This window comes from Tenrec ecaudatus, chromosome 4, assembly GCF_050624435.1.
Source record: "Tenrec ecaudatus isolate mTenEca1 chromosome 4, mTenEca1.hap1, whole genome shotgun sequence".
NCBI lineage: Eukaryota > Metazoa > Chordata > Mammalia > Afrosoricida > Tenrecidae > Tenrec > Tenrec ecaudatus.
In genome coordinates, this window is record NC_134533.1 from 122,633,999 (window position 1) to 122,899,663 (window position 265,665).

General features: G+C 45.4%; 2 protein-coding genes and 1 pseudogene across 3 annotated transcripts; all 3 read left to right on the forward strand.

The window, feature by feature from the left end:
• The first annotated feature begins 7,758 nt into the window (after positions 1 to 7,758).
• Positions 7,759 to 178,596, forward strand: UBASH3B (ubiquitin associated and SH3 domain containing B). 2 transcript variants are annotated; one of them, XM_075546732.1, is made up of 14 exons: positions 7,759 to 8,232; positions 145,268 to 145,325; positions 146,015 to 146,201; positions 149,084 to 149,282; positions 153,376 to 153,545; positions 157,792 to 158,000; positions 162,115 to 162,247; positions 163,663 to 163,783; positions 164,394 to 164,516; positions 167,585 to 167,677; positions 169,150 to 169,294; positions 173,492 to 173,598; positions 175,517 to 175,626; positions 177,396 to 178,596. In XM_075546732.1, the coding sequence occupies exons 1-14, from the start codon at positions 8,181 to 8,183 to the stop codon at positions 177,531 to 177,533; spliced, it is 1,845 nt and encodes a 614-aa protein (XP_075402847.1). In that variant the 5' UTR covers positions 7,759 to 8,180; the 3' UTR covers positions 177,534 to 178,596. The 2 variants fall into 2 exon arrangements, with proteins under 2 accessions (XP_075402847.1, XP_075402846.1); XM_075546731.1 differs by having other exon boundaries at positions 145,268 to 145,321.
• LOC142447366 (U1 spliceosomal RNA) lies at positions 57,824 to 57,949 on the forward strand (annotated as a pseudogene).
• Positions 178,597 to 209,968: 31,372 nt separating the features above from the next.
• Positions 209,969 to 241,990, forward strand: CRTAM (cytotoxic and regulatory T cell molecule). The gene is made up of 10 exons (XM_075547842.1): positions 209,969 to 210,071; positions 217,572 to 217,784; positions 220,506 to 220,661; positions 222,259 to 222,402; positions 223,497 to 223,658; positions 231,587 to 231,667; positions 234,895 to 234,978; positions 236,863 to 237,009; positions 238,821 to 238,907; positions 241,884 to 241,990. The coding sequence occupies exons 1-10, from the start codon at positions 209,969 to 209,971 to the stop codon at positions 241,988 to 241,990; spliced, it is 1,284 nt and encodes a 427-aa protein (XP_075403957.1).
• Positions 241,991 to 265,665: the final 23,675 nt, after the last annotated feature.

Sequence of the window (265,665 nt, forward strand, 5' to 3'; positions counted from 1 at the left end):
TGTTAATGTACTGCTGCAACCATCACTGAATGATCTGCAGTAAAAGACCATGTGATATTAGTGATATTATTCTATAATTTTATTTGCATGTGATATCAATGATATTGCTCGATAATTTGAGCATTCTATTGAGTCACCTTTCTTTGGAATGGGGACATGGTTCTGTCCCAGTCAGTTGGCCAATAGCTGTCTTCCAAATTTCCTGGCATAGCAGAGTGGATGCTTCTATTGCTTCATCAGCTTGTGGAAACATTTTCATTGGTAATCCATCAATTCCTGAAGCCTTGTTTTGGGCTAATTCTCTCTATGCAGCTTGAACTTCTTCCTTCAACACCATAGGTTGTTGATCATATGCTACCTCCTGAAATAGTGGAATGGCATCCATTTCAAATCACTGATACTTGGGATATTGATCATTATAGGTTTCATTTCATTTTTCCTAGATATCCCAATTTTCCTAGATTTATACTTCACACAGTCTAAGCTCTGATCATTAGCAGGTTTATGCAGTTATTTCTCCTTACATTGAGTCCCATGCCATCAGCAAATGAAGATCCCAGCTGATCTCCTCCCACAGGCTTTATGCCGCTCAGTCAGCATGGTCACCTCCACTCCAAGAAAGCAGCTCTTCCTTAGTCATATTTTGAATGCCTTCTGCCCGAAGGGCTCATCCCGTGACACCATTTCTGACAATATTGTGCTTCCATCCATTAGACTTTCAGTATCTGACGATGTTGCGAAGCTATGCGTGGGGTTTTCTGCAGCCACTACCCCTGTAGTGGTCAGCAGATTCTGTTTTCCCCGCCTCTTCGCAGTCTGGAAGCTCTGGTGAACACCGTTCACTTTGGGTGGTGCTACTGGCCTTTGAAAGACCAGTGACATAGACCCCAGCATCACAGCAACACACAAACCACCACCACAGTATGACTAACTGATGGACAAGTGGTGGTTATCAACTTGTTGAAACATTTTCAGGGGTATTCCATCAACTCCTGGAGCACCTATTTTGGCTAACACTTTCACTTCTTCCTTCATTACCATTGGTTCCTGCTCACAGCCTACTACCGGAAATGGTGGAATGTGGACTACTTCTTCTGGGTACAGTAATCCTGTGTATTCTTGCCATCTGAACTGTTGTGCACTATCTATTACCTCCTTTATTTGTGCATCTTCAAAACCTCTTTGAGAGAGGAGCCCTCACCTCAACTGGGGTCATTTTCTCATGATCAGCCATCTTAACGGTCAACTTCCTTGTTGTTACCAAAACAAAAGCAGGAAGTGGTTGGTCACATTTTAAGAGTCCAATTGCTACTTATTCGTGGCATGTCCTTGGACAAGAAACTAGATTTTTCTCTTCAACATCTCGACTTGCAAAAAACCTTTAGTGATATGTTAGCAATTGCTTGATGGTCTTGTTGATGGATTCAATGAGTTCGTGTATAAGGAGTTGTGCTCAGGCCAAAAAATAAATAAAAACAAAACACACATAGATTCAAGCATATCCTATAGAGACTCATTAAGTAAGGTTTATATGGGAAAACAACACCCAAACATAACCACGCAGATGAAGGATACCAATAGCATTCACTCAGTACAGAAGCAGACAGAATCTGGCACCAACTCACAGCCCTGACTGTCATATAGGCAACAGAGGACAAGGAAAATCATCACAAGAGCCTGAATCATCATAAATTAATCCATCACTGTGAAACTTGGAACAGCAGAATCAGGGGAAAGACCAGTACTGGGACACTTACGGTATATATTCATGTGTAAGCCGAGTTTTTCGACACGTTGTTTATGCCGTTTTTGTGGTTAAATTAGATGCCTCCGCCGATATTCGGGTAGACTTATACTTGAGGATAGAGGTACATAATTTCACATTAAAGTAGGTTGCAGGATCGGCCTGGGCCTTTGACCACCTGGTTACATGGTGGTTACATGATTTATGACTCATGATTATGCAAACCTGAGTCACAAGCACAAGGTGACTACAAGATAATACCAGGGTCCTTAACTTTCAGCATAAATGAGGTAATATGCAGCTAATTGGCTACTCTCAGCAAAGACTCAGGCAATTTTCTTTGTTCTTTGTGTGAGCATCTTTCTGCACACTAGTTAACCTACTTTGAACTACACTCTTCCTGAAGGGAAACTGTCCTTCCCAAGGCTTGTCACAAACTTGTCTAAGCTTTGGCATATTGCTGGTTTAATGATCAGCAAGCATCAGAAAATAACAATGAACTCAAATGGCATGTGAGCTTATATCAAGACTCAAAATGGAAGTGGAGCTTTTGGTGTAGACCACAGCCAAAAGCTTTCAGAACTTAAGCTCTCATGCACGACTAAGTACATAACCAAAATATATAGCATGCGCTCCGTAAGTGTGAGTTATTATTTGCGCAGTGCTTCATGGCTTACAGAACGTTTCCACAGCCATGATCATCTCTTGACTGGGAGCCAGTCCATTTGGCACAGGCATTTGAAAGAAATTCAGGACACTGGGCAAGCGCCAAGGTCCTTTACCGAATGCGTCACCACGAGGCTAATCTTTCAGGTATGGGTTTCCAGGCCCAGACCTGTCTGTTCTTCATGCCCTAGAAAAGCATCCTGCAAGGTCTCCAGGATCTGCTCTCTGCTTCAGCAGCAGCTTCTGCCCAGGAAGTAGGACGCCTACCTCATCCCCCACCCAGCAGAATGCAGAATTATGTCGATCATTGCTTAAGCCAGGCAGTTCTTATCTCCCTGTTTCTAAACAGCAGCAGATAGTCTTTAGAATGCTAATTTTGGGCTAAGGAAATTAAGCTGTGCCATGTCCTCCAGTTTAAAAAAAATAGCTGTCTTATGAAAACAAAACAACAAACTCGCCACCATGGCGTCCATTCTGACTCATAGTGACTTTCTCGAGCTGGGTGGGACTGCCCTTGTGAGTTTCTGAGACTGTCTATGGGAGTAGAAAGCCTTGTCTTTCTCCCGTAGGGTAGCTGGTGTTTTTGAACCATTGACATTGTGGTTAGCAGTCCAGCACAAAAACAGTGTCCAAAAGCCACGCAATCTTTTTTTCATGGCGTATTAGTCGTCACCCCTCCTCCCCACTCTAGGAAGGGCTCCCACAACATCCACACTTAGTGTTCATGGAAACAGCAGGCCAGCAATCAAATGCTGCTTTGCATGGAGTGAATGTATTGCATAATGCCTCTTTAGCATGTTGAGGAGCACGGATGTCCCTTTGAGGACTAAGTTGTACTTGACCCAAGCCATGATTTCGGGATGTTTTCAATCACATTCATATGTATGTGAACGTTGGACATTAACCATAGAACTTATGGTTCTGACAAAGAGCATTGAAAGTAGCATGCACGGCCAGAAGAACAACAAATCTGTGCAGAATGCACCTTGGAAGAGGGCAAGAACTTGGGAGAATTGATCCAGCAAGGTCCCCCCACCTTCGAGTAAACAGCACAAATGGGAGTGGTAACTGAATAGCGCAACAACTCATGGGTTTCGGCTCAAGGTAGAAATGAACATGCATAGACTCCTCATACCGACAGTGACCCTAGGGCTGAGTCACTGGGAAAATATACAATGTTACCAGTGAATTGCCTTAGACCCCAGGAGGATGATCTACAAGGTAGTACTTTCTTATTTCTATGGGTTTTTTTTTTTGTTTTCCTGCCTTTAGCGATTTTGTTTTTGCTTTCTTTCCTGTTTGCTTGTTTGCTGATTGGTTTGTTACTGTTATTTGGTATGTTTGGTCTTATGGGGTTTTGGTTTGGTCATATTACGTGGTCACCAAAGTAAACCTGAGTCACACATATTCCATGGACATGAAGGTGTATTCTAGGCTCCTACTTAACTCTAGCCCCAATCCAAGAATAGTTAGTTCTGACAACATGTCCCAACTTGATATATGAAATGATCACTGAAGGTAAGGGTGCTACAGCAAAGTGTGGTGAAGAAAGCAGATGGTGCTCAGCTATCAATCTGAATAGTGGCTGGGGTCTTACAGGCTTGTATTCAAACAAGCAGCCATCTAAGTGAGGAGTCAACTACAGTATATACTCGTGTATAAGCCAAGGGTTAGGCTTATACACGGGTCAGTGGTAATATTAGTAATGCTATGGATGGCAGTGAAGACTGAGCTTAGTATGAAAATGACAGCAGTGATGGTGATGACGGCGATCTCAGTGAGGACAGCGTCTATGATGACCTCACACCAGCTGAAGCTCTGCATTGGGATGCAGATGATGATGATGAATCCAGTTTTGAAGGATTTTAACTCTTTACATTTTAGCTTGGTTGCTGATTGAGCTCAGGGAATAGTACCCATAAGGTATCATTGTTGATACTTTATTGTTTTTGTTGAACCTATTTTCCACTTACTGTGCTGGTTTACTAATGTTAAATGACTTGTCCTTTTATTTACATTTTTTATTTAAAATAAATATTTAAATACATTACCCCACTGATGTCTCAATTTTTAGTAATTTTATTTTCATTTCTTTTGATTATTGAAACTCACCAATAGCTTCTGCATTTTCCACCCTAGACTTATACTCGAGTCAATCAGTTTTTCTGGTTTCCCAGGTAATAATTAGGTACCTCGGCTTATACTCCAGTCGGCTTATATTCGAGTATATATGGTAAGTCCACATGCGAGAAGCACACCAGCTTTTCTGATCCAACGATGACAATAACAACATTCAAATATGACAAAGGGAAAAGTATCAGAGTTAAAATTATGAAAACTCAATTGCTTTAAGGCTATGGAGGACAGTGGGCCCAAAACTCACCTTCAGAGTGATTACATAGTTAGATTAAGCCACTGGAAGACTCTACTTAGCCACAGGCAAGGGTCTTGAATAGCCTTACTATTAGACAGAGACCATTGTAGTCATGATTGTGCTGAATTGAACTTCATAGTTGGTCAGTTGGCCTCCCTATTGACCTAACCTGAATTTGCGTTTGTTCCAGGTTGAAGTATCTTTTCCATGTTCCATGACAAAAATTTCTTCCCTGGTCTTTTCTTTCTTAGTCATTATTTGTATTTTTATCTTTATATTATTCTTTTAGCCTTACCACTTGATTTTGATTTTGGTTTTTTTTTTCTATTGGGTTTCGCCATTTGTGAGGTACAGAAGGAGTGGATGCATAGAGATAATAACTGATGCAAGGGTTTATAGGGGATGTAGGGGTTGGTAGATAGGGCGTAAGAGGATTTCTGAGGAAACAATGAAGGTGGGTGGGAGGGGGAAACAGTAGAACTGATTGTAATTACACAACTCATTTTAAAGGCAATTTAACCATGGGTTGTAGTGGTGGTGGGGTGTTCTAAAATAGATTGTGATAATTATTGTACAATTCTTCTTGATATGATTGACCTATTGAATTGTATGATAAATGGATTAGGTGCCAATAAAATGTAAAAACACAACAACAAAAAACAAAAGAAAAGGACAAGACTTAGCCTCATGTACTTTGGACATGTTATCAGAAGAGATAAAATCTTAGAAAAGGACATCACGCTTGATAAACTAAAACCCAAAACCTCACTACCATCATAGTAACTCATCATGATCCTATAGGTCAAGGCAAAAATGGCCTGGTGGATTTCTGAAATTTTAACTCTTTACAGGTGTAGAAGGTCTCACTTTTCTCCCATAATGCAACTGGTGGTTTCGAACTGCTGACCTTGTGTCCCAGTGCATTTCCCACCAAGGCTTCTTGGTAAAGTAGCCGGGGATTGAAAAGGAGGAAGGCCTGCAATGAGATGGGTTGGCAATGGGCTCCAACACAACAACATTTGTGAGGATGGACCGGGACCAGGCCAGGTTTTGTTCTGGTATACATAGATAGGGTGGCTAGTATTCTGAACCGATTCTGTGTCTCCTAAAAACAACTTTGTCTGCAAAATATTATACTAAGTTATCCCATCCATCCAGATCAGGAAATAGGTCTTCAGGGGGCAAAGCAACTTGTCCAAGGCACCCTGTGAGTAAAGTCACTGATTGAGCACTAGCTCACTGTCTGATCTTACACAATATTCTGAGCTGGATTTCCACGTCTACAAAATTCGAATGGCACACATCTCATAGGGTTGGTGTAAAAGTTCAATGAGTTAATTACGTGTTAGGCTTTGATCTGCCTGGTCGGCAGTTTGAAACCACTGGCAGCAACTTGGGAGAAAGTCTGGGCCTTTTACTCCTGTGAACAGTAACTGTCCCCCAAAACCCACTGGTGCGGGGGAGTCACTATGAGTCAGCATTGACTCAATGGCAGTGAGTGCGTATGGTAAGAGAATCAAGGTACTCTTGTGTGGTATGAGACCCCTTGAACATAGAGGGGCGGTCTTTCCAAGAAAGACTAACTTGGTTTCCTCTCTGCTGTGATTGGTAGTTCCTGGCCCTGGTGGCCTAGTAGTTACTTGTTGGACTGCTAACTTGCCAGGTCAGCAGTTTGAAGCCACTCGACACTCTAAGGGAGAAGGACTGGGCCTTCTACTCCCACAAACAATCATGATCTCAGAAACCCACAGGAGGGTCGCAGTGAGTCAGCAGTGACTGATGACAGTGAGTACAATGGTTGGCATAAGAAGTATTCAACAAACAACCTCACAACCATCTAGTCAGTGCTGACTTACAGCAGCCCCTCTGTGGGTTTCTGAGACTGTAACTGCTTATGGAAGTAGAAAGCCCAGTCTTTCCTCTGTGGAGCTGCTGGAAGTTTCAAACTGCCAACTAGGAGGATCATCGCAGCCCACCACGTAACCACTACACCAGCAGGGCTCCTCCAATAAGAATTAGGATTTATTACTACTACTACTATCCCCAAAGGAGGAGCACATGGAGCTCCTCTGTCATACCCATTACACTAGACGGAGCTTCTGCCCTGAACTGAGAACAAAGGCTTTGCCTCCTAAGGCGAAAGCTTTAAAGTCCCCAGCCAAGTCAGTGGCAGAAGCAGAAGAGAATGTGGTGATCACTTCTACCTTTTTGGAGGGAGGGGGGCTGTTTTGTCTAGCCTGTGTTATAATTCACTTGTTCTTCACTGAGAAGTGGCGATCCAGTCTTCCTTTGAAGCCCCGTACTGAACGGGCACTCACTGCCTCATGAAAACCGGCCCATTCGATTTTGAACTCTCAAAGAAGCATTGCAGGTGGCCTGTCTCTGTTTCTCCTTGCCCTTCTTTGCCTTCCTGGGCCCCTCCTCTCTCCTTCCTCAATTCCCTCACCGCTCCTACATGCCACCAGCTCCAGGAACCTCAAGTCCCGATCTTTTCACTGAAGTCACCCACCATGCGATGCACTTAGCCGTAGGTCTTCAGTCTAGACACTGGGCTTACTGATGGCAGCTCACCCTCAACACCCGTGATAGACTTCTGGGTTTGGCAGTTTTTAACAAGCAAAGCTTTTTATAACAGGCCTTTATGGCTTGCCTTTCTGATCCACAATGTCACCCATCAATCCTCGTAGTTTCCTTTATTAACCCCATCTAGAACCACATGAAAGCGACATGATTTGATCTGGTGTTTGTGAGGTTCGGGTGCGCTGATAACGCAAGCCAAGAACAGGACGGGGCGCAGGGGCTGGCTCTGGGGCGCCGATCCCCGTGGAGTCTTCTGGAGTTCGGATCCTGCCTTAGCCTCCAGCCAACCCTCAGGTCCGCGCCAGCTCAGCCGCCGACCGCGCGGTCACTTTAAGAGAGGGGCGGGGCGATGGCTCTGGCAGGGCAAGGCCAGCCCACCGGGCTGCTTTTCTTTTTGATCCATTCAAAAATTACTCAGTGCAAATTCCCGAACTGCTCGGGGCTGCGGGGAAGAGCCTAGAGGAGCGAAGGTTACGGTCAGCAACGCGCAGGGCACGGGGCCGGAGCAGCTGCCGGCTGGTCCCGCAGAAGCCGCTCGGCGGCGGCTCTGGCTCTGCCGGCCTCACCAGGAAGCGGCAGCGTCTGCACCTTGGGGCAGCCCGGAGCCCCCACCGCCACCGCACCGCCTCCCGTCCTGATCCCGGTCCCCAAGTCCCCTCCCCGACGACCCCGCCCGGCGCCTCCGGGAGATGGCTGGCCGCTGAGCTATGGCTCAGTACGGCCCCCCCAGCGCCCTCGGCATGGCAGCGCGAGAGGAACTGTACAGCAAAGTCACCCCGCGGAGGCACCGCCAGCAGCGCCCCAGCACCATCAAGCATGGATCGGCGCTGGACGTGCTCCTCTCCATGGGCTTCCCCAGAGCCCGCGCGTAAGTGACCGGGCGCCAGCCCTCGCCGCCCGCCTCTCCGGCCCCCCGCTTCGCTCCGGCTTGCCTCCCCGCGCCCGCTGCCAGGCGGCGCGCCCCCGTGCCCACTACCTGTTGGGGGCAGGATGGGCACCCTGGCTGCCTTTGGATGTTTAAGGCTAAGGGGTCCGGGCCCCAGGTTCGAGCCTAGGGTGGTACCGTGCTCGGCGCCTGGCTCCGGCGGGACAGGACTGAAACTGGTCTTCAGCGCGCCCCCTGTGGTCCCCTCCCCACCGCCGAGTCCTGGGGGAGGCGGGACCCCACAGAGGCATCCTTTCCGTTGTGAACCCTGGACTGGCTGGGCATCCTTGGGTGCTGGGAAAGGCCGGCGCCCCTACTGCAGTGGCTTCCAGCTCCGGATGTCGCTGGATGGTTCGGTTTCCCTCTGGAGTAGGAGGAGCGAAAGCGTGGGTGTCGCTGCGTGCTCATTGATGGGGAGGATGGAATGAGAAGGAGAAGCGAGTCCTCCAGGGGACCAAGGTTCTCGTCAGTGGTGACGGCAGCGCAGAAATCTGTGGGTGTCCCGGAGTAAGGAGGGGGAACTTCCCTCTTTCCTCTTTCTTTCTGGGGAGGATGGGTTAAGGAAGGGAAGAGATGGGGACTGGTAGCTTGCCCTGGAGCCTGTTGGGCAGAGGCCTGGATGCCCCCTCAGTGGGGAGCGGCAGCAGGAGTCTGAAGCAGCCCACTCCTGTCCGTGGGCTGGAAGCTGTCTAGGAGTGAGAAGGCCGGGCGGAGGGTAGCTAGGGCACCAGGCAGCCATCCGCTTCCTATCTCCTCGGTTTCTGCCTCTAAACAGTATGCAGATTTCTTGGGATTCTTGAGGAGTGATCTAGAGGGATTCTGTGAGTGCTGTCTCTTTATCTCTCTGAGTTATCACCGCAATGACAATCGGACTCACCTTTTGTCAAGAAAGACCCAAGTTAATGAAACTTCTCTTACTCTGCCTGATCCTCTTTTTTCAGGCAATAATCCCAGGTCCCCTTTCCCTTGCCTCTGAGCAAACCCCGTTTGCTAACTGGAATGTAACCTCTTACAGCAAATTCCTGAATCTGTCATTCCACTCAGTCTGTTGAGACAGGTTGGAGTGGCCTTGAGAAGGCATGAAACATACCGATTAGCTTCTGCCTTTCACTGTCTCCTGAACTCAAGTTCCAGATGCCGGAGTTCCAGGACAAAGATGGGGTAGGCTCCACAGAGGGTGTGTCTGTCGTGCATCTGCAAAAGGTCCTCTGTGTGGGTGAGCTGTTCGCAGAGCTTTCCTTTAGAGCTGGCGCTCATGGTTGGGAAGTCTGCGGGAAATGCTGAGGGATTAGCCTAGTCCCAGGCATCTGCCTTTTCTGAAACAAGGCCAGAGGCGAGGACCTCAGTTGCCTAAGGAAAGGACTACTTAACTCAGCTTCTCAGATAGCCACATTGCTGAGCTACTTCAACCAGCCTGAAGGGGATACCTACCCTCCTCCCCTGGAGGCCTCGAGGGCCTGACAGATTAGGGCGTTGGCCTATTTTTTACTCCTAACCTTCCATAGCCCTCATAATAGGAAGGATTTACTGAGCGTTTGCTGCATACTGTTCTGAGCACTTTGCCTGTATTGTCCATTTAACTCACAGCAACCCAATAAGGAGAGTTCTATATGTCCATTGTATGGGTAGAGAAACTGAGGCTTAGAAAGGTTACTTCACTTGCTCAAGTTCACCACACTAGCAGTGAGACTGGGATTCCAGCCCAGGCAGTGTGTCTACACTGAGGCCTTAGAGCGAGGCTGTAAATAAATGAATTAGTGCTTATGAAATGCATTGAGCAGTGGCTGGCACATAGCGGTCAGTATTTACGTGTGGCTGCTGTAACAAGACACAACCAACCGGGTGGTTTAAAACAATTAAGACAGAAATTTAAAATTTTATTCTCTGATAGTTTTGGAGTCCAAAGTGCAAAATCGGTATTGTTGGGCCAAAAGGTGTTGTCCAAGTTGTTTGATTGCAGAGACTAGAGGAGTGTCTCTCATTTGCCTCCCATCGCTTCTGGTGGCTGCCGCCATTCCTTGACTTGGGCCGCATCACTCCAACCTCTGTCTCTAGGGTCATAATCAGCTTGCCTTTTCTCCTGGCCTGGTCAAATCATCCTCTTCTTCTCTCTTACAAGGATACATGATTGCATTTGGGACTTACCTGGACAGTGCAGGATAGTCTAACCCCTCTCAAGATCCTTAATCACGTCGCAAAAGTCTTCTTTTGACATCAAAAGTGATGCCCACAAGTTCTAGGGAACAGATCATGAAAATTCTTAAAGACTCCATTTTTTTCAGCCCACCGTTACTCCTTAATAGTGTTATTAATATTCATGTATGTTATTTCTGGCCATTCCTCTCTTTCTTAAGGGGGAGCAGAAGTGTGTCATGATGCAATAGCTTGGGTGGAAGAGAGGGGTTAGATTCGAGGCTCCTTCTTCATTTTTCAGAATGGGCCTTGGAGGTCACTTGACTTAGCTTACCCTCTAACCAGGCTTGCATTTCTCCTCCCTAATTCCAGACAGGCTGAGGAGGTCAGCCTTACCCACAATACCTTAGGTCGTAAGACGCATGGCCTCTCTATGGGAATGTCTGGGATCCTCGCATCCGTGCACATAAGTTCACTTTGGAGAGTTGAGAAGAAAGCATACAAGACCATTGGGCTCAGCGTATGAGACTTAGCCTTTGTCTTGAGCCTTAAGCCTAGAGCAAGGAGCGTGATGAAAAGTCAGGGTCAGGTACGTGTCCTTTTTGAGAGAACGGGGCCAGCCTTGGGTGATAGCTCTGGCTTCTGTCAGTGCCTGCTGCTGAGCAGCAACCAGAAGGACAATGGTATGGCTCCAGGTGAACTGGCAGACAGATCAGAGGCCAGAAAGGCTGGGTTTGGTCCCAACTTGTGCTGGATTATGGTATTTCAAAAGTCACCTAGCCCCCTCAGGGCCTCACTGACTCTCTCTAAGGAGAAACAAAACTCCCCAAACCAAGAGACTGCCATCACATCCATTCTGACTCATAGTAACCCATTAGGACAGAGCAGAACTGTCTCTGTGGGTTTCTGATCTCCACGGGAGTAAAAACCTCATCTTTCTCCCAAGGAGCCTTTGGTGGTTTCAAACTGCCACTCACCAAGGCTCCTTCTAAGGAGAACACAAGGATAGTTGCCCGGTGCCGGCTTGTTACAGAGCTGAACGAGAGGAGTGTACAGTGCTAAGCCAAAGGCAGGGTGACCGGAGCTGTGTTCTCTCTTGTTGTTACCCTCCTGGGGCTGTGCTAGGTTTTTCCCACCTCCAAATATGAACTTTGCTCCAACTTCGACAATGATAGGGGAGAATTTGTCATAGACCCGAGGTTTGAGAACTGGCCGCTTTTAGAGTGTGTGTACAAGGGAGTCGCCTGAACGACAACGTTCAAGGAGCCAAATGACCCCCCTCCCTTGTTCTTTCTATTGTTTGCCTACAAGGCCTTCGGTGCTGCAGAAGTTCCACAACGGAGGGCTCTCCACTTTGTTGAGGCTGGAGTGAGATTGGTTCGAAGGGAAGAGTTAAGTGGGAGTCTGGAAAGAGGCTGCCCTGCGAGCCGGGAGAGGGTCTGTCTGGGGGTGTGAGACACAGGAGGAAGCCAGCTCAGGTACTGTGGTAGATCAGTTGCTTTGGCCGCCAGCCCTAATGGATTTCAGGGCACTAATATCCCCCTCTGTCCTCTGTGGCTTCCAGACTGTGGCACTCTGAGCGAGGCCTTACACAACCGAATTTGAGGGGTCCTTGACGAAACAATCCTGGCGTCTGCTTCCTCCCCACCCCCATCCCTGCTTTTTCGGGATGATCTGTGGCAAGAACTTTCATTACAGAAAATGACTTTTGAATGATCACTAATGGTTTCAAGAAGATAATCTTGTGCAAGAACACAACGGCAGAAGTTAGGGGACTTGAGTTCCACTTCAGCTTCTGGCCGACAGTTGAAGTTCTTTTCTACAGTCATGGACTGTCTGCTCAAGCCATGTCTGACCACATGTATGTCTGTGGTCATCCAAGGCTCTGAGAGAGCTCAGAAAGTCCTGTCAGAGAACAGGACATGGAGAATACAGTAGCTTCCTGCGTACATGTGTCTCTCGTGTCTCTTATCTACAAAGTAAGTTGCTGCCAGGAGAAGTACGGCACAGTAATGCATATGTGTGTCTTGGCAGTCACAATGAACCCATATGTTGTTGGCTTTTTCATGGCCTGTACGGTACTTTTCATCTCCAAAGTGTAAGCGTTTACCATGGAACAATGCATGTAGACAGTGGGCCACTGGGGAGGGTTGTAACTGTTTCATTTTCCTTAGAAAATGAAGTGCATCATCGCTCCCAAATGCAGCCAAGTCGGAATGCCCAGCAATCCTCGAAATCAAAGAAAACTGTCTCCACACTGATACAGGATTGGCTCTGCTGAGAGCTGCAAGGCTAATACACATGGGAGAAGGGCCAATAGCAAGGAAGGAGAAATTTCTCATTTGAATTGAGGACCAAACCCCAACGCAAAGCATGTTGGAAATGCTTACGGAGAAAGCGGGAACAGACCACGATACGGTGTTCACACAATGTCCAAGTCACATGATGTCCTAGTTTATAAACTCTATAATGGATTCTAAATGATGCATGACTCTATTCCATTTTCTTCAGTGTTTCCATTAGCTTCTAACTATAGGAATAACTATCCTGTGGGTCTGACAGGGATTTGCAAGAACAAAATGAGAAACTGGACAGGAAAAACTCTCCAAGCCAAACTCACTGCCATTGAGTCGATTCTTAGCGACCCTGCTGGCACCCTGGGCAGGAAAGGACTTGGTCAAGGTAAAATTATATTCTGGACATAAGACATTGTGATGGTATGACCTGGACACAAGAGATGTGTGTTTGATTGGGAAAAAAACAGACGCAGATGAGATGGTTGAAGTAGCTAGAGAGGATTTACACGCACCACTGGATTGTCTTGTTTTCCTCCTGGGAACGTCAGGAAAGTGGAAGAGGGAAGAACCGCAGTCAACCTCTTCTTCTGACTTTACTTTGGACAGGAAACTGGCCGTGAGGCCTCACTGCCCGGGATGGGGGTGGGGGTGGGGTCAGGGGGAGGTCCGTTTCTCAAGGCTGATGGCATGGGGAGTCGAGAAGACATTACAGAGCCCAGGAATCAAAGCGTTGGGTTTCTCTGCTTTCTCTACTTACACTTTTAGTTGACATTGGATCCCCTGGCAGCTCTGGGACCGAAATGTAGCTGACTCTGGGGCGAGGGCTGAGGCTGGTTTCCCAGGTGCCTTGCACAGAAAGACCAGACACCCTGGGACTTGCTCCAAAATGGAAGGGACCTTATAGACAGATGGGCAGAGCAAAGAAGTCTCCAATCTACCTACCATGACCACATGCCCACACAATGCTCCCCCACACTTGCTTGCTACTCACAACTTACTTCCTATGCACCAAATATTCCTCTTGCTCAAGACAGCAGTCCTTCGATGATGCTGAAGTTGTTAGCTGTCCCCGAGTCAGCCCCCAACTTGTGGTGGTTCCTAAATTAGACCTTTGTAATCCATAAAAATGTATACTGTTCACCTTTCAGGAGTAGCCTGCCGGGCCTTCTTGGTAGTCTGCCTTAGACTGGACCCGCCACTAACCGGCAGGAGAGCAGCATACAAGCCTTCCCTGATGGACGGGTGGTGGCTATGCATGAGATTCATCAACTGGGAGCTGAACCTGGCTCTCCTGAGTGCGTCGTGACAAGTATTGCTATCACGGCCTCTGGGGTTGTGGGGGAACGGCGCGGTACTGGGGGAGAAGTGATACAGACGGTGAAAGCCTCATTTTCATTATGAGGACTCCAGAGACTCACAGGAGTCTGGAGACTTGCCAATAGTCACCACTGGCCACCCCATACATTCAGAACATAGGAGCGGTGTCAGCTTAGGAGCCCACACCTCAATCAGCAAAAGTTCAATGGACTTTTCCGTCCACATGGAGGCACTGCTTTGGAAGGAAAGACCGTGTCGTGCTTCCCCTTGAGCTGTATTGAGGTATGATTTATGTACAATAAATTAAACCTATTTAAATATTGATACTAATATATTCATGAGTGTGGGGGAGCCCTATAGGGGGCAAAGTGACGAAAAATGTCTGAGACATAACCAGACACCTTGAAGGAATGAGTCCCTGGGCCTGGGGGCTCTGGATCATCCTCTTGGGCTGCCATCAAGGTCAATTGGCATAACGTAGTTCCCAAAACAACGTTCTGCCTTCTCCTTCGATGAGTCTGGGGTCTGAAAAACTCATGAGCAGCCATCTAAGGAGCAATGATTGGTTTCTCCTTCTCTGGAGGAAATAGGAATTACAAAATTAAACCACACCTGGAAGCAATTAGTCCTATGGACTAATGGACCATGAAAACATCAGTCCCTATGACCCTGAGACCTGGGAAACTGGATGGCGTCCCACTACCACTACCAACTGTTCCTAAAAAGGGTCCCATTCCAAGGTCTTGCATAGGATGGGGACAACTGTGGAACAGGCCTCAAAATAATAAAAGAACAGGCTTACTGGTTGGATTGAGATTAGGGAGACCCTCCCCCAAGACCATATGGCCTTAGTAACCCTTTGGGTTTGGAGCTCCACTCACCCCATTAAGAACAAAAGAGCAGCATTTACCCAAGGACAGAAGCTTAAGAAGGAAGGAGAAACAGAAAACACAGTGGCAAGTGGGGTAAATGGTCCATAGAGGGCCTTGACACAGATGGGATGAAACAATAGGTATATATTTAAAATGTATGTAAGTTAAACAACAGACTTCTATTCTGCTCTGTAAACCTTACCTAAAACGCAATAAAAAGCTAAAAAGAAATAGTGTACTTTTACACAAATCACGTGAGCCATGCATATTTGCTTGCCAGCCACTCCTTCGCTGCCCAGGGGATTTGTCTCCGTGTGCCGTGCAAATGTTCCGACAGCAGCATCTTTTGCAAACTGAGAAGGCAAATGTATGTTATTTATGTAGAAATATGGCACATACGTGTCATCACCTGCTCAGTCAGCAACTGGTCCCTTACAAGTTCCCTTGTGCCCATTTTCATCAATAACCCCTCCATCCCTGGAACAACCAATCTCCTTCCTGTCACTCTAGACGAATTTGCTTTTTTTAAAGACTTGCTCAGAAGGGAACCGTATCTTGCGACTGGCTTCTTTCAACCATATGTTTTTAAAAATCCATTCATGATATTGCATTTCTCAGTAGTTTACCCTTTTGCATAACTGGGTACTCTTTATATCATTATAACCCCTCAGCCTTTATGAAAATCCCCTGCTACACCTTTAAATTCTGCCCATATCTCAGATTTTTAGAGTACCTTAGAGATTACAATGTAGACTTGTCTACATAATCACTACCAACCTGCAGGCATTGGCAATTTCATGAAGAAACTGAGGCTCTGATGAGTAAGCACTTTATCTAAGCTGTCTAGATAGTGAAGAGCTGAAGCGAGTCTGGCAGGGTGGCCCGATCCTGTGACTTTTGTCACCACCCCACCTCCTACACTTCAGCTGCCTTTCACCGAGTTTGTAGTAATTGCCCAAGCTAAAAACTTGGCTTGGCAGAAAGGCAACAAACTCAGGGAACCACATGTCTCCTGTAGGGTTTGCTTCCACCGAACATAGGCAGGCACAATGGCCACTGTCAAGCACCACCACCATCACATGCATCTGCTATTTGTAGCACCAAGGATCTAATTCTCTCCCGCTACTTCCCTTGCCCCTGGGCCAGAGAAGTCTGAGTCTGTGGCATTCGGTTTGGACAGCCTGTGTTTAAATCCCAGCTCTCCCTCTTACTACTTCGGTGACATGGGCGACTAGTCTGTTCTTCTGTCTGTCACCAGTACCAGTCCTGGTTGCTCTCAAGTGGACTCCAAGTTAAGGGGCCCACATGTATCAGAATAGACCTGTAGAGTTTCCAATGGCTGGCTTTTTGGAAGTAGATTACCAGGCCTTCAGGACACTTCTAGACATACTAAACTCCAAACTTGTAGCCAGCTCTAGAGCACGCTAACCTGTGCACTATCCAAGGACTCTTGATAAAGGGTGAAAATGACCATACTTGACTCAAAAAAATGGTTGTAAGTTGTAAGAGTTCCTATTGTTGGTTGCTGCAGAGCTGGCCCTGACTCATAGTGACCTCAAGGGCCACAAATGAAATATACCGTATATACTCGTGTGTAAGCCGAGTTTTTCAGCACAAAAAATGTGCTGAAAAAACTGGGGTTCGGCTTATACACGGGTCAGTGGTACCCTAGCGAGGTGTAACAACTCGCTGGGCGCCCCCCCCCCCCCAGGTAACAGGATGAGCGCCAGTTATCTCACAGGTGATTGCCTTTTTCCTCTGTTCATTCAGAGTCCCGCTGACACTGCAGGACTTTGAATGCTTGTTTACTCACTTCTAACCAATCAGAGACGTCCTATGACGTATCTCTTTGAATAAGCCTTTTAAAGGCCATGTGCGAAGTATGTGACATCCATGAATGGATGTCATCTGGTCAAGCCCGAGTAACAAAAGGAGGAAATCTCATGAAGCCTGACATAGAGTTCATAGCAAAGTGGGTTCGAGATGCATGGGAAGACATTCCAGAAGACACGGTGCCACGTGCCTTCCAGAAATGTAGTATTAGTAATGCTGTGGATGGCAGCGAAGTCTGCGCTTTGTATGAAAATGAGTAAGCACTTTATCTAAGCTGTCTAGATAGTGAAGAGCTGAAGCCACTTGCTGTGCTGGTTTACTAATGTTTAAATGAGTTGTTGTCCTTTTATTTATGTTTTTATTGAAAATAGATATTTAAATACATTGCCACTGATGTCTCAATTTTTAGTAATTTTATTTTCATTTCTTTTGATTATTGAAACTCACCAATAGCTTCTGCATTTCCCACCCTAGGCTTGTACTCGAGTCAATCAGTTTTTCTGGTTTCCCAGGCAATAATTAGGTACCTCGGCTTATACTCGGGTGGGCTTATATTCGAGTATATACGGTAGTAGACGAAATGCTGCCCACTCCTCTGCCACCCATAACCAGTTGCTGGCTTATTTTTTGGAAGTCAATCTCCTGACCTTTTTATCCTAGTCCAACTCAGACTGGAAGTTCTGCAGAACCCTTATCCGCCTCAGAGTAGGTCCTGAGGTCTTCCAGCCGCTCAAGTTAGGTTATTGTTCCAAAAGGTTCCCTTTGTTCTCCTCTTCGCTGTGCAGGCCAGGCCTGGTCAGAGATTTCCCTCCACAGTCTGATTTCCCCAGCCCTCGCTGAACCGAGTAGTGCATGTGGGGCAGAGTCTGACAGATGGCTTCTTCTCCCTGGGCGCTTCCCTCACTCACATGTGTCTCTGTGTGGAGGGGGCTCTGAACGGTGCTGGGCGGAGCAGAGGCAGGGTCAGGGCAGAGACAGCGCTGCCCACGCTTTCGACTACGAAATGGTCAGAGTCGGAATTCAAAGGGGAACCATATGGCTGTCTTCTGATTAGTCTGAAATGGAATCAGCCTCAAGCCCTAGAGATACAGGCCCAAGCGCGCCCAGAATGGGTGGACCCTCTCTGTACCGTGGTGGGCACAGGCCCCAACAGGTCAGTCACTGTGAGAAGAATGCCGGGCCTGGGGCCTCATCAGGACTGAAGCACTGTCCCAGACACTGGGGGTTCCCAGAGAGGCCAGTGCATTTGCCTAGAAGCTTATGGGAGAATCTGAGGTTTCTCTTTTCTGATAGATGCCACCGTGGCCTGAGTCCTCTGGACCCTCTGCCAGTGGATTCATTGTGGGTGATTATTGACCCCATAATGTTGGGTGTTGGCTACTGCTCCATTTGGCTAATGTCCCCATTCTCTCCTGACTTTGCAGCCATGCTCTTTGCTACCTGGTATTTGTAGCTCTGCGGTGCATCGGTCACAGAAGAACATCTAGAAGGTGCAGGAGCTTTCACTGGGTTGCGCATAGCATAGTATAGAGTGCATGTGGTTCTTGCGAGGAACGATGCATGTTTGGCAGTCTGAAGTCAGCCCCTCCCTCTGCTGGCTGCGGGTGCTCCACAGAGATCCTCAAAGCAGGCGCGGCCTGTGTGAACAGAGCAGCACAAAGGCTCCAGACTCTGCCCGCACTCTGCAGGGAGTCCACTGGCAGCACCACAATGAAAGCACACTGCTGCACCTTTGCATCCCGACTCTGGCTTGGAGCTCTCTGTCGGCTCCTGTACGGGTTTGTGGACTGACACAAATCCCTTTGCTTCCGGGGCTCCAGTGTTTGCACCTGTAAAAGGAGTAGTGGCCAATCACCTTGGTGTTTGGAGGCTCAGGGGTGACACGATCAAGTTGGCTGTTGTTGTTTGTACAACCCACGGATGTTTTCACTGCTCCAGGCACTTTCTTCTGCTCGGAGTTCCTGGATTTTTATTTCTTTTCGTTCTTTTTTTGCCTCCAGTGGTCTCTTCTCAAATTCTTCTCTCTTTAAAGAAAACTCTCCAGGACTGTTGATATTCTAGAGAGTAAATAAACAGAAAGAACGAACGATAGGAAGTGATGACAATGACGGGGAGTCATTTAACTGGTATACATTAGTATAATTTTCAAATTGGTACGTGAAGTACTTTTCTCTGTAATACAGCCAGAGTGCTGGTGAGATGAATGAGGAGGTTAGTGTCTTGAGTCCAACATCTGGAGGAAATAAGTTGCTCCTAGGCACCTTTTTAATTAAAGGGGCATCTTCCCTTCTGTGGAGTCACGTGCTGTCTGTGAGCACTTCCCACTGTGTTCTATTGCCCCCGTGGAAGCATCAATATTCTTGTACAGGGAACCCCACTAGGACCAGGGCTGCTGCCCCAAAGTGAGGAGCTGGAAGAAATACCTCCGTAGCAGCTCACAGCAGCCCAGAAAATGCCAAGGGGAAGCTGCCAACACAGATGGCCAGAGGCAGCCGAACGGTTCCCATGCCTTTCAGGTTTTGTTGGGTAAAGCTTCTCCGTGAGTCAGGTAGCGGATTGTTTAAAATTCGTCTTCCGTGTGGGGGTTCAGCCCCAGTCAAAAATCTTTACTGAAAGCATTTGTTCGCTGACTCTTTATTCTTTTATCTTGGGTAGAAAGTCCTGCGAGAGCAAGAATGAAATCTGCCATCAATGGCTGCTTGTGTGGGGGCTGTTTAAACACACAGAGACACATGCTAGGTGGAGTCCCGGGCCGTGGCATCTGCTGTCCTGCTTCTTAATCAAGCTACCCTTGCATCGCCTCCTGCCCACCCGTTCTCCTCTTTGCTGAATCAGATGTGAGCCATCTTGGAGGATTAGTTCAAACCGGATGCATTCCGTTGCCCATCTCTCCTTTCTCCACAGTTTTCCTTTCTTCTTCCTTCCTCTCCCCACGTGTCCTCTTTGCTCACGTCGTCTCTTTTGAGCCTTGTTAAATCTCACCTCGCGAGCAAGCAGGTCATGTACAAACGCATTGCCCGTGCTTCTGAGCCACTTCCTCCCAGAATGGCCTTGCCTCATTAGGACCATCTCAATTTGACAACTACAAATTCTCAGTAGCAAGATCAGATAAAGCAGTGTGGTGCTTGCCTTTTTGCCTTGACTACTTCCTCAATTCCTTATAACTGAGTGTTCTAAGGCTAGAAGGAGCCCTGGTGGCAGTGTGGGTTAGATGTTGGGCTGCTGACTGCAAAGTCTCTGGTTCCAACCCACCAGCTGCTCCATGGGTGAATGAGGCTGTCTGCTCCTATAAAGATTTACAGCCTCGGAAACCCTCTCTAGGGTCAATGGGAGTTGGAATTGACTGAGAGGCTTTGGTTTGATTGTAGACTGGGAAGTCCTTGAATGACAAACCTTGTGTATCACTCACTCGGCTGCTGATCACAAGGTGGGCTGCTCAAGTCAACCCAGAGGTAACTCTGAAGAAAGGCCTGGCAATCCATTTCCTAAAGGTCATTCGCTGGAAAACTTTATAGAGCACAGTTATACTCTGACACGCATGAGTCTTCATGAGTCGGAATCTACTCCATAGCAACTGATTATTATTGACTAACAGAGCTGGAGTACAACGATGATTCTCTCTGCTCTCAGGGACATGACCATATTGTGGAAACAGAGACAGAAAATGGAGATAAAATGCAAAGTGAAAATAAGATGGGAGCAGTAATCTTCACTTTAAGGGACTGGGCATAGGAGTGGGGGTGAGTGAGAAGACAGGAGGGAAATAGTGGGAGACGAGAACAGAGAGGGTAAGTGGGGCCAGGCTATCTCCCAGAAGTTATGGGGAATAAAGCTTCTTAGAACAGAAATGACACATCCAAATTATCAAAATAAAGAGTGGACAGGAGCAGAGAAAAAGTGAGTGTGGAAGCTAGTTTCGCAGTCGTTGTAATAGTCCCAGGAACAGAGAAATTCGAGAAAAACAGCAGATACATGGATTCTAACATTCACTGCAACAATATTCACTCTACCCAAAAGACGGAAACAATCTAAAAGCCCATCGGTGGATGAACAGGTAAGCAAATGTGATGCATATATTATATAGTGGGATATTCACTGTGCCATAAAGAGAAACAAATTCCGAATAAAGTCTACAACATGCTAACTGAAACAAGTCAGGCACACAAGGGTAAATATGGTATTAACCCACTTAGATGCAATATCGAGGATAGGTAAATGTACAGAGCCAAAGTGTGGTCACCTAATGTGGGAGGGAGAAGGAGAGAAGGAGTCATTCTTCAGGGGGTGCTGAGCTTCTGGTAAGGGTGATAGAAGAATTAGGAAATGGATTGTGTTGGTGGTTGTATAATATGATGCACATAATCAATGTCACTGAATTTTGCATGTATAAAATGTTGAAATGGAAAAACAAAAAAAGATCAAGAGAGCCAGAGTCTATTGACATTCTTGAGATTGAATTGACATGATTTTTGTAGAGAATGTGAAGGGTAAGGGAACAAAAAGGTCATTCTAGGTTTCTGACTTGGGAAACTAGAAAGGTAGAGACGTTTTTGACCACTGTGGGAGATGCAGAGATGGGAGATTTTAAGGATGCAGCCATGGTTAGGACTTGAGGTGTGTTTTAGGTGCCGTGTCACATGTGTTAAAGATACGGTCAGAAATAGTTACATGGAGCTCATAGGAGACGCTAGGGCTGGAACCATAGATGGAAGGACTGATAGTAGTAGAAATAAAGGTGGTCTGGTGGTGCAAATAGTTAACACTTTGGGTTAAAAGGTTGATGGTTGAAACCCACCCAGATCCTCCACAAGAGAAAGACCTGATCCTCTATTTCCATAAAGAACTGCAGACAAGAAAATTGGCTCCATCTCATGCAGTTGCTATGAGTTGAAATTGACCCAACGGCATGAAACCAAATCAACAGCCAATAGTAGAAGCCATTTAAGGAAATACCATTAACCAGGCCGAGTGTCAAGGAGGAGGAGAGAAGCCATCACCACAGACAGGGTCCCAGGAAACAAACTTGTGGGTAGAGCGGAAAGAATGACTGAAAGAAACTGAGGGGAGTGGCGAGGCAGAAGAAGCACCAACTGAGATGTAGTACAGAAGAAAACAGGGAGAAGCTCTCTTTTGCATTTGTCCAATGTGCACTATCCTTTGTTGTGAAGGCAGTCCCGGCTGTTCCCGGAGGAGGAGGATTCTAAAGGCCCTGTGCAGTTTCCGGTAATTCGCTTTAGTGCCCCCCGTTGGCCGAAGCCCAAGACCTTTTGATCCCGCCTCCTTGCTGTTTGACACCTCTCTTTCCAATGAGCTGGAATTTGTTGCCTGAAACTCAGACTAGTTAGTGACACAGATCTAGCCAGGAATGGGCAAATTACCTAGAACCTCTGATATAATAATCACCTGCCCTTTAGAAATCTCCAACTGCTAAAGTCTACTTGCAGATTTTACCTTCCCTCCAGCTCTACCTAACTCATTTATAACAAATGAGCCTCTCTCTCCTCACCAGGAGAGAGCATACCAAGGTCACCTCGTTGTCCTTCCTAGTTGGATTTTCGTTAATTTTATTATTGCAGCAAATCTGTCCTCATCATTCACCATGTGCTAATCTCGGCACAAGTGAGTAAAATGGCGAAAAAGCTTAGTTCTTCCCTCCTTTGGTCTCCGGTTGTTTATAAGTGAGGTAGTTAGTTTATTGGGCCAACCTGGCCAATAAACACATGTGGGGTTAATTGAAGGGCAGAGGGATAAATGGCTCGGTCAGCCTTGCCTTTCTAGATCTCGAGTATCTTGCTTTGTAATGGTCAGACCAGGGTGCAGCTGCCTTAGCCAGTCCCCTGCTTCAGCTGGCAAGGCTCACTTCCTGCAAGACATCCCTGAGGAGAAGCTGCATGGACCTACCCTGATGCAGCCCCGGGATGCTGGAGCAGCTGTGTGGAGAACCCCGCCGGCACTGAGATGCTTACACGTTCACTGATTCGGCTTTCCTCCTGCAGTCGGCATCATTGTCTGTGTTTTGTGAGATGGAGGAGGACTTTGTGGATTGATGTCAGACATATGGGTTAATGTTGGACTTGTGGGCTTGGGCAGCACTGGGTTGGGATGGTTCCTTGATGTGCACTTACCCTTTATATAAAACTCTCTCTTATACATAAGAGTTTCTGTGGATTTGTTTCTCTGAAGTACCCAGACTGACACAACAAGGAAGCCTTCCAAGCACTAGACTCATTTTCTGTAATTTCCCTTCATCCTGAAGCCCTGATCCCCACCTCTCCTATCAGAAACAGCACCACGGTTCATGGGGTGGCCGGGGCTGGACTGGCATCTGCTCCTCTGATAGAAGATATACTTCAGTCACCCATGTCTTTGTAGGGAAATCCAAGGTGTCCTTCACACTTGAGTGTGTCTGCATTCACCTACAGCCTGGAGACAAGTGTGGAATATGGACGGATGTTGGGTTTACTGGGTGGAAAAATAACCAGCTGTAGAAGGAAACAACCAGAAGACCTGAATCATGAGTACCTGTTTCAAGGTTAGAGAAAGAACAATTCAAACCCAGAAAAGGAAAATTGTACTTTACATAATGTGTTAAATATTTTGTGGGACTTGAATGTTTAAGAGTTGGTTTAAAAACAAAGAAGCAAGCTCATTCCCATAGAGTCCATTCTGACGCAGGGCAACCCTCTAGGACAGGGTAGAACGGCCCCACGGGGTTCTGAGACTGTGACTGCGTAAAGGATCAGAGGGCCCCACGGCTCCCCTCACAGAGTGTCTGGTGGTTTTCAACTGTTACTTGCGGTTAGCAGCCCCATGCGCAACCCACAACACCAAAATGTAAGCATGGCTATGAAGTTTTAAATTTAAGCCAGTCGATACATGATAATTCTTCCTGAGTTGTCAGGAGATTGAGGCAGAACAATGCCTCTGTGAAAGCCATAGCTCAGAGAACTGAGTAAGGAAAATCAATGCTCCAGAAATGCTCATTACCATTTATCTCCTAGATTCTTCACAATATTTAATTTTATGATTTAATTACCCCGGGGCTCAAAATCATGTATGAAAGAAGATAGGTGTTTCTTTAGGGTGAAGAAGTTCCTAAGCGTTTCCTGCCTAGAATCCCACCACATCACCAATTGCCATTAAGTCAATCCCAACTCGTGGCGATCCACTGTGAGCCAGATTCACTTCTGTCCCCTGGGGTTCCAATGGCTGATTGTTTCAGAAGTAGAACCTCAAGAGTTTCTTCCAAGCACCCAAGTCTCCCAATGGAAGTAGAGTATTCTTGCTTGGGAAAACATCTCTAGAGATAGAATCTCAGCAATATACAGTTAGAATTCATAGTAGAGCTTATTGGTCCTACTTCTTCGTTCTACACAGAAGAAAAATGAGCCAAGCAAATGAAGTGACTTTCCCCAGAAGCAGCAGGTAGTCCTCGGACAGAACGGTTCGAAATGCAGCCCGTGGTGTCTTTTTCTCCTATCAGGTGACTACCCAGAGTCCTAGCTCTACCTCCAAGAAATAGATCCCTCACAAGGTTTTAGCTGTTTTCTGGAGGAATGACTTGATCTATTGTCTGTCTCTTCTTTTCCCTCGCTCCCCTGCTAAGTCCAGCAGCTTTTAATTTTATTTTACTTTTTTTTATCTCAGCCGATCGAATTGCAGGTCCAGACCCCAATTGAAATGATTACCTCAGGGAAGGAGGGTGGGATGGATGAGTGAGGAAGAGTCACAACATGATAAAGTAGCCGTTGGAACCCCTGAAAGTAAGAACGAGTTATGTTCTGCTACAGGGGAAAGAAGATTGGCTTAGAGCCCAAACTCTGGATTCAAGGCCTAGACTTGTCACTTGCTGAGGATGTGGTTTTGAGCAAATTATTTTAATAATTTGGATGAATCAAAAAGAAGCAGTGTATGTAAAAGTAATTAAAACCACGTGGAAAGTGATACTATCATTTGTTATTAGAGCTTGGCACTGTGAGACTCTTAAACAGAAAGTCGGTGACCTGCTGTTCCCAAGAGGCATCTGGTGGGCTAGTCAGCCCCCATTGTTCCAGGGAGGCTAATTCTGTCGAGATCAGGGGATAAGAAGCCAGTTCCAGCAAGGAGAGCACTTCCTCTGGAAGCTTCACTTTTCACTTTGCCCCTTTGGGGGAGAGGTAACATGAGTCATAATGACTTAGCAAGTAGCTTTTGTGAAGTAGAAGAGCTTTTCTAAAATACAGCAAATGTGACCAGAGGCTGTGTGTTACATTTTCTATTTCTGTCGTAACAAATTTTTACTCATTTAGTAGTTTGAAACAACTCAAATTTATTCTCTTAAATTGATCATGAGCTCTTAATTTGATCTCTTAAATTGATCAATCAATTTTCTTAAATTGATCAAGATGCTGCCACGGATGGATCCTTGGGAGCTCTAGAGCCCACCTTCCGCGGCCAGCAGCCCCCTCCTCTAACTTCACAGCTCATCCCTGCAACTTCTTCCATCACCATATCTCCTCTCAGTTTCTGACTCTCTTCCTCACTCCATGCTTTTTATGAGAAATCGTGTGTTTATGTCTGCTAGCGCAAGATCCTTAGTTTAAATACATCTACAAAGTTCCTTTTGCTCTCTAAGATACCATAAAGTTCTAGAGATTGGAACATGGACACATTTGAAGATTTATTATTGTATCTACCACATTGTGTGTGTTCAATTAGTCTGCATTTCTCTTTAGTCCACAGAGTAGAGATTTATTTTGTCTTCTGTACAAGGATCAACCTATAACCCCCTCTCAGGGGGACGAACAATGGAAAATGGGTGAGGGGTGATGGAGGACAGTATAAGATATGAAAATAATAATCTATAACTTAACAAGGGTTCATGAGGGAGGGAGGGCGAGGGAGAGAGGGGAAGAAATGGGGAGCTGGTATCAGGGGCTCAAGTGGGAAGAGAATGCTTTGAAAATTATGAATGCTTTGAAAAATATGTGCAAATGTGCTTGATACATTGGATGAATATATGGGTTGTGATAAGAGATGTAAGAGCCCCCCCCCCCAAATATTTAATAATAATAAAAAATTTTAAATTAAACAAAAACCTGATGCACAAAACAGAGACTTTACCTAAGATCACAGGACAGATACATGGTAGAACCCAATGCAAAACCCAGGTAGTCTAACTTCAGAGTTAGAATTCTTGACCAGCACCCAGAGTGAGGATATGTAGCTGGTATCCAGTAAAGCTAACCAGCACCCAAAGTATGAATTGCAGAAGGAAGGACCTTGGGGCCCAAATAAATGTCCTAATGTCCTGAGATTACACAGAACCGGGGTCAAAAGGGCAGCCTGGGCTGCCTCTTGGCTTAGGATGTTACTAGTTCTCAGCTGATGGTGGTTGGCTGGCTAGTGATGCGCCCTGGTGTTCTCCCCACACGTCCCCACTCCTCTGTGTATGTGTAGCTACCTCAGCTCCAAGCTATGAGAAGATCAGCACAGCAGCTGTATTCAAGAGTTACAGAATACGAAGTCTCTCTCAACCATCTATCCAACTACCACTTGCTGCTACAGATTGAACCTCCACAACAGAAATAGAAAGCCCGCCTCAATTTGGGGGCCTCCATGAAGTGTTCTCTAGAACAAGTGTATGATCACACTGATGGGCATTTGAATTCTAACTCTGCTTTCGACATGTTGCTAAATCCCTGGTAGCCTCAGTGTTCCCAATGGTGGTAATGATATCAACCACAGGGAATTATTAAAAGGAGTAAATGCGATAATACGTACAAAATGCCTCATGGAGATGTGTTGGGGGAGATCACTGGCTGGCTTTGGAATCACAGAATTGGGAGAGATGCATAAGTTAATAAACCATGCCAAGTCTTTGAAGAGTGTGTTTCTAAATTCCCTCCACAACATTTTTCAATCCTGTGGCCTAGGAATAATTTAAGGAGCATTCAGTGACAGACGGGGTCCAAGAGATGAGGACACCTGGTTTAGGGATGTGCAATGGCTCTTGGTTGCCTAGTGCTGCCATTATAGAAACACCTAACGTGGGTGGCTTTCAAAGAATAGAACTTTATTTTAGGCTAAGATTCCATCCAAATCGGGCTCTTGATCATATTGACATTTTTCTTATCAGGAGCTCTAAATGGTCTTGACAAGGCATCTGTCTTCCCCCAAGGTGTTTAATCTGCTCCTTTAGAACTCTGAAGTGATTAGTTTTCGAATCCTACCTGAATATAAAGAGTGCTGATGGTGCTGTGAGTTAGATGTTGGGCTGCTAGCCACAAGGTCGATGGTTCAAATCTATCAGCCATCCCATAGGCTTGCTCCAAAAAAGATCTGCAGTCTGAAAGTGGGTGCATAAGCAAATGTGGTGAAGAAAGCTGATGGTGCCCAGCTATCAAAAGACATAGTATCTGGGGCTTTAAAGGCTTGAAGATAAACAAGCGGCCATCTAGCTGAGAAGCAACAAAGCCCACATGGAAGAAGCACACCAACCTCTGCGATCACGAGGTGTCAATAGAATCAGACACCAGGCATCAAAAAATCGTATCATTGTGAATAGGGGAGTGCAGAGTGGGGACCCAAAGCCCATCTGTGGACAAACTGGTCACAGGGAGGAGATGAGCCAGTCAGGGTGCAGTATAGCACTGATGAAACACACTACTTTCCTCTAGTTCTTAAATCCTTCCTCACCTCCCACTATCATGATCCCAATTCTACCTCACAAATCCAGCTAGATCAGAGGATGTACACTGGTACAGATAGGAACTGGGAACACAGGGAATCCAGGACAGATGAATCCCTTAGGACCAGTGGTGAGAGTAGTGATACCAGGAGGGTGGAGGGAAGGTGGGGTAGAAAGGGGGAACCAATTACAAGGATCTACATATAACCCCCTCTCTGGGGGATGGAAAACAGAAACGCGGGTGAATGGAGCCGCCAGACAGTGTAAGACTTGACAAAATAATAGTAATTTATAAGTTATCCAGAGTTCATGGTGTGGGGGCAGGGAGGGAGGGGGGAAATGAGGAACTGATACCAAGGGCTCATGTAGAAAGCAAATGTTTTGAGAATGATGATGGCAACAAATGCACAAATGTGCTTGACACAATGGATGGATGGATGGATTGTGATAAGAGTTGTATGAGCCCCCAATAAAATGATTTTTTTAAAACAGATCTGTGTCTGGGAAATCCCACACAGGCTCACTATATGTTGGAATTGACTGGATAACCATGAGTTTGATATTTTGGTTTTCTACCTGAGTATGAGCTAATTAACATGACTAAGAAAATCCTTATTTCCAAAGAGGATCCCTTCACCGAGGATTAGGATTCCAGCCCACGTTTTGGGCACGGTTTAATCTGTAACAGCTCTCTTCCCAATGCAGAATTTTATTTTATTTATCTATTGATCATTTTATGGGGATGGGGCTCTTACAAATCTTATAACAATCCATCATTCAGTTATATTAAGCACACTTGTACATATGTTACCATCATTTCCTTAACATTTTCTTTCTACTTGAGCCTTTGGTATCAGGTCCTCTTTTCCCCCCTCCCTCCCCCATCCTCCTGCCCTCATAAATCCTTGATCAATTATGTTTTATTATTATTGCTAATTCATATCTTACACTGTCCATTGTCTCCTTTCAACCACATTTCTGTTATTTGTCCCCCTTGGGGTGGTGGAGTGAAGTATTATATATATTCAACCTTGTGATTGGTTCTCCCTTCCTCCCCCTCCCTTTTCCCCTTATGATATCGCTACTCCCACTACTGTTTCTGAGGGGTTTATCTGTCCTGGATTCCATGGGTCAAGAGCTCTTATCTGTATCAATGTGTGTACTTTGGTCTAGTCAGATTTATAAGGTAGAACTGAGTCATGATAGTGTTGGATAGGAAGTATTCAGGAACTAGAGGAATGTTGTGTTTCTCATGAGTGCTATACTGCACCCTAATTGAATCTTCCCTTCCTTGTGACCCTTCTGTGAGGTGATGTCCTCACAATTATCTACAGATGGGCTTTGGGTCTCCACTCAGACCCACCCACACACACCTCATTTGCATCAATATTGTTTGTTTGAGATTGTTTGATATAGATGTCATTATTTGTTTGGGATCTTTTGATACCTGATGTGTGATCCCGTTGACACCTCATGATCACACAGGCTGGTGTGCTTCTTCCATGTGGGTTTTGTTGCTTCCCTGCTAAATGAACACTTGTTTGACTTCAAATCTGTAAAAGCCCAGATGCTATATCTTTTGATTGCCAGGCACCATCCTCTTTCTTCACAACATTTGCTTATGCACCCATTGTGTCCCCAGCGATCATATTGGGAAGGTGAGTATCAAAGAGTGCCAGGTTATTAGAACAAAGTGTTCTTGTTTAGGGAGGCCTTTAAAAGAGACCTGAAGTCTGTCAGTACAGAATTTTAACAACAGTGTTGCTACCCTCTGCCTGGCCTCACAAGAGGAACCATGACTGAGGTGTGTTCGGCCACGTGCCTGATAATGGCAAGGGGCCATGTAGAAGTCAACTTACCAGACATCATGAAATTCAACTGATCAATCAAAATGAGCCTCATGGGAGCATCAGACCTCAGGCCTGCAGCAACTTTTGCGTCACAGGAAGCCGGGGATGCTGAAGCACTTATCTTCCACCAAATGTAAGACTGAGCAGACAGCCATGTGCTTTGTTATCTGTCTGCTTCAGGCTTTGCAGGTATCTGGGTCTTACATCATCCACTGAACCCTTGGCAGAGGCTGGTGAGTGTGGCTGTCTTTATATGGCCCCTGGCTGCCAGCCCCACAGACAGGGGACCGAGAGACGGGCTTGTGGAGGGAGAGGGATTGGACACAGGTATGACAGCATCAGCAAGATGGGCTTTATTGTGACTGTGAACGGGAGGCTGCTGTTCGCTAGGTATCTGACTCGGGAGGACACAGAGAATGAGAGGAGAAATCTCCACGTTATCTTTGTTTGTTTTTAATTTCCCCTTCCCTTGTTAGGCAGTTAGTCTGGGCAACTAGTTACTGCTTTTTTGAAGTGACCCAGGAAACAGGTAGTAGAGCTAATTGGATTTGATCTGGAGAAGACTTGAAGGGGGAGGGAAAATGTTGAGGCAGGCAGAAAGATAGTACTTTTAGTTCCACAGACATTTAGGAAGTGACGGTACTAAACTATCTTCTTAGAACACGAGGTACAAATGTGACCACAGGGAGCCCCCAGCCTTCTGGAGAAGAAGCCAGGTGACCTTGGTAAAATGTGATGAGATGCAGGAGGAAGACTCTTTTCCTTCTAATTTGCAGGGGGGGTGGTGCGTGCTGTCACATGAAAAGTGATTGTTTGCAGACTTCGATGAATGACTGTCACTGCTTTGGGTGAAATTTCAGTTCACTAAGAGAAGCAATTTTGGAAACCAGTGGCCCCGTTATAGTATTCTCTGTCTCTTGCTGTAGAGGTTCTCCTTCTGGTTCAGAATGGACCCAGGATGTTTTGAAAATGATGAGGGCAACAAATGTACAAATGTACTTGACACAATGGATGGATGGATGGATTGTGATAAGAGTTGTACGAGCCCCCAGTAAAATGATTAAATAAAAAAGAATGGACACAGGTAAGCCTTCTTTTTTTTTGGAGCACTTAAAAATCATTTTAATGGGGCTCTTACATCTCTTATAACAACCCATACATCAATTATATCAAGCACATTTGTATATATGTTACCATAATCATTTTCAAAACATTTTCTTTCTACGTAAGCCCTTGGTATCGGCTCCCTTTTCCCTCCCTTCCCCCAGGTAAGCTTTCTTCTAGGTCTTCTCAGAAGGCTCCACAGGTTCACAACTGACGCCTGGGGTCTCGGGCCTGCAGGGAAGGAGATGGCGCTGGGGACCGCCCTCATGCATGGAGGCTAGTGCTTCTTTGCCCAGGATTCCCATTAAAGTTCTGACAGAAAAGCAATTTCCCATTTAGGAGATCACGCAGAGGTGAAAGGACCCACAGAGCACTACACAGTACACCCAGGCCGTCACCGAGTGCTAGGGCCACAAATTGAACCGGTAACAGTATCTCACTCGCTCTGCTCAGGTATTGAATGGCCTAGATGTAGGAACGGCTCCCGAAGAAATACAAGAGTAAGGGCTGTGTCCTTTCTTTCCTCCGGAGCTATTCCTCTAGTGTCTTAGTGCCCCATCTCTAGGATTTCCTGAACCCCGAATTCCCAGGCATCACCTTCTGGGATGGTCCCACCATTAAGAATGGATAATCCAGACCTGAGGGCTGAAAGAATGGGAAGTGTGGTAGATATATAATCATTGGTCAATTTGAGGATTAAGAGTGTAGGGGTGGAGTCCAGCTAGATCCCCAGGTCTTTCTTCCAAGGTCTTTTCGGGTGGAAAAGAAGAGTTAAAACTAGTGAGAAATGGAATGCTGGCACTGGAGGCTTGTGAGGAAAGGTTGGGGATTATAATGGATTTTGGCTTTAGCAGGCTGAAATTTTCCACAATGAGAAGAATAGACTTAGGTCAGCTTTTAACTCCTTACAATAGGAAATTCCAGAAGGACCAGTGTTCTTTCTGCTGTCACCGCAATTTCTATGATGGAGAAAATGTATATTGCAACACTTTTTGCTTTAGAGTCCAAGGCCATTTCCTTTTTGGGCCCTGTTTGCACCGGAATTGCTTTTTGTAAGGAGGGAGTGTTCTCCTTTCAGAGAAAAAGAAGAAGAGCGCGTTGAAGAAGGAAGTACTCGATTACGTTTCTTCAGCCTTTCCCAGTCTACTGCTGGACCCCTGCCAACAGACTGGAGTATCATTGCAGAGCTGCAGATGAAGGATTCTGAAAGCCTTCTAACCCTTTCCTGACCAAAGTGTGTGTGTGTGTGTGTGTGTGTGTGTGTTTCCCCAACACACATTTATTGGATTGGTATCATTCAAGAATCAAGAGAAATAAATATGCACCGGGCTTGGCCTCTGGTGCTACAAGTTTGGTATGAAGACAGGCACATATCACTGCATTGCCCCTTGCACGCACTCCACCCAGGAAGGGGTGCTATGGAGATTGATTACTCCAAAGCTAGCCCAGCACTCTGCTTGGGGATCCTCCGTCCCCGCATTGACGTGGATGTTGTTCTGTGAATTCAGACTAGGTCCGCAAAGGTGCTGATGGAAATAACCATTTTTAACTATCTTTTATGTGCCGGCCACTAGCCTCCGTCTCATACAAACACGAAATCAGTTCATCTTCTCCATGACCCTTAGACAGTTAGCTGTAATAAACCCAAATGAGAAATGCCAAAAGAGGCACCCGTGCTGTCTGCCATCGAGCCGATGCTGACTCATAGTGACCTCCTGTGGGTTTCCAAGACCGTGACTGTGTATGGGAGTAGAAAGCCCCATCTTTGTCCTGAGGAGCTGCTGGTGGTTTTGAACTGCCAGCCCTGGGGATCACAGCCCAGTGTGTACCCACTATACCAGCAAACCTCTTAAATGAGAAGCAGAAGCTCCATCAGTTTTGGAAGTACTGCCAGAATAATGCTGCTTTGACGTGAGGATACTGAGTCTCACGGACTTTGGACAAGTTAACAGGAAGTGCCAGTCCCTAGTGCAGGGCATCATGGCTGGTGAAGGAGCGGGCTCAGTGAAAAAGAGGAAGCGCCTCCACAAGGCCGATTGGCATAGTGCCGGCGAGGCGACAATGGCTCAAAGAGGAGCCGTGTGGAAGATGGAGCAGGAGTGGGCAGCGCTTTCTTCTGTTGGACTCAACACCCCGAACAAGGGCAGGGCAGGGCCACTAGCACGAATTCTTCTGGCTTGAAAGGTCTTTTCAGCTGACTTCTAGTCGAGGTGCCTCAGTTGCTGCGCTCTGCTGGTTTATTTTGGTTCCTGGATCACAGCTTTACAGGCACACACAGAGCTCTCACACCCTGACTGGCAAATAAATGTTACTGACAAAGCAGTCAGCTGCGATTTCCTGTGTTTATAGGCCACATGGCAGGAAAGAGTTTTCAGAGTTGTTTCCAGAGTTGTACTTGCTTCTTGATGTAAGCGTATAGAAGCTGCATCTGAGAAGGGGCAGAAAGGGAACAGGGGATGCTCGGTGTTCAGTGGGAGCTCCCGTTTGGCAGGAATTTGGGGAGGAATCTGGATCACTGGGTAAGATCAGAGCCTTTGTTCTGCTTGGCATCAAACTGTGTTCTCAAGAAATCAATGGACTGTGAGGTCAAAGTTCTAGAACTAGCTCAGCTGCTCCTCTGTCCTGGGCCTTTGGGTAAGATGGTTTACGTCCGCTTTGCCCATCTGTGCAAATTAGTTCTTCAAGGAATGCCTTTGATGAGCAAGACACTGCACCATGTAGATGCCTGGGCCATAGCGATCAACAGATGTCTTTCTGGAGCCTGTGATGCTTTGAACTTACAAAGGGAATGGTTGTGGCAGCGGAGGATCATCACTAAATTAAAATATATGCTGGAGCAGCTGTAATTTTCCCTCCACTTTTCCAGGGAATGGCAGGGTGTTTCAGCAGCCCCAGTAGTGAAGTGGTTAAACATTTGGATGCTAACCAAAAGGGCAGCAGATGGAGAAAAGGCCTGGCAATCTGTTGCTGTGAAGATTTACAGGCTATGAACCTTTTTTAAAAAAATCATTTTATGGGGCTTATACATCTCTTATCACAATCCATACTTCCATCTATTGTGTCAAGCACATTTGTAAATTTGTTGCCATCATCATTTTCAAAATGTTTTCTTTCTACTTGAGCCCTTGGTATCAGCTTCTCATTTTTTTCCTCCCTCCCCCATGAACCTTTGATAATTTATAAATTATTATTTTTTCATATCTTACCCTGACCGATGTCTCCCTTCACCCACTTTTCTGTTGTCCATCTCCCGGGGAGGGGGTTATATGTAGATCATTGTGATCAGTGCACCTTTCTCTCCCCAACTTTCCCTTCCCCTCCTGGTATCACTACTCTCAACACTGGATTCCCTGTGTTTCCAGCTCTTATCTGTACCCGTGTACATGCTCTGGTCTAGCCGGATTTATAAAATAGAATTGGGGTCATAAAGGGAGGAAGCATTAAAGAACTAGAGAAAAGTTGAAAGTTTCAATGGTGCTATACTGCATCCTGATTGGCTCATCTCTTCCTGTGACCCTTCTGTAAGGGGATGTCCTTACAGAAGGGCTTAGGTCTCCACTCTGAACTCCCGCTCATTCACATTGATATGATTTTTTGTTCTGAGTCTTTGATGCCTGATACCTGATCCCATTGACAGCTCATGACCACACAGGCTGGTGTGCTTCTCCCATGTAGATTTTGTTGCTTCTCAGCTAAATGGCTACTTATTTATCTTCAAGCCTTTAGGATCCCAGATGCTATATCTTTTGTTAGCCTGGCACCATCAGCTTTCTTCACTACATTTTCTTATGATTTTGGCTTCAGCTATAGTGTCAGGAAGGTGAGCATCATGGAATGCCAGGTTACTAGAATGAAATGTTCTTGCATTGAGGGAGGACTTGGGTAGAGGTCCAATGTCTAACTGCTGCCTTATGACTTATGAGGCACTTGTACTCTGTAGAGTCACGGAAAGTTGTAATCGACTGGACGAAAATAGCAGCAGGGCCTTTGGAACCTCAGTGATTTAGAAACAGTTCTTTTTGTTGTGAGCTGACTATGGCCTATTTTAATGAGCATAATTAGGTAGCTATTGATGGGTCTATGGTAGCGCTATTGACATACAAGAGGGAGACTAATTTCCAGCCAGGTTACCTCATGAGCAGTCAGCAGCCATCTGCCAATGCATCTTGCTTTGATTCTGTACAGATTTCAGCAGAGGTTCTAGACTAAGAAGGATTAGGAAGAATGGACTGGAGATCAACTTTCAAAAACCAACCACTGGTCTGCTCCACAACCAATCATGCGATAGATAGGTGAGGGCTGCAGATAGGTGAGGGCTGCTGATAGGTGAGGGCTGCAGATAGGTGAGGGCTGCAGATAGCTGAGGGCTGCAGATAGGTGAGGGCTGCAGATAGGTGAGGGCTGCGCAGTGTTTCCTTTCCTCTTGCATGAGGTTGCCATGAATCCGAGGCCAACTTCAACAGTAGGTAACAATGCCATTCCCATTTAATAAATGAGACAAACCCAACAGAGATAAATGAAAGGTTTTGTCCAAGGTCCTAAGTGAAGGTGTGCCAATAGGCCCATATTAGTTTGGCCTCAGAGCCTTCTGCTTTTCCACCTCACTCTAACAGGCCGATAGAGATTTCATTTGAAAACTTCAGACACTTCAATTCCTCCCCCACTGCCATGTCTTCTGTCTCTTTCCGTTAGGCTCCTTTCTTTGAGTTTGCAGAGTTCACTGTCAATCAGGAGTTCATCGCAGTCTGGTGTCTTCTTACTGTCTCTCTGCCCCTCTTCTCTACCGTTCCATGTGCCCCTCAGCTGTCTTCTACTGCCTAAGGCCCTGAATTCTCAGCTCCTCTAGGTCTTGCTCAAATGTGTTAATGCATCACTGTATGCCACCTTTCTGGGTGCGTTCTTCTCTAAGTGAAATTGTGTACATCCTTTTCAGATACGATCTCTGAGAAAATGCCTCAGATTCCCATCTGGATGCCCAATCTATGTGTGTACAAACACACATGTGTGTGCATGTGTGTATGCATACAAGCACTCCTTCAGCACGTTCTCTGGCGTATGCGTCATGTCTCTGCAGAGCACTTTGTATATTTCATTATCACAGTCAGTTTGCATCGTCTCCCAGACTAAACCAGGACTCCTAGAGTGATCTGTCTTCATCTTTTCTATTTCCCTAGCATATTGTGTGGTGGCAACACCTAGTTCAGCAAACATTTATTATTAGTAATCTGCCCTGTGCTAAGGAGGAAGGAGACAATGATAAACAAAGCAAGATTGCTTCTGTCCTTATGTACCTAATGTAGTGGCTGTTAGCTGTCCCCAGATCAACTCCCATTATGACAACCTCATGAAACTTGGCAGTGCAAACAGTTAAGCACTTGGCTGGGAACCCAGTGGTTGGTGGTTTGAACCGATCCAGGAGCTCCAGGGGAGAAAATCTGGTGCTCTGTCACCATAAAGAAGACCCTGCGGGTAGTTCGGCTCTGTCACATGGAGGCTCTGTGAGCCGGATTCCACTCGGTGACCTCCAACAATAACATGTCCAACGGAATGCAGGGTCGTTCTGCTCTGTGAGGCTATGGTGGCCTTGCAACCTCAGAGGCTTGTAGTTCAGTGCTACATCTGGTAATAGTCTTTAATGATCCATAGGCTTCTTCATTGGCTCATTTTTAGAGGTAGATTGCCAGGCCTTTCTGCGTAGCCAGTCTTTAGCTTTACACTGAAAACTGCCTGCCATGGGTGATCTGCTGGTTTTTGAAATCCCAGTGACATAGCTTCCGGTCACAGCAACAGTCAAACTGCCACAGAACAACAAACTGACAGCTGGTCATAATAAATATTAGTTGGAATAAATTAAAACTGATAGACTAACCTGTAAAAATTGCCTGATGAATTTGAGGGTGGATGTTTGGGACGAGGGTGTATAGTGGGGGGAGGAGAAGTGGTCTATCATGGACCTGGGGTTTAGATCTAAGAAGGCGATGCCACCCTCTGTCCTCTGCACCCTTCCACCCGGCTGACTTGGTCTTGCCCAACCCTCTCAACGAGCGGGCCCAGAGTTCAGCCTGTGGTTTGTGACCTCCTTCTTTCCATGGTGGCTGCTCTTGACCAAGATCTGTCTTGCTGATCCACATTCTTCTGCATCTAAGTGATCAAGGAGGAAATAGAAGCCACAAGAAATGAGAAGGACAGTGCCTGCAGCCCCACAGAGAGAAGGTGGTGACGGCTAAAGCTTTTCCCCAGGGCTTCTCACTAACCACTTAGCAACACTTCGCCAAGTCACTCCCCGATGACTGGACACTCTGGGTGCTGACCCTGCCAGCATTGCTGCCACCCATCCCCTGAATTCGCTGAACGAGACTGAAAGAGACTCCCTCATCATTGAGGAGCTGATTCCTGGGCCAGGAAGTCCTCCTTGCTCCATAGAGGAGTCAGCAGAGGGGAGGAACAGTTATCCCAAACTGTCACTCAAGGAGTTTCAAAGTCCTGCCTGCCCTGAATTCCCCTGTTTGAATGCTATTGAATGAATTTTTCCATCAGCCAAGACCAGCCAAACTAAGTGATGTTGTGTTGACGCTGATCCATGACTACCTGTATGTGTCGGTACCATAGGTGATCTGTTGTTTTCACTGGCTGATTTTTCCCGAAATAGATTTCCCCAAACCTTTCTTTTAAGTTGCCTCTGGGTAGATTCAAACCACCAACCTCCAGTTAGTAGTCAAGCACATTAGCTACTTGTTCGCACTCCTTAAACAGAAAGGACAGAAAGTACCCATTTCTGCGGCGTAGCTTAGTGAATGCAAACCACACAGTAAGGTGTGAAAGTATGATACTGGTTTCCCCTTTTCATCAATTTGCTCAGTGACCCTAGATGATTCATTTGTTCCATTCCAAATTGCATGGGTCATACCCTTAAACTGTGCAAAGAATTGTGTTTGGCAGGTAGGTATAGAGGATTAACAATAAACCTCAGTATCATAGCCATTAAAGTCAGGCTACAAAGAGGGACATGAGGTAATAAGGGACTTCACTAAAGGGAAATTTCATCCTGCCTTGGGGAATCCGGCAAAGTGTCTTTCTTTCTTTTTTTTAATAAATCTTTTTATTGGGGGCTCTTACAGCTCTTATAACAATCCATACAGCAATTGTATCAAGCACATTTGTACATATGTTGCCATCATCATTTTCAAAACATGTTCTTTCTATCTGAGTCCTTGGTATCAGCTCCTCTTTTTTTCTCTCTCCATCACCCTACCACCCTTGTGAGCCTGTGATAAGTTATAAATTACTATTTTCATATCTTACACCGTCTGCTATCTCCCTTCACCCACATTTCTGTTGTTCGTCCCCCATCCCCCACGGGGGTGGCTAATACGTCGCTCATTTCAATTGGTTTGCCCTTTTTCCCCTTCTCCCTCCTACCTTCATGGTATCACTGCTATTCCCGTTACAATTCCTGGGGGAGGGGGGGGGCCGTATCTGTCTTGGATTCCCTGTGTTGAGAGCTCTTATATGTACCAGTGTGTATGCTCTGGTCTAGTTGGATTTTTAAAGTAGAACTAGGTTCATGATAGTGGGGGCAAGGAAGCGTTACAGAACTAGAGGAATGTTGTGTGTTTTGTCAGTTCTACACTGCACCCTGGCTGGCTCATACCTTCCTGTGACCCTTCTGTGAGGGGATGATGTCCAATTGTCTACATATGGGCTTTGGATCTCCACGCCACACTCCCCTGGTTCGCCTCGATATGATTGTTTGTTTTGGGTCTTCTAGGCAAGGCATCTTTCAAAGAAGGTACCATTTGGACAATTGGACATTTTGAGGGTGGAAGTGTGGGCAAGGTGGGGTCGGAATATTCTCGTAACGAGGTCAGTGTGTGCATAGGGATGCAGATGAGGTGGCAGGGCACATCAGAGTAACGTCACAGGTGAATGTGTTTGGGTGAACAGGAAAGAAACAGATGCATGGAGGGAAGCTGCAGGTTACACAGTGGTGAGCTTAGAGGAATCTGAGTTTATTTTGGAGGTTACGGACATGCATTGAGCAAGTTCATGATAGAACTAGGTTGCTGAAGCCTAGTCCTGACTCTCAGAATGTGGTTCCCAGATCAGCAGCTGGCTGGAAATGCATAGTGTCAGACATACTGATTTAGAATTGGTATTTTAATAAGATGGTCCCGTGATTTGTATGTCTATTAAGCTTCCAGACTCACTGAAGTGTAGTAAGGGTCAACAAAGAATGTGTGTAAAGAATTGGAGAGTGCTTAAGCTTTCTAGGCTTTATGGTTTCCATGATGACTACTCAACTCGTCCCACAAACTCATACATCTACAGAATACATGTAAACATTTCAATAGATGCTGACAAGCTGAATTTCATATAATTTGTATGTGCCTCAAAGTGTTACTTTGATTTCATCTGCCCAATCATTTTTAAAGTGTAAAGAACTATTTATAAAGCAAGCGTTGGGCTAGAGTTGGCTCATTTTGCTGACCTACAGGATCATAGATTGTGTGTTTCAGATATCACTTTCGGCCCACTATGCTTCAGAGAGTTAGTGGGAAAATCAAATGAGCTAAAATGACATCCAAACCAAGCCTTTGTTTTGCAAGTGAGAAAATGAAGGGCCAGGTAGGAAAAGGAGTTGCCCAAAGTATTGCCTCTGGTGAGGGAATAATTAGACATTAAGCACCGGGCTCCCTATTAAACACTACTTGGAAGCAAGTGCTGGGATTCCGCTTCACGTGTAGCAGTTTGAAAGGAGGACTAAGGCGCTAACTTTTTCTTCTGTTACTGAAGCAGAATAAGGAATGCCTAGAATGCAAATGATTGTTTTCCTTCTGATAAGCTACAAATAATTACCTAAGGCCGTCTTCACGGCTAAGCTGCTTTGACAAAGTCTAAGGCAAAATGCGGTAAGCAGCCTGTCTTGGGGAAATGTATTATGCAGATCAAGACCAACGGCTTTTCAACACACACAATTGTAAGATATTTTGTAAGAAAGTTTAAGAAAAATTTTAATTAATCGAAATAAGAAGACAAAAGTTAAAGTAGGTCCTGCTCCCTAACAGTGATATTTGGTAAGAAGTCAGTTAATTTATAAGTATTTGCCTTCATTTAAACCTTACTTGTTCAAGGTCATTAATGAGGAGTGCATTTGCGCTAGGTACTTCGATGTGTCACAGAATGCGGTACATCAAGTGTGTACCCTTTCTTGTCGCCTCCAAAATGGGGTGAACGCGTGTGCAGAGTCTTAAGTGATTCTGTTTAAAGTCAAAGCCCAAGATTTAGTAGTGGTCAAAACAAAGCAAAACACCGAAAATTCCACATCCTTCAAGACCATATCTTTATCTAGAAGATAGGTTCTGGATAGACCAAACTCTGAATTATCTAGTGTGTTGGTTGCCTAATGCTCTCTCTGTAGGAGGAATACACACGGGGTGACTCTAGAGAACAGAAATCCATTTGCTCACAGTCCCAGAAGCTAAAAACCCCAATTAGGGTCTTGGCCATGTGATTCCTTCCTTGTCGGTAGTCCTGGGATTCTTTGGTGACTTGCCTGGTAGATGATCCCATTTGTGTGCTGTCTCTTCCCAGCTCCTTGTCTAAACTCCCACGTGATTAGGCTTCAGTTCACGCTACACTGGGTACAACCTCAACGGATTCATTGCATTGGGACTAAAACTCCAGCACATAACTTGAGGGGGACGCAAGTCAGTACAGAGTAGATAGCTATCCCTCTCAATAAAGCAAGGTTGTAGGAAGTAGAAACTTGATCCTCCATTGGTTGGGTGTCCTGTCCCTTGTGCTCCTAGATGTAGGTTCATAAACCAGAAAACCCCAACTCACTGCCACTGAGCTGATGTCAACTCATTGAGACCCTACAGGGCCCGGGAGAACCGCCCCTGTGAGTTTCTGACACTGTAACTCTTATCCCAGTCCTTCTCCCACAGCATAGCTGAGCCATGTAAGTTCATATGCACACACAAACAAGTACATACGTTCCTTTTACTCTCATGAGCCCTACAGCGTTGAGGGGAGGCGTTTTGGGTCTTTGGAGGCTAGAGGAAGCCCGTGTGGTCACTGAGGGCCATAGGGCAATGAGAGCAAAGAGTCATCTATTGTCATCACACCAGAAATGCTTGGAACCCACAACGATCTATCTTGCATTGGCAAGCCTTGGGAGCTGACTTATCACGGCCATGGCGGGGGGTGGGGGTGGGGGGAAAGAGCTGTCAGAATAAGATTGTTCATGCCCTCCTTTGCCTCTTCCCTGCCCTGTGAAGGAACTGTCTGTTTGTGACTCATTGGCCCACATAGGGCCTCTTGTGTGGCTCAGAGGATTAGTGAGGAGGGCAGCATTGTGGGGAGTCTCCTCTTAAGTTGACTCACTCTGAGGATTTGGACAAATGGCTTTTTCTAATAATTTTTATTTATTTAGTACTTGATGTGTGGATGGTACTTCAGAGCCCCGATTCTTTGATCTACGCCACCACAAGACCTCTTGCTTCCATGTAAGATCTCATCTCGGTAGTTCTTGGCTATGTTGTTGTTAGTAGTAATCAAGTGAGCGCCACCTTATGATGATCTTATGTGTAGTAGATTGAAATGTTGTCTAGTCTTACCGCATTTCAGGATTAGAAATTATAGTTTATTGTGTAGCAATTGTGTCAGTTATTATATTTTTAAATATCCAATACTTAATTTTTTATTATGTCCATGTAAATTTTCCAAATTAAACACTAGAGATCTTGTTACTTCATCTACAAATATTTCAGAATGTTTCTGAAAAAAATTAGAGCTCCTTGTTAATATAACCACAGGATCATTAACACACCAGAAATATAAATAAATACTTAATATCATCAAGTAGCTAGTCAGTGACTATATAGCCCCAATTGCCTTATAAATACTTAAAAAATACTCTTTTGTATGAACTGAGATCCAAATGGTGTAATGGAATGGTAGATTGCTTATGTACTAAGCAGAAAGTATGCTGAGCAAGACCTACCCAGGAGAAGCCGAGTTTGTCTCTGATGAGCTGAGTCATGTCCTGTAAGAGAGGAATGCCCATGAAGGAAAACCATTCAAGGAAAGCATCGCTGGGTCTGGCTTGGCTCTGAGTTGGTAGCCACCATTTCCCTTGCTGGAACATAAGGATCAGACTGGCTGTGGAGGGACCGCTTCATAAAGAAGGTCACATTGATGTTGAATTGCTCTTCAATGCTCAGGCTTCCTTGGGGGCTGAGATCTGTATGGGCTGCCTAAGACTTTGGGCCATGATGTGCAAGAGAAGACAGGCCACCCAGGTGTGTGAATACAGTTGAGTCCAGCCTTTCTCCTTCCTCTTAACTTCCCCCACCTCCACTCTCACAAACCATCCATCTCAGACTAATCAGTCTCCCTGAGTTCTCTTTTTCCCTAATAAGAATGAGGTGATTCCCATTCTTTTACTTTACCTGCAGTGAGGTGAGATGCAAAAACTTAAAAAAAAATTATTAAGAAAAAATCCTGAAAGTTTATCATGAGCCACACAAGTGGTAGATGGTTTTTATGACTATTACATTAGACATTTTAACTCATTTCCACGGAGTAAATTCCAACTCATAACAACCCTAGATAGGACAGAATATATCTCTCTTAGGGTTTCCAAGACTGTACGTTTTTATAGGAGCAGACAGCCTCATCTTTTTCCCTCGGAGTAGCTAGTGGATTTGACCCACCAAGCTTGTGGTTAGCAGCCCACAGTGCAACTGATGATCCTTTAGTCAGTTTTGAAGTGTCTAATAAATCTAGAAAGGCCACAGCACCTTCTAGTATGGAACGACAGCAATTTTCCACCTTTGTGTGATTCCGCTTGATTTTCCCCTGGCAGTGATAACCGATTATATGGCTTGGCACTGTAATTCAAACGCACCACTTAGTTGGACTCTCACAACACTCAGCTTTAAGCGGATGATTCTATGCTCCTCCCTTGCAAGGGGGGAGATTTTAGACCTGAAGGATGACCGAGAACAGATTGTGCTGGCTTGGGGGAAGAAAGGATGAGGCCGGACTGGGAGAAAGATATTAAGCATCTATTGCATGTTCCTATATGAATGTAGCCCATATATATAGTATCGTTATACTTGTCTAGTCCCTTGAAGAAGAGCTATTGATAAATATAAGAGAGTTAAGAATTTCCCCAAGTTGGTCATTTAGTAAAGGGGATTTGGATCCTAACTCAGGTCTACCTGAGAGCACAGTAAAGTTCTTGGTCCCACACCTCATGATCTCACCACCGCCCCATGACCATATCCTTCCTGTGTTCCCTGTGTCTAAACTAAAAGGAATACCCAAGTCATGAAGCCAATTCTGACGGTCTCTTCTCCCAATTCTGCCACAAATGCATCATTTAAATAAATAATAATAATAATTGAACAAAGATGGAAATTTTATGAGTTTTGTTTTGCTTTATTAGGTAGTTATATTTTGGGTTCTCTGCTCAACTTCTTTAGCGAATAGAGGTTTTGGCCAGTGGGCATGGCAGTGGGGGTGAACTTAGAGAAGACTTGTCTTAAAGTCACACTTGCCCCTTCCCTGCTCCCCATGCGCCTTAGAAATAAAAGGCGGATGTGCTCTAATTGGGGAGATGGCTGCTGTGTACACTTGAGTCTTTTAGCTTTCTTCCTTTGGGGTCCAGAATCCGAAAGGAGTGGGGCTGGGCTGCTGATTATTGTTTTTCAATAGATTTACTTCACATATCATCTGATTCAATACTTCAGTCACATCAGAAGGGTTTGTACAGTCATCAACACAATCAGTCTAGAACATTTTCCTCATTCCTATACTCATCATGATTAGCTCCCCATTTCCCCCCAACCCCCTGCCATACCCCCAAGGAACCATTAATCCAGTTACTCTCTCTACATATTGACCTCTCCTGGATTTCATATACAGAAGAACATTAAACATAAAACTGTTGGTTATTTTATGTGCTTTTAAATTGCCTCACAATTTAAAACATTGTGTATGCTGATTGTGCAAATTTTGGAAAATATAGAAAGACGCAAAGAAAAACAAATACTACCTTATATATGCTATATAGACATACATGAATTAAACAAAGTTGGTATTATAATTGATTGTGAGCAATTTATTGTGAGCATTTACCTATTATCACCTATTCTCCTAACATGGTTTCTCATTTATTCTTAGTATGTCTTTGTGTGAACATACCATTTAATAAATCCTCAGTTTTAGAAAATTAGCTCACTTTGGGGGGAAGCACATGCTTGCACATAAATTTAGTGTCCTGAAAAGCACAGTGAGATTAAAAACCGTAGTTTTATCTTTTGGAAAATAGAAATGCTGATATCCATTTCAACGCTTTGCTGCGAGGACTATATACATATAATGTACACAAAATAATTGAGCATAGTGCCTTATATATAGATAGCTCTCTATTTCTGCTTGTTACTGTTCTGAGCTATTGAGTTGGCTCTGACTTATAGCCCCCCTGTGTATAATGGAGTGAAGCATTGTCCAGTCTTGCACCAAGTTTCTGGCATTTCCTCACAGTCAGTCCTATGGTTTGGTTCATTGTTGCCACCAGTGTGTCAATCCATCAGATTGAGGGGCTTCCTCTTTTCTGGTGGCCACGTACTTTGCCAAGCCTGATGTCCTTCTCTAAGGACTGGTGCCTCCTGATGACATGTCCAAAGTGAGTAAGATGAAGGCCCACCATCCTCACTTATAAAAAGTTTATTGGCTGTCCTTCTTCCAAACAGCTTTGCTCATCCTTCTTGCCATTGATGGCTTCATCAGGATTGCTTGCCAGCACCACATCTTCTTTGGTCTTCCTTATTCATTGTCCAGTTTTTATATGTATGTGAAACTGTTGAAATTATGTATCCTCTTCCAGAAGGGTCATGGGGAGGATACGGCCCAGTCAGGGAGCAGTATAGCACCGATGAAACATACAACTTTCCTCTAGCCCTTTAATGCTTCCTCCACCCCCACCCTCCACTACCATTGATCCCAATTCTACCTTACAAATCTGGCTAGACCAGAGGATGGGCACTGGTCCGGATAAGAGCTGGAAACACAGGGAGTCCAGGACAGATAAACTCCCCAGGACCAATATTGAGAGTAATGATAAAAGGTAAGGGAAAGGTTGGAGAAGAAAGGGGGACCCAATAACAATGATCTACCTATAACCCCCTTCTTGGGGGATAGACAACAGAAAAGTGGGTGAAGGGAGACAACGGTCAGTGTAAGATATGAAAAAACAATAATTTATAAATTAACAAGGGTTCGTGGGGGAGGGCGAGGAGGGGGAAATGAGGAGCTAATACCTAAGACTCAAGTAGAAATAAAATGTTTTGAGAATGATGATGGCAACAAATTTACAAATGTGCTTGACACAATGAATGGATGAATGGATTGTGATAAGAGTTGTATGAGCCCCCAATAAAATGATTTTAAAAAAGAAAAAGAAATTCTGCTGGCTTCATTCAGGTGCACCTTGGTCCTCAAATTGACTCCTTGGCTTTTTAACATGTTCACGAGGTCTTGTGCAAGTTGATCCTTGACTCCTGCTTCTATGAGTGTTGATTGTGGATTAAAATGAAATCGTCAGCAATGTCAGTATTCTCTCTGTTGATCATGATGTTGTTTATTGGTTCAATTGCAAGGATTTCTGTTTTCTTTAGATTCATCTATACTTCTTTTTATGTGTGATCTGTACTAGAAGACTGCAGTCTTTGATCCTCCTCATCAGCAGGTGCTTCAAGTCCTCCTCACCTTAGTCAGCAAGGTGCATATCACTTTGATCTACTGATCTCTGGGTGTTAACAAGTCTTTCTCCAAGCATACAATCCATCTTCTCAGGTTATTCGCTCAGCATGCAGACTGAATAAGTACAGTGAAAGGATTTACAGCCATGACACCTACCTCTCCTGATTCTAAACCACACAGTCTCCTGTTGTCCCATTCCAATTAAGTGCTTATTATTTGTATTCTTCATAATATTACCTATCATTTGCTATGATTCACACTGTCACGTGCCTTTGCAAAGTCAATAAAACAAGTCTATAGTATTTTCTACTTTCAGCAACGATCTATCTGACATCAGCAATGAATGAATGCCCCCCCCCCCATTCCATGTCCTCTTCTAAATCTAACTTGAGTTTTTGGCAGTTCCCTGTGTATGTGCTGCTGCGAAACTATTTTTAAATTAGCACCAACAAAATCTTGCTTGCACGTGATATTAATGATATTTTGTTGGGGCTCTCTTTGGAATGGGCACAGATATGGCTCTCTTCCAGTTGGTTGGCATACACAATTGAGCACTTCCAGGACGGAATCTTTTTTGTTGAAATAGCTCATTTGGTATTCTATCAGTTTCTGGAGCCTTGCTTTCCACCAGTGGCTTCAGTGTAACGTGGACTTCTTTCTTCTAGTCCATTTGGTCTTTATCAGATGCTACTTCCAGCTATGGCTGAATACTGACCCATTCTTTTGGGCACAGCGACTCTCTATCTTTTGTGGTAGAATACTGACCCATTCTTTTGGGCACAGCGACTCTCTATCTTTTGTGGGAGTGCCACACCTGCTAGATGATTCTTATTAGCCTACTTTCCTCCTCGCCGATCTTGTACATTAAGTGCCATGAAGTACAATTGTCAAAGTTTGAGAGTAGCATGTGGGTTTGATGGCTTCAGTCTATCTGAAGGTCAGAGAAGCGTTTGTCAGGTAAAACAGGAAGCCGCTGTGACATGTGAGCTCAACCATTGCTTGAGCCCAGCCAGATAAAGGCAGCCTGTGACACACAGATACGGTCACAGCAGTCTGACTGTCACTATCACAATTATCTCCACCCGTACCTTCCTGAACACTAAACTCAATGATGTATCATACACCCAGCAGCTAGCAAAGCTTAAACACATTCCCGTAAGACCAAGTGAGGACCACATAAATCGTCCCATACCTTTGCAACTCTTTCTTGTCTCCCTCACAGATTTGTGCTTTGGTTGCTTAGGAATGACTATTGTAGTGGGTTGTATTTTGATCAGTGTGATCTTAGGTATTCCTAGAGGAAGATCAGCCTCGCGATATGATGTCTGAGAGGGTGGCTCTGACGTGCCATCCGGATCTCTATAGTAGACTTTCTACTGCCATAGAGAAGTAATGGTAGTCCAAGAGCAGATTCTTGCCTTGTCTATGTGAGACTTGGGTTCATTTCCCAGTGTGTCCGTCTGGGGACTTTAGAGAAACAAATCCACAGAAACTCAAATATGTAAGAGAGAGTTTTATATAGAGGGGAAGTGCACATCAAGAAAACATCCCAACCCAGTGCTGCCCAAGCCCACAAGTCCAACATTAACCCATATGTCCAACACCAATCCACAAAGTCCCCCATCTCACAAAGCACACACAGACACCAACTGCAGGAGGAAAGCCAAATCGGTGAGCGTGTGAGCATCTCAGCGCTGGCAGGGTTCTCCACAGGGCCGCTCCAGCACCCAGGGCTGCATCGGGGTAGGTACATGTGGCTTCTCCTTGGGGATGTCTTGCAGGAAGTGAGCCTTGCCAGCTGAAGCAGGGAACTGCTAAGGCAGCTGCACCCTGGTCCGACCATCACAAAGCAAGAGACCCGAGAACTCGAAAGGCAAGGCTCACTGAACCATTTATCCCTCCGCCCTTCAATTAACCTCACCTGTGTTTATCGGCCAGGCTGGGATGATAAACCAACTCCCTCACCCAGTCAATCCTCCTACTGCACAGCCACGGGTCAGGAGGGACTTGTTGTTGGGCTCTTGTTGCTGTGCCACTGAACAGGTTTTACCAGAGCTTCCACACGGAAAGGAAACTTGGTGATAATTTGACCTGATCTCACTTTTTCCACAAAAGGCTGACGCTAGATATTTAAATAATTTGCCCGAGGTTATGAAACAAAGTGGCAAAGCCAGAATTAAACCCAGATCCTTGGGATTCTTCCCCCACTTGGGATGCTGTTTCCCTCCTGGCCCTGCTCCGGTCCGGTAGACTAAAAAGAACCCCACACTAGCCGTTGTGACTACGCTGCGAGCCGGCTGTGCTTGCCTCCCTCTCCAACCCTGAATTTCTTCCTGGAAATTCTTCCCTGGTCCACCGAAAGCACATGCCGTGTGTTCTGTGGCCCACAGTGCAGGGGATTTCCCACTGAACATTCTGTTACCCTCGCCATGAAATATGCAGGAGCGTTTATATAAGGTGGTTTTGAATCTTTTCTCCCCTTACAAACTTCCTGACAACATTGGAAGGTGCTGTTTGTGAGGTAATGGCACTCTCCCTGACAGATTTCTGCAGCCAGCAGCACGTGTCTCGCGTTCTCAGGTGTGACGAGAGAGAACTTGGGCCTTTGCCAGCATGCAGAAGATGCAGTTATAAAAACCGTGCTGATATATTTTTTTTCTTCTGGGATCTTTCTTAGCTCCTCAGTTAATTGAAGTTTTAAAGTCTTTATTTAAAAGGTGTTTCTATTTAGCGGGGTTTTTTTTCCCTGCTATTGTCATACTTATCTAACGATTGCAAGAAAATCCCAAAAGATCAAATTGTGGGTGTTAAACATATGAAAAAGAGGCATTGCATGGAATCAATGAAACCGCTGCCAGGATTTCCTTCCTGCTGGGTCAAGATGAAGCTGGTGAGGCTGTCTAGTCCAGCGGTTCTCAACCTGTGGGTCGCGACCTCTTTGGGGGCTCGAAGGACCCTTTCACAGGGGTCGCCCGATTCATAACAATAGCAAAATATAGTTATGAAGTAGAAATGAAAATAATTGTAAGGTTGGGGAGGCACCACAACATGAACTGTATTAGAGGGTCGCGGCATGCGGAAGGTTGAGAACCACTGGTCTAGTCAATCCGATGGCTCAAGCCAGAACCCTCATGGTCCTCAATTGGAGTGTCTTGGACTGTAGGGAAGGAGTCCTGGTAGTCCTGTTGGGTAGGTGTGACACCACCAACCTCAAGGTTGTCCGTTCAGCCCACCAGACACTTCACAGAAGAAACCGGAGGCTATCAACTTCCATGAAAACTTACAGCCTCTCAGAAACAGTAATGGGAGTATCACTGCCAGGAGGGTAGGAAGAAAGTGGGGGGAGAAGTGGGAGGAAGGAGGAACAATCGCAATAATCAACATATTAACACCCACTCCCCAGGGGCAGGGGGTGTGGAGAAACAACAGAAATGTGGGTGAGGAGAGACAGTGGACAGTGTAAGATATGAAAATAATAATAATTTATAATCTATCAAGGGTTTATGAGGATGGGAGAGTGAGGGAGGGAAAAAAGAGCTGATACCAAGGGCTAGCAAGAAAATATTTTGAAAACGATGATGGCAACAGATGTACAAATGTGCTTGATATAATTGATGTATGGATTGTTATAAGAATTATAAGAGCCCCCAATAAAATGATTTATTTTAAAAAGGAAAAGAAAACAAAACGCTTACAGCCTCAGTTACCCGAGTCTTGTGAGTCAGTATCAGTGGGTTTGGTTTTCGATTTGGGTACTTTGGGTAGGGCCTGCTCTACGACTTAATTGCTCTTTTTGTTGTCCTGCTGGTAGTAGCTGTGGAGTGGATTCCACTCAGGGTGGCACCAGGAGTGCAGCGTAGAACTGTTCTGTAGGCTTGTCCTGCCTTCCAAGGCACCTCTGGATGGGTCCCGACTGTCAGCCTTTCAGCTAGGGGTCAAGTGCATGGCCATTCATGCCGCTGAAGCACTCCTTAGAAGAGCACAATCAGTGCACCCATATCTACCCCAGATTCTGCTTCTCATTGCAGCGAAGAGAGACAGTAGGTCAGACAGAACCACGTCACAATCCAGGCCAAAGTGGTGACTAAGAAGGTAAGCACTGGAGTTCTTCAGACCTGGACCCATATCCTGGTTCTGCCACGTACATTCTCTATCACCTTTGATAGGAACTTGGCCCCGCTAAACTCAATTCCCTCACCTGCAATTCGACACAACTAGAACTAGTTCCCTCACAAGTCGATGAACATAATTTAATGAAATTATGTTCACACAATGTCTGACAGGTAGTAAGCACTAGTTGAATGTCAGTAGTAAATGCTTTTACTTTATGCTTTTACTGACCTCAACACCAGATATTTTTTAAATTGATAAAAGAAGAAAGTCACATAAATAATATTATTCTAGAAATTCATTTCTTCAACAAATATTTATTGATTACTCATTACATGCTAGACAAAAACAAAAAAAAACCTCAAAGTGATCTGAATTATATTGCCTTTGCTTTTGTTCCTTGCCACCAAGTCATCTCCAGCTCCCGATGGCCCTCTGTGTAATAGACTAAAACACTGTCCTGTGCCATGCCACTTTGTGATCACCGATATGTTTTTGAGTTCATTGTTGTGACTGTTATGTCCAGCCTAGGAGATCATCTTCCAATACTACATCCCACAGTATTCTGTTGCAATTCATAGCATTTTCACTAGCTGATTTTCAGAAGATGACTAGACTTTTCTCCTTTGTTTGCTCAGTCTGAAAGTTTCAAAGGAACCTTCAATGGTCACTGGGTGACCCTGCTGTATTTGAAGTACTGTTGTCATAGCTGCCAGCATCCGAGCAACACACAAGTCACCAGAATATGACACACTGACTGAAAGATGAAACAGAATCATCATAGAAGCATAGAAATCGACCATTGCCCTACTCTGTTGTAGATCCTACAGTAGAAGGACACTGCGGGGAAAGAGATGGCAGGATGCCATGCTCTGCATGGTGAATGGGTCCTGAAGGGTTGCCCAGGGCAGAAAAAAAAAAAGAGTTTGCATACTGTCAAGGACATTTCAGGCAATGACCCAGAATGCACAAAGACGCACAGACGGGAACGGTGGGGTTTGTTTAATATGGCAAGGACATATGGGGAACTGGAGAACTTTTCTTTCAGCATGTATTGAAAGAGTATTGACTAAGGCTAAATACCAAAAACAGAGATGGAAGGCATAGTTCTTTCCTTCGGGGAAAGACAAGAGACCAAGGAACTTAGTGATTACAGTGTGGGAAGCCCTGTAATCAAAGTAGTTGTGGAGCAGGCCTGGGAGAGGATCACCATTCTCAGCCTGCAGTGAGAAGGGAAACCGTTCAGGGAAAAGTGACACAACCCAAGACGTGCAGATGGTAACCAGTGGAAGGAAAGTGGCAGTGGAGGAAGGACAAACAGGGTATGTAAGGTAGATGGTGAACAAGGCTTGGAGGTATGAGTAGGCTGGTGACATTTGGAGAAAAATAAGCCTGTAGATTAGACTGGAATAAAGAATGTTGGTGCCTAAGGAATGTGCTCACTCATTCATTTATTCAACAAAACCATGCTGAGTCCCTACAACATTCTTCCACACTGTGCTAGGGTTTGAGGTGCAATGGTGGGTAAATAATCATAATGTGGACTTGAGACACAGTTGGTTTTCGATGGACCACAGATTGTGATTTGAGTGACTTTCAGATATGATAATTAGAACACACTATTCTTCATGGTGAATATTGATTCCTTTTTGAATTCTGTTTCCATGTTTCTAATTAGGAGAGGTTCTCAATTCAGAGCTAATTCTTCCTTAAGAACTCACTGTAGCAAGCAGCCATCTAAGTAAGATGTCCACTACGTCCATATGGAAGACGCACACCAACATCAGTAACCAAAGGACTGGAAGTCATAGACTGTGAAGCTGAAGGCAGGAGTAGTAGCAGAGCTTAAACGACGAGGATCTGGTTTGCAGGAGGCTCTAGCCTATGGGTGACAGTGAGAGCCCAAGATGCATCTGTGAGGTCAGCATAGGAAACAAGCTCTCTCCATAACAGAGGGAAGGGAAGAGACTGCTTACCAAACAGAGTGCATTGGAGACATGACTATAGAGGATCAAAAGGGTAAACCTGACTGGAACGGTTAACACCGTGTCAGTTGATTCTCCCTCGGATTCTTGTTGGGCCTAATCTGGTTTTCAACATTTTCTGTAATTTTAAAATTTTTTGTTTGTTCATATTGTGGTTTATCTCAGATGTATTTTTTCATTGGGGGTGATCCCCTTCAATTTTCATGATATGTTTTTCTATTTTGCAGGATATGAAACCCAGAATTGATGAACCTATAGGGACAGCAAGCAGAATAAGGATATCTGGGGGGCCCAGTGGGGAGGAGGGTTGAGAAAAGGGAACTGATGCCAAGGAGGTCAAGAAGGAAAAGGATGTTTTAGAACTGACTGTGGTAGCAATTGTATAATACTGCTTAATGTGATTGAATTATATCTGTATTAGCCTCCAACAAAACGGTTAAGAAAACACTCGCTGCCATCGAGTCAGTGGTGACTTCTAGCACCACCCAATACGTTTCCAAGACTAACTGTGTTCAGGAGTAGAAAGCCCAGAAGCCCGGTCTTTTTCCCGTGGAGCTGCTGGTAGTTTCTAAGTGCTGACCATACAGATCCCAGCCCATGTTGCTTCACCCTGGTTCTTAAGAGCCTCTCTCCCTTATTCTCAGAGAAATGGCAACTGGACAGCAGATGTGATTCTGAAACTAACCTTGCCTCCGTGGCCTCCTTCCAGGAGTTCCGTACGAGACTTCGTGATTTGGTTCTCACTTCTTTATATAAAGAAATCTCTTCCCCCACGAGTCGTATGAATTTGTGCAGGACGATGATCTTAGCATCGCGAATATGTCCTTTGAGCACTCAGTGACTCTGTGCCTCTTTGCCTGGAGGTCTGTTGGCGCCTAGGAGAACCCGGAGCAGAATCGCCTGATAGCACTTTTGCATCAGTCTGTCAGTTCCTCTATCCCAGACACACTAGCCGGGTTTAAAATGAAGATTCCAGGTAACTCCCTTAGAACTTCACGTAGGATGGAGATGTTGAGGGATTACTGAACAGACAGGTGGAGTCTGAGTTTCAAACTAGAGCCCATTGGCCAATAAGGTTTAACTGCCTCAGCTGAGAAGGTGGCACTTTCACGTTACTGCTGAGTTCTACCAAGAATGAAGTCACTAAAGAGCTGTAGAAAATGCCGGCAAAACCGGGAAGAAGTAAGCTGCACAAGCTAGGCTGAACATCCAGCCACCCTGGAGGAGGGTGCCAGGTGCCTGCAGCGCACAGAAAGCAGCCCAGCTCTGGGGAAGGCCCCAGTCTGTTGACAGCAATGGCTCCTTATCTTGTTTTCACATCTGCGGCTGCACACTTTCTGTTCAGAGCAAGCGTGGGTGGGGGTTCCTCCTGCCCTGCCCTGTGCTTGCAGTTAAAATAAGAGCTGTACCCTATAATCCATGAAGAGCGAGAGGGAGGGGCGTCATGTTGCAGATAAGAGAACTAGGGCTAAGAAATGTTCAACATTCTAAGAGGGCCGTGTATTGTATAACTTGGGGTTGAGAGAGTTAGACTTGACACTCAGGTCCACAGCCTCCAAGTTCTGGATCCTTTGCCCTTTACCATCCTGACTCACACGTGTTTGGGCCTTCTTGTCCAACTTGAATTGTTCATATTACTTCAATGCATAGCATCTTGGTGCCTTGATCGTGAAGGCCTAAGGAGGGCAGGGTAGCCATCCAAGATAGTTGGGAATTGGGTGCATTGCATTGCATTGTAAAGCCCACGGCAACTAGAGTGTGTTATTAAGCTATGTGCGATGCTGGGAGCTTCAGGTACGTAGTGTTGCACAAGGGTATGGGTATATTCGATGCACATTCATCCCGCCAACAGCCTGTGGAGATATTTTCCCATCACCCTCTGACAGATGTGCACACTGAAGCTTGCAGATGTGAAGAAACTTGCCCCAAGTTGCATAATAAGTGGTGGAACTTGAATCTAAACCTCGGTTTATGAGGTTCCAAAGCCAGCCCAATCCATCCCCCACAGTTTCTGATGAGGTAACTACAGTGGTCAAATGACTGTCCAGCAGAAAGCCAGTGGCACTCCCTCTCCCATTCCCCCGTATACTGGGCTACCCTCGCCACTTGGAGCTGGGATTCTGTAAGTCTTTCCAGATCAAAAGTGTCCACGATTACAGATGATTCTTTCGCCTATCTGTGCCCCAGAGTTATATTTTATACCAGCCACCGATTCTGTCTCCTGCTTCTCTCCACATTCCAGAAACCTCGATATCGCTCATCTGGGTTCTGACAACTGCTAAAAACCCCAAGGGACCATTTGATTTTTACACTGTCGCCTATGATGGAACAAAGGACAGAGCTTCCCAGGAGTGAGACGGCAGGAACACTGGGAAGCACAGGCTACAATAGAGACAAAGGTGGATGGCACAAACATGAAGCCAGCAGCCGCAGTTTGAGAGAGTGGGGCTCGGGGTGCGTAGTAAAGATTGGGAAGTCACCAGTGCAAGGGTACCAGAAGGTAGACCTGAGAGCACCCTGGGTACCAGGTTGGAAGGTCACTGTGTGGTCACAAAGGTCAGAACCTAAAGTCACAGCCCCCAACGTTCCCCACCGACCACCGCTCTCTTAATACTTATCTCACACCTTTAGGACATGCTCCACTTCTCTGCCAGACCTCCACGGATGCTCCTTTTCATCCGAAATAATGTGTTGTGCATGCACACCACATACTGGATCCCCGGTGGGGTTCAAGAACTTGGGAGGTAGAGGGGCTACCCGGGAAGTTATGCGTTTAAGCTAAATCTCGATCTACTGGGTTTCTGTGTCTGGAGCTATTACACATAGATTATTTCACTCAGTCCTCAACAGTGCTACGAGCTGGGGGTCGGCCCATTCTCCAGAGGGAAAGACAGAGACACTCACCTTGGTTGGGAAGCTGGTTGGTAAAGCACGCCTGGCTGACAGGTGACGGAGCCCAGGGCAGAACCAAGCTTTGGCTCAGGGCCCAGAAAGCCCACACTTTACTATGTGCCTAACAGATACGTCCCTTCGACAGGAGGCTTTAGGGGGTCAAAATGGCTCAGCTCAGCTCCTACCCAAAGGTACTCAGCCAAAAAGGCCCGTTGTTATTATGGATTACAGCTCGACTCTGACCCACATGCAGTCACCATGAGTCACAATTAACTTGACACCAACGGTCACCATTCGACATGGGGTGGGAGGTGGTGTGGCGGTGGAGGGAGGGATGAGCGTTGATCTCAAAGAACACACAGTCTGAAAAAATGTGACATTTGGAGCCACAGATTTGGGTTTGAAACCTGCCCAGCAGGCTCCCAGCTGTATGTTCTTGGCATTTCCTTCCACCTTTCTGACCCATCACCTCCTCTACTATAGAAAATAGTAACTACCTTCAGAATTATTGTGAGAAACATCTGATAGATTCTTTTAAAACAGATTTGGTGATGAAATGCTGCATAATGTTAGGATGTAAATTTGGGAACCAATCAGGGAGGGAGCAGTGAGGGCTGCAGGCCTGTGTTGGAACCAGAGGCAGAGTTGGTTATCAGTGGTCCCTTCTCAGTGGCGGCCCTGGCCCTGGCCCTGCTTGCTGCACCTGGTGGGCAGGCAGTGTGGTGTGGTGTGGTGTGTTGTGTTGTGGTGTGGTGTGGTGTGAGGAATCCAGTGTGACACTAACGGAGACCGTGGGTGCTGGGCCCAAGGGAACAGCCCTGCCCTTTATTTGAGAAGAGATTAGTTCCTGGTGATTTAGAAGAGATCCAGATGTTATTCTTTGAGATCTGGTTTGGGATCTAATTCCTCAGTCTTAACCTAGGGCCAAGTCCTCAATGCTGAGTGGAGTGTGGTTTAACTTGGAGAGCTTTGTCTCTTGTGGCTTTGGGCCCAGCTAGAGTTATCCGAAGGTGAGCACTAGGTTGCTTTTTGTTGGTTTGTTTTTGTTTCTCGGGGGTGGGGGTGGGTTGTGTATGTTCTAATCTTTCTTGAGGTTCAGGACTTTTTGTTCTGCCTTAAAGTTTAGTAGGCACACCTAACTTTTTTTCCCCTCTAACTATGACAACTTGAATTCTCAGCATGGTTTCTTCAGCTAACCTTTCTATGTGTTCATCTTATCCATTCTCCTAATTTACTTCTGACCTTGCTGCTCAGAGTTTGGGATGTGTTTTGGGGAGAAAGCATGTGACTCTGGCAAACAAGGGCAGCTTCGCCTGGAGAAGCCTATTGACCACTCCAGATTGTCAGGCCTCAGAATGGGTGTGTGCTCAGGCTGGCAGAGGAAGACTCTGTGCCCCTCACTTAACCGGACTCATGTCCTGTTGCAATAAGAAGAGCACTACCACCATTCTACCTTCCATTTCTACATTCTGCTCCTGCCAAGCCAGTTTGAAGACAACCAAACAAACCCATCGCGGCCCAGTCTGTTCTGAAAGTGCTCTCTTGGCTGTAATCTTTAGGGAAGCTGATTGCCAGGCCTTTCTTCCATAGCACTGCTGGGTTCGTCCCAACCACCAACCTTTTGTGAAGTGAGTGCTAACCTCTCTCGCACACCCAGGGACCCCTTGTCAAGCCCACGGGACTTAAATAATTTGCATAGTTTTATGATTTTATGATACGTGTTTTGAATTTATCTAAGAGTATTAAATGGATCTAGTTGTTTCTTGGGAAAGTCTGACAAAAATATTGATATTTAAATCACCAAGAAGCAAAAAAGACAGTGGGAGATGTTCTAATTGATCTTATTCTTGTGCACAGGAGCTTGAAGTCCCCCAGAGTAATTAGCACAGAGTGCAAAAACTCCAGTGCCTCCCATCTAAAAGTCAGTGGGAGAAATCATGTAGCATGGAAATAATACAATCAGCTCTCAGGACAGAGCAAAGGCTAGCTGCCTCAGACAGCTCTGTTGGTCATTCAATGGGCCGGGAGCTTTCAAGCTTCTCCTTGGTTAACACGGTTTCTGAAATCTGAGGGCTCTTCCAAATGAGGCCGTTACTCCCTCTGAAACCCATTGCATGGCCCCGAGCCTACGTGGTGACGCGGAGGTGTGCTTCAAGCCGACATCCACTACTGCAGCACCCCTATGTTGGCCCACCGAGTCTCACGAGGAGCTCAGAGTGTGGAGACGGGATGGAGGGCTGAAGCCAGGACAGATTATTTCCTTTTGTCTTTCCTGTTATCTCTGCCACTGTCTCAGATCCTCTCCGCACAGCTTATACCCACTGAACTGTCTCCCGCTCTGAACTCCTGGGGAGTAAGTGCACACACAGCGGCCGCCTCCCTCAACTTAACTGTTTGCGGTTTCACCTTGCCTTCAAAGGAGACCCCCCATGCCCTTGAGAGCAGAAGCGGTCTTTTTCTTCCTTGTGTCTTCTGCAGGTCGGGCGTGTGGTTTTCAAATACTGTCGTGTACACTCGATGAGAGTCATCATCAGCCGATACCCAAGGAGTCACTGGGCCACTTGTTCCTGAAAAACAGAATTATTTCCTTTAGCCCTGAACCCCGGTGCAGCACGGTTATGTGCAGAGAAAGCCCCCCCTCCCCCACCGAGACTAATGACAGCAGCAAGGAGACAGGTTGCAGTGTCGAAAATAAGCATCTGCTGGAAGCCCTCGAAGGAAAACAGAGGACGTTATTCCATATAGGACCTCAACCCTCGAAGATGAGAAGGCCCATTGCCTTCACCACTCACAGTGAGAGTGGGGTTAGATGGGAGACTTCAGCGAATTCTAGACTGCAAGGGATCCAAGGAACCAAAAATGAGCTGAGAGTTTGGGGACAATACACATAAAGCATTAAGCAGGTAGATGAACCGTCAGGCTTTAACTCAGAAAACTCATGTCTGTTTGGGGCCACATTGATGTAATTAATGGGAGACTGAGGTGACTTAGTAGTGGGTTAGTCATTGGAGAAACACGTATTTTCTAGAGTAGAAGAGAGATAGCTAGTGGCTTGGGGCTCTGGTCACACATCTCACATCCTTGGAATGTGCCTGGCCAGCTTTGGAATGGTTGTGCTCCCTGTCTCCATGGACAAAAGTATCTCTTGACTGGGAGGAGAATTGCCCCCTACATGCCAAAGTCAGGGCATCACTTTGGCTCAGAAACCAGCCTGCCTTGCTCATGGGGCCTGTGGCTCACAGGTCCCATCCAAACCATAGCATCGTTGTGCCAAGAGCAGCAAGGCTTTGTTAACACTCAGGGGCGATGAAGATGGTCCACCTTGATGGAGGGCCTCAGTCTTTGGCTTGGGGGACACGATGAACAGTCTCAATGGACAAAATGTGGAGCATCTGAGCCATCGCTGCCTGGTGTCTTTTTCCCCTGAGAGGCACCAGAAGATAGTCAGAGTTTTCAACTTTGAAAATACCCTCTACTCTTCACCTTTGGCTGATGATCGCCTTGGGGAAAGGTCAGGAGGACAATAATTGTTTCTAGCTGGCCTGAGGACAGGGGGCTAAAAGAACTTCCTTGACAGCAGATAAGAGTAATTGCTTGATTCTAAGACTGACAGAGCATTAAAGGGGCCCTTTTCCCCAGAGGCACCGTGGCTAGCTCTCTCCAGGAAACAATCAGAAGAACATATTTGAAATAGCGAGCTATACTTCCCTGGCAGGGGCGATGCCATGACCACGGAGGTGGCTTTCCCAGGACGTGGCGCATCCATTGCAATCCGGATGTGCTGACCCCTGCGATTCCCCGAATGTGGAAAACTGGACTGCATTACAAAAGAAACAGAGAGAAAACTCATTTCCGCGTTCCTTCTTAGCTTTCTTTCTAGTGGGCCAGTGATGGAACAAGACAACCCTCTGATGTTTTCGTTATCATGAGGATTAGAAGGAAAAGATAGGTGACAGGTGAGATACCTCTGGTTAGTTGATCAAAGAGCTCTGACTGCCCGTAGATGAATTCTTCTTCAATGGTGCAGCGGTGCCAGTTGATGTCATCAATTGGGAAGTTGATCTCAAGTCGAACCAGTCATCAGAGGCTGAGATCCTTCTCGTTCGAAATTCCTCCAGCCCAGAATCTGATTATTCCAAGTGTGGCATCAGTATCCACAAATCACACCAGGGGCTTGGTACATATGCTTCGTGGCAGGCTGGGAGTAGGACTCAGGCCATCGAATGCCCTAGTGGCTAGCCCTTTAAACATGAGGAGCTGATACCAAGGGTTCACGTAGAATGCAAATGTTTTGAGAATGATGAGGACAACAAATGTACAAATGTGCTTGACACAATGAATGGATGTGTGGATTGTGATGAGTTGAACGAGCCCCCAATAAAATTAATTTTTATAAATAAATGTTCATTTTGAAGAAAGAACATTTTAAAAACACTCCTTCCTTATTTTCCCAAGTTATTGAATTTAATGTCAATCCTAGGTTCAAGTCATGAAGCTGGGATTGTGGGAAGTGTGGGTGGTTTGGGAGAATCCCATTTCTTTCCCCAAAGACTGAAAAAAATAGATGTGAGAATCCTTGCCTCAGACATATTCTCTTGGTAGCGTCTCTGATGTTAGCATTTCAAGGTCTTGTTTGCACATCTGGCAGCTGTGGGAAGGTTTCTCCAGGAAAGGCCTGGAGAAGTGGTGTTGTTGCCAACCATTCATGTTGTCTCGTTAGAGAGTGTACATTTTACATTTTGCTCTGGGTACCTTGGATACAGAAGTCCCTTAGGGTCTAACTCCTCATAACCGAAGGAAGGAAAAAGAAAGGCTTCAGGATCAGGGATAACCTTGGAAACAATGAGTTTGCAGCCTGTTGCTCTCCTGATGTTAACACATAAACAAGAGTAGAAGGTTTACAGAAGGGCTGTGGCGATGGATGACTATAGAAACGCACGTATAAAAGGAATGCCAAGAAGTCACTGAAGTATGCACAAAAATAACTTACTGGTTCACATCACTGAAAAAAGGACGATAAGATCTAGAATTGTAACTGCACGAACCTGTAAACTGCTCCAGGCATATAAAGAAGAAAACCGAAACGTCTGGTCACTGTGTCGCTCAATAGGCCATCCGCAGAGGCTCCTGGGCTACGTTCTTTCACGATGACTCTGGAAGTAAATTCCGTCACATTTTCATTAGGCCACAGGGAAACGAGGAAAGTTAAACGAATGTTGGTAAACTGTTACCAGATAATCTTCCTTGAGAGGAATTGTCCCTGGTTCTGAGAATGCTGATTTCTTGTTAAATATTCAATTGTTTAATGAACTAGAGGTAACAGTTGATAGTAGAAAGTTTAGATTAAGGAACTTCTCTGAGAAAATGAAAAGTTAACAAAACTGTACAATCCAAAGCCACCCGGTAGCCCCCATTTTGAAACAGATGGACCCAGAAAACCTAAATATCTGGGATCAACAGATCTATGCACCTTCCTCCTGTAAAGCATCAGCCCCTGTAAACCATCAGCCCCTGTAAACCATCAGACCCTACCAGTAGATTCTAACTCACTATGTAGCTTTCTCTCATATTTTCCTCCTGGACCAGACGAGTCATGACTGTCCATCTAACCTGTCCCATCTCTGATTGCTGCCCTCCTTAGGTGACCCTCTCAAGAGAACTGACTTGTCCCTTCTTCCTCTGGGCTACCCAGCACATTGGCCAGGCTTTGTGATAGCATTTGACATGATAAAAGATCATTATTTTAATGAGTTTCTTGTGCACTGAGACTTGAGGACCCTGGCAGCTTATCGTTTTATCTTTTTGGTCATTAATAAGCACAGTGCCCAGTACATATATTTGTGGGGGGAAAAAAATCAAGATTTAGTTAAAACCTTTTGTCTCCTTTGTTTTTCTCAGTGGAAGTAACCAGTGGTTCTCAGGTATAATGACCCTTGCTATGTATGAATATTACAAGGGAGGCTTTTTTTTTTTACCATTTCTTCTTTGGACATCCTAATAATTCCAATAGAAAAGCATTGATCCAGGGATCTGAAAACCTGAAATCTAATTCTGACTTTGTTTCAAGTCATTTTCTTTTTTTAGGGTCTGTTTCCTGTCTAGAGGAAACCTTGGGGGCCCATGGACAACCATTTTTCATGAAGTTTCACTTAATCAGTTTGAACATGACTTTTACTTTGAGTGTTTGTCACTCATTCTTATAACAAATTGTATTACCAACTAGCGCCATTCACTTGTACCGCTCAAAAGGCCAACACAGGCTTTACAGGGAGACATCTTTAAGTTTGTCTGGTGTGAGTACTGCTCTGTCTTCTAGAAGCAACATGACACAGGACAAGACCCCTTTGGGGTGGCAAGGTTTGTCATTGGCGGAATATGTAATTGCAGAATTGGCGTGGGGGCCGCATCTGATCTCCTCTGCCTCCCAAAACTGATTGTCACAAGGCAGGGGTTAGACAGGCATCTCCCTTCCATCCTTCTTAACTGTACTTTTATGACACTCTCAGTCTTCTCATGACACTCTACTGCACTGCACTTTTCTGTTGGGGTCTATAATTCAGTGCAGTGACGACACAGAACTCACAGGTGATGATCATCATTATGGAAGTTTAGAGGTTATAATTCAGGTGGGAAAGGCTCAGGACACAATTGTTCAGTTAGGACAGTTTCTCCTCTGCCGTGCCCACAGGTATGGACCTCAGCCTCTTGAACCAGCCCCTGCCCTGCTCATGCAGTGTTGCAAAGACTTCCTGGGGCTGCCAATAAATAGCTGCAGGAGCACAGCGCTCTGCCGTAAGCCTCAGCCCAGAGGCACTCAGCGGAAGCGCTCTGGGTCAGCAAACTCAGTGCCCCCAGTTAAGTGCCCTGAATTACCCATTCTGCAAGGCAGCCTCCTGTTCCAAAGCACTCCGCTTTGCTTGCTCTGTAGACTGGGAGGTCCACCACCGTCTCATACGCTGGCTACTGGCTCTGCCGTTGCTGCCCTGAGCTGTTCCTCTGGTGTCAATGCTGCCTCCTGAATCCAGGAGGCTCAATGCACAAGGATTTGGATCCAAAAGGTCCACTCCACGCCTGGTCCACCTGCCGGTTGTGAGATGCTCCAGCGATGGTTCATTTTATCCTCAGCAGGATGCCACTCAATTGACCCTGTTAACAAGGGAAACCTACCTGCATTCTCCCCACCCGTTTCTTATTCAGACCCATCAGGAAAGGGTTGTTCATGGAGACGATGGCTAGAAGAGTCACATTAACTAATTCGCTGCACTACAATAATAATCATTCATCACTGTGGTGAAGATGCACATAGTGGTGCATGGAACATGTGTTGAATATGTCACTTCCCCTTAATGTAGGGTGCACTGCATGACTCTCCAAGACCCAGCCAACTTAAATATGATAAACTCATATCCTAATAGGGCATGAGAGACTTGAAACGCTTCCCCTCTACTTTCTTGTCCACGCCTTGTGGGAGAGCCTGCAGAGGAAGCACACACTCCCTCTCTCGCACAAAAAGCTTACAATGGCAGGGTTTCCAGAAGGCAGGCTTGGGGGAAGAACCTATGTTTTGTCGCTTACACAGGCCAGCCCTGAAAGAAGCTGGTCCAGTGGTAATAAGTTTGAACTTTTTGTAAATCAGAAGGGGGACATGTGCAGGTGTTCGGAAGGAAGGGGACTAGAGCGTCAGTGTATGTGTGTTCTGCTCCTTTGAGTCACATAATAGAGAGAGTGAGCACAAACCCAGCAGCTGCTTGTTAACTCTTTCCGGATGTGTGTCTACAATCTGCAGAAATGTTCCAAATCACCGAGCACTCCTGACATCCTCAGGGAAATGATCTAGCCCAATGTTTTGCAAACAGGGAGTGTGAGCCCCGCGCCCCCAGTCCTTTCTCCTAGACACCTGGAAGAGATTATCCGGAGGTCTCGGAAACTAGAGCTCTATCCTCTAAGCCACTCCTGGTTTATGTGTTCATTCTTTCCTTCCTTCATTTATTCACTCATCCATCCATTCCGTGTCTGGGATTAAAAGAGCATTTTATTTCATGGATTTAAGAAACCAGATATAACCGAGCCTTCTAGGTGTCTACCCTGGAAAAGGATGAGACTCGCAGAAGGACAGTTAGAAGGAGGTAAATGGAGTCAGGGAAAGGCATTCACGAGTCAGAAGAAGAGCCAGTGTTGGTTCTGTTGGTAGTTTGGAAGAGGATGGTGCCATGATAATGCAGACTTACTGCTTGTCCGGCGCTGTGCATCCGGTTTATATGGTCTCACACACTCTCGTGACCGTGCTGCGTGTTGTACCAGTCGACGGCTCAGAGACAGTAAGCTCTGTACTGATACCCTCATTGGGGAAGAGGCGGGGCCGGTCCACAAACCTCAGTCTATCTGGTTTTATTTCCCTGACCTCTGCCTCCAGAAGCATGTGATCTGGAAGCTACAGGGAAATGGTAGCCTCTAAGGCCAAAATGAGAAATGGCAAAACAAAGGTGTCCCAGCAGAATCGGTAGTAGGGGTGGAGGCTAACCCTTGGAGGCTTACTGGAAAGAGAGAGAGGCGGGAGAGAGAGAGATCCATCTGCTGTGGACTCCCTGGCAGAGACACTCCTTAGTCCTGTATTCCAGGCACAAAGAAAGCTTTGCAGCAGATATTTCTTGGAGGACAGCATCCTCCGTCCAGGCCCACGCACTTTATCATACATAGTGCTTGGGGCGGGGGGTGGAGTTCCTGATGGTGCACAAAGTTGACATGCTCCACTGCTAGCGCACAGGTTGGCTGTTCAAGTCTACTCAGAATCACCTTGGAAGGCTATCCCCGTGACCTCCAGCTGAAACCCAGCCCTTGAAAACTCTGTGTGCGGCACGCACGTCTGCTCTGGCCCGCATGGGGTCGCCACGAGTTAGAGTCAACAGCAGCTGGTTAATTAGATGCCATTTGGAAATTGAGCTCCATCTTCCCTTTTCTGTCCCTCACTCTCCTGCCATCCTGGCCTTATTCCAAGTCATGGGTGACAGAATGGATGCTCATGTAGCTAGAGCTGCAAGACTCGGGCAGGATGTGGAATTGGCAAGCAACTCTGCATGTGAGGCAAGGAAGGCCCCACAGCGACAATCCTTTAAGCGCTTTGTGGAGACAGTGATCAAGAATACACATGCCTGTAAGTCTCTGGAGCATACTCTGTCAACATTCCATCCTGTCCCGGGTTTATCGTTAAGACATTCTGCATGACCCCGCAGGGTTCTGATGTGGGAGGAGCACTGAGGCCCCCAGGCAGAATTGATTTCCTCTTCTCAAGGTGAGCAAGTCGCCTACTCTCTTTAGGCCTTCATTCTTCCATCTCTGAAATGCCGATCTTAATCCTGTCCCCAGGCACCCCTCATTACAAGGACAACCCTTCCACAAGGACATCCTAAGGACAAGTGCTTAAGAGAAAATCATGTTTCAGCTAAGAAGAAGCCATAGCTCACTTTGTTCATTGTCCCTTCAGCCAAGTTCACTATACAACAAACCTACACCAGACTAAAAAGTGGGGCAGGTTATAAAGGTCACCTACGAAAAAGCCATTAGTTCTCTTTGGTGTGAATAAAAATATAATGTTGTGCTAGCCCCTTCTCATCCCCCCAGCCCCCACACTCCCTGTGTTGCTGTTCATCATCAAATAATTCAGGGTATTGAGAGGGGGGGAGATCTCTGAAATGAGGGAGTGATTTGCAGCATCTGTTACTTCCATTTTAATTGAATCTGCTTTTCTCAGCTACCAGGAGCAAGTGCCAAAGTCAGCAGTAGAATTCAGCTGTGTGCATTCTGAAGGCACTGAAAGATAAATTTATGTGCACTATACGGATGCAGATTGTGCACAAAACAGATGGCTGAATTGTCCTCAAAGTCCTCTGGAGAGTACTGGCTGATAGGATGCTCTAGGGCGAGAAGTTGGGAGGCCAGTTCACTATCCCAAGGTGCTACCTTGGAAGATGCAAGCCAGGGTGCACTTCCTCCAGAAAGGGCACCATATGAGGGACACTTTCTCTACAGACTGCATGGACCCCAGCGGTTTTCGTGCTTCGGCCCTTCCTGTCCCTGAAGTGATGCTTTGGCACAGCCAGGGTTCCGTTGGTTGTAGGCTCTTTATCCCTTACATCTCAAGCTGGGTGGAGTACCAGGAGGACTCCCAAGGGAGGTCGTGGAATGTCCTACCCCAGAAAGTGCCCGATTAAGGCTGTCTCAGTGATGGGAGACAAGGGGAGTAGTCAATGGACTCTGTGCAAACTGCTAATGTGCTTAGCTGTTAATCACAAAGTTGTAGGTTCTAATCCACTCAGAGCCATCTCAGAAAGAAATCCTGGTGATCTATTCTATTTCCAAAAAAAATTAGTCATTGGAAATGATTCTGGAGCATAGTGGAACCTTGGTACCCGTAGGGAAGCTAGTTCAGGTTCCTATTTATGGAGTTTAAAAAAACACCCTAAAATTCTGAAGTGAACAAAGTTCCTATAGCCTCACGGTAACTTTTCAAAAACAGTCCCTTCCAGTAGAAACAAAGAATTCTGCTCCAGGATGAATGATCAACGGTGGTACAGAGATGCCCACTTCTAAGTTGAACTCCAGAAAGTTGTCTGAATTTTCACCTTCCTTCTCTAAAATTGGGACTTCCTGGGTCTTTGTAAAGAGTAGAGATTGCGATGTGCTCACAGCTCTGCTTGGATCTCTCTGATTTCTGGAGACTACATGAAGTAGCTTGGACTGAGTGTTCTTCATCTTCTGACTCAGAAAGCTGAGTTAGAGAACGAGCCTGCGGCTTCTTTTGAACACACCGAAGGAGCCTGTGTAGTTGGGAACCTGCATGTTTACTGAGCACCACCAGTCATTTGGCTGGGTGGTCAGGTTGGTGACCTCTGATCTGTTCCATATTCCCATGTGATGCTCCGTTCCCAGGTCCAAGGATCCCTGATGACACAGGGGTGAAAACACTAGAGTGGTAGCCAAATGGAATGGCAGTCTCCCGCTGTAAGGATCCGCAGCTTTGGAAACCCTTTGGGGGCAATTCTGCTCTGTCCTTTGGGGATGCTGAATCAGGATGGACTGAAGGGCAGTGGGTTGGATCCCATGTCAAAAACTAACTTGGATGAACTTAGAGCAGTCAAAAGATTTTAGGTGGCTCACGACTGTCCTGGACCAAGGTAATCAGGCTCTGAAAGCAGGCAGGAACTAAGGATGCTCTGATAGACCAGCCCCTCAATACAATGCACGTGATTCAGGTCATTCCCTTATGATCTCCAAGTTCTACAGCAGAGCAGTTGACTGGCTAAGGCTAAGTCATTTACCACGTTACATACCAGGAACCTGAAGGGGAAAATAGCTGCTCCAGCATCTTCCTTGGTGGGAAGTGAGGCTCCCCTTCCACCCACATTGGGATGGCCTCTAAGTTTAGGTATTTAAATACTGTACAGCCAAAATAACCGTGGCCACCTACAAATTAAGTTCCCTCGATAGTTCATCACCACCGATTGTCCAAGCCTGTACTTGAACTCCCCCGTCCTTGGGGAGCTCACAGCTTAATAAGGTGTTCTATTCTATCCTTGAACTATCAGATTGCTAGAGAGTTCTTCATAGGAAACCTAAATATGCCTCCCTGAAATTGCTACCCATTAGTCCTTCCTGGTTGATCTCTTCCTCCAGAAGAAGAGGGGGCGGGGGCGGGGGCGGGGAAATCACTGCCATTAATTCTGACCCATATCGACCCTGTAGGACAGAGGAGAACTGTCCCTGTGGGTTTCCGAGATGGTAACTATTGACAGCCTCTTCTCTCTTCCGAGGAATGGCTGGTGCTTTGGGACTGGTGACCTCGTGGTTAGCAGCCCAACACACACCCGCCAGGGCTCTTGGAAGAAGAGAAGCCATGATCAAATGGAGAAAGCCGGAGACTGAAGTCAGCCGTGGCTCCGTCCTGGCTGTGCTGCTTACCTGACGTCAAATTACATAACTAACAACTGGTGACAGCCAGCCCGCCCCCAGTTTCCTCGTCTGTAAAATTAGAGCTGATGGTGGTGTGGGGATTCGGCTCTTAGTACTTTGCGAATGCCCTTCCTCCTTGCATGACAGAGAAGCACCACCAGCTGCTGGAGCCCTGCAGGGCAGCAGGGTCGGCTGATGACCAACCAGCAAGGCACGGTTGGACGGTGACTCCGAGCAGGGGTGTCTGCATAGCCTTGTACAAGTTCACCTTTCCTTTGCTCATCCTTGGTGTGGTTAACTGATATCGAGGTGGCCCTGGCCAGTGAACAAAGTGCTGGCCGGGCCTGGACTGTCATGATGGATCACAGTGTTAGGATCCAGAGGGGTTTAGAAGTAGATCGCCAGGCCTTTCTGCCCCTTTGCTCACTTGTAAACTGGCCCTAACCACACTGCAGAGCTCACCGCGTTGTGCTGAGGGTGAGATGATGTAAATATACTTCATGCCTGATAGCGCTTGGCACACAGCACTACAGAAAGAACACCTCTCGGTAGTGTGGATTTGCACTTGTGCGTGTGGCTGCTCGATCTGGAGGGACTTTGCAGGGCTGCCGTCGGTGGCGGTGTTGCCTCTTCCAGAACCAGCGGGCGCAGCTGGCAGCGTGTACAAGGAGTGATGTGTGTGCTTCCACAGTGATCGTCCCCGAAGCTCTGCATCATAGGCCCTCACGCCTGGACTCGCTTTAACCGAGCTCGTGTCATTTAAGGCCATACAACTCCTTTATCTCCAGAAGCCCTAGCACAACTTGCTGGAGAAATAATGCTCCTAGAGTCTATGGAATGACTCTATTCTCTTTCTGTGTGCCCTACTCCCACCCCCTCTCTCCATCTCTCCATCTCTCCCCCACCCCAAACCAGGAATCATTAAACAACCCAAATCCAAACATCCAGCAGAAGTTTATGTTTGAGTCTCAGAACACAACATATGGCTTCACAGCCTTTGCCAGGTTCGGCAAACGACACAGAGAAAAGTCTTTACCCTCCACCACGAAGCTGCCTCTGCCTTTGGGACTATTTGCTGACAGACAGCCCACTTCCCTCAAAGGGGAAAGGTATCCAAGAGTTCAATCTCTTGGGTGTTAGTAAATGATTCTGTGTCCCTCTCCTTTGACAGCAGGCCAGGAATGGAGCTTCAAGTTCTTTCTCCCCTCGTTTGTCATCTCGGCCCTCGTCCTTCCTTGTGGATGTCCCACATAGTGGTGTCTGTAGAGAGTGGACCTGGGGTTAGCAAATGTGCAACTTTCTGAACAGATTACTTTGACCCTGTGTCGAGATGGGAAAGGCTGTCAGCCAGGATGGGTGAGAACCAGAGAAACAGGAGTGCCTTGGAGACATGAGTTGTTATGAACTGCCATCAAGTCAGCCCCAATGCGTAGTGACCCAAGCACAATGAAGCGAAATACTGCCCAGTCCTGTGCTGTCCCCACGCTTGGCCGAGGATTGGACGACTGTGATACCAAGCGCTTTCATGGGCTGTTGGTGGGAGTAGAATGCCAAGTCTTTCTTTTTAAGCCCATCTTAGTCGGGAAGTACTGCTGAGATCTGTTGATTTGAGCATGACAGCAACACGCTGCCCTCGACTAACAGACAGGGTGATGGCTATCCATTAAATGCCTTGGCTAGGAATTGAACCCAGGTTTCCCCTACATGGCAGGCAAGAATGCTACCACTGAGTCACCACAGGGACTATGAAGCCCTGCAGCAGGACTCTATCAAGATGCACCTTCACCTTCTGCGGCCTGTTTGCCTACAAAGCCTTGCTCAAAATTTTCACTCTGGGATGCTGTATGAGGAGGTTGGCTTTACACACCCTCTGTCTGCAAGCAGGTTATGCACTGTCCAGCACTCTGAGTCTTGAACCTCAGAGCAGGCTAGAGAGGGAAGTCCCAGGCACAGCTGGCCAGAAGGACAGTTGAAGGAAACATCCACCCACTTTTCTCCCAGGGTAAGACTTCCGGCCGCCACCTCTTAATTTGGAGGTTACAGAGTAAGTCATGTTGACTATAGCTTCGTCTCCCCCTTTCACCCTGCCACCCAAGTAGTAACAAAGATTCAGACTGCAATTTTACACAGCGCAGCAGAGGCCAGAGTACAACAAATTGGATGGGGCTGGGCTTAACACTTAGACTCATGGCTATGCTTAAACCATTCTATTCTCATGGAGTCCCCTTAAGGCTTCTTCCTGGCCTGGTTGTCTTGTGTGACCAATACATTCTACCCACCAGGCCTATAAAGATATCAGTTACAGCCAGAATCCCTGGATTCTTAGCATAAATGAACAAGGCTCAGAGATAGGGAGAGATTCTCCTCCTCTCCCATCTAGGGCCTACCTTGCAAATCCTCCTGGCCTATTCCAAGGACTGCTCCAGCCTAGAATGATAGTTACTGAGAGCGCCAGCTCCGTGCGTGGCCCATGGCCCCTAGGGAAGTTATCCTGTTTTATGGTCCCACCAGATAATCCCATAGTAGAACTGTAGTTGTATAAGAAATTGCCTGCCAGTAGCCAGCCTTTGTTCTTAGCAGTTGATTCTTTTTGTTTCATCTTTTCATAGCTTTATTTTTAGCTAAACCAATTGAGAAAAGATATTTACACAGAAAAGAACAATCTTTTTTAAAGGGGTGAAAATATCAGAATTTGTAGGGCAGCAGCTAGAGATGGCTAATCTATTTGAAGATACTACACATGGATCTCATCTTCCTCCTTTTTTGTTTTAACTTCTGCATCTGCCTCTCCCACCACTTCGCCCTCATCAGTTCCGATGCCATAAGGGGGGCGGGGGCAGGGATGCCTCACAGTCTCATGCGCCCACAGTTGCAGGTTACCACAGGAGGGACCCATGTCAAGAAAGAGCAGAGGATTCTTACAAATAAATGAATAAAACCAAAATGGAGGCAAGGATGGAGAAACTATTTCACTTTGGCAATGTCATCAGGAAAGATCAACTTTTAGGCGAGGTTATCCTGCTGGTGACGCTGAGGGCCAGTGAAAGCGAGAGAACTCTTCAATTAAATGAGAAGGATTAACCCGGTCGCCTCAACAATGGATCCGGAGATTCTAATGATCTTGAGGATGCTGCATTATACATGAGGTCACGCAATGGCAGCTAAGGTAGAAGGCGTGCTCTTGCCTTAGAGAAGGGTGGCTGCAGATCAGTGGAGGGCGGAGAGGCACTACAAACAACCAGGGTGTTTGAAATGTCAGTTGTCCTCCGTGGGGCTTGGGTAGATAGTGGCTATAATTAGCTTCTCTAGCGCCTCGTGTTCTGCAAAAAGAGAAATAGCCCATAGAGATCTTATATTTTCCACTATTGCACCCTCTGATGTCACCACAGGTGCCTTCTGGCTGGCCTCAGCTTTCTTGTTGTTCTCCAAGAACTGCTGTGGCTCTTGGTGACAATCCGATGACTATGAGAAGCTACAGGGGGCCAGGTCAACCGCCAGCCAATGACTTCCTGTTCCTGTGTACATTAGATCTTAGGTACCAAAGCCCTGCACTTATGGAAGGCTGTGATGTGCAGTGGGAGCTAGCTCCACTTTGAATTTGACATCCATTCAGACACTATTTAAATTCTTTGCATTACTTCCCCACTGCTTGCCAACCAGCAAACCAGCACTATGGCTCTGTTTTGGCAACTGCAGAGAGGGACAGACCGAAAAAAGGAAATGTGCCTAGGTGTGTCCAATATGACTTAATGAAAATAGTGGTATAGTGTCCAATTTAAGTTGAGGGCCTGGTGACTGTGACTCAGGGTCATATGATCTTGAGTCATAGACCCCAACCCCCATTTAGAAACCTCAGATTCAATCGTTACCTGTTTTGTTTTTTTTAAACCGGAGCTTGTGTTCCCGGCATGGTCCTCTCCCGGAGTCAGTCGTCCTGCCGCCTAGAGTGCATGGTTTCCCCTGTTCCCCGTGGCAGCTATGAAAGCCGTGACCAGGGGTCAGCAGACTCTGATGGGTTCCCTCATCCGGATGATTATGCTTTTATGTTCGATGTCTTTGTCCTGGTTAAGGCTTACTAAAAGGATATTTGGAGGACACATTTGAATCTGGGGTTTCTTTCGCCTCTAGTATAGTCCCCCTGCTCTCTTCCCACAGCCCCGCCCCCTCGTACTAAAACGACCCTTGAGAGGTGACAACGAATACAAGTGTATGTCCCACCACGTGTTAAACACCTCTGAGGAAGTAGGTGCATAAATACCTCACTAATGGTCAAAAGAGTGCTCAGCTTCTTTTCTTATTCCCAAACTACTTAACATACAATCCTAGAAACTTGAGCTTCTAGCAGATCAATAAGCCTCAAGTGCTGGATGGGATTGTGCTAAAATCAAGAGCCAGGAGACTGACAGACGTGGGTATTTACCCACTCTGCCACCTCCAGTCAGTGACCTTGGATAACTTATTTGACCTTGAGCCCCTGCTTCCTGATCTGTAGCAGTGAGATCATGATCTTCCTTCATCGTAATACAAGTACATGAGAACTAAGTATAATGATCCAGGAACCCTGGTGGGGTAATAGGTTATACACTGGGCTGCTAACTTCAAGGTCATCAGTTCAAGACCACCAGCCTTTCAGTGGAAGAAAGAGGAGGCTTTCTATTCCTGAAAGAATCTCAGAAACCCACAGGAGCAGTTCTACCTTGCCCAATAGGCTCACAATGAGTCTAAATCAACTCAATGGCAGAGAGTTTGGTTTGTGGTTTAGAAGTATGATGATATACAAAGAACTTTCAAAATGTTCATGGAAAAATTGAATTTTACAAGTTAATGGAATTTTTATGGGGTTTGCAATCAATGACAAAATATGTAAGTCCAATGGAAAATTAATCCCCTCTGTTAAAAGTTCATCCAAATCACAATGAGAAATTAAATTAAAAAATTGAATTTTCATGAACTTTTGAAGTTCCCTCACATATCCACAGAAAACAAATAATACAGAGACCTTTAATAATAGTACTGTGTTATATTAATGATATGGAATAAACAGGAATTAATGGTTTCTTAATAAATATTAATAGAATGCATTAAAGAGAATACTTTGGCACAATTAGGGGACAAGAGAAAGGCAGGGATTAAAACTTAAATTGAACCTCTTATGTAAATGGGGAGGTGCATCGGGTGGAACCATCTCCTCTCTTCCTCAGCCTGACATGCATTCTCTACGTGATGGGGCAGTAGAAATCACAGAACACCATATTGGAGCATTTACCATCTGTCAGACCTTGTCCTGGATGTTGCATATAACGATTATTTTATTTCCTACGGCAACCCGAGGTGTTTTTATAACCTCTGTTTTACTAATTGATCGACTAAAATTTTGAGAGCTTAAAAGTTAAAGACCAGATAGCTAAGAATCGGGACAACCCAGAAGTCAAGCTCCTAACTGAGCAGCGGTCTCTTCACTGGGGGTCGGCCTAGTTCACGGAGGATGCCCATTCCAAGGCGCACATTCACCCGCCATCTGCTTAGAGTTCCCTGAGAACCTTTCTGAAGTGAGAGGGAACTTGGATGTTACTTTCTTGGTGTTAGTAATGGAAGGCAGCAGATTCGGAAACTTTAAATGACCTGAAATGCTTCAGACATTGCTTCATTCTCTCGTGCCCCTTCTTTCTCTGCCCTCTCCTTTTCTTTCTTTTCTCTTCGAAAGAAATATCGGAGAGGGAAAATGCTAAAGTTGGCATTATTCGCTCACTGGGACCATGTCCCTATCCCAGCAAGGAGTGGGTGTCGTCGCCTGAGTAGCTGTTTCTCAAAGAGTTGCTGCCACTTCCCATCCTCTTTTTTCTTGAACTTATTTCCGTCAGACTTTCGTCTCCACATCTGCCAAAGGTGCTCTTGTCAATGTCACCAGTGGCCTGCATCGCCATGCCCAGTGGTCCAGCTCCACCTTCGGGGACCCGGCAGTGGCACGGGAGGCAGATGACCCCTCCTCCGTAGAACTCCCTGGCAACTTCACCTGGTTTCCAGAAGCCACTTTTCTCGCGATTTCCCTCCAATCTCGTTGACTACCTCTGCTCACCTTCCTTTCCTGTCTCTTCATCTCGAAGTCCTTCTAAATGTTGGAGTGTCGAAAGCCTGAAGCCATGTGCTTCTTGTCTCTGTCTAAAATCCCTCTCACTGTAGTCTACCAGACTCTGGCTATCCATCTGTTGATGCCTCCTCATTTACGAGGCAGCATCCCCACCCCCCACCAAATGGATTTTTTCCCTCCAGAGCTATGTGTTTGTCTTTTTTTTTTTTTTAACAAAACAACCGTATCACCTTCAAAGTACTCTCCATTACACTTAATACATTCGTCAAATCTGCAATTCCATTCTTGAAAACATTTTTCAGACTCATCTACTTAGATGACTGACAGCACCTCTCTTGTTTTTCCCTTCACCTCTTCTACGTCATCACTGTTCGTTCATGTCTTTCCTCGTTTGAGGAAACAAAAAGAAGGTGCACAGAGCAAGGTCAGGTGAGTCAGAAATCCATGTGTTTTTTAGCCAAAAATTGGTGCACGGAGATGGCCATGAGCCGGTGCATTGTCATGGTGGCAAAACCAGCCCACAAAGCAGGCCTTTTGTGTCACACACTGTTACACTATCTTTTCAGAACCAGTCAATAAAAAGCTTGATGAACACCTGACCTGGTTGAATGACCTTCAAATGTACTATGAGTCCACACTTCCGTCCCTTCAGGAAGTTGACCTATGTCTAGAACGAGGTTTGTCTTCAGTTGACATTTCACCTTTCTTAAAATGAGAAAACCACGCACATACTTGAGTTTTTTCCATAGCGCTGTCCTTGTAAGCTGTGTTCAACATCACAAGAGTTTCTGCAGCATTTTTCCCATGCAGGAAACAAAATGTCACAGCCGCACACTGTTCTCTCACGTTGGCTATTACAAAAAACAAGGTTCAAGCGAAACTGCTTTTATGAAAAAATTCACTGTGACCAGGGAGGACCTTCCCAGGCAATGCTATGGGGTGTACTAACTCAGAGCGAGTTGTATTTTTGGGGGGATAGCCACCTCTCTATCTGCTGTTTTAGGGTGCAAAAGAGACCCCCAAGTTGAAATTGTTTAAGGAGAACATTTATTATTAATGCTCTGACCAAAAGCCGTCAGAGCCAGACTGATTAAGGCATGACTCGTTGCTATGCAACCCCCAGCATGGCGACCTCCATCAATGACACGCCCAGACAAAGCTCTAAGAGAGAGGCTGTCCCTCCCTGGGCTGGCTGGGCTGGGGTAGAGATAATCAGCCTCCCAAAGCACTCTGCCCGAGGGCAAGATTGTCTACATCCAAGGTTGATGATCAGAAAGAAGTCAATGGAGGCTTCGTGTATCGGGGATCCTGCAAATTGATTTTGGGCTGTCACCGCTAGCCATAGCCTTTTGCAAACTGGAGTCTCGGAATTTGAGCTCTAATACCCTCCCCAGTCCTCTCTTCTATATTCCAGAATCTATTCTCTGCATCTCACCGGGGATGTCAAGCAGTCATCTCTCATCCAATTCCTCCTACAGCTTTCCCGTCTCCAGACACGGTGACTATTCTTCCAGATGGTCAAGCCCATGACCTTGTCGTCGCCCTCAGGTCTTCACTTTTTCCTCAGATGGAATTCATCAGCAAACGCATCAACGCCACTGCTTCCACACTAGTCCAAAGCACGCTTCTCTTGCCTAGATGACTGTGATTGTCTCCATAGTCCTTGTTTGTAGTTTGCCTTCCTGTCCATGCTCAGCAAAGCCGTCTGAGATGCTTTTCAAAGGTAAGGCACGTGGTACGCATTTCCCCACTGCCTAAGATGCTCCAAAGTTAAAGCGAAGGTTCTACGTGCCCCAAAGACCCTCCCACCTCTTACCTTTTACCCCTAACCGCTCCCTTCCTTTCTCATTCAACCCAAACCACAGTCTACTAATTATTCCTTGAATACACTACATGTGCTACTTCCTCTGGGTATTTTGTACTTGGCCTTCGGTATTTCTTTGAACACACTAGACACGCGACGACTTCAGGTCTTTTTTACTTATGTGCCTCTCGGCTGGGAATGTCAATATCCACATGATCTGCTCCCTCCTTAATTCACGTATGATCATGTCTGACAGCTCTGTTCAAAACCACCAGCCGCTCCATGGGACCAAGATGGGGTTTGCTACTCCCTTAAAGAGCGGCTTACAGGGCAGTTCTACCCTGTGCTACGTCAAAATAGACTCGATGGCAGTGAGTTTGGTTGGGGTTTTTAACGGACTTCGCTATCGGTACAAACTAGGAGCTTCCTCTTCACCCATGCCTGCCGTACTCTCCAGAGGTCCTAGTTGTTGTCTGCCACATGCCAGCCATCCTTTATTGTCCGTCCCTCCCACGATGATGCAAACACAGGAAAGTGAAGAGTGTTTACGTGTCTTGTTCCCAGGGACAGAACAATATCTGGGACATGGCAGGTACTCAATTGATGTTTGTTAAGAATATGAATGTCAGCAGGTCAATTACTCCAACAGATTCCGGATGACCAGCCAACAAGCACGTTGTGGAATTCAGTTCCGTTTAGAGTAGCAAATCTCCCACAACACCATTAACCATGACAGTAGATGCTTGGTGGCCTGGGAGGCCACCAGATTTCCTTTTGCATAAATTGTTATGTGATGCTCCTTGCCTTGTCAGGATTTGAACTTTAGCTCAAAGTCTACCGAATGCTATTTGAACTTGCCCGAGAGTTCAGTTGTGTTCAAGATGGTTTCCTGGACAGGATTCTAGTTATAATAGCGCCCCTGTAAAAGTCCGGAATCCAGACTGCCTGTATGCAGCCGTTGCTCCCCTTCTCCCAAGTTATTTCCGGTAGTGTGTGGGTGGGAGGTGGGAGCTGCACTTCTTTCTTCATAGTTTCAAAAACTCTTCCAAGATCTCGTCCCTCTTTACCCTGGTGAGTTTGCTTACTTTTAACCCTTCTCTTTTATGTCCCCTGATATAACCTTAGTTGACTTCATCCTCGGCATGGTTCATTGTTAGTAGATGAAATTTATCATTGTGCCACGCCTCTCGTTGAAGGAGAGGTAAGCTTGCTTCCCTTGGACGGTCAACGAATGACCATCACGGGCGAAACTCTACTGACTTAACTAGTTGCACAGACTCTTCATTCTTTGGAGAATGTTCATGCTTTTGAATTTTTTATATCTAGGACTGGCTGCTTTAAGAGGAAAAAAACAGGTTGTTTTTTATTTGCAATCTCTCCCAGAGGCCTACACACATCTGCTGTTCCGTTTGACTCGCATGAAGTTTCCTGAAGTAGACAAGTGATGTCCGCATTTGATACATGACAACAGAAATGCAGGGAGACCGTTGTTTTAGACTGCACCGTGTCGCTCAAAAATCTGTGTCAAGTTGGTTGGGCCATGATTCTCAGTATTATGTATACAATCTTAGATTTGTTTCTCCCACCCATGAGATGGCTGTTTTTGCAGATGCAGCTGAAATGCAGGGAATATATTACTTGATATCTCTGAGTTGCTGAGTGGCAGAGCCAGGTCACCACCCTAGAACCTTGATCACTAACTCTGAGTGTCTTTGCCCTGCAGGCTCTCTAGGACACTCCCTACCATTCTTCAGTTACCCTGGCATATTGCTTTCTCTTATTACTTGCCAGCAAAAGCCCTGACCCCTTGAGAGAAGCTGATTCTATTAGGAGCACATGGTGGAACTAGAGGCTCAGGGAGAAGTGTTTTGCATTACCCATCCATTTCCATTACCTGTGCTAGCAGGCCAGCATCTCTAGCATCATGGAGAAAACACAGCCATCGCCAATTGAGCGGGTGCAGAGATGCCGGTGAGCCTCAGCCCCCTTCAAGGAAGAGTTAGAAGAGGGGAGAGCAGGCACCGCGGGTCACTTTCTCCTTGCCACGTGTATTGTGTTCCGGAGCTAGAAACTTCAAAATTCAAATTCTTTTGGCCAAAGAAGGATTCGTGGGGGCCCGGTGGGTAGGTGTGGGAAACCTGGCTTCCATCCACATGGTCGGCAGTTCGAGACCACCAGCATGTCCTCAGGAGAAAAACTGGGCTTTCTACTCCCTGTCAACAGTTACAGTCTGGGAAACCCACAGGGGTCGCTTGGAGTCAGCATTGACTCTGGCAGCGAGTTTGGTTTGGTTGACTCGGTGAGACGTCAGTGGCACAAGGAACAAGAGGGGTGCTTTTTGGTTCCAGCCTGACCTTTCCCACTGGGAATTCCTGGGCCTGATAAGCTGTCTATTGACTATAGAGGGCTCTTCTTCAACCCAAATTTCCTGCTCTTCTTGAGGATTTGGAAATTTGGGCTTAAGGAATGGGGGCTGCCTTCTAATCATTTTACCCTCATGTGTCTTGTAACACAATAGTTATAAGCACAGGTTTATCAGTTTGATGTAATACAATAGTTATAATCACAAGCTCTGAAGGAGGCAGAGTCAACAACAAAAACAAAACTCACAGATGCCAGGGGGTCGACTTTGACTCATAGTAAATTTGGGGGTACCATGGTAGAATGGTGCTCCATGGGGCAGTTTTTGTGAGGCAAGGGCTTTCTTCTGAGGTGCCTCTGGCTGGACTCGAACCAATAACTTTTAATTGGCAGCCCAGAACTTAACCTTCTGTACCACCCTGGAGGCAGGCATCTTGGGTTAATAATCTGGTTTTGCCCTTTACTAGCTTTGTCATTTCATATCACCATGCCTCAGTTTCCCCATCTGTAAAATATTGATTATACCAACGCCTGCTTGGAGGATTACCATGTGGGTGGCTAACTGTGGTCTGAAGCAGAGGCCTGCCCAGGGAAGATGCCACCTAAGTGCTACCCTTTACCATTGCTCAGCAAATAGCAATTCCTTTATCTGCCCTTGGAGCCCAAAGGAAAACAACTACAGGCCCCACCTAGTAGAAGTTCACAGTTGACTGGGAGAGGGACACTGAGACAAAGCACTGCGACTCAGGGAAAGTTGATAGCAGGAAGTAGCATGGGAGAAGGACATTCTGATCACTGTAGGAGCAAAGGCAATAAACTGGCTCTGTGGACACGGAGGGCACAGAGCCGGGCTGAGCTAGAGGACCCTTCAGAAAGATGATGGCGTTTGGTTTTAAAGGTCCATAGAAATTCATCAGATGGGGAAAGGGCCTCTTAGGTAGAGATGTGAAGGTATGAAAAATCTGACATGTGTAGGACATAGTGTAAAGTGGAACTGTGGTACACTAAAAATAAGAGGTGAGAGGCCATTGTAAAGGCAGGAGATGCCAATGCATTTGGACTTCGCCCAAAGGCAGGATATTGAGGAACCCCCAGGAGATTCTGAGTGACAACTCAGGTTTCTAGCTGACGATCACACTGGTTGGCATGAGGAGTGTTGTTATCCTTAGCTGCTGCCAACTTGACCCTGACACATGCATCACAGGGTTTTTGGAACTGTGATGTTCCACACGTGTCTTCCCAGGCACACCTGGGTAGATTCAAACCACCTACATTTTAGTTAGCAGTTGAGCACTTGACTGTTTACACCACTCACCCAGGGTGTCCATGAGTACAGACATTAAAAGGCCAGGGGCAGTGGGGTTGTGGAGTGTGAGCCAATGACTGGATTCTCTTGCTCTCATTAATCCTGGTCCAAGTCATGGTTGACACAAGAGCCAAGTGCCATTGACAAATAACCAATGAACTTCAACCTACCAACAATTGTGAAGATGCTGAAGAACTGGGAACTGTTGCATCCGGTGATAAGGTGACCAGGGGTTGGAGCTCACGCGACAGCAACTACCAACACCAGCAACAATATGAAATCCTCTACTTCTTCAGAGAGGGCCTGCGAAACAGCGCACAGGCCGCATCTAACTTCCTTCCTCTGGCTTGCCTGCTGCCAAGAGACAGAGGTCAGACATGTCTCCCCCTCCATCCTTCTCTACCTCTCTGACACCGACCATTCCCACCTGACACTCGGCCTTTCTGTTGGGTTTAATAATCTGTTGTAATGGCAAACAGAATTAACAACAATACTCATGGTTAAGGGGTTTCCTAGGGGAGTTAACAGGGTACCACAAGTCAGGATCAGAAAATAGGAAGAGAAAAATCACTGGTCCACAGCAACACCCCTCCTCAGCCAGCAGCTAAGTCTCTCAAATCAGCAGCCTCTCAGCCATGTAGTCCTTTGGCCTCTGCCTCCATAGGCCTCCATGCTCCTCTGTTCTGTATCATCGCATCCTTGCCTTGGCCTCTGGTCTCAGCCTGACATGGCCTGTGGTTCCTCCAGTCTCAGTCTCTGCCATTTCAAACAGGGAGGTGTGTTGGGAGTACTGGTGTTTCTCCCTTGCAGTTCTCTCGGTTCCTGCTTCTGAGATGGCTAACCCTTATTGTCCATGGAGTGGCAACTAAAACTGACCAATCTATTAATGACCATGCATTGGGCTGTATTGGCAAGGTCAGCAGGTCGAAACCACCAGCTGCTGTAAGTGACAAAGGCAAGGCTTTCTACTCCCATAAAGAGTTACCGACTCAGAAACTCCCAGAGGCCGTTCTACCTTGTGCTAGAGCAGTGGTTCTCAACCTTCCTAATGCCTCAACCCTTTTAATCCAGTTCCTCATGTTGTGGTGACTCCCAACCATAAGATGATTTTAGTTGTTACTTCATAACTGTAATTTTGCTACTGTTGTGAATTGGGCAACCCCTGTGAAAGGGTCATTCGACCCCAAAGGGGTCGTGACCCACAGGTTGAGAACCACTGTGCTAGAGGGTCTATGAGTTGACATTGACTTGATGGCAGCAAGTATTTTGAGTGGCACAATCATTTGATGGGAGTCACGGGGCCCTGGGTAGAAGAGTCCTATTAAGAAATTTTATTTAATCACAGGACCAAACACCAACCATGCCCAGATGCATGAAGGTGGCAAATTTGGTGTTGGTTCCAGCCATGACTTTCAAGGTGACTTTCAGAAGGACCCTTCATGTGTCCAGGGTTCTCAGTGGTTCTGTAGTCTCCATGGGGATTGCATCCTCCCTCTCCTGCTCTCCTGAGTCCTGACAGCAGGAGCAGCAGAATCGTCTTCATCTAGTGTAGGAGAGGGACCCTGAATGCTATGCCCCTAAAATGTAGGAGCGAAGTAGGGCGACTCAGAAGGAAAAGTTGGGAAACACTTTATTTTTTACAGTTTGTTTCCATTTCATTTTGTTTTGTAAGAGGCAGCATCCCGCGGCCCGCAAAGCAAATTAGTAGTAAAGATTATCCTTTGAGCAGGCTTGCTGCTCCCTGTGTGCCTGCCCCTGTGTGGGCGCCATCCCTGCCCCAGGAAACTACTCTGAGTAGTTTCTTATTGTGCCCTCTGCCTTATGCACGGATGGTCATGGGGGATGTGCAGTGCCCCGACCCTTCCTCGGGCTCTTCAAAACAAGCTCCTTAGATAACCGGCTCCGGGATACTGGGAAGGGGGCTCTGCGCTGTCTAGTGAACTGCGTCTAGAAAGAAATGGAGAGCCGATGGTTCGCTGTGACTGCCTTCCATCCGTTCAATCCGGATAATATTCGGCTTGTCCGGATTCCCCTGTGGGGAAGTTGTAAGTGATTTCACATTCATAAACCCACTTTGAGCTTTGGGGGGGAAAGACCTGCTCACAATCATGCTAGTGGGGTGATTTCTCAGTGACATGTTTTCCTTTTGTTCGCTGCTCCCAGGACATAGTTTCCTTTTTAGAAAGAAGAATAGAGACTGCTAATTGTTAACAATCTGTTGCTTTTTCCGCCCCTCCAGCTTTTCCTCTCAAACCATCGGGCCCTTAATTGGCAGCCCCGTCCCTCGCGGGGCCATGTGTCTCTCATTTTACGCAGCATCCTGCCGGAGACTCCTGCCTGCACACATGTGGCTTCGAGTGCCCCTTGCAGGATCTGTTGCAGAGGTCTGTGTTTGTTCCACCACATGTGCGGATCCACCCAGCAGCCTTCAAGACCCCACAGCGCAGCAGTGAGCCCGGGTGGGCTGTAACTAGCTCGATTGGTAACTCCTCCCGGTCCTAACGCCAGCGTGTCTTCCCATCTTCCCCCACTGGGAACGGTTCTGATGCTCTCCGGCTGCTGAAGGGGTTCAGAAGAAGGAAGCGTCTGTGAGGTGGGGGAGGGGACTGGCATAGATGATTTCCGAGATCCTTCCAGTTCTAAAATTACTCTTTAACGGCATCTTCATTGAGGCCGCCTGTCGCAACATAAGGAGCTAGTCATTGCAGGCAGTAAGCCGAGTGGTCAGTTGGCGTGGGGACCCCAAGACTCGGGAGAAGAAAGGACAATGTTGCTGTTGTCCAAAAAACAGAGGACCTGGCTAATGCTCTGAAAGGAACCGGGGGTTTGTTTTTTACTGACAAGCTTCTTAGAAATCTTTTCTCACGGCAGTCCAGTGATCTTTGGTCTTAGGTAGAGCACTAACCATTTTCTCTCAGACGCAGGCTTCGCGATTGTTGTTCATGCCCATCGAGTCGGCTTCGCGCGCACCGACCTCCTGTCTAACGGAACAAAGCATGGTCCAGGCCTGGGCCGGCTTCGTGACCACTGGTATGCTTGAGTCCATTGCTTCAACTCTAACTCAATGCATCTCAGTAAGCATTGTATTCATTGTCATTGGCCCTCTGAGAGCTTAATTAGGAATCATGATCGTCAACTTTATGAGTGTAAGAAACCTTTGTCCATCCAAGCACTTCACAGAGTCACTTCCCTAGCCTACACAGCCAGGTAAGACAGCAACCAAGGCGCAGTCCCTCTGCGAGAGACTCACAGCCCTCCCCAAGAGGAATCCCCCACGACAGTGATCTTCTGCCTGCCTGTAGTTTGGCTGCTGGGGAGCAGCATACGCACTTGGCCTGGGGGGAGCTGCTCTGGCTTTCTGGAGGCCACAGGATGCCCTAGAGGCATTCATCAATCTGCACCATTCATCTGAGCCAAAGTCAGGGGTGACCCATCCATCCTGGTGTAAATTAGAACAGGATGCCCGTTGGGTTTTCCTTGTCCCGCGGTGATTCTCTTTGGTGTTGCTATTGAAGCAAGTGGACAGTTGGGAATTAAGTCTAGCTGATGGCCTCAGTTCAACTTGAGAAGCAAGTAATGCATCGATTTTGATCACCAGCTTTGTACCCAAGTTCCTCCTAACACAGCCATACATTATTTCTTTTAATTAGGGGCTCATACATCTCTTATCACAATCCATACATATACATACATCAATTGTATAAAGCACATCTGTACATTCTTTGCCCTAATCATTTTCAAATCATTTGCTCTCCACTTAAGCCCTTTGCATCAGGTTCTCAGCCATACATTTTAAAGTAGGTTTGTGTAATGTGCAAAACTAGGGATACTTTTTTTTATTTTTCTTCTGGCACACGTAACTATCAAATGTTTGTTGGATGGATGCTTCATTCTTTAGCATATACTGCGTGCCTGTTCCAAGTCTGGTTCAATGATAGAACCATGATAAGATGCTGAACCCCCCATGATGCTAATCTAAGAGGCATCTGTGTGTTCCCAGAAGCAAGCACAGTGCCAGGAGCCTAGTGCTCACTTGGTGCCTTTCAAGCCTAGAATCCTGAATCCTGAAGGGTTGTAGGCATTCTAAGGGCCTCTTTCTGAAGGCAGAGGTGAAGAAATGGATGTTCCGAATGTGGCACGAGGCACCACAAAGAACTAGACAGCAAACTCTGTCCAGCCATTTCTACACTAGGTGGGGCCTCCAGTGCCACATGCTGTTTGTTTGGGGCCTTTGATTAGAACGAAGAAATCCTGAGTAGCTGAGGCAGTACCAGAAAAGAGCTTTCATTGCATGTCTGTGGCAGCTCAGTTGACCTGCATCCCAGGCAGCAGAAGCAGGACATGGATGGTAGAGCAAGCTTACGGGGAGACAGCAGGGGTCCAGCTGCCTGCAGTTCCTGCCAGGACTTCATACTCAAGAGGCCCTGAGCTCCTGGACGCTGAAGCCTCATTGTTTTTGAAAGTGGGGTGTGCGCAGCTTGGGTTCAGGGTAAGATGTGGGAGAGCGCCTGGTCTTAGGGCCTCATAGAAGGGCTTTCCATGGTGCTAAATAAGACCCCCATCCCAAGGGAACGTGGGTTTGGTATTAGATCATAATAGAGGATGATGTCACATGTTAGCGCTGATCATTGCACTGTGACTATGTCAACGATAAAAACAACCCTTATCGGGAAGGGAGGAGAAATGATGCCTAGGTTGTTTTAAAACACCCTAAGAAAAGAAGACCTCTTCACACATGTTTTGGTGTGAGATTTTATGCTGCCTGGCTTTTGCTTTAAACTACTCTGGAAAAAAAAAAGCTATAAAATAGATTAAACACTTTGCCGAAACATTGATTGTTGTAATTCTTGAAGCTGGGGGGTTCGAGGCCAGGTGCTTGGGTGCTATTTATTCTGCTTCTGTTTCTGTCTGGGAAATTCCAGAATAAAGAGTGTCCTTAGGGCCTAGGATTCTTGCCATGGCCCTGGCCTCTCCCCTGGCAGTGCAGTCCTCCCAAACAGATTAGAGGCTTGCACTGCAATTACCAACCAGGTGAGGATGCAATTGTGGAGGCTCCCAGGACTTCACTCAAGCCTCTGGCTATTTTAGAAAAGGGGTGGACAAACTAGGATGGGTGTGAGGCCATTTGTTCAAGTGCCTGGGTAACAAACATCCCATCTCATCCTTGACATGCCCATGGAAAGGACCTCCTATGCAGCTAGAAGAATCCCATGCCAGCCTTGACATCTCCCTTCATAGCTTACCCACTCCCCTTTCATGCCAGCCTCCTCGACTCACCCGGACGAGAACCCATCCTAAATCAGTCAACAAATGAACCAGAGTCTCTCTCTTTGAACTTGTTATTGTTATTCGGGTGACAGTTCACAAAGTAAATTGGTTTGCTACTCAACCCCCGCATTTTGCTTCATGACATTAATTGCAAGTCCCCACAATGTACTAGCACTCTCACTTCCTCCGTGCATTTACTGACCATTTCCATCTGTCTTTCTTATCCCTTGCTGCCTCCTGTGCTTCATCCCTGAGAGCATGCTGCCCTTGGGACCTGGGAGTTGGTGGTTCTAAGGAGCGCGCTCCTCCTCAGTGTTGCTGCTCACCTCGTGGGCCTGCCAACTGGTGGGTTGAAAGTCGAGCCCCAGATCCAGGCTATTAGAATGTCTACAGGCTATAGTCGATGTTCTGCCAGTCTCTAGCAGGCCAGTACACCTAGTCTTTTTTTTTTTTTCCCATTTTATTAGGGGCTCATACAACTCTTATCACAATCCATACATATACATACATCAATTGTATAAAGCACATCCATACAGTCTCTTCCCTAATCATTTTCAAAGCATTTGCTCTCCACTTAAGCCCTTTGCATCAGGTCCTTTTTTTCTCCCCTCCCTCCCCGCTCCCCCCTCCCTCATGAGCCCTTGATAATTTATAGATTGTTATTTTGTCATATCTTGCCCTCTCCGGAGTCTCCCTTCTCCCCCTTCTCTGCCGTCCATCTCCCAGGGCCTAGTCTTTTTTATGATTTTGAGTTTTGTTCTACATTTTTTCCTACTCAGTCTCGGGCCTCCTATTGTGATCTCTCTCAGAGTGGCTGGTCTTAGGACTGTGGAGCCTGGGGTTCACGTGGTCCATTCTTTCTTTGGGCTAGTTGTGCCCATCCATCTTTTCTCAGCCTTCTTTGCTCCAGTCACGGAGAGACCAATAACTACACCCTGCCCTTAAACTAGACGAAAGGCCACTCACAAGTTTTGAAAGCCCCCGTCACTATTCACTGAAGTGGGACAAAGAGCATTTTCTGGGTGGACTATATTATGCCAATTGACTGATGTCTCGAGATCCCTGACCAAAGACTCACGCCCCCGTGTTGTTTGGTTATGGCTAAGAAGTTGTAGCTTTGCCCCTGGATGTCCTATACTCCTGACTATATTTATAGCACGTACATAGAACTATCCTCTGACAAACGTGTGGGTGTGGGTGCGTGCGTGCGCACGCTTCTAGGGGTTGTGGAAAAAATGGAACAAAAGAGTGGAATTTTCCCATAAACTTTGGAAAGCACCCATCCGGTGTGTTCATGGATGTGGAACCATTTGCCTGACCGCTCCTGCCCAGCTTACTTGTCTATCTATGCATCCACTTGTTGATTACTTTTATGACTGTTATTGCATGATTGTGTATTACTGCTATTGATTTGATTATCTTTACCTTGGTGGCCTTTAACCCTTGTGCTCCCTCTAGTGTCTTCCTTTGCCTTGATGATTTTTTGCTGCTCCATTACATAACTGATCCTCCACCACTGCTCATCCCCTCACAACAGAGTGTCTCTCCAAAAGTGAGCTTACGTCTGCCTGTATGCACCCCCTCCTCCTCCCCTACCCAATGAGGAAGCCATCCCTGCCTCTACCCCCGGTCATCCTACAGAAAAGTCTGTGGTCACTGTCGCCTCTGTCTATTAATAGCTCCTTTCACATTTTACTTTCTTGTCTTCCCCATTCATGAGGCTTTTGCACTCCACCCTGCCCTTGGACGAGACCAACGGACTCATATTTTAAAGAGCCCCATTCCACTTCTCCTATAGCCGCCGTTCCCTTCAGCACACAAAGCACTTGAACACTTACCCTCATCCCCACCAGAGATGGTGAAGAGTCCTTAGACCCAAGGAAACACACTTGGAAACATTCCTTGAGTTCTTTCAGTTTAAAATAGGCTCAGCATGTCCTTCCTCTTTGGTTTTCTAATTCTAGGTCTTAGCACATTTCATTAGAACGTTTTACTTTGTCTTCTCGGGCAGCCCTTGAAATTTTCCACTCAGCTCTTTGACCTCATCACTTCCATTTGCCTTCGCCACTCTATGATTAAGAGCAAGTTTTAGAGTTTCTTCTGACACCATTTTGACCTTTTCTTTCTTTCCTATCTTTTTAATGACCTTTTTCTTTCTTCATACATGATGTTTTTGATGTCCTTCCACAGCTCATCAGGTTTCCTCTCAGTCATCTTTAATGCATCAATTCTGTTCTTGAGATGTTTTCATTCAAGTTGGTTCAAGGTGGTACTTTGGCTGTTGCAAACTTGTTTTCATATTCTTTAAGTTCAACCTGAACTTGTGTATGAGCAATTGATGGCCTGTTATACAGTCTGATTTTAGCTGCTGATACTGAGCTTCTCCGTTGTGTCTTTCCACAGATGTAGTCAACTTGCTTGCTGTGTATTCCATCTGGGGAAGTCCATGGGTATAGGCCCCTTTTGTGTTGTTGGAAAAAGGTATTTGCTATGAACAAGTTGTTCATTTGCAGTCATCAAGTGTATTCCAATTTTTAGTGACCCTATAAGGACAGGGTAGAATTGCCCCTGTAGGTTTCCAAGATTGTAACTCTGTATGGGAGTAGAACACCCGGTCTTTCTCTCTCAGAGCTGCCCAACACCTTACCACTCTGCTCTCAGGTTGGACCTTCTGCATAAGACCAAGTTGGTCTTGCAAAATGCTATCATACAATCTAAAGCTTCATTTCTATCACCAAGATCATTATTTCTTCTTCTTTGTTACAAACATTTGCATTCCAATGGCCAATAATTACCAGTGCATCTTGATTGCATGTGTGATCAATTTTAGACTGAAGACATTGGTAGAATTCTTCAATGTCTTCATCACTAGCTCTAGTGGTTGGTGCATAAATGTGAATAATAGTTGTATTGACTAGCTTTCCCTGGATGTGCATAGACAGGATTCTATCACAAACAGCATTGTGCTTCAAGAGAAATCTTGAAATATCTTTTTTTGCTGATGAATCAAACACCATTCCTCTTGATTGTGTCATTCTTGGACTTAGTAAATCATATTAGTTTCTGATTCAAAATGGCCAATTCTAGTCCATTTCACTACACTAGCACCTAGAATATTAATTGTTTTCTTTTAAAAAATCATTTATTGGGAGCTCTTATCACCATCCATATATCCATTCATTGTGTCAAACACATTTGTATCTATGTTTCAATCATCATTTCTAGAATATTAATATTTATGTGCTCCATTTCATTTGTAATAACTCCCAATACTTCTATATGTCTATATTGATGCTTCGTATGTTCCAAGTTCCAATTCCAAAGAATAAAAGATTTTTGTAGTTATTTCTTCTCATTTTGAGTCATCCCCAGCAGCAAATGAAGGGCCCAATGACCTTCCTCCCCCAGCTTTCCTCCACTGGCGTCACTGCGGACGGCTCTACTTGCAGAAGGCAGCTGCTGCTCCATCCTACTGTGAGAGCTTCCCAACCCGAGGGGCTCACCTTCTGGCGCTCTCATGTTCTGCTTCTGTTCAGTGGGTTTTCAGTACCTGAAAATGTTTCTAGGCTGTCCGTAGGGTTTTCAGTGGCTAATTCCTCTGACACGGACAGCTCATTCCATTTTTGCAGGTTATTTGAAACCTGGAAGCTCTGCCGAAACCTGTTTATTCTGAGTGACCCTGCTATTTGAAATACCAGTGATGTAGCTTTCAGGATCACAGCAACACATACATCACCACAGTATAGGAAACTGACAGACAACTGGCAGAATGGCCTTCTTAGCATGTTCAAAATCCGTGTGATTCTGTGCCAGAGATGGCATTGGGCAAAGCCAGCAGCCGGTAGACTTTGGAGAAGGACGTCATGCTTGGTGAAGTGGAGGAGCAGCGAAAGAGATGAATGAAGGCCCTCGGGGAGATGGTCGGCCCAGTAGCTGCAGCAATTGACTCACGCACGAGAACAATTGTAAGGAAGGCACGGGACTGAGCAGTGTTTCACTCTGTTGTACGTGGGGTTGCTATGAATCAGAACCAAACTGATGGCACCTACCAACAAGGTCATTACAAAATAGATTTGTCTCAAGGTAAGAGGATACAGCACATTTTATTCAGCGATAGGGTAGCTTGATTTGCCATTTGTAAATATGTAGATATTTGGTATATGGCCTCCATTATCCACCCACTGCCATTGAGGCAATTCCAAATCATAGCAACCTTGTAGGACTGAGTAGAATTGTCCCATAGGATTTCCAAGATTACAACTCTTTATGGAAGCCGACAGGCTCATCTTTCTTCCATGAAGTGGCTGGTGGATTCCAACTGCCAATCTTTTGGTTTGCAGGCAGGTACATAGGCACTGTAGCACCAGGCCATACACCTTGACCTAAGTCCTACAAATTTTAGGTATCTATTCCCTCAGTGTGACTCAGAAATTTCAGTGTGGTTAAAAATGCTTCAATTCTTCTTAATGTCAAATTGCGTTTTCCTATGATAGGTCCTAAACTTGTAAAACACAACTTGAAGTGTTTTATCATAGCGCCACTCATTTCCTTTGTGTATAAAGTAGATGCAATTACGTATTTGCCATTCTATACAAGCCTCACTTACTTAAAGGAACAAGCTCATTTAAATTCACCTTTAAGGTAGACTTTTCCTGAAGTGACTCATGTTAACTCACAGGGGCCAGCAGTGGTCAAGCCTCTACTCAATATTTCTTAGCCATAATACCTAAAATAATGAGGGTTTTTTAAAAATTCATTTTCCCAAAATGACTCTTTTTGTCAAATAGTATCACAAACTAGACCTTCCTCTCCTCTTTCCAATAAAATGTTTTCATCTCCATGAATAATTTTAAAATTTGACTTATTGTAGACTACCCATCACTGGATCCACCTATGATCAAAGGGAAAAGTTTTAAAGTCCTGTTGGGAAAGTAGAACAAAAGACAGCAAGTCTTATTAGTTATATCATTGATTTTTCTATCTTTTAAAACCAGAAGTTTTTGTGAGAAGATGTGAGAAGGACGGATGGGGGACCACTAGGTGAACAACAAGAACATGTTCTTTTGGATGAAAAGACAAACTTTCACGGCTCCCACTCTCTCTGTCTGAAAGGCCAGATAAACTTAAATTCAAATGATTACAAATGCAAAGTGCTTTCTAGAACTCCCTGGTGCCCAGTTTAGTAAACACTTCCAGGGGAAATGTCTTTCAGTGTCTGGTTCAGGGTATTGACTTTGGAAAAGGGAGTTTTAACATCAACAAATATGTCAATGATAAATCCCTAGAAACTGATCCCAGACAGCCAGTTCACTCGTTCATGTGGCTCAGGTACCTTACACCAAAGCTCGACCTCAACCCAAGTTTTGCACAGACAGTTCCTGAAGGCCAACGTGTTTGATTCCTCTCTCTTAATGAATGCTGACAGACAAACCCTACTTCTGATAATCCTCCTTTCTTTAGAAGTGCATTCATTCATACATGCATTCCACAAACATGTACTGAGCCCTGTGTTGGCCTGTGTGAAGGGACACTGATTACAAAGCAGTTATGGCCAGAATAGCACTCACGTGCCTGTAAGCAGATTATTATTATTAAAGAGATCCTGAGTATTCTATTTTAATGATAATAGAGGTATGTACAGAATTGTATACGTTCAGAAATAGTATCTTACTGCCTAGGAGAGCTGGTTGAGATGTAGAGGAGGTAGTATTTAACTTGATTCTTAAATGATATACAGGAGAAGAGACAGCTGAATTTGACCATTAAAATATAATGTCTTCTCAACATTTACACTGCACAACTCATGGTGCCTTGATTGTTCAGTTCTGCTTGATGTGATTAAACTATGGAATGATATATTATTGACTCCCAATTAATAATAGATTGGGGCAGGGAGAGCTAGAGACCCAGTGTTCCAGCAAGGGGCTGCTGACCATGACCCTGAAGAGGCGGAACCCTGAAAAGAGGTCGCGGTATGTACTAACTCACCTTTCCTGGATTTGATCTTTTTCATTAATCACCTTGGCAGATAGAGGGTTAAAAACCAGTAGCCACTGAGTTGATTCGGATTCTTGACAACCTTGTGCACATCAGAGAAAAAGTGTACGCTATCGAGTTTTCAACGGATGATTTCTCAGACCCGTCTTTAAAACCGTCTCTGGATGGACTCAAATCTCCGGCCTTTGGGTGAGAAGTTGAGAGTGTTAACTGTTTGCACCATTCAGGGACTCCAAGACTCACCCCAAACCAAACTCACTACCATTGAGTCCATGCTGATTCATTGTGACAGGCGTCCCCTCCCCCCCACTCCCGTGTGTTTCTGGGACTGAGCCTGTGTGTTTCTGAGAAAGACCAGTCTTTCTGCTGAGGAGTGGCTGATGGCTTTGAACTGCTGAGCATGCAGATTGCACCAACACGTAACCGCTACCCCACCAAGGACTCCAAAGAGAAGAGCCATCGTGGGATAAAAGGGGCCCGAAGCCTTTTCCCCTGGGCTCAGACTCCACCTTTCCACTCGGGTTGTGCTCACAGACTTTTCAAGGCATCAGTGGCTACTGGTGTGCCCTTGGGATGGGGACAGGCTGACCAGAGGGACAGTCCAGGCACTGTTTAGCATGCTGCCTCCCGAAGACATGGTGTGCTTCAGGTGCAAACCACACTGCAATCACCGCTTGATTCACATCTTGGAATAGCTCCTCATCTCTGTGTGAGTATTTTAAGATGCAGTTTTCATCAAGAGCAGTCCATTAAAGCAGTTCCTGTAGAGAGTGAATAATCATTTTCCTTCTCTCCTCAGCCACGGTTGTCCTGCAGAACGATGATGAGTTCAATCCTTACTTGGCAGGTCCTTCGGTTGTTGTGTCTTCCTTTTAATCTCGCGGAGAAATGGCCTGCATCTGTGCAAAGACATTTCCCTCTGTGTTTGCAGATCCTTCTTTTCTGGGTCAGCATTTCTCTTTAGGGCTGTCCTTATCGCCGGCTTTTTAAACTTCCTGTTTCCTATCAAACTTTCTGTAAACTTTTTAAACGTCCTGTTTCCTATCAAGCTGTATGTAAACTCATTTGGTATCTTTCTCAAAGTGATTCAGAAATGAACTTCTCTCTTTTTTTGGAGACCAGACCTTTTTCCTGCCCCTTCTTCACTGTACACATGGAGGTCACAGCTCTTTGAACTGCTTTGACGACATCCTTCAATTATTTGTACTTGGTGGGGGTGAGTAGAGAAGTGAAACTGCCTAGCTGATCAGCAAAAGACATCAGGGCAATGGCACGGACAATCTCCAACAGGATATATCCTTCATTTGTTTGTTTATCTTCGGAACCTACATAAGCTCTTGTTTTTAGCACATTAAATGTCTTCATTACCAATTCCTCTCTCTGTCGTAGCTGGACAATACAACTTACAGTGAGTCAGAGCAATAGATGAGCAACAGAGCTAAATGTGCTAGAATTCTGCCCTAACACAACAGTCTATCACAGGAAAAGCTAAATACACAGTTCTCTGGTTAAAAGGCCCTGGTGGCACTATGGTTAGGGATTGGGCAGCTAATGGCAAGTGCAGGAGTTCAAATCCACCAGCCACCGCATGGACGAAAGCTAAGTCTATCTGTTCCTAGAAATATTGCTGGTCTCAAGAACCTCGGAGAGGGTTGCTGTGACTTGGTATCTCCCCGATGACAGTGCGTTTGGTTTGGGATTGTTTGTAGTTAAGACCAAAATGAAAGACTAGGCTGACAGCCTGTTCCACTAATTCCACTAATCTGTCCCTGAGACTTAGCATTTTCCTTATTTGTTCAACATTTCTTGAGCATCTCTAATTTGGGATAGATGCCAGAGATTCCAATAAGTGTAAGATTTGCCCTGTCTTCTTTGGGTTTTAAGAAAGAAAAATGCAGTTTGACAAAAGCCCAAACAGATTTGCATGTCCCTAATTGGAACAACTGAGTCTGTTATATTTCACAGAAAACTATTTTATCTTGTATAGAAATGGAGAAGAGCCCTGATGGCATAGTGGTTATGAGGTGGACTGCGATCTGCATGGTTGACAGTTCAAAGCCACCAGCTGCTCCTCCAGAGAAAGACAATTATAGCCTCAGAAGCCCACAGGGTGCTCGCTATGAGTCAGCATCACCTGATAGCAGTGAGTTTGGGTTTGTTTTATTTGTTTCTTTTTCATGTTGAACCGTATATAGAGGGTATGCATGCATGGAAGTGGGAAAACTGCTCCAGCCAGGGGGCCCAACATATGCAAAGACAAGTAATTAAGCAGCGTTTTCAGGTAGGATAAATGCAGGGTTGTTGAGTCACAAGAAAAACATGAGTGGGGTTGAGTCTAGAAAGATGAATTTGAGCTTCTTCGTGGAGCACTAAGGATACCATGTGCAAAGGACTTTATCCTATCGGGCACGGAGTTTTGAAGGCTTAAACAGAAATATAACTTTCTAAAATAATAGCTTTCACAGATGAAACACACAATATTCCTCCGGTTCTTTGAGGCTTCTTCACCCCCCACTATTATGACCCCAGTCCTGCCTTTCAGTTCTGGTTAGACTGGAGCATGTACACTGGTACAGACAAGAGCTCACGACACATGGAATCCAGGTCAGATAAACCCCTCAAGAACAGAATTGGGTGTAGCAATACCAGGAGGGTAGGGAGAAGGTGGAGGAGGAGGGGAGGAAGGGGAAATGGATTGCAATGATCAACGCACAATACCCTTACTCCCCCCCACCCCAACACCCAGGGGGGCGGTGAACAACAGACACATGTGTAGGGAAACAGCGGTCAATGTAAGATATGAAAACAAAAAGTAATTTATAAGTTATCAAAGGCTCATGAGGGTGGGAGGGGGAGGGAGGAGTAAAGGAGGTGCTCAAATAGAAAGTAAATGTTTAGAAGTTGATGACAACATATGTACAAATATGCTTACCACAATTGATGTATGGAATAATAAAAGAGCACCATTAAAATGATCTTTTATTAAATTAATAAGTAAGATCATAGCTCTGATGGCAATGTGACAAAGGGACAAAGATAAGTGGAAGCAAGGCCAGATTTAGTAGGTGAGAGATGAAGCTTTCTGGCCCAAGACCATGGGAGGTGCTGATGAAACAGAGGGAGTACGGTCTGGCCACACTTCAGATGCGTTGCGATGTGAGAGAAGATCGGGATGAGGAAGGTCGAGAAGTCAAGACTGGTTCCAGATGGGTAGTTCTTTCAATGGAGCGGGTAGTTCTTGAAGTACACAACTGTAACTGCATTTCTGGCAGAACACTGCCCTTGCTTCTTCCCAGGCATGTTCCATCTCTTTTCCAAAATGAATAACTCATCTCTAGAGTCCTTGTGAGACATAAACTCATTCCAAATTCTAGACATTAAAAAGTGAACAGAGAAATTGGGGTAGGGAGAAGAGTTATTCTGTGAGAGAACTGCATGTTCAATTGCTCAGTTGTGAGAAAACACAAAGTACTCAAGTAGTGGAAAGAAACTGAATGTGGTTTTAACATGTGGAGAAGGGGCGTGGCCTAAAGTAAGACAGGGGTGGACCAGAACATTTATCATAGATAGATGTTAGCCAGGTTGTTGTCTGAGGCTTTATTCAGAGGGAAATGTGGCTTAAAGTAGAACAGTGGTGCGGTTATTGCATTTTTAGAAGTAAGTTTTTAAGGGAACCCAGGGCAGATAAACCGCTCAGGACTAATAATGAGAGTGTCAATACCAGGAGGGGAAGAGGAAGGTTGAGGAGAAAGGGGGAATCCATCATAAGGATCTACATATAACCCCTCCCTGGGGGATGGACAACAGAAAAGTGGGTGAAGTGAGATGTCAGACAGTGTAAGACATGAAAAAACAATAATTTGTAAATTATCAAGGGTTCATATAGTAGGGTGGGGTAAAAATGAGGACTCAAGTAGAAAGCAAATGTTTTGAGAATGATGATGGCAACAAATGTACAAATGTCCTTGACACGATGGATGTATGTATAGATTGTGATAAAAGTTGTATGAGCCCCCAATAAAATGATTTTAACAAGAAAAATAAATAAAAATAAAATTGAGAAAGGTGTGCATCAAAAAGAAGAAGTAAGTTTTTAGGAGATAAGCTTGGACAGGACATGGTGATTAATTGAATGTGAGAGGTGAGGAAAAGGGGGAAGGATGGGTCTTAGCTTTCTCACTTGGGAACCGTACAGAGGGCGTGTTATCAACCCGAAGAATCTGGAGAACTAGTTAGGGGAGGACAAAGGTGAAATTTTGAACATATGCTAGCAAGCTGTTCCATCTCTAGTCGCACTGTAGATTAGGGGTTGGGCTGCTAACCAAACCCACCGGGCATAAATATGAGGTGATCTGATCCTATCAAGAATTGCAGTCTCCAAAACCCTATCTCTGCTCATTAGGAATCATATGTAGTCTGTGGTAGTGGGTTTGGGGTTTTATTTTTGTTTTTCATGCATTCAAGTGGAGATGTGTAGTAAGGAATGAAAGCCCCAGAGCTAAGAGTGATAAATGGACAGAAGACAGATAGTTTATATAAGTGGAAAATAAAGTCAGGGGGTGGCTAAGGGTTTCTAGGGAGAGTGAACAGAATGTGAAGAGAAGGACCCAGAGTCTTGAAAAATATCAGATCAAAATGCCTATGAGGAGTAGTAGTGGTTCTCTGGCAGAATGGAGGCCTTTCCTGTGGGAAACCCTGTCAGATTCCTGGCCAAAGGACTTCATGTACACACCCACCACCCATCAAGATGGACAGGTTTCAAAGGCGCTTCCGGACCAAGAGACTAGAAAAAAGGCCCAGTGAGCTACTTCTAAAAAAAGTCCTATGGATCACAAGGGTTCAGTCTGCAACTGCTCACAGAGATGGAGCTGGAGCTGGACCAGGAAATGTCTTCCTGTTGCACAAGGTCACCAGGAATTACGTCAACCTGACAGCCAACAATAACAGCAATGGGCCTGTAGAGCATAGGAATTTACAAAGGAAGGGGCAAATAACTAATAAAAAACAAAACCCGACAGGGTCTAGTGCCAGGGAACTAAAGAGTAGCGAGCAGAGGAAGTGTTAGGGCAAGCAGTCCCCAGGTTGCAAACAAGATCGGTCCCTAATTGTGTCTTCAAGTGGGATTTGTAGGTAAATCAGAATGGTGGGTGCACACTTTAGCGCAAGAAAAGCTGGAAACCTTTTCAGTGATTTAAGTGCAGCACATGCAGGGAATGAAGGTGATTGTGATGAAGAACTTGTTGCAAGTAGTGGGTTGCTGGTTCTTGCGGGTTATGCTTCAGACTGCTAACCTCAGTCAGCAGTTTGAAGCCAACAGGTACTCCAAGGGAAAAAAGATGAGGCTTTCTACTCTGTTAAGAGTTACTATCTCAGAAACTCACAGAAGCTGGTCTACCCAGTCGTTTAGGGTCGCTGTGAGTCAGAATCAACTCCAACACCAGTGAGTTTGGTTTGTTTCTGCTTTTTTGAAAACATGGGTTCTAGAAACCCTGGCGGCATAGTGAGTTACATATTGCACCGATAGCCCCAAGGTTAGCAGTACAAACCCAGAAGTGGCCCCAAGGCAGAAAGATGAGGTTGTCTGCTCTTCTACAGATTTAAAGTCTCTGATATCCGAAAGGGCAGTTCCACTGTGTCCATTAGCATGACTCTAAACTGGAATCAACCCTGTGGCAGTGAGTTTGGTTTTTTGGAGAAGAGGTTGGTTCTGTTGTTCCTTTCTAAGTCGAGGCAAATTTACATAACATTAAAGGGCAAGGAGGAGTTGTTTGTAGATTGGACCTTAGTAACCTACATAAGGGTCATTGAAATACTCTTGCTAGGTCAAGAGAGAAAGAAATTGAATAGAGCGTCTTAATTCACGTCTGATTGTTGTGTACTGAGTGATCTAGACCAATTTCTTAACTTTACTCCAGTCTCCTTTATAAATTGGGGAGATTCTTAACATCTATGTGTCCAGTAAATATCAAAATATCAGCTACTATTTGGCAGTGACATGATTAACAGGGTCCTTGAGGGCAGTGGTCACAGTGGCACTTATTTAGAATGACTTTTCACTGAAGGGAGGGTGAGGTTGATGGATATGGCGAGGTTCACAGAGAGAAAAAACAGAAGGTCAAGGTGAACCAGCTTTCTAAAAGAAGAGTTAGACATGAGCTGAAGAACCTGCCCAGTGTCACAAAGGAACCTACGCAGGAAGAGATACAGTGGGAGTTGAGCCTGTCGAGGGAAGCCACTGCAATGGAGTTGATTCCAATTCCTGACAGCTCTAGAACTGCTCCTTAGGGTCTCCAGGACTAGGTCTTCAGGGAACAGCGAGCCTCATGTTTCTTCTGCCGAGCAGCTGGAGAGTTTGAACTGCCAGTCTCCTTAGCTTACCCCATGAGGTAGTTAGTTTATTGTACCCACCTGGCTGATAAACACATGTGGGGTTAATTTGAAGGACAGAGGGATAAATGGTTCATCGAGCCTTGTCTTTTTTGTCTCTTGCTCTCTGGTGATTGGACCAGCGGTGAGGCTGCCTCGGCTGGTTCTCTACCTCAACTTGTGAGCTACACTACTGAGGTAGTTAGTTTATTATGCCAACTGGCCAATAAACACATGTGAGGTTAATTGAAGGGCAGAGGGATAAATGGCTCCGTGAGCCTCGCCTTTCTAGTTCTCTTGCTTTGTGATGGTCGGACCAGGGTGCAGCTGCCTTAGCCAGTTCCCTGCTTCAGCTGGCAAGGCTCACTTCCTGCAAGACATCCCTGAGGAGAAGCCACATGGACCTACCCGGATGCAGCCCTGAGTTGCTGGAGCACCCATGTGGGGACTGCTGCCAGCAATGAGATGCTTACATGTTCACTGACTCAGCTTTCCTCCTGCAGTTGGCATCGTTGCGTCTGTTTTGTGAGATGGAGGAGGACTTTGTGGATTGGTGTTGGACATATGGGTTGATGGGTTAATGTTGAACTTGTGGGTTTGGGAAGCACTGTGTTGGGATGTTTTCTTGATGCACACTTAACCTTTTTATAAAACTCCCTCTTATACATGAGTTTCTGGGGGATTTGTTTCTCTAAAATTCCCAGACTGACATATCCCACTATACCATATTAATGAGTTTGGGTATTTGAATTTTTATTCTGTGAAGGTTAGGGAGTCACTGACAGTTTTAAAGAAGTGGCAAATTTAACTTGTGTTAGGAAACCTAATAATAGAAAGCAGGACAGAGTACAGAGGATAAAGATTAAGATTACAGCTGTGCTCACTGTGACTGCTGGTGGGATCATTCTGCTGGAGAGCACAGTTCCACACGGGTAAGCATTTGACGTTGGCTAGGTCACCGAACTTCTTCAAGACTCAGTTTTTTCACCAATACATTGAGGAGTTAAATGTTTGTTTGTTTGTTTTCTGAGAGTTGGCGGAGTGTTGCATTTTATTCAGAAGAGCTCTGGGGACATAGGTTAAACATGTGGGTGCTAAACCAAAGGTTGATAGTTAAACCCATTAAGCACATCTTGAGGAGAAGACCTGGTATCTTCTTCTGTAAGGATCACAGCCTCAGTAATTCCACAAGGCAGGTCTACTGTCCCATGAGTCAGAAATGACCTGACACCACCTAACACCGCAGCCCTTTTTATTAGGGGCTCATACAACTCCTATCACAATCCGTACATACATCAATTGTTTAAAGCACATTTGTACATTCATTGCCCTCATCCTTCTCAAAACATTTGCTCTCCACTTAAGCCCCTGGCATCAGATCCTCTTTTTTTCCCCTCCCTCCCCGCTCCCCCCTCCCTTATGAGTCCTTGATAATTTAAAAATTATTTTTTTGTCATATCTTGCCCTGCCCGACGTCTCCCTTCACCCACTTTTCTGTTGTCCGTCCCCCAGAGAGGAGGTCACATGTAGATCCTTGTCATCGGTTCTCTCTTTCAAACCCACTCTCCCTCTACCCTCCCAGTATCGCTACTCACACCACTGGTCCTGAAGGGATCATCCGCCCTGGATTCCCTGTGTTTCCAATTCCTATTTCTACCAGTGTACATCCTCTGGTCTAGCCAGACTTGCAGTGTAGAATTTGGATCTTGATAGTGGAGGGGGGGGGACATTTAGGAACTAGAGGAGAGTTGTATGTTTCATCGTTGCTGCCCCACTGCCATTCTTACAGTCATCGCTACATTTGAACTCACAGTTGCAGCCACAATGTTGATCCAGCTTAATGATGGTCTTCTCCTTGCTTGCTCTTCTGTAGGAACTATTCCTTCTGGATATTGTATCCAAAGTAAATGAGACAAAATCTTACCAGTCTCGCCTCTAAGGATCATTCTAACTATACTTCTTCCAAGACAAATTTTCATTCTTCTGGAAGTTCGTGGTATATTTAATCTTCTCCACCATAATTCAATTGCAGCCTTCTTTTGATCTTCCTTCTTCGCTATCTAGCTTCTACGAGCGTATCAGGCCACTGAAAATACTAAAGCTTCAATCAGGTCAAAATAACATCTTTCCTCTTTAGCAGTTTTAAGAGTCCTTTTGCAGCAGATTTGTCCAATACAATACAACACAATGTTTCTTGACTGCAGCTACCATGAGAGTTGACTGTGGATCCAATAAAATTACATCCTTGGCAATATCAATATTTTCTCCATGTAGCATGATGTCTATTAATTCAATTATGCAGATTTTTGTTTTCTTTACATTGAGCTGTAATACACAGCAATAAGTGTTCCAAGTCTTCGACCCTTTCAGCACAAGGAGTGCTACTTAACAGACAGGACAATACTTCGCTCAATCCATTTCCTTCTCCTTTCTCCCCCTCTGCCATCCCTCTTGTTACCACCTACATGTCTGGCTCACCTCTGATTTTTTTTTTAGAACACATAGCTTTACCTCCAAAATTTTCTCTACTTAAAAAAAAAATCTTGTCTGCTGAAAAGTTGAAAGAGTGGGACTAAATTGTCATCCCTGCTTGCTGTCCAGTTTGGCAAAGTTACATCATTCCTTGGTTGTCCACTAAGCTGTCTTGATGCAAATGTTTTTGTGTTGGAGACTGGTCAGATGTTTGAGCATCTCATTTTCCCATTAGCTTTTAAGCACATACCTACAAGATTCATAACACATCCTTCCTTGACAGATGGCAAGATCCCATAGCCATTGCCCTCATTTCTCTTCCAACCTTCTTTATTCTGTCTTTCATGACATCTGACTTGGTTAAATTTATTTCCACCCAGAAAAACAAAACAAGCCCCCCTAATTTCTAGAGCGCATATAGCACGAGTTGTACTTCCTTAAAGCCATGTGCTCCATATATCCCCGTATCTGTGCAGATACCATTAGGTTCCACTTTGTTTTATTCATCCAAGAAATACTTACTGAGTGTCGGCTTGGTGCTTGGCATCTGTGCTACCAAGATGAATCGTATTAGGTTTGCATTTGAAGTGCTCCCAATATTTGGTGGAAAGGCAAGACCTCAATGCATAGTTTCAGTAGATTGTGGCTAGTTGAAATAGGGGATGTCGTGAGAACTAGGGGGTGTGAGCAGAACGTTCAACACAGCTGCCGTTAGAAGTGACTCTGGCAGTGTGGGCTGGACTTCACCAGGCAAAGGAAAGGAGATGCACTCTCCTGAAAGGATACAATGCCATGTGCATGAGAGAGGATGGGTGATGTAAGCATGGGGAATCCCTCAGTGTCCCACAATCAGTATATGCCCTGCACAGGCTTTATGGTCTCTTCATTAGCCTCTCAGAACAAGTGGCTGAGGGTGTCACTGTTATTACGCCCATTTCACATGGAAGGTCACTGATGCTTAAAGAGTCCTGAGGGTGCAATAGATATGCACTTGGATGTTCATCCAAGAATTGGCAGTTCAAACTCAGCCATCAGCCCTTCCAGAGAAAGACCTGCTTCTGTAATAATTAAATCTGAGAAAGCCTGATGGGATAGTTGTCCTCTGTCACATGGAGTCACACTGAGTCAAAACTGACTTGACATCACACAACGATGGTAACAGCTGATGCTTGGAGTGGCTCTATCACTTGTCCAAAGTGACAAAGCCATTATTGAAACACAAGCAGTCCTTTTCCAGAGCCTGTGCTCCCAAAGCACCGCAATCTAGGAGAGTCTGTTCAGGTAAGGGCACAAGTTGAAGGGATAAAAGTAGATAGATATCCGTTTGTGATACTGAGCACTGTAAGCTTGTTAGAGAGCTCTGAATACTCATTGCTAATAGAAATTTCAACAGTTATATTCTTTCCTGATACCAAATCTAAACTTGTATCCCAAAGCGTTTGTCATTTCAACCATTTTACATGAACAGTTAGTGACAGTTGTGTTGTGTAACCAACATGATTGTATTCTCTTTGTTTTTCCGTCAAGTAGAGCCTATTATTTTTTTCAAAAAATCATTTTATTCGGGGCTCTTACAGCTCTGATAATGTTCCATACTAGAGCTCACTATTTAGCCACATTGTTTAGCAGCAAGCTTGCAATAGAGGCCTGCATTGGTGAGAGATAATAATTATGTGCAGGAGACGAGGGAATCGGCTGTATAATCTTATTGAAAAATAAATAGTTCTTACAGATTTTTATTCCAGCTGTTAATTGTTTTTGTTGTTCGATGTCATCAAGTTGGTTGCAACTCTGTGCATAACAGAACGAAACACTGCCCCATCCTGCACCAGCCTCACAATTATTCCTGCGCTTGGGCCCACTCTTACGGCCACCGTATCAATCCATCTCCATGAGGCTCTCCTCTTTTTCGCTGCCCCTTCACTTTACCAAGCATGTGGTCCTTCCCTAGGGCTGGTCTCACCTGAAAACATGTTCAAAGTACATGAGACGAACTCTCTCCATTCTTGCCTCTAAGGAGCATTCGGGCATTCTTTCCCCAAGACAGATTTGTTCGTCCTTAGTACTTTACTATTCTTCACCAGCACCGTAATTCAAGCACATCGATTCATCTCCAGTCCTCCTTATTCAATGTTCACCTTTCATACGCATATGATGCAATAGAAAAATACCATGACTTGGATCAGGCGCATTTTAGCCCTCAAAGTAACCTCTCTGCTTTTCGACACTCTGTAGAGGCCTCATGCATCAGATTTACCCAACACAGTGTGTCTTTTGATCTCTTGACTGCTATTTTCATGACCACTGATTGTGGATCTCAGCAGGATGAAATCCTTGACAACTTCAATCTTTTCTCCATTGTCATGATGTTACCTTTTGGTCCAGTAGTGAGAGTTTGGGTTTTCTTTACATTGAGTTGTAAACCATACTGAAGGCTCCAATCCATGATCTTTCATCAGCAAGTGCTCCAAATCCTTCTCCCTCTCAGCAAGCAAGGTTGTGTCGACTGCAGAGCAAACATTGTTAATCAGCCTCGCTCCTATCCTGATGCCCTATCCAGCTTTTCTGATTCAGCTGTATTACAGCTGAAATTCTGAGGACCCCGTTTGCAGAAGGTGATGGATGTCAGTGAAAGCCCCAAATCCACATGCACAGTCCCCTCACAGATTAAGCCTCCTTTGAGCTCCTTCTGATCACTGTCCAAGGATATAGAAGGTCTATGCAACAGGGAATGCACCTTGGAAAATGGATTACGTCCTACCCCTCTCCAGGAAGAGGCAATCTCTCTTAGGGCCTTTCCTGGATGGATCCTTAGTGGAGATCACTGTACTGGGGACAGTTCTGGGCGTCCAATATTCATGAGTCATACCTTATCAGTTGTGCCGTGACTGCCTTCATCGGAAGGCCCCAGACCAATCTTCTATTTAACATAATATGCGTGTCCCAATCAAGGTCATGTCCCTGTTTCTGTAGTCCCACCTATAACTGTGATGTATTGATCTGCCAGCAATCATGAATTTGTGATCCTTTATTTTGCTCCATACCCTATTTTGCTAATGTGAATCCCTGGACGCCATTATGATCTCATGTTAATGATCTCTGTCATCAAAGATGTGGCAACAAAGGTGATGTGTTTGTCCCACTTGAGATTTAATAAGCATTCTCCTTTATCTATATTTGAGACTAGGATTTCTTTCATACGCTAAAAACTGCTTACCTGAAAATACATATTGAAATACCAATAATGTAAAAAGCATATCTAAGTTTATCTCTTTGCACCTTAAAAATAAGGATTATTTCCTATTTAAAAATTAAGTCGTTAAAAAAAATTCAGTCATTCGGATTGACTTTAATTTCCCCATTAGTTCAATGACTAACATTTTGACATGATTCTATTTTCTTTTCTTTTTTTTTTTTTAGGATTTTTTTTAACAATTTATTGGGGCTCATACAATTCTTATCACAGTTCATACATATACATACATCAATTGTATAAAGCATATCTGTACAGTCTTTGCCCTAATCATTTTTTTCTCCTCGTTTCTTTTTTTTACATTTTATTAGGGACTCATACAACTCTTATCACAATCCATACATATACATACATCAATTGTATAAAGCACATCCATACATTCCCTGCCCCAATCATTCTCAAAGCATTTGCTCTCCACTTAAGCCCCTTGCATCAGGTCCTCTTTTTTTTTCCCCCTCCCTCCCCTGACATGATTCTGTTTTCTATAGGACCTTACAAAGGATAAAATTAAATCTACGATTAAAGCATAGAACTTTTACAAACTTTCACAAATTTAAGAGTAAAATTTTTAAATTGTCCAATCACTCCTAGAACAAAGATATTCATGAAGTGCCACAAATGCAAAAACAAACCCAGACAAACAAATATAAAGCCACAGCAAACCCGGTGCACTTGTGTTGGTTATTTAAGCATAAATGAATATTTAGGTTCACATCACATTCAACTAATGAACACAACCAGAGATCATAGTTGCTTTATTTCAAGTCTCTGGTCTAAGTCAGTTCCAGGGGCAGTTGTGGTCAAGTCCAGTTGAGCTCGTGGCAACCCCCCGTGTGCCAGAGTGGAACTATGCACCACGGATTTCTCAGGACTGCTCTTTTAGACGTACATCTCCAGACCTGGGTAGGCTTGAACCTCCAACTCTTCCATGAGCAGCCAATCACATTAGCTAAGTCAGTTAACACAGTGGCTGTTCATCTCCGCAGTCCTCAGGGGCTTCATAGAGCCTTGGACTCTTCAAATTAAAACCCCCCCTTGGTGGTTTCATGGCAGGAATGCTAGCCTGTGTATGATGAGGCCTGCTGATGGTTTCTTTAGAAGAGCCCTCCTCACCCCGAATGAAGAATCAAACTGCTCGGTTTCTCGCCCTCTAAAGCGCACGCTACCGCCAGCTCCCACTTCCTGAATGTGGGTGGCCAAGTTGCTTTGGACCCATTTCTGGAGTCCAAGGCTTCTCTCCCTCCCTCCCTGTCCCTCCCATGGGCTTGGCTTACTGGACCTTTGTGCTGACCCACAAAACGAGCCTTGAGCAATTACTTGGAATTTCGCACTACCCAAAAGTCCGCCTCCCCTAGGACTTCGTTCCTCTCCTTTTGCCACATCTTTTCTGGAGCCTGGGGCACTTTTTCCACTCTTACAAGCTGGAGCTTGGCCATGCCAGTCCCACGGTGGCATGGAATTTGAGAGCTCCCTCCCCACCCCCAGCCAGGACAGTGCAGTGGTAAGAGACACCCTGGAATTGATTGGGGTCCAGGGTCATCTCAGGCATCTACTTCCTCCCAGCAATTCTTTCTCACTTGTCAGTCAGCAAGCCTCTACAGGTCAGGGTCTATGACCTCAGTGAATTAGAGCGATCAAGGGAGGCTTTTAAAGAAAAGGGTGGAAATTGGAGAGAAAGAGAACATTTTGAATCGTACTGTAGACAGAAGAGTGGTGAAACTCTCGAAGCATGGGAGTCTCATTTGAGTTGTCAAGATCTCCAGGAAAGGAAGTTCCATGACTTCCCTTGGGTCTAACCCTCCCCTTTGTCCTTTGACCTCTGACCTTGGATGTCCAATTTTTACAGTCAGGCTGTGCAAAGGAGGTCACAGTTTGTCAAGGAGAATTGCTTGTCTGATGGAAAATTCTTATCAGGTCTCATTTGGTCCTCTCTCTTGTCTCCTTTCCAGGAACTTGTTTGCATTGTGGGTTAGGTGTTGGGTTGCTGACCACAAGGTCAGAGGTTCAAACCTGATGTCACTCTGCAGGAAAAAGATGAGGCTGCCTGCACCTGTACAAGTTAACAGTCTCGGAAACTCTCCGTAGGGTTGCTATGAGTCAGAACCAACCCGTTGGCAGTAGGTTTGACTTTTTTTTGTCTCCTTGCCACCATATTGGCATCTCACTAGACCTTATTCTAATGGCTGACACCCCCATGCTGCTCTCCCGAATGCAGCAAAAAGGGCCATGTGGGACCTTCCCTCCAGGCTTCTGAGCTTCGAGCTTTTCTTTGCAAGAACTAATGTGTGAGTCTGGGTAGACAGAGAAACAAATCCCTGGACACACATGTGTATAAGAGAGAAATTTATATACAAGAGCAATTGAACATTGAGAAAACATCCCAGCCCAGTCCAGATCAAGTCCATAAGTTCGAGATTAGCCCATATTTCCAATATCAATCTATAAAATCCTCTTGAGAATCACTAAACACATGAAATGACACCGATTGTAGATCACAGGCCAGTGGGTAGAAAGTCTTTGGGTCCAGTGGCATTGTAAGCATCTTGGCGCTGGCAGCGGTCTCTCCGTGGCTTCTCTGGCTTCAGAGGTCTGGTTGCGTCCATGTGGCTTGTCCGGCTCAGGGTACTATGGTAGTTCCATGTGTCTCGTCAGCTGCAATGTCTCCCAGGGAGTGGCAGAGAGAGAAGTGTCTCCCGCCTCCAAGGAGGAAGTACTGGATTTCCCAGAATTCTCAGGAGAAGGCCATGCTACACAGAGGCCTCATTGGCTATGATCTGATTGACAAGTTAGACTCCACCCCTACACTCTTAATCCTCAAATTGGCAATTATATAATTACCACAGCCACTGAGGAGGAAAGATGTTCAGAACCACTTCTCTCAGAGAAAAGGAAAGAGAAAATGAAGTTTCAGAAATGTCATTCATATTTCCAGAAACATCACATGATGACTTCCCCTCAATAGGCAGTGCAAATGAGGGCCAGCTCTTTCGGGTCACTGGGGGATGTGTGAATCTAGCCCACCACCTGACGTCTAGCCAGGAGAGCTAGAGGGAATTTGTGTGTGTTGTGGGGAGGGGTGTTGCATGCATGACATGATATGATATGTGTGCATGAGTAATGTGTGTGTGCATAAGTCTATGTATGTGAGGGAATGAACACTTATGTGTTTTCACATGTGTGGCTTAATGTGGTGTTTGGGCGAAAGTGTGGTATATGTAGTGTGATGTGTGTGTATGTGTATGAGAGAATTATCATTCATGTGTGTGTGTGTCTGGGAAGGTGCGGTATAGTCCGCTGTTTGTGCATGTGTGTGTACGTGTGTATGTGAGTTCATCTGTGGCCATGCTGGGCCCAGATGTCCCCAACGTGTGGCCGTGCTCTACTCTTAAGCCACCTCTCTCCTTTCTGCTCCCATCTCATCGGCTCTGGCGATCCTGACACACTTGGCCACCTTACACACATCTTGTATGCAAGCACGATGGAGGTGGCAGTTGTGGCGGTCTTAAATATGTGGCAGTCTTAAACAGACGATCTGTTTCCAGAAACAGACTCTAGAACCTGTAGCTTAACCTCTTTGTTCTCAGCTTCTTCATCTGTAAGAAAGGTATATTATTAACCACTTCATGGAACTATCTTCAGGATCGAAGGGGGTACTGGATATGCTAAAACTCTGTAAAATATCCAGGCAACAAACCAGCCGTATCAATTCCCGTGGAGCTAACTCCAACTCATAGCAGTCTTATGTGTGTGTCAGACTTGTGTGTGTGTCAGACTTGTGTGTGGCAGACATGTGTGTGTGAGTGTGTGTGTGTGTCAGACTTGTGTGTGCTCCAGGGGGTACTAATCACTGATTTCTCAGGAGTAGGTCACCAGGCCTTTCTTGGTAAGCACCTATGAATGGACTCAAACCTCCAACCTTCCAGTTTGCTGCTGAGCACTTTAACCATTTGCACCACCCAGGACTCCTCTGTGCTGCAAAGACCGGAACATAAGAAAGCTGATCTCATAAAATAGGTGGGATAAACAATTTGGAGACCAAAACAATGGGACCGACAGTTCTGGGGGACACAGGAGAAGGTGAGGTAGGATAAAGGGGGGAGATGTTAACCAACCCAAGGACAAGGGAACAACAAGTGAATTAAAATCAACGGAGAGAAGGGCATAGGATGCCTAGTGGCGCTTAATCAAGGGCAATGTAACAGCAAGGAATAACTAAACCTGAATGAAGGCTGAGCATGTTGGTGGGACAAGAGGAAAGTAAAAGGAATGTAGAGGAAAGAACCAGGAGGCAAATGACATTTATAGAGGTCTAAATATAGGCATGTACATATGTAAATATATTTATATATAATTATAGGGAAATAGATCTATGTACTTTTATCTACATGTTAAGAATTGAGGTAACAGATGGACATTGGGTCTTGAGTCAAGTACTCCCTCAACACAAGAACACTTTATTCTAATAATCTAGCATTCTGTGATGCTCACCTTCCCAACATGATCGCTGAAGACAAAGCATAAGCAAATGTGGTGAAGAAAGCTGATGGTGCCCTGGTATCAAAAGATATAATGTCTGGGGTCTTAAAGGTTTAAAGATAAACAACCAGCTATCTAGCTGAGAAACAAGAAAGCCCACATGGAAGAAACACACCAGCCGGTGTGATCAAGAGGTGTTGATGGGATCAGGTATCATGTATCTAAGACACAGAACAAAATCATTCCAATGTGAATGGGGGTTACATGGAGTAGAGACTCAAGTCCATCTGTAGACAATTGGATATCCCCTTACAGAAGGGTCACAGGGAAGAGATGAACCAGTCAGGGTGCAGTCTAGCACCGATAAAACATACAACTTTCCTCTGGTTCTTTAATGCTTCCTTCCTGCCCCCCACCCCACCACTATCATGACCTCAATTCTACTTTACAAAACGGACTAGACAAGAACATGCACACTGCTACAGATAAGAGCCCATAACACAGGGAATCCAGGAAAGATAAACTCCTCATGGCCGACAATGAGAATAGAGCTACCAGGAGAATAAGAGGAAGGTGGGGAGAGAAAGGGGAAAGCAATCATTAGGATCAACACATAACCCCCTCTCAGGGGACAAACAACAGAAAAAGTGGGTGAAGGGTGACAGAGGATGATGTAAGATGAAAATAATAATCTATAACTTATCAAGGGTTCATGAGGGAGAAAAGGGAGGTGGGGGAGGGGGAAAATGAAGAGCTGATACCAAGGGCTCCAGTAGAAAGAAAATGCTTTGAAATGATGATGGCAACATATGTACAAATGTGCTTGATACAATGGATGAATGTATGGATTGTGATAAGAGATGTAAGAGCCCCCAATAAAAGTATTTAATAAAAAAAAGAAAAGAGATCTCCGCTCCATCCCACCTAGGGCTGGGAGAGGAGGCTGGGCACACAGCTGCAGGAGCAGGTGTGAACCTGAGCGGTGAAGTCCTGAAGCCTGCCAGCCTTGGCAGTGAAGATTTGTGGAAGGCCTGGTTTCCAAAAGAGCAGGGCAGACAGGAAGGCATCCGGGGTTCCTTTTGTAAAGGCCCTGCTCTGGGAGAGATGCAGTCTGATCTGGGGGAGGGGGCCTGCATCTTGTCCTCTGCCCAGTCGGCTGAAAGGTCAGCAGACAGGCTGTCAAGAATCCATCGCAGCACCTACCTGGGGTTGGGACTTGGGCCAAGTTGGACCGCATGCAGCCCAGGCCTGCTGCCAGCAAAGGAGACTTCGGCACCAGCAAGAAGTCCTGCTTGACTTCAGTGCACGCACCTGGGCCCCATTACCACAGCCTTTGATTCACCAACACCTTCCCTCCCCGTCTGGCTTCCTGTTTTGAAACCGCCAATCAATGGAAACTGTGAGTGCTCCTGCTTGAACCTCTGAGGCTGCGCGTATGAGAGCGTGCCCTGTGTGAAGGGACTGTGCGGATGTGTGAGTGTGTGTCTGAGCGGGAACGTGTGCGTGCTGGGTCGACGTGTGTGAGCATGAATGTGTGTGTGCACGCGCGCTGTGTGAGCGTGCGTTGTGTGAGTGGGTGTGTATGTGAAAGCGTGCATTGTGTGAGTGGGTGTGTATGTGAAAACGTGAGTGGGCATACGTGTTGTCTGTGTGCTTGGAGTGTGAGGGCATGTCTGTGGTCGGCGTGAATGTATCCGTGTAGTTGTGGGTGAGCGTGTTTTGTGTCTGAGCGTGTTTGGGTGTGTGTGAGTGCCTGAGTGTGTCGTGTGAGTGTCTTCGAGCACACCGATGCACGCGGGTGCCGGGCTGGAGGAGGGAGGGCGGGGGACAGAGAAGCGGTGAGTCAGAGGGTCTGCTCCTGTGTGGGGACCACAAACGGGCCTGGGGCGCGGCGCCCTCGAGTGAGCCTGCCTCCCAGGGAGATCGGGTCAGCAGCAGCACGCAGGGGAGGTGGCCCCCGGCCCCGATCGGTCATCTCCAAAATATCTAACGTCGTAACTTGTAGAGGTGGGGGGGGGTCTTGTTTGTTTTTCTCCAAGCTCCAAAACAAAAATAAATGCACACTACTCCCAAGTGACTGCTTGAGAACTGAATCACATAAAAGACCAGACTCCTCCCCCACCCCACCCCACTTCCGCTAGCTTTAAAGCAGGCGGGGCTGTCTCTGGTCCACGTCTTTATCCCGTTTCTGGCAGGTGGAAGGAGTCAAGTGAGTTCGTGAAGCAAGGTTTTATTTGTTCTTTGTTAAGGGCCCTGGTGGGACCGTGGTTATACGGCGGGCTGGTAATGACAAGAAAGGTCAGCAGTTTGAAGCCACCTAGTGCAGGGCTTCGCAGCCTGTGGGTCGATTATGGTCGACCATGTTTCCGATGGTCTTAGGGACCCAGACACCGCTCCTCTATCCGTTTCCAAGCGGGTCCGCCCCCATGCATATTCACCCACATACGAGTACCCAGGCATGAAGACTGTTACCCATGGTACACCATGCTTCAAGACAACATTTCATTTATTTGTCATTAGACATCAATCTCTCACACTATGTGATTACATATTGTTTGTGCTTGATCACTATGCTATTATTATGTTCGCTTTGTAACAAGGAACATACATCCTGCAGATCAGATATTGACCTGACGATTCATCACAGTAGCAAAATTACTTTTGAAGCAGCAACGAGAATAATGTTATGGTTGGGGGAGTCACCACAACATGAGGAACTGTGTGAAAGGGTCGCAGCATGAGGAAGTCTGAGAACCACTGACATAGTGGTTTGAAACCTAGCCACGCCACAGGCAAAAGACCGGGCTTTCTCCTCCCATACAGAGTTACAGCCTCAGAAACTCACAGCCCTGTCCTATAGGGTTGCTGTGAAGTGGCACCAACTCAACGGCATACCTTTGTTTGTTTACTAACCACTGAGGACTTTTGAAGCTCTTGGGACTCAACACCGGTCATAACAAAGTCTCCATCAGGTGAAGTCACTGGGGGAAATCACTGCGAATGAATGCATCTATCAGTATGTCTGAGCCGCTAAGGTTGGAGGAAAGAATGAATTTCTCTTAAGGCTCATTTCTTGTTTGTTTGTTTTTTTAATGAAACGCCTGGCTTTGGTGGAGGAAAGAGTGCTATGGATGTGTCCTTTGTGTGCGAAGATGATACTAGAGGCCCATGCTTTTGTGGAAATAAAAATGTCCTCCTCCTGAGAGGATACAGGTCCTTGAAAAACGATGCAGATGAAGTCAGCCAGTCCCCAAATGACAACTGTGTGATCCCAGGTACATGAAGTATCTCGAAGAGGTAAATGTAGAGACCCAAGTTTGCTAGTGGGCACCGTAGTGGGAGAGAAAGGCAAAGGGGTGAGTCACTGGGTAGGAATCATGAGCATCTGTGAGGAGAAATTTGGCAATGGATATTGGTTGGTGGTTGCCAATGATGAATATAAGAAAGCATAAATAGGTAAGACGCCTCTCACCTTCCATGACCCCCCCCCCCCACTGCAATGCTGGCCTCTTGCTCACTTCTTTTCCTCATTGCTCCTACCGCTCTTAACTTTTCATGTCTAGAAGGCAAACTTCCACTCATCCGTCAACCCTGCTCTCTCCGTCCTTCATTGGTCATCTACCTCCACACTTGACGTTTCCAGGGGAACTTGCGCAGGACAGGCATTATAATTGTTCACCTTGTGTTTGATTTCTGTTTTTTTTCTTTTTTTGCAAAGTGAAAGTTTGTCTCTTCTTCAAAATTTAAAACAACTGGATTGAACATAATTCTAAAGCACAAAATAGCTGCAGACCTGAATTAAATCTCTACACTTGACCCTCAATCATGTAAGATGTGAATGAAACCAGTTCTTGAAAGGGGAGAGTGTGTTTCTATTCATCTAGAAAGATGTTAATACCAATTGTTACAAAAAAAGTAAAAACAAAGTCATCGCTGTGAGAAAGAGGGAAGAGAAAGTTTGGAATTTGACATCAACAGTTGTAACTCCAAAAGCGAAGGTTAGCAATCTCTGGTGGAAATGAAGTCTATTTTTTAGCTCCTTCTGCGGCCAATCGATTAGCTTCTTCGTTGCCTTTGATGCCTTGATGGCCAGGAACATACTCCCACTGAATGTCCATGCCTTGGGAGGCTTGATCAATCTTCTCAAAATCACTTCTGTCTACAAAGGCTCTTCCTGTTTTGCATCCATTTTGCTTCCATTTATCAACCCACTCTGTTGCACCTTTGATGACAAACTTGCTATCAGTTTTTTTTTAGCAATTTATTGGGGCTCATACAGTTCTTATCACAATTCATACATATATATACATCAATTGTATAAAGCACATCTGTACAGTCTTTGCCCTAATCATTTTTTTCTCTTTTCTTTTTTTACATTTTATTAGGGACTCATACAACTCTTATCACCATCCATACATATACATACATCAATTGTATAAAGCACATCCATACATTCCCTGCCCCAATCATTCTCAAGGCATTTGCTCTCCACTTAAGCCCCTTGCATCAGGTCCTCGTTTTTTTCCCCCTCCCTCCCCTGCTATCAGTTTTAATGATGAGTTTATCTATATTTTGACTTCTTGCTTGTTCAATTGCTTTGTGAGCTGCTCTCAGTTCTGCTGTCTGATTTGTCAGTCGTCCAGCAACCCTCTCACTTACATTCAGTGGGTGGTCAGGATCCAGCTCGTGCACCGGATCTCCCATTATTGCTGCAGCCATCATCACCTTAAACAGCTGGAATGTGTTCTCTGCCCCGCCAAAGTGTTGTCCTCATCGGTCCCTGGACCTCATGTTGGATTCTCCGCCCAGGCCAACGTTTCCTTCGTCTCTGTGGTCTTCAGTTCAAATCTGATTTCTGTTTTAACCATGAGTTAGCTCCCTGAGGCCAGATACTGTGTCTTTGTCACTTGGTGTCCCAGAGCCTGGAATGAAACTTGGTGCTTCTTAGTTGTTTAGTGCATGTAAATGGATGAGTGGGCAGATGGATGATAGGCGGTTAGATAGGCACTCCTTCATCCATCATTCTGTAATAAAGGGTACACAGCTCTGGATGAGAGGTAAAGACCAAGGCATAGCAATCAAGCAAAGGGAGAGGTTGTAACAATAGATAAGATTGGGCCTAGGCTTCTTAGTTATTGAGTGTGGCTGTAACAGAAATAGCACACAACAGTGGCATCCAGACCAGTTGAAGGTAACATGGGCTCTGCCAGAGCCCTAGGGACATGCTGAAGAATTTTCAGTAGGGCAGTGGCGTGACCATGGTTAATATTTTAGGTAGGTTCTTCTGACTTCGGTAGAGGATGGACTGGGAATTGGAGAACGGAAAAGAGGGCAAAACCAACAGCAGAGAGAACTCCTAAAAGCAGGCAAGCCAGAACTGATGTGTGGAGAAGAGAATGAAGGAGATGGGTCTAGAATGATTGTTGATGCTGCCATTGTTGGCTGCTGATAAATTGGACCCCATTTCAGGATGGTGACCTCATGGCACAGAACCAAATATCACCCTGCATGTGCCATTGCCACGAACAGGTATCGATCATATCCTAGTGCATCATGGGGTTTTGCTAACTGATTTTTTTGGAAGTAAAATGCCAAGCCTTTCTTCCTAGTTCATCTTAGCCAGGAAGATTCTCTGAAGCCTGCTTGGCATTATAGCAATGCACAGGCCTCCACTACCGGGCGTACATTGGCCAGGAACGAAACCAGGATTCTTGCATGGGAGGCAATGGCCCTGCCACTGGACCACCAGTGCACATCGATCACTTAGGATGTGAGATTGCTCATAGAGTTCTTTTTCTCTGCATGCAGCTACTCTCTGGAAAAAAATGCTGCAGTCGGTACAGAGAAGCAGCATTCGGTAGGAAGGGGGGGAGGGGGAGTAGCAAGAGTCACGAGTCCTGGGTTGAACGACGGCTGTCACTTGTTTCTGTGACCTTGGACAACTGCCCAAGTCCCAGCTGGGATGACTGTGAGAATAAAATGTCATAATATTGTTTTAAGCTCTCTGCAATAATAGGGTCAGCAGATGATGTTGGATGGCTTGGGTTCCTGCACACTGAGAGATAAAAACCAAAGCTGGAGCCTATCCATTGAAGGGCACCATGGTGTAGAAAGGACCGGGAGGTTTTCCTGCTAGAGGCACAATAGAAATATTAGAGGCAACCCATCAGGAGGGAGCAAAAGCTGAAGAGAAGGACAGACGCCCAGCTTAGGTTTTCGAACATCGATGTTGAGAGTTGCTCAAATCCTGGCTCTGTGGCTTCAGCCCCGTCGGCTGCCTTGGAGAAGTGACTTAGCACCTCTTAGTCTCATTTCATTTTTATATCAGGATGACAAAAATGAGGATTAAGTGATATAATGTGTACTCAGCTCCCTGCCATTGAGTTGGTTCTGACTCATAGCGACCATGTAGGGCAGGGGAGGATGGACCCCGTGGGTTCCAGGACTGTCCCTCTTTACCAGAGTAGGAAATGTCCTCATTCGAACTGCAGACCTGGTAGGCCCCAGCCCACCGTGCAACCACGACCCTTCCCGGGCCCCTGACATCATGCTTGGTGAGCATTTCGATACATGCTAGCCGTTAGTTATGAAATCATTAACCAGCAAGAGGATGTCTGAACATGTCTCCTCATCCTGCAAAGTAAGAGCAAGAATCCCCCCATGTACTTACAGAGGCTGGTGGCGAATAAGAAGAGGTAGAAGAAGGCACGCAGCAGTTCAAAACTAATGAAAATTGTCATTCAGAAAAATGGTGCTGGCAGCATGGGCCTCTCAGCCAGCCATGGGCTGGCTTGGGGTTGCAGCTGCCCCTTTTATTTGAGCTCCCGATTATGGAAATTATCAAACATTCACAGAAATAAAGAGAATGGTATAACGAACCCCCATGTGTCCTCATCCAGAGTCAATCATTTCAACATATGGCCAATCGGCATTCATTCTTGCTGCTTCCTTGGGTCTGAGCACTCACCCAGCGCCAGCAAACGGCAGCCCAATTCTTTGTGCTTGCTCTTCAGTGGAAATGGAGACTTACTTTTACCAGTTGCCCAGGACCTATTCCAAGTGGGCAGTGAGTGTATTCAAGCTAACTGGTCAGCAAGAAATCGAAGATCATGCAGACATGCTGAGCAGTTTAGTGGGCAATGCATCCAAGCTACTGAATTGTGAAACAAAGGCTAAATGTATTACCATGATGGTACCACAGTGGTTAAAACAGTCAGCTGCCAACCCAAAGGTTAGCATTTTGAACTCACTAGCCACTTGATGGAGGAAAGATAATGAGTCTGCTTCCGTAAAGACTTACAGCCTTAGAAATTCTTTGGGAAGACATGGGTGCTAAAGCAAAATGTGGTGATGAGTTTAAAGGGTGCCTGGCTCTCAGATAAAATAGCATCTGGAGTCTGAAAGGCTTGTCTTCAAACGAGCAGCTTTCTAAGTGAGATGTCAACTAAGTCCACATGGAAGAAGCGCACCATCATCAGTCACCCAAGGATTGGAGTCCACAGAATCCGAAGTCGGGCTCAGTATCAGAGCCTAACTTGTGAGAATCTGGTATGCAGAAAGCGGTGCATGACAGTGGGGTCTCAAGATTCATTTGTAGAACGGCATAGGAAATAAGCCCCAGAGAACGCCCCCATCTAAAATTGAGGGATGGGAGGAAAGTGGTCACTAAACAGAGTACTTGGGAGAGAGGCGTTGAGAAGATCAAAGGCATCAATCTGACCTGAACAGTTAAAACTTTGTCAGTAAATCCCCCCTATGATGCTGGCTGAACCTGATTTCCATTTTTTCCTGTATTTTTGGTTTGTATTGTCTTGTTTGGTTTTTGTTGTTGTTGTTTATATTAGAATATATCTCAGAGCTTTCATGTCAGTGAGGCCACCCTCTTGAAGCTGTGTGTTATGCTTTTTCCATATTTTGGTAGATGAAAGCCAGGAGTGATTAACCTATAGGAACAGCACATAGAATAAGGGCAGAGGTCGGTAGAATGTGGGGGTTGGGGGTAAAAGGGAGATGATGTCAAGGAGATCATGTAGAAAAAAGAATGTTCGGAAATTGATTGTGGTAGCAATTGTACAATTCTACCTGATGTGACTGAAATATATAATGATATATATATTAAATCCCAACTAGTAATAATTTTTAAAAAGAAAGAAAGAAATGCTTTGGAGGTGGTTCTGCTCAGAGACATAGAATTGTGATGTGTCAAAATCAACTCATCGACCATGAGTTTGGGGTTTGGGTGTATATTTCTTAAGCAATTACTTTTAAAATCCAGAAAGGTGTGTGTTGGGGTTCTATTTGTTTGCCCTACTTACTCAGTCTATGTGACTAGCAAATAGTCCCAGAAGGTGGCCTATGTGGAGGAGACTGCAACATGAGAGTTGGAGGAAAGCTCGTTAACCCCGTGGGCTAGGTAGCTAACAGCACACTGCTCGCTGAAACAAAGAGGACCAGAAGCACTTCAGTGATGAAGTTCAAAGACCGCAGTCTTCAGTATGGATTGCATCCCGACGCAAAGAAACAAAGTCCTCCAACTAGCTCAGAGAGCAGCAGCCTGATAAACGCAGAGCATGTTGGGTTGTCAAGGATTTTGTTTTACTTGAGTTCACAATGAATGCTCATAGAAGCAATGGTCAAGGCAATAAAATTATGCACTGCATTGGGTAAATCTGCTGCGAAAGATCTGCTTAAAATGTTAGAATGCAGCGATGGCGCTGGAGGTGGGTGCACATGAGTCTGTAAGGGCCTCGGGTGCGTGTGAAAGCTGGGCAGTGAATAGCGAGGCTGAAGAGGACGTGAGGCCTTAGAATGTCAGTGCTGGTGACGAGTACTGAATATATTATGGGCTGCTAGGAAAATGAGCATGTCGGTCTCGGAAGAAGTGCGGCCAGAATATTCGCTCCTTGCATGTGAGAATGATCAGATTTTTTTCTGACCTACTTTGGGCATGTTAGTAGGAGAGACAGGTCCCTGGTAGAAAGTACCGTTGGTGAAGCAGAATGTCGTTGAAAAAGAAGAAGACCCTCCGTGAGATGAATTGCCACCAGGGCTGCTACAATGGACTCAAACGTCACAAGGAGGACTGTGAGGCTGGCACAGGATGGGCGCGTTCCACTCTGGAGTCTCGGGGTTTCTAGGAGTTGCAGAAAGTACACAGCACCGAAGAGCAGCAACCGCAGCATCGAGCCTCGTCTCACGCAGCCCCGTGCATGTCCGAGGAGAGCAGTGCTCCCTGCCGTGTCCAGGGGTTAGTTGTTCACAAATTGATTGCAGGCCCGGCTTGTAAGACACCCAATTGCACTCAACCCTTCAGCCTTTGGGTTAATAGTCCAGCGCGTTAACTTTTTGCCCTAACCACGGGCACTGCAAAAGACGAAGGCCCTCAAGGAGCTGGATTGATGCCGTGGCTGCAACGATGGGTTCAGGCACAGGAACAAATATGAGGAAGGCAGAGGGCAGGGCAGTGTTTCATTCTGTTGTGCACAGGGTTACTATGGGTTGGAACTGACTCAATGGCATCTGACAAGAACAATGACAACGGCGACTCCTAGTGGCCTCTGACGTGTCATTTACTCTCTATTCAAGTGTTATTCATTAGACTAAATAATTTAAGTTTATTCAACTTTTATCAGGAAGCTTTCCCTACTATTTTTATTGATTCTCATTGATTTTTCTCTGAATACTTCCATTTCGTCCCAAGTCCAGTAGTATTGGAACCCAGAGAGAGAGATGGAATTGCATCTTAAGGGTCAAACCAGGTACTACTGGTGTGAGGCTCAATGCACAGCCTACTGCCCAGCCCAATTCTAAGTTCCTGGGAGCCCTGAGCTGTATCATATCCTCTAATGTATTTGCACACGAGTGGCAATAACCAGCTGCCACTGATGGCCCGTGTGTGTCAGAATAGAGCTGGGCTCCAAAGGTTTTCAAGGACTATCATTGATCAGGATGGGGGGGAAGGCTTATTAACAGCTTTCAATATAAAAATAACACAACCCTGCTTGCTGAAAATGAGGACTTAAAGCACTTGCTATTGAAAATACCACCGACTGCTGAAAGGACAAACAAACAGCCAGAATGCTCCTTGAGAAAAGGATAGAAGGCTTTGTCTCGCATACTTTGGACATATTATTGTCAGGACATGCTTTGGACATATTGTCCTGGAGAAGGACGTCATGCGTGCTAAGGTAGAGGAGCAGCATCTAGAAGACGGTCCTCAAGGAGCTGGACTGACACAGTGGCCGCCACCATCAGCTCTGCACAGGGACAATGGTGAGGATGGCACAGGGCAGGATCGCTATGGGTCAGAACGGACTCAGTGGCACCTAATCACAGCACCAGCACCATTTTCAGAAGCACATCACCCGACCTTTCTTCCAAGGAGCCTCTGGGTGTACTCAGAGTTCCAGCCTTTCAGGACTGAGCACATTAACCATTTACACCCCCAGTCTCCCACTTGCACAGAGTCCACTGCCATCGCCTCAATTCTGACTCCAGGAGATCCTATGTAGAATGTTGGCGACCACATCTCTTTTTTAAAATACATTTATTGGGGGCTCTTACATCTCTTATCACAATCCATATATTCCTCCAATGTGTCAGTCTCATTTGCACAATCCATGCATTCCTCCAATGTGCCAGGCTCAATTGCATCATTGCACGATATCAGCTTCCCATTTCTTCCTCTCCCTCCCCTCCCCCACCCACCCTCCCTCATGAACTCTTGATAAGTTACAGATTATTTTTTCCATATCTTACATCATCCTCTGTGGCCCCTGACCCACTTTTCTGTTATTTGTCCCCCTGGGAGGGGGTTATAGGTTCATCCTTGTGATCTATTCCCCATTTCTCCCCGCACCCTCCTCCTGGTATCTCTACTCTCATTGTTGGTTCTGACAGGTTTATCTAACCCGGATTCCCTGTGTTTTGGGCTCTCATCTGTCACAATGTGCATGCTCTGGTCTAATCCAACTTGTAAGGTAGAACTGAGGTGATGATAGTGGGGTGAAGGAAGCACCAAAGAACTGGCGGAGAGTTGTGTGTTTCATCAGTGCTATACTAAACCCTGACTGGCTCACCTCTTCCATGTGACCCCTTTGTAAGGGCATGTCCAATTGTCTACAGATGAGCATTGGGTCTCCACTCCGTGCCCCACCCCCCTCAGTCACATTGGGTATGGTTTTATTCTGGGTCTTAGATGCCTGATACCTGATCCCATTGACACCTCATGATCACACAGGCTGGTGTGCTTCTTCCATGTGGGTTTTGTTGCTTCTCAGCTAGATGGTCGCTTGTTTATCTTCAAGCCTTTAAGACTCCAGACACTATATCTTTTGATAGCCGGACACCATCAGCTTTCTTCACAACATTTGCTTTTGCACCCATTTTGTCTTCAGCCATCATGTTGGGAAGATGAGCATCATGGAATGCAGATTGTTAGAACAAAGTGTTCTTGAATTGAGGGAGTACTTGAGTCAAGGCCCAATGACCATCTGCTACCTTACTTCTTAACATATAGATATCAGTACATAGTTCTAATCCCCTCTCATTATATATATTTACATTTATACATGCCTATATTTAGGCCTCTATAAATGTCATTTGCCTCCTAGTTCTTTCCTCTATTTCCTTTTTACTTCCCTCTTGTCCACCATCATGTTTGGTCTTCATTCGGGTTTAGTAATTCCTCGCTGGTACATTCCCCTTGATTGAGCCCTACTAGGCATCTACGACATTCCTTCCATTGAGTTTAATTCCCTTGTTGTTCCCTTGTCCCTGGGTTGGTACCCCTCTCCATTTCCTTTCTCCTACCTCCCCTTCTCCCATATCCCCGCAGAACCATTGGTCCCATTCTTTTCATCTGAATTATGTATCCCACCTATCTTATCTAGATAGACATGCAGATGCATTAATAAGTGTAAAAACCAGGCAAAGGCAAATAAAACAACAAAGGAAGTCAAAATCAACAAAATAATTACAACAGCTAAAAGCAAACACAAAATAACACTAACAGAAAGAAAGCCACTGACAAAGATGGAAAAGCTAATAAATAGTTCAAGGTCTGTTTGATGGCCTTTAGGAGTGTTTTCCAGTCGAATCTGATTGGGTGCCACAGTCTGTCTCCAAAGTCTAATTTTTGTATTCCCCAGGGGTTTGGTATTCCTCAGTCTGCTCCCCTTGCTGTTCTGCTGCATGCCCTCTGCCTCGCCCCAGTGTGATGGGCCAGACCGTGCACTATTCCTGCAGTGCTGTCCCCCGCAGTGCCATGGTTCAGTGAGGGATGGCATGCCCTGTGATGGAGCTGGTCCTATGGTCCTCCCCGTGTGTTGTCTTCTCTGAGCAAGAACATCGTCCTTGGGACTTGGTGGGCCAGGATGTCCTCTCCTCCCTCTCCATCCCTTTGCATTTCTCCATGTGCTTATCTAATCCGAGAGGCCCTCTACCAAGCTGGGACCCTAGTGTTGTCCTCTGAAGTGCATTCTTCTGAAGTGAGTGGGGGTGGGGGGGTGGGGGTTGTCAACATAGTCGGGATTGGGGCCGGCCCCACAGACCTCTCTATCAGTTCCCTGGTACATGCCAATGTTATATTCAGGTCTTGGTGAATTAGGTTGGAGCTTGGTCTCTCTCCTTCTCCGGTGGAAATATAATTAATACCCTCCCCATGAGTAGATTAGTGCCCTGCTTCCCCCACCACCACCCTTGTCTTTTTTCTGGGTTTTTTTTTTCTCTTTCTTTCCCCCTCTTATTTAGTTGGCTGCCATATGTATCACTGGATTGGGTTTAGCCCCTGCCATAGTTGCTGGACATGACCCCAGGGATGTATGTATATAGTAGTTTTTCCCCTATGCCCTGTTTTCTGTTTTGTTTTTAAACTTACCTCAGTGGACTCACGTTGCACTTGTCCTTTTATGCTTGACTTACTTCACTTAGCATGATTTCCTCCAGTTCTTCCCATGTGGCCGTGTGCTTCATGCCTTCATCGCTGCTTTTTAGGTGTGCGTAGTACTCCGTTGTATGTATGTACCACAGCTTTTTGATCCATTTGTCTTTTGTTGGAAATTTGGGTTGTTTCCAACTCCTTGAAATTGTGAGCTGTGCCGTGATGAACACTGGAGAACAGATGCTTTGCCTCTTCTGGGTATATGCCACTAGGGGGATTGCTGGTCGTATGGTAGCTCAATTTCCATCTGTTTTAGAAATTGCCAAATCAATTTCCATAGTGGCTGTACATACCTACAGGTCCACCAGCAGTGGACGACAGTTCCTGTTTCCCCACAGCCCCTCCAACACTTGTTCCATTCTGACTTTGAATTGGGCTGTCTGTGAGGGTATTGGGTGGTATCTCATAGTTGTTTTAATTTGCATTTCTCTATGACTAACGATTGAGAGCATTTCCTCATGTTTGTTGGCCATGTGGATTTCTGCCCCTGTGACACTTCTGTTCAGATCTTTTGCACACCTCCTCAGAGGGCAGTTAGTTGTTGTTTTTTCTTATTGTAAGCTTGCAAAGTATTGTAGATTTTAGTAATAAGGCCTTTGGGTGACCAAATCTTTATGGAAGCAGACAACCTCACCTTTCTCCTGAGGACCGACTGGTGGGTTTGAACCCCGACCTTCCAGTTAGCTGGCCAACGCCTAACCCACAGCCTCACTAGGGCTCCCACTTGTAGTGCTTTCTGGTGCTGAATAATGATTAACCACTTAACAAGTCTCTCGACTTCCGACTTCGAGTGAGGAAAGCCATGGCTGGAGAGGGAAAGGAGTGTGCTCAGCTTTGTCTCCACTTACATGAAGAAGCCATTGTTGCGGGATGCGGCCCAGGAAGCTGTGCATTCCAGTCCAGAGCAGACCCTGCATGCCACACACTCAGAATCACACATGGCTGGCGCGGTGTCTGCCCTCACCGCATGAGAAAGAAGAGCCTCCTGAGAGCACATCGAAAGTACACAGGTGGAATCCCTTGTGGCTTTCACTGTCACCAGCAACCCTCCCCTGAGACACAGCTCAAACATGTACTGCATGTCTTTCGTCAGAATCAGACTTGTGGAGTTGGAAGCATGGAATGTAGTTACTGCAAATGATACTAATCTCTGAGCTCCATTCCAGAGTAGGGCTGCTTCTACCAATGCCATAATTATGTGCAGTGGATGCTTATTATGCATTAGCTATACGCAAGGCTCTGCGTGGATCAGCAAAACGTGCCCAAACCCTGGAAATAAGCACAATTGTTGGCATTTGCATTGTGTCTTGCTCCCTGCACCCGAACTCGTAAAAGAGAAGCTTTATGGAACGCCCACTGTGCGCTGTGAAGAGCTCCCCACCAATGTTGCTCCCCATCCTGGTGCTGTAGCCATTCTCTGTATTTCCGATGAGAGGGCTGGGTTAACGATATTTCATAAATTGTGCAAGAGTTGCACAACTACCGAGGGCAGAACAAGATTCAAATCCAGGCCTATCTGATTCGCAAGTCCAGGGTGTAACCATTATACCACCCTGTCGCTCAACTCTGTCATCACTTGGTGAGTCGCCATAGCTCCTCCGCTTCGATTGGTGTGGTTCCTGTGCCCAAAAAGGCGTCTCCTCCGTTGCAGTTAGTAAGAAGCAGAGCCAGGGCTCTCAGGCCGGGCTCCTGACTTAGCTGCAGTGTGTTTATGAGTGTTCTCCCTAGTCAAGATGCTCAGGTTCCTGAAGCAGGAGGCCTGCCAGAGCTGGGTGCCCATTGTTGAGATGGGCTTGAATTCCAAGAGCCTAGCCAGACTTCACCCTTGGCATATTATTCAGCCTGGCTGGCAGGGGCAAGGTATTTCCCAGCACAATGGACATTAGTTGTGGCTAGCCGCTGTCCATTGGTCCTTGACTTATGGTGACCTCATGCCCTCATGCCCGGTGGAATGAAACACTTTCTTGTCCCCATTATCAGTTGCAGAACAGAATGTTGTGATCTATAGAGTTTTTTACTGGGTGGTTTTCAGAGGATCACCAGACCTTTCTTCCTAGTCCTCCTCAGTCTGAGAGTTCTCCTGGAACCTGTTCAGCATCATAGCATCATGCAGTCTACCACTGACACATGGGTGGTGGATGTGTATAAGGTATATTTGGCAAGAAATTGAACCAGGGTATCATGAATGGAAGGTGAGCACTCCACAGAATTACCTTTAACCCCCTTCCTCACACACTCATTCAACCCCACACAACTTTGTTGTCGTGTTTTTCACCCAAGTCTCTAAAGCTACAAAGACTTCTGGTTAGCCATTGCTACATAAAGGCACTTGGCTAATTTTGTTACCTGCCGTAAATGAGGGACCAACTTCTACCTTTCTTTTTAAAGAAACAGAAGAATGAGCATTCTCCCCAGTGGAGAAACTTAGAACCCAGGCTCCATCCAAATTCCCCTGGAGGTTGGTAACCTTAGTTTTCTCCACCTCCAGAATCTACACGGTCAGCAATGCACTGGGGACTCACCTAGTGGACTTCAGGAAGATAGGCCCACTGCTTAGGGTTCAAGGTCCTCCTCCAAGATGTACCCCTCTCTCCTTGGGTGATCTATAGATGAGACAGTGGAATATCCTGTTCTCCACCAGTAAGATTTCAAATGCTTACTTACTCCTGTTGCCAATTTATTTGGCAAGTCACACACACACACACACACACACACACACACACAGGATAACTTTGTGAAATATGCTATCTTAGTTACCTAGGGCAGATGTAATGGGAATACTGCATGTGTGTCAATGACTTGAAGGAACAGAAATGTATTTTCTCACTGTTTGGGAAGCTATACGTCCAAGTCAGGGTCTTGGTTGTGTTGCTTCCTTCCTGCTAGGTAGTCCCGGCATTCCGTGGTTCCTTAGCTTGTGGACAATCTTCACGCCTTGTCTGTTCCCCCATCCTCACAGATGCCTGTGCACAATCAGCTCTTTTACTAAGGCAGACATGGTTAACACCTGCCCTACTCCAGGGTACTCCAACCAAGCACACCTCAGTTTCGAACAGAATTACCGCCACAGGTATAGAGTCAGCTTCTAGCACCTATATTGATGGGGCACAATGTAGTTCATAATACATACTGTCAGATTCTAGGGGGACATCATAGAATTTTCTTGCATTATCATTATCTCTGAGAGAAGGATGGAAAACACTCATAGAAATACACTTAAATATCAGGGTGAGGGACAGTCAAAAAGTGTTACAACTTGGGTTCCAGTTTGTCTTTGTGGGCGTTTATTCCAAACAAAATCCATTGACATGTGTCTCTGCGGTCAGCAGGCAGCTACAGATACGTGTTCTCTGTCATCGCTTGTCTTCATCTTGTGAGGGTCCCTTAAGAAAATGGGTCTAGTCAAACAGTGGCCACCAAGCGGATCTGCTGGGCCCGTAAGAGTTTGGACAGAGAAGTCACTTCAGACGGGACTCACCTTGAGAGCGTTTCTTTGAAGGTCAGTGGACAATATCTCACTGCCTTCGAGTCAATGCTGACTCACAGCGAGCCCCTGTGGGAGTTGGGGACTGGGATTGTTTACAGGAATAGAAAGCCCCATCTTCCTCCCAAGGAGCTCCTGGTGGTTTCAAACTGGTGACCATGTGAATCACAGCCCAGCGCGTCACCCACAATGCCCCCCAGGCTGACAGGGGCTTATTCTTTTTTTATTTTTTTGACAGGGGCTTATTCTAAAGAGCTTTTAAGAAACTTGAAAACTGCATTGGTGAGAAAAAGGCCAGGAAGGTTGTAGCTAGGATTTCCCCAGCATAGCAGTGTACCTGCTCACTTTGGAAGGGAGCAAGCTCTATCCTATGGGAATGGGGTTGGGAAGCCTTACCCCTCTCTACCCAGCAGCCCTGATCTTGCCCCTTCAGACTTCTTTTTGGTCCCCAAACTCAAAGGACACTTAAAAGGAGCATGATTTGAGTCTTTCAAAGTTACCCAAACAATCGTTTTGAAGTGGCATTAATGAAAGGATACTGAATTTTTCAAGGAAGTGTTAGCAAGACTGAAACACTGCTTCCAAAGGTGCATAGGACTAGATGGAGGATATGGACACATGGAGGATAGATGGAGGGTATGGACAGAGACACTGTGTTCACAATTTAATGTTTAATAAAGGTTTCTATGATTTTGCAATACATTTTGACTGACCCTCATATTCCAGGACGTGTCCGGCAAGGACAATGTGTACCTGCAGGTTGATGGAAGACCCTCGTGTGTGCCCCATTTAAACGTGCTGTTCACAACACTTCTCTGTCATTCGCTTTCTGAAAAAGATAAGAATCAATTGCCAAAGGCAAAATGCTTTTAAGTTACATTTGGCATGATTTATCTCTTCATAATACTGTGCATTAGATATTATTCCATTCTACAAATGAAGCAGTTGGGTTTCGCCAAAATTCAATCCCTTCCTGGCAAGGAGAAGCTGCTTCCCCCATCACCTAGGCAGTTGTCGAGCTTGGCATGGCCCCAGGGGATAAGAACAGAGGTGTGGTCTCCCTGCCTGTAGAGCATCTTCTCTACGCTCCAACCTGCTAGTCCGTAGGCTCCCCAACAATTTGGCCTATTGCCCCCCTTTTCAGAAAAATAATTGCTCAGCGCCCTCCTGGGAATTAAAAACTTTTGTACTATAGTCTGTAGTCAAATATGAAGTATTTGCAGCCCCCTGGATAATCCAAGCATCCCTCCGCCCCACCCCCACCCTGGGAGCAGTACCACCGACTTTGGAAAACACTGTTCTAGTTCATCTACCTGCATAAGGATCCTTCCAATCTGAAGCCAGTTAGGACTGGTCTGGGAGATTCTACCAGCCTGGCCTTCAGCTGGCTTCAGGACCCCCAACAAACCCCTCCTCCTGGCTCCAGCCTGCTCTATAATCAGGCACTTTAATTGGATTCTCTATACCCAGCCAACAGTGTTGTGCTGGCTTAGGACAAACACACACACACACACACACACACACACACACACACACACACACACGGTCTGCCTGGAGGCAGCCCTGCACTCCCCTGAGAAGATAGTGTTTCTTTCGAAGGAAGCGTCAGTCCTGTGCAGAGGGTTGGGAGCCTGGGCCCATCTTCTCGGATGAGCAGAACTAATACTAGTGTCCTACTGTGCTGCACAACACAGCCACATTGCTATCAGGAGCAAGCAGCCCTGGAGAAGGACATCGTGCTTGGTAGAGCAGGAGGGGCAGCGCAAAAGAGGAAGGGCCTCCACACGCCGATTGACACGGTGGCTGTGCACATGTAGAGCAGCGGTCATACATGGCTCCTCAAACAGAGCAGCAATGAGGCGGATGGTGCGGGACAGGCAATGTTTCCTTCTGCTGGGAGACGTCTGAGAGCAGTGCATCGTTGGAGTCAGAGGTGTGATCCATGGGGAGACCAGTCGCTGCAAGCAACACGATTCAGGGTCATTGTTGTTATTGTGAGGCACTATTGAATGGCGCTTCATTGAAAAACAAACCCAAACTCACTGCCATTGAGTTGATGCCGACTCCTAGTGAACCCATAGGACAGAGCAGAACTGCCCCTGTGGGTTTCCGGGACGATAACTCTTTACAGGAGTAGAAAGCCCCGTCTTTCCCCTGCACGGAGACTGGTGGTTTTGAACCGCAGACTTTGTGGATTGCCTCATCATTATCTAAAATGTTATGTTTCAGTGATTGGGATGGAATTTGTCCTCCCTCTTGTTAGCTGCCATCCAGGCAGCCTCCAGCTCATGGCAAAGCCCATGTGCTGCACAGTAGAGTTTCTCCACAGTATTTTCTTGGATGTCATGTTTATAAAAACAGATTTTCAAGCCTTTCTTGCTCTGAGCCACTGGCTGGATTTGAACTGTCAACCTTTTGGTTACCAGCTTCTGGCAAATCACTTGCCCCACCCACCCTCCTTTATATCAACCTACTGTAAAACAAAACAGGATAATGAATTCTTATTGCTCAATAGACATAAGATATAGGAAATTTCTCAAGCCTGGGGTCCATTGACAGATAAGCATGGACCAACTGAACAAAACTAATGACACTTTCTTTGGAAAATTAATTTGTTTCTGGCTCACCTTGTCTCCCTCCCCATCTGACCTCGTCTAAGTCTACAGACCCTTCATCAGCCGCCTTGCTCCACCCCTTTCCACCAGCCTTACCTGAATCCTGAAGGTATCCAGCACTGCCTAGGCACCCTTGCTCTCTTTGAGTGTTCTCCAGTGTTGCTGAGGAGATAGACACACGAAGCAAGCAGATAACAAGCCCCTGTGGGAGAGTAGGTTGCAATGTGCAAGACTAGAAGGGCACCCAGCATCACAGGAACCAAATGGAGTGACCTCAAGGGGTCTGGTACAATCTGGAGATGTGAAAGAAGGAAGGACCTGGCTGAGGCAGGGGCATATTTGTCAAAAGAATAAGACTTCTCACCCCCAAGTGGCAAGATAGGGGTGGAAACAGTGAAGTCCAGCCTGATGGGCCTGGGCGGTCCTAGCTGCTAATCGTGAAGGAGGAGTTTCCTAAGCATGTCATAGCATCAGATACTAGAAGACAGAGCAAGGTTATGATCTTTAAGTCAGCATAGTCATTTCAGTCTTTGGAGAGGAAGGTCTTGATTATAGTGTTATTTTTTAATCATTTTATTGGGGGCTTGTACAATTCTTATCACAATCCATATATACATCCATTGTGTCAAGCACATATGTACATTTGTCGCCATCATCATTCTCAAAACATTTGCCCTCTACTTGAGCTCTTAATATTGACTGCTCATTTTCCCCCTCTCTCCCCCCTCCCCCTCCCTCATGAACCCTTCATAATTCATAAATTATTATTATTTTGTCATATGTTACACTGTCTGATGTCTCACCCCACCCTCTTCTCTGCTGTCCATCCCCCAGGGAGGAGGCTATACATAGATTCTTGTAATTGTTTCCCCCTTTCTACTCCACACTCCCTCCACCCTCCAGGCATCACCACTCTCACCACTGGTCCTGAAGGAGTCATCTGTCCTGGATTCCCTGTTTCCAGTTGCCATCTGTACCAATGTTCATCCTCTGGTCTAGCCAGACTTGCAGGGTAGAATTCAGATCATGATAGTGTGTCGGGGGGGGGGGGGGGCGCGGGCGGAGAGGAAGCATTTAAGAACCAGAGGAAAGTTTTATGTTTCAATCATTGCTACCCTGCACTGTGACTGACTCATTTCCTCCCCACAAACCTTCAGTAAGGGGGTGTCCAGTTGCCTACCAATGGGCTTTGAGTCTTCATTCTGCACTCACCCACATTTACAATGATAAGATTTTTTGTTCTTTGATGCTTGATTCCTTCGACAGCTCGTGGTCACACAGGCTGGTGTGCTTCTTCCATTCTGGCTTTGTTGTTTCTGTGCTAGATGGCTGCTTGTTTATCTAAGCCTTTAAGACCCCAGACACTGTGTTTTTTGATACCCAGGCACCATCAGCTTTCTTCACCACATTTGCTTATGCACACGCTTGTCTTCAGTGATCGTATCAGGGAGGTGGGCACCCACTGATATGATTTTTAGTTCTTTTATGTCTGATAACTGGTCCCTTCTACACCTCGTGCTCAGACAGGCTGGTGTGCTTCTTCCATGTGGGCTTTGATGCTTCTCAGCTAGATGGCCGCTTGTTTATTGTGTTATTTTAACAGATGTATTTCCTTGTAGTTGTGAGTAATGGCTTGATTAACTATGCCAAGCAAAGTAAACTCAAAAACACACTGCCACCAACTCAATGCCAACTCAGAGTGATGCAATAACACAGGGTAGAACTGCCCCTGTCAGTTTCTGAGACTGTAACTGTTTATGGGAGTAGAAAGCCCATCTTTCTCCTGAGAAACAGCTGATGGTTTCAAACTTCTGACCCTGAGGATCGCATCCGAACACATAACCACTGCACCACCCGGGCTCCAAGCCAAGTAGCGTAAGGAAAGTAGCATAGTATTCCAAAGGGTTATTGAAAGCAAGGTCATTAACAAACTAACGCTTTGTAACTTCTAGGTATTTCACATGCATAGGATCATGTGATATTTCTCCTTATGTGTCTGATTTATCTTCCTCAACTCGGCATCATGTTTTCAAGGTCTATTCGTGGCGTGGCATGAATCAGAGCTTTCTATTTCTCTGTGACTGAGTAGTAGTCCGCCTCATGGATCTAATACATTTAGTTTATCCTTTCATCTCTTCATGGTCACTTGGGTCGTTGACTTTTGAACACTGGCATACACATACTAGTGTTCCTGCTAAGCACCATGTGTAATGGAACTCATACTCGCTGCCATCTCTAACTGAAGAGTCCCATGGATTCCATTTCCTAGATAAGCGCCAGGATTATGCATCTCCCCCCTCTCTCTCCCTGTGGCACCGTTAGTAAGCATTGGACTGCTAGCCACAAGGACGGCAGTTCAAACCCACCAACTGTTCCTTGGGGAAAAGCTGTCTTCCTCTGCAAAGATCTACAGCCGTGCATCTTACAAAGGCGTACTTACGTAGCGTCGCGGTGAGTCTAAATCAACGCAACAGCAATGGGTTTTCTTTTCTTTTTTGTTGGAGGGGTGTCTTTCTCTCTTGGGCTCTCAATATCCCAGCTCAGCCTTAAACAGGTCTCAGATCACCCAGCTAACAGTTTGATTTGTAGCCTTCTATAGAAAAGTCCTGAACCTCCTAGACTTTCCTCTTCTTTTCTTTATGGAAAATGAAAATCAAGTTATGAAGAGGGACAACTGACGCTAGAAGGGTTGGCCATTCAGAAGGACAGTCTGTCTTTGCCCAGCCAGCTCCGAAGAGCCTCTCGCAACCCTTTCACAGGGACAAGCCTGCCTCATGCTCATGAATGATGACAGGTGGTTCTCCGCCTGGAGCTCCTTAGCTGTCGCCTCCTCCCACCCGAGGAAGGGTAGCGAGGCAGTGGGGTGGTGACACCCTCACGATCCCCTTCTGAATGAGGGGCAGCGGTAAACTTAGGCTGTGTCACTGCAGTGCAAGGTGGCATCATTCAGGCCTGGATTTCTGCTTCAAAAGACAAAAACCAGAGAGCACTTTGCTAAATGCCATGGCTGAAGGCAAACCTTGCATTAGCATAAGTAATTCATGTTCATCTGTATGGTGGTTTTCTTTCTTCTTTTTAACTCACAGGTGATTTGACTGCCTGTGTCCTGGGGTTTGGAGCTAATGACAGGAACCTTTTTGTGCCCAGACATGACAGGGAGCCTCACCCTGTTACTAAGGGGACACTGAACACAGGCATTTCTGGGCAGTTTGTGAGCTGGCTGAAGCAGAGGATCCATGAATGGGGCCTGAAGCCTGACATCCAGGCACGGCCACGCCTCTGCCTGGGCCTACCAGGGGAGCTCAGCATGGAATGTGCACGTGGCAGTAAGAATGAGCTCTGTGAAAACTGGGTAAGAGCTCTTGGCCTTGAAACCCAGGCGGGGGTATCTAGTGCTGCGCCAGACCCTCTTTGTGCTCAACAAATGCAGGGCTTTCTCTGAAGAATTAGAGCCACTGGTCAAAGCTGCTTCTCAGTGCCTGCGTACATCCTCATTCTGCCTCACTCGCAAAGCCTCAGTTTCCTGTCTTTAAATTACCTCAGAAACTTGCGCTAAGGATTAAGTAAGATTTAATTGCATAAACAAAGGTGTTGAGCAGAGTCCTTGCAAACATTTCCTTCTTTTATGGTCTCATCCCCACAGTGAGCCTTTATTTCCACTATCTACTTCCTAAATCTCAAGGAAGGGGACTTATTTGTCTCCCTCCCACCTCCCCTCCCACATCACAGTGCTTCTAGCAGCTGGCAAAGGCTGTAATGTCCCCACCCCCCACCCCGTTCCCCAGTGGAGGCTGAGTGAAGCCTGCAGGAAGTCAAAGAAGGAAGTTGGATCCTGGGGTGACAGGGCTAAACTCTCAACAGCTCATCCTCCCTGCCTTGACCAGACTGCAGAGGCCAAAGAAAACCAAGGGTCTCTTCTTGTTGCTGCCTCAGGAAGGGTCCCAAATCCTCGCAGGAAATGATTGTTTACAAGAAGCCCAAGGGGTCAGACTAGATCCAAAGGGAAATAAGCACCATGTACTTATCAAACCTGGGAGAGCAGCCGCACAGTGACACACATGGGGCAGGGAAGGTCTTTGCCAAGTTACTTTGCCTCTGCAAGTCTTAGTTCCTCTTCAGGAGCATGAACAAATTGTGATCGTGATCTCTAAGCCTGAGATCTTTCTGAGCTTCATAACCTAAACACCATCCCTTAAAGCAGCAGTTCTCAGCCATGGGTTGCAGCCCCTTTGGGGGTCAAAAGACCCTTTCACAAGGGTTGCCCGATTCATGACAGGAGCAAAATTACAGTGATGAAGTAGCAACAAAAATGATTTTATGGCTGGGGGTCACCACAACATGAGGAACTGTATTAAAAGGTTGCGGCATTAGGAAGATTGAGAACCACTGCCTTAAAGCATAATACTATTATCAGATCCTAGTCTCTCTCTGTCACACACACACACACACACACACACACACACACACACTCACTCACTCACTTACTCAGGAGAGCGTGACAGCATACTAGGCACCAGTCACCTTAGTAGACATCAGATATTAGACAATCAAGCAAACAAAATATAGCTAACTGCTTTGCTGTTGATGCCGATTCAAGGCCACCCCATGTGTGGGAACAGAGCTTTCCGTGAGGCTGGTTTGTCTGAAATTGATTGTCAAACCTTTCTTCTAAATGACCTCTGGGTGGACTCAAACCTCAGTAGCATTACACAAAGGGGCTAGAAGTCTCTATGCCTAATACAAAGGAAGCATTGCTGTGCCATCTTCCCTCCTATGGTATTGAAGGAGGGGGGCTGGCCAAATATAAGAGCTTTAAGCTCTTAGAACCCAATAGGAAGAAAAGACTTTGCTACAAAAGTGTTGGAGTGGTTTTCTTAGCTGCTGCCCTCCCCACCACCTCCCCCACCCCCAGGGGTGGTATCTGGCAAGGGCCTTATTGTTTACTGATGCTAGAGATGCTGAGACTAGACGGGACACACAGGGGGAGGGGGAGGGCATGACCAGGGTGGTAAGTACACCCTAAGGAGTGTGTAATACGACTGCCAAACAAATCGCCACCTAGAGGGTCTAAGGCCTCTCTCACTTCCTGGGGTGTTTGGTAAAGGGGAAGCAGTAAATCGCTTCAGGGAATTGAGTCTGACCTCTTAGCAGCTCCCTGGCGTTGGAACAGGCTGAGTAGAATTTCCTGGGATTTCAGCTGCAAAGTAAACCTGCTAGAATCAGATAAGGACTTCTTTACCCAAGATTCCATCCAGGAAAACCCCAGAGCAGGCTTCTGCGTAGAGTCAGGGAAAGTCCGGGAGGATTTAACAGTGGCTGGAGATCCCAGAACTTGTGCCAAGCACTAAGCTGACCACTTCTTTGCCTCGTTTTACATAACCGTACCAAACTGGTCTGATCAAGCTTAATTTCCAGATGTGGAGACTGAGCCTTAGAGAGATTGGTTCATTTCTATGAGATCACAAAGTAGGGGGGAGCCGTGGTGCTCACAGGTGCTCAGATTACAGCCATTCTATCCCACTCCCTTCCCTATGACGCCTGACTGGAGATAGGCATGTGACACATGATAAAGAAGGTGGATTGGGTCAGTCTCTCAAATTGGACCCTGGCAACACTGTGGGTTAGGCCCTAGGCTGCTACCCACAAGGCTGGCTGTTGAAACCCACTAGCTACACTGAGGGAAAAAATGATGCTATAGAGCTCCCGTAAGCATCTACAATCGACTCTGTGGCAGTGGGTTTCTTAAAATCTTTTTATTAGGGGCTCATACAACTCTTATCACAATTCATACAGACATCAATTGTGTAAAGACATCTATATATCCATTGCCCTCATCATTCTCAAAACATTTGCTCTCCACTCTCCACCTACCTAAGCCCCTGGCATCCGCTCCTCATTTTATCCCCTCCCTCCCCGCTCCCCACTCCCACATGAACCCTTGATAATTTATAAATTATTATTTTGTTATATCTTGCCCTGTCTGATATCTCCCTTCACCTACTTTTCTGTAGTCCGTCCCCCAGGGAGGAGGTCACATGTAGATTCTTATAATCGGTTCCCCCTTTCCAACCCACCCTCCATCCACCCTCCCTGTATCGCCACTCACATCTTGGTGGGGTTTTTTTGTGTGTTTGTTTTTAACTCTCTTGAATTAAATACCTAGATTACGCCTTAGTGCTGAAGCGCAAACCCAACCAATGTTCACTGAATGCTACTTTCCTGCCTAGTTCCCTCTTTCCTGAAAAGCTGATTTATTCATTTCTATTAGTCAGCAAGATAAACTTAGTTGTCTAAAACTGAACACAGTCATTATCTCACCGCGACTGTGAGTCAAGAACCCGACGGGCACCGCCAGCTGGCTTTCTGCTCACGACCTCCCAAGGTTGCAATGAAGGTCTGGCTTGTCTTGCTGTCTTCTCTCTTGTCTGACCAGGGAAGGATTGCCTTTCAGGCTCATTTAGGGTTTCAGGAGAATTGACAACCTTTTTGAGAATGAATGACTGAAGGCCTCAGCCTTTTTGCTAGATGTTGGCCGAAATTTTGAATCTCCGTGTGTTAAGCCAGGTTTTCTAGTGAAACAAATCCAGTGACACTGGATTTCTTTAAGAAAAAACTTGATATCAAAAAGCAATTGTATATTAAGAAGGTATCCCAGCCCAGTCCAACTCAAGTCCCTAAGTCTGAAGTTAGTCCCGAAGCCCTCTTTAGGCTCACATAGCCACACGCCGGTGACGCAGCACGGAGAACTGAAATGCAGAAAGGATCACAGCTGGGGGACTGAAGGTCGGCAGGAACTTGTCAGGGTGCTGACAGCTCTCAGGGTCAGGCAGCCCACCTGGGCCCTCCCTGAAAGCAGACACAGAGTTCCAGCAGGCGGAAGGTGGCAGAGGGGTAGAGAGACAGAGGCTGTTCCCAGAGACCCTCACTCTCATACAACAGACCACACCCCCAAGGAAGTGTCATCAACCTCGATTGACAAATTTGACCTCGCCTCTAACTAGGAATGTCTAGCAGACACACAATCCTCCAACTACCATATTTCTCCAGTGTGTACGTGGTAGGTCGAAAGTGCTCAGTGGGTGATTTCTCGTCAGTGGTCGCTCTTCTCCTTGCACTTTGCTTCCAAGGCTCCCCCAGAAAACACATCCTTCTAAATCCAAGTAATTCCCCAAATTTAGGGTGTTTGTTTGTTTGCTTGTTTTAATTCACATACTAGCTGAAACTGACTCAGTCATTCTGTGGGACTAGAGAGAGGGGATTGTCAATTCTCCTGAAACTGAGACCTGGATTTGAACCCAGATCTGCTGCTGATCAGCTGTGCTGTCTTGAGTGATGTCCTTAAGCTCTCTGCATGTGTGTAATGGAGGCAGGCCCAGTCACCACACTGGGTTGGTGGAAGGAGTAAATAAGACCCTTGTAAATTTTATTGCATATGCTAGATAATCAATGTTCACATCCTTCCCTTCCCAATATCTGTTTGTGGAATTGAATTGGTAATATGATGGCGTTCCTTACAGACAGTGGTCATGTTTGCTTGTTGTTATATTCACGGCCCTTTAACATATGTGGAAACAGAGCTTGGCTTGATACATGTTTGTTGAAGGATCGTTAATGGAATGGACAAGTAAATTAATGCATCTGAGTCTATGGGGTGGAAGAGACACTGCAGGCATCTTTTGTGGAAACTTCCTACAGAAAATCATCACTCGATTCATCCATTTGGCCTTAGAATGACCCAGCAACAGAGAGGGCCCTGTTGATACTAACATCCCACCGCTGTGCTCATAGCTCGTGAAAGGCTATGTGACCCAGTGGCCGGGCACGACCTTGAGTTCCAGACCCTCCTCTTTCGTGGCTTAGGACAAGTTGCACAACGTCTCTACCCCTCCCGTTCTGCATCTGTTCACTTAGCTAAATGATAGGAACTACTTCCAAGGGCTGGGGGAGCAGTGAATGAAATCGTTCATATTTAAAATGGGTAATATAGTGCCTGGCTCAGTGTGATCAAATAAATAACTTGGATTAGCTCCACCATGGTCATCTAGGAAAGCAGCAGTCAAGAAATCAAATGATGCACTGCCTTGGGCAAATCTGCTGCAAACAACCTCAAAGATTTCCTGTCGAAGGTTCGGGTGCACCAGAGCCGGGCCCTGGTCTTTCCAGTCTCCGCACATGCACGCAAGCCTGGCCATGAGTAAGGAAGACCAGAGAAGAGTTGATAGCTCTGAATTCCATAGGTGTAGACTATTGAACACACCATGGACTGCCAGAAGAATGAACAGCTCTGACTTGGAAGAAGTACTAGGGAAGTGATCCTTAGTGGTGCCCAGCTATCAAAAGATATAGTGTCTGGGGTCTTAAAGGCTTGAAGTAACAAAGCCCACATGGAAGAAGCACACCAGCCTGCGTGATCACGAGGTGTCGAAGGGATCAGGTATCAGGCATCAAAGAACAAAAAAATCATATCATTATGTGCTCACCTCCCTGATATGACCGCTGAAGACAAATGGGTACATAAGCAAATGTGGCGAAGAAAGTTGATGGTGCCCGGCTATCAAAAGATACAGCATCTGTGGTCTTAAAAGCTTGAAGATAAACAAGCGGCCATCTAGCTCAGAAGCAACAAAGCCCACATGGAAGAAGCACACCAGCCTGTGCGATCACGAGGTGTCAAAGGGATTAGGTATCAAGCATCAAAGAACAAAAAAATAACATCATTGTAAATGAAGGGGGGAGTATGGAGTGGAGACCCAAAGCCCATCTGTAGGCCATGGACATCACCTTACAGAAGGGTCTCTGGGAGGAAATGAGCCAGACAGGGTGCAATGTAGCCACGATTAAACATATAGCTTTCCTCTAGTTCCTAAATGCTTCCCCCACCCCACCCCACCACTACCATGATTCCAATTCTACCTTACAAATCTGGCTAGACCAGAGAATACACACTGGTACAGATAGGAATTGGAAACATAGGGAATCCAGGACGGATGATCCCTTCAGGACCAGTGGGGAGAGTGATGATACTGGGAGGGTGGAGGGAGGGTGGGATTGAAAGGGGGAACCTATTATAAGGATCTACATGTAACCTCCTCCCTGGGAAATGGACAACAGAAAAGTGGGTGAAGGGAGACATCGGACAGTGCAAGATATGACAACATAATAATTTATAAATTATCAAGGGTTCATGAGGGAGGGGGCAGCGGGGAAATGAGGAACTGATTTCAGGGGCTTAGGTGGAGAGCAAATGTTTTGAGAATGATGATGACAATGAATGTACAAATGTGCTTTGCATAATTGATGTATGTATGGGTTGTGATAAGAATTATATGAGCCCCTAATTTTTTTTTAAAAAAGAAACAGTTAAATTATAAAGCAGTAAAAAAAAAAAAAAAAGAAGAAGAAGAAGAAAGAAATGATCCTTAGAAGCAAGTATGGCAAATTTCATCTCATGTACTTTAAATATATATTTTAGGTGGGACCAGTCCCTGGAGGATATTGTACTTGGAGCAGTAAGGGTCAGCCAGAGAAGAAGACCCTCAATGAAATGGATTGGCCTGATGGGCTCAAACAGAGGACAGTTGTGAGGGCGGCACGGTGCCCGACAGTGTTTGGTTCTGTTGTCTACAGCATTGCTGTGAGTGGGAACCCAGCTGGCAGGCACCTAACCATAACAGCAATACATTCCCCATCGGGAAGAGTTACACACTGGTGGCAGTAGGTCTGCTTGGTCTTTATCCTTAGCTTTGACCCATCAAGCCTATGAGTTATAGCCTCTCATGTAGTTTGTGCTGAAACCATTTCACAAAGACTAAAAATCATCCATGTTTAGGTATTTTTAGCTGTTTCTAGTGGCTTAGAAAGGGAAGAGGTGGGGGGAGAAAGGGAGGAGGTGGCAACGGGAGGAGGGAAAAAAATGAGTCTCTGTTGTCATCTACAACCTGAAATGACTTTTCATTTTCATCTGTTCCTCCCAGATCTTTTTTTTTCCCCCGTTGGGTGGGAGTAAAGGCTGTTCCCTCTCTGGCTTTGGGTTCTGCTTGCCAATGTTTGCCTCGGAAATGAACCTCAGAAGGCCCTACTGCTCCAGAAAGTGCAGAGCAGGCTGCTGAGCTCCCCTGAGCCCACACTAGTGCACGGCTCTGAGCAAATCTTTCCACCAATCTGGTGCCTCTCTTTGTTGTCTGGGAAATTAAAAAAAAATACAACATTGTTCTACCTACGTCACTGCCTGGTGAGGATCCAGGAAAGTGCTTTCATAAACGTCTCAAGGAAAGAGCCGGCTTGCCATGGTGTTGGCCGTACTCAGCATGTTCGCGCGGGAGCACTCGCCCTCTACGTAGGGCCATGTTCTGCCTTCCTGGGCACCACTGCCTTCTCTGGGCTTACAGATGCTGCTGCCTTTGACACACTGTGGACACTTCCCCGTTGGGTGGCCAGCGTGGAAGGAGTCTCGGGCTCACTGTGGTTCTCTGTTCACCTGCTGCTTTCCAGGCGCCCATAGCTTCACAGCACTTTTTTTGTTCAGTGAACCCTTTCCCACCCAAACCAGCTGCCCTTGTTCTTCAGGGTGAGCACAGACTTCTCCTAGGGTTTCCTGGTTTCTAGGGTTTTCTGTGGAACCTGTAATCTCAAGAGTTAGAGACTGACACTTCAAACCTGAAATAGAACTGAGCCGTGAGCTCGAGAACTAACTCACATGCCATTCCCAGTTCCCTCTCAGAGGTTCATGAGGGCACCCAGGAGCGGTGAGACCATGCAGAGGAGATAAAGACCCATATTTATAGGGCAGCTCTTACTGAATATGCATTGGGATGCTAAGGGTTAGGGCACCCAGGAGCGGTGAGGCCATGCAGAGGAGATAAGACCCATATTTATAGAGCAGCTCTTACTGAATAAGCATTGGGATGCTAAGGGTTAGGTCAGTTCAAACCACACCGCTCACTCTACAGGCAAATGATGGGCTTGTCTGCTTCACAAAGATTCATAATCCCTGCATCTCTATATAGGGTATGGGTTAGACAGTGGCAGTGAGTTTGGGTTTTGATGCATTGGAAGATCCCCAGGTAGCATACTAGTTTGCTTTCAGCCTAACGGCTGGAGATTTGAGTGCATTCAGTTATCCCATGGAAGAAATACCCCATAATCTGTTCCAGAAAGATTCTCTCCCTGCCCTTGAGTTGATTCCAAACTGCCCCTGGGGGTGTCTGAGACTGTAACTTAAAAAAACAATCTAGCTCTTACCACAATCCATACATCCATCCATTGTGTCAAGCACATTTGTGCATATGTTGCCATCCTCCTTGTGACCCTTCTGTAAGGGGATGTCCGGTTGTCTACAGATGGGCTTTGGGTCTCCACTCCACCCTCCCCTCATTCACATCGATATGATGTTTTTGTTCCCAGCTCATGATCACACAGGCTGGTGTGCCTTTTTCCATGTGGGCTTTGCTCCTCTGAGCTAGATGGCTGCTTGTTTATCTTCAAGCCTTTAAGGCTCCTTGAAGACCTTTATCTTTTAACAGCTGAACACCAGACTGTAACTCTTTCCAGGAGTGGAAAGCCTCATCTTTCTCCGGTGGAGCAGCTGGTGGCTTCCAATGGCTCACTGTGTAGCTCGCCACACCAAACACTCCGGAGCGCAGTGGTACCTCGTAACACATGGTGTCGCCATGGTTTGGAATCTACTCAAGGCAACAGTTTCGTTTGCGTGAGGTTTTTATTTTCTTCTTATGAGAAGGGTGCTGCGCAAAGTATTCCTACCAAAATGTTCTTGGCTTTGACACCCCGTGGGCACATCCCCCATTGGGATGAGAGCCGTGACCTCATTGAACCTGACAACTCCAGGGATAATTATGCCCCTGGCTTGCTGGTTGACCTTGTGCAAAACAGAGGCAGCTTTGAATCTTCTGTTTCTCAGGGAATAATAATAGTTCAACACGTGTACTGCATTTTACTCTTAAAACTGTTATCCTATTCCCCTAGCCAGTCATTCAGGCAGAGAAGGAAGATGCTCCTCTGCAGATCAAGAAAATAATCCACGGAGGCCAGTGACTTGGAATCGGAGGGCTCAGAAATACAAAAGACCTGCTCATCCTCTCCCTGGTGCCCAGTCACTGGAGACAACCAGCCCAGGGCTGCCAGACTTCGCACAGCAATGGAAAACGCTGTTTGCCTGGGGTCTCTCCCCTGCTCTGAGTCTCTGAACTGCTCCTTACTCCCTTCCTGATCGAATCTTAACTCCCCTACCTGGCTCTGGACCAACAGGGTGACCCGTCTGTCCTCCTATCTAGTGAAAGCTCTTCAATAGACTTCTGCTATACCTGTCAGCCAAAGGAAACTGACTGGTTTCCTTTCCTTGTATTGTTGCCTTTGTCTGGAAAGCCACTGTTCTCTCCCCAGATCCCACACAGGCCTCCAAACCAGCCCAGGTAGTTGCAGATGGCTATAGCAGAGACAGGCGCTGGGTATCCTGGTGCCATGTTTGAAATATTTCTATTGGCATGGAACTCACAGGTATTTATTCTAGGCCAATGGCAGAGAGTAATTAGATACTATGTGTAGGAGTGTCCCTCACCTAGGAGATGCCAGAAGCTGTGCTGAAACTCTTCAAGTTCATCGTCAGATATGTATGACCATTGCACTCCGCAGGGTGGAAATCACCACCCCCATTGCGGAGATTGGGCAGCTGGGTCGCAGAGAGGATAATGAACTTGCCCACGGTCCCACAGCTCATCGGAGATGCTCTCACAGAGCGTGCTCTTTTTTACCCAGAAAACATACTCTTTCTGCCCTGCACAAAAGCTTGTTGACCTTGGCAGGGAGGGGTGGGGGGCTGGGGGAGTATAGTTTAGATCCTAGAAAGACTATTAAGAGAGACAAATAGAAATGGATTTTTATTATGGTACAACTCATGGTCTAAAGGCTGGCTTCCCAATTACAAACTACTGCTTCTCGGCAGCAGAGGCCAGAGCTCCAGCCCCTTTTCAGCAAGAACAAGACAAGGCCTCCCCAGATGAGCTGCTGGGCCCTGCCACATAATAACATCGGGGGACCTCAGCAGCATTCCCTCCCCTGCTAACTGCCCCCTGAGGCGAGCCCCTTAATGGGTTTTCTGTGGGTGGGAAAGTAGAGCCTTCTTGCTTGAAGAAGAGAATGGGACATGACTGCAAGTTGGAGTCCTTTCGATGCAAGGCCTTCTCAAGCCCACAAATAGCTCCGTAATTGCTTCTTGCTTCTCTGATTAGCTTTTTGAAAAAGCTCAGAGCGTTTTCTCTCTGAGGGCCTTGAGGGTAGAGTCCCCAGCAGGCTTGCTATCCCATTGATTGTTAGATGGGCAGCTGCTGAACCACTAGGCCATTAACCCCAGCTAACTGAAAGGGTTCACCACCAGGGGACCGAGTCTGAAACTGGGTCTGCAGGATCAATAGATCGTCCTCCATTAGGTTCATTTCCTCCGGAGGAAATGGGCAGGGTCATTATGGTTTATGGTTATTGACAGACCTCTCCGCCACCCTGCCTTTACCTCCTAGAAAGGAAGCCAGGGGCGCAGACTTCGAGGATGGGTTTGTCAGAACGGAGCGGCCCAGCCACCTTGCAAGCTTGTTCTACTGGCCTTGGTGATGGGAGCTGGAAGTTCGTATGTGAGACTGACTCAATGAAAGATTTGATTAGAGGACGCGTGAACAATTCTGCCAGGTTTAAAGTTTGCACACCGTTTGGACGTGTGGAAGAACTTAGCAAGTGCAAAGACCATTAAAGACCAGGCGTTGTTGGTTCCCTTTGCCTTCAGGTCCGACCAGAGGGAACAAATCGCCTTCAGAGTTGAAACCAAAGAAGCAAACTTGTTGCTGTCACGACGATTCTGATCCGTGGCAACTGATAAGAACCACATCAAGTATCATTTCCCTTCTCGCTGTCACCAAGTCGATGCCAACTTATAGTGGCCCATCGGACAGGGTGGAACTGACCCGTGACTTTCTGAGACTATTAACTCTATACAGGAATAGAAAGCCCCATCTTTCTCCTTCATCATTGCCTCCAGGACAGAAATTCTCGGGCTTTCTCAGTTCACAGAGCCTTAGTGTTTGGCAGCTTCTTACTCATAAGGCCAAAAGAAATATCTAATCATTCTGTCTAGTAGTTACATTCCAACTTAATAATTCATGCCCTAACGATGTCAGTGCCATTTGAGTAAATAAAATACATTAATTGAAAAAAAAGATTTTAGTTCGTTCTCAAAGATTCATAATACCTTGCTGATGGGATGCGTGCACCTGTTGAGCAGTGTGCAATTCCTCAAACAGATCCAAACTGTCCCTCTCAAGGCCCGTTGCCCTTGATCTTCATGGGGCAATTCCTCCTGAGGGTAGCAGTCCCCAAGCCCGCTTTACAGACGTGGTGTCAAAGAGCGGGCAGCACAAGCTAATGTGGATACTGGGAACTCTCTTGAGCTCGTGGTTTATAATTGTGGAATCTAAAAAATTCTGAATATTATTATCTGTGTTTCCTTTAATTTTTCAAAATATCCCAAAATACACAGTCAAGTTCTCTGTGGCTTCCCATCCCAAGGCACCTTGGTGCAGAGTTTGAGAACCAAAGCTCCAAGCTCTGCCCTGCCTACTGAGTTAGATATAGCTATTTTGCCACTTGATAGCACACTATGCTCATCTCTATCATGCCCCTAACTTTAGATGTTAGAATTTGCTTTATGCACCTGTGGCTTTCTCCAAAACTGTGAACTCCTTAGGCTGTGAACCTCTCAGTCAATTACTGAGTGGGACTCAGCAGCCCAAGCCTGGAGAGTAGAAGTGATCTGCTAGATAGAACTTCCTGGAACGAATGGGCTTAAATTTAAAAATTGGGGGTGGGGAGGTGATTTTTATTAAGTTTCTAAAAAGTGGTTGTAGAAAGTGGTTCTCGAAAGAGGGCATCTTTGTGGTCCTGGTGTTGAGTGGAGTTGTCCCAGAGCGAGGCCAGCTCCTGAGCCCAATAATGGCTACTGCTGAAGCCAGACAGTGGGAACGGGGCCCCACTGAGACGGCTGCCAGACCACCAGTGGGTGCCGGCCCCTCCCACTGGCTAATTTCCTCACAGCTGCTTGCAGGATTGATTTGCCGTTGTTGTTATCATCTTAGGGGTGTTCGTCCCCCTTTATTAGCAGGAGTGAGAATTTGCATCCTTTGTTTTCTATTTTCTGCCAAGAGTGAACCCTAGACAAGATTGGGAAGGTTAGGACCTGGGTGAGAGGTCAAGTTCATATTTGTACATGACAAATGTGCACAGTTCACAGGTCCAACTGATTCTAAACATGACGTCCAATTTAAATAATTAATTTCCCTTATCATAAGAGGTGTATGAGCCCCCAATAAAATGATTTAAAAATAAATAAATAAAATAAAGACAGGTGAAAAAATAAATTAAAAATAATTAATTGCCATTAGTTGCTCTGATCCCATGGCCTTTGAGTATCAAGGAATCTGCTTCCTATATCTGCTCAAAGTCCCCAGCAATCTCTAAAGAAAACCGATTGCTGATGTCTGAGTCACTGAGGGTAGCAGATGTTCAAGTTCGGTCCAGTGCTGGAGGTCTTCCCCCCACACGCCCACTGCCCTTGGCAATGGCCCACTGGATGGGCCAGGAGGTGGGTGCTCCTGGCAACAGCAACCGTCTCCGCTCAGCAGGGGGCGAGAGCAGAGTGGTGGGAACAAACTCAAGTGAGGTCCTCATGAGCCTGGCAGGGAGTGAAGGGGCCGCAGACCACTGCTGCTGGAGAGGGGATTTTCCACTTTCTGGGGACTCCTGCCGAGAGAGTCACACACCTATTCCAGATGGGTAAGACCATCTCATTTTAAACCAAAGAGAACTGCAACCACTTTCTAGAAACGTTTAAAAACAAACAGTGGCGGGGGGAGAGATAAACCTTTTGAGCTCACTTCGTCCAGGGTGGCTGTTGTGGAGTACCACCCAGCCAGGTTCAAGCAGAGCCCCTCCATGGCCAGCAGAGCTGTCAACTTCACGGAGCAGTTCATCAGGCTTTCCCCTGCAGCACTCCTGGATGGGTTCAAGGAAGGCATGCTTCTGTCAGAAGCTGCACAGTCAACTGTCATGTCATGTAGGCTCCTTTGGATAGTGGCCAAGGCTGATTTTTGTTTTTGACCTTCACCAGAGAAGATATATATATATAATTTTATTGGGGCTCATATAACTCTTATCACAATCCATTGTGTCAAGCCACATTTGTACATTTGTTGCCATCATTATTTTCAAAACATTTTCTTTCTACTTGAGCCCTTGTTATCAGGTCCTCATTTTTCTTCTCCCTCACAAACCATTGATAATTTATAAATTATTATTATTTTTTCATGTCTTACACTAACCAATGTCTCCATTCACCCACTTTTCTGTTGTCTGTCCCCCGGGAAGGGGGTTATATGTAGGTCATGTCATCGGTGTCCATTTCTCCCCCCACCTTTCCCTTACCCTCCTGGTATCGCTACTCTCATTATTAGTCCTGAGGGCTTTATCTGTCCTGGATTCCCTGTGTTTGCAGCTCTTATCTGCACCAGTGTACTCCCTCTGGTCTAGCCAGTTTGTAAGGTAGAATTGGGATCATGATAGTGGGGGGGAGGAACTACAGGAAAGCTGTATGTCTCACCGGTACAATACTGCACCCTGACTGACTCGTCTCCTCCCTGAGACCCTTCTGTAAGGGGATGTCCAATTGCCTGCAGATGACCTTTGGGTCTCCACTCCACACTCCCCCTCATTCACAATGATAAGATTTTTCTTTGATGCCTGGTACCTGATCTCTTTGACACCTCTTGATTACACAGGCTGGTGTGCTTCTTCCATGTGGGCTTTGTTGCTTCTCAGCTAGATAGCCTCTTGTTTATCTTCAAGCCTTTAAGACCCTAGACACTATATCTTTTGATAGCCAGGCACCATCAGCTTTCTTCACCACATTTGCTTATGCACCCACTTTGTCTTCAGTGATTCTGTCGGGAAGGTGAGCATCACAAAGTGTTCTTGCATTGAGGAGTACTTGAGTGGATATCCAGTGTTCATCTGCTACCTTAATACTAGCCCTATAAATATATGCACATACATCTATTTCCCCATCATATATATATTTACATATGTACACACCTGTATTTAGACCTCTGCCTCCTAGTTCTTTGCCTCCTAGTTCTTTCCTCTATTTCCTTGTACTTTCCTTTTATCCCACTATCATGTTCAGCCTTCATTTGGGTTTCAGTAATTCCCCTCAGTTACATTACTTTGATCAAGCCCTACCAGGCCTCCTACACCCTCCTCACCACTGATTTTGGATCACTTGTTGTTCCCTTGTCCCTGGGTTTGTTAACACCACTTCCTTTTGCCCACCTCCCCCTCTCCCATGTCCCCTGGAACCATCAGTCCTGTTGTTTTCTCCTCCAGATTGTTTATCCCACCCATCTTATCTAGATAGACCTGCAGAGATAATAATGTGCACAAAAAAACAAAACAGAGCAAAACAAAGCAATAAAAGAAAACAAAATAACAACAACAAAACCAACGTCAAAAAAGAGAAAAGCCTATAAATAGTTCAAGGTCTGTTTGTTGACCTTTAGGAGTGTTTTCTGGTTGAGTATGATGGGGTGCCATGCCCTGGCCTCAAAGTCTATTTTTAGTATTCCCTGGGAACTTCGTTGCTCTGCTCCCCTTGCTGTTCTGTTGCACACCTTTAGTGTTTCACCTTAGTGTGGTGCAGTCAGATCGGGCACAATTCCCACACTGTGTCTCCAGTGTTGTCCCTTGTAGGGCTATGGGTCAGTGAGGAACCTCGTGTCTCACAGTGGGACCGGCCCTATGGTCCTCTCTGTACATTGGCTGCGTCCCTGAATCTTTCATCATAGCCCTCACAACCCAAACTTTGAACTATCCCTCAGTTTTCCCCCCTTGAGCCCTCTACAAAACTCATCTTTGGCATTACAAAGAACATAACTGAACCTTTCCTTTCTGGAGGATACTCTTAGTGCATTAAGAAGAATAAATTAAATTTCAGTAGGATGTGTTTTTCATTGGGTGAAGGAGGGAGAAGAAAGAAATTGGGTCCTTTATATAAATAACCCATCCTCTGTACCACAAATGAGTTTTTCCATTTCTCCATTGTTTTTGAAACAATGAGTCCTTCCTTGGTAAATTTAATCTCTCAGCGTCTACGGTGCAAAAAGGCCATGATTGGTGCTCTTTTATGAGGGCGTGGCTTCTGGATCTGGGAAAGGGCAAGTGTGGTCTCTGATTGCCCTGTGAGCTGTAAGTCTGGAAACGGGCAGCAATTAAGCAGCTTGTCAAGATGTGGGGGAGTGTCCCCATGTGCCAGGTCTTTTGTCAGACTTTGCCACCAGCTTTTATTCCAAGGGGATAAGAGGAGTCTGTCTTGCTTCTCGATTACTTCGTCTTAATACAACCAGGCTTATCTTCTTTAATGTCATTCTTCCTAAGGGTACAGATAGCTGTCGGGCTCATTTGGTGTCTGCGCTCCAACTTCATGGAAATCGCTGAATGGTGACAACAGTTGAGTGCTCTCAGCTACTAACCAAAAAGGTTGGTGGTTGGAATCCACAGAGGAGCCTTGGCAGACACAGCTGGTGGTCTGTTTCAGAAAGATTGCAATCATTGACGATGCTATGGAGCGGAGTTCTACTTTGGCACACCCAGGCCCACCAAGAACTGGTAACAGCTTGGCAGCAACTGACTTACTTTATACCCCACCCTGCCTCATCCCATCCCATGGGCTGAAAGGAATATATTCCCCTATTTTCAGCTGTGGAAAAAGCCGAACGAGCCTAGCCTGCGAGTCAAGCCTGGAGTCAAACCTGACCTTTACTCAGCTCACCTGAACCAGTGAAGAAGTGGCTCCACTTCTTCCCACCAACTTTTCACTTGTGTAGAATTAAGATGACATATCCCTTCAAACCTGGCATTGTGTCATCCCTCCACACGGTTGGGTCTAATTGTTCCATTAAAGGGCTGGGAATCAGAAGAATTGGCTTCAACAGCCAATCCAAAAGAAGGTTCTTGGAAAGAGTGTCAATTAAAGTCAATGTCATGAGGATGTCTTCCCATGTCTTCTTCCTCTCAAGGACCCTGAATCTGGGAAGGATAACAGAAATGCTTGTGTACTGATCACCTGCAATGTGCAGGGCACTGTCTAAAACTACTGGTAGAATGACTTAGTTCATCTTTACATCTTACTCTAAAGCAGAGGACCACAGAAAATGGATGCACTTGAACTGTAGTGCTGACAAAGAATATGTCATGTCATGGGCTGCTAGAAGAACAAACAAGTCTGCCAGAATGCTCCTTAGAAGCAAAGATGGTGAGACTTCATCTCACATGCATTAGACAAGCAATCAGGAGAGACCAGGCCCTGGAAAAGGATAACATGCTTGATAAAGTCGAGGGTCACTGAAAAAGACGAAGATTCTCGAGAAGATGGATTGACCGAATGGCTACAACCATGGGCTAAAGCCTAACAAAGGATTGTGAGACTAGCACAAGACAGGACAAGGCTGCATTCTGAAGGTCACTGTGAGTCAGTACCAACTCAATGGCACCCAACAATAATAGCATTAGCAGAGGTACTGTGTATCTTCTACCCACCACCAAAGCCCAGCACGCACTACACCCACCCTGACCCAGAGGACACCACATTCCTCGGGTCTTACTTCAAATATCACTGCCTAGGTGAGGACATCTCAGACTATGTTAGGTCTCCGTCACATAAGTGCTTGTGACACCCTGTGTTTTCCCTTCCTTAGACTTACCAGGAATGACCATGAGAGGATACCCATTTGTTTTCCAGAGCCGCTAGGTGGAAATTTCCGTGAAAATAGGGACCACATATGAATTGTTCATTCCTGTATTCCAAGAGCCTAGCACAATGCTGACAAAACAGTAGGGATTCAGCAAATATTTATTGAATAAACATATGGAGGGCGGGGGGGGGGCAAGCAAAGCTGGATGTGAAAGTGCACCCTTCAGGCCAGGAAAACTGTCTGTCACTGGATGACTCTGCTCAGACATTTGTGCACAGGGACAACACTGTTGTACCAACCAGCCTGTCGTCCTTGGGTCTCCGTGAGGTGTAGGGCTTTGAGTTGCTTCTCCAGTCGGAGTGAGAGCCACCCTGCTGTAGTGTCTCTGCTGCTGGTCATCACGGGCTTCTGTAAAATGGGTGAGGAGGGCGGCTCTAGCCAACGCTGTTGGTGGTGGGGTTTAGGGAAGAAGGGGTGGAGGGGTCCGGCTCACTGAGTTGAGTTGAACAAAACCAAGTAGTTCTTATAACACTTCATCCCAGGCCTTAATACCAGCAACATCCCTTTCTAGCGTAGTCTGCTGAGGGGCTGCCAACAAGAATGTGCTTTGCAGGGGAGCTGGGTCAGTAGGAGTGAGTGAGTGGAAACAAAAGAGGAAAAACCAAAACCCAGCCAGAGCAGCATGTAGGGAATCAAAAACAAGGCAAACGTGGACACTGCTAAAAACAGATGGCGTAAACTGTCAGGCTGCATGCAAAGCCAGTGCTAATTGCATGTAAATTAATGACACATCTGAACTTCGCTGTGCCTCAAACTGACCCTTGGGAGGTGAATCCTGCAGGATGTGGCTCCCCCACACCCCTGAAGACTGAATGAGACACAGGCTCACATTCAACGCTTGCTATTGCCATGAGAAGAGCTGATGCAGGGCTAAAAATACTAACAATAGAAATTTGATTTCTCTTTCAGACAAAAAGCCTTGGCTTCCACGGGAGGAAGAAGTGTTCAGGCAGCATGTGACTGGTTGGTATGAAATAAATAAATTGAGAAAATAGCATGTAATTAACTCTGAGTGCATGTGGATGAGATGGGGTATGCAGTGTTCCTCTAATGGATGCTTCCTGGGGCGGGGGGGGTGGGGGTGGAGATGAGCCGAGAGATTATGTGACAAGCCCATTTATCAAGTCAAGTGCACTCCTCCCCACTCACACTGGCCCTTGGATGTCCTTCTCCTGGAAGCTGTTTAAAGGAATTCACTGTGTTTCAAAGACAGCCTCCCTGTAATAATACCTGCCCCTTCTAGTCACTCCAAGTGTGTGGACACGGAGCAGATCCATTTAGAACAGTTTCCTTCTCCTAGAAGAGCACTAGCGTAGCCCCCATAAGGTGACCCTGCAGAAGTTTCCTGTCTTTGGAAGCATATAGGTTTCATCACTGAACTGAAGACACAGGAATAGCTCAGAAGTCTACTAGTGGGTTGGGCAAGGATTTGGAGTTTATCCTCAGGGTGAATGTTAGGGTTTGGGGATAGAGGGGGTGTCAGCCAGGAGAAGAGAGGGGCTGATGTGCTTGGAAGCTGGTTATGAAGTGTGAGCTTTTGAGGGTAGATTTTTTTAGAGCCTGAATGAAAACCCTTCACTCTGTAGTCCCCGGCCAGGGTATGAAGCATCCCAGTGGTCTCAAGAGCCGCCTCCTCGGCTCCCCTTTGTCTTGCAGGTTATTCTCCCATGTCGGTGACCCCTTTCTGGATGACCCCCTGCCCCGGGAGTACGTCCTCTACCTCCGCCCCACTGGCCCCTTAGCACAAAAGCTTTCCGACTTTTGGCGGCAGTCGAAGCAGATCTGCGGGAAGAACAAGGCGCACAACATCTTCCCCCACATCACCCTCTGCCAGTTCTTTATGGTGAGCTACTGTCCCCGGCCCCGTGGAGGGCCTGGCTCCCAGGGCCCCGCCAGCCACTTGAGACCCAGAGCTGAAGTCGAGAGGCTGTCTGCAAGTTCCCAAGAACAGACAGAAGCTCCTAGAGCCGGGAAGGTCCTGGGTGGGACAAATGGTTAAAGGGCTTGGCTGCTAACTGAAAAGTTAGAGGTTGGAGACTGGAGTTCAGCCAGCACCCACTGGTGCCTTAAGAGAAAGAGCTGTGATTGACGTCTGAAAAGTCAACCACTGGAAGCTTCTGGAGTGCAGTTCTGATTGACACAAACGGGGCCACTGTGAGCCGGTCGACTCCTGGACACCTGGTGCGTGAGTTAGACAGGCCTGCAAAGGATCATGGAGGTCCACAGCTAGATTCCTGCCCCAGATCCTCTTTCCTACTGCCTGCTGAGGCCTCGGGAGCATGTCCATCTAGGTTTGTTGCAGTATTCATGATGTTAGCCTGTTCCCAGGGACCCTGGGGCATGACCCCTGTGCCCCAGCTCCATCCCTGCCCATTATCGACCCTTTCCATGCCTTTTTTTTAAAATCATTTTATCGGGGCTCATACAACTCTTATCACAATCCATACATACATCAATTGTGTTAAACACACTTACACATTCGTTGTCCTCATCCTTCTCAAAACACTCACTTTCCTCTTGGGCTCCTGGAATCAGCTCCTTATATTTCTTTTTTTTCTCCCTCCTCCCTGCTACCCCCTCCCTCATGGACCCTTGGTATTTTGTAAATTATTATTTTATCATATCTTACACTGTCCAACGTCTCCCTTCACCCGCTTTGCTATTGTCCATTCCCCAGGGAGGAGGTTATATGTAGATCCTTGTAATCAGTTCCCCCTTTCCACCCCGCCTTCCCTCCTCCCTCCCGGTACCAATACTCTCACCACTGGTCCTGAGGGGTTCATCTGTCCTGGATTCCCTGTGTTTCCAGTTTCTATCTGCACTGCTGTTCCTCTTCTGGTCTAACAAGGTTTGTAAGGTAGAATTGGGATCATGATAGTGGGGAGTGGTGGGGGAGGAAGTGTTTAAGAACTAGAGGAAAGTTGTGTGTTTCATCGATACTACACTGCACCCTGAGTGACTCATCTCCTCCTCTGCAAGGGATGTCCAGTTGTCTACAGATGGGCATTGGGTCCCCACGGCGCACTCCCCCTCATTCATGGCAAAATTATTTTATTTTCCTTTGGTGCTTGATACCTGGTCCCTTCCTTCGACCCCTCATGATCACACAGGCTGGTGCGCTTCTTCCATGTGGACTTTGTTGCTTCTGAGCTAGATGGCCGCTTGTTTACCTTCAAGCCTTTAAGACCCCAGACACTATATCTCTCGATAGCCAGGTACCATCAGCCTTCTTCACCACACTTACTTATGCACACATTTGTGTTCAGTGTTTATATGGGGAAGGTGAACACACAAGGAAGTCCTGAGGGAGTATCAAGGATAGACTTTGGGGCCAGGGCGTCGCACCCCATCAGACTCATCTGGAAAACACTCCTAAAAGTCAACAAACAAACCTCAAACTATTAACAGGCTTTTCCTTCTTTCTCTCTTTTTTTTCTCTTCTTTTAGATTTTATATGTCAGTGGCTTTTTTGTTTGTTAGTTTGTTGGTGTTGCTGCTGTCATCCCTTTCCATTCTTATGACAAGGAAAGAATAAAACAGGGAGAGGTGGGAGCGTGGCACACACGGGGAAGCTACTGCACTTTTTGGAACACAATCCACAGGTTACTGCCCATCTACATCTTTCTACACCACGTGTCACTGAGTTGACTCCAACTCTTAATGAATCTCTACAGAGCCCATACATGGGGCAGAATTGTGCTTTACAGGATGTTCCGGGGCTGGCTTTTCTAAGCTAGGTCTGCGGGCCTGTCTCCTGAAGCACCTCTTGGACTCCCACCCTTTGGTTAACAACCAAGCATGTTAACCATTTGCACCACTCAGGACTTCTAGATCTTTCTAGAGAGTAGACCAAGACATGTTAGAGTTACCATCGTCCCCTAGCCCTCAGTCCTAGCTGTCAGAAAGTCTATTTAGTGGATAAATGAAATTCACTTAATGTCTAAGATAAAAGTACATTGCATCTACATTAAAGTTTTTAGAGATGGACAAGTGTTGATTTAACCAAGGATATTCAAAGTGAGACAGAATGGTAGCACTTGAACATACTTGAATATATTGGTTTATTTCCCCCAGACTCTCTCTCTCTCTCTCTTTTCTTTTCTGCAGTTAGAGAGGGTTGGGAGGTGGAGATAAGGTGGGTAGGCAAAAATATGTTCCAAGCCTTCTCATTTACCGTTCACACTAAAAATTAAAGAGACTGTCACTTCCTCTTAGTCATCCCAGGATCTTTCAGCAACACATTCAGCGTCTAGAGACACTCGTTCTTCCTTCCAGTACACTGCAGAGGGTGGAGGAGGCTGCCACAGGCTCCTTCTTCTCAACTGTAAGGAGGGCGGGACTAGAATCGCCAAAGAATCGAAGAGGCAGAGAGAGGGGGCGGGTGTGCAAAACAGCCCAGGGCTTACAAAGATTGCTCTTGGAGCTGTGTCACTCCCTCCTGTCACATGCCTCCATCCGTACCTGTTTGCGAGCCCCGTCTGCCTGTCTTCGTCCGGGCTGCGCTCAAAGGGGCCACATCAGGGCAGGAAGGCAGGCATAGGTGGTCCATGCTCTCAATTCATCTCCCAACTTGGATAGTCCATGTGTGAGCATTGGGAGTCTGCAGCTCCGTAAGAAATGGCATCATCAGCCTCAAGCCCCTGTGAAGAGGGTGTCACATGTTAATTGGCAGCAGGTTCCTATCCCCGCCTTTCTGAATGTGGCCGGTTTGTTTGCTTCTGCCAGTGTGAGGACAGCAAGGTGGAGGCGCTGGGGGAGGCCCTGCAGAACACCGTCAGCCGCTGGAAGTGTAAGTTCGCAGCCCCTCTTCCCCTGGAGCTCTATACCTCCTCCAACTTCATCGGCCTCTTTGTGAAGGAAGACTGCGCCGAGGTCCTCAAGAAGTTTGCTGCGGACTTTGCTGCGGAGGCTGCATCCCAAACTGGTGAGCAAACGTCCCCCAGGCCAGCCTTGGGCCCTGCTGATCTGTCAAAGAGCTTAGAGGGAAAGGGATGGGAAATCACTGTGGAGAGATGGAGGGTCCTGTAGGATTGACAGAACATGACAAGCCCGTCCACTTGCTTGCAACACCCAAGCCCTCTGCTACCTTGTCAGAGCATTCAGCTGCCATTCTGCTCACCTTCTGAGAGAACATCCATGCCTCCTTCTTAGCCTCCATATTGAGAATGACAAGTGACAGCCCTACATCTGGGCTCGAAGTGTCTTCCTTCCAGCTCCCCCATTTCCTCCCAGCTCAGAATTAAGGACCCGTCCTTCCTTTCGCTCAGAAGTGTCAGTGGTAGAGAGATGTACATGGTGGGCTGCTAGGCCCGAGGTCAGCAGTTTGAAACAGTAGCTGGCCTGCAGGAGAAAGACGAAGCTTTCTTTCTACTCCTGTAACGCTCCAGCCTCAGAAGCCCCCAGGCTTGGCCCTACTCGGTCCTACTCGGTCCTAGAGCGTTGCTCTGAGTGCCTCACCCCATGGCAGTGACTTTCTTCCTTCCGCTCAATCTCCCTCTCAGGCAGGTGGTGATCTGGGAACTGTCGTTCGCGCCGTGAGCACAGAGGACGTTGCTCTGCGTGTAGCACAGTGCAGCGAGGAGAATAGAACCACTTTGTATTTTAATAATGAAACCCACTGTCCCAATACTCTTCAGCCTGCTGAAACCCACTGGTGCCCCAAGACTCAAAAGTCCATCTGAAAACAGCCTGTTAAGATGCCTTCTGCTTCTGCTTGTCCCTGGTGCCAGCCAACCAACGTACGGCCCTGGAATTGGCCTCCAGGCGGGCGGTATGGGGAGAGACCAGAGGAAAATTAACACAGCTCTCCTGTCAGACATAGGCGTGCTTAGCTTAGTGAGGGCCTTCCCTGCTGTTCTCTACATGCCGGTCTTTATCGGCACCTCGAGAGCGAAAGCCCCATCCGCGTTGTGGATGCCCATTCTGCGCTATGAGGGACACCACAGCAAAGGAGAAGCGGCTTCCCTTGGTAGGGCAGGTGCAGTCTGAGCAAGCGGATTCAGGCTCTGGATAGTACATGTCATGACTGAGCTCTGAGGAGAGGGGCCCATCAAGGTGGTTGGGCTTCATCTTGATGGAAGGTGTCGACAAGTCCAGTGGAGGAAGGTCTTGCTGGGTGGGAAGGCAGACTGAGCAGAGGCACAAATGCACAGGGTGTGTGTGCAGGACAGAGCAAGGGTGGGCATGAGTCAAGGAAACGGAGTCTGAGTATTGGCCATGCAACCGGGAGAGACCCAGAGTTTGGCAGCCCACATATCACACTGAGAACCAGCGAGAGCGAACACCTGAGCAAAGTCACAATATTCGCCCTCAGCCCCCTAGCCTTTGGCCTGTGCCTCCCTTACTAAGTTGCCTTACCTATTGATTTCACCAGGAACTGGGCCTTCACATTTTTGTCTCAGAAAAACAAACAAGCAAATCGGGTTTAGAGCCTGAGGAAGGATCTGGTCAGGACCCACCATTAGCAAACAGGATCCCAAGGAGATCTCCACTCATGGAGAGAACCAGGCCCTGAAGTCATATTCGATACTTGGCAATTGGCATGACCTCAGACTCCTATCCAGCTCCCTTTTCTGCCCCAGGACCACTCCCTGGTTACTGACTTCGATGCCATAGTGGGTATGACGTGTTGGATTGCTAACCACATGTGGTCAGCAGTTTGAAATCAACAGCCACTTTGTGGGAGGGAAAAAGATAAGGCTTTCTACTCCTGTGAAGAGTTACAGTCTCAGAAACCCACAGGGGCAGTTCTGCCCTGTCACTCTGAGTTAAAATCTATTCAATCACAGTGAGTTTGTTTGTTTGTTGTTTGTTGAGATCCCTCTACCTCAGGTTGCACTTCACAGAAATGGCTCTTTTTCATCTGACAGTAGCTCTTGGAATTAAAAACTAGAACCATTTAAAACTCCCACGAGAACCCAAACGAACGTTGCCACAAAACCCATATTCTTCACAAATGAGTAAAGGGGTCTCAGCCAGGATTGTAGCCAATTCTTAAAAGTCTTGTAAGAAGGGAGAGGAGCAAAGCTCTCTCCAGAAAGCTGAGAACTTGACCGGTATTTTTTCTCTGCCCGCGTGTGGCCCCCTGGTGGTCACTTGGAGAACTAGCTGTCCCTGCCCAGGGAAGCTGCCCCAGCCCCAGTAACCTTAATGAGACACATCTCCTTAGAACCCAAATTCAGAAGACTGGTGATCTTACTTTTTCCCTACAAAGACTGCCGTGGTAAACTTGACTGACTGAACTCTCAATTCCTCCAGCAAGTGGATCTCGTTCTATCTTCATTAGGAAGACTCCGTCATTCAGCACACAACTACAACCTGTTGTGTGAGGGGCCATCAAGTCTGGTCCCTGTGGACGGCAGAACACGCCACCCTCACAATAGCTCTTGTTTGGCCCACTGCCGCAGCCTCTTTTCCGGGTCTTTCTATTTGTCACTGCCCCTCCCTGTACCAAGCATGATGTCCTTTCCCTGTAGCGTGCTAAGCACTGGAAGTGCCGTGTGGACAAGGCACAAAGCTCTTGCTTTATGGGGCTTCATTAAAGAGATACAAGTACCAAAGGGGAGACATGAGTGGCTCAGTGATCGAATTCTTGTCCCTTATACAGGAGACCCAGGTCAAGGTGCCTCGTGCACAGACACCACTCATCTGTCATGGGAGGCTGGGGTGTTGCTATGATGCAGCATAGGTTTCTGTGGAGCTTCCAGATGAAAATGAACTAGGAAGAAAGGCCTGGTGATCTACTTTTGAAAACCAGTCAGCAAGAACCCTACGGATCACAAGGGAGCACTATCCAATCCACCACAGGCGATGGGCATGATGCCAAGCCAGAGAGCATCACCGCTTTGCGTGCGCCATTGGCATTCGTCGGGGTTGCTTGATGTTGGCTGACAGCAACAGCAGAGCAGGGAAAGCACTAAAGCCCACAGGCCCGAGTTCTCCTCCTTCCCCAGTTAGTAGGCCTCTATGTGACGGTACAAAGCCCTTATTGCTCAGTCCCTGGAGTCGACCTAGTTGCATCTTCTTGGGCATTTGCTTGGGCAGGAGGCGAGTCTCCTCATTTACAGGAGTGCCAAAGACAAGTGTGGATGTTCCATCACATAGGTAGGCTTGTTTTTGTTCTGAGGGTATCTTAGAATCGCACTTGACACACTTTAAACCAGTGGTTCTCAGCCAAGAATGGTTTTAGACCACCTCCCCAACAGCCCCTGAGCCAGGTGATCAAAGCCTGCGCCGATTTTGAGCATCACAACTTGGTGTAAACACAAGCCAAGGACGGTGCAAATTACCCAGTGATACATAGGACCGCCCCCAACAACGGAGTTAAAAAATTATCATATCACTGCCAACTTGTTAAGGCCAAGTCATGCCAACCTGGTGGGAGAGAGAACTGCCCCCCCCACCGCATGTGCATGCACGCGCGCACACACACACACACACACACACACACACACGAGGGTTTCTGAGACTGCCACCTTTACAGACCAGACTGCTGTGTCTTTCTCCTGTCACTTAGCGGGCGGCCGAGAACTTAACTGCTGCACCACCAGGGCTCCCAAACCTACCCAAAGGATTAACAAGTGCTGCTGGTGGGCACCCCTGCGTTAAGCTTTGAAAATGTGTTGTGAGTTTTCCTCACTTTTTCTTCAGAGCTACGCAGACACCAAGAGACTTCATTTCCAATGAGAAGCAGGCTCGCCTTGGGCATTGAATAATTACAAAGCTGGCTTTGAATCTCTACAGAAATTATTTCAGCGCTGTGAGCCTCGGCTTCCTCATCTGTATGGGAGGCGACCCACGGGGAACCCTCTCGGGCTAAATCTAGGATTCCTTATGGCTCAGAGTGATTGACGCGAGAGCTTTTAACCCCTTTCATTCTGCTACCTGACGAGAGGGAAACAGCCCAGGGACTCCCTTCTTGTTATTCGGGAAGCAGTCTTTGCTGTGTTCTTTCCAAAATCGCCACCACAGCTGTGAATACCACATTCTAATGGACCTGTGCTTTCTTTTTTTTCCAGAAGTGCATGTGGAACCTCATAAGAAGCAGCTGCATGTGACCCTGGCTTACCACTTCCAAGCTAGCCACCTACCCACCCTGGAGAAACTAGCCCAGAACATTGATGTGAAGCTAGGGTGTGACTGGGTGGCAACCATATTCTCTCGGGACATCCGATTTGCTAACCACGAGGTAATGTCTGACTGTAGCCCCAGATTCCATTGGGGTGTAGATTGGACCCTCCCAATCAGAACCAGGAGTGCTTGCTCCACGGTGCTGCCAGGAGAAGGCTAAGGGAAGCCGTGAAGTGAATACCAAGAGTCAGTGGACCCAAACTTTTGTCCAGGCTCTGTCTAACACACGGGGAGGCGGCAGGCTCACATCTCTCCTCCCCGGCTCCCAGACGACTCCTGTGCCTATCACTCCCATGATTGTCCGCGTGACCTTCTTCCTTAAGAGAAATATAAAAATGACATGGGAGAAGAGATAGAAAAACTGTTGGAAAATGTTTATTTTGCATATAAATTCACAGTGTGAATAGATAGACGGCATCATCCTGACCTTAGCTGAGGAAAGCATGTCAGTACCCTTGGCCTGCAAACAAATCAACATTTGGCGAATGTCATCTGTCCCATACAAGGTGAAATGGAACTCAGTCCTCAGGAAGCCTTCTTGTCAGCAGGGAAAAAGGACAGATATACATCCACTTGCAGTGGGGTCTGATGTGACTCCGGGGGACCCGGGTGTGTCAGAGGAGAGCCGTGCTCCATGGGGTTTTCAAAGGTTACTCTTTAGGAAGTAGATCACCAGACCTTTCTTCCGAGGCACTTCGGGTGATTCTAACCCCCAGTCTTCCCGAGCAGCTGCACACTGAGCATTTGCACCAGCACAGACTCCTGAGAACGGACACGCATGCAAAGGAAACACAGGGCTGAGTCTGAGTTCATCACAATGGGGGCAAGAATGGACCCACGGTACCCCAGTGCAAGCGCCAGGAGTGGAATGATCCTAGCATCCCTCTCAAGGAATACTCACTACGTTTTCCCACGGGACGGGAAATGATGTTGTCTTTTTTTTTTTTTTTTATTAACCTGAAGGAGAAACCTAGACTGAAAGAGAGAAAATTACTGGTCCAAAGCTAAGTAGCAAGTTAGGAGCAGAGCTAAAGCTCCCAGGGACCTTGATCAAGGAAGGCCAGCCTTCCATCTAAAAAAGACCACAACCCAGCCCATAGTTTACTGGAAAAAGTATGTCTACCAAGGAGATTAGACTTAACATATTTGCCCTCCAATTTTTCAACAGCAGAAGTTCTGATGTATTTGTTGATGTAACCTTTTAAAATCCCTTAGAATTTTTTTTTTAACATGAAACAGAAGCTCAGGCTGGTAGGGGACTTGTCGAAACCAGGCTACCTCCTCAGCATGTTGGAGAGGTGAGAAAGAGCTGCCATGGCTCGGCGGTTGAGGACCGGGCCTGGGCTGGAGGCTGCAAGACCTGCAGGTTCATCGGATTTGGTGATGAGGGTGTTCTGGCCTCCTCTGACTCATCTGATGTAAGATTCTGCAGACACAATACCCAGACTTGGCTGCTCCTACTTAAGTATTCTGACTGCCCTTGAAATTGCTTAGGACAAACCCTAAAGATAGCAGAGGGGAGTGGCTGCTGGAGAGCTTTCCACTGCGTCTGAGAGGAAGGGAGGGGGGGGGGTATGCCAGGGCTTACATGCGATGGACGCCAAAAAGGCACCCTTCTTAGAGACAGAAGATGGCCGTGGAATTTTACAAGGAACAGCCTCTAACAGACACTGCCCCCCAGTTAACACACAGGGCAATTGCTTTCCCTGCCCGACCCACATTCTGCTCAATTGGCATGGAAGGAAAGAGGCAGCAAACGCCCACATTAATTATTTTCTAAAAATAACTTGGCCTCTTTTATCTCTTATTTGTAAAAGCTCATTTATTACTGTTCCTTCTGATCATATAAAGCTCTCCTCAGCCTCTCTCCCCCTCGGAAGCCTTTGGACAGGACCAAGAACTCGAGACGTATGCTACTGCTTTCCTTCCTCCCTGGCCCCAGGAGGCAGGTGTGATGGACTGCGCCAGCAGGCCTGTCCAGAGCAGGAAATCGTTTTGGCCCAAGATGCTCAGCAGCATGCCCGGAGCCTTAGGAGAATGCCTGGGTCTCCTCCCGCTGCTCTTTAGACAGCTTACCTGCTTTGAATGTGCAGATGCCCCTGGTACTTCCCCTTCCCTGTGTGATGCAAATGGTAATGCACTTGGCTGCTTAGCCAAAGGTGGGTGGTTCTAGTCTACCAAGAAGCTCCTTGTGGAAGGGGGGCTTGGTGGTCTAGTTCCCAAACATCAGCCACTGAAAGATTTTGGAGCCGTTCAACTCTGACACATGGAGTCTTTGCCACCTCACAGGTACCCTGGAGGGCAGGGTAGAACTGCCCTTCTGACTTTCTAAGATGGTAACTGTGGTAAATGTAGACAGGAGTAGAATGTCGTATCTTCTGAGGAGCGGCTAGCAGTTCAAACAGCTGACCTGTGGATCGCAGTCCAATTTGTAACTATGACACCACCAGCGCTCTGTGGCAGTGACTAGTCCAGGTTCTAAGTCAGCGGTTCTCAACCTGTGGGTCGTTACCCCTTTGGGGCTTGAATGACCTTTTCACAGGGGTCGTCTGGTTCATCACAGTAGCAAAATGACAGTGATGAAGTAGCAACGAAAATGATGTTTTGGTTGGGGGTGACCACCACCTGAGGCACTGTACAAAAGGGGCTCTGCACGAGGAAGGTGAGAATCGCCGGTCTAGGTGACAGGAGGAATCAGCTCCTTCCTGAAGTCACGTCAAGTTTCTCAAGGGAAAGACACGTACGGACCAGAGACGTTGCCAGTCAAGACTACACTATGCTTGAGGACCAGCGATGCAGGAGTTCTGACTTGTCTCCGTGGCCTCGATTCCGTGTCTGACTCTCCCTGTTCAGCGGGAAGGAATGTTGCCTTAGGTCGAACAAGCATTTACATTTCAGAGTGTTTTTGTGATTTTTTATTTTTTACCTCCTTAAGTTGTTTTTACAGCCCAGCAGAAGAAATGTCCTGGTCCATTTAGGAAAGCCTGTCGCATAGGTGGTGGGCGCTGATGGGGACCTGATAGAGGAGCCAGGTCTGGAACGAAGAGGCCCTGCAAAGAAGACTTCGGGAAAGAACGGATGCCCTGACTGAAGGAAAATCAGAAATCCAGAGGGGTGGACAACTTCTGGGCCTGCTCCCTTCCATCTTGGAGAAAAATCACATTTGACTGGCTCCTCTCCTTAGAGACTTCCAGAAGGAAATTTCTCCTGATAACATGTTCTGACGACTCACCTTGATACCTGTGGGCTGATTAGCTCCTGGCCGACCAAGCGCAGGACCGTGGCTCAGGGTTGGCGAGGAGGAAGGAGTTGAAACCTGGGGAGCTGGAGCAGCATGTCTTAGTAGAAATAATTAAGCTCCTTCTAGGTGCAAGGCTCTCTCCTACAGAGTTTTCCTCTTAAATTGTTACTTTTTTGTTTTTTTAATGAGGCCAACCAGAACCAGAATACTTAGCCTGCCAGGAATGACTTTGAGACTGGAGGGCAAGCTGGGCAACCTTCTTGGTTGTATTCCTTGTGAAGTGGGATCAAAAGGGTGCCTCGCTACGAAACTCTCCTGCTGCCAGCTGTTTTGAGTGTGTAGAATAAGTGTTTTCTGAAGTAGAGATGACCCCCCTGCCTCTGCCGATGTGTTTTCATAAACAGGAGAGGAAGGGACAAGACGGAGGCCCCCCGCAGGAGGCCTGGCCTGGGGGGCGGGCAGCGCTGGGCCTTCTTCTGAGCCCCGGGAAGGAGCGTGTGGCCGCCATGCGTTCCCTGAAGAAAGCTGCTCACCCGGACGCGCACACTCGTGTCACTGAGGCATTCTTCTCTCAAGGCCTTTGTTCACGAGATCCGACAGTTCTCATAGGTTTAAAGAAAGCTCCTTGAAGGCAGGGTCCATGCCTTGTGCAAGCAGCTGAGTGCCCCCCGAAGAGGGCGTCCTTCCCCATTCCTTCCTCCGGGTCCTGTGAACCCCATGGGAGGACTGGCCCCCCAGCAGATGGAGCAGTTGTATAGCCATGTCCTGGAAGGCCTGTCGGTTTTTCAGGTCGATGACTCAAAGCTGTATCTGAGCCATGGTGGCGAGTGAAGACATGCCTGAGGGAGCTCTGGAACCATCCAGTAGCACCGGGCATGCGCCCACAGTGCCCCCCAAAGAGAAGAAATGGCTTTGGTCCAAATCCGGCTTTCCTGAGTCTGTAGACCCCGTTGGCCCCTGTGACTGTCACCATCTGGATGGGTGTCCTGCTCGTGCAGGACACAGGCCCACCCTGGAAGCGTGGCCGGCCTCCGCTCTTACTCGCCCCTCTCTCCCTTTGCAGACATTGCAGGTGATCTACCCGTACAGCCCCCAGAATGACGACGAGCTGGAGCTGGTCCCTGGAGACTTCATCTTCATGGCCCCCATGGAGCAGACCAGCACCAGCGAGGGCTGGCTCTGTGGCACATCCCTGACCACTGGCTGCTCGGGGCTCCTGCCTGAGAATTACATCACCAAGGCCGACGAGTGCAGCACCTGGGTGTTTCATGGGTAAGCGAACTCAAAGGCCCTCGTCTGCCACACTGTAGAGCAGCACTGCCCTGGCCAGCTCCCAGGAAGGGGCCGGGCCGCGGATGGGACCGCAGCAGTAATGGTAAATGGAGACCAGGAGGAAGAAGGCTCTGTTGGTTGCCGACTGCCAGGACACAAGTTGGCTTGGGGCATTGGGGAAATGCCTGCTGGGTCATTCTGCAGTACTCTGCCCACACCGTTTGATAGATTATCTATCTGAGTTCTTGAGCACGGATTGAGCTGAAGCTGCTTGGGGGTCTGTCTCTTCTGGCTGCAGTATGGTGTCAATCCAGCACTTCTTTGTTTAGAGGGGGAGAGGGAGCATGCCGGCACCTTTTTAGAGGGAAGGACCATTTGGATATTTATGACATCATCCACAGTCCATACTGGTCAAACATTTCATTAACTCACCCCTAATGGGGCACGGCTTCTCTGGAGATATAAGTGACATTCGCTGGTCTTAATGAGTTTGCAGGGCCCTATCTGGACTACAGCACCCTGCTCGAGGGCATTGTTTGGGGCGTGGCTAAGGATGGTCGGACTCCGCAGGGTAGCTGGGCAGAATCTACAGATCTAGTGACACACCACTGAGTCTCTTCCCACTCGTGGAACCTCATGCATGTACAACTTAGGGGCATCACATACTGTAAAACGCACCCGTGGCCATCAAGACCATTCCAACTCAGTGACCCTATTTAGGGTTTCCAATGCCGTTAATGTTCATGGGAACAGCTAGCCTCAACTTTTTCCTGAGGAGCAGCTGGTGGGTTTGAACTGCCGACCTTGCAGTTAATAGCCAAATGCTTTACCCTACAGCACCACCAGGGCTCCTGTGTAGTAGGTAGGTAGGTAGGTAGGTAGGTAGGTAGGTAGGTAGGTAGGTAGATGGGTGGGTGGATGGATGGATGGATGGATGGATGGATGGATGGATGGATGGATGGATAGATAGATAGATAGATAGATAGATAGATAGATAGATAGATAGATAGATAGATAATCAGCCATACCAATAGTAAACTGCCCCTTGATGTGCTAAATGATCCTGGCACATGAATACCTAGAAGAGAACTTTGTCACCAAGGAAAAAAATAAAAACAAAAATCAGCTTTTCTTTCCTCATTTGAGAAGCTCAAAGCCAGTCCTTTCCTGGTGTGCACAGGCAGGTAGCCAGGGGATGCATGCTGGTTTGGTCCGCCCCCCTCTTGTTTTTGCCATGTGCCAACCTGGCCAAGAGCCGGGAGCCTGGGCACCAGCTGCACCGTGGCTGACATTGTCATTACTGCGTTCAAAGAGAAGCCAAGAGGAGTGATTTGAGCAAATGTTTGTCCTGGAGAGAGAAAAGAAAGGAAGTCCCCTCCCCTGATGAGCAACCAGCAGACAAACCACGAATCCAAATCTAGTAGTGAGCACTTGTTTCCTTAATTACCCCCTACCCAGTAATGATTTCTTCCTCCTGACGTCCCACCCCCCAGCGTCCTGAACCCCCAGCATTTGGTGGTACAAACGGGAAGGTTGAAGCTGACTCAGGTCCTCCAACTACATGTCTTTTCTGAAATGTTGCAAGGTTGATGTGAATAAGAGGACTTTCTAAAGTCGCCATTTTAACATGATTAAGAAAGAAAATCATAATATAATGAATTAGTAAATGCAGAACTGAAAAGTGTTTTGTTTGAAGATGAACAGCTAGCTAGCAGATCCCTTTCCTGAGAGGGGAACTAGTGAGAAGTATTGGGGGGAAGCTTGTTAATCTGCTGAAGGACCCCAGCCACTCGCCACTCTAGCTGCACTTAGGGCTCAGGCTGCAGTAGGACTGAGCTGAAGTGACCAGTCAGTGCATCACAAGAGGTCAGTGGTCACCTCTTTGTGGCCTGAGAAGTTACTAGTGACATGATTTCCCAGGGAACCATGCCTGAAACTAAACTACCAACTGCCAATGGCCAAACAGGGTGACAGAGGGACATACTACCACGCAGTGACACATCAGAAAGCACAGCTGTTGTTAGCTGGTGTCGCGTCTGCTCAGCTCCCGGCCACGCCCTGCACAGGGGAGCCCAATGCCGCCTGCTCCGCCACCAGCTCCCCAATCAGCCACAGCTTGGCTCCCACCCATGATGCACAGGGTTTTCATTCACTGGTGTGGGGGAAGGAGATCACCTACTGTGGAAGCTACGGTGAAGGTGCCCGGCATCATAACAGCATGTCAGCCATCACTGGCAGGTAGGTGATTCCCGTGCAGGGAGTGCACTGAGTGGGAAACATACCCCGCTCTCCCACGCGGAAGGCAAGAAGGTCTACCATTTGCAGTTTACCAATGTCCCCCCAAAGCACTTTTTTTCCCACAACCCAGATTCACTGTCGATCCTAAGTCATCGTAACCCTATTGCACAGAATAGAACTGCCCTGTGGGTTTCCAAATCTGTAACTCTTTATGGGAGCAGAAAGCCTCATCGTTCCTCCTCAGAACAGCTGGTGGGTTGAAGATACCGACCCTGCCATTAGCAGCCCGACACATGACCCGCTGTGCCGCCAGAGCCCCAAGAAGCAGTAGGAGCTAGACATTTGGTTTGGGATGTTCAAGACCCTGGGTTCTAAATTCTACATCTCCCACTGGTTGACTCCGTGACCCTGACCAAGGTACATAACCTCTCTGGGCCTCGGTTTGCACATGTGTAAAATGGAGAGCATGAGTGCGTTTATGCCAGGGGTACTGTGAAGCCCGAGATGAGTGCTTAGCTTTGCATGACTATAGAACACCACTGTAGTCATTCGGGTTACGATTTTTTTTACTAACTCATATTTTCCAGGCCTTCTTTACGTGTTCTTAAATACGCCATCTTCCAACTCTCTCCCATTTGCTGATGGAGTGCTGGAGTGGCGGCAATCTGAGGACCGTAGAATCATCAGCCATTTGAGATCCAAAGGGCAGGGCTCCCCAAGGACCAAGTTCAGACGGGTTAGGACAGGAAGAGGAATGGACACAGGAAACGCGGGGAAGGAGGGAGGAATGATGTAACGTGGGGTTTACAATCAATGAGATGAAACAAAATGTACATAAATTATTGAATGGAAAAATGGCCTGATTTACATACTGTCACCCAATTCACAACAAATACATTAAGAATCCAGAGTAGGTGCTAAACTGGACACATTGCTGGGTCAACAGGCACAAACTAGGACTCTATTGAGTACACTGTGATGTGCGTTTGCCCGAGTGTCAAGAAGCAAGAAAGCTAAAATGTCAACGTTCTCTCTTGACACTGCGCCGTGGGGCAGAAAGAGATGTGCGTGGAATGTGCCTAATGACCAACTTGAAGTGGCAGTGTTGGGAAGGTCGCCTTGTTGGAGCCCGTACCATTCAAAAGCAGCCAGCCACGGTCGGAGTTGTCTCCCTTCTGTTCAGCAGGACCTCGTTTGGACTTATGTGGCTGTGCGGCACAGTGGTCCCCTCAGAAATGGGACTTCTTGGCTCACAGTTCTTCTCATTTGGCAAGAAGGATTTCTCTTCTGAAACGCTCTCTGTCGGCTCACCTTGCTGGATGTGTTATTTACATGGAGACTGGATTTGGAGACTGACGAGGGTAGATGGGTGTATAATGGCTGTAGGGTTTTCGTGACCACTGGGAGCCAAAGGCAAAGAGGTGAATATAATTTTTAAAACTCCTTCTCGTTTGTAAATTACCATGGGAAAGATTAAAGAAAGGGGGCATTATACATTACTTTTCAGCCAGAAAAATAGCTGGAAGCAATGGTATATAATTGATGGCACATTATCTTATAATAAGCCTTTGGTGCCAACCATGTCTGTGACATTGTGAGAAGCACTAACCTGTTGGGCCCCATCCCTGCCCAGAGGGATAAAAGGCTCAGTAAGTGCAGAAATCCATCTAGCCTGACGTATTAACTGCAGGGCTTTGGTATACCACCAGACGTTCCTCCCACGTGATGTTTCCCCCGGGGAATATGGTGTCCTCTGCTCAGCTTTGCCTGCCATCCCATGGCTCTGAGACTGCGTCTCAGTCCTGTTGAGCCCAGGCGGGGAGTGCCGAGGACCCTTGGCCAAAGCAATTGACAGTCCCCTTATCTTTCTCTGCAGTTCTTACTCAATCTTAAACACATCATCTGCCAACTCTCTCCCATTTGGTGATGGAGCACTGGAGCAGCGGCAATTCGATGACCAAGCACTGGGGGAGACGACCCCCCTCACTATCATTTGCCAGCCCATGCAGGTAAGGCTAGTCATTAGGGTCACATCCTCAGCCCTAACCATCCATGGATGACCTGAGAGCAGCTGCCTCCCAAAGGGTTCTTGATCTGTCCACACAGGAATCCAAAAGAGACGTAACAATCGAAGGCTAGGAGGAATGAGAGGAGTGTACATACAATGACGGCTAGGATTCAAGTCTAGAGTCATAAGAAAGGCTGTTTCACTAAGAAAGGAGAACATTTCATCTGCCAAGTAGAGATAGTGCCCACAGGTTCTTGTGAAAACTGAAAGGAAACAATAAGAATAAGGCCCTAAGCCCAGTACGTAACATACAGTGAATGCTCAAAATACGTTACCTTTTCCAAGGAAAATCGGAGAGGGGAGCAGCCGGGGAGTAGTGGGTGAACAGCAGAGTCAAAGGCAAGTGGGAAGTGCAACCGTATTGAGGATCAAAAGGGGCGACCACTTTGGCAAGCGTCCAAATTTGACTCAGAAAACAAAAGGAGAATGCCTGGAAAAGGCCGAGCTACCGATCTCCTGATAACCTTATCGAGAAAATGGAACGCACATGTGAGACTCGGGCTGCCGCACACCTGGCACCATGGAGGGACCTGGGAGGAGCTGAGTCCACCAGAGAAGGAATGCAGAACGAGCCGTGAGGATCCGCCCAGCAGTTGTGGAAATCACGGTCATCTGGCCACGCCTTGCCGAGACTGCTGACTTGCTCACCCATGGGTGGCAACCGTCCCCGCGTACTTGTCTCTGAGAACACAAGCATGCACGTAGGCAGTATGCATGCTACTCCTACGAAGACAGCAGCAACTGTCATTCCCTTTTCATAAAACCCTTCTGCGATTGAGAAACACGTGCTGCTCATCACCTCATTTAAACTTCAGAAGAACTTGTGAGGTCTGTAATGGAAGCCTGACTATTCCCATTTCACAGATAGGCCAACTAAAGCCCACGTAGTGACGGGACATATCCAAGTCCCACCTGCACAGAACCCAATGTTCGATTACCCATAAGCAAGGTAAACACCGACTTACTTAGGCTTACTGGGTAATCTGTAGTGAATAGTTTCCATGTTTCACATCAAAGATTGACTTCTAAGTATGGTCAGCATCAGTCCCTCTCCCAGCCTCACAGCATCTTCTTATAGATCCAAGTCTTTTCGGTGTTGCAGTCCCTGACAGGGAAGAGCACCCGGTAAGCAAGGTCAGCACGAGCTTGCTTGCCCTGATCTACTAAGCTGTAGTGGTCTGTTTCACGCGGTGTGGTGAAGACACGGGAGAGAGGCCCTTAGTAAGTAAGCCCGCGTTTAGCTCGCTCACTGCAGAGTCCACCTGATGTAACTTGTGGTCGAGCTCGGCTCACTTGGCACCTGGCTCTTGGGTATCCCTGTTTGCTATGATGTTTCTCCACTTTCTCTCTACGCAGCCGCTGAGAGTCAACAGCCAACCCGGCCCTCAAAAGCGGTGCCTCTTTGTGTGCCGGCATGGTGAGCGAATGGACGTTGTGTTCGGGAAGTACTGGCTATCCCAATGCTTTGATGCCAAAGGTGAGTGCTTGGTTGGCCTGCTCAACATTGACATACCTACCATGGCCTCTAGGGGTCGCAGTTAAGCTACATTTATCTGTATTACTCACAGCTGTGTGCTATGAAAATGACTGTAATCTGCTGCATCATAAGCGCTTCCTAAATATTTTTGAGCTTTAAGGAATGGTTAGGTGTTCTGGTACCCAGTCGACAGATTGGGATGCCAGGGACCGGAGACCAAAGCAGGTGGCTCTCTTGCTACAGTGGAATGGTGAAGTCAATGAGGGCCAGAGGCTGAAGTCCCTGGCCAGAGTGCCCGCCGTTAGGTCGGACTCGTTTCCATTTCCTTTTCCCTTGAGCAGCACAGTTAGCGCAGAAGGTTTGCTCACCAGAGAGGCATGCCCACTTTACAGGACTGTGTACATGGTCGTCACTGCCATGGAAAGTCACGTCTCAGCACTTTTGCCAGCAGCATGGAAGAGTGGCCTCTAAGATACCATCAAAGACAGTCTCAGCTTCAATAGTCCCCATCTGTCTCTGTCTCTTTGGGCCAAAATAGAAATGATATTCAGGAGCATCGTAAGGAAGCAGGAAATCCACGTAGACTTTATCCGATTGTGTTTTTTCCCAGGTCGTTATGTACGCACCAACCTCAACATGCCTCACAGCTTACCTCAGCGCAGCGGTGGCTTCCGGGAGTACGAGAAAGATTCCCCGATCACTGTGTTTGGGTGTGTGCAGGCACGATTAGTGGGTAAGGGTCTCCGCTCGATCGCACTGTCTCTCCCAGCTAATTCTTGCAAAGACCAGTCCCAGTGGGGCATACTTCCTGGGGCATTTCTATAGTTTCCCCACAAATAACCTTTCCGCAATTCCAGTGACTCGTTAGAAAGTCATTAAATAGAGGACAATGGTTTGCCCTCGATGGTTGCCACAGGGAACAAGCTGCAGTTCCGATCTCAAGGTCTGTGATGGAAAAGGCCAGCAGTAGTTACATGCTGGCGAGCAGACTGGACAGCCTTCCAGGTCACGACCACAGCATCAGCGCACCCAGCTGCAGAAGAGAACAGCATGAGGAAGACAGACAGACACAGGGCGGGGCACTAATATGGCAGTTGATTCTCTGAAGCGGCTCAATTCTTCTGGTCCATTCCATGCCTGTCAGGAAGACAGAAGCCTTGCCTTATTCAATCGCTTAACAAATATTTATTGATAGTTGATTTTGTTCAAGGAACTCTTCTAGGTGTTGGGGATCTAAGCATGAGTCTCTACCCTCAGGGAAGAAAAGATATAAATGAAACATATAAAATCATATAAATAAAAATATATAAATATCACCTGATTTGGTAAACTCAATAGCAGAGCTATAACCAGTATTATGGAAGCATCAAACAGAAGGGAAGGCAAATAAGGGAAGAGGAAGTTGAGACTGAAAGAGCAGTCATTAGGACAAAGAAGGACCCAAGAGGGAAGGAAGGACATTCTTAGTGGGAAGAATGTTCTAAGCAAAGCCATAGAATGAGAAATAGCATTAACCTTCTGTGCGAAAGCAACAGTCTTGTTTCTAGAGCACAAGGTGCTGGTTAGACGAGAGAGGAGGCTGGAAAAGTGGATAAAGTCAAGGTCATGGAAGACTGACCATCACATTAAAGTGTCTGAACTTTTTCCAGCACAGAAAGGAAGCAGACACCTAGAAAAGCAGAATAAAGTATGAGGTGTTGCTCTTATCTTACAAATCTAAGGGGTTCCAGGAGGGTACTGTGTGCAATGAGAATACTTATAGATAAAAGATAAGATACAATTAGGCCATGGGGGGGGGGGTCAGCAGTAGACACTCCAAGATCTGGAACTTTATCTCAGGCAGGTTTATATATACTCCCTGTCACGTAGCCTGCGTCTCATGACAAGTTCTCACACCAACAGATTTGACAATTATTAGAGGGTGTACAGAGAAGCCTTAATACACGAGTTAATTTTACCATGGTTTGGAGGAGTAAAACTGAACACCCGCAGAATGCTGCTTATCAGCCATTTCCCAAGGAAGGGGAGAGAAAGCATTTACTTTATCTTAGTTGAAGCTCAGACTTTCAGAGTTTCAGCTTTTTTCAGAGATGGTTTTTACCACAGCCTTGCTTAAATCATGGAATTTGGTGACAGGCCTGTCTTACTTGCTGAAGGAGCAAACAACTTTGCTCCTTGAAGGTGTTCAGAGTAACCTCTGGTGTCTAAGAGCATGACAATCTGACATTTTGTGTAGCATTCAATGAAATTAAAATGAGCTCTAAATTTCTTAGTAAAATCCCTTTCAATCTTATCATAAAACTCAAGTCTGATCCCCTCACAGAAGAGTCACAAGGAAGAGACGATCCAGTCAGGGTAGAGTACAGCACCAATGAAACATACAACTTTCCTCTAGTTCTTTAACTATCATGACTCCAATTCTACCTTACAAATCCGGCTAGACCAGAGCATGTACAATGCTACAGAGCTCACAACACAGGGAGTCTAGGACGGAAAAACCCCTCAGGACCAATAATGAGAGAGTAAAAGTGATACCGGGGGAGAAGGGAAGGTTAGGGGACAAAGGGGGAACCGATCGCAATGATTGGCATATAACTCCCTCCCAGGGGAACAAACAACAGAAAAGTGGGTGGAGGGAGACAGCGTTCAGTGTAAGACACGAAAAAATATATATATTATCAAGAATTTATGATGGAGAAAAGTTAAGAGGGGGGAAATGAGCTGATACCAAGGGCTCAAGTAGAAAGAAAATGTTTTTTAAATGATGGCAACATATGTACAAATCTGCTTGACACAATGGCTGTAGGCATGGATTGTGGTAAGAGCTGTAAGAGTCCCCAATGAATGATTTAAAAAAAAGAAGCTCACATCTGAGCATTTTCTCTCTAGGTCCCTCCTAGATGAACATTTTATGGCATTCTAGCCCCAGAGAGTCCTGGCAGCATAGTGGGGCTAAACTCATTTATGCACTAAGCATTGGACTGCGAACTGCCAGGTCAGCAGCCAGAAACGCCTCAGGTCCTCAGTGGATCTCCACCTTCCTCACACTGTAACCCTTTCATACACTTCCTCATGTGGTGGTGATCCACCAACCATAAAATTATTTTCGCTGCTACTTCATCACTGTCATTTTGCTACTGTTATGAATCAGGCGACCTCTGTGAAAGGGTCGTTTGAATCCCAAAAGGGTCGCGACCCCTAGGATGAGAACCGCTGCCTCCAGAGAAAGATGAGGCTTTCTACTCCCGTAAAGATGTGCAGTCTCAGAGACCTACAGGAGCAGTGCTACGCTATTCTGTAGGGTCACTGTGAGTCAGAATCAACTTTACAGCAATGAGTTTGGGTTTTCAGTGTATGTAGGGGTGGGGGGTTTGAATCCTGATGGTGTAGAGATTACATGTTGAGCTGCTAACCACAAGGTCAGCAGTTTGAAACCACCAGCCACTCCATGGGAGGAAAAGGGGGCTTTCAGCTCCCATAAATAGTTACCATCTCAGTACCCCACAGGAGTAGTTCTATCCCGTTATATAGGGTCACTGGGAGTCAGGATTGACTTGATGGCAGTGAGTCCATTTTGAAGGGTTTTTTCCAGCACCAGAGAAAAAGAAAAAGACAAGGATATTGTCACTTCTCCTCTTTCATAGAGACACTATGGGGCATTTGGTAAACGCCAGGCTGAAACTACTGGCCCTGTGTACATCCCCATCAGAAGAGTGGTTTGAAGGGCCTGCCTGGCATTGAGAGTCCAGCAGAGGCTGTGTAAATCCCACTGATTCATTCCTCTTTGGATTTTCTTTTTAGGTGAGGCCTTATTAGAGAGTAACACCGTTATTGATCATGTCTATTGCTCCCCGTCCCTGCGCTGCGTTCAGACAGCACACAACATCCTGAAAGGTAAGATGCTCTTATCTTAATGATGGGTAATGAGTCCAACTGGTCTATCCTTCTGGCAGCCCTCTATTTACACTCTCCCACAGCAGGAGAACATAAGCTAATAGAACCGTTTGACTCTGGAACGTTTCAGCAATGATTCTTCGAAAAAATAACTTTGCCATAGTCTTACTATCATAGGCTAGCAGTGTAATGGGGGAAGGGGGGGTTACAGATAGTTTTTCTTGAATGTATAAAGCCATGTTGGCTGAATGTAAGTTTGTAAAATAGTGTGTCTAGTGATCTCCTTTTGCACATCGACAGTTAAATCATTTCCTCCTGCTTTGCTCTTGTGTGCTTTTTGTTTACAGCAACGACGGCGTTCCTAAGTGTCTGCAGATTTTAACCATCGTGTTTCTTTAGTTCCATAATTGGAAAGACTTGAAAAGGACCACTGCTGTAAAGCTGCTCCCCTCCCCCTACAGACTATAGAAGCTTGACTTGCAAAAATAGACACGCCAGCAAAGAATTTCACACTTTATTGGAATCTTCATTCTTTAACCTACATTAAACCTTCTCTTCACTACCAGAAAGCATGGGTATATGATAGTTGTACCGAGAAAAAAAAGGGGGGGTTCTAAATGCAAGAGAGAGCGCGTTGAAAAGGGAAGTCATTGATAGAACCTTGGGCAATGGATACTGACGACGCATGCACAACAGGGTTAGCATATAGCTGTCACTGATTGCACATGTGAAAAGGTAGACTTGGCAGGTGTTGTGTTACAGTATGTATTTTTAGTGAGAGAACACTTAAAATACATGAAAACTCAAGATTTTCTGCCGTAGTTCTTATATTCAATACTGTATTTTCTATAATATTCAAATAAAATAAAAGGTGTTGTAAAGTAGCGACTCCTAAGAGAATTCTGGTGATTCTTGGTCAGGCTGTCATGGAAGCTACTTTTTAAATGGAAATATGATAGTTACAGAGTTTAATAAGTCAGATGGATAATGACTTGTGATATTTTCCTTAAATCAGAGGCCACCTAAAGCTGGTGTGTGTTGTGGTGATGTGGCCAGAGCATGAGATTCAAATTGTGTCACACACAAACATAAAAACCCTTGTTCAAAATCCACATGCTTCCTCCTCCTGTAAGTAACATCTAGAACAGCCATTCTCAACCTGTGGGTCGTGACCCCTTTGGGGGCCCAACGACTCTTTCCCAGGGGCTGCCCGATTCATAACAGTAGCAAATTTCAGTGATGAAGTAGCAATGAAAATAATTTTATGGTTGGGGGGGTGGGTGGTCACCACAACATGAGAAACTGGATTAAAGGGTCATGGCATTAGGAAGGTTGGGAACCACTGCTCTAGAACAAAACAGAACAGCTCATGTATCAGAATTTTTTTAAACAGTTGCTGTAACTTACTTTCCCACTGAGAACATTATATAGAATTTCCTTCATCTTGATGTCTCTTTCTTTCCCTCTCTAAGGTTTACAACAAGAAAATCACTTGAGAATTCGTGTAGAGCCTGGATTATTTGAGTGGACAAAATGGGTTGCTGGGACCACGTTGCCTACCTGGATCCCTCCGTCAGAATTAGCTGCAGCCAGCCTGAGCGTAGATACAACCTACAGGTAAACCTCTGAAAGGACCGCTGGCCTGGGCTGTTGAGGAAGTACTTTTCTGCACTACCACCAGGAACAGACTAGTTAAGGCTTATCTCACAGGTAGTTGTCCGTATTGGTGATTTTAATTCATGTAGTGCCCCCTTGCTCTGTTCACAGAACTACATCTTTGTCTACGTATACGTTCGACATGAGTTCAATGAAATGTTGAGAGATCCCCATTCTTCTCAATGTAATCCATAGTTCATAATGATCCATCCAGGTGAAGGCCTTTCCACAGCCAATACAACACTAGGAAGCGTCTCTCTGGTGTTCTCTCCTTTCTGCCAAGATGCACCTGATGGCAGCAATGGTATCCGATGTTTCATATACTCTTCTGAAACCAGCTTTGATGTCTGGCTGCCCCCTGTTAATATACTCCTGCAACTGCTTTTTTATTACCTTCAGCAGAATGTTGAGTATAATATTAATGATATTGTTCAGTAATTACCACTTTCTGTTAGGTCATATTTCTTTAGCATGGGCACAAATGTGGATCTCTTCCAATCAGTTGGCCAGGTAACTGTCTTCCAAATTTCCTAACTTAGCCTACAGAGTTCTTCCAGCATTGCCTCACTCAGCATTCAGCAATTTCTGGAGCAGTGGCTCTCAACCTTGCTCGTGCCAAGACCCTTTCATACAGTTCCTCATGTTGTGGTGAGCACCCCAACCATAAAATCATTTTCGTTGCTACTTCATCTCTCTAATTTTCCTACTGTTATGAATCAGATGACCCCTGTGAAAGGGCATTCGACCCCCAAGGGGGTCGTGACCCCCAGGCTGAGAACCACTGTCCTAGAGCCTTGCTTTTTCACTAATACCTTCCGTACACTTTGGACTTCTTCCTTCGATACCATCAGTCCTCTATCATAGGCTACTTCGTGAACTGGTTCGACACTGACCAGTTCTTTTCAGAGCACTTGCTGTGTTTATTCCTCCCATTTCTTTGAATGATTCCAGCATTGTTCAATATTTTACCCGTGAAATCCTTCAGTATTCCAAACAAAGGCTTGGTTTTTAAATTCCTTTTACTGGAGGTAGGCCTTTTGGCTTTCTAGCTCCAGACGTTTGCACATTGCGCTGCTCGTTCCTCTCAAGCGGGCTTTTTGAAGTATTCTCTTCGGCTCTCTTCCTGACTTCTTCCACTTGCTGTAACTGCTCTACATTAAAGAGCAGCTCGTAGCGTCTCCTCGGACATCGCGTTAGCCTTTTATTTCATTCCTGGCTTCCTAGCGACCTTTTGCGTTCTTCATGTATGGTGTGCTTGATGTCATCTGGCAGTTCATCTGACCTTCAGTAATTAGTGTTGTTCAGTTCTCTGAATCTAGATGGGTTATGCTGAAGGTCGTGTGTGGGCTTTCTGGCTCTCATTAATTTAACTTTCTGTAGCTTCAACTTGAACATGCATATGAGAAATTAATAATCTGGTCCACAGGCAGCCCCTGGTCTTGGTTTGGCTGATATTATTGAGCTTTTCTATCATTTCTTCCCACTGATATAATCAACTTGATTCCTAGATTTTCCATCTAGTGAGGTCCATGGGTATAGTTATTGTTTTTGTTGTTGAAAGAAAATACTTGCAGTAAACAAGCCATGGGTCTTGCAAAACTTCCATTGGCTCTCTAAGCTTTGTTCCTAACACCAAAACTATATTTTCCAACTATTGATTGTTTTCTCTTTGTTTCCAACTTTTTATTCTAATCACTAATAATTATGAGTGCACCTTGATTTCCTGCTTGATTTATTTTATACAGACGTTTATAAAATGTTTCAGTTTCTTCATCATTAGCATTTGTGGTTGCTATAGAAATATGAAATAGTTGTATTAAATGGTATTCCTTGTAGGGGTGCTGTATTGTACTTCAAGACAGATCCTGAAACGTGCTTTTTGATGATGAATCCAATAACATTCCACTTAAAGTTGTCATCCCCAACATCATAAACCATATGATTATCCAATTCAAAATAACCAATACTTATCCATTTCAGCTCGCTAAGACATAGTATGTGTACATTTACCCTTCCATTTCATTTTTTACCACTTGCAATTTTCCTGAATTCATACTTTATACATTCCAAGTTCTGATTATTGTGAATGCCTTTAGCCATTTCTTCTCATTATCAGTGGTTTGGTTTGGTTTGGTTTGGTTTGGTTTGGTTTGGGGGTAGGCATTAAGCTTCTACTTCTCTACATCAGTTGTGAAAGCAGATGAGAAACAGCCCCTAGCTCTTATACTCCCCCTGAAACGGATTGTGTCACCTGAGCAGGCCTTTTGATGCAAGTATGTGAGGAAGAGATCCGATGACGGGCAGAAGGGCAGGAACTGAAATGAGAGCTAACGAGCCCCCCTGACAGAGCCTTGGTCTCACATTGGACTCAAGGTCAGCCTGCACGCAGTGTCTGGGGAACCCACCAGGTTGATAAAAGTTAATATCCAAGTATTCACACACAGCAGGACCCATCGTCAGAGTTGATAATAAAAACAGCCCCAGGCGTAGCGGGCTGGCTGGAAGGATCAAGGCAAGGCAAAATTAATAGAAGGAAATAAACCCCACCAATTAGACAAGAATTTCAAAACAGGGCCCTGACTGTGGTGACAGTGGGGTGGGAGCGGATATGGTTGATTCATCCCATAAAATCATCTTCATTCATTTTGATCTTGCTTGAAAGACTGTTGGAAAGATCAGCTCTTTGGTTAGCGGACCCCCGTGCCATGCTTTGGTACCCATAGGGCGAAAAACTTGCTGAAGATATTCACTTAAAATTGAAAATGTTGAGCCACTTGAGATTCCCAACCCCAGGAACTATTTCATCAGTGGTGATTCTACATCTTTTTTCACCAGTTGCTGAACTTCAGCCCCAATTTCTGCATCCACCAACGTGTACAGCCTTCCCTCTTTGGGCTCGTCTTTGTAGTCTGCTCAACCTTCCTTGAAACTTTGTGTTGATCTAAAAACATTAAGTTATGTGGGCAGTATTCTTATAAACTTGTTGTAAGGCATCAATGATTGAAGAAGATGTCCACTTGGTTTTGTTAAAGATTTGCTTTAGCCCTGTTCCCCAAACCCTTTCCCCAAATGACACAAAAACCATGCCTTTTTACAAGGCACCTTAATGCAACAATGACAAGTATGTTACCGAAATACCTTATCTACAGCCATCCACTGACCACAAAGACATGCTTAAACATATTCTGTTTGGAATAAACCCATGCACATAGGAACTCGAGTCCTAGAAGCAATATTTTTTAACTTATCCTCATATATTCCTATATCCAGAACTCATCACCCTCTGCACCGTGCACTGAACCTAGTAATGAAAGATAAAAGACGGAAAGAAATTTAAGCGGCAGAGTTGTACTTATATGCAAGATAAATGTTTCAGAACACAGAGATTCAAATAGTATAGGGGCTGATTTGTAGTTGGGAATTAATTCTCGGTCCCTTAAAGACAGACCCATCAGATAGAAGACACTGGACATTGAGCAAAGAGTCACTCAGTCACCTGGATTGGGGGTCCTTCTGCAGGGTGTATGCTCTTATGAGCCTTGTACATTGTGCTGTTGTGGTTGTTTACACCGATCGCTTGCTTGGTTTAGTTTCTTTCTCTCGAAATTCCCTTACGGCAGGTGTATGGTCTGTATTCCAAATAAGAAAGAAACAGAGAAGATGATGAGGATTTGATAAGCTCATCAAAGAATAACATGTGCTTCTAAATCCTACCCTTACAGCACAGCATGTGCAAGGTGACCTACGATAGTCGTGAAGAACACGCTGGTCTCCTAAAGATATACAAATCTGCATCGTTGCTGCCTCCCTTCCCATGGCTTTGGGACCTAGAATAAATCGAAATGGTGTCACCTGGGACTATCCATAACCATTGGTCCTACAATTCGTTCAGCTGCTTGTATGTCACACTGTGGGTGAAACATACACTCAGTGTTCCCCTTTCCCGTTGGTCCCATGGCACCTCGCCTCTGTCTCTGGACATTCCCATCACACCTCTATGGGAATACTCTCTCCCGGACCATCCTTCTCTCAAGGGAATGGACAAAATTAATCATGGGCACTCTAGAAGGATCTGGGAAGAAATGTTTAGAGTAAAGGCAATTGCTTGGATACAGGATCACGATGCTTTCACTTCCTTTGCACCTTTCTCTGTTTTAGACCTCACATTCCAGTCAGCAAATTGGTGGTGTCAGAATCCTATGACTCTTACATCAGCAGAAGCTTCCAAGTTACAAAAGAAATAATCAGTGAATGCAAAAGTAAAGGTAGGTGGCATTTTGGGGGACTCTAAATTTGAATATGTGACCATTTCTCCATCATGGGTAGTAGACGATGTGTGATGACTTGCTGCATTGGAAAGAAAATGGGTTTGTTTCTCTTATAGATGCTTTAATGTGACATCTGTCATGTTCTTTCCATGCCTAAACCACCGTCTGCCGTGGACTAAGCTGACTGGTGTCGAGCTCATGTATCTCTGAGTAGAACTGTGCTCCACAGGGTTTTCAGTGGTTGGTTTTCCAAAGAGGATTGGCACTGACAGATAGTTTCCCGGATGTGTGACACCATACTTAGTACGATGTGTGACTGCACTCTATGACTTAGATGGCTAGCCTGCACGCATTCATTTTCTATCCAGCGATAGAGGTTCTCTGTTACCATATTTAGAAGTCCTCGAATATAACGCTGTTTCTCCTACCATTTGATCTCGGAGTGTGGACCTCTAAAAAGAAGCACACCTGTACAAGCAGACGCCAGGCAATCACCATGTTCTCTGTAGCTCAAATGTGTTTGCTATTGAAGTTTCCAACCATTGAAGGCAAATATTTATTAAGTAGGACTGTTCACTGTAATTATTTATAAAAATTTTACAAAAGAGCATGCACTTTACAGTATCTTTTTTTAAGTTAAAATATTCAAACTCATAGAACAAAGACTAGAAGGTTATATGCCAAAATGCTAATGGTGGTTGGCCCTGGACAGCAGTGTTATGGATGATGGCCCCTCCTGGGCACCAGTAACAAGTCATTGTCTTCCTCAGTTCCCCCACGCTCTCCATGAAAAAAATAGAGCCAGCAAGTTTCGAATGCTCAAGATTCTATAGTGGCAGTATTTTAAACTATCTACTTCGAAAACATAGCAGCCCTACCCACCTGTCAATTTGGACTGCATGGGGGTGACATGTTCCTTTGATGCTGGAAACTGTGCCACCAGTATTTCACACACCAGCAGGGACACCAAAGGTGGACATATTTCAGAAATGCTTCCAGACTAAAACAAACTGGGAAGGACAGTCCTAGGTATCTACTACCAGAAATGAGTTCATGAAACACAACGAATCACAACAGCTCAATATGGTGCTGGGGGATGAATCAGTAGGTAGGAAGGCCCTCGGAATGCACCAAACTATAGTGACCCGATCAAACAAGGCAAAACTCTCTGTGGGTCTTTCAGACAGTAACGTTATGGGCGTAGAAAGCCTCCTCTTTCTCCCTGGGATCTGGTAGTTTCGAACTGGTATCCTTGTGGTTAGCAGCCCAAACAAGACCACTACACCACCAGGCTCCTTCAAAATACACCTGTGGACTTTTAGGATCATGAAGATGGTGTAGAAGCAGACAATGTTGCCTTCCGATGTACAAAGCCAAGCAATGCTTCCTCTGGTTGTACATGAGGTCACCGCAAGTCAGAGCAGCCGACAACAACAAATGTAAGATAACCCTACAGAAATAGAGTAGCTATCTTAATTGTGTGGTGGGTATGCAAAGCCAAAACGGTGACAGAATTACGTATCCAGATACATGCAAACGCATACTTGTGAAGTGTGTAATTTTTGAACAAGCTGCTTATCCAAAATCTATTTCCTGGTCTTGCTAGTCTTCCCCAGGGCTGCAGTTGGGAGCGTGGGGAGGCTGGGTGAAGGGCACAAGGAACTCTCCTGTGCTTTTTCCCCCCCTGCAACCTCCTGAAAATATATATTTTAAGGTTAAAAGCTTACGTTTTAAAATTTTAAAGACATTAGGCTACCTTAATAACACAAAACCTTTTCCCAATTTTTGTTGAGTAGATTGACTCCTTGCGGATATTCTCACCTCTCTCTACCATTTGGCTTCGAGAATTTGGAGTTTGCACACATCTTAATGGAAACGTCCTTCACCATCCTCTCTCCTCCTCTTCTCTCCTCAGGAAATAACATCCTGATTGTGGCCCATGCATCTTCTCTGGAAGCATGCACCTGCCAGCTTCAGGGTCTGTCACCTCAGAACTCCAAGGACTTTGTACAAATGGTGCGAAAGGTAACTCATCCTGCCACGAAGGGACCGCATGCGCCTAGGAGTGTTCGCGAGCTCATTGACTGGCTGGATAAGAACGTTCTTGGAAACGTGTTTACTCTGAGCTGAGGAAATTCACTTATTGATTGGTTCCTCAAAGATGTCTAGAGTGCTATCCTGTGTGAGACATTGTATTAGAGAGAGATGGTGCCTGGGTGGCACAGTGGTTATGCCTTGGGCTGCTAACCACAAGGTCAGCAGTTCTAAACCACCAGCTGTTTCTTGGGAGAAAGATCGGGTTTTCTACTCCCATAAAGAATTACAGTCTTGGAAACCCACAGGGGCAGTTCTACCCTGTCCTCTAGGGTCTCCATGACTCAGAAGCGACTGGACAGCAGTGAGCTTGAGTTTGAGTAAGAGAAAAAGATGTGCCAGAACTAGTTCCTAGCTTCCAGGGCTAAAATTCAGGAAATGACTACGAATTAGAAGCAATTTTCCAAATTTCCCTTAGGGACACTGAAGTGGGCCAAATCACCGCCTCTGAAGGCTCAGCAAGAAGTGCAGACCTGGCCAGTGGGCCAACGAGGTCAATTCACAGTGATTGGACCCACAGGCCAGCCTGGCGAGGAGGCAACAGGCCAGAAAAGCCAGGCGGGGGATGGGCACATCTGGGTTGCTGTCCTCTGGTGCCTGCAGATCCAATCAGCCACCCTCCCACACACTTCCCGCCAGGTCTAGACTCGTCCCTTCTCCGTCCCCAGAGGACCTAGCTCAAATTCAGTTGCAATTCCTTTGTCATTTTTTAAAAGGCTTTCTTACGCATCTGTCCTTCCCATCCATGAGTAAGCTGCTTGAGAATGGAGATTTTGGTCTTGTTTATGAATTCAACTCTGGGGGCTCACCAAAAAAAGCCTTGAAATACACCCACAGCTGGAATTAAGGCTGCAGCTTCAGCTCTGAAGGAAAACAGAGACATGCACAACAACAAAGATAGCCACCATGAAGCAAATTTTTAAAAACGGAATAACCTTTCCATTGTCTATGTATCACTTCAGAAATGTTGGCACTACCACATTTTCCACTTCTCTTGAATTAGGAATTAAACCTCACCCCCCCCCCCCCCGTAGCATTCTACACTCCTGTGTGTGTCCTCTCCCCGCCCCCCCTTTCTTGCGCTCTCTTAAGAGCACTCTAAACAATTACGTAAGTGCACTAAGAGAGCCCCCCATTTCCTGGACCGGTTTGAGGCATCCTCTTGCAGTGTAATAGCCTTTCCCTCTGATAAGCGGTTTTGTCCATTTCAATGTCTTTGTTGGTTTTTTTAAAGACAGTGCCTATCTACCAAGGTGCCGAAGCACCTCTAGGGCCCTCTCAATGCCTTTGTGGTCTGTTGTTGTCCAGAGGCACCAAGTCGGTTCCGACCCTATCTATGTGCAACAGGGTGATCCACCGCCCGGCCTGCACCGTCCCCCGAGTGCTCTTCTGTTGGATCCCATTGTTGCAGCCACCATGCGGACCCATCTTGTCAAAGGTCTCCCTCTCTCCACTGCCTTTTGACTTTCCCAAGCAGATGTCCTTCTGCAGGGACTGGTCTCTCTTGACACCAGCCCCAAAGTCTGTGGGAAGCGATCTCACTGTTCTTGTCTCTACGAGCAGCCTGGGCGTGCTTCTTCTCAGAGGAATGTGTTGATTCTTTCAGTGGTCCATGATGCTTTGAGGGACCTTTTTTTGGTCTGCGCCAAGTGAACACATTCAATCAACGGTTTTTTAAATGTTCCCTTCCTTTGCTGCAGATTCCATACTTGGGCTTTTGTTCCTGTGAAGAATTGGGAGAAACTGGGATATGGCAGCTAACAGACCCACCCATCCTTCCTCTTACCCATGGACCAACGGGAGGCTTCAACTGGAGAGAGACCTTATTACAAGAATAAATCACACGGGCGAAGGAGAAGACGTCGCCTTTAGAGATCCTTTGTGGGGGAGGTGTTGCTCTCTCTCATTTGTTTGTTTGTTTGTTTTATTTTGTTTCTGGGTTGATTTGGTTGTTGTTTTTGGGGGGGTTGGGGTTTATTTTTGTGGTTAGTAACTGGGAAAACCCACACCACATATTCTAAGCAGATGGCTCAGAATAATTTATCATATTTTCTTTCATGCTTAACATTCTTATGAGACAGTATAAATGAAAGAAATACTTTATTCAGGAACAAATTCATTCTCTCTGGACTCTTGCCTCGCTTACAAGGCTTTAGAGAATGTTCTTCCTAAACCAGACGCCTGCTACAGAGAAGAAGTTTGCTTCCTTCCTTCTCTGCATGGCTAAGGAGCCTCTCCCCCCACCTAAATCAAACGGCCAGTACACCAAGGAAGCTGCAAGAATAAAAAATTTGCCCGACTGGGGGGTGTGGGCTGCCAGTTTGGTGATGGTAGTTTCTTTTTAACGTTATTTTTCAATTAGGCAAAGCCAAGCTGCAGAATTCTTTTAAGGTCATTAGACAATATACCGCAGCGGAGACTTGTTCTTAGACTCAGCATTAGGTTCTACCTGCAATATGACCCCTTCTCCAGTGTCGCTGGCTCGAGACTCTTGGCTAAAGGCTCTGGCGTGTGACCTGCTACCACCATGTGTTCTCTTAAGCAACCAGACCTTCCTGGCCCGGCCCTTCCCCCTCTGTTGCCACCTGTGAAATAGGGAGGCAAAGAGTTGTTCCACGAGGCACTTGGGATACTCATGAGGAAGATGCAGTTTCACTTGCAAAAGTGTTACTGTTGTAACTGTGATGTATCCAAATGATGCTTATTCACTTACAAAAGTGTTACCATTGTAACTGTGATGTATCCAAATGATGCGGATTCACTTGCAAAAGTGTTACCATTGTAACTGTGATGTATCCCAATGCGATAGCAGGTGCGCAGGACGTACACAATACAGCACTGCTTAGAGGTCTCTGTGTCATCATCTAGTGAGCCAGAGCACTTCTACAGGAGTGGCATTGACTTGTCTTTGTCCCTGGAGTCTGGACGGTGTGAAGTAGTTTACGATGTTGACATTAGGAAGGGGGGTGTATTCAATCTATTATTTGAGTCAGCAAAAAGCTCCTCTGTGCAATATGTCCCTTGGTCCAAGTCTAACATAATCGAACATTAGCAGTTAACACCAGTTATACCAAGGATGCTAACGAAGTCGGGAACTCATTTAAATGGTGACGGCCATGACCGCACGGCTGCCTGTGCTGTTGTGTTCTTGTTTTCCTATGATAATTTAAGTGACATAGGCAGGGCTTCCCAAGGATACGCAGCAGAGCCACAGCCTGTGGTTCCCCATCCCACCTGCTTCCTACATTTAGAGAGTTTATTTAACAGAAAAATAAATGACAATCAAACCAAAAGCATCAGTGATCACCGTCTATTTCATTGGGTGACGAGGTACTGCTGGTGGCTGCCACCCTGCAGACAATGCGTCTGGTACAGTAAGTGAAACCCCAGCCATCTAAGACAAACATGAGTCTGTCTAAAACCAATCTCTACTCATTGTGGGGTTGAGTAAGTTTCAAGCCCCGGATGTAAAAGTCATACGGTGCATAAAAATAGATTTACGCTCCTACTTGAAATGGGAACCCGACAGCTCCTGCACAAACAAGAGGAAGTGACTACATGCTAATCAGTACGAGGACTACAGTGTGTGATTGGTTGTTTTTAAAGTCACTTAGAGAAATAGGTTATACATTTTACGGGGGTGGAAATCTTGGTTTCTCCTAGCCTTGCGCAAATGTTGACCCAGCTTCTAGATGCAGGATTAATGCCCTGCTGACAGCATTCATGGATCTAAATGTTTTGACCTTCACTTTATGGGGAGGGGCAAAACACGTTAAAAGTTTTCAGAGAAAAGTCCCGTGGCGGCTAATGTGCCATTCTTGCTGCTGCTGCAGGTTGGTAGGAGCCGAGGAGTTAGTCCCACTCGTGGTGTGGTCCACTGTGTACAACAGGATGAAATGCGGCTGACTCTGAAGTAAACTCACTGTTTACTCATTTCTGTGGTGTTTATTAGGAGCTCGAGTAGTGCTTTCTGCTCCCCTATTGACAGCCTCTGAACCCCTTTGTCGGCACTGTGAGTTGAAATGGCCCCAATGGCGTTGGGTTGCGTGGGCTTAGGGGATGAAGTTTATTAGCAAAACTCCCTAAATTCCATGGACTTCGAATGCTTGGGATAATTTTCTTGAAAACTATAGCAGTGTGTTTGGGGCCATGTCTATATTTGTAGAAAACAGAATGCAGAATAGGCCTACCTTATCCACCATGCTTAAAGTACAAGAAAGAGTTTATTCTCCTGCCTTCACGATCTGAATTATTTATCAAAATATCCTGGGTTGTCTAGCTTCACATGGAATTATTATTTCACACTTACTCTAAATGACCATGGACTTCCAAAAGAACAAACAAATCTTGAAATGAATACAGACAGAAAGCTCCTTAGAGGCAAGAATGGCAAGACTTGGTCTCACATACTTTGACCATGTTGTCAGGAGAGACATGATACTGGGAAGCATCATGCTTGGCAAAGTGACGAGGCAGCAAGAGAGAGGAAGGCCCTCAACGAGATGGACGGACACAGTGGCTGCAACAACGGGCTCAGACACAGGAACGACTGTGAGGATGGCCCAGGACCAGGCCGTGTTTCGTTCCGAGATGCATCGGGTCACTTTGAGTCTGACTGACTGGAAGGCATCCAACAGCACAACACCTATTTAAGAAACGGAGCTTGAACTTCAACTGAGGAATCTGGGAATGTACGTGCAATAGAAGAAACAAACAGTGTGACTTGATTTCATTTTCATCCCCAACTTCCAGGTTTCTATTGCAATCTGAAGGAGAATGAATTTTCTTTCCTCTGTGGCTGGGTGCTCTTGAAAGACAAACAGGTGTGGCCGAAGAAGGATTGGAGGGAGGGAAAGCGAAAGGAAGGGGGCAAGGGGAAGGAGAAAAGGAGGAACAAGCCAGATAAGAAGAACCAAATGATTTCTTGTGGAAATTATTTTATGTTTTTTAATAGAGCAAGTACTCTGAAATGAACTAGGTGAAATGAAATTAACGGAAAGATTTAATCTGGGATTGACGGTCTGAAACAGTTTCCTACACATGTAAGTGTGCCACACGGGGCTCCTAATGCCCCGGTATTATGCATAGATAAGACTTAGTCTCCATGATTTTCAAATGCCTCCGCAAGTCCTCAGTGGGCTAGAATAATTGGCACATTTTAATGCAGAAGCTGGGGGTTCATTTTCCCAGGCTCTCTTCAGCATCCCTGCATTGGTAGCTAGGAGCTTATTGCTTCACCCCAGTACAGAGTTCAGCCTACAGTGTTTTCCATTACATTTAGATTCATAGACTCTGAATGGTTGATTAAATGGCCATCTGATGGCTGAAAGAGGGGGTTATTTTTCACCCTGGAGTGAAAGACTTGGAGGACATGCTGCTCTTGCTTTTAACTATACTTTAACCAAAGAATTATTTTAAAGTAACCTTATATTTGAAGGATGATTTTGAAAAAAAAAAAACAACAATAAAAAGTACAATCTTCAGAGTGATGTTGGTGGGGTAAGTGAGCGTCCATGGTTTTCCTGTATTTTCGGCTGATTCTCCCCTTTGTGAGCACGGGGGCCAAGCGCAGATGGGCGGTCATCTGACTGCATGCTCAGCGTTACCATGAACGTATCTTTTCCTCTCCGCTAGCTGTGTTCGGATTAAAATGAAACCACTTATTTCAATTACGTAGTGTCACTGGCAACTAATTGGACAGCTATGCTAAGGGAAGACCCTCTCTCACTGCCTTTGTAGAAAGGCTCCCTGCGTGGTTAAAAATAAATAAAAGAGGGGAAGGGGGGCATTTCTCTGTAACGTAGGCACTCTAGCACCCCAGCGTACCGTTTAACAGCAATGATGAATTGCTCTTTTGAATTCACGCTTCAGTAATGCAGGGAATGGAATGCAGATGGATCTCCGCTTATTTTTCTGTGCATCAGCGCCCTCACAGCAGTACAGAGCCTGCAGGAACGGCTAAGATAATGAGGAGCTGGGCGCAGGGTCATTTGCATTTAAATTGTAGGCCAGGCCTCCAAGCGAGCAGAGGTGCTCTGCTCACTGGCTCCACTGTGCGGAGCCCTGGGATGGCCTGGCAGAGGAGAGTGGGGTCAAAGAGCCATTTCACATATGTTTGGGTTGAATTTTCTTAGGAAGCCAGCAAGTTATAATAAAAATTCTAGAGAAAGTAGGGGCAAGGGTGGGGGGGAGATAGCATGTAAATGCAGAGGAAGTAACTAGATTTTTAAATCCATACAATGTGATATCTGGTGTACATAGGGTTAACATTGTAGTGAAGGGTTCAAACGTAATAAACAATCAGTTCTCTTTTTTTAAATCATTTTATTGGGCACTCCTACAGCTCTTATCACAATCCATCCATCCATCCATTGTACATGTACATTTGTACATGTTGCCAGCATCATTTTCAAAACATTTTCTTTGTACTTGAACCCTTGGTATCAGCTCAATTTCCCCTTCCCGACCCTCCCTTATAATCAGTGCTTACACATATTTTTGCATGCTGCTCTGTAGGAGCTTGTAAACCTGCATTTTGCAGCGGCTCAGACAGACACGGATTCTGTAAGGATGGATGTGTGTAATAGGGAAAGTACACTGGCCCGCTCTTTCTGAGATTGCCAATCAAGATGGGAACATGAGCCCCCCCCCCCCTAGCCGCTGCACACTCGGCTAGACCATTCTAAACCTGGAGTTCTTGTAGGCCTATTGATTTCATTCCAACTTATGGAGTGGGTTGTATTTATTCAAAGAAAACTGTTTGCCACTGTTATAAAATGAGAAGAAGAAACCCACACCTAACTGTATTGCCAATTTCCTTGTAAACTACCTGTGACAGCGGTCCTTTTCTGATGGAAAGCTAGATGCAGCTATGGCAGCTTTGTAAATCAGTTCATTCCATGCAAAGAACATCTCTTTTAAGTGGTTCATAAATAATCTAATAAAGAGAGCCTGTGTCCTCCGTCAATACAGAGCAATCTCCGATTACATTCTGAGCCTTCTCTATTGCTAAAATAAAAATCAGTGCTAAGAAACAAACAAAAATTGAGAGAAGTTTGGGAGCCTTCCGGGGAGATGGTGACTGAGTAACACATACCAGAGGGACTCTGCAGAAATCAGCCCAGGAGAGTTACTAAGAGGGAAATTCAACATTGCTGGATCACAGGAGGAGCATCCTAAAGATAAGTAGGCACAGATCCACAAGGTTTTGAGGAGCTGGGGGCTTTGGGCTTACCACAGTGGACACAGCTTGCCACCGCCTTGGGGCAGGGATGAAACCCTTGCAGCTCCACGGGCAGGGATCGGGGTTCAGCTGTATTGTTACTTTTGTTTCCCTTTCCTCTCTATTCCCCCTCCCCTCCCCTGTTTCAGCGGGCTTAGTTTTTAATGTTTTCCCTACTCTTTCCTGTTCTCTCCCACACCACTGCCAACCTCCAGAGCACTCCCTTTAGCCTAGGGCATTTACACCTGCCCCTCACCCAGTTAGGTGAGCTCAACCCTGTGCAGCATAGCCCAAAGCTGGGGAAAGCCAGGCCGACCTCCACGAGGGGAAACTCCACCCAAACTTCTCACGGGGGAATTCCTGCCTGTTTGTCTGGGGGAGCTCCTATTTGTCCTCTATGGTCCTATATGACTGAGGGAACTTCCTCCCGCCTACCTTGATGGCTCACATGATCTAAGGCAGCTCAGCCAACACTCACCAATGTTTCACGCTACTGCAGGAACCTCTGCCCAACCTCCCCAGTGATCTACCTGGCCAGGGCAATTCCGCCCACTATTCCTGGTGTTCTATACCAAAGCAGGCAACCCGCCAGCCTTCTGAGAGGGAATCCTCAGGAAGATAAAGTGGTAGGCTAATTCCATAGTGAAATTAGATGTAGGCAGTTCGAAGAAGCATTCCTACAAGTTTCCCAGAGAGAGCCAGTGCTCTTTGACTCCCTGGAAAATGACACCTGGCTCCTCTATAACAACACAACACAAACAGCCATCAGCCCCAATGACCTCAACGACAAAAACAGGAGAAACAAAAGGCAATGGCAGAAGATGTCCTGAACATAATGACATACATAGAAGAAGCAGATATTGAGGTGCCACAGAAAAAATTTTTCAGAATGCTGCTTGGAGTCATACAGAATATGAGGGAAACAATACAGAAAAAGGATGAAATGATAGAGGAGATAAAGTCCATATACCAAAGGGAAATACAAGAGCTTAGGGAGGAGATAAGAAAAACCAGTAGCAGACTCATGTACCTCGAGAATTGACTGGAGGAAGCAGAGACCTGCACCAGTGTCTTGGAGGACAGCCAAGCAGACTTTAACAAACGGGAACAAAAATCTAGTAAGAAATTGAGAGAAGTTTATTTAAAACAATTTGCAAACCAGGTAACACTTCAAACTTAGAGCCAAGAAATCTCAAAAAAAGAAAGACAGGGTTTTTATCCCTGAGTGCTTAACACTTCACAGACATGGTCACATAAGTGGAGTCAGGGCAAACTCACGGCCGCCGGCTCCAGTCCCACTTTTAGGGACCCAATGGGACAGAGTAGAATTGCCCCATTGACTTTTTAAGACTGTAAATCTTTACAGAAGCAGACAGCCTCATCTTCCTCCTATGGGGTGGCAGCTGGGTTCAAACTGCTAAACTCGTAGTTATCAGCCCAACATTGAAACCACTGCACCCCCAGGCTCCTTAGGAGCGAACTCAAACCCAGAGTCCACTGCCATCCAGTCAAGACCAACCCAGAGCAACCATATAGAGGGCATCGGGGGTGAGATCTCTTTATGGGAGCAGACAGCCACAGAGTGGGTTTAAACCACTGTCTTTCTGTTAGCCGCCCAATGCCTGCATCACATCACCAGCTGGATGTCCTAGGGCCCAAATAGGAGTTATTAATAATTGTGGACATGCAGGATTCTCTGCAACAATTTTTTGAGAAACAAATTAGGCAAGGATTGGCCTAACTTCGCATTTATCTTTTGAGTCATGTCGTCAATTTGCTTAGACAACTAACTGACTTCAAAGCGTTCATGAAAGGATTTTTTTCCCCACAAAATAAAAGTTCCGTTATCTTTTCATTCCATTTTTTTCATGAGTTTTTAAAGGCCCCCCACCCCCCAGTATGCAGCTAATTCTTCAAAAGACCACAGTATTCAGCATAGACCAGAATTTTAAATCCTCCTAAACCAGCAGTTCTCAACCTGTAGGTTGTGACCCCTTTTGGGGTCAAACGATCCTTTGACAGGAGTCACCTGATTCATAACAGTATCAAAATTGAAGTTATGAAATAGCAACAAAAACATTTTTATGGTTGGGGGGGGCCACCACAACAAGAGGAACTGTATGAAACGGTTGAGGCATTAGGAAGGTTGAGAACCACATGGAGTCTGGGACCCAGACTCCATGGGGGGTGGGTGAACCCCTGAAACTCGTGCTCTGAGATAATTTTTAAAGCTTCAACAAAAATGTCCTTTGGTCAGCTAGTTAGTTATTCATTCATTCATTCTGTCAGATTTGAAAAATGAGCAATAGTTTAGCTAAATTCGCTTTTTAAAAGTCTGCTTTAAGTATTATGCACCTTTAAGAACTTTGTATGTGGGATCAAATTAACAACAACAATTCAAAATATGGGGTGGGGGCCTTGGGGGACAGTGAGTTTATATGAGTGAGAGAACAACTCAGGAAAGGAGAATAGGAATAGTGGACTAGCGCAAAGAGCGTGGTCAGCGCCGCTTCAGTGGCCATATCGGAGCCATAGCATGTAGAATGGGTGTGTGCTTTGCTACGTATATTCTCAACCACAACAAAATAACTAAGATGTAAGGAAATAAACCGCAGTGCTCAAGGCAAACAACTAGACTTAAGGATGATTTTTCAGGGAGGTCATTTAAGTTTCAGGTTCAAGATTTGAAGATTAATTTGTAGCAAAATTTCAGATAGTCATTTCACCTCAGTGGTTCCAGAAAGTCTGGATTCCATGAGAACTTGTAATTCTGTTCCACATCATTCCCATTCTGTTTTCAGGTGATGTCGTGCATATAAAGGAGCTCTGGTAATATAATGGCTAAATAGTCAACAGCTAACCTCAAGGGTTAACCCAGTTTGAAACCACATGTCACGCCATGGGAGGAAGAAACAGCCACTTTGTTTCTGTGAAGGCTGTAACCTAAGGAGCTCTGGGAGGCAGTTCCACTCTCTCCCACAGGGCCACTCCGAGTCAGAATGAGCTCCAGCCACACACTGCAATCATGGCGCACGGATGTCCGTAGAATGGAGCTCAGCAATTCTCTCAGAAGGACCTGCTATCAATGGAGGATGACCTGCCTGGAGGATGCTCTGCTAGCTCTGAAGGTCCCTAGATCCCTCTGGTCAGGCATCTCTCTGACTCTGAGTCATGTAGGCTGGAGGGTCAAACCCCAATTCTTGAGGAGAAAGCCAGGTCTGAAGTGAATCCAGTTCCCTGTGTGCAAGCCTGCTGCCTGCCACCTGAAATGCAGGTATTTTACCCTGAGGCAGTGCAGCCAATTTGTTCCCTCCAGGTTCTCAATTCAACTCAACTCCCTGCCATCAAGTCAGTTTCCACTCAGAGGAACCCTATTGGACAGGGCAGAACTGCCCTGTGTGCTTAAAAACAAAAAAACAAAAAGTCGCTGCCACTGAGTGAATTCTGACTCCGTGATCCCATAGGACAGGGCAAAACTGCCCCTGACACCTTCCAAGACTGTGAGATGGTGTACAAAGCCCCATCTTTCGTCTGAAAAGCAGATGGTTTCGAACTGCTGACCTTGTGATTAGCAGCACAATACATAAGTACTACTCCACCTGTGTGTTTATGGGGCTGGAGATCTTTACAGGAGTAGAAAGCCTCTTCTTTCTCCCACGGAACGTCCAGTGGTTTCCAAGTGCTGATTTGGGGTTAACAGCTCAACTCAACCCACTACCCCACCATGACTCCCACTCCCACTGCTTGACATATTCCCAAACGCATTGTGCCTTTGTGGTGTAGGTGCCTGTGATTTAAATTAGAGGACGTGTTGCTTCACTGTTGGATGGCCTCTTGTTTAACTTCAAGCCTTTAAGACCCTGGACACTAACTATATCTTTTAATAGCCGGGCACCATCCTCTGTCTTCACCGCATCTGCTTATGCACCCATTTTGTCTTCAGTGATCATGAGTGGGGGAGGCAGGGGGTGAGCATCACAGAATGCCAGTTTTTAAGAACAAAGTGTTCTTGTATTGAGGGAAGGTATGAGCCAAGGCCCAAGACCCGTCTACAGCTTCAATGCATTGCCTTATAAATATATGTACATAGGCCAATACCGCTGTTGTTCTGGATTAATGTATTTGCATAAGTGCACACCTCTGTTAATCTCCTATCTATGCCCTTGCTTCCTAGAGCTTGCCTGTTTGCTTTTGCCTCCTCCTGCCCCGCCATCACTTTCCCCCTTCTTCTATCTCTTAGTGCTCCTCCCCACTAGCTTGGTGTTACTCTAATACTCACAGGATCTCTACCCTCTCCTGGATGCTGGTTTTGATTCTCTGGTTGTTCTGTTATTGAGACTGAGTAATGGTCATCAGATACAACAAACAGTAAACAAACAAACAAAAATGCATTGGTGAGAATGGAGGGGGATTGGAGTGGAGACCCCAAACCCATCATGGACAATGGAACATCCCCCCACAGAGGGGTTGCAGGGAGGAGTTGAGTCAATCAAGGTGCAGTAGAACACTAATGGGTCACACAATATACCTCTGATCCCTTGAGGCCTCCTCACCCCCCCTACCCACCACCCCCTGCTATCATGATCCCAATGCCGCTTCCCAATCTAGACAGGAGTATGTACATAGGTATACGCAAGAGATAAAACTCACAACACATGGAACACAGGAATAGGAATAGAGACAACAAAAGGGTAGGGGGGGGGATTATGGCACATAACCACACACCCCCATCCAGGGGAAGAGCAACAGAAACCAGAGGGGAAGGGAGACAGCGGTTGGTGTGAGATTTGAAAATAATTAACAATCTACAATCTATCAAGGGTCCATGAGGGTTGGGTGGGGCTGGGGAGGAGTGTTGGGGAGGAGGGGAAAAACGAGGAGCTGATCCCAAGGACTGAATGGAAAGTAGATGTCTAAAAAAGATTGATGGAATGTATGCATGAATGTGCTAGATACAGTTGATGTTTGGATTGTAACAAGAGTTGTAAGAGCCCCCAAGTAGAACATCGTATCAGAAGATGTGCACCAGTGAGGAGACAGGCAGCAAGACAGACTCTCTTTGTAGTGTCCTTTCTGAAAACAGAAAACATGAAGAATAGCAACTTTTACTTCGGGATTTACACATTGGGATGGGATGGGGTTGGAGGTAGTCACATATAGATGTGTTTTATTAACTCTGATCTCAGGGTAATCTTGGGAAACAACTGATGCTCAGCGCAAGCTAACAGAGCAATCAGTTCGTTAAGCCTTAGACTAGTCTCTGGATTTCTTTGTTGACTCACCAGATAGCAAGCCCCGGCTTTTAATCACTCAGAGCCATCTGGCCCCTATCGGTGACACCTGCATCCAACCTGTTTGTCTTTCAGCAATTTATCACAATGCCACGGAGACTGCATTAAATAAAGCACCTAAAGCTAATTGCATTTAGTAAGGTTTTTTTCCTTCTTCTTTGTTTCTTTCCTAACTACATTAAGTTAAATAACTTAGGTTATAAGATCACCAGGAAAGATCCGTAGAATAAGAATTGCAATGAACCCACTGCTGCCTAGTTGAGTCTGATTCACAGTGACCCAGGAGAACGGAGTAGGCCCAGCCCCCCAGAGTGGAGGATGGATTTGCCCTGAAGACCTTGTGTCAACACCTGAAACTTATAAAAACCAACTATCTTCCAGTCATCTCTGACCCATGTGGGGCCCCTGCACACCTGTCCCCACTCCCACCCCCACCCCCAGTAGATCAGAGTACAACTGTGCTCCATAGAGTTTGAAATGGGTCCTTTCTCAGAAGTAAATCACCAGACGTTTCTTCCCACATACCTCTGGGTGAACTGGAACTTGCAGCCATTCAGGTAACAGCCATTGACACCGCGCAGCGACTCTGTGAAGCCCATAGCTATGAAAAGAAACCATCCATGTAAACTGATGCACAGGGTGTAAATGCAGACTTCCATTGATGCCATCAGCCCCGGCCTGGCAGAATATACTTCCCGAGGAAACCTCACAGCCAGGACTTGTAGCTGACAAAGACCTAGCTATGTTTATCCCTGTGGCTGGTTCTCAGCTGTCTGTGCATGACATATTCCCAAACGCATTTTGCCTTTTTGTGGTGTATGTGCCTGTGAATTAAGGTCTGCCTGCACATTCACAGAAAATGAATCTGTGTACTTTGGGTTTATTTAAGTTTAATTCAGCAAAATGCTATTTGGGGTGGTGGGGGAGGGGGGTGTTGAGGGAGGGAAGAGGGAACCTGTTTGAGGACCAAAAAGCATTCTTTCTACTGAGAATACAGAACACTTTATTTTGCCAGAAACAAACCAGTAGAAGGCAGATGGCTTGCTCCTGGCCATGAGAGATATCATAGTTTATTCAGCATGCCAGTTGCCAGTGTGTTGGCAGAGGGCTGGCACTATCATTGGAGGGGCTGCTGAGGCAGCCCAGAGGACCTGTGGGTGGCTGGAGAAGAACTCCAGAGTCAGATAGAGCTGGGCTGGAACACTGGTTTAGTAGCTGGGCAGCAACTGGATGGACTGCCTTAGATCCCTTAAACTCATTTGACCTGAAAAATGAGTGTAGCACAACTGCTCTAAAAGGGATTAGAAGGTCCTGGATAGAGCGGGAGGAAAATGTAGATGAAAACTCAAATTCATTACAGAAGACCAGATAGAGACTAGTGGAGCCCCTCCCGGACCACAGTATCTGAGCCCCAACTAATCTTGGAGACAGCGTAACACCAGGTAGCCTTTCATTCCATTGTGATGGGGTCGTTGTGAGTCAGGGTCTGACCAGACCAACAGCACGAACATCAGCAATGTAGAAGAAGCGAAGATGCTGAGGCTATGGGTTCACTCAGAAATCTAAAATATTTATGGACCACCATAGGGGGGGGGTACCAAAACACCAAAACAGAAACAAAATTTTACTGGGGGGAGCTGAGCTTTTTTAGTACACATTTTCCCTCCCGCTAGAGGCTCTTAGTTAGTGCACCCAGTGGCATCACCTAGGAAGATTCTGTCTGGTCACAGGGAATTTTTCCTAAAAGCAATTTCACTCAAATCTTAGGGTGGGGGTGGTGGTGGTGGTGGTGGTGGTGTGTGTGTGTGTGTGTTGGCCGATTTAAGAGAGCAGCATGCAGCTGTGAAGTTTTGTTTCCTGCTCAGGAAAAATGCTGCAGAAACTGTTGCGATGTTGAACACAGCTGATAAGGCTAGCACTATGGGGAAAACTCAAGCGTGTGTGTGGTTTTCTCCTTTCAGAAAAGGTAAAATGTCCATTGATGACAAACCTCATCCTGGACATCTGTCTACTTCCCAAATGGATAAAAATATTGACTCATAGTTCATTTGTAGTTCTTTCCACCAGATCAGACTGTTCATCAAACTTTCTATCTAGAGGTTCTGAAAAGACAGCATAACAGTGTATGACAAAAAGGCCTGATATGTGGCAGATGGCGGGGGGGGGTGGGGCGCTGGTTTTGCCACCGTGACAACGCACCTGCTCACGCAGTCATCTCAGTGCGCCAGTTTGGGGCAAAAACCAGCATGGTCTCTTGCCCCACACGCCTTACTCACCTGACTTCACTCCATGTGACTTCTTTTTGTTTCCAAGAAATGAAGAAGGGCATGAAAAGACAGCGCTTTGATGACAAAGATGAAGGTAAGAAAAAATGAGGGAGGTGCGGTCAGCCATCCAAACAGATGAGTTTGAAAAATGTTTCTAAGAATGGAATCACAGATTTCACAAATGTATTAAGTGTAGTGGAGAGTACTTTGAAGGTGATAAGGTGGTTTTGTGCGGGGTGGGGGCTTAAATACACAGCTTCACGGGGAATAAAACTGGTTTGGGGAGAGTACCCCCTTGTATTGTTCCTTGCAGGAACAAGGACTCTGCTCTTGTGGAGTAGGGAAAGAGAGAATGAATACATCAATAAACAAGATCATTACAGATTTTGATCAATGTTGGTTAGGAAACAAACTGGGTACTGGGGTAGAGAGCTGTTGAGGAATGTCAGGAGGGATGGATGGGCAAATATAATGTCCCCAAGCAGATGATAATTAAGGTAACACTTGAAGGCTAAGTAGGAGCAAGGTATCACTTGGAGAGCTAAGTAAGGACGTTTCTTCACTTCTTAGCTCAGAGGGCACAAATGCAGAAGGTTTCAAGTGGAATGGAGCTAGCCATGAAAAGATTAGGAGCTAAAGTTGAGCATGCATGGCCAAAAGTAAGAAAGTGGTTAGACTGGGTGGTGGGCAGATCCAAAATGCAGTATCTACTGCAGTGAACAAACTGAGCCAGATCTAACCCACAGCGTGCTTTGGTATGACCTTCCAGTTAAGATTGGTTTTTACACTTTTTAATAGTTGTAAAAAAAATCCAAAGACAAATAATATCTTACGTTTGGCATTCAAATGTCAGTGTCTATAAATGAAGTTTCATCAAAACCCAGCCAAGTTCATCTATTTACATACTGGCTACGGCTGTCTGCACAATACTAGGATAGTCAATACAGAAGCCATATGTCTTGCAAAGCTTAAACGATCAACTATTTGGCCCTTTATAGAAAAAGTTTGCCAACGTGTGCTTTAGATCACGGTGAACGACTTTGATTTTTTTCTCAAGTCCTGCACAGTAATTACCCTGGTGGAAGGATGGGAGCAAACAATTCACTGCCACCAAATAGATGCTGATTATAGTGATCCTATAGGACTGAGTAGAATTTCATCCGTGTGTTTCTAAGACTATACATCTTTGTGGAAGCAGAAAGCCTCAACTTTCTCCCATAGAATGGCTGCTAAGTTTGAACCAGCAACCTTCTAGTTAATAGCCCAAGGCATAACCCACTAGGTCCCCCCAAATTAATAGATGGCTGGTGGTCAATAAACAGCAAGTTAACAGCCTTGCTCTGATTTTTGAGCAATGGATTTGGTTGGAGTGCCATACATTGGGAGTCCCTGGGTGGTACAGTTTAACATTCAACCAAAAGGTTGGGCTCCCAATCCACTCAGAGCTGTCTTGGGAAAATGACCTAGTGTCTGAAAGTGCACAGCCACTGAAGGGCCTGTGGAGTGCAGTTCCACCCCGTAGCTTAGACGTGGCTTCTGTTTTCAAAAAGAGTCATTGGATTATTTTTAAAAGGCTCCCCTCCCTCTCGTCTCCCCGTCACACTCCCCGTACACTTACCCATGGAAACCAAGGATCAAAGGGATAGAATTTCTTGGCAGAAACCTTCTGTTTTCTAGTTGCACCTGCCACGTGCATGAGACATGGCCCGAGCTTCCTTGGTTCTAGTGATTAATGCAGAGTAGTATGTTATATGCCACCAGTCTGGGCACATTGGGCACCGCATGGAATTCAAATCTCCATTTAAGTTATGATAGAGTTGCTGTCAGCTGCCATCAAAGAGGCCCCAAGCCAAGGACCCTACACACCATGGAATGAAGCGTTGCCTGTCCTCCCCTCTCTCTATGGTGGCTCATGTGCAGATACACAGGGCGTCCATTCCTTGGCCTTTCCGAAATACTAAGGGTCTTCCAAAAATCCATGGAAATTTCATTGCTTTTTCATTTCATTTTTCCACAAATTTTGAGAACTTCCTCATAGATAGCCAGGCCTTTCTGCTTAGGCCTTTAGTCTTGAATCTCTGCTGTTCAATACCACAGCATCACACAAGCCACCACTGACGGACAGTTAATGGTTGAGTACGAAGTACTCTGAGTCTCTTGCATGGAAGGCAAGATACTACACTGACCCACGAAGTGCTCTCTGTAGTTATGAGCCCCTATTTAACAGATGAAAGCATTGGTATCAAGAGACAAGCAATCTGATTGGAGCTTGTGTTCATATGGGTACTTTAGAGAAACAAATCCACAGAAACGCATGTATAAGAGAGAGTTTTGTATAAAGGGTAAGTGCACATCAACAAAACATCCCAACCCAGTGCTTCCCAAGCCCACAAGTTCAACATTAACCCATTAACCCATCTGGCCAATACCAATCCACAAAGTCCTCCTCCATCTCACAAAAGACACACTCTGACACACCGATTACAGGAGGAAAGCTGAATCAGTGAGCATGTAAGGATCTCAGCGCTGGCAGGGGTCTCCACACGGCTGCTCCAGCACCCAGGGCTGCATGGGCGTAGGTCCATGTGGTTTCTCCTTGGGGATGTCTTTCAGGAAGTGAGCCTTGCCAGCTGAAGCAGGGAACTGGCTAAGGCAGTTGCACCCTGGTCCGACCATCAAAAAGCAAGAGACCTGAGAACTCGAAAGGCAACGCTCACCACTCCATTTATCGCTCCGCCCTTTAATTAACCCCACATGTGTTTACCAGCCAGGTTGGCACAATAAACTTTAACTATATCAGAGCTATACAGCTACTAGTCACGTCACACAGCCCAGATTCAAGCCCAGACCTGGACGTCTCACACAACTCCACTCCATGAAACTTTGCTGCTCCTAAGAAACCTTTTTCTGAATCAATAACAAATTTCTGAAACTTTGTCTCTGGCATAGAAACTCCACAACCACATTGTATAAGCTTATAACAGTCCTCTCAGCCTGTTTGACTCAAAACTGGATGGGATCCAGCTACCTGCTAGGAAGCACAGGTGAGTCCCTGTTGTGAAGTGAAATGACATGTTATGACTGCCCTACCCATTTTCCTTGTAACTCCCGCCAAATGAAAGCATGCAAATAAGATGGAGAGGACTCTAATTTGGGGGTGGTCAGATTTACCGTTCCTCTAGGTACAAAGTAAGGCATTTCAGAAGCAGACACAGAGAATCTCACAACCACCAAGAATCAAGAGTCACGGGAGCAGAAGGATTCAAGATCTCTGAGTAGAAGTGGAAACTGTGGCAGTGGGTTTCCCCATCCACTGTATAAGTAAAGCTGACTGACTTCTAGCAGGAGGCTGGCATGCAGAGTCGAGGGGCCTTTGAGCATTCATCGACACTAAGGAGCTATCGGACACTTGCCCAAGGAGGGCCGAGATCCAGCATTGCATGGCTGAGAAACTGAACACCAGAGAGACATGTCTGCTGGCATGGCTGAGAAGTGGTGCTATAGACAAAAGAACTGTATCCTTAATGTTTTCTGATCCGTGTTTATTGTAATCTGTTAACCTGCCTAATAAACCACTATAATCATGAGTATTACCTGTGATTTCTGTGTGGCCATTGCAATAAATGAGTGAGTCCAACAGCAAAGTTCAGTGCTGTGAGAGAGATGAGATGATGGGTACCAGAATCGGATAAAGGTTGAATGGGGGAAACATGTCTGACCTCTGAAACTCCAGGAGGGCACATGGGGTTCCCACACCACTACATCAGTCCCTGGCTTTCCCTGGCTGTGGAAAAGATCACAGACCCTTCACCATTGCCACAAAAGGTCAAGAACAAAGTGTAAGCCTCTTTTTGAGTCCAATAAAAACCCCAGTGGTGCCTACACATGGGGAATTCCCCGATATATTGGGACCCTTAAATGTCCATCTTTCAGCTATTTAGTAAGTTGGTCAGGATGGTGGTGAGCAATAGAGAGGATGTTTATTTCTCTAAAAGCCTTCCCCCAGCCTACCACCACATCAGACTTTACTTCCTGTTATCACTGAAACACAGTAGAACAAGAAATTCACTAAATGGGGAGCAAAATGACAAGTCAGCTACCAGTAAGGGGACCTCTTCACATGCAAGGGGGCTTCACAAAGTTCATGCGACAATGTCATTAGCTCTTCATCCCTTTTCCACAAACTCTTTGAAGCCCCCTCATACTAAGTGGTCCGTAGACGCTTTCCATTAGGAACTAGGTAGAAAGTCACTAAGTGACCATTACTTTCTGACCTCATTATTTCCCTCCACCCCACTCAGGAGCCACAAGTGCTGCCTCCCCCCCACCCCGCCCTTCAAACACTCTGTGGGCTGCAGGCTCAGGTGGGAGCAGGCGAGAGAGTAGGAAGGTCCTGGGAAACCACAAATGCACGTCATTCTCAAGCCCGCCTTGCAGCTGTTTCCACCATGAACAATTCAATCTCTGGACCCAAGAGCCCATCATGATATTTGTCAAGGCCTGTGATGAACTGAACAATTGAACAACGTACTCATGGGTGCATAGGATCCACTTGCTATTGCCCAAAGTGCAATTTAAAATGAAGAAGATAAAATTGATTATGACTCATGTTGACCCATCAGGTTTTCAAGGCTAATTTTCCAATAGTGGGTCACTGGGTCTTTCCTCTGAGACATCTCTGGGTAGATGTAAACCATCAGCCTTTTGGTTAGTAGCCAAGCGATATCTGTTTGTGCCCGCCAGCTAGGGACTTTTAATGTAAAGCAAGACCCTCTTTGCTGGTCTGTGAAAAGTAGCAGTGCAATATTACTTGGGGCTCCAGAGGAAAGCGTCAGGTGGCTCTGTATTTGAAAGGGAGAGCACATCCATTGTTGCATTCGCTCATTTGGTTGACAACCTATTTTAAGTGCTATTATGGTCCATCTCCCTGGGAAATTAGAATCTGAGACCAAGATTTACATACATTTGCATGCGAGTGCTCTCCTGTGAAGCTTGTGAAGAAAGCACATGCGGGCAGAGAGGGAAACCGGACTGGATTGCAGTGGGAATGGGCCTCGACTGCTCCTGGTTGTCCGGGGAGTGTGAAGCTGGAGTAGTTCCCTTCACAGTTGTCTCTACAAAACCGAAAGGATTCATCTGTTGCCTTGGAACGAACTCATAGCCACTGCGTGTCAGAGCACTGTGCTCTACGGGGCTTTTAATGACTCCGTTTGGCTTTTGTTTGTTTTTTTAATAGATTGCCAGGCCTTTTTTGTCAAGGTATCTTTGGGTAGACTTGAGCCACAACCTTGAGATCAGGGACCCACCAGAGTGTAGACTACACAACCGCGTACCAGTAGTTAATTTAACGCCTCCTGTTAAACTCTCCATTTTGTTTTGTTTTCTGTGAATTACAAGGTTATCACACAAAAGCAAATGTGGGAACATACCATGCTGCCTTCATTTAAACTGTTCCAACAACTAAGTCACACTAACCAGAAACTATACTAAGGGAAACAAGGCAGACATCCATCTGGATTAAAGGTGCTGTATAAGCAAAGGGTGGTGTGTTCATATAATGAAATATGACTGAGCAATTTGAAGGAGGAAGCATTTTTTTAATTGTGGTTTGGGTGAAAGTTTGCAGACAATTTCATCGACCATTCACAATTTCTACACGCTTGGTAGCATGGGTCACAATTCCCTCAATGCAACTGCATTCTTCCCCCATCCTCCCTGAGCTCCCCATCACCGTCCATTGTCTTCCCTTTCCCCTGCCAACCTTCTGAGTTGGGGTTTTGGGTAAATGCTGCTCTTTTGATTTCATATGGTTGATTATTCTGAGGAGTAAATTGCCCATGAGAGTTTGTTGACTTTATAGCCTTTCTGTTTGGCTGCAAGGTGATTCCTGAAAGTGGACTCAGCTTCAGGTTTTGAAATGTCTAAGGGCCTCCGTCTCTAGGATTCCAACAGTCTCTCTCAAACCAGGATGCCTAGTCTTTTAGGATTCTGTATTTTGTTCTACATTCTCTCCCATTCTTTGTAGGATCATCTGTGCTCCCTATCAAAGTGGTCTGTAGTTGTAGCCAGGAACCATCTAGTTTTTCTTTTCTTTTAAAAAAATCATTTTATTGGGAGCTCTTACAGATATTATAACAATCCATAATTCAATTAGATCAAGCATGATTGTACAATCACTGCTACCATCATTTCTAAAACATTTTCCTTCTTCTTGAACTCTTTGATAGTAGCTTCCCTTTTCCCCTCCCTCCCCCACTCTGCACACCAAGAACCCTTATTCTTAGATTGTTGTTATTTGCCATATCTTACTTCATCCACTGTATCTGTGCACCTGTAATTCTGCTATTCATTTCCCTAGAGTGGGATTGTATAGCCATCTTTGTTATCAGTTCCCCCTATTCCCCACTTCCCTCTCCGTCTCTTCCTGTACCCCCATGGAATCATTACTCCTGTTACTATTTCCAATGGGTCTATGTATCTTGGATTTCATGCATCGGATGATCTTCATTATATAAATGAATGTATGCAGGTCTAACAAGATTAAAAAGGTACAACAAAGACCATAATAGTATGGGGAGGAAATATTAAAGAACTAGAGGATGGTTATATATTTCATCAGTGTTATACTGCACCCTGGATATAGCTTCCCTCCTATATGGTCCTTCTGTCAGGGACTGTCCAATTGTCATACAGGTGAATGTTGGGTCTCCATTTTGTCTACACTTCTTCACATCAATTTAATTGCTTGTTTTTGAACTTATGATACCTGTTCCTGTTGACACCTCCTGATCACACAGCCTGGTGTGCATCTTTCACGTGGGTTTTGTTGTTTCTCTGCTAGATCGCCACTTGTTTTAACTACAAGTCTTTAAGACCCCAGAGGTATTTCTTTTAATAGCTAGGCAGCATGAGCTTTCTTTACCACATTTTCTTATGTGCCCATTTTGTCTTCAATGATCGTGTCGGTAAAGTGAGTATCATACATTGCAAATTATTAGAACAAACCATTCTTGTGCTGAGGTTAAGATTTAAGTAGAGGCCAAAAGTCTGTCTGTTTCCTTACTGTGTGTGTGTGTGTGTGTGTGTGTGTGTGTGTGTAGATATATGATTATTACTTTCTATTTTTCTTTTTTTTTTTTTTTGTATAGGAAAGACCTTTATATACAAGAACAGTTGTATATTGAGAAAGCATTCCAGCCCAACCAAGATCAAGTCCATAAGTCCAATATTAGCCCATGTCTGATATCAATCTATAATGTTCTCTTCAGACTCATGAAACACCTTCAATGACCCCAAATGCAGGAAGATCACAGGTCAGTAGTTGCAAAGTCTTCTGCATCCAGTGGTGGTAGAAGCATCTCAGCTTTGGCAGGGTCTCCATGTGGCTCCTCCAGTTCCCAGGGCATGGGTTCTATCAGTGTGGTGCCATGTGTCTTGTTAGTAGGACATCTCTCAGGGAATGAGCAGAAAGATAGTCTGCTGCCTCCAAGGAGGAAAGACCAGATTTCCCAGAACCCTGACGGGAAGGCCAGGCCCACAAAGAGGCCTCATTGGCCATAACCCAATAGAGAGACTAGAGTCTACCCCTTCACTCTTAATCCTCTCAAGTCCCAAATTGACACCAGATTGTATAACTACAACAGACCACCCCTTGTCCATTTGACATTTTCACAAAATTCTTTAGCCGTATATAATTTCAAAACAATAATAGAATCATATCAGTATCTAACAGTATAATATGAAAATGCATACATTTCACTGTGTGCCACCCTCCTTTAAACATAATATTCTGTAAGTGATGAAACAAAAATATCCTATGCTTAACAATTGCAGGTAAGGTACACCCACATATTAATCCTATAATTCTATGAATATATTCCAGTATCTATGAAATCTTGTAAGCTAGCCACTTCACGCCTTTATCTGGCCCATTTTGGCTATCCAGTTTCTCTACTGCCTACTTCCATCAACCCAGTGCTCTGAGGAGACAATCATATTCTTCAATATAAAGAGTCTTCATGCCAGTTGGAACCTTGTGAAGTCCACATCCACAAGAAAGTCAAAGCAGGACAGTTCGTCTATACAGTCTGCAGCAGTATATACCAGTGCACAGGCTCAACATTCTTCTCTTCATCTGGTCGGGTTCGGGTCAAGTCAATGTGGGCTCCCTCTCTTGGCCTCACCTCAGTGTCCATTGGTCGCATTGCCTTTAGGCCTTGGCCCCATCACCAATTCTCCACATCTCTAGTCCCCTCAGAGTAGGTCATGGACTTCAAACGAGTCAACCTGCTCTCATCTTCTTCTCTACTGCCTGTAAACCAGGTCCACGAGTGTCAGTGGTCAGAATGGACCCGCTGCTCTATTGCTGCTATTCTGCCACTTTCACTCAACAAGCAGATCCAGGTGGTCACCTAGCAATCATTTCAGGCTTCTACAGGCTCCCTTGAATGTTCAGTACTAGAAAGGAGTTTCTTCAGGCTTTGAGATTTTTTCCAGTTTCTGACAAAAACCACTATTCAAAATTCAAATATTACAAAAGTTCCCTATTAATGCACATGAAGCTCTTCCTCACAGTGGGAGCAGTGCACAGAAACGGACCTTGATGCTGGGCTGCTCTGTGCGTGCTTTGGTCAGTTGGGAGCTGCTGATTCACAGATTCACTTCACGTGGATGAAGATGCTTGTTTGCTTCCCCGTGAGTTTATCGCGCTTCAACAGAGAAGAACCCTGTTCTTGGGTTTTGCCTCTGCCTTGCTCCTAGCACCGCTGCAGCTGCTGTAAATCAAAGCGCTTCCAATATTGAAACATCGATCCCACATTGGCCGCCATCTTGAGACGTATTGAGACGGAGTGAGAGGCTGATAGAGAGGGGGCTGGAGTTCAGGAGCCGCCAGGAGGCAGCAGGCGGGCGGCGCCAAAACCCGGCCTGGAGCCGGCCGCCGCCGCCGCCACAGAGGAGCGCGGACTCCTCCTCACGGCGCCGCCGCCGCCAGGGCAAGCCGAGCCGGAGTCGGAGTCGGAGGCCGAGGGCGCGGCGGCAGCTGGCCCGGCCTTGCGCGCGGCCGCCCGGCCCCCGCCCCCCGACAGCCTCTATTTTTCTTCTTTATCGTTTTTCTTTTCTCCTGCCCCACTGTTATGTTTACCTCTCATCATTTCTCAGTTTTTCCTCTCAGATACATTTCAATTGCTCAAACACAATCTGGAATGCTACACCCTTCTCCCCATTGGTTCTATATCCCCTGCTATTCCCCTGTCCCTGTCGTTATTGGCTCCCTCCCATCCTCACACCTCCTCCTCTTCTCCCCCCTCCCCCCCACTAACCCTCATCCTGTTGCTGTCTCCTTGAGATTGTTTATCCTGCCTGTCTTATCCCGACAAACACCAAAAGAGGGGGAAAAAATCAATAGAACGAAAAAGAGAGACCACACAGTAGTTCCACGTCTAACTGTTGTCCTGCCCCAGAGTAGATGAGTGTCGCTCTGTTATCATCCATCAGTCTGATCCCCTTTGCTTTCAGGGTTCCCCTTCCCGGGACCCACTTATATAACATCCCTTTTACCCTAGAGTCCTCAGCACTTATGTCCCGGGGCGCACCTTCGACAAGGCCCCGTTGCTCTTCTTGCAGTCAAGGAGAGAGCGGTCTGGCACCCCGGCCCCCACCCCTTCACCCCTTGAGGCTTTCCGTGTGCCCCTTTGTGAATATCCTCCAACCAGTTCAGATGTCCAAAGTCTACAATCGAGCTTCCTCAGGGACTTCGTGGCTTTGCTCTCATTGTTGGTCTGTGGCACTCCCCTCTCAGTTTGCCCCCACGTGGGCGCTCAGGCCTGCTGCACTCCCGGAACTGTACTGCCTATGGAGGGGACACGGTAGTTACATGACTTCATGTCAACTTGACAAATAAGTATAGGGGTGGCGTCTAGCCTGTCAATCAGATCACAGCCTGATGATGCCTCCTTGTGGGTGTGGCCTTCTCAGAAGTATTCTGGTAACGTCCGCTTTCTTTCTGCTTCACCTTCCTTCTAACGAGGCACTTCAAGTCACGCTGATGGCAGCCAGAGCCCTGGAGATGCAGCCACTGGATCTACAAGACTTTGCACCCACCCGCCTGTGATCCTCCTGCATTCTGCATCATTGCATCTGGCTGCAAGAGCCTGAAGAGGGATTTATGAACTAATATAGGATTTATGGACTATCCCAGACTTATGGACTTGATCTGGACTGGGCTGGGATGTTTTCTTAATATACAATTACTATTTGATATAAAGTTCTTTCTTATATGTAGATGACTTGTTACCCTAGTCAACCCAGTCTAACACCAAATGAATAAACTCTTGACACATGGTACTGTCGTACAAAGGGTCATGTTGTTATGGATGAATCTCAGAACAATTATGCTGAGTAAAGAAAGGCAGATGAAATATATATGTATATATGTATGTAATTTGGCTCTGATTTGTGGAGAAACCACATGTGACGGAGCAGACCAGCTCCACAGGGTTTTCCTGTCTGAAGTCTTTGTGGAAGTAGATTACCAGACATTTTATTTTATGGAGATACTGGGGAGATTTGCATTGCCAACCTCTAGGTTAGCCGTTGAGTACAAACCATTTATGTTGCTGGCGTATGCCTTCCTTACTATAAAACTCTAGGAATTTACAGTTACCGTAATCTGTCATGGCACAGAGCAGATCGGTGGTTGCCTGAGGAGGGAGATATGAGGACAAGATAGATAACTCTAAGAGGTAGGAGGAACATTTTGGGAGTGATCCATAGGGCCTAGTAATAGTGTGGGTTACGTGTTGAACGGCTAAGCACAAAGTTGGCAGTTCAAATCCACCAACTGATTTGCAGGAAGAAGATGAGGCAGTCTGTTCCCACAGAGATTTACAGTGCTGGAAATCTTAAAAAGGGTCACTATAAATCAGAATCAACGCAATGGCCATAGCACCTTGATTGCGATGATTTCATGGGTGTGTGCATATGTCAAAATACACCAAACTGTACATGTTAACCATGCCTCAATAAAACTATTTTTAAAACAATGATACTGTGAAAAGAGTTGTGCCAGGCTGTGGGAAAACTCTGGTCGACAAGGATCACTTTTCTCGGATCTCAGAAGCTAGCAAGGGAAACAGGTGCATATCCAGCCATATAGAGTACAATCAGAATAAAAACAAAAGTGATAAAATAAAAATATTATGGGAGCAGAGAAAAGTGGAGTACGAATTTTCACCCCCATATTCCCCACTCCAGGGAGCATAAAGGATAGTAGCAGTGGATACATGTAAACTGTCAGGCACTAAGTCCATTAACTTGTGCCTCTGAACCCCATACAAGAGGTTGTAGTCATTGTACACTGAGGTTTTGAAGAAGGCAGATTGGCTCCAGAGCTTCTGCCCTGAATCCCTAGTTCCTGCTTCTCGGAGAAGTGCCACCGTTGCTCTGGGTCTTCTTGGCGGATAATGAGAATCTTCGCAGGAAGAAAAGGCATTTTAGGGCAGAGAGAGCATTTGAACCAAAGGACAGAGGTATGAAACTACACTGTATATTTGGGAAAAAGACTAGAATATGGGTATGCTTTAGGAGGCTTCCCTGCATGGTGCAGTTAACACGCACAGGTCCTAGCCCAAAGCTTGGAAGTTCAAGTTCACAAGAGGCAGCTCAGAAGAAAGACAGCCACAGCCGATGGCCCACAGGTCTACTCAGCCACATGTGACTCACAGGAGGGTCCTACTGACTGTCCATGTCCTCATCCGACTGGCCTGGCTATTTCGCCTCCTGCCTCCACTGTGGAGACAATCTATGAATCAACTCACCACCAATCGCCTTTGTTTAGTTTGGGGGACAGGGGTGGTTTTGTATGTGGGGGACTTGTAGATGAACTCCAACCCAGAAAATTTTCTAGAAAACAAAGACTGTATCATTCCCATCTGACCATATCAATGTATACAGGTGACTGGGCAAAAGGTCAGTGGATCAGTAAATCGAGGGATAAATGGGTGTCTAGGCCCGTGGTTATACCGATTTTATAAATGTGCACATAAGTGAGTGAATGATTTATATCCCTGGTTGTTTTGCTGTCATTAGGTGCCATCAAGTCTGTCCCAACACATCCTGTGCACAAGAGAGCAGAGCACTGCCCGGCCTGGTGCCCTCCCCAGCTGTTGTTGTATTTGAGCCCATTGTTGGCAACCAGAGTCACACCAGCTCACTGGGGCTCTCCCTTCTTTGGGGCCTCTCTCTACTCTTGCAAGCATGATGCCCTTTGTCAGGGACTGGTCCCTCGTGATAACATAAGCAAAGCACATAGGATGATGTCTCGCCACCCTTGCCTCTAATGAACGTTCTGACCATATTTACCAAGACCCATTTGTTTCACCAATACCATAATGCAGTAGCATCGGCTCTTCTTCATTCTTTCTTGTTCATTTTAAATGCACATGAAGATTGAGAACACCATGGCTTGGACCAGGAGCACCTTAGTCCTCAAAGTGACATTTTTATTTTTTTAACACTTTAAACTTACAGATCTTTTGCAGCAGGTTTACCCAATGAAATGCTAGGCTGGGTTGCCTAGAGAAACAAACCCAGTGACACGTATGTGTAACAAAGACCTTTATATCAAGAAGTAATTATATATCATAACGGCAGCCCAGTCCAAACCAACTCAAGTCCATAAGTCTGATGCTAGTCCATAAGTCCCTCTTCAGACTCACGCAGCCACGTGCAGTGGTGCAGAAAGGTGAACGGGGAAGCAGGAATATCCCACGCCAGGGGACAGAGAGTTGCATGGATCCAAGATCAGTGGGAACTGGAGGTCTCCAGCAGCTCTCAGGGTTGGGCAGTCTACATGGATCCACTCCTGAAGGCAGCCGGAGTCCTGCCAGGCAGGAAGGTGGAGGGACAGAGAAAGAAGCAGTTATACACAAAAGGTTTATGACATCAACATGGTGTCACCAGGCTTCAACTTGACTGATAGGTTTGACTCCACCTCTAGCCAGGAGTTGACATAATCCCTAAGGATCACAAATACATTGTTTGATGTCTTTACTACAGCTTCCGTAGGCGTTGGTTGTGGACACAAACAAAATGAAATCCTTAGCAATTGTAATGCTTTGTCCACTTATCATGCTGTTGCTGTCCCTGATAACCATGAAAAAGTGTTGTCTGTTATGAATATAGACTACTCATAAGAATTAAAGAGAAATCTAATTGTAACTGTGTAATGAATTAAGAAAGGAAAAATAAGATTAGCATTACTACACAGAGCATTTTAATATATCTCCTACCACTCCTTCCTCCCCAAACCTTGCAGCTAGTTGACTTTACCAGTACTGCCCACATGTGATAGAATGGGCTTGCCACCAACAGACCACTCACACCTCTCTACAATTGAGATGACACATGCGGTCCCCTAAGTGTTCCTACAGGAGGTGTTTGGGGGCAGCTAACTTAGAAGGGGGAGTCCATACCAATGAGGTCTCAGAACCACTAACTCTCTCCCTTTAAAAGAAACCACGCGGCTCCATTCAGTTCAGCAGCTAGAGGAAGTTGACACCGTGTCACAGCTGCACAGCACAGTATGACTTGGTGGGCAGTGCTCAGCTTGCTGGCTTGGCTCCCCTTACAAGGTAAGGAAGGACTTTGAATTAATGCAATTTGACGCTGAGGGAGGGGAGTCGGGGGGTGCTTTCCTTGCTATCATTGTTATTCCTCAATCCGACCGTTGAATGACCACATCTACCTATCGCTCAGTCAATTTCACTAATGAAGACCCTCTGGGAAAGAGGACCCAGAAACACTTGCTAATACTTTGCAACCACACATCTGAGGGATGGATGGTCCTGCACTGACTTAATTTCCTGTTCAGCTGCCAAGGAGCACAGAAACGATCATTGCAGAATATGTGTCAGGCTAATCTATGTTGCCCAAAATGGATTGTTTGTTAAATGTCTTCCTTTCTGAGGGGTTGTCAATTGCAGGTGAATGGGATTTGAATTTTTAAAATGTTATGAGTTATATGATTTAGGTAAGGAATTGAATTTCTCTGGGACTGAGTTTCCACATCTTGAATGAAGATTATAACAATGCTTGATTTACCAAACCCATGGGATTTTTATAAGGATCAACAAGGATATAAAAGCCCTTTAAAAGTGGTTAAGTGCTAAACAACTACTAATTTAGCTCAAAGAAAATAAAGATCTCAATGAAAACTTTCTACTTACTTTTGAAAACTCTATTATACTTTGTACTTTTATTATAATTTTAGATGTATTTTCTTAATTCTAATGTATTATGAAAATTAAGGAAATTCAATTATCTTTATGGCACCACCCAAATTAATTTGTCTTATCCCAGAGTAGTGAGCTGCACATTGATAGGTGGCAAAGGCTAGGGGCCGGGGGTGGGAGTAAGAGAAAGGACTCCTCCTTCAGCCTTCCAGGACTTCCTGAGTCTTACAGAAAGTGATGTCTGGTTCATGCAAAGGAAACCTCTCCGGGTGCTATTCTTTCTGTGCTTGTTTGGTTACTTGGTTGGTTTTTTACTTTATAAGCACTAACTCTATAGGTCTGTTTCACATAATGCCCCTATCCTTTCAAACCTGTATTCATTATAGGGCTGCAGCTGAAGGGCACTGTTTTTTCAAAGTGAATTTCCATTTTACATAGTACTTCAATTTCTTATTTTATATTCTTGAATTACTGCTCTCTTTGTTGGTCCCTGTATCCTGAGGCACTTAACAAGTGTTCAATTTTTGTAATGAATAATATTTGGTTTCCTGAATAAGTGTTTCAAAGAACAGTTAATAATTCACAAAGAGTACACTTGGGTAGCTAAAAATTAGGTTTTCAGTTATTTTATAATTTAGAAGCCCTTAACTGACCTTAACTTCTTCAGGATATTAATAACTTCCCCATAGAAATGAATTATTTTTTAAGTAAAACCCACAAAAAATATAACATTTGATAAACCTAACATAAGATTTATTTATTTAGGTATTTTAACTTTTTATTATGAATTGGGTAAAGGCTTACAGAGAATATCACTCTTCCATTCAACAATTCTTCACTTATTTTTTTTATTGCATTGAGTTCAATCCCCATAATGTAGTATCACTCATCTTGCTTCCACTCTGTGTTTCTAATTTCCATTCCCCTTTCTCTCTGAACCCTTCTTGTCTTCTGAACTCTGTCCGCGGGCAAATGTACCATTAGCAACTTGAGTGGTTGATTTTCCCCAGAGTCTGTTGTTCACTGGTAAGTTCACATCTAGGCCAGAAAGGTAACTGAAGGCCATAGTCTCGGGGCTTCCCTGGTCTCTATGCGACCAGGATGCTAGGTCTTAATTATTTTGAGATTTGTTCCACAGTGTGCTCACACTCCATCCGGCACCTAATGTGATCCCTTTCAGAACAGTCGGTCATGGTATACACACACCATCTAATTCTTCTGGTCTCAAGGTCATGGAGGCTAAATTACATATGGTCCGTTAGTCTATTGGACTAATCAATTGTTTCCATGAGTCTCTGATTTTCTTCATTCATCTTTGTTACAGATGGGGAGCCATTAATAGTCACATCTTAAATGGCCTCTCTGAAGCTTTTAAGTACGCAGCCACTGCTCACCAGAGTTTGTACATAGAACACTGTCTTCATGAACTATGTGAGTTAGTCAAAGTTTATTGTGCCAACCTAGCTGATAAACACATGTGGGGTTAATTGAAGGGCAGAGAGATAAATTACTCAGTGAGCCTTGCCTTTCGAGTTCTTGGGTTTCTTGCTTTCTGATGGTCAGGCCAGAGTGCACTGCCTTAGCCAGTTCCCTGCTTCAGCTGGCAAGACTCACTTCCTGTGAGACATACCCAAGGAGAAGCCACATGGACTTACCCCGATGCAGTCCTGGGTGCTGGATCAGCCGTGTGGAGACCTCTGCCAGCGCTGCAATGCTTACATGTTCACTGATTCGGCTTTCCTCCTGCAGTCAGCATCATTGTATGTATTTTGTGAGATGGAGGAGGACTTTATGGAATGGTGTCAGACATATGGGATAATGTTGGACTTGTGAGCTTGGGCAGCACTGGGTTGGGATGTTCTCTTGATGTGCACTTACCCTTTATATAAAACTCTCTCTTATACATATGAGTTTCTGTGGATTTGTTTCTCTAAATACCCAGACTAAGACACTATGTTACACCAAATTGACCTCAGTCTTCCCCGAGACTTCAGTCTTGAGCCCCCATGGACAGAGACCCATTCCCTCAAGGTACTAAGGTATGGCAAAGAAATTTTCATCTCTAAAGCTTTTTTTGGATGTGCTATCAGGAGAAATCGGTCCCTAGCAAAGGACATCATGCATGGTACAGTGGAAGGGCAGTGAAAAGAGGAAAACTCTTGACGAGATGGATTGGCACGGTGGCTGCAACAATGTGAGGATGGCACAAGACTGGGCAATGTTCCGTTCTGTTGTACACAGATAGGGTGGTCATAAGTCAGAATCAACTTGACAGCACCTAACAACACCAACACATTTCCTTAACTTTGCCCCTGTATACTCTAGTCTATGAAAGATTACATCTGCAGCGTATATAAATAATATATAGGAATCACCTCTGACACTCCTATCTATCTATATTTGTGAGTATAGTGCCAGTCTCCTTCCCATGGCTGTTTTGCTTGGGTGTTTATCTAGGTATCTCAAACCACGCTCATTGCCATTGAGTTAAATCAGACTCAACTGCCTCGAGAGCTTTCCAAGACTGTAAATCTTTACCGGAGTGGAAAGCCTCGTCTTTCCCGTGACACAGCTTGTGGTTTCAAACTGATGACCTTGTGATTAATAGCCCCAGGACTCCTATCTATATATCTACACATGGATTATTGTTATTGCTGTTATTATAGGATTGTAAATATTGCAGCATTTACTTCTGTTGCTTTTAACTCTTTTACTTTACCCAGTGCCTGTCTTTCCTTTGATGGCTTTTCACTGATGTCCGCATTATTGTACATCGCCATCCCCATCACCCAAGTGAATACATGTCTACTCCATAGTCAGTGATTTGCCTCGCCTTCCCCTCACACGCTTGGCAACAATCAAAGAATATTTCTTTGGTGTGAAAATTTCATTTTTATTATAAGAGCTTCATACAATATTTGCCCGTTTATGACTAATTTCACTCAGCACAATTTACTCTGGGTTCATCCACGTTATGATGTGTTTGTTCCTCTGATTTATCATGATTCTTCCAAGTTGCCTCATATACTTCGTATACTGTATGTATGTATCATTTTCTTCACTCATTCTTCTGTTGATGGCCCTTAGGTTGCTTCTGTCATTTTGCTCTTGTGAGTAGTGCTGCCATAAACATGGATATACATCTATCTATTTGTGCTATGGATCTTATTTCTCTAGGATATTTAGCAAGCAGTGGACTGGCTGAGTTATATGGGGATTTCTATCCCCAACTTCTTAAGCACTAAATATTTTCCACAGTGACTGTACCATTTTACAATCCCAACAGCACTGGATGGGGGTTTCAGTCTCTCCACACCCTGGTCAGTCTTTGTTGTTTTATTTTTGTGTGCATTTTGCGGTTTTTTTTTAACTTTGCTATTAGTAGTCGTGGGTTATGGGTAGGGCTGCTAACCACAAGGCCAGCAGTTCAAAACCACCAGCTGCTCCATAGGAGTTTTATATATGTGTTCCTATCTTTGTGTCTAAGTTGGGTTCTTGTAGATAGCATTTAATGGGTCGTGTTTTCTTACCTGTTCTGCTACTCTCCATCTCTTTACTGATGCATTTAATTCATTATATTAAGTATATTAATAGTTATGAATTTACTCCTGCCATTTTTCTGGGCCATGTTTGTGTTTGTGTGTGTTGACAATTTCTTTTATGATGTATTTTTCTGTGTTGAGTTCAATTTGTTTATAGATTTTCTTATCATTTCTTGCTGTTTTAGTGTTGACTAAATATGATTTTCTTTTTTGTTTTGGTAAAAAGGCTTATTTTTTCTGTTATGCTACAATATTTTTTTTCATATTTCCAAGTTTAATACAGTTCATTGTATCTTAATATTGTCTTGTCACCCTGTATATTTGGAAATTCTGTATCTACAAAATGTATTCCCTTTTACCTTGGTACTTGTCATTATTTAAAAATTGGCATCTGTTTCCCTGTCTTCAGTCTTGTAGGTTTACTTAACATTTGCCATGACTGAATCTGTTAGGTTTCTGAATAGTTGCTCTATCGAAGTATAGATGTAGACTGTAATGCCCCAGATCCTGGGCAAGGCAAAGAACTTAACATCTGCGTTGGGTTTTGTAAGTCTGTTGGTGGCTCGGTCGGTGGCCGTGGCTGCTGTATGCCCTTTGCGTGAGGGTCTGCCACATGGGCATGAAGCCATTCCACTGATGGGACACATGCCATGGAGTGATGGTGGAGTTCCTGGGGAGGGTCACAGGACCCATTTCTGTATAGAGCCCTGGGCTCAGCTGAAGGTCTCATAGCACGTGGCCAAGTGCAGATGAATGAATTCAGGCTCAGAGATAATGACTACATCCAGATGTCAATCAGGCACACAGTAAATATGGCCTCCAGTGGGAAGGGGTGAGCTCAGGGGAGAAGCACCGCATTCATTCGCTGCCGAGTGATTTGCTGGTGTGAGTGCTGAGACCAGGCAGGGAGGACTAGGGAGAACCGTGGAAAGGAAGCACAGGTTCCAGGACTGTACAGAAAAGCTGAGGGTGAATGAGGACATGGAAGTGTCTAGAACCGTGTGAAATTTCCCAATAAGCAAGGTAAGCCCAAGTTTACTTGGATGAATGTAATGATATGAACAAGCTGATCTTTTGTCAGCATATCAAAGATTATGCTTGTGGATGTGGCTGACGTCTGTCCCTCTCCCAACAGCTTCTGCTCAACTGGGTAACCGTGACAGGGATGAAGCACCAGTTTTGCATCAGAGATGTAGAGAAACCCATGTGAAAATGTTCACGGCAGATTAGTAAATAAATATCAGCCAGCCCGTGTTTACCTTGTTAGTTAATCCAGTCCTGATTCAGAGCCTAAACAGGGAGGACGTGTTGAGCCATAAAGATGTCATGTCCCCACCCCTTTCCTCTGACCAAACATAATAGCAATAATGATCATTTGACAATGACAACAACAGCATGGGAGCATTTAGCTTGGATACCTCTTCAAAATTGACCATTGTTATCCTCTTCTTCCACCCTTTGCCATAGCCTAGACCCAGTCAACAGTTTTAAAACACAGCTGATGCAAAACTTCAGCAAAATGGGTCTGTGGTTTCTCACTTGGGGCCATTCTTCTTTTCAAGGTATCGATCTCCTTAAGTAACTCCTCTCTTGCATCTCAGTGTTGCTATTAACAATAGGGAATCAAAAAATACCTCTCCATTGCCGGCTTTCTAGTCCCTCATGAGAACTGCATCGGACCATTACGTTTGAAGCTCACCCTGGAAAGTGTCTATTAGAAATGCAGGATAGGCCCCTAACCCCAGAGCCCCCGAATAACCTCCAGGAGTACCGTGCTCTCCAGGGGCAGGGGAGCCTCCGGCGGCTGGGTAACCACTATGCAGGTAGGCACCTTCTGCCATTGGGGAAAAGCCATCAGGGTGAGGATCCTGACACAGAGTCAGCACTAGTGACAGAAATGAGAATCTCCAGGGAAAGTGGGTGTTTGTGTGGGAAAGCCAGTAGAGGATATTCTGACTCCAAGGCTGCTAAATCACAGGCGAGCCTGGTCACCTACAACATGTGTTTTTGTTTTTGAAATTTGTATATCACAAAGTAGTATGCTATGCTTAGGCGGATGGCATAGCCAGAGCAGTAAGAAACATTATGATACAGAGGTGAGATTGGATAACACAAGAGGGATATTCTAGAGGAAACAACATAGAGTTCGATGCCAAAGTGGAGAGTTTGACTTTAGAAAGGAACATGTCCATCCATGCACACTGATGGAAGTAAGTAAGGCAGAGGTATGTGAGGTCTCAAAGCAGGTGGACCAAATTTGATGGCAAGAGTAGGTTTCTCTGTTGAACAGCATGTTTTCAAAGGGACATTGATATACATGTATGTAGTTAAAACAACTCATGAAGAGGGAATTGAAGAGTTTAAAACAATTTTCTTTTTCATTTTGGTGAAAGTTTATAGAGCGCATTTATTTTTCAATTAGCAAGACATACATGTTACAGCACTGGTTGCAGTCCCCCCAAGCACACATGATAGAAGGATAGCATTTACCCAGGGATTAAACTTGAACGATCAGCAGGGATAGGACATAACGATAAAGGAAACTGGTAACCACAGACAGGAAGTTGAAAGAGTGGGGCTGCATTTGAGGCCAGAGTCTCAGTCCCTATCAAACCAGGGAGCCTGGTCTTTTTCATTATTTGGAGCAGCCGTTCTCAAGCTGTGGGTCACAACCCCTTTGGGGGTTGAACGACCCTTTCACAGGGGTCGCCAGATGCATCACAGTAGCAAAATGACAGTGATGACGTAGCAGCGAGGATAATTGTATGGTTGGGGCATCACCACAACATGAGGAACTGCGTGAAAGGGCCACGGCCTGAGGAAGGTTGAGCAGCACTGATTTGGAGCTCCGTTTCCCAGGTCTTTCCCTCTCTGTGCGGGCCCTTCCAACATGCTCCTCTTCAGGGTCATCCGCAGGGGTAGCCAGGCTCCATCGGGTTCTTCTGGTCCCAGCATTCTGGGGGCTGATGAGCCAGTGAACCACTAGGCATTTGGACAAATTATTTCCTATTTGTTTGTTTTACTTTTCTTCCCTCCTGTTTGTTCCAGACAGGGAGAGATCATTAGTGGTACCTTACATGGATGCTCAGAAGCTTTTGAGATCCCATTTGCTACTCACCAAAGTAGGAAGTGGAGCACTGTTTTTGTGGGCTAGATGGTGCTGATTGACTTTGATGTTGATGGAGGGGAATTTCATCATTCATCACATGAGTTCTACAACATCTCTTTGTTTCTCCACTAAACAATGACAGTGAGCCATAAATTGAGTATAGTATTAACTTAACCATTGGCACTTGAAGTTCAAATCAATCTTCAACATTCCTGTTCTCTGGAGTTGTTCCAATGACAAGTTTTACAAGTTGTAATAGCTTCTTCTATTAATGCCTAGTAGTACCTAAGAAGGCTAAATTATAAACAGTTCTATAATATTGGGGAAGAAGTATACATCTTTTTGAAGCAAAAACCAGTTCAGCTCTTCAAACAGTGAAGCACTTCATTGTTAGTTCATTGCAGTACTTACTACTCGATGTACTTTATGTGCTATTCAATTATTACAATGAGTCTATGGAACCAGTACTGTTATTTTTCATGTTGTATGGTAAAGGAAAATCAACAAATACAAATTACCCCAATTCACCCTTGTAGTAGAGTAGGAGCCGGGATCAAACCAGGCAATTTGGTTGCAGTGTGTGTTTTAACGGTGGCACCATGTAGGGATAGACACACATGCTAGACGCCGCAACAGGGTCAGTGTGGGGAGCAAGTATACGAATCAGCAACCAAAGTGTTTTTGGAGATCTTCAATCCTTCATCCAAATAAGACTGATTTGGGGAGAATGTGAAGTCCGAATGTTGATTCCAAATTGAGAAATATTGACAGGATGAGGGACACCAGGTGACCACACACTCTCTAAAAAGCGCCCACTGAAATATTACAACTCGAAAGTGAACCATGGGACATAGTGGGGAAAAGGGGGCGACAGGGTGTAGATTGAGGCTGGCGAGTCTCCCTTATACTCTGGCCAGCTTAGATAACATTTGAATCACCGGTCTCAGAGAGTTCTAGTTGACGAGCGACATTATCGATAGGTGCTGGAGGGGAGGAAGGGATAAAGAAACAATGATGGAACTGAAGTTTAATTATTTTATCATCATACGGGAAAGGCAGTATATCTTCAAAGGACCGAAACATCAAATATCAAAAAACAGTAGAGGTACAAATTTGACTCCTTCTTGATTCCATACCCACCCCAACCCTGTTTTAGAGTGTGGACTACTTTAAGATCAGGCTCTTCTCATCACTTGCTTGCTGTAGGAGGACCCTGCTGAGAAGATGCTCTAGTCCAGGTAGAGTATAGGCATTGCATACAGTTGGATGATGGCCAGGCTTTCTCTGGAAGGCTTTGAACACGAGGCATATTCTTATCTTCTTGATCCGCTTGACCACCTGATTCTTTTAGAAAACAGAGTGACGGCCATAAAGAGCATCCTTCGGGGTCTAGAATGCTAACTGTTCACCACACTGCAACTGGGTTTTTTTTGTTTTATTTTATTGGGGGCTCATACAGCTCTTGTCACAGTCCATACGTACATCAATTGTGTAAAGCACATTTGTACATTCATTGTCCTCATCATTCTCAAAACATTTGCTCTCCACTTAAGCCCTGGCATCAGCTCCTCATTTCCCCCTCCCTCCCTGCTCCCCCTCCCTCATGAACCCTTTATATATTTATAAATTATTATTTTGTCATATCTTACACTGTCCGACGTCTTCCTTCACCCACTTTTCTGTTGTCCATCCCCCAGGGAGGGGGTCACATGTAGATCCTTGTAATCAGTTCCCCCTTTCCAACCCATGCTCCCTCTACCCTCCCAGTATGGCCACTCACACCACTGGTCCTGAAGGGATCATCCGCCCTGCATTTTTTTTCTTCTTTTTTTTTTTTAAACATTTTATTAGGAGCTCATACAGCTCTTATCACAGTCCATACATATACATACATCAATTGTATAAAGCACATCTGTACATTCTTTGCCCTGATCATTTTCTTTTTTTTCCCTCCTCTTTCCTTTTTTTACATTTTATTAGGGACTCATACAACTCTTATCACAATCCATACATATACATACATCAATTGTATAAAGCACATCCATACATTCCGTCCTGCATTATCTGTGTTTCCAGTTCCTATCTGTAACAGTGTACATCCTCTGGTCTAGCCAGACTTGCAAGGTAGAATTGGGATCATGATAGTGGCGGCGGGGGTGGGGGGGGCAGGTAGCATTTAGGAACTAGAGGAAAGTTGTATGTTTCATCGTTGCTATATTGCACCCTGACTGACTCATCTCCTCCCTGAGGCCCTTCTGTAAGGGGATCTCCAGTGGCCTACAAATGGGCTTTGGGTCTTCACTCTACACTGCCCCCTTCATTCACTATGGTAAGATTTTTTGTTCTGATGATGCCTGATACCTGATCCCTTTGATACCTAGTGATTATACCAGCTGGTGTGCTTCTTCCATGTGGGCTTTGTTGCTTCTGGGCTAGATGGCCACTTGTTTACCTTCAAGCCTTTAAGATTCCAGACGCTCTGTCTTTTGATTGCTGGGCACCATCAGCTTTCTTCGCCACATTTGCTTATTCACCTGCTTTGTCTTCAGCGGTGGTGTCGGGAAGGTGAACATCATAGAATGCCAATTTAATAGAACAAATTATTCTTGAATTGAGGGAGTACTTGAGTGGAGACCCAATGTCATTCTGCTACCTTAATCCTAAACCTATAAATATATGCACATAGATCTATTTCCCCATCCTAATATATAAATATATTTACATATGTACATGTCTTTATCTAGACTTCAATAAGTGCCTTTTGCCTCCCAGCTCTTTCCTATATTTCCTTTGACTTTCCTCCTGTCCCACTATCATGCTCAGTCCCCACCAGGGTTTCAGCAATTCCTCTTCGTGACATTACCATTGATCATGCCCTACCAGGCCTCCCACACCCTCCTCACCACCAATTTGGGTCATTTGTTGTTCCCTTGCCCCTGGGTTTGTTAACACCACTACCTTTCCCCCCACCTCCCCGTCTCCCATGTCCCCCAGAACTGTTGGTCCCATTGTTTTCTCCTTCAGATTGTTCATCCAGCCTATCTTATTTAGACAGACCTGCGGAGATAGTAACGTGCACAAAAACAAGACAGAGCACAACCAAGCAACAATATACAACAAAACAACAACAACCAACCAATGACCAAAATAACCAAAACAAAACCCAACAAGAAAGAAAAGCTTGTGGTTAGTTCAAGGATTGTTTGTTGGCCTTTCGGGATGTTTTCCAGTCCACTCTGTTGGGGCAACACGTCCTGCCCCCAAAGTCCACCTTCAGCATTCACTGAATATTCTGTTGCACCCCTTTAGTGTTTTGCCTCAGTGTGGTGGGATCAGAACGGGTGCAATTTCCACACTGTGTCTCCGGTGTTGTCCCCTGTAGGGCTATGGGTCAGTGAGGGGCGCCATGTCTCCTAGTGGGGCTGGCCGTGTGGTCCTCTCTGTCGACTGATTGCTCTAATTGGGAACATTGTTCTCACGGCCTGGTGGGCCAGGATGTGCTCCACTCTCTCCTCCTCCCCCTTCATCTGCTCCCATGTGCTTTGATCAGATATGTCTTTCTCCTGGAGCTGCAGATTCAATGCTGTCCTTTGAAATAAATTCTTCTTGGGGGAGGGGTAGGTGTCCACTTAGTAGATGGGATTGGGTCACTGTTTTTTAAGAGAACCAAATGCTTTGAACACTTGGACATGGGGCTCAGAACTGCTGCTTAAGTCTTATCCCAAGGACTATGATTTGATTAGTTATAGGTGAAGCTTGGTGTGTTAAACTGAGTTTTCTCAAGAAGCAAAAATGATGACACATATGTGTATAAGAAAGGACTTTATATCAAGAAATAATCTTATATAAAATAGTGACCCAACCCAGTGTAATTCAAGTCCATGGGCCCAATGCTAGCCAGAGTCCTCCTTGAACTCACAGAGCTGCAGTGGACAGGCAGGAAGATGACCTGGGAAGCTGGGAGGACACAGGCTAGTGGGTACAGTCGTGGGGCTCCAAGGGCCACGGGAAGATAGCAGAGTGCCGCAGTTTCCAGAGTCAGCAGACTGCCTGCTAACCTAACACTGGATGTGGGATCCAGGCAAGCAGGAAGGTGAAGAGGGAGAAGAGAGAGAAGTTCTGTGACTCGATTACTGAAAGGCCACATTCCCAAGGCAACCTCATCCAGCCGTGACATAATTGCTGTGACATAATTGGTAGGTTGGGCTCCACCCCTCCTTCCACACAGGCACCATCAAATTAACAAATGCCTGACCATCATATGTCGACATCTGAATGCTTGAAAGTTCCCCGGGTATTTTAATGTGTGAGGGCTGCAAATAACTGTTTCTCTAATATTGATAACACGCGGATATAGGAATAGGGATTACATGACCTCTCAAATCTTTATTATCAATGAAAATCCCTTAGGAGAAATCCCCCTGTCTAAGGCATCTCTAATAATAATTTCCTTATTACTCAAGTATGAGTGAATTTTATAGGAAACCGGGTTCTGAAATGGCCAGAATGACACAGAATTCTGGCCTTCTGCCCAATGCTTTTTTCAAAACACGATTTAAAAAAAATTGATTCTTTATTGTTCATTAAAACGATCCTAGTGGTGCTGTGTGTTAGACACGGGGCTGTCAACGACAAGGTTAGCAGTTCAAACCTGCCATCTGCTTCACAGGAAAAAGATGAAGCTGTCTGCTCCCATGAAGATTTGTTTATCATTTCAGAAAACCTTTATCAGGTCACTGCGAGTCAGAATTGACTTGATGGCTGTGGGTTCGATTTGGGTTTGTTGTCTTCATGCTACTAGCTTATGACAGGAGTTTGCTTCCAGGTGAACGGGGTCTCCGTGGAAGTCAGCATGAGAGCCTGGGCTATTACTGGCAGAGGCCAACGTGACAAGGGCGACTTAGGAAAGGAACAAGCAAAACCCGATTAATTCCCAGAGCGCTTCTCCTAACCCTTGAAATTCATCACCAGAAAATGAACCGCTGCTTGTTTCTTTTCTTTTTTAAGGTATAAAGTGATGAAGTAGAATTTATTGTCTTGCCTATCCAGAATGTGTGTCCACAGTCTAATGCTTCCAAAAGTGCTGTACGTTCATTGAAAAGAATTTTCTTGTCATCAGAAAACAAAAATTAATTTCACATTTGAAAAATATTATAAACAACAGTAAATGCACAAAATCGTCAGAAAAGGCAGTTCATTTTTTAACCAATCCTCCCGTTAGTGGGGACTAAAATTGCAAGTGCTGAGAACCAAGCATGTATCACTCTCTGGGGGTAGGAGTCAGAGAAGTTCGAGTCTCCCATTTGCCAGAGGAAGTGCTTCTATGGAATAGTGGACTGGAAGCCATTGGGGTACATCTTTCCCCTCGTGTAAAATCTCTCTCTCAACCTCTTGGCAGGTGGAGTTGAAAGACTCCCAGAGAAGAGCAGCTACGTAATGCACGGAAACGCCACACATGAAAAACGCTTCCTCAGAGCCAGAGCACTAATACTTACAGATACAAGTCAGCCATGTCTTAAGTGAAGGCCAGTCAGACAGGGTTTTCTGGGGGGTCATGGCTTAGACAAGCCCATGTAGCCACATGAACACAGACTTGAAGTCTGCAGACCTGGTACAACTCCCAGATCCATAGCTTGTGTGATTCTGAGTCTGATTCTTTCACTGTAGAATTAACTCTCCCTTTAGGGGATTACACTGAAAATTAAATTAAATATAGATCATTTGTCCTGACAGAGTTCTTGGCATTTATGACAGTAAATTCTAAGCAATTTTTTCTAACTACTTGGTATGAAGTCGATCCGAGTCCTAGTGGCCCCTTCTCTGTCCAAGTGGAACTGCGCTTCCTAGGATTGTCGAAAGTTCTTCCGAGGTACCTCTTGGTAAACTGGGACAGCCAAGCTTTTAGTTAGAAATCCAGTGTGTTCACCATTTTCTCCACCCGGGAGAAAGTGTCCAATAGATGTTGGTAAATGTTTCCCTTTCTCCTCATGACAACTCCACTTCTTCTTCAGACATACTTCAAATGTCCCCTTATCCATGTGCTGTGAGTCACACTCCTCCATGTTCCTCATTTGTTTTGTATTTACTTATGTTTTGATTTCTATAAGGACTGGGACGTCAATGACCTAGAGTGAAGGAATGAGTCAGTCCCAGCTTCCATGCTGAAGCCATCTGGTATCGCCAGCCTGACCCCCTCCATTCTCTTCCTCTGCAGAGGCCTTTCTGACCAACTCCACCAACCCCCTCACCACCCACCCCAGCACCTTCGTCATCGACCACACCAGCAGCAACCAGACCCTCAGTGGCACGGTCACCGTGACGGAAGGCCAGACTCTCACGCTGAAGTGTGTGGTTTCTCCGGCGACCAGCTCCTCCCTCCAGTGGCTGGCCCCCTCAGGGTTTACCATTTTTTTTAATGACCAGCCTGGTAAGTGAAAGGAAAATGAAGTCACCACCAGACCTTAATCTGAGCGGTTTCCCAAACACACTGGGTGGTAGGAAAGGAAACCGGGGTGAGTCACCCCAGCGGGTGGTCTCAGCCCACCTCCTGTTACACATGAATCACACTCGGAAGCCTGTGACTTTACACCTGGTGGCTTTTCCTGACAGGAAGTCTGAAATGGAAACCCCACCAGAAGGGTTTTCAAAGGGGCTCAAATGACAGAGAGCCTTTCCATGTCTCAAGTTCACTCTGTGTCCGTGACCTTGACATGGCTGAGAGCACATTGGCCACCAGGAAGCAGGCTGACACCATCGATCCCCCAACATCTGGAGCCAGATGCTCGTCTCCCATCTGAGTGTCCCAAAGTCTCACCACAAAGCCCCCCCCCCCCCCAATCCTTCTCCTCCTGTTGGTCTTGGCATACAGTCGAGGTCGCTGGACAATGAAGATTGACCTGGGCACAAGTCTGGTCATTCTTCCTTCACAACCACGTGTGAGATGAAGCCTGGGTGCCCGGGACAGAAAGGAACTCCTGAAAACCGAAATGTATCCCTCTCACCGCAGCAGCATGGTACTCAGCGCCACCAGTTTCGACCTCCCGTGGTGTTCCCGAGCCCCAAGTCCTTGGGAAAGGTCCCCAAACAGCAACTTTCACCTTCTTTAGGAAGCAGGCCTCTAAAAACAGTTATAGCCGTTGAAAACATTACCTATTGATATGTGACATGTAAGATCACCAAGGAGATTGTGTTCAACTCAACCACCTAGTGTTCAATACTAGAGTGCACTACAATAAACTGATAGTAATGGCGCTCTGGTGCCATCGTGCGGGTGGGCGGCACTGCAAGGCTAAGTGCAAGGTCAGCAGTCAAACCCACCAGCACAGCCAAGGTTATCTGCTCCCAGAAACATTTACAATCTCAGAAGCCCCAAGTGGCGGTGCTACACTTCCCTAGAGAGGTGCTGACAGTAAGAATGGATTCAATAGCAGTTGGAATTTTGTTTGTGGGTTTTTAAAATATTTGTCTTTATGATGATTTTTTATAATAAGAACAAAACTTTTGAGGGGGATCATTTTTCAGTAGAGATACCCCTATTTCATAAAGCTTTGTTGTTTTGTTTTGGGGTGTTTTGGGTGGTGTTAAACAGGAAGAAGCTTGTCATTCTCACGTTTCTTTTTCTTTCTGTTCAGTTTTATTTTACGTTTCAAAAGTTCGGTCACTCTTCCTTTCCGGGATCTCAGGACCCACAAGGGCGTTATTATTCACGATGCAAAGAGCACCGAGAGACATGCTGTGACAGCACCACGCTGTTCTCGAGGGTGTGGCTCCGGAAACAGAGCAGGGCTACTCCATAGGTTTTCCATGGCTGCCAGGCTTTCCTTTGGACTCTGTGTTTTCACTTTGTATCGTGATTTGAGTGAAGCTTGACAGATCACATTGGGTTTCTCTCCTCTTCTTCTTCTTTTGACTTTTCTCCCAGTCCCTGGGCCTGTTGATCCACTGGGTCTATTTATTTATTTATTTATTTATTTTTTATTATTATTCATTATATTCGGGGACTCTTACAAATCTTATAACAATCCATCATTCAGTAGTATTAATCACTCTTGTACATATGTTGCCATCAACATTTCCAAAACAATTTCTTTCTACTTGAGCCCTTGGTATCAGCTCCTCTTTTTCCCTCTCCCCATTCTCCTATTGCTGTAACCAAGTGCCTTGGAGAAGCTCAGTGATTCTCAAGGCGGGGCACTGTGTCCCCCAAAGGACTTTGGGCTATAACACGAGAGATTGGGGTTGGTCTAACTGACATCTGGCACGTAGAGGCCAGGGGTGCTGCTGATGGCCTTCAGTGCACAGAGCTGTTCCCCGCAGAAAAGGGCTGCCAGTGCAAGCGTTCAGAGTGACAACTTGGAAAGCCTGAATTCTAGCTCCCATATCTTCCAGGGTCGCCGGCCTCACAATCGTTGTCCCAGATAGGAAACAACTTGCCTTACTCAGTCAGCCATTCCAAGGGTAAATATTTTAGACTTGCTCATATCTAAATTGTAACCATACAAATCTAAAATAAAGCCTCTCATTGGCTAACTGATCTTTGGCCTGAGATGGAAATCCCACACAACCAATAGAAACACACACAATTGGCTGGAGTTTCCCAAGGCTTTCGTGTTTGTCACAGGCTACACCTCTAGGAGTAAGTCCTGTTCCTTGAGAACTTCGAATCATGATGAACCTTCTGAAATGAAAACTACTACCTGCCCATGTGGAGTAAGGAACGTCAGCCCATTCTTCTTTCGGTGTCCACACTCTTTGTGACAAGATGGCCTCACAAGAATTATACTGGAATATTTTTATAATAGAAACATGTACAATTTATATATTGACATATTTTTAACCCCCCCACACCCGCTGACCTGAAGCCTGCATGAGCAGAGTGGTCATATTTACAAACACAAATAACAAACAAGCAAGTAAACAAAACCCACCAAAACCTATTTATTTCACAGAGCCCAGTATTAAAACATATCATTTCTTAAACTGACGTCAAACGATTGAGAGGCATCCAGTTGTGAAAACTAGAATTTTGAAGGCAGCTCAATCACAGACTTGACATTCATTTCTTGAAAGTGTGACAGGCTATTCTGCTAAATAACAAGTTCATTGAGAGTCTGTATTCCTCCTAACCACTCTCCTCCCTCTCGTGCAGCTTTAAAAAATTCCAAATACCAACTTCTACACCATTCCACCCATCAGCTCAGCATCGGCGTGCCTAACGTAACTCTGCACGACGAGGGCGTGTACACGTGCCTGCATTACGGCCCCGACTCCGTGAGAACAAAAGCGGTGAACGTGGCCGTGCTAGGTATGTGTCGGGAAGCAAGGGACCCCAGCAAAGGAACGGTCTGATCATGCACATGGGGTCTCATTCTGTGAGCTTCACGTTTTCATGTTTTTAATGCTGCCAATAGCAAAGCATTTCCTAGCCCCCACCCCCCCCCCGCCCCCACCCCCACCCCACCCCCACCCTTACCCTCCCTCGTTTGTGAAAAGGCAGCAAAAAAGGATATTCTGAGTGGCATGTTTGGGACAAATCATCAACAGAGCCTGGAAATTTTGCTTGAGTACCAACTAAATTTCAAAAACCAGCTGAAAAGAGAGAGAAACACGGAAAAGCTGCAGCTCTGTGCCAGGCAACATTCTATACTCTGGGGATGTAAGGTTCTCTGGGCTCCACCTCAGCCACAAGCAAATCAAAACATGAATGGAAGTGAAGCAAAAGCCCATGACAAGGGAGTAGATACATACTTTTTTTTTTTTTTTTCCGATGTCAGGCGCCTGAAATCTGCTCACATTCTCTGCCCGGCAACAGTCCTATTTTCTGTTGGGAGTGTAGTTGCGTGGGTAGGAAGTGGCAGTCTCATGATAGTCTGGGGCTTACTCCAGTCTGTGAGTCGGTTGTATCCGGTATAAGCTTCGCCATCTTTATTTATGTCCTGGTTTTTGTTTGTCTGCATGTGCGCCAGTGCACAATGCAGATCATTGTTTTCCATTATCATCTAAACAACACAAGCCTACATGGCACACCAATGAATCCCTCTGGCGTCTCTCGGTGGAGGAATCACAGTATAGTGTCAGTCATAAGCAAGAGCTCTGGGGAAATGGAGCTACGACATGGCCTCCTTCGGAATTTGTGAGCTGGTGGGGTTGGGCGCCACCATCCTGACTGGCCATCCCACGCTCAGCACTTTATCTGCTAATGAACTGTGGGAAGGCTGAGTCCACCATTAGACAATTAACCCCTTGAATGACCATAAATTTCCCATTTTTATGTTGCCAGACTAACACATCTAGTGCTTAGCTAGAATTAATAAGTGCCTGTAGAATGACTGAGTAAATAAATGTGAAAGAGTACAGTTCAGGTTCAAGTGTGAAGTCAGATGGGAAAGAAGGAAGCCTCATTAAATAGATAGGTTTCCCAAGATGAGGGAAAGGAAAAGGACCGGCCAGCCCTTGGTATTGCAACATTGCCGTTCAGAGGACAGGGCAGTTCACCTTACATTCGGATGAGCCACAGGTGGGCGGTCTCATAAGGGTGTAACGCTAGAGGAGCCCTGGGGTTTTGCCACCACTCTTTCTTGTCATAGTCAAGGAAATGGAGACACACCAAAGTTACAGGCAGCCCCTAAGTCCTGCAACTCCTGGCGACAGAGGTGGCGCTGGTTTCAGACGTTTCAGGGACTAACCACAGAGCAACAAGCGTTCTAAAGTCAGCCAAAGGAGCTCTGAAAGCACATAAAAACCCTTTAACATGAGTGCATTCCAGAAAAGATCAGGTGTAAACTAGGTCCCTGAAATAGATTCTTCCTTAGGATGATCCATGAAGATCACTAGGCGCGGTGCTTTGCTGAGATGCGTAGTCAGTGCAGCTCGTAAATGCAGGGAAATCCACTTTCTTCTAGCACCTCCTCTCAAGGCAATCCTGGAAGCTTCAGCTATCCGAGATCAAAATGAAGAACGACGTGTTGTGCTTAAATGCTACGCCGTAAGAAGTAGGCCCCCTCCAGAGATAACCTGGCAACTGGGCAATGGCATAGAGTTTTACGGTAAGCGGTCTCCAGACCTCTCTCTATTTGCAGCCTCCTTAAATTTCCCCGGGAGTGCTCGATGTTCTGGCGCCCTCTGGTGGCAGATGTGCCAGCGGACAATAGTCCTATTCTCACCCAGACAAATGACCATTGTAACCAATGGGATGGCTTACTTGCAAAAGGCTAATAACAAAAAATGATTTAAAACAGCCTTTGTTTAAAACAAAGTAGAGTTTTTAAGTGATGATGCCTTCTTGAAAGTTGAAAATTTTTCCTAAAATAAGAGATATAATCTAGCTATTAGTTTTGAACGTAGTAAATTTTTAGCAAAGTGGGCAATACATTCAATGTCATTGGGAGAGCCAAGATTGCCTTTAGGTGTGTAGTTCTGTGTCATACTCCCAATTACTACAGATAAAACATCATTAGAACAAAGAATCTCAATGTGAAGCCTTTTGACAGGACAGCTCATCAATTGGGTGGTCTAGGGTCTGTTTAGGCTTTATTTACATCTCAGCAGACATTCCGTTCAATAGCTGCATAATCGCTGAGTCTTACAACTGGAAGAGACCCTTTCAAGTTCTGAAAACTGAGGGCCAAATGGAGGAAAGTCGATTTTGCTTCAAATGCTCTGTTCATTTGCCTATATTGATACAGATGAATAACCTCTAAGGTCATTGAACTAAAAAAAGACCCATCAGGTTATCCTTCTTCACACGCGAAGTGTATGAAAGACCCGCTGGTGTCGAAGTGGTTAGGTGTGTGGGGCTGCTCACTAACCCACTAGCTACCCCATGACTACCCTGCTTCCATAAGATTACGACCTTAGAAACCCTCTGGGAAGTTCTGGTCTGTATTCTCGGGTCACTGTGAGCCAGAATTGACTCGGTGGCAGCAGGTTTGGTGGCTGGTAGCGACAGGTTTAGAGAAACCTGTCCCCTGTGGTTCTCCTGCTTGCGTTGGCGACCCAGGCAAACCTGTAAAGGGAGACTTGCTGCTGCTGTTGGAAGTCGGATGTGCTTGCCACAAAACCAAGCCACTGGTGTCTGAGGGACCGCTCCCATCCCGCAGTGTTAGAGTCAACCTCCCACACGCTTTAAATCTCCACACAGGTGAAACGCACCACACACTGGAAACCGATGGGAAGAAATACAACACGACCAGCACTCTCGTCGTGCGTACGTACGGCGAAAACTCAACGGCAGCCTGCGCTATCCACCACAAAGGCCTGCCAGAGAGAAAACTGATTACAACCTTCCAGTTTGAAGATTTGGGTAAGAAGAGCAAATGATCGTCTTTAATCATTTATAATTTACCTGAATATTACGCTATCAACCAAATTAACTTGAATGGGCAAAGCCCTTCAGAGTTAGATTATGAGCAGCCAAGCTCTCCTTAACAGCAAATTGCCGTAATGATGGAAATCTCTCCACCTGGGTCACAGGGTTATTGCAGCTGTTCCGACATTTAAAACCTGGGTCGTTCAGGAGGGCCAGCAGAGCACCCTGGGTAAACAGTAGCAGGCTGGTTTTCTGAAAACAAAATCTAGCACAACTTGAACTTAAATAGTGTTATTGTAGGCATATATTCGGAGAGATGAGATAAAGCATACTGTATCTTTGTACTTGATCCCAAAGGAAAAAACACTAATTGAAATAAATCTTGGCTTGTCCACATCAATTCCTATTAATAGACACATTCATGCACGTCCATCAAGACCTGGTTGCTTTTCGTGGTAACGATTCAATTTCGTTGTATAAGGTGTGTTTTCTTTGGCTGTCCTGAAGATTCGCTCTAACCATTGAACGTTCTGATCAGATCCGCATTTAAAATATGAAATCTACAACGTGAATAGAACTTCCCTCTATTTTCAGAATCTCTGTTCTCTAATGCCTCCTCTAGAAGCTCAATAAGAACCATGGCAAACCCTATGAAACACTGGGAACAGAGGGGTCTCCTGTAAAAAAGCAGCATGCGTCATGTGTTGTTGTTGTTTGATGTTATTGAAGTGATTCCCACTTGTAGTGACCCAATGGGCAGCAGAAGGAAACCCTGCGCAGTCCGGCACTGTGCTCACAGTTGTTAGCTTTGAGCCCATTGTTGCAGCCACTGTGCCAGTCCAGCCCACTGAGGGCTTTCCGCTTTCTCACTGCCCTCTCCTTTACCTGGCCGGGTGTGCTTTTCCAGGGAGCGGTCTCGCCTGATAACAAGTCTAAGTAAAGTACATGAGCCAAAGGTGTCACTATCAGGGCTTAGAAGGAACATTCTGGCTGTCCATCTAAGAGATTCGGGGTTCTTCTGGCAGCCCATGGTACTTTCGATGTTCTTTGCCAGCACCATAATTCAAACACATCAGTGCTTTTTGGCCATCCTTATTCATTGTCCAACTTTCACATGCATCAAAGGCACATGAAAATGGCATGGCCTGAGGCAGGTACGTCGACACTCTTGCTCTTTCAAGGGGTCTTTGAAGTGACATCTTTCCTCTTTAACAAGGTCTCATGTAGCAGATTTGCCCAATGCAATACTTCGATCTTTTCCAGGTTTATCGTGATGTTGTCTATTGATCTAATTGTGGGGATTTGGGTTTTCTTTACTTTGAATTGTAATTCATACTGAAGGCTGTAGCCTTTGATTTTCATTAGCAAATGCTTCGAGTCCTTTTCAGTTTCAGTAAGCAAGGTCATGTATTAGCACTCTGTAATCAGTTGTAACTTCACTGTTTATAGGAGCCCTGGTGCCATAGTGGTTAGACATCGGGCTGCTAGCTGCAAGGTCAGCAGTTCCAAACCGTCAGTTGTTCTGCAGGAGAAAGACAGGCTTTCTACTCCCCTAAATAGTTAGAGTCTCTGAAACCCAGAGGAGTAGTTCTGGCCTGTCCTCTAGGGTCACTACGAGCCAGAATCAGCTCTACGGCAGTGAGTTAAAGGTGAGTCTTTGTTTCATAATTATTCATTCTTCTTGGTCTTAAAAACAATCCCCGAAGTGCAAGGAATCACTCGCATTAGTACAGGAGGAAGCTGTTACGTGGTGGTGCATTTGCTCAGAATGCTCCTTTATTAAACGAAAGCAATGGAAAGCAAAGGCCGGCGTTAAGGGTGAGGTTGTTTACTTCCACGTCAGTGCTGGAAAAGTAACATGCTGCCCTGTGGGAGGTATTGCTGAGGTTAACCCACGCCTCTTACTGCCACATGCTTTCCACAGCCACCTTCTCATTAAGCCAACAGTAATTACTGAGCAAACTGCGGAGAAGACTTACGGGGCCACACCCCGGGACTGGAGTGTCATCTTACACAACTAACCCTCTTTGTCTCTTTATGACTCATTTCACCCCAACTGTGGAAGTGGGCGTTTGAGGAACTTGAGAGGATTAGCAAAGGCAAAATACAACTTCCTATATCAAATGTTTTCCAAATATATTCAGATCCCCAAAATAAAGAGAACCAACAGCATGGTGGAAATTATTTTTTAAACTTTTCAGTAATTGTTAATATCTATTTTAAAAATACGACGAAGTGAAAAAATTGCAATTTCTCCACCTTTACACCGATTGCTAGATATGACTCAAAATCATAACTATAAAATGTGTCTGATGATAATAATATATCAAAACTACATTTTATTTATGACCTAACTATAGATTATCTAGCACCCATGGTCGAGTCATCTATAAAGTGTTGCTCTGTTGGAAATGCAGTTTGTTTCTTGGGTTTTTTAAGAATCGTGTTATTGGGAGCTCATACAACTCTTATCACAATCCATACAACATCCATTGTGTTAAGCACATTTGTACATTTGCTGTCCTCGTCATTCTCAAAACATTTGCTTTTTACTTGAGCCCTTGGTATCCTCTCCCTCCCCATCCTCCCTCCCTCCTGAGCCCTTGATAAGTTATAAATTATTATTATTTTGTCATATTTTACACTGTCCAACATTTCCCTTCACCCACTTTTCTGTTGTCTGTCCCCCAGGGAGGAGGTTATTTATAGATCCTTGTAATCGGTTCCCCTTTATACCCTACCTTCCCTCTGCCCTCCCGATATCGCCATTCACACCACTGGTCCTAAAGGGATCATCCACCCTGGATTCCCTGTGTTTCCAGTTCCTATCTCCACCAGTGTACATCCTCGGGTCTAGCCAGATTTGTAAGGTAGAATCGGGATCATGATAGTGGGGTGAAGGAAGTGTTTAAGAACTAGAGGAAAGTTGTATGTTTCATTGTTGCTACTCTGCCCGCTGACTGGCTCATCTCCTCCCCGCAGCCCTTCTGTAAGGGGATGTCCATTTGCCTACAGATGGGCTTTGGGTCCCCAATCTGCACTCCCCCTCATTCACAATGATATGATGTTTTGTTCTTTAATGCCTGGTACCTGATCCCTTTGACACCTCGTGATCACACAGGCTGATGTGCTTCTTCCATGTGGGCTTTGTTGCTTCTCAGCTAGATGGCCAATTGTTTACCTTCAAGCCTTTAAGACCCCAGATGCTATATCTTTTGATAGCCAAACACCATAGCTTTCTTCATCACATTTGCTTATGCACCCATTTGTCTTCAGCGACTGTGTCGGGAAGGTGAGCATCATGAAATGCCAGTTTAATAGAACAAAGTGTTCTTGCACTGAGGGAGTACTTGAATAGAGGCCCAATGTCCATCTGCTACCTTAATACTAAACCTATAAATATATGCTCTTAGATCTATTTCCCCATCATCATATATAAATATATTTACATATGTACCTGCCTGGGAAATACAGTTTTAACATTCAGTCACACACAAATACATAGTTGGCAGGGAAGAGTATTGAGATAGACTTTTCAGGTAGATTTTCTTCTTTCATATTGCACCAAGCCTGACAAGGAGTGGTTTCTGAACGGTTAGTTGTGACATGGACTCTGAAGTCGTGTTCGTGCAGGCCTCGCACTCTGATACACTTCAGATGGATCTTTACCCAGGCATGGTTTTGCAACATCAAGCACTGGTCCTTTGGGAAGTAATGGTCAGTGAGCTATGCGTATCTGTCAAGTGTCGACATAACTCAATACGAGAAGCACATTCATAGTAATATCATCACCAGGTCCATCAAGAACTCTTAAATACTGGCATCTGTCAAGCACATGGTAGTGGATTTCTAAAGTTCTACGTTTATGATTGAGCACTTGAAATGCAACTTTAAATAATTAAGGCATGACCACTGGCTACTGTATTGGCTAACACAGGCCCACCATATTCTGATAGACCAGGAATAAAGTCCTAGCTCACTAATATCCATCCAATAAAAGCAGCATTCAATCTAAGGGCATTTACTTAACAGTTTGTGATCTAAAAGGATAACTCAAAGACACGCTCTAGTTTAAATGTACATTTATATAAGCTCACACGCACACTAGTCTGGACCATACATGTATTGTCAGCTAGATCAGCATAGTAGTCCTTGTTCTGAAAATCTTAGTCATTGGTGGAAAACTTCATCGTATTTGTGTGATATGTATCCACAGTGTGCTCTTCTTGGGAGGTGCTTTCAATCCTTGCTTCTGACGTCGGTTTAAGCTTCCCCTCTTTTCGCTCCTAAGCCGTTCGTCTCGTCAGAGCTCTGTGCTCACAGAGCTCATTTTCACCTGCTAGCCAAGCCTGGATCCGCATTCTGCAAATACAGCTAAGCCCATGGAGTTGTCAAAGACGATGATTTGGAAGCAGATAACCAAGAGTTTCTTGTGTAAAATAATTACGTTGGCATATAATTCACATGTATCATAAAGTGTAATCGTTCGATCATCTTGAGAAGAGTTGTGCAATCATCGCCACCATCGATTTCAGAACACTTTCTCCTCACACCCACTGCTGTCGCCCCCACCTCCCCGGCCATGCCCCTAGGTACTGATCCATGCAGTTACCATCGCTATCGATTCACCTACTCTGGGTTTCGTACACAGAAAAGCACACACACACACACACACACACAATGACAAGACTAAACAGAAAATCTTCGATCAAAAAAGGAGAAAAACATTTAAAATGGAAACATATGAAAAATAGGATCAACGGGAGATCATATGATAGAGTGCTGCATTTTAACCTAACTGCATCTGCTAGAATCAACTTTACAAGGCTCTCTGTCTGAAAGCATGGCTACCCACGTCGCTGGACGAGGGTCAAAAGGAACTTGTTGGCAGCGGAATTCATGGAGGACCCTACAAATGGACTTTCAGCTTCCACTGTCATCCATAGCCTTTGGCAAACTGGATGTTCCGAATTTAATTGCTGATACCATTTCCTCCTTCAGATTTGGATTTTTATTGTTTGCAGTCTTTGGTCACACAGGCTGGTGTGCTTCTTCCATGTGAACTGAGTTGAAGCCTCCCTTATTTGAAAGCGGCTTGTTTGAAGAGAAGCCCTTAAGACCCCAGACACTATTCTTATGAATAGCCTGGTACAATCTGGTTTCTACACCACACTTTGCTACAGCATTCATATCTTCAATGATCCCTTCATGAGGGCAAGAATTGAGTGGAACCATTTTTTTTGTTTTTAATCATTTTATTAGGGGCTCATAAAACTCTTATCACAATCCATACATACATCAATTGTGTTAATCACATTTGTACATTCATTGCCCTCATCATTCTCAAAAGATTTGCTCTCCACCTAAGCCCCTGACATCAGCTCCTCATATTTTTCCTGGCCCTCTCTGCTCCCCCCTCCCTCATAAACCCTTGATAATTTATAAGTTATTATTTTGTCATATCTTACACTGTCTGATGTCTCCCTTCACCCACTTTTCTGTTGTCCATCCCCCAGGGAGGAGGTTACATGTACATCCCATCCTGGTAATCGGTTTCCCCTTTCCAACCCACTCTCCTTCTGCCCTTCCATTATCGCCACTCACACCACTGGTCCTGAAGGGATCATACGCCCTGGATCCCCTGTGTTTTCAATTATTATCTGTACCAGTGTACATCCTCTGGTCTAGCCAGATTTGTAAGGTACAATTGGTGTCATGATAGGGGGTGGGGAAGCATTTAGGAACTAGAGGAAAGTTGTATGTTTCATTGTTGCTATATAGCACTCTGACTGGCTCGTCTCCTCCCCAAGACCCTTCTTTAAGGGGATGTCCAGTGGCCTACAAATGGGTTTTCACTCCACACTCCCCCCCTCATTCACTATGATAAGATTTTTTGTTCTGATGATGCCTGATACCTGATCCCTTCCACGCTTCATGATCACACCAGCTGGTGTGCTTCTTCCATGTGGGCTTTCTTGCTTCTGAGCTAGATGGCCTCTTGTTTATCTTCCAGCCTTTAAGACCCCAGATGTTATATCTTTTGATGCCAGGCACCATCAGCTTTCTTTGCCACATTTGCTAATGCACCCATTTGTCTTCAGCGATCGTATCATGGAGGTGAGCACACAATGATATGATTTTTTGTTCTTTGATGCCTGCTAACTGATCCCTTCAACACCTCAGGATCACACAGGCTGGTGTGCTTCTTCCATGTAGGCTTTGTTGCTTCTGAGCTACATGACCGCTTGTTTACCTTCAAGCCTTTAAGACCCCAGATGCTGTATCTTTTGATAGCCAGGCACCATCAACTTCCTTCACCACATTTGCTTATTCACCTGCTTTGTCTTCAGCGGCTGTGTCGGGAAGGTGAGCATCATAGGATGCCAATTTAAAAGAAGAAAATATTCTTGCATTGAGGGAGTGCTTCAGTGGAGGCCCAATATCCATCTGCTACCTTAATACTAAACCTATAAATATATGCACATAGATTGATTTCCCCATCCTCATATATAAATATACTTGCATATGTACATGCCTTTATTTAGACCTCTATAAATGCCCTTTGCCTCCCAGCTCTTTCCTCTATTTCCTTTTACTTTCTCTTGTACCATTATCATGCTCAGTCTTCATTTGGGTTTCAGTAATCCCTCTTGGTTACAACACCGTTGATCACACCCTACCAGGCCTCCTATACCCTCCTCACCACCGATTTGGATCACTTGTTGTTCCCTTGTCCCTGGGTTTGTTAACACCACTACCTTTGCCCCCACCTCCCCCTCTCCCATGTCCCCCTGGAACTATCACTTCCATTGTTTTCTCCTCCAGATTGTTCATCCAGCTTGTCTTATTTAGACAGACCTGCAGAGATAATAACATGCACACAAACAAGACAGAAAAAAACCAAGCAAGAATATTCAACAAAACAACAAACCAATGACAAGAAGAAGAAAAAAGAAAGAAAAGTTTGTAGTTAGTTCAAGTACTCTTTGTTGGCCTTTAGGAGTGTTTTCCAGTCCAGTGTGTTGGGGCGCCAAGCCCTGACCCCAAAGTCTACCTTCTACATTTCCTGGGGACCTCGCTGCTCCGTTCCCTTGCCGTTCTGTTGTACCCCCTTAGTGTTTTACCTCGGCGTGGCAGGATCAGATCAGGTGCAATTCCCACACTGTGTCTCCGGTGTTGTCCCTTGTGGGGCTATGGGTCAGTGAGGGATGTCATGTCTCATAGTGGGGCCTGCCATGTGGTCCTCTCTGTAGACCGGCTGCTCTAATTGGGAACATCATCCTCAAGTCCTGGTGGGCCAGGATGTACTCCACTCTCTCCTCCTCCCCTTTCATCTGCTCCCATGTGCTCCGATCAGATATATCACTCTCCCGGAGCTGAGTGGAACCATTTCATAAGAACTACTTGTTCTTAGATTGGGATTCAAGAGGACTTTCTCTTGAGGCACCTCTGGGTGGATGCAAACCTCCAACCTTTCAGTTAGCAGCCAGCTTAGGGTTAGGGTTAGGCTTAGGCATAGGTTTAGGGTTCGGATTAGGATTAGTCATTAGCACCACCAATGAACTCCAATTAATAAATAGAGAAGCTGATGTGTGACTTGGAAAATGGATAAACAAGTGGATAGATGGATAGATAGATGGATGAACAGACAAATATATATCTATAAAGATGGACCCTGAATACTCTTTACCTCCTGCCAAACACAGCACTACTCCGAGGTCCAGCACGGCATACTTTTAAGCTAGTCAGGTTAGCAGATGGACAATCAGCAGGATGCAGCCTCAAAAATCTGAGCAAGGGCTGCAGAACACAGAGCTCCGAGGTTTCTGCAGGTAACGACGTTCTCCAATCTGTTTGACTGAGCACAATGTGGCTAAAATTTCGCTCCACGGTTGCAGAATTTTGCTTTCCTTCTTCCCTAGTTACTGACCAAGAGAGTGCTCCGGGTGCTCAGGGAGAGAATGCGCCACCAGATCAAAGCCCTCAGCAGCCCACCCGTACTGGTAAGAGCCAACATCCTTGGCACTTGTTCTAAGAGCATGCCTCCTTGGGAGGGTCACTTTTCCAAATCTCATTTTTAAGAGTAATTTTCATGTTATGAAAGATTCTAGAGGACCCCACTAACTGGCTCGAAATTTACAGTGCTCTGAAATAGTGCATCGGGAGTGCCCCTGCACAGAAGAGGCTTCAGTGTAAAATCTGATGCTTTGTATGGTCAGGGCTATTTTGCTTCTTAAGGAAAATATGTGTAAACATATAGCATAATAATATATAAATATGTTCACTAGAATTTATATAAAGTCAAGTGTGCCCATCAGAAAAATGCTTTTCGGATGGTAACATTTGACCTTCCACTGTAGTAAAGGACAGGGTTAAGCTCCTTGGTGGGGAGATGGGTGTGTTTGCCTTGCCATCTAGAAAGGGTCCGAATACAGCATACCTAGCAAAAGAGCAGTACCTGGAGATTTGGTGTGCTTTGTCCTTGAATAATAAAATCACTTTGAAGACGCATTCATTATATGGTTGTCAAGAACCGGATACTTTTGTTTCTTTCTTATTGTAGTTCGTGTGTGTGTGTTCATAAAAACAAAACATTTGACAACACACAGCTTTTGCATGTACTATTCAGTGACATGGTTGACATTCAGATTATTTTGGTGATAGGAATGAACTATGAATGCAGGAGAATTGAGAATCCAGAGAGTTGGGGAGCAATGATCATATACTTAATTATCTTTGTATTTTCCCTAGCACGATATCTAGCAATAGTTAGGGCTCAGAATTTACAGAGTGGATAAATAAATGAGTGAATGAATTTGTTAGGTTCTCTGAGCCAGACAGCATCATCCAGAAAGGCATAAATTCCTACATCTTCAATGTGTTCCATCGAGTCCCTCTATAGTAATTTCACTTGGAGGAATAAATAGTTTCATATCATTATCATGTTCATATCTCTGAATAACATATCGCATTTAAGAATTTTGGTATCCTGAATAATACTTAGGAGTAAATGCTGGAAGGTGTTTAAACACTGATAAATAAAATATGTACCATACAGTTGTTGGAATGGCAATAGAAATTGAAAATGTTATGAAGTGGAACAAAGATATCACTTGCTTGTACAATCCATTTTTTAAAATGTGTTTAGAATCTAGTTGTCTTTAAATTGGTTTACACCTCCACTAAACAGCTCAATTTTCTGCTCTGATTTTTCATATGTATCATAAGATTTGAAAAAAATATGGTTTCTAAAAATCTTCCTGTTTTCAATTTCTAGAGTTGTATTACTGTTAATATCAATTTTCAGGGTGTTTGGGTTTGTTTTTGTTTAAGGAGGCAGATTGAATTCCCCTTGAGGGCCACATAGTGGCGCTGTGCAGCGTCCCGGAGAACAGGAGACCACAAAAGAAAGAAACGGGCGGAAAGCCCCTGAAAATAGGGAAGGTTAGCAGCAAAATTAGAAAAAGAACCCCTTTATTTTGATCATTTATTTTATCTTGCGAGACTTCATAGTGCCTCCCATGCTAAGGGGGGGCAAGCATATTTTGATTGGCAACTGAGCCTATTTTTTAAGATACAAATCACTGCTTTGTGCATTTCAGACCCAAGTTCTCTATCCACAGAGCCTGGTAGACTGCTCCTTGCTGTGCAGTGGTTTCGTCAAGCATCCTAAAAGGCCGTGTGCCTAACCGGCCTGATTCCGAAAACTATAGGGTGCTTTGAATATAAGGGCTTACATTGTAGACTCTGGGATTAGAGTAAAAGAAAACTGAGTTCATATTGGTTCTGCTACTGATGTTAGATTTTAGGCAATTTGCCCACAGTCCCAACACTCTGCTTTCTCAGAACGATGGTGAAAAATAGCATATGCCAAGCCTTCAAGGCAAGGCCTCGCACCAAGCACATGTCTGACGAATGCTGATCTTCAAAAAAGGCAAAGTGAATCTTCCCATTGGCAAATATGTTTCCTAAAATTTTATTTCAAAAATAACCTGGTTTTGTTCCTTATGATGGATTGCTTTATTTCACCTCGCAAGATGTTTTGAGAAGGCAGAGAGAGAGAGAGAGAGAGAGAGAGAGAGAGAGAGAGAGAGAGAGAGAGAGAGAGAGAGAGAATTCCTGGGGGGTAGAAATGACTGCCATCCTTGGTAGCTAAGGTAAGGGTTGGAGAGTCAGGTCCACCCAGAGCGGCCCGAGAAGAGAGGGATGGTGATCTATTACTGCACAGCAACCTTGCTGGATGGGAGTGGAGACGGCTTGAAGCACCACTGTACATAAAGGACACAAAGAGCCATACCATTTCATTTTAATAAGCAACATCGTGGTTAAAGAAGAACCTCACGGTGCTCTCCAAGGCTCCCTTTGGCTTGGATGTGCCGTCCGTGCCGTAAAGGCAGCGATGAGGAAGTCTAAATCACTGGACTGGGCAAATCTGCTGCACAAGCTTCTTTAAAGTGCCAAAAAGCAAAAACGTCACTTTGAAAGTCCAGGAGTGCCTGGCCAAGCTGTGGTATTTTCAATCTCGTACGCGAGCAAAAGCTGAGCAATAAAGAAAGAAGGACGGCCAAAGGAGAACCAGTGCCTTCGCATGACGGTACTGGTGAAGAAGCTGGAATATTCCATCAACTGTCAGAACAAACACATGTGTCTCGAAAGAAATACAGCCAGAGTGCGCCTTGGACCCACTGACTCTTAACCTGTTGTCAGGCGGCTCTCGTCCCTGGAGAAGAACAAACAGAACACTTGGGAAAGCGCGCTCGCGGACATTGACTCAGACAGCGGCTGCGGGAATATGCTCAGATAGAGCCCCCGGGGCCAGGCGTGTTTCATTCTCTTGTCCATGAGCCCCCATGAGCCCAAACTGACTTGATGGCACCTCCTAACAACAAACCAAAAATCAAACCCATTGACACCAAGTCACATCCAACTTCCAACGGCCCTCTAGGCCAGTGAAACCACGCCGCCGGGCCTCTCACACTGTCGCCATGACGGAAGCAGGCTGTCACGTCCTTGTCCCATAGTGTGCATCTTTCTCGACCTCTCTGGTAAACACAGGGGCCTCAAAAGTTTTATGGGAAAAAAAAACGTTTCTTGGAAATCTGGAATTAAAAGATAATGGAATTTTTCTGTGAATTTTTCTATAAAATCCCCCTATGTGCATGGATGTATAGTCACACATATCTATGATACATGCATACTAATACATGGTGCTTGCTTTCTCTCACTTCAGTCACAGGCATAGAAGATTCCAGGACATCAGAGATTGACAGGAAAGAGGAAGAACAATTCACTCAAAGTACTGACTTGGCCACTGGTAGGTACTACCCACTGCATTTAGAATTAACACTCGATATCCGAACCTCTTAATTGGGAAGCCCAACCGCCTTTTGAGTCTTCTCTTTCCGGTAGTTTGTTCTTTATTTTATCCACCTCCCTGGTCCACACACTTATTATCTCTTGCATGAAGTGATGAAACTTCAGTTTCTTTTTCTATCGCCCATTTCTGACACCTTCCATGCAGGGAACATTTTGCTGAAGAAAATGTAAGCAGTACGTAGACAGGGAACTATCAGAGTTGAGCCAGATTTCAAAGAGGATGTGGAATAAGGAATCTTATCAGTGCTCACACTAGAGGGATCTCGGCTGAAAGCAAGAATACCAGAAAGATCTTTATTTGTGTTTCTCTGTCTATGGAAAGGCACTTGACAATGGATCATAAGATACTATGGATAACATTGTGAAGAATGGAAATTCCAGGTCATTTCCTTGTAGCCATTTGGAATGCACAGACCAAGAAGCAGTCCTTCAAACAGAAGAAGGGAATGCCGCATGATTTAAAACCAAGAAAGATGTGTGTCTGGACTGTATCATTTTAACATACTCAATCTGCATTCGAAAGCCCCACCTGGCCTTCAAAATGCAAAGATTGCATATCAAAAAAAAACCAGTTTTATTGGCATATAATTCATGTGTGATACAATTCAGTGGTTTAAGTATGTTTTAAAGGCTTGTGTAATCATCACTATCAACTTCAGAACATTTTCTTCATTCATGTGCTCTTCATTTATTATTAGCTTCCTGCTATCCCCAACCTCCCCTGCCATAACCCTAAAGAACTATTAACCTCGGTCCTGCCTCTATGGATTACCCATCCTACATTTCACATAAAGAAAATTTTACAAAAAAACAACAACAAAGTAAGACAGAAATATCTCAAAAGAAACCAGAAGGCAGCAGAAATGAGAACAAATGTGTCGAAAGGGAAATCAAATGATAGTTCGTTTTAACACAATTACATCTGCAGTAATCCAGTAAATTAAATTTTAACTCAATTACATCTGCAGTAATCCATTTTCCAGTGCACTCTGTCTGAGGGCAAGGTTATTCACACACCTAGCCTGAGGAAGCTCACTGGAGGCTTCATCCACCGGGGTGGGGGGACTCTCTACCTGGATTTGGGCTTTCCCTGTTCTCCATAGCCTTCTGCAAATTGGGTGCTCAGATTTTAAACTCCACTTTCCTCCTTTTACCTTGGATTTTATTATTTTGAATCCTTGGATCACATGGGCACACGTGCTCTTTTCATGTGGCCTCACTTAGATGGACAAGGATTGCGTCTTACACAACTCCAAGCATGGTGTCCTGCCAGCAATTCTTAAATCGCTTATTAGCTGAAAGAAAGGAACTGAGGACTTTAGCAAAGCAACGCCATATAGAATCTGGGTTCAGAAAGACCTCTGAGCGTTCATTTTGGTCATCGCTAAGTATCTTCATGCGAAACTACATGTAATGTAACCATAGCAAATGGGTTCTCCTTTGACTTGGATAGCATTCCAAACTTCTTAACAATTTGTGTTGCTACCGAACTGTACTTTCTTAATAAATCATTCCTGTTGACTAATTTGCCTGCAATTTAAGTGGATTTTCTGGCAGGCTTTCTGGTGAAATTCAAAACAACTAGCTCAGTATCGATGTAACTTAAAACATTACGAGCCACCTCACAGGAGTGCTTGCTCGCTTGCTTGCCTGCAGATAATGAACACTATCAGTCTCTTACCCTGAGGGTAAACCGCTCCCTCATCTGTTTCTCTGAATGCCCATCAGCCTACACGGAATTGTCAGAGTCATGCATATCTTCTTCCTCTGTGACCAAAGTACAAAAATAAAACTGTCTAAAATCTCTTTGTTTCATTTATAGATGCAAATCCCAAATCTGTAGCATTGATTAGCAAGAAAAGTGGCGTGCTCTTGATCACCCTTGTGTCCTTCCTCATTCTCACACTCTTCATCATTGTCCAGCTCTTCATAATGAAGCTGCGGAAAGCGCATGTCATATGGAAGAAGGGTGAGTGGCCAGAGGGAATGAGCGCGGCCAAAATAACTGACTGAAGAAAAAGGAAATTCTGTTCATTGAAGCTTTTCCATTACGTGTTGCACAATCCAGTGTATAAGTATTTTGAGTCTGCGCTTACTTACTTTCCAATAGACTCAGGCTCTCACGACGCAGTGGTTAAGTACTTGGCTGCTAGCTAATTGGAACATCAGCTGTTCAAAACCACCAGCTGCTCCACTGGAGAAAGACGTGCCGTCTGTTCCCATAACGCCTCTAGCTCTGGGAATGCTGTGGGGAGGAGTACTCTGTCCTCTGCTGGCTGTGATTTGGAATTAACTTGGCCGCAGTAGGCTTGGTTAGGGCAGTGGATCTCCACCTTTCCTCATGCTGCGACCCTTTCATACAGTTCCTCGTGTGGTGGTAACCCCCCCTCCCCCAGCACAAAATTATTTTCGTTGCTACTGCATCACTGTCATTTTGCTACTCTTGTGAATCGGGCAACCCCTGTGAAAGGATCATTCGACCCTCAAAGGGGTCGGGACCCACAGGTGGAGAACCGCTGGGTTAGGGCTTTGGGGTGACAGTCAGTATAGTCGAGGGAAACCAAAACCGCTCGGCACTATTCACAAAACCTTCTATTCATCGGAGGAGGCAAAGCAGAAAGCGCGTTCATTCGCTTACCCAGTAAACATCATTGAGAAATGGTTATATTGGAAGACAAAATATTATATCTTTTAAGAACTCTAATGCTCTGAAAAGTACTTCTCCTAGTTTAATATCAGTTGTGTTAGTCCTGATAGACTAGAGAAACAAATTCATAGAAACTCTATGTGTGTAAGAGAGAACTTTATATCAAAGAACAATTGTACATTAAGAAAATATCCCAGTCCAGTTCAGATCAAGTCCACGACTTCAATATTAGCCCTGAAATCCAATACAGTATCAGCCCATGAATTCCTCTTGAGACACACACGGCACAGGCAATGATGCTAAAGTCAGGAAGATCACCGGCCAGTGGTGGATCCAGTGGTGGATCTCAGGCTTGGTGCGGGTCTCCACGTGGCTCCTCCAGCTCCAGGGCTCTGGCTGTCATCCACATGGCTCCATGTGGCTTGTCAGCAGGAAGACAAAGCAGAGAATGTCTCTGGCCTCCAGTGAGCTATTTATCTCCTTCACACCTCCAAATGAAGTCATCAAGCTGCAACCTGATTGACAGGCTAAACTCCACAAATTGATAGTAGATTATGTAACTGCCATATCAGTGTCCTTAGATATTCAGAAAAAAATAGCATGTTTATTATAGATAGACCTAATGGCAGGATCTGATTTTTCAGCTATATACCAACAAATAAGCAAATATTATATTCTTTCAAAAGCTCTCCTTAAAGCTTCATCCCAAGTTCTTTATAAAAAACTACTTGATTTGTTCCTTTGGTGGAAAATACTTGATTCTATCTGCTATCATTTTGACTTCTCACAACACTTATGTGTAAAAGTTCCAAACTGTTTACTGGATCCATAAAGCCAATGAGATGTCATCCAAAGGTACATTTCTACTATAAATAATGTCTATATAGCCCTGGTGTTATAGTTGGTTGTGCAGTGGAATGCTAACCACAAGGTCAGTGTTTCAAACCCACTAGCAGATCTATGGGAGAAATATGGGGCTTGCTGCTCTTATAGAGATTTACAGTCTCGGGACCCAAAGAGGCAGTTCTATAGGGTCACTGTGAATTGGTAGTAATTCTTTGGCAATAAAAATAGCTTGTTCGTTTTTTTGAGACAGAGACAAAAATTAGTAATTTGACTTTCTTGTTTTGCAGAAAATGAAATTGCAGATAATATACCAGAAAATTACAAATTCAGGCCAAACAGTGAGGAAACATCATCCCAAGAGAAAAATGGTCAAAGTAAGTAAACTACATGATGTGAGACTAAAAAATAGGGTGCATTCATTTGTAAACTGAAAGAGGGAGGGTAACAAAAACCAAAGTTTGGTTTTTATCAATAGACAAAAATCAGCCTTCTAACTCATCTTGCAAGCGCATGAAACTGCATCTCAATAAACTTAAAGGATCAGTTACGTTCATGCAGCTGAGGTCATATCTACATGGGAGTCCCCATCCATTGTCACGTGGAGGCACAGCTGCGGAACCACAGGTTCCTGCCGTGAGATTTACCAAGGTTGCCCTTCCGTGAGAGTGTGATTTGGGGTGCCTTCATTTACCTACCACAGCATTCCTTCCAGAAGCGAGTCGCTGGACTTACTCCACCCAGTCCAGGAGCTGGCACCAATCAAGCGATAAATTAAAGGAATAATAAAGATAAAACAGCTATTTTCTGTTGGGCTCTAATACAAGTGCCCAGCTGGGCCTGCAGAGAGCCATGTTGCACAAAGAGGTCAATGACTGTTTTTTTCCATCGGGTGATGCCATTACAATCTTTATTGTTTTAAATAAATCATTGTATTGGGGACTCTTACAGCTCTTCTAACAATCCAGACATCCATGTATCAAGCATATGTTACACAGTTTGTCATCATCCTTTTCCAAACATGTTCTTTCTACTTAAGCCCTTGGTATCAGCTCCTCTTTTTTCTCTCCCTCCTCCACCCTCCCAACCTCATGAACCCTTGATAAATCATAAATTATTATTATTTTCATATCATACACAATCTGCTGTCTCCCTTCACCCATGTTTCTGTTGTTCATCAAACGGAGGGGAGTGGGGCCTGGGGGTGGGGGGAATACATTGATCCCCTGACTAATTTTTTAGAAATAGATTGTCAGCTTACACTTAACCTCCCAAGTTTCCTTTAATAGTCATAGGGACTCCAAATGAGCATCATCCACTAACTGTCACCTAGTCTACTGTGGCGCCTAGTGACCTGGTAGGACAGAGTAGACTGCCCCTGTGGGTCTCCAAGGCTTTCCGTATTTACGGGAGTAGCGAGCCTCATCTTCCTCTCACCATATGAATATAAAGTTTAAATAATTCAAGAAAAATATTTTAGGTCTTTTGGATGACATCATTGAAATATTTCAAGCAAACTATGTAAAGAAAATGAAAATAATTTAAATGAGAAAAGGAATTTAAATTGTGTGTGTGTGTTTATGTGTTTCTTTGTGACAAAGATCCAGTAGTTGGAAGTTAGAACTATAGTAAATCAATAATCATAAGCCTTACAACCAATTTATTCCCTCCATTTGAAATAACTATTCCATCTGCCAAGATGTGAGAAATGTACACGTTAGCTCCACTTTTCTCTTCATTTGACTGAGGTTTGTCTAGGATGCCTGTCTTTTATTATTGCCTTTATAATTTTTTCACCAAGTAGCATATGAAATGAAAGCAAAGAATACCGATGTCCTAGTAAGGATATGGGCGCAGGGCATTCACTGACTGTGTGAAAACAGGGGTGAGGGTGGGGAGTGTATAGCAATGATATGTACGATGTTGTGTGTCTTAAATATCATGTGTTTCTGTAAGATCAGTTACCTTACACTCAATTGGCAAATAGGAGAGTGATCCCACTGTAATGTGTAAGCTGAGTGGCTGCTGAACCAATTTTTCCCAGGCAAGGGGAACCAAAACTGTAGGAGTCGAGTTATACGAAAGCGGAAAGCTATTGAACAAGTTGAATCCCTTGAATTTCAATTTATTTTTAATTTAAAATGAGTACCAGTATTGAAGCCTCCCTCTCCTGAAAAGATGCCCTGGTTAGTTCAACCCCTTAAGGTGGTGATCTGCTTCTGAGAAGGTGCCATTGTAAACCATTCAGAACTCAGTTCCAGGGGGATATGTCAGAGTGCCCTGCATCAGGGCCATCATCCACAACTGGGAGAGGCTTGTGCTCTCAGTTCAGCAGGTTGACTTTCGTTTTGTGCACATTTAAGAAATACCTTCTGGGACCACCTATAAAGCTGCATGGACTCTGAAGAACCTGCCTCTGCCCATTTCCTAATAATAAACAAACGCAAGACAAAACAGTTGCCCTTCACCCGCCTCTACTCCTGGGAGATCGTGTATTAGAGGGGAACCACCTCCACCGACTTTCCCGGTGCATTTTCCGTAGATCTCCAGGCCTTTCTTCGCCGGCTTCTCGGGATGGCTCTGAACTTCCATAAAGCCTGTTAACCGTTATGCCACCCAAAGACTCTGCTTTTCCCCAAGGCCTTCAGTTTGCAAATTTTCGGGGGGCAACCTTTTTGTTTCTGTCAGCACCACATCTGCTACTTTATAGCAGGAAAGTCTGTATATTTTATTTCCGGTTTGTTAGGAAACCATTGATGCAGCAAGCCTTCCAGGTGCTCTAGTGGTGCCGTGGTTACATGCTGGGCTGCGATCCGCAAGGTCAGCAGTTCTAAACCTCCAGCCACTCGAAAGAGAAGAAAACCGGGCTTTCTACTCCAGCTACTGCTCCTGTTAACAGTTAAGTGTTGTGGAAACCCACAGGAGCAGTTCTCCCCGGTCATCCTTTAGGATCACTGCGAGTCGGATCCGTTCGATGGCAGGAAGTGAGCTTGGTGGTGCAGTAGTGACACACCTGGCCAACAACTAAAAGGTTGGCAGTTCAAAGCTACCCGCTGCTCCATGGGAGAAAAATCCTTGGTAATCTGCTTCTGCAAAGATCGGAGAGTGGGAAACTCTACGAGGTAGTTCTACTCTGTCCTATGAGTGACTATGGCTCAACTGATAGTGAACAACCACACAAAACTTTTAAAATTAAAATATAGCAACACATTCTGATATGTATCTGTGAATGTTATATTTGATTTTACAGGTCAGTATGCACTGGCATTATATTGTCCACTAATACACTCTAAGTAAATAGGCGCAATTTTGTTCCAAATAAATATTTGCCTTCAATGTGTTTTTTCTTTCAGATTCCCACCCTAAGAGCTGCATGAACTGTCTCACACGATTATATTATACAGCAGCAACGTCACAAGTCACAGACATGGGCTCTCGTATCCCGGAGAATGTGGTATAGCCCTCCTGCAACACGCAGTCTCAGTTCAGGGCAGCAGCCTGCTTTGTCCCTCAAAGGATCCACTTCTGGGAAGAAGCACAATTCCTGTGACACAAACAATGCATTTGGAGTTCAGTGCAAGAGGATGGATGTCCTCGGATGACATTCGACACCAGAGTTGGGATAACAGGATCAGGACCGAATCGTGGACATGCTGCTTCATGGCTTCAAGAAAGACAACCTATTATGACTGACACTACATACTTCAGAGCCGGAGGATTCTCCTAGGCTATATGGATCAGGGTCAAGGTGACCAGCTAATCTCGTGCTGTGGAGGGAGCAGGATTTTAAAGTGCTATGCTCAGGTGGAGCTGCTTAAGAAACGATAATAATAATTAAAGCTCTCCTTCCGCTCTCCAAATATAGAACCTTAAGATGAAAAGGCCCCAAAGAGCATCTCTGACCCCACGGGGTCACTTTAAAGAGAGGCTGGGTAAAGACGACAACCATCTGCAAGGAGAGATGCTACATAATAACAAAATGGAACCTAATTTTGCTTAATTGATAAAGAATGTCTGCGAGAGCCTTGTGCTCTTGTAAAGAACTATCTATAGCAGATCAAATTGGCAATGGGAGCTTCAAAGAGTAGATGAGAATTTAGGGGGTTGTGTGTTTGTGTTCATGGTGGAGGAATCATGTGGGAAAGGAGGGACAGTCCTTGTGAAACTGGTGAATGTAGTCACTGTGCCTGAATTGTACATGGAGTCATTGAGCTAGTGTCTGTTTTGGTGTGTGTATTTTCATATATGTATATTTAAAATCATAGTAATACTGATGAATGGGTCTGATGAGCATGAATATTCCACGGAGTTCATTCAAGAAAACCCAAAGATGTTATTTTCTTGCCAAATCACAGGGGTTGACCTGATACAGAAAAGGTTTATCTGGACACTACAAAAACTATATACTGAAGGAAAAATGACTTTAATCTATTGCTTATTGGCCTTTTTAATGCCTTTTAAATATCTTTTTTTTAATAAAACACAATCTACACAAAGGAGGAACTCAGAGGACTTTGGGGAAAATGCTATTATCTCTTAATTCCATTTTAAACCAACTTTTTGAAACTTCCTTGTATTGTATTTCTAGCAGTTGTTTTTCCATATATATGGTTGCTTTCACTTTTATTACCTTTATGACAAGTCTTTTTTCTTTTTCTTTTTTAATCTAATCACTTTATTTACAGCATAGCAAACTCTGGTGCTTATATGAAGTATTGCTCATTATTTACATCTGAATAAACCAAGCTGAAAGTACATGCACAAGCACACACACACACACACACACATGCACACATCCTTCCATAGTAACAGTTTATAATTTGCAAGCGGAAACTAAAAGAAAATAGAAGAAAGAACTAGGAGGCAACAGACATTTATAGTGGTATTAAGATAGGCATGTATATATGTAAATATATTAATATATCAAAGTCAGGGATATAGGTCTATGAACATAGTTAAGTATCATGGTAGCAGGTGGACATTGGGCCTCTACTCAAGCTTTCCCTCAATGCAAGAACACTTTGATCTCATAACCTGGGATTCTGTGATGCTCACTTTCCTGACATGATCACTGAAGTCAAAATGGTGCATAATCAAATGGGGTGAAGAGAGCTGATGGTGTCCGGCTATTACAGAATACAGCATCTGGGGTCTTAAAGGCTTGAAGTTAATCAAGCATTTAGGAAATCAAGGAAGCAACAAAGTCCACATGGAAGAACCATACCAGCTTATGTCATCAAGGGTATCAGGTATCAGGCAACAATCATATCGATGTGAATGAGGGGGGTTGGAGTGGAAACCCAAAGCCCATCTGTAGACAATTGGACATCCCCTCAAGGAAGGGTCACAAGGAAGGGACGAGTCAGTCAGGGTGCAATATAGCACCGGTGAAACATACAACTTTCCTCTAGTTCTTTAATACATCCTCTTCCCCCCCTCCCCCACCCAACTATATGACCCCAGTTCTACCTTACAAATCCAGATAATCTGGAGCATGTACACAGTACAGATAAGAGCTCTCTCATCACATGGAATCCAGGGCAGATAAACCCCTCAGGAACAATAATGGAAGTAGTGATACCATGAGGGTAGGGGTAAGGTGGGGGAAAAAGAGGGAAACCAATCACAATGATCGAGGTATAACCTTCTCACCCCTTCACCCCTGAGGGGGACAAACAACAGAAATGTGAGTGAAGGCAGATAGCAGATGGTGTGATATATGAAAATAATAATAATGTATACTTTATCAAGGATTCACAAGGGTGGAAGGGTGGGGAAGGAGGGGGAAAAGGAGGAGCTGATACCAAAGGCTCAAATAGAAAGAAAATGTTTAGAAAATGATGATGGCAACATATGGACAAATGTGCTTGATACAACTGATGTTATAAGAGCTGTAAGAATCCCCAATAAAATGACTTATTAAAAAGAGAGAGTTTATCATTTGTTACTAGGATTAATGGGCACATGAAAGTTGGGCATTGATTGAAGGTAAACAAGCGGCCATCTAGCTCAGAAGCAACAAAGCCCACATGGAAGAAGCACACCAGCCTGTGTGATCATGAGATGTCGAAGGGATCAGGTATGAGGCATCAAAGAACAAAAAAAAAATCATATCCTTGAGAATGAGGGGCAGTTGGAATGGGGACCCAAAGCCGATCTGTAGGCAACTGGACACCTCCTTACAGAAGGGTAGCAGGGAGGAGACAAGCCAGTCAGGGTGCATTGTAGCAACAATGAAATGTACAACTTTCTTCTAGTTCTTAAATGCTTCCTGCCCGCCCCCGCCCCAACCACTATCATGATTCCAATTCTACCTTACAATTCCGGCTAGACCAGAGGATGTACGCTGGTACAGATAGGAACAGGGAATACAGGACAGATGAACACTTCAGAACCAGTAGTGAGAGTGGGAGGGTAGAAGGTGGGTGGGGTAGAAAGGGAGAACCAATTACAAGGATCTACATATAACCTCCTCCCTGAGGGTTGGACAACAGAAAAGTGGGTGAAGGGAGACATCAGACAGTGTATGATATGAAAAATAATAATACTTTATAAATTATCAAGGATTCATAAGGGAGGGGAGAGTGGGGAGGGAGGGGGGGAAATGAGGAGCCGAATCCAAGGGCTCAAGTAGAAAGAAAAAGTTTTGAGAGCGATGATGTCAATTAATGTACAAATGTGCTTGATACAATGGATGGGTGTATGGATTGTTATAAGAGTTGTATGAGCACCAAATAAAATGATTTTTTTTAAAAAGTTGGGCATTGAATTGAATAAGGAAGACCAAAGAAGAATGGATGCATTCAATTGTGCTGGTGAAGAATAATGAGGAATAAGGAAATGGACTGCCAGAAGAACAATCAAATCTGTCTTGGAAGAAGTATTGTCAGAAGGCTCCTTCAGAAGCAAGGGTGTCAAGACTTCAGCTCACACACTTTGCACATGTTATCAGAAGAGACTGGCCCCTGGAGAAGAACATTGTGCTTGGTAAAATGATGGGCAGAGGAAAAGAGAGAGCCCTCAATGCGATGGACTGACACAGTGGCTGCAGCAATGAGTTCAACCAAAAACAGTTGTGAGGCTGACAACACAAGACCAGACAGTGTTTCATTTGAGTATTGTACACAGAGCCCCTGTGGGTCTGTGTCAGTCTGACAACAACAGGGCCAGCCTCAGTTGTCCTGATTTTTTTTCCTGGATGATACTTTTTCTTAACCATCACAAAATTATAGAAAGACTTCAAGATAGCAAAATCACTCTTGCCTCACCCCATCAAATAGGAGCCACTTGATGGAACCTAACACGATACTTCCTTTTCAGTATTTTCATATCCGCCTACCTACAGGCGCACTCTGCTCTACAACCACAATGGAACTATCAAAAGCAGGAAATCAATAATGACTTAGTTCTACAAACAATCCTCAAGTTCATTCCAGTTTCTCCAAATGTCCAAAGGATCAAGTTCAGATTCACATGTTGCTTTTAATCCTTCACTTTGGCAGGTACACACTCTGTCTTTCCTTACTTTTCATGCCTTTAACATATTTTTTAAGATTACATGGCAATTATTTTGTAGGCTGTCCTTATTTTGGTTAGATGTTTCTTTCTGATTAGCTTCGAACTATGCAATTTTGATAGGACTCTCATGGAAAGTGTTATATATGTATCATGGCAACCTATAAGAAATTCATTATTTCAATGTATCCCATTTTAGTGCTGATTTTCATGTTGATCAACTAAGACTTCTCCATGGTGAAGTTATTCTATTTTCCTTTGTAATTTAATAACAATTTTGTGAGGAAATATTTTTACATTCAAATATCTTTTTTTCTGGTCATGTTTTATTTACTACATATTCTATAAACATACGTGCTACAAAAACATTTTTTTAAGTTTAACTGTCAAGATAAAATATCTTACCTTTCATCAAGTTATTCATTTATTTATATCTGTATGCACTCAAGATTACCCATGTCATTTAATGTCTAGAATCTGTCATCATCAAATAAGGCCACTATTAATTTAATGCTGAAATTATGGAGCCTATTTTCTGTGTCCCTGTCATGTGTGCCCATCAATGGTTGAGGACATTCCTGCATATTCCTATGCAAGAAGTTCTGGCTCTAGTCATTACTCCAAGAAGCTCTGTTCCTTTTAGTGGATAATAGGATTTAGAAATCAAGATCAAGCTGGTAGGCCTGCCCATTGCTTTTGACTTACCGCTGTACTCTGTCAGATTACCCAAACGTAACGGTGAACATGAATTTGCTTGTGCTCACTCGCTAAATGGTAGTGAACAACTTCGCAGTTTTCCACCACACGGAAAGATTCTGCTTCTCAGGATAGTTAGAACCCTTTTTCCTCCCAACCCTACAGTACATTACGACAAAATCAAAGCCTTGTTTCAAATGTACGATCCCTGTCAAGGATGGAGAACCCCATAAGTAAGATAAGCAGAGGTTTCCCAGTGCTGGCTTGCTAAGCTGTCCTGGAAACGTTCACGTGGCTTTCATCATGGCAAAGATGTGAGAAAGCTAGTTTTCACCCCCACTGGCTACTCTGAAAAGCCACCTTTGCTTTGTTCCCTGGTTCCCGAGGCCGCCCGCAGCTCGCCAGCCTGCAGCTCAGCCCCTTGCCCAGGGCTTAGTGGGGGGGAGGGAAGGAGAGCAGGGGGGGCGGGTGGAGGGACCGGGAAGGCGGATAATGAAGAGATGCCCCGCTAACGGGAACTAGGGGCTGACCACGAGGTGGACAGAGAAGAGGAAGAAGGCGGGGAAGAAGAAGAGGAGGAGGAAGGTGATGGTGAAGAAGATGGGGGTGAAGATGAGGAGGCAGAGGTCTCTACAGGCAAAAGGGCAGCTGAAGGTGAAGAGGATGACGATGTTGATACAAAGAAGCAGAGACCAATGAGGATGCCTGGCAGCAAAAAGGACAAGTTCAACTGACAAAACCAAAACGCCACCGTGACCTTGACCTATGCACCTCCACTTTCGGTCTCAGTATCTGAACGGGGTGGGTCACCTTCTAGCAGGGGGTCCCGCCGCCCACCTGGCTGCACCCCTCAGAGGAGACCGCCTCTAACCGTCACCGCGACAAAGCCTCCGTGAATTTGCAACAGAGGGGGCAAAATTAACCTAAACTTCCAAGGCCTGGTTTTTTCTTCCTTAAACATACTTTAAGAAGGAAACTTTGTTCGTATCTTTTATGTACATTTTATATTTTTGTACGTATTGTTAGGGGTCAACCATTTTTAATGATTTCGGATGACCAAACCAGCCTTCAGCATGTTCTCTGTCCTACTTCTGCCTTGACTTCTGGTGTGACCATGTTCAGGATCATCTCAAAGGAGAAAAAAATAAAACTTCTAGGCAAAGCACAAACAACAACACTCTTATTCCGAGCATTCCAGTGACTGGGGTTGTGTATGTACTTAGCTGTACTCTAAGTAGTTGGTTTGTATGAGATTGTTAAAAAGGCCAAAAAAGTCTATGAAGTTGCTGTTTGTTTATTTTATTGGGGGGGGCTGTTTGATGTATGTATGAAACTCTGTTGTCCAACAATAAACCAGAAATTTATTTTGAAGTTAAAAAGGCAGCTTCCATTGTTCCTAGGATGCACTTATTTTACAAACCCTCTGGGTAACAAAGAAGGTCATAGAGGCACTCCTGCTCAGTTAGCCTTCCTTTCCACCCACAGCCTCTCTGGAACAGGCCGTATTTGCTCTCCTGGCAAGTTCCGATTGTCTGGCTTTGTTAATTACTAGGAGCCATAAATAATTAATAAATAATTTCTCTGTAGTTAATCTGGGATATGGAAGGAATATATCCTAAGGAAAGGGATTTTAATACAAATAGAATGGCCTTAAGAAATATTACTTTCATGATACAGAAACACCAAATCTCAAGAAAAGAACTTGAACTGTCTAACTCTTTATCTCAAGTTTCCTAGACAACCAAAATGGCTTCACTTAAGCAAGTAATTTCTACAGAAAGATCATTGGTGTTGATTCTTACTATCAGCTTCAGCCACAAAGAATGTCTTCCATTAACTTTGACATTCTTATGACCTGTTCTAGAAAGTATACATTGTAAGAATTCTGATAGTATGAGTATACATTTTGTTGCCCCCACGGGTTTCCTCATTCTCAGCACATCTTACTTGGGACCTCAGTCAAAACTTAACCAAAATAACTGTTTTATAATTTATAGTTTCATGTACTATAAAAATTTTTTTCTGTGTGAGAAATTTTAGTGGAAGCCATGAGTTCCCACTTGGGAAAACTGGTGATTTCCTACATCCAAATGGAAACATTTCTTTATCTGAATAAATTGTCTTATTTTCAATGTTTACAGACAGAAAGGATTCTTCTCTATTACACCCATAATCTCCTAAATCAGTCACCTTGACTTTCTCCTTGAAGAGGCCTCCTTTGTCCTGCTCAGATTCTGATGTCCCATTCTACCCTTCCCCCACCCTGTGGCTTCTCTCCTGGCCAACCTTGGGCTCTTAAACTCACACCAGATCAACAGGCACATACTGCTGCATGGAACTCTCCCTCGCCATCTCAGTGTCAGACACCACAGGCTGGAACCCTCTGAGAGGCACTGTGCCCTCAGCAAGGTAGGCATGGACACTCCTCTCCACACCCCCACAGTTTCCCTCCAATCCCAATGCAGAGGTCTGTTTTGCTATTATCCCACCCAGCACATTTATGCGTGAAGAATGTCAAGAAAAAGGAGAGGGGGGAAAAGTCAGAGGTCCAGATTTCTAAGAAAATTTTAAAATGTGCAGACATCAAAATTAGGCATGTCATGTACAGTTCTATAGCAGCTCTGAAATAGAAATCCCTCACCAAGTTATTAATATTCTGAAAATAATCTAGAGTGAGCATTTTCGCTTCAGAGACGTTGCTTGTTATGGATAATTAAATCTTGTTACTTCGAGGCTATGTTTGTAAGTTAATGCTCCCAAGCACGTTCAGTGGACTGCAGCCAGTGTTCTAGATTTTCTCCAGAGGCAAGAGAGGGAGGCCGCAGTATAAGCAACGGGGAGGGAATAATAGCCAATCATCAACCTGCCTTAGAGAAATCCATCAGACAGGGATTCCCAGGTTTGTCCTCTTAGAAAGTTTCTAACAGACTTGAAAAAGTGCTTTTTAATTTGAAATTTTGAAAGCTCCCTGAGTAGTTCTAATGGGTTGAGGAACTTGATGTAACACAAACCAAAAATCTTCGAAGCACAACTGAATGGGAAACATTTCCTTTACAACGATTATTAAATGACTTGGTAAAATTGTATAATGATCCAGAGATATGCCATTAGTCCTGTAAAATAGAACTTAAATCATCTGCACACATAAATTCACCAGCTGTATATCAGTTTGTCCTCCTCTGGAGGCTGTGTGCTCCTGTGGTGCTGGAAGTGATGCCACAGCTGTTTGAAATACCATCAGGGCGCGCACAGTTGACAGGTCTCAATGGCGCACCCATGCCAGCTCAGAGTAGGAAGGAAAGATTCGCGACTTGCTTTGAAATAACAATAGAATGTTGTCCAACAGCACGTTGGACGATGAGTCACCTAGATTGTAAGGCATTCAAAACGCACAGCAGCTGCAACAATGGGCTCAGGCATTGACATTGATCCTGAAGATGATGCGGGACTGGGCAATGTTTTATACTGTTGTATATGGGGCAGCAATTTGAGTCACGGTCTAATTGACAGCAACTAACAGCAGACATAACAGGACATGGGTCCAATACGTAATCTCTTAGAAGGATTTTCCAACTTCCTCTGAAACCTGTCCAGGACCTAACAATTTTACATCAGAAGATCTCTAAATTTTTTCCCCATTTTTAGTCCAAGAATATGAAATGAGACCATAGTCTCCTAGAAGCAGAAGGGCATTTTGTTTTCTCTTGTCCGATCCAGTATACAACTATACCCAGTCCAAATCATCTGTGGACAAAGAGCATCTACCTTGTACAGTACACAGCACCTGATCCATGGCAGTCTCTCGATATATTTGGCAAAGAGCAGATGGAAAGTAAGAAAAAGAAAAATAGCCTTCATAGAATACCTACTAAGAGCCAGAAAATTCTCAGGTGTCAATTAATTTAAAATCAATACAATCTAGCAAGGTAGATGTTATCGTGTCTACTTGACAGATAGATGTTTTAAACTCTACAAAATGACTTAGGAGACCAACAGGCTCCAGGCCAATTGAAAGCAGAGCCCCAATTCAGGCCTGGGCCCTGGCTTCAATGGTGTGCTCCTTCTCTTGCTGTATTAAGATGCTTCCAAGTTTGAGATAAATCGGGAAGTTGGGTGGATGAAAATCCTTATTAGACTGAAAATCTTTTTGCTTAGTATTTCTTTCATGGAGTAGCTGGTGGGTTTGACCCATGATCGAGTTAGTGAAACTAATTTCACTAAACAAAAGAGTCTCCTCTTATCTCTGCGAGTTCAAGTCATGGCAATTTGCTATATTTCTAGTGACATCTTGCTCTAGATGAAACGTAATTCCACTTTCACCATGTTGTGCCTTCTCAGAGAGAAACCATTTGTCGGCCACTGGAGATACTCTTGAAGACGGGTCTAGGGGAGATGAACCAGTCAAAGTGTGATGTAGCAACGATGGAAAATACAACTTTCCTTTAGTTCCAAAATGCTTCATCCCCCCGCCCCCGCCCCCATACACACACACTATCATGATCCGAATTTTCCCTTGCAAGTCTGGCTAGACCAGAGGATGTACACTGGTACAGCTAGGAACCAGAAACACAGGGAATCCAGGGCGGATGATCCCTTCAGGACCAGAGGTGAGAGTGGAGATACTGGTTGGGTAGAGGGATAGTGGGTTGGAAAGAGGGAACCGATTACAAGGATCTACATGTGACCTCCTCCCTGGGGGACGGACAACAGAAAAGTGGCTGAAGGGAAATGTTGGACAGGGAAAATTATGACAAAATAATAATTTATAAATTATCAAGGGTTCATGACCCTGTAGAACAGGGTCGAACTGCCCTATGGGTTTCTGAAACTGTAACTCTTTATGGAATTAGAAAACCCTGTCTTTCTCCAGCAAATCGGCAGGTGGTTTTGAACTGCTGGCTTTGCAATTAGAAGCCCGACACATAACCACTACAAGATGTATTAGAGGCCTAAATATAAACCCCAGAGCTATAAAGATCATCATCAATGAGAAAATGGGGACATACAGAAGGGCCCTATGCACCTATTGCAGGGCATGCACATGCTGTCAAGTACAATAAAGGAAGTATGCAGTTGAAGACAAAACAGATGACTGGGGGCCACGAAAAATTAAACACTTATGCACTTCAAAAGAATAAAACATGGGTCCACAGATCAGGGGGAAAATCTTTATCAACGACAGCAGTTAAGGGTCTAATTACCAAAATCTATAGAATTCTGCAACACGTCAATAATAACAAACAACCCAATTTAAAAGTGGGCAAAAGTCATGAACTGACAGTTCACAAAAAATGGCAGTCACACAGGTAACAAGCTCATAATCACAAGCCATCTGAGGGACACAAATCAAAACCACAATGAGATATCATCTCACACTCATAATGATATCTCAATTCAAAAAAAGAAAACAATAAAAGCAAGTGAGGATGTAGAGAGACTGGAACTCATACACTGTTGGTAAGCTTGTGAACGAATAGTATAACCATTGTGGAAAACAATTTGGCACTACTTAAAACAACTGGGAATAGAATTCCCATAAGACTCAGCAATACCTCTACTGGGCTTATACCCCAAATAAGTAAGAGACAGAATATAAACAGATGTATGCTATCCTGTGTTCATTGCAGCCCCATTCCCAATAGGAAGAAGCTGTAAACAGTCCAAAATACCTATCAGTAGAAGAATGGATAAAGATGCTCTGATGCATTCACACAGTGCAATACCATGCATCCCTTTAGAAACATTGATAAAACACCTCATGACATGGATGAGCATGGAATCCACTGTGCTCAGTGAAATTAGTCAATCACAAGAGAACAAAATTGTCTGAGACCACTACTATGAAAAGAAAGCACAAAACCAGGGCAGGCTTCTGTTCTTGGGTCATCTCATCTCCTATTCCCGTTTCTGGGCAATGAAGTAGTGCGCCTTCTCAGTACTCATGAACCATATTAAACAAAAAACAAACTCACTGCCATTGAACCTATTCCCACTCATCGCGACCTTATAGGACAGGGTAGAACCACCTCTGTGGGTTTCTGAGAGACTTTAAGTGTTTACGGGGGCAGAAAGCTTCGTCTTTCTCTCGAGGGTCAGCTAGTAGTTTCAAACCACTAACCTTGTGATTAGTAGCTCAGTGAGTAACATACCAACGCCCGTATTTGTACCTCTTAAAAACCACTTTGACAGGGAAAGCCTCCCTTCATCTGGGTCCGTTTCCCATAATGCAGAAAGAGGGAGTTGACTAACCAGTTCCTACCATGTAACATTATTCTAGGGCCACCCCAAATTAACCGACACTGTAACAAGAGTCATCAGGGAACCTTATTGGAAAGCCAAGGCACAAGGTGCTGGGGTGGAGGGCATGTCTGTCTCAGGAAAGGTGACTCTGTTTGGTTGATGGAAAAGCAGGATGTGGAAGCATGCCATTGGGAGAAGCATTCAACATAAAGGATGTAGACCACCAATGGGGGAATAAACTCAAGCTCATGTCCCTGACTGGGCGCTTACCTTCTTCTTTTTAGTCAGCTCTGGGTGACCCGGGTTATATACTATAGATAACCAGGACTTAAATTCTATCACCAGCTTAATAGTAATAGTAATATCAATAGAAATACTATATGCTCCACGGGGATAAACTATAATGTCCTTCACCAAAGTAATAATGATGTCTTTAAAGTGAATCAGGAGCATATACAAACAATAGCTATATGAATGGATCAGAGCTCATTGTAGCCCTAATCTAAGAACATTAGTTCTTATGATATCTCTCGGCTCTTATCATAAGAAAGTGAAGAGATCACTGAAGATACGGGTGCTGTAGCAAAGTGTGGCAAAGAAAGCAGATGGTGCCCAGCTGTCAGAAAGCATAGCATCTCAGATCTTATAGGTTTGTCTTAAAACAAGCAGCCATCTAAATCCACACAGAAGCATACCAGCCTATGTAATCCAAGAACTGTAAGTAATAAAAATCAAACACAGAAGAGGAAGCAGTGTTAGAGCCTAAATTCTGAACACTCAGTCTGCAGAATGCTGTGGATTACAGGCAAAGCCAAAATCCTATTTTCAGGGTCTCCCATATGGATCTAACTGCTGATGAATCCCCTCTGATGACGGAACAGGGCTGGGAAAGGCTATGTTTCCAGACAGAGAACATTGTAGGCTGATTACTGCAATTGCAGTCAGGTCAAAATTTGGTGCCTTGTCGTTTGCTTGCCCTCTTGATAAAATGTATAATTGTTCCAGTTTTTTATATTTTCTGCTTTGTTTTCTATTAAGGTTTTTTCTGTCTCGTTCTGTCATTACTGTTGGGCCATTGTGTTTTGTTTTCTTTTGTTTTGACTTCGTATATTTTTCTGTAGGTGAAACCCAGGGTAGGTAAACCTATAGAGACGACACCTGTATTGATAGTTTCTAAGGGTCGGGGCAGGGGAGAGGGCAGGAACTGGAGAGCCAGCACTAAGAACAAGGAAGGAGAAATGTCTTGGAATTGAGAGTGGTGCCGGCTCGATCACAACTCTTACAGATTTGCTTGAACTAGTGAAATGTATGATACGCAAATTGTATGTTGGTGAAAATGTCAAAGTAAATAAACTAATTTATTTAAATTAACAAGTGTCTTAAGGAGGAAATGCAAGACAGGTGACAAGCCCACTTCTTCTGCTCCCCCTTTCTCTTTGTGTCCTACTCTTTCGTCTTCAGAAAAAGCTTCTCATCTGTCTGAACTGCCCTCTGAGAATGATCATCTGTCTCTGACCCCTGATTTCCTTTGGTGTCTCAGGTGACATTTAAGTCAGAGTGAGAGAAGAAATATCCGGTGATCACCTACTCTGACGCTGAGTTAAGAACACTAGCCCACAAGTAGAAGGCAAATGTTTTGAGAATGATGTTGGCAACAAATGTACATATGTGCTTGACACAATGGATGTATGGATGGATTATGATAAGAATTGTATGAGCCCCCAATAAAATGCATTTTTTAAAAGAGCACTAGCCCAGTGGTTTCCAAATCTATTGAGGACCCTCGCATTTTAAAAGAATTCCATATTTTAATTCAGGATTATCAATAAAATGTATCTCATATCTCTAGATATAGCCAAAGGCCCATGGCTGAGAACCACTCTAGTCCAAGGGTCAGGAGGACAACATAGGTGATCCAAAAATTCACGTTGGAAGAGAGGCTGCTGAGTCTTCAAGTACGAGTTAGTCAGATCATGAGGGGAAATTGGAAAGGGGGAAGTGCTTTGTAAGCAGAGCAGGGCAGGAAATTGAAAGAGGGAGGAGGGTTGAAAATTTGGATGCACTAAAAAGAGGGGAAAAGAAAGCAAAAAAAAACATGAGTAGCAGGGGAACAGGGCACTAACGCACCCAAGGGGAGGGTGTTCTTTACATCTATCTCCCCAGGAGAGGAGAAGGAGAGGGTGTGTCAAGACGTGAATGCAACACACCAGCATGAAGCAGTAGAGAGTCTGTGGGGCTGGTCCCAATCCCAACTAAGTGAACACTTCCCTCTCCCCTCCCAGAAGAATGTACTACAGAGGACAGCACTGAAGCTACAGCTCAGGTAGAGGGGCACATCTGATCAGGGCACACAGGAGCAAACGAAGAGGGAAGGAGAAAGAATGGAACACATCCTGGCCCACTGAACCCTGAGAATAAGATTCCTGCTCAGAGCACTCAGTGAACAGAGAGGACCATAGGGCCAGCCCCACCAAGAAACACGATGTCTCCCACTAACCCATAGCGCTAGGAGGGACAACACTGGAGGCACAGCGCGGAGATTGTGCCCGATCTGACCATGAAATGCTTAAGGCTTGCAACAGAGCAGCAAGGGAAGCAAAGCAGTGAAATCCCTGGGGAATACCAAAAATAGACCCCATCAGATTCGACTGGAAAACACTCCTAAAGGTCAACAAACAGACCTTGAACTAGTTATGGTTTTTGGTGGGTTTTTTTTGGTCATCAGTTTTTTTTGTTGTTGTTTTGCTTTCTTTTGCTGTTTTGTAGCAGGAAAAAAACGATCTGGAGGAGAAAACAATGGGACCAACAGTTCCAGGCGGCCAGAGTAGAAGGGAAGGTGGGGGTTGGGGGGTGAGGGGTGGAGAAAGTGGGCGTCGAGAAACCCAGGTTCAAGGGGAGAACAAGTGATCTAAAATCGATGGCAAGGAGGGTGTCGGAGACCTGGTAGGGCTTGCTCTAGGACAGTGTAACCGAGAGAAATTACTGAAACTGAATGAAGGCCAAACATGATAGTGGGACAAGAGGAAAGTAAAAGGAAATAGAGAAAAGTACTAGAAAGCAAATGACAATTATACAGGTCTAAATACAGGGGTGTAAATATATTTATATATAATGATAGGGAAATAGATCTATGTAAATATATTTATAGGTTCAGTATGAAGGTAGCAGATGGGACATTGGGCCTCTACTCAAATACTCCCTCAATGCAAAAACACTTTGTTCTAATAACCTGGCATTTTGTGATGCTCAGCTTCCCAACGCGATCACTAAAGACAAAATGGGTGCATAAGCAAATGTGGTGAAGAAAGCTGATGGTGCCCAGCTAACAAGAGATGTAGCATCTGGAGTCTTAAAGGCCTGAAGATAAGCAAGCGGCCATCTAGCTGAAAAGCAACAAAATCTACATGGAGGAAGCACACCAACCAGCCTGTGTGATCATGAGGTGTCACTGGGATCAGATATCAGGCATCAAAGACCCAGAACAAAAAATCATATCATTGTGAATGAGGGGGAGTCTTGAGCGGAGACCCAAAGCCCATCTGTAGACAATGGAACATCCCCTTACAGAAGGGTCACAAGGAAGAGATGAGCCAGTCAGGAAGCAGAACAGCACCAATGAAACATATAACTTTCCTCTAGTTCTTTAATGCTTCCTCCCCCCCCCCCCACTACCATGATCCCAATTCTACCTTACAAATCCGGCTAGACCAGAGCATGTACACGGGTACTAATGAGAGCTGGAAACACAGGGAATCCAGGCTTATAAACCCCTCAGAACCCATATTGAGAGTAGCAATACCAGGAAGGGAAGGGGAAGGTGGGAGGAAAAGGGGGGAACCTATCACAATGATCTACATATAACCCCTTTCCAGGGAGACAGATAACAGAAAAGTGGGTGAAGGGAGACATCAGTCGGTGTAAGACATGAATATATATGAATATAAAAATTATCAAGGGTTCATGAGGGAGGGAGAATGAGAGGGGAATGAGGAGCTGATACCAAGGGCTCAAGCAGAAAGCAAATGTTTTTAAAATGATGATGACGACACATGTACAAATGAGCTTGACACAATGAATGGATGTGTATGGATTGTGATACAAGTTGTACGAGCCCCCAATAAAACCATTTTTTTAAAAAGAAAGAAAAGTTGGACGCACTTGGGGTAGAGAATGAGCAGTCAGCTCATCCTTAACAACTCATGTATTTTGACTGTTTTGTTAGCTTGCTTTTCTCATTCTTCTTCGTGTTTTGGTTTGAGGGTTAGACTGACTCCATTCTGAACAGAGAATCTGTGTGAAACAAACCCTGGGGAGCATTATTCACATGTAAATGACCAATAAGGGTATCAAACAAGACACTTCATGGCTTTGCATTTGCATGAACTGTATAATACTTAAGAATTCTGAAGAACAGTGTATTACTATGCTGCATAATAAACCATTACCCCTCAGCCTCAACCACACCGCTCTGGTGCTTGGCAGCCTCACAAACCTGATTTCTCTTTTGGTAGCTGGTCCTTGGTCCAGCTCTACCAATGGGGGGAATGGACAGGCTGGAAATGAGAAAAAGGAATGAGCTTGGTTGTGTGTTTGCTAGTCTTCTCAGCATCCCTCCAACAATGCTTCTGCGGGCGGCAGCAGCAGTTGCTGCAATGTTTCCTAAAGCTCTCAGAATGAGCTGCATCACACCTTTCAAAGACACTAACTGCTGCCAAAGGGAATCTCCTCCTCCGAGGCTCAGTTCCCAGCTTTGTCGGCCCCTTGGGCAAACTCCAGGAGCCCCCCCACCCCAACCCCCACCCCACCCCCGGTGCTCTAATGGTCACTCTGCTGCTAACAGCAAAGTCCGCAGATTGAAACCACCAGCCGCCCCTCAGAAGAAAGGATGGGGCTTTCTATGCCCATAAAGAATTACAGTCTCCGAAGCTTACAGGGACAGTTCTACCCTGTCATGCAGGGCCATCGTGAGTCCGCTTCGACTAGATGGCAGTGAGTTTGATTTGTTTCTCCTCAAGCTCCTACAACAACAACAAAATCAAGTGAATTCTGACTCAGTGACCCTCTATAAGGTTTGGAGCCTATAGATCTTTATAAGAGCAGACAGCCTCCGCTTTAGCTGGTAGGTTCGAACCACAGACCCTGAAGTGACCAGGCAGGAACCCCGGACTCCTTAGTGTTCATCTCAAGGTCTTGTCTGTTCTCTCAGCTCCCTGCAGTTACTCCCACCATGATATATCTGCCCCTTTTTAACTTCACAGTAAAGCCGATCTTTGCAATAAACTATGTTAAAATAACTGGCACGATTTCTGTCTCCTGGCTAGACCCTGTTTTAATCAGTATTTCAGTCTTTCGTTATCTCAAATTAGAATAAACAAAACAATTACAGAGAAAGGAAGTAAATTAAATGAAGGGCTCCCCACGTTCTGTGTGTGACCTGTTTGTGCAAGGAGCTGTTGGGCTGATCAATTCAAGAATCAGTTATTTTCAGAAAAACAGAATACAATATTTCCTAGACAAGGAATGAAGGAAGTGCCTTTTCCATTGATCAGTAGATGAGGGGGACAAACATGGCTGACCCATTCCTAATTTTATAACACATCCCGGAAGCCACTGTACAGTTTATCCTTGTGCTCGGGCTTTGTATGTCTGCAACTGTTGTAATAGGATATTTGTGCCGTCTACTGAACAGAAAACCAATGCTTTTGGTCCAAAACGTTGCTTTCACTTCAACAAATGAGTCCTATTACTCCTCAGAAGACACGTTCCTGACTATTAAAAAGAGAAATGCATGTGATAGGAAAGAGGGCTTTATAAGTGACATAAATGAGAAAGAAAAATGGCAACACTGAGTGTTGCTCACTGATGAGAAGTTGGCTCTTAGTCATGGTGACCTGATGTGTAACAGAATGAAATGTTGCTCTGTCCTGCCCCCTGTTCATGACTGCTGGAATATTTGAATCCATTGTGTGACTATTGTGTCCATCCACTTCACTAAGGATTTCCAGTGTCTTCTTTGACCTCTACTTTCCCGAGCATGAGGTTCCTTTCTAGCGATTGACCTTTCCTGATGGCATATCTTAAGAAAGACATGTCACTCTCATAAGGACGTTTTCCAATTCTCTATGATTCTGATATCGAAACATTTTTTTTCCTTTTTGAAGAGTCAAATCTATTTGTTCTTTTAAGGCTATTTTAACATTGACATACTTTTCAACTCTTTCCTTGCCACCATCATTTTTGAAACATCTTCCTATTTGAGCCTTGGTATCAGTTCTTCATTTTTCCCCTCCCTCACCCACCCTCCCTTATGAAACCTTGATCATTTACAAATTATTATTATTTTTCATGTCTTACCCTGAGCAATGTCTCCCTTCACCCACTTTCCTGTTGTCCGTCCCCCAGGGGAGGGGTTATATGTAGATCATTGTGATCTGTTCCCCCTTTCTCCCCCCACCCTTACCCTCCTGGTATCTCTACTCTCATTATTTGTCCTGAATGGTTTATCTGTCCTGCATTCCCTGTATTTCCAGCTCTTAACTGTACCCGTGTATGTGCTCTGGTCTAGCCAGATTTGTAAGGTAGAACTGAGGTCATGATAGTCGGCGGGAGGAAGCATTAAACTAGAGGAAAGTTGTATGTTTCCTCCGTGCTATACTGCACCCTGGTTGGTTGGTTTCTTCCTTGTGACCATTCTGTAAGGGGATGTCCAATTGTCTACAGATGGGCTTTGGCTCTCTACCCTGCACTTCCCTCATTTATATTGATATGATTTTTTTGTTCTGGGTCTTTGATGCCTGATACCTGATCTCAGTGGCACCTCACGATCACACAGGCTGGTGTGCTTCCTCCATGTGGACTTTGTTGCTTCCCAGCTAAATGGTTGCTTATTTATCTTCAAGCCTTTAAGACCCCAGATACTATCCCTTTGATAGCCGGGCACCATCAGCTTTCTTCACTACATTTATTTATGCACCCACTTTGTGTTCAGCGTTGTTCCGGGAAGCTGAGCATCACAGAATGCCAGGTTATTAGAACAAAGTGTTGTACATAGATCTATTTCCCTAGTTATATATAACTATATTTGCATATGTACATGCCTATATTTAGATCTCTATAAATGCCCTTTGCCTCCTAGTTCTTTCCTCTATTTCCTTTTACTTTCCTCTTGTCCCACTATCATGTTTGGCCTTCATTTGGGTTTCAGTAATTTCTCTCGGTTACACTGCCCTTGATCAAGCCCTACCAGGCCTCCTACACCCTCCTCACCATCGATTTTAGATCACTTGTTGTTCCCTTGTCCTGGGGTTTGTTAACACCCACTTGCTTTCTGCAGCCTCTCCTCCCATGTCCCCCAGGGAACCATTGCCCCCATCCAGCACAAAAACAAGACAGAACTGCTCAATTCTTTGGGGTATGGTTCCCATACAATTTTGATAAAGCATTAGTGATTTTACCATTCTTCTACCAAAGCTTCACCACAAATGTCATGCTTGTTCTTGCTTCAATATTAGCTGACCTCATGTTGCTCTGATAGGGGCTCTTTTCAAATTGTTGGCCTTGCCTTCTTCGTGCCTCAAACTAGATCCTGTTCAGACATGTTTTAACAATTTAGTACGGGTTTAGTTTGGTGTAAAAAAAAAAAGATGTCCTGCGTATTTTTTTCATAAAATATATTTTCCATGAAAAATTTGGAAACCCCTAGTATTTCTTTCATCTTGAAATCTATTATATAGTTTGCCAGTGTACATACAGAATACTGACTGTGATTTAATTATTGTTGATGAAGGTCCCTGGGTGTCACAAATGGTTTGTGTTTACCAATAAGAAGGTTGTTGGTTCAAATCCTGCCATATCTCAGAAGAAAGATCTGGCAACCTGCTTCTTTAAAGTTCACAGCCAAGAAAACATATAGACTCAGGTCATTCTTGTAGCACATGACGTTGCCATTAACCACTCTCAAGGGCGCTGTGCTGCTGTTGCTCTCGTCAATGGGCATTGGGGTTATTTCCACTTTGGGAATCCATTTCCATGAGTACAAACTTCTGTAGGGTTAATAACTAAACAAAATGGCAGGATGATAGGGCATACTTCTATTTTACTAGCTAACCCACAGAATCAACCTCTGCCATCAAGTCAGTTCCAACTCAGTTGGGCTGCTAACTGCAAGCCTGGCAGCTTGAAGCCACCAGCACTGAAGAGTGTGTTTCCAACACCGCGGGGGCTCTTCTCCTCTGTCCTATGGGGTCGCTATGAGTTGGAATTTTACAAGCCAATTCCAATGTACTTCCCAAAGTGGTCGCAGAAGTTTACATTAGCACATACAATATATGAGGGCTCGTTGTTCCACACCTTCCCCAGCACTGGGCACTGTCAGACTTCTAAATCCATGCTCGTCTGGTCAGTATTAGGATGGTATCACTGTGATTTTAATGTGCCTTCTTCGGAATTCCAATAATTAAGCATTGGCCATTTGAATTTCTTCTTTTTTCGAAAACCGGTTCAGATAGCCTGTCACCACAGAACTGTGCTCCACAGGGCTATACTCGCTGGTTTTTCGGAAATAGATCTGAGTGGGTAGCAGCCTAGCATGAAGTATTAGACCCACCTCCAGAGCTGAGTCTTTTACCCACTTTTATATTGGAATCTTCTTGACTTATGTACAGGTGGCCCAGTAGGTTTTATCCCTTGCAAGTTTCTTCTTCCAATTGGCATTTTTCTTTCTTTCTTTCTTTCTTTTTTAAAATCATTTCATTGGGGGCTCATACAACTCTTATCACAATCCATACATTGCGTCAAGCACATTTATATGTTTGTTGCCAACATCATTCTCAGAACATTTGCTTTCTACTTGAGCTTGATATCAATCAGCTCCTCATTTCCCTCCTCCCTCCCCACCATTCTGTCTTTCTTTTGCTTTCCATTGGTTCAACTCACTTTGCCAGGTCAGTTACTGAGTTCTGCCCTGGACACCAGGACGGCCCCCTCGGGCCCGCCCCGGGCCCCGCCCTCGCCGCGCGCGCCCGCCCCTCCCCCGCCCCCCGCGGGGCCAGGCCCGCGCCGCGCTGGGGCCGCTCAGCTGCTCGCGGTCACGGTCGCCAGGGCAGCGCGGGCGACGCGGGAGCCGGGGCGGCGGGGCGGCGGCGGCAGCAGCGGCCCCAGCCTGCGAGGAGCGCCGGGCAGGTGACGGGCGGTGGTCTCCCAGACCAGGGTGGGCGGCGCGCCTGGGGAGGGGGACGGGAAGCGCAGCCTGGAGACGGGGTCGGGGGTCCCTGAGGATGAGGGTCGGGGGACCTCGGAGCCTGCGCGAGAGAGCTTGGGGTCAGGGGCGCGAAGGACCGGCGGGGCCGGCGTCCGCTAAGTTTGGGACGCAGACCCAACAGCGTGTTTCCCAGTTAATGAAGATGGACCCCGGACTCCGGTCCCATCGGTTCTGTCGCTGCTTCCTGGACCTCAAACAAACTAACAAAAAGCCCCTCCGAAAAGGGGAGCAAACAGAATGCCCCTCGTGGGCAGCTTCAGGCATGTTCCAAGCCCAAGCAGCTACTGCTGTCATTCATTTGGCGGTCATGGGGTCCTTTCAGCCCCAGTACTGGTGGACAAGACCAAAGGCCAAGAAGGGATCCCTGGCGAATTGCTCAGGAACTAGATCCTTCTCTGCCCTTGTTTACTTAGAAATGTGGCACCCTCCTGGGTCCGAAATTTCAGTAGCTTCCCAATTTTCCACTGGTACTTAAAGCCTAAAACGCTCCTTTTTCTAGACGAATTATTTTAGGAAAGAGCCATTATAAATGGAACGTTAATGATTACTTTAACTTGTTTTTTTCAGATCCCAAGCTCAGCCCCCCTAACTCTTAGGTAAAACAGGTGTTTATACAAATCATTTTAGTTGAAATGTTCTTACTTGATGAATTTGTGGCTTCTCAAAAACACCCTAAAAAGCAACAGCTTCTCAGTTTATCAGGAGTGAAATAGTGCTCTCGAGTGTAATAAGGTGCTCTTTAAGTGAGCAATGTAATACACCAAACTGCTCCCTAAAATTAAGACAAGAATTAAAATGAGAATCTGTCAGTCTACCAACAGGGAGAACTTTGGATTAGAAAGGAAAAACCACTGCATGTGTTTGTCACTGCGACTGCTACCTTCTGTCTGTTATGTTCGCCAAGGCCCTTTCCTCTAAGGACTGGGTGATGTTCTGTGGAAGCATTAGCAACCACGTCAACACTAAACTCCCTAACCTTTCCAAACAGTAAAAACGAAGTATGTCCTCGTGGAGAAGCCGAGTTTCTCGGCACATTTTTAATGCAGTTTCCGTGGTAGAATTAGGTGGGTCGGCTGATATTCAGGTTGGCTTATACTTGAGTATATACCGTATGTTGTTAAATTAAAGTTAGCTTAAGCCAAAATGATAACAGTACGACATTAAGACAAAATGAATAGTAACCTCCAGGTTTCTTATATCTGACCTATAGAGAAGAAAAGGTGACGAAAAGGCAGTGGGGTAGAAGACAGGCCAACACAGAAATAAATGCTAGCGAGAGATGAAAGGAAGGGCAACCATCGTTCATCTCAGTCCTACATGAACTCCAAACACCCTTTCTCAAACCATCCGTCAGCCTTTAGAACAACCCCTGAGCCAGTGAGCGCTCACTTGGAATCCTCCTCTGAAGCATGTGGCAAAGGCCTTGGCTCTTACTCAGGACACGCCCCCACTCACCCAACACCCCTCTAAGATGCCATCTTTCTGTGGCCATCTGAGACACTTCTGCTTAAAAATCACTCAGTGGCAGAACTTACAATGCCTCCAGAGTTTTAAAGTTATTGTGTTCTTTTTTTTTTAAATTGATTTTATTGGGAGCTCTTATAGATATTATAACACTCCATAATTCAATTAGATCAACATAATTGTACAATTACTGCCTCCATCATTTTATACTGACCTAAGGTTGGTGCCTGAACACTGGTGGTACTGTGGGGCAAGCGTTGGATTGCTAACCAAAAATCAGGGGTTCAAACCCAACAGTTGATCCAAGGGAGAAAGATGAGGCTAGCTGTTCGTTCCTGTAAAGATTTACAAAGTCTTGGAAACCCTTTATGGGGTCACTATGAGTTGGGTTAAGTCAGTAGCAGTGGGTTTGGGGCTTTGTTTAAGGCTGGTGCCTGGTAGTTCAGTAGTTGAATTCTTGCTGCCTGTCCAACCAATACATTTCAATCACACCCAACACCTGTGGAGGTTTGCGTGTTACACTGAGGCTGAACTGGCCCCTGTGGGAGTTTCCAAACTCAGATCCTTTAGGAAGAAAGGCCTGGTGATCTACTTCTAAAAAATCAGCAAACTCAACCAAGGAAAGCAAAAGCCTGTGGATCACAACTCCCCTGTCCCATTATGCAGGGGTTACCCTGAGTTGAAGGTTATCGTGAGTCAGGGGCCCTGTGGCAGCTAACAATAACAAGGTTGATCTCCATTTAATATCTACCTAAATGATACTTCCGTAGCCAGAAGCAAGCGTCTGGTTATCAAAGTCTTCTCTAATCCGTGCAGCCAGCCAAAGTAAGTCTAGAAACAAAACTCCAAAACCAAACTCAATGCCATGAAGTCGATCCCGGCTCATAGCGACTCTCTAGGACAGGTCGGAATTACCCGTGTGGGTTTCCGAGACTGGGATGTCTCATTAGTCTCTTGAGAAGAGTGGTTAGAGTGGGCGGTGGTTTTGAAGTGCTGACCGTTCACTTAACCATGATATCCGACAGCTTTGCTTTATTCCTCCTGTGGAAACCAGTCTCCTCCTCTCTCAAGAGGCGGGCCCTCGACCTGTTTTAAGGAGCCCTGATGGCAGAGCGAGTTACAAGTTGGACCTCTGACTAAAAGGTTAGCAGTTCAAACCCACCAGCCTCTAGAGAAAGATGCGGGTCTTATTCCTATAAAGATTTATAGCCTCCGAAATGATGAGTCTTTACAGGTCTCTGTGTGTCAGAATCTACTCGACGGCACAAGGCTTTGGTTTGGTGAGCCTGCTCAACTCTTTCCACGAATACTGCTGTACCTGGCATATTATATTATTTCTCCAAGTAATTGAAATGAGGCCCTTGAAATCTTGTCCATAATTTACCAGTTGCCTTTTGCCCAGGCTTGTCTATAGCAGGACGTTGGAAGCTAGAAATAAGAATCTTCTTCCAAGCAGCTACTCGAGGCCCTTAGTACACCTGGATTCAATTGCCCTGATTGTTTATGAGCTCTCCACCCGGGTGTATTTCTACAGAGAGGAGCACAACTGTTTTTCAAAGAAACCAAAAGGTTTCAGATACTATACCAAGGTTCTCTTACTTGTTTAAATGTTGGATTAACATTCACTTTAAGAGATTCATTAGTATCTCTTACACACACAGCACAGCTGCCCCACATGGAAAGATACAAAAGGAGACCCCAATTTCAAATATCTTTTAAGGGAACATTTATGAGGTCTTAAAGAGGAACAGGCAGGAGAAAGACGAAGACACATTAGCATGCAGTCTTCTTGGCTCCCGCCATTTGCAGAGGTTAGGAGACTTAAACGTGCATGCAAGGGCAAAGGAAATGCTGCAGAGGCATGCCTGGAAGCGCCGCACAGTTAGAGGTGGGACTACAGAAGGGGAAGGGGCCAAACCTTGGACATGTACTTTGTTAGCTAGAAGACCTTACAAGATAGG

Excerpts from the sequence above, each read along its gene's own strand:
- UBASH3B (XM_075546731.1), top strand. The coding sequence starts at position 8,072 with ATGGCTCAGTACGGCCCCCCCAGCGCCCTCGGCATGGCAGCGCGAGAG. Across the intron at positions 162,248-163,662 it reads TCATTTGCCAGCCCATGCAG|CCGCTGAGAGTCAACAGCCA; the intron begins GTAAGGCTAGTC and ends CTCTCTACGCAG. Across the intron at positions 167,678-169,149 it reads AGCACACAACATCCTGAAAG|GTTTACAACAAGAAAATCAC; the intron begins GTAAGATGCTCT and ends TCCCTCTCTAAG.
- CRTAM (XM_075547842.1), top strand. The coding sequence starts at position 209,969 with ATGCAGGATAGGCCCCTAACCCCAGAGCCCCCGAATAACCTCCAGGAG. Across the intron at positions 217,785-220,505 it reads TTTTTTTAATGACCAGCCTG|CTTTAAAAAATTCCAAATAC; the intron begins GTAAGTGAAAGG and ends CCTCTCGTGCAG. Across the intron at positions 231,668-234,894 it reads TCAGCAGCCCACCCGTACTG|TCACAGGCATAGAAGATTCC; the intron begins GTAAGAGCCAAC and ends CTCTCACTTCAG.